Below are 276,374 nucleotides of genomic sequence, written 5' to 3'. Positions count from 1 at the left end.
CTTCATCAACCTCTGATACAGGGTGCATCCTACAGCATTTCTTCGCGCAATAATTGAATACAGGCCATCGTTTTGCATGAATGATGAATCATTTAAATTAGCCTAAGGTTAGATAGGTTGGATTTTACATTCTTAAATGCATTGCTTTCAATATAAACACCAGAGCCAAGGCAATTCAGGTTCCAACTGCAATCTTTAAGTACGCGATGAAATGAAACTATATGGTGCGAGAGACCTTTTCAAATCTCAAAAATCTACAATGTGTAAATGCAGACTGAAGAGACGAATGAAAATTTGTACCAAGGCGGGGACGTGAACCCGGGTCTCCTGTGCACTCGGCAAATGTACTGATCGCTACGCCACCTGGCACAGTAGCTCTACGAAACTGCACGGACTACCCTAACACGCAACCCTACTCAATCCAAATCCTCATTCACGCCTCAGCCCACTTGCTGTTCCCCCTAAACTAGAAATGTATTGTAGAGGCTTTCCAACTGTATTGGAATAGCACCTCAGCATCGAGCGAAAAGGCAAACCAGCCTGATACCGAGGCATAGGCGCTTTAATCAAATGAAACTATATGGTTCCAGAGACGTTTCCAAGTCTCAAATATCTATGATGTCTGCAGGTTGAACATTAATAAAATCGACAAACTGCAGGGACGGATTTCAGACTGGAAATGGAGGAAGTCCTACGAACATTTGTCTGGAAATGCATCGTTGCCACTGAAGATGGCACTGACGAATGACAGTTCCTCTGAGCACGTTCCGTATGTTCCTTGTGTGTTGCAGGCTGTGTGATTAACGCTGCAAACTGTAAGCAGCAGAATGGTCCGGTATTCATGTCGGGAACAGGCCGAGATGGTGTTTGTGTAAGGCGAAGCAGATGGAAACGGTCGAGAGACAGTACGGCTACACCAGAACAAGTATCCTCGCAGACACCAACCACATCACAACATTTCAAGCCTTTTTGGGCGTTGGTTTGATCATGGATCCTTTCAGACAGACGAACGTGCAGAGAGGCGGCGGATTGTGCGTACATCAGATTTGGAGGGACAGGTTCTACAGGATTTTGAGACGAACCCTAGTACAAGGCACGTGGCCCACCAACATGGTGTAAGGCAAAGTACAATTATGTGTATCCTGTATGACACTGCATCCCATGGAGGCCACTTTGAACATCTGTGGATGCGGTGCAGCTCTGTACTGTGTTCTGGGACGATTTGTTGTCGTTGCACGCACACCATCCATTTCCATACACTTGTTCATAGGACCTTTTTTCCTCCATTTCTAGCCAGGCATTCGTCCCTGCAGTTTGCCGGTTTTATTATATACAGGGTTATTACAAATGATTGAAGCGATTTCACAGCTCTACAATAACTTTATTATTTGAGATATTTTCACAATGGTTTGCACACACATACAAAAACTCAAAAAGTTTTTTTAGGCATTCACAAATGTTCGATATGTGCCCCTTTAGTGATTCGGCAGACATCAAGCCGATAATCAAGTTCCTCCCACACTCGGCGCAGCATGTCCCCATCAATGAGTTCGAAAGCATCGTTGATGCGAGCTCGCAGTTCTCGCACGTTTCTTGGTAGAGGAGGTTTAAACACTGAATCTTTCACATAACCCCACAGAAAGAAATCGCATGGGGTTAAGTCGGGAGAGCATGGAGGCCATGACATGAATTGCTGATCATGATCTCCACCACGACCGATCCATCGGTTTTCCAATCTCCTGTTTAAGAAATGCCGAACATCATGATGGAAGTGCGGTGGAGCACCATCCTGTTGAAAGATGAAGTCGGCGCTGTCGGTCTCCAGTTGTGGCATGAGCCAATTTTCCGCGGGCTACGCGTGAAACTTGCCCGCACGCGTTCAACCGTTTCTTCGCTCACTGCAGGCCGACCCGTTGATTTCCCCTTACAGAGACATCCAGAAGCTTTAAACTGCGCATACCATCGCCGAATGGAGTTAGCAGTTGGTGGATCTTTGTTGAACTTCGTCATGAAGTGTCGTTGCACTGTTATGACTGACTGATGTGAGTGCATTTCAAGCACGACATACGCTTTCTCGGCCCCTGTCGCCATTTTGTCTCACTGCGCTCTCGAGCACTCTGACGGCAGAAACCTGAAGTGCGGCTTCAGCCGAACAAAACTTTGAGTTTTTCTACGTATCTGTAGTGTGTCGTGACCATATGTCAATGAATGGAGCTACAGTGAATTTATGAAATCGCTTCAATCATTTGTAATAGCCCTGTATATGCAGTCTGAAGCGACGATTGAAAATATGTACCAAGACCATATGCATCTGTGCAAATATACTTTGCCGGGATGACATAATTAGTTCATCTGCTTAGTGAGTTGGAGACCCGGGTTCGAATCCCAGCCTTGGTACGAATTTTCATTTTGTCGCTTCAGTCTGCATATATACATTTAAGTGAGTAGTATTCAAGCAGTGGGCGAACAAGTGTACTGTAACCTACTTCCTTTGTTTTCGGACTGCATTTCCTTAGGATTCTTCCAATGAATCTCAGTCTGGCATCTGCTTTACCGACGATTAATTTTATATGGTCATTCATTTTAAATCACTCCTAATACCTACTCCCAGGTAATTTATGGAATTATCTGCTTCCAGTTGCTGACCTGCTATATTGTAGCTAAATGATAAAGGATCTTTCTTTCTATGTATTCGCAGCACATTACACTTGTCTACATTGAGATTCAATTGCCGTTCCCTGCACCATGCGTCAATTCGTTTCAGATCCTCCTGCATTTCAGTGCAATTTTCCATTGTTACAACCTCTCGATATACTACAGCATCATCCGCAAAAGCCTCAGTGAACTTCCGGTGTTACCCACAAGGTCATTTACATATATTGTGAATAGCAACGGTCCTACGACACTCCCCTGCGGCACACCTGAAACCACTCTTACTTCGGAAGACTTCTCTCCATTGAGAATGACATGCTGCGTTCTGTTATCTAGGAACTCTTCAATCCAATCACACAACTGGTCTGATAGTCCATATGCTCTTACTTCGTTCATTAAACGACTGTGGGGGACTGTATCAAACGCCTTGCGGAAGTCAAGAAACACGGCATCTACCTGGGAACCCGTGTCTATGGCCCTCTGTCTCGGAAGATAAAACATAGTATTATCACCGGCAGCTGCGGCAGAGCGGTTCTAGGCGTTTCAGTCCGGAACCGCGCTGCTGCTACAGTCGCAGGTTCGAATCCTGCCTCGGGCATGGATGTGTGTAATGTCCTTAGGTTAGTTAGGTTTAAGGAGTTCTAAGTCTAGGGGACTGATGACCTCAGATGTTAAAGTCCCATAGTGCTCAGAGCCATTTGAACCATAGTATCATCATTCTGAGCAAGACAGTGAGTGTCAGGACCAACAATGGAAGCAGTGGAAAGTCATGACGACCTTTATCTTTGGCTGCAGTGATTCGCTGCTCATTAACTTTCTGGAACACAACATTACAATTAACTCACAGTGGTACATGAATACTTGGCAAAAACTGAAGTGTGGCATCAAGTCCAAACGTCCAGGAATGTTGTTGGGCAGCATCCGCTAGGAAGCCCTCATACATCCTCCATACAGTCTTGATCTCTCCCTATGTGATTTCCATATTTTTCGAGTCCTGAGGAAAGACATTCGTGCCCCTCGATTTGCTTCAGACGAAGAGGTCCACCCCAGGATACGGTCACGGTTCTGCAGACACCTTCAAACACTTTCCCATGAAGGCGCTGACCGCCTTGTCTCTCAGTGGTAGAAACGTATTAAAAGTTACGGTGATTCCTTTTGAAATAACGAACTCACTTTTTTTCCATCCGTATTTTCTTATCTGCCGGCCAGAGTGGCCAAGCGGTTCTAGGCGCTACAGTCTGGAACCGCGAGACCGCTACGGTCGCAGGTTCGAATCCTGCCTCGGGCATGGATATGTGTGATGTCCTTAGGTTAGTTAGGTTTAAGTAGTTCTAAGTTCTAGGGGACTGATGACAGAAGTTAAGTGCCATAGTGCTCAGAGCCATTTGAACCATTTTTTTTCTTATCTGACGGCCCTTAATATACTATAACTAAACAAAAAGTACGATACAAGCTAAGCCTATGTTAATATAATTAAATTGTGTATGTTCTGTTACACACTGCCTGAATAAAAAAGCACTCAAAATACACGGTTGATGTCAACGTGACGTACGTGCCATCGGCGGGTATGTGAATGGATAGAGGTGGATTTCTCTGTGAGAGATAGGATACCTACCAGAGTGCATTAGTGTCGTTACCATACCTGGTAGGGTATATAAGGGATGTGAACAGTGTCAGATTACAAGAAGATCTCATATGCTCGTGTGAGATAGTGTTATCAGCAGTTGACTGAATCTGAAAGGGGAGTCATTGTGTGTTCTATTTGGTTCACTGACAGAATCTGCAATACCTAGATATGTGAGGCATTTGACTGTTACAGTGGCCCGATTTCGACTGCATGGGAACGTGAGGACCGTCATACTCGTTGTCAATGCTCTGGTCGACCACGTCTGACCATCACAAGGGGGGATCGTCATACTGTGCATCACGCACATCGTAACCCGTTCACATCTATACATGTCAACCGAGACTCCCTGTAATATTCTGTGTCATCTCGCACCACTAGTCGGAGACTAGCGACAGCAGCCAAACTAGAGAATCACGCGTAGGCTGACATTAACACGAAACACAAATGGCTGCCTTTGGAGTGGTGCTGTGACCACGTATTGCGTCGGTATGCGTCCAGCGATGAATTGCGGTTCTGCTCTACCCCGGATGACCATCGGCAGCGAGTATTACGTCTACCTGGAGAGAGGTTCCATTATTCCATTGTTTGTGCTAATCCTGGCATCATGGTGTAGGGAGCCACTGGATTAGACTTCAGGCCACGTCTGGTAATGAGTGGGGTAACTCTGATGGCACAACGGTACGTCACGGACACCCTGCGTCCTCATGTGTTACCTCTAATGTCACAGTACTGTGGTGAGATTTTTCAACAGGACAATACATCTGCGGGATGTTGAGGTACTTCTGTGGCCAGCTAGATCTCCAGATCTGTCCTCGATAGAACGTGATTGTATGGGACCTTCTCATGTCAAGGACCAGTTACAACAGCTGGCCGGAGTGGCCGTGTGGTTCTAGGCGCTAGTCTGGAGCCGAGCGACCGCTAAGGTCGCAGGTTCGAATCCTGCCTCGGGCGTGGATGTGTGTGATGTCCTCAGGTTAGTTAGGTTTAATTAGTTCTAAGTTCTAGGCGACTGATGACCTCAGAAGTTAAGTCGCATAGTGCTCAGAGCCATTTGAGCCAGTTACAACAACTGAGGGTTAGCTTGCCGCAGGAGAGGATACAACAGCTTTATGATATCTTTACCAACCGAATCAGTGCGTGCATCCATGCCGAGGGGTGGGGGGGGGGGGTGGAGTGGGGGGTGGGTGGGTGGGGGGTTGGTAACGTCATACTGATAGGCTGGCTGATACTGCCAAGCTCTTTGAAAAATTGACCCTATTTGTAATCACTGAAATAACAACTCATACCGTCTCAACCCGTTATGTTTCAGTTTGTTTCCTCCTCTCCTCTCCTCTCCTCTCCTCTCCTCTCCACAATTTCTTTGTCAGGCGGCGGATGTACTCATGACATGTTAATAATTCTGTAACACTTACTATCTAGTATAACTGCATCAAATTATCATGTTTATGCGACCATGCCTCCGACACACATGAGGCGAGAAAAGTTCGCAGACGATTCTACATCCAGTACTCAGTTTCAACTGCTAGACAGGTGACCCAGACTCAGTATGTAACCGCTAGAGCCACTGCATACTGTTGTAAGGTTGCAGTGAACTGGGAGATGATCAGGTGAAGATGTGTACATCTGGCACAGAGCCAGGAATCTACATCAACCCCTCTCCTCGTAACTGTCCGTTTCATTGGCATTTTGTTTCAAACTAAAATGCAGGCCATTAAAATTGCAACGCCATGAAGATGACATGCAACAACCTTCAAATCAGTATGAAATGTACTAAACATTTGGATATGAAAATGATTAGCATTTCAACGGAAATGTATACAGTAGTCAAGAGCACCACCATCTACATTTTGTATATAAGGAAATATTAGGCGTGTGAGCTTCTCATTCACAAATTCGATTTTAATGTTGTTTGTTTGTGAGAAGACCAAGGTAGGCCCCGTGTAAAAAGGGGAAACTTCTATCAGCACAAGCCGAAATTCAACAGCAGCACTGTCATGGCATATCGATATTGTGGTTTATTGTTCCGCGATATTTCCGCTTGTGTTGATCAGCATCCCACCGCTGGTATGCGAATGTGGAACAGATGAGTGCGGGAGAACCATTCTTAACTTCATGAAGGACCTCAAAGACCCCATGTGACTAGCACCCATGAGGAAAGGTATAATGTTCGCTCGGCTGTGCAGGATCGTACAGCCACGTCGGGGAACGAGGTTTTTTGCAGCAAGAAAAATATCCATACGGACAGAACGGTGATGCCTGAAGCACCAGAGACTGTCAGCACGACGGCCGGCCGCTGTGACCGAGCGGTTCTAGGGGCTTCAGTCCGGAACCGCGCTGCTGTTCCGGTCGCAGGTTCGAATCCTGCCTTGGGCATGGATGTGTGTTATGTCCTTAGGTTAGTTAGGATTAATTAGTTCTAATTCTAGGAGACTGATGACCTCAGATGTTAAGTCCCATAGTGCTTAGAGCCATTTGTCAGCACGACGACCATTGTTTTGGCTTCCCCTGACGCAACAACAGAGTGGGACGCCGACACTGAGGCGCCAAACTACAACACTGGGCACATACGTGGAAAAACGATGGACTTATCTGTGTATAGAGGTTCCATGGAGAACAAAGGTTGCCAGATTTTATTCGACATCATTATGCAATCCCGGAACCCCGCGTGACGGTATGGGATGACATCAGGCGTTGGACAGTGACTCTTACATTTACGACATGTTCAAATCGATGGCTGTTCTGTCTTTCAGTTCTTCGTGAGGGTAATTTTCAACAAGATAACGAAAGACCGCATGTTTCTCACGCCGCACTGAACCCACCTCGATAGACAGTGTTTCCCTGGACAGCACTTTCTCCAGATCTCTCAACTACTGAAAACGTTTGTTCTTGCGTTGACAAGAGACTGGCCCATCACCACTGTCCAGCCACTATGAATGATGAACTCTGGCACTGAAATGAAGCAGCGTGGAATGACGTAACTGTATCTGTCGTCTAAGCGCAGTTCGATTAGATGCCCAGCTAGGTTAGAGCATTGTTGCAGCCTTAGGTGCCATTGACCTACAGGCTTAATTTCTTTTACACTGTAGACGTCGTAGACCTTAGTATGTGACATACGTTTTAACTTGGTAACTCTCCCATAGTGCTCAGAGCCATTTTGTTAAGAGTCAGAATTTGGTGGCAATATACATCAACATGTCTTGTCCATATCCTATTCTTCTACGAAGTCTCCAGCACGTTCTATGACCGTACGCTAACATTGTGGAAGAGCATGTATTCCCTGCTGGTAAAAGCTCTTGTCCTGTAGGTGTAGTCACTGCATGACTTGCCACGTGACTGCATGACGATCCGTGACAGAAATGCCTCTCCATCGATCTCAAAACGCTCCTACAACTCAGACGAAATGGCCTTTCTTTGAATGTTGTGGTTCGCTCTGAGCATTCGTGGAACCCGTCGTGAGCACCTCTTTGAATATCCGAGAGCCTCGATCATTGCAGACGCACTTCCAAAACTGACTGACAACAGTAGAGCCAATTGTTGAGCTGCAGTGCGCCGGTCGGCACGAATAATGTCATCTGCACGAAAGGACGCCCCGAGCGTGGCTGATCATGGAGCTCTGTTTCTGCCATTTCCTGAGGCTGTAACTTTTTTTACCCACCACCCAACTGTATTCCTATCAACTGGAGCATCCACATACACTGCAAACAAACGTTTCTGGATGTTCACGACGGTTTCTTCTTCTGTACACAAGATTCAATAACAGCACGCTGCTTGCAATGTGAGTCGTATGTAGACGCCATTTTGACGGAGTACTACGGCTCTGCCATCTGCCAGAACGGTTCGAAACTCCACCGGCTCACAGAACAAATATCAAATGTGAAGCACCAACAAGGATGTTTGTCTATGTATATTAATGGTTTTTTTTTTTAATGTGGGGTATTACTTACTGAACGACTCTCGTAGTTAAGGGAGACGAAATTTCCATTGTCACAGGCGAGTAGAATCCATTAGTAGTAAAAGGGATGCCAAAATATTGTAATATAGACTGGAGAAAAGGGATGAAAGTGGAAGCCGCTGCACAGCGCATAATTTAATAATGACAAACACTTGGTTTAAGATTCATGAAACACAGTTATATACGAGAAAGAGACGTGGAGACAGCGGAAGATTTGAGATAAATTATATAATGGTTGGACAGAGATTTCGGATCTCTAAGACATTTCCGGGTTCAAATGGCTCTGAGCACTATGGGACTCAACTGCTGAGGTCATTTGTCCCCTAGAACTTAGAACTAGTTAATCCTAACTAACCTAAGGACTTCACAAACGTCCATGCCCGAGGCAGGATTCGAACCTGCGACCGTAGCGGTCTTGCGGTTCCAGACTGCAGCGCCTTTAACCGCACTGCCACTTCGGCCGGCGACATTTCCGGGAGTAGGTGTGAACTCTGAACATAATTTATTGGTTATGAACTGCAGATTAAACTTGAAGAAATTGAAGCTGCAAAAAGGGAGTAAATTAAGGAGATGATTCCTGGATATAAAATGGTAGAACCAGAAGTTTCTGAAAATTTCAAAGGGAACGTTATTGACGGGAACAGGGGAAGGGAATCTACATCTACATCAACACAGGTACTCCGAAAGCTACCGTACGGTGCATGGCGAAGGGTACCCACTGCCACTACTAGTCATTTCCTTTCCTGCTCCACCGCAAATAGAGCGAGGGAAAAACGACTATCTATCTAATTTCTCGTATCTTATCTTCGTGGTCCTTAGTTGCAGTATATGTTGGTGGCATTAGAATTGTTTGGCAGTCAGCTTCAGATGCCGGTTCTCTAAATTTTCTCAAGAGAGTTTCTCGAAAAGAACGTCTCCTTCTTTCCAGGATTCCCATTTGAGTCCCTGGAGCATCTCCGTTACACTTAACGCGCTGTTCTAACCTACCGGTAACAAATCTAGCAGCCCGCCTCTGAATTGCTACAATGTCTTGCTGGCACAGACCCCAAACACTCGAACTGTATTCAAGAATAGGTCGCACCAACGTCCTATATCCGGGCACCGGTCTTCTTTACAGGTGAACCACTTTTTTTTAAAAATTGGGTGTCTTGTCGTGGAACCGCAGAGAAGTATGCCCTTTTTCTGCCAACTTCCATCAAGTGCAACTGCAATATCCGAATATCCATCATTTTCTTCCACTGCTTCCCTAGCAGCCAGTTTCATGCTTTCCTCGCTGACCTCACATACAGCTTTCTCTAATATTGCAGTCAGTTTTTCAAATTTATTTGGTGGTTGTTGTAAGTTCATCACTGAACAAAATGTTCTCCCTGCAGCCAAGCCCTTCCCAATGGATCTTAAGGCATAAACTAATCTAGTATTGATTTCATAAGGGCCACTTGCATCTGGTTTTGAAGAACTCATAAATAAAATCTCAGCTGAGCATTTAGTGCAAATTAAATCCAAAGCAATTGCTAAGCCTTTTCTCCCACTGGCACTCTCACAAATTTTCACACTCTGTGACTCACCACACTGTCTACATTGTAAAAATTTAGAAATTACATCTGATAATATTCCAAAATTTACAATAATATTACTGCATCCCTTGTCACTTACAGTAAATTCGTTGTAACTCTCTTGAAATGATGAGAGCTTCTTTGATGATGCACTTGTTGAAGAATTACAATTAGAAACATCGTTGCCAGGCGACATAACCTCTTGTACAGAATGCTTTCTAAACTTGTTTCCTCTAAATTGTCGTTCTTGAAAATGCCTTTACGTTTCGTCATCTTCAATAAACACAACAAAACACACATAAACAAGCACTGCAAACGTAAGTATAACAACTACTCGCAATCACGGTTGAACAAAACTAACCGTGTGTTTGAAAGTGTGTTGTTTACAAACAGCAGAAACAAAAGAAAACCGACCGTTGCATTCCAAGGATAGCCAATACACTCGGGAGTAAAAAAAAAACTTAACGTGCAATGGAGGGGATATAAAGATCTAAAATATATGCAGAAAAGTGGGTGATAGAAAGGTGGGGATGGCACATAAACAGACATGGTAGGAAAATGCTCTTTAAATGCTCGAAAATTTTTTCAGCAAAATGCTTTTCAGAGTACTTAAAACCGTAATCTATCGAAATATGATGAAAACCGAAAATCGATTTTTTTCGATCTGAACCACGATGTGGTCCCCTTAACAGACGCCTGAATCTCTATTAACCTTCGCTTATCGTCATTTATGCATTGCCTTTTGAACCGAGAGTGTAACAGAAACTGCTTCCTCAGCATTTCCGAATTTACTTATTAAACTATGTTGGTCTTTTCCATCATTTATCCACTTAGTAGGCATGTAATTCTCCAGACCATGGTTTACAATCTGCATAAACTTTGCCCATAACTCCTCTAGATCCATCTTATTGGAACTAAGTGATGACAATTCACTGTCTACGTGAGATGCTAATAACTGCTTATCTGCTCTATCCAGCAGAAACACTCTTCTAGCCTTCTTCACTGAAATGTTAACTGTCGTAATCATAGTTGCTATAATGATACAATGATCGCTTATTCCCGTTTCTATACTGCCATTGTCGATGAGATCCGGCCTGTTTGTAGCTACAAGGTCTAAGATATTTCCATTACCTGTGGGCTGCCGAGCTAGCTGCTTAAGACTGTTCCCAGAAAACGCATTCAAAAATATTTCGCATTACTGTCTGTCTATAGTCCCTCCTTCTCCGCATTGAATCCATAAACATCCCAGTATATACTCAGTAGGTTAAACTCGCCTTCGACTAGTACTGTACAAATATGATGTGGTTATTAACGCGCTGTTAACCCTAGACTTTCTCAGAATAACTTTAGAACTGTCACAGTAGAATCCGGTGGCCGGTAAAAACATCCAACTACACTATGTGATCAAAAGTATCCGCACACCTGGCTGAAAATGACTTAAAAGTTCGTGGTGCCCTCCATCGGTAACGCTGTAATTTAGTATGGTGTTGGCCCATCCTTAGCCTTGATGACAGCTTCCACTCTTGCAGGCATCAATCAGGTGCTGGAAGATTTCTTGGGGAATGGCAGCTCATTCTTGACGGATTGCCGCACTAAGGAGAGAGGTATCGATGTCGGTAGGCAAGGCCTGGCACGAAGTCGGCGTTCCAAAACATCCCAAAGGTGTTCTGTAGGATTCAGGTCAGGATTCTGTGCAGGCCAGTCCATTACAGGGATGTTATTGTCGTGTAACCACTCCGCCACAAGCCGTGCATTATAAACAGGTGCTCGATCGTGTTGAAAGATGCAATCGTCATCCCTGAATTGGTCTTCAACAGTGGGAAGCAAGAATGTGCTTAAAACATCAATGTTGGTCTGTGCTGTGAGAGTGCCACGCAAAACAACAAGGGGTGCAAGCCCCCTCCATGAAAAACACTACCAGACCATAACACCACCGCCTCCGAATTTTACTGCTGGCACTACACACTCTGGCAGATGACGTTCACCGGGCATTCGCCATACCCACACCCTGCCATCGGATCGCCACATTGTGTACCGTGATTCGTCTCTCCACACAACGTTTCTCCATTAGTCAATCGTATAATGTTTACGCTCCTTACACCTAGCGAGGCGTCGTTTGGCATTTACCAGCGTGATGTGTGGCTCATGAGCAGCCGCTCGACCATGAAATCGAAGTTTTCTCATCTCCCGCGTAACTGTCATAGTACTTGCAGTGGATCCTGATGCAATTTGGAATTCCTGTGTGATGGTCTGGATAGATGTCTGACTATTACACGCTATGACCCTCTTCACCTGTTGGCAGTCCCTGTCAGTCAACAGACGAGGTCGGCCTGTACGATTTTGTGCTGTACGTGTCCCTTCACGTTTCCACTTGACTATCACATCGAAAACAGTGGACCTAGGGATGTTTAGGAGTGAGAAAATCTCGCGTACAGACATATGACACAAGTGACACCCAATCACCTGGCCACGTTCGAAGTCCGTGAGTTCCACGGAGCGCCCCATTCTGCTCTCTCACGATATCAAATGATAGCTGAAGTCGCTGATATGGAGTATCTGGCAGTAGGTGGCAGCGAAGTGCACCTAATATGAGAAACGTATGTTTTTTGGGGTGTTCGGATACTTTTGATCACATAGTGTATTAACTTGGCTTCACCTACACCTGTTATATGCGAAAAGATAACTTCACTGTCACACTCAACTTCGATCTCACTAGAGATTGTATTTTTTTCAACTGCAATGAACATACCCCCTCCTATGATCTCCAATCTGTCTTTCCGATATAAGTTCCACAACTCGCTAAATATCTTAGAGCTTTCCACTTTTCGGGTTTCAGCCTGTACTCGGTCCCAAGAATAATTTGAGCACAAGATCTTTCCTGGAGGGTAGTAAATTCGGGAACCTTATTACGAATACGACGACAGTTTACTTATAAATGTATGACAGTCAAAGTGTCTATATTCTGAACGTTCTTTGACTTCCCTTGCTGCATGTCGACTGGCGAGTGTTCGTCAGAGCACATCAGACTACTACCTAACCTAAAAAACCCTCATGTGCACTCCACAAGTAATCTGCTACCCGAATAGATGCTTCCTTTGCGTAGTGCACCCCTGACCTATCAAGGGTAGTCTCACAAATCCCCATTCGATAACGATGGTCTAGTAATCTTCAGCCAAGACCGTCACAGAGTCGATAAAGCCTTAGACTGAGACCTCCACTCGACTCCCAACCAAACGACTCCCATCAACACTGTGAATAGTGCTGCAAATCACGAGCTGTGCTTGAACCCCGCGCACGAGGCCATCAGTCTTAACCACCGCCGCCAGTCGCCTGTACGAACTGAGAACCGCCTCAGAACCCATGCGACAGGCGTCGTTGGTGCCGGCGTGAGCCACAACTTGAAGACTACTGCACCCTGCACGCTCGATAGCCGCTGGCAAGGCCGCCCCCACATCTCGGATGAAGCCCCCTGACAGACATACCGAGTGCACATTGGCTTTCCTTCTAGCCCCGAACGCTGTCTGCCTAAGCGGCTCCATAACGCGCCTCATATTGGAGCTCCTAAGAACCAGAAAACCCCTCTCCCTGTGCGCCTGCTCGGACCCTGCTGAAGGAGCGGCCACCTGTCCACTCACAGGGTGAATAGGTTCAAAAAATGATTTAAATGGCTCTGAGCACTATGGGACTTAACTTCTGAGGTCATCTGTCCCCTAGAACTTAGAACTACTTAAGCCTAACTAACCTAAGGACATCACACACATCCATGCCCGGGGCAGGATTCGAACCTGCGACCGTAGCGGTCGCGCGGTTCCAGACTGTAGCGCCTAGAACCGCACGGCCACACCGGCCGGCGGGTGAATAGGAATGCGACTGAAGATAAATGCGTAGCTATGAGAGATGAAATGGTGAAGGCAGCAAAATAGGCGAAAAGACAAGAACAGGAAGGAATCCTTCAGCAACACGAGGAATGAATACAAATGTCGAAAAGAGAAAATATAAATATGTAGCAATGGAAGCATGCAAAAAAGAATACAGTCGTGCAAAAAATGAGACTGACGAAATGTAAAATGAACAAGCAGGAAAGGCTATAGGACAAACGCAATGGTGTGGAAGCCTGAAAGACTATGAGAAAGCTGGATGACGCTTATAGGTAACTTACAGAGACCATTAGAGAAAAGAGAAGCAGCTCTGTGAATACCAACAGTTCAGATGGTAAGCAAGCATTAAGCAAAGAAGGGAAAGATGAAAGCTGGAAGGAATATATATAAGGGCTGTACAAGGAAAATGAACTTGAAGCCAATATTGTAGAAAGCGAAGAGGAGTAACTGAAGATGAGATGGGAGGCATGATACTGCGAGAAGAATTTGACAGAGCATTGCAAGACTTGCGTCAAAATAAAGCAACTGGAGTCGAAGACATTACCTCGGAACTATTGAGGTCCTTAGGAGAATACACTGCCACAAAACTAAATATATGCAAAATACATAAGGCATGTAAAATATCTTCAGGTGTCAAGATGAATGTAACAAACCCAACTCTTAAAAAGGCAAGCACCGACAGTTGTAAATATTTCTCAACCAACAGTATCAAAATTCATAGTTGCGAAATACCGATGGAAATTATTTACAAGAGAATGAAAACAACTGTAGAAATCGACATCGCGGAAGATCAGTTTTCACGCGAGTCAATACTGACACTGCGACCTATTTTAGAAGATATACACTGAAGCGCCAAAGAAACCGGTATAGGCTAGCGTATTCAAATACAGAGATACGCAAACAGGCAGAATAAGGCGCTGCGGTCGGCAACGCCTATATAAGACAAGTGTCTGGCGTAGTTGTTAGATTGGATTGGTTACTGCTGCTACAATGGCAGGTTATAAAGATTTAAGTGAGTTTGAACGTGGTGTTATAGTTGGCGCACAAGCGATGGGACACAGCGTCTCCTAGGTAGCGATGAAGTGGGGATTTTCAAGTACGACCATTTCACGAGTGTACCGTGAACGTCAGGAATCGGGTAAAACATAAAATCTCCGACATCGCTGCGGCCAGAAAAAGATCCTGCAACAACGGGACCGACGACGTCTGAAGAGAATCGTTCATCATGCCAGAAGTGCAACCCTTCCGCAAATTGCTGCAGATTTCAATGCAGGGCTAGCAAAAAGTGGCAGCGTGCGAATCATTCAAGGAAACATCATCGATATGGGCTTTTGGAGCCGAAGGCTCACTCGTGTATCCTTGATGACTGCACGACACAAAGCTTTAAGCCTCGCCTGGGCCCGTCAACACCGACATTGGGCTGTTGATGACTGGAAACATGTTGCCTGGTCGGACGACTCTCGTTTCAAATTGTATAGAGCGAATGGACGCTTGTGGGAATGGAGACAACCTCATGAATCCATGGATCCTGCATGTCAGTAGGGAACTCTTCAAGCTGGTAGGGGCTCTGTAATGGCGTGGAGCGTGTGCAGTTGGAGTGATATGGGACCCCTGATATGCCTAGATACGATTCTGACAGGTAACACTTACGTAAGCATCCTGTCTGACCACCTGCATCCATTCATGTCCATTGTGCATTCCGACGAACTAGAGTAATTCCAGCGGGGCAATGCGACCCGCACATCCAGAATTGGTACAGAGTGACTCCAGGAACACTCTTCAGAATTTAAACACTTCCGCTGGCCACCGACCTCCCCAGACATGGACGTTATTGATCATATCTGGGATGCCTTGCAATGTGCTGTTCAGAAGAGATCTCCATCTCCTCGTAATCTTACGGATTTCTGGACAGCCCTGCAGGATTCATGGTGTCAGTTCCCTCCAGAGCGACTTCAGACATTAGTAGAGTCCATGCCGCGTCGTGTTGCGGCACTTCTGCGTTCTCGCGGGGGCCTACATGATATTAGGCAGGTGTACCAGTTTGTTTGGCGCTTCAGGGTGTTATAGAAAGACAAAGCTACACTCTTTGAAATTCTGAAGGTACTGGGGATAAAAAAGCAGGGAGTGACAGGTATTCTACAACTTGTATAGAAGCCAAAATTCAGTTATGAGAATCGAAGTAGTTGAGAAGGAAGTGAGACAGGGTTGCAGCCTGTCCCTGATGTTATTTAGTCAGCGCACTGAGCAGGCAGTAAAGGAAACCAAGGAAAAATTTGGAAATGTGATTAATATTCAAAGAGAAGAAATAAAAGCTTTTGGTTTTGCTGATGTCATTGTAACTGTGGCAGAGACGGCAAAAGACTTGGAGGCCAGATGACCCAAATGGACCACGTCTTGAAAAGAGGCTACAACATAAACATCGACAAACGTAAAACAAGCACAATGGAATGCAGCTGAATTAAATCAGGCGGTGCTGACGGAATTCGATTAGAAAATGAGGCACGAAAAGCAGTAGATGAATTCTGCTATTTCGGCAGCAAACTATCTGTAGTTGAGGGGACATAAAATGGAGGCTGGTAATAACAAGAAAAGGAATTCGGAAAAAGACGAATTTATTAACGTCGGATATAAATTTAAGTGTCAGAAAGTATTTTCTAAAGGTAATGATGCTACAGAAAAGTGCTGAACACTGGATGTGTAGATCGAATAACCGATGAGGTACTGAATCAAATTGGAGAAAAAGAAATTAGTGGCTCAGTGTTACTAAAAGAAGGGATCAGCTGATAGGACTTATTCTGAGGCGTTAAGGTAACACCAGTTTGGTAGTAATTGTGATATATATATATATATATATATATATATATATATATATATATATATATATATATATATATAGGGTGTTACAAAAAGGTACGGCCAAACTTTCAGGAAACATTCCCCACACACAAAGAAAGAAAATATGTTACGTGGACATGTGTCCGGAAACGCTTACTTTCCATGTTAGAGCTCATTTTATTACTTCTCTTCAAATCACATTAATCATGGAATGGAAACACACAGCAACAGAACGTACCAGCGTGACTTCAAACACTTTGTTGCAGGAAATGTTCAAAATGTCCTCCGTTAGCGAGGATACATGCATCCACTCTCCGTCGCATGGAATCCCTGATGCGCTGATGCAGCCCTGGAGAATGGCGTATTGTATCACAGCCGTCCACAATACGAGCACGAAGAGTCTCTACATTTGGTACCGGGGTTGCGTAAACAAATGCCCCCATAAATGAAAGACAAGAGGGTTGAGGTCAGGAGACCGTGGAGGCCATGGGATTGGTCCGCCTCTACCAATCCATCGGTCACCGAATCTGTTGTTGAGAAGCGTACGAACACTTCGACTGAAATGTGCAGGAGCTCCATCGTGCATGAACCACATGTTGTGTCGTACTTGTAAAGGCACATGTTCTAGCAGCACAGGTAGAGTATCCCGTATGAAATCATGATAACGTGCTCCATTGAGCGTAGGTGGAAGAACATGGGGCCCAATCAAGACATCACCAACAATGCCTGCCCAAACGTTCACAGAAAATCTGTGTTGATGACGTGATGGCACAACTGCGTGCGGATTCTCGTCAGCCCACACATGTTGATTGTGAAAATTTACAATTTGATCACGTCGGAATGAAGCCTCATCCGTAAAGAGAACATTTGCACTGAAATGAGGATTGACACATTGTTGGATGAACCATTCGCAGAAGTGTAGCCGTGGAGGGCAATCAGCTGCTGATAGTACCTGCACACGCTGTACATGGTACGGAAACAACTGGTTCTCCCGTAACACTCTCCATACAGTGACGTGGTCAACGTACCTTGTACAGCAACAACTTCTCTGACGCTGACATTAGGGTTATCGTCAACTGCGCGAAGAATTGCCTCGTCCATTGCACGTGTCCTCGTCTTTCTAGGTCTTCCCCAGTCGCGAGTCATAGGCTGGAATGTTCCGTGCTCCCTAAGACGCCGATCAATTGCTTCGAACGTCTTCCTGTCGGGACACATTCGTTCTGGAAATCTGTCTCGATACAAACGTACCGCGCCACGGCTGTTGCCCCGTGCTAATCCATACATCAAATGGGCATCTGCCAACTCCGCATTTGTAAACATTCGTTCGTGATGAACACTAACCTGTTGATGCTGCGTACTGATGTGCTTGATGCTAGTACTGTAGAGCAATGAGTCGCATGTCAACACAAGCACCGAAGTCAACATTACCTACCTTCAATTGGGCCAACTGGCGGTGAATCGAGGAAGTACAGTACATACTGACGAAACTAAAATGAGCTCTAACGTGGAAATTAAGCGTTTCCGGACACATGTAAACATAACATCTTTTCTTTATTAGTGTGTGAGGAATGTTTCCTGAAAGTTTGGCCGTACCTTTTTGTAACATCATATACATATATATATATATATATATATATATATATATATATATATATATATATATATACTCCTGGAAATTGAAATAAGAACACCGCGAATTCATTGTCCCAGGAATGGGAAACTTTATCGACACATTCCTGGGGTCAGATACATCACATGATCACACTGACAGAACCACAGGCACATAGACACAGGCAACAGAGCATGCACAATGTCGGCACTAGTACAGTTTATATCCACCTTTCGCAGCAATGCAGGCTGCTATTCTCCCATGGAGACGATCGTAGAGATGCTGGATGTAGTCCTGTGGAACGGCTTGCCATGCTATTTCCACCTGGTGCCTCAGTTGGACCAGCGTTCGTGCTGGACGTGCAGACCGCGTGAGACGACGCTTCATCCAGTCCCAAACATGCTCAATGGGGGACAGATCCGGAGATCTTGCTGGCCAGGGTAGTTGACTTACACCTTCTAGAGCACGTTGGGTGGCACGGGATACATGCGGACGTGCATTGTCCTGTTGGAACAGCAAGTTCCCTTGCCGGTCTAGGAATGGTAGAACGATGGGTTCGATGACGGTTTGGATGTACCGTGCACTATTCAGTGTCCCCTCGACGATCACCAGTGGTGTACGACCAGTGTAGGAGATCGCTCCCAACACCATGATGCCGGGTGTTGGCCCTGTGTGCCTCGGTCGTATGCAGTCCTGATTGTGGCGCTCACCTGCACGGCGCCAAACACGCATACGACCATCATTGGCACCAAGGCAGAAGCGACTCTCATCGCTGAAGACGACACGTCTCCATTCGTCCCTCCATTCACGCCTGTCGCGACACCACTGGAGGCGGGCTGCACAATGTTGGGGCGTGAGCGGAAGACGGCCTAACGGTGTGCGGGACCGTAGCCCAGCTTCATGGAGACGGTTGCGAATGGTCCTCGCCGATACCCCAGGAGCAACAGTGTCCCTAATTTGCTGGGAAGTGGCGGTGCGGTCCCCTACGGCACTGCGTAGGATCCTACTGTCTTGGCGTGCATCCGTGCGTCGCTGCGGTCCGGTCCCAGGTCGACGGGCACGTGCACCTTCCGCCGACCACTGGCGACAACATCGATGTACTGTGGAGACCTCACGCCCCACGTGTTGAGCAATTCGGCGGTACGTCCACCCGGCCTCCCGCATGCCCACTATACGCCCTCGCTCAAAGACCGTCAACTGCACATACGGTTCACGTCCACGCTGTCGCGGCATGCTACCAGTGTTAAAGACTGCGATGGAGCTCCGTATGCCACGGCAAACTGGCTGACACTGACGGCGGCGGTGCACAAATGCTGCGCAGCTAGCGCCATTCGACGGCCAACACCGCGGTTCCTGGTGTGTCCGCTGTGCCGTGCGTGTGATCATTGCTTGTACAGCCCTCTCGCAGTGTCCGGAGCAAGTATGGTGGGTCTGACACACCGGTGTCAATGTGTTCTTTTTTCCATTTCCAGGAGTATATATATATATATATATATATATGTGTGTGTGTGTGTGTGTGTGTGTGTGTGTGTGTGTATACCTCCGCAATGAATCCATAAACATCCCAATGTATACTCGGTAGGTTAAACTCACCTTCGGCTAGTACTGTACAAATATGATGTGGTTATTAACACGCTATATATGTATGTACTACTGGCCATTAAAATTGCTACACCAAGAAGAAATGCAGATGATAAACGGGTATTCATCGGACAAATATATTATACTAGAACTGACATGTGATTACATTGTCACGCAATTTGGGTGCATAGATCCTGAGAAATCAGAACCCAGAACAACCACCTCTGGCCGTAATAACGGCATTGATACGCCTGGGCATTGAGTCAAACAGAGCTTGGATGGTGTGTACAGGTACAGCTGCCTATGCAGCTTCAACACGATACCACAGTTCATCAAGAGTAGTGACTGGCGTATTGTGACGAGCCAGTTACTCGGCCACCATTGACCAGACGTTTTCAATTGGTGAGAGATCTGGAGAATGTGCTGGCCAGGCCAACAGTCGAACATTTTCTGTATCCAGAAAGGCCCGTACAGTAACATGCGGTTGTGCATTATCCTTCTGAAATGTAGGGTTTCGCAGATATCGAATGAAGGGTAGAGTCACGGGTCGTATCACATCTGCAATGTAACGTCCACTGTTCAAAGATGTGACCGAGACGTGTAACCAATGGCACCCCATACCATCACGCCGGGTGATACGGCAGTATGGCGATGACGAATACACGCTTACAATGTGCGTTCACAGCCATGTCACCAAACACGGATGCGACCATCATGATACTGTAAACAGAACCTGGATTCATCCGAAAAATGGCGTTTTGTCATTCGTGCACCCAGGTTCGTCGTTGAGTACACCATCGCAGGCGCTCCTGCCTGTGATGCAGCGTCAGCGGTAACCGCAGCCATGGTATCCGAGCTGATAGTCCATGCTGCTGCAAACGTCGTCGAACTGTTCGTGCAGATGGTTGTTGTCTTGCAAACGTCCCCATCTATTGCCTTACTGATCGAGACGTCGCTGCACGATCCGTTACAGCCATGCGGATAAGATGCCTGTCATCTCGACTGCTAGTGACACGAGGCCGTTGGGATCCAGCACGGCGTTCCGTATTACCCTCCTAAACCCACCGATTCCATATTGTGCTAACAGTCATTGGATCTCGACCAACGCGAGCAGCAATGTCGCGATACGATAAACCGCAATCGCTGTAGGCTACAATCCAACCTTTATCAAAGTCGGAAACGTGATGGTACGCATTTCTCCTCCTTACACGAGGCATGAGATCAACGTTTCACCAGGCTATATATATATATATATATATATATATATATATATATATATATATATATATATACACTCCTGGAAATGGAAAAAAGAACACATTGACACCGGTGTGTCAGACCCACCATACTTGCTCCGGACACTGCGAGAGGGCTGTACAAGCAATGATCACACGCACGGCACAGCGGACATACCAGGAACCGCGGTGTTGGCCGTCGAATGGCGCTAGCTGCGCAGCATTTGTGCACCGCCGCCGTCAGTGTCAGACAGTTTGCCGTGGCATACGGAGCTCCATCGCAGTCTTTAACACTGGTAGCATGCCGCGACAGCGTGGACGTGAACCGTATGTGCAGTTGACGGACTTTGAGCGAGGGCGTATAGTGGGCATGCGGGAGGCCGGGTGGACGTACTGTCGAATTGCTCAACACGTGGGGCGTGAGGTCTCCACAGTACATCGATGTTGTCGCCAGTGGTCGGCGGAAGGTGCACGTGCCCGTCGACCTGGGACCGGACCGCAGCGACGCACGGATGCACGCCAAGACCGTAGGATCCTACGCAGTGCCGTAGGGGACCGCACCGCCACTTCCCAGCAAATTAGGGACACTGTTGCTCCTGGGGTATCGGCGAGGACCATTCGCAACCGTCTCCATGAAGCTGGGCTACGGTCCCGCACACCGTTAGGCCGTCTTCCGCTCACGCCCCAACATCGTGCAGCCCGCCTCCAGTGGTGTCGCGACAGGCGTGAATGGAGGGACGAATGGAGACGTGTCGTCTTCAGCGATGAGAGTCGCTTCTGCCTTGGTGCCAATGATGGTCGTATGCGTGTTTGGCGCCGTGCAGGTGAGCGCCACAATCAGGACTGCATACGACCGAGGCACACAGGGCCAACACCCGGCATCATGGTGTTGGGAGCGATCTCCTACACTGGCCGTACACCACTGGTGATCGTCGAGGGGACACTGAATAGTGCACGGTACATCCAAACCGTCATCGAACCCATCGTTCTACCATTCCTAGACCGGCAAGGGAACTTGCTGTTCCAACAGGACAATGCACGTCCGCATGTATCCCGTGCCACCCAACGTGCTCTAGAAGGTGTAAGTCAACTACCCTGGCCAGCAAGATCTCCGGATCTGTCCCCCATTGAGCATGTTTGGGACTGGACGAAGCGTCGTCTCATGCGGTCTGCACGTCCAGCACGAACGCTGGTCCATCTGAGGCGCCAGGTGGAAATGGCATGGCAAGCCGTTCCACAGGACTACATCCAGCATCTCTACGATCGTCTCCATGGGAGAATAGCAGCCTGCATTGCTGCGAAAGGTGGATATACACTGTACTAGTGCCGACATTGTGCATGCTCTGTTGCCTGTGTCTATGTGCCTGTGGTTCTGTCAGTGTGATCATGTGATGTATCTGACCCCAGGAATGTGTCAATAAAGCTTCCCCTTCCTGGGACAATGAATTCACGGTGTTCTTATTTCAATTTCCAGGAGTGTATATATGTGTGTGTGTGTGTGTGTGTGTGTGTGTTTGTATCTGCGTTGGGGGTCCGGGGGGGGGGGGGGGGGCTGGCAGGAGGAGGAGGCGGAGGAGGAGGAAGAAGAAGAGGAATCGAAGGTGGAGGAGGAGGGGGGTCAAAATTCTACAAGGATACCATGATCTTTTTACAGTAAGCAGTTTCAAACGGATGTAGGTTGCAGTAGTTATGCTGAGGAGAAGAGTCGTGCACAGGATAGACTATTATGCATCAAACCGATCCACAGGATAGACTATCAAGCATCAAACCGATCTTCGGACAAGATCACAACAGCAACACGTCTGTTGGCGTGCCATGTCGCTGAATAGAAACGTATATTATAATTTCAGTCCAGTATGGTTTTAAGACTCAGACTGAAATGTGAAGCCATTTCGTATACAGTTACATATCAGATACGAGCTCAATTTTATTTCTTTATTTGTCTACATCTACATCTACATTTATACTCCGCAAGCCACCCAACGGTGTGTGGCGGACGGCACTTTACGTGCCACTGTCATTATCTCCCTTTCCTGTTCCAGTCGCGTATGGTTCGCGGGAAGAACGACTGTCTGAAAGCCTCTGTGCGCGCTCTAATCTCTCTAATTTTACATTCGTGATCTCCTCGGGAGGTATATGTAGGGGGAAGCAATATATTCGATACCTCATCCAGAAACGCACCCTCTCGAAACCTGGCGAGCAAGCTACACCGCGATGCAGAGCGCCTCTCTTGCAGAGTCTGCCACTTGAGTTTGTTAAACATCTCCGTAACGCTATCACGGTTACCAAATAACCCTGTGACGAAACGCGCCGCTCTTCTTTGGATCTTCTCTATCTCCTCCGTCAACCCGATCTGGTACGGATCCCACACTGATGAGCAATACTCAAGTATAGGTCGAACTAGTGTTTTGTAAGCCACCTCCTTTGTTGATGGACTACATTTTCTAAGGACTCTCCCAATGAATCTCAACCTGGTACCCGCCTTACCAACAATCAATTTTATATGATCATTCCACTTCAAATCGTTCCGCACGCATACTCCCAGATATTTTACAGAAGTAACTGCTACCAGTATGTGTTCCGCTATCATATAATCATACAATAAAGGATCCTTCTTTCTATGTATTCGCAATACATTACATTTGTCTATATTAAGGGTCAGTTGCCACTCCCTGCACCAAGTGCCTATCCGCTGCAGATCTTCCTGCATTTCGCTACAATTTTCTAATGCTGCAACTTCTCTGTATACTACAGCATCATCCGCGAAAAGCCGCATGGAACTTCCGACACTATCTACTAGGTCATTTATATATATTGTGAAAAGCAATGGTCCCATAACACTCCCCTGTGGCACGCCAGAGGTTACTTTAACGTCTGTAGACTTCTCTCCGTTGATAACAACATGCTGTGTTCTGTTTGCTAAAAACTCTTCAATCCAGCCACACAGCTGGTCTGATATTCCGTAGGCTCTTATTTTGTTTATCAGGCGACAGTGCGGAACTGTATCGAACGCCTTCCGGAAGTCAAGAAAAATAGCATCTACCTGGGAGCCCGTATCTAATATTTTCTGGGTCTCATGAACAAATAAAGCGAGTTGGGTTTCACACGATCGCTGTTTCCGGAATCCATGTTGATTCCTACATAGTAGATTCTGAGTTTCCAAAAACGACATGATACTCGAGCAAAAGACATGTTCTAAAATTCTACAACAGATCGACGTCAGAGATATAGGTCTATAGTTTTGCGCATCTGCTCGACGACCCTTCTTGAAGACTGGGACTACCTGTGCTCTTTTCCAATCATTTGGAACTTTCTGTACCTCTAGAGACTTGCGGTACACGGCTGTTAGAAGGGGGGCAAGTTCTTTCGCGTACTCTGTGTAGAATCGAATTGGTATCCCGTCAGGTCCAGTGGACTTTCCTCTGTTGAGTGATTCCAGTTGCTTTTCTATTCCTTGGACACTTATTTCGATGTCAGCCATTTTTTCGTTGGTGCGAGGATTTAGAGAAGGAACTGCAGTGCGGTCTTCCTCTGTGAAACAGCTTTGGAAAAAGGTGTTTAGTATTTCAGCTTTACGCTTTTCATCCTCTGTTTCAATGCCATCATCATCCCGGAGTGTCTGGACATGATGTTTCGAGCCACTTACTGATTTAACGTAAGACCAGAACTTCCTAGGATTTTCTGTCAAGTCGGTACCTAGTATTTTACTTTCGAATTCACTGAACGCTTCACGCATAGCCCTCCTTACGCTAACTTTGACATCGTTTAGCTTCTGTTTGTCTGAGAGGTTTTGGCTGCGTTTAAACTTGGAGTGAAGCTCTCTTTGCTTTCGCAGTAGTTTCCTAACTTTGTTGTTGTACCACGGTGGGTTTTTCCCGTCCCTCACAGTTTTACTCGGCACGTACCTGTCTAAAACGCATTTTACGATTGCCTTGAACTTTTTCCATAAACACTCAACATTGTCAGTGTCGGAACAGAAATTTTTGTTTTGATCTGTTAGGTAGTCTGAAATCTGCCTTCTATTACTCTTGCTAAACAGATAAACCTTCCTCCCTTTTTTTATATTCCTATTAACTTCCATATTCAGGGATGCTGCAACGGCCTTATGATCACTGATTCCCTGTTCTGCGCTTACAGAGTCGAAAAGTTCGGGTCTGTTTGTTATTAGTAGGTCCAAGATGTTATCTCCACGAGTCGGTTCTCTGTTTAATTGCTCGAGGTAATTTTCGGATAGTGCACTCAGTATAATGTCACTCGATGCTCTGTCCCTACCACCCGTCCTAAACATCTGAGTGTCCCAGTCTATATCTGGTAAATTGAAATCTCCACCTAAGACCATAACATGCTGAGAAAATTTATGTGAAATGTATTCCAAATTTTCTCTCAGTTGTTCTGCCACTAATGCTGCTGAGTCGGGGGGTCGGTAAAAGGAGCCAATTATTAACCTAGCTCGGTTGTTGAGTGTAACCTCCACCCATAATAATTCACAGGAACTATCCACTTCTACTTCACTACAGGATAAACTACTACTAACAGCGATGAACACTCCACCACCGGTTGCATGCAATCTATCCTTTCTAAACACCGTCTGTGCCTTTGTAAAAATTTCGGCAGAATTTATCTCTGGCTTCAGCCAGCTTTCTGTACCTATAACGATTTCAGCTTCGGTGCTTTCTATCAGCGCTTGAAGTTCCGGTACTTTACCAACGCAGCTTCGACAGTTTACAATTACAATACCGATTGCTGCTTGGTCCCCGCATGTCCTGACTTTGCCCCGCACCCGTTGAGGCTGTTGCCCTTTCTGCACTTTCCCGAGGCCATCTAACCTAAAAAACCGCCCAGCCCACGCCACACAACCCCTGCTACCCGTGTAGCCGCTTGTTGCGTGTAGTGGACTCCTGACCTATCCAGCGGAACCCGAAACCCCACCACCCTATGGCGCAAGTCGAGGAATCTGCAGCCCACATGGTCGCAGAAGCGTCTCAGCCTCTGATTCAGACCCTCCACTCGGCTCTGTACCAAAGGTCCACAGTCAGTCCTGTCGACGATGCTGCAGATGGTGAGCTCTGCTTTCATCCCGCTAGCGAGACTGGCAGTCTTCTCCAAATCAGATAGCCGCCGGAAGCCAGAGAGGATTTCCTCCGATCCATAGCGACACACATCATTGGTGCCGACATGAGCGACCACCTGCAGATGGGTGCACCCTGTACCCTTCATGGCATCCGGAAGGACCCTTTCCACATCTGGAATGACTCCCCCCGGTATGCACACGGAGTGCACTTTGGTTTTCTTCCCCTCCCTTGCTGCCATATCCCTAAGGGGCCCCATTACGCGCCTGACGTTGGAGCTCCCAACTACCAGTAAGCCCACCCTCTGCGACTGCCCGGATCTTGCAGACTGAGGGGCAACCTCTGGAACAGGACAAGCAGCCATGTCAGGCCGAAGATCAGTATCAGCCTGAGACAGAGCCTGAAACCGGTTCGTCAGACAAACTGGAGAGGCCTTCCGTTCAGCCCTCCGGAATGTCTTTCGCCCCCTGCCACACCTTGAGACGACCTCCCACTCTACCACAGGTGAGGGATCAGCCTCAATGCGGGCAGTATCCCGGGCAACCACAGTCGTAGTCCGATCGGGGGATGCGTGGGACGAGCTGGCCGTCCCCGACAAACCCCCATCCGGTCCCCCACAGTGATGCCCATTGGCAACAGCCTCAAGCTGTGTGACCGAAGCCAACACTGCCTGAAGCTGGGAGCGAAGGGATGCCAACTCAGCCTGCATCCGAACACAGCAGTTGCAGTCCCTATCCATGCTAAAAACTGTTGTGCAAAGAACGTCTGAACTAATCTACAGAGAGCGCAAACAAAACGACACAAAATTGAAACGGTTATTAAAATACAAGATTGCCTAGTAAATGCAGTAATGCTGCCACTTGTGCACTGCTGACACACTGCTCGGCGGCGGAAGGAGACTACGCGATTTAACACTATTCGAGTACTAAAACGCGATGCTACAACTCTCAAATACTATAACACGCCCGAAATTTATGAATTAAACAATACAAGTACCAAAAACACGCAAAGAAATTAAGAATTAAACTATGTAACAAATAAGTGAGCTCAGAGTATACGACTTGCTGCTGCAGCTGCTTATCCAACGGCGGCAGGGAGCACACTGACTGCGACCAACCGACACTGGCCGTCCAAAACTAAAACAGATGACAGACGACTACGCGAATTTACACTATTCAGGTACTAAAACGCGATGCTACAACTCTCAAATACTATAACACGCCCGAAATTTATGAATTAAACAATGCAAGTACCAAAAACACGCAAAGAAATTAAGAATTAAACTATGTAACAAATGAGTGAGCTCAGAGTATACGACTTGCTGCTGCAGCTGCTTATCCAACGGCGGCAGGGAGCACACTGACTGTAAGAGTACCTTTATTGCAGCCAGGTTTGGCGCCGCAAAATTCTCGGTTTTTGATAGGAATGCCATTTTAGACCGGCCCAACAATCTTTTTCTTATAACATTCTAGTCACGTGTGCCCATGTGCATGCTTTTCAGGTATGTCTATCAGGACGTTTTAGTTGTGTTTTTGCACTGGTGTGCGTTGCTGCTCATGAGCTATCGTGCTCTGTGCTAGCGCTCGGTGCCTGAACGGCCACGCCCCATGTGGCCTCAGCTCGCCAACGCAGACATTTGGTATACACGTAGTCACCGCAGGCAAACCGGGACGCCCTTGCCTGAAGCCAGAGCGGTGTTTTCGGCTACATCCGGTACGTGCATACATCAACACCACAGTATCAAGCAAACATCAGGTATAAACAAAATTGTGATTACGTTGATTTTCCCGGTGTAATATAAAATGTCTAAATACCACAATAAATTAGTTGCAAATTTTTCGCTTTACTTGAAAGATTGATCCCCGTATTAACAATATCCAAATTATGGTTCCTACTTTTAACATCGTGTACGGTATTACAAGTATCCTTTTGATTTCGGGAAAAACTAGAGCACTTCTTGGGTCTCTTGAAGATGATTTGGGATCGAGGAAGACTGAAGTATACAAAATTCCCCGTCTTTGCTGAAAGGGTTCAATTGGACAAACTACTCATACGGTTCGTGACTGATGTGTGGAACATCAGTGTTACCACGTTTGCTTCAGCCTGAAATATCTGCCATCCTGAACATTGTCTCAATGACGGGCATAATAAGTCGTTTAAAGAGACGCAAATTACTGCTCCACCTTCGCATTACTGAGATTGTGTACTTAGGGAATCCATCTAAATACGATTATCCGATGACAGTATTAATACAGATTTTCCTTTCAGCCAGATGTGGAATCCTATTTTATTAGATATAAAACAACGGTCTGGTTTTCGACCGGCTGCATCTTAATTTGCGTTTCATCACTTTTGTTAGTTTATACCGCCAGCTGTACTGCAATTCTTCGCTTTGCAGAAGGCATCCCTTCCGCTTCTCGTGCACGCAAAGCGGTCTGTTCCTGGGGTATAAAGGAGCCGCCATATCTGATGTTACCTCAGTTCCGGCGTGATTGTGCACATGCAATCTAATCTGAATATGGAGGCCAGTTGGAATGTTGAAATGTCCGTCGTCAGGTCGATGAAATCCAGCAGCATACTCGTAAAGAGCATCAACATAAACAAAAATGTTTCTAATAGTGAATAACAAGATTGTTTAATTAGATAAGTTCCGTCGTCAAATTCCTGTGATGCCCTCTAAACTACCTACAGATGAAAAATTCTATTCTACTAACTGTGCGTTTCTCGTACGTGAAACGAGCTTATGCTCCAGGAACGTAGAAAATTCCTCGCGTTGGTTTGTAACATTGGTGGTAATCGCCCAATAGCCAAAAACTGGCACACTCTCCAGTCAGACTCTGACCACCACATACAGGTGTGTAGTAACTAAATTTGAACCGCGTCAGGAGGTTGGGACAGGATAAATGTCACAAAAACAATTTTAATACTAATAATTTGCTGCATGACTCTTTCAAGTAAAGCGAAAAATTTTCAGCTGGTTTCTTTTGGTCTTTACCAAGTTATATCCAGTCGCGATAAGTGCTTAATACGTATCAAAAGATTGTCACTTTAATAAGAAGGTCATTAAATTTGATTACAGGCTATCGCGCCTGAGAAAGACCATCGTTTAAACCCTTTGTTGTTGGTTAATTGATGTTACAAATAATTTATTCTCGTGACATTTTGAGAAAAATGGAGAAGAAATTGATATCAAGATGCAACATGTACCTACTGATTAAAATAACTAAAAAACCAGTTATTACTTTATTGGGCGAATTCTAGCAAATGATACTACTATTAAAAGTATGCGGTTTCCAAAAGAATCAAACAGAGAAAAAACAGTGCTGAAATATTTTCAGCGTTCGTATACAGTTCCAAAGAATTAAATTTTCACTTTATCTTATTTGTGTTTTTGTTTCTGATTGCCCGATGCCATTCCTGCCACGCCCGTTCGAGTCTGCAGTCACGAACGTTTGTAATTTTTGGTAAATTGCTTGCAAGAGTTTGTTACCTGTAAACAAACCTTAAAATTGAGTAATTAAAAATATTTCGAGTAGAAAAACTCATCAGACGTTGCAGTGTAATTAAATGAATCCTATCTTTTTGTATCGACATCATCATTTGTCTACACACTGATTCATTGCGGCTTTCGGAATTGTCGTACAGTGAAAGGATATTCGAATGAACATCTACGTAATTATACTCATAAGAACGATGTTTCACAAATGCTAAATCAAGGGAAATGGAGAACAATAAAATAGAAAAGAAATAATGAAAACAAATATTCTTGTAGTACTGTTTAAAAAATACATTCAGATAAAAGACTAGTCAGATACTGACAAAAGAGGGTGTATTATTTCCCATTTTATGATTAAAAGTTTTACTCACAGCGAAATGCCATGGCAACTACCTTCACTTAGAACTGTTACAGAGTATTAGCTGCATGCCATAGTAGTAGGGCAAACTTCGTATGGCCCCACTCTCAATTGTTGCCAAATTTATTCAATATGGCAGATCCAAGATTGTGGCGGTCGATATGGCAATGTCGGAATGACGTCATGGCGGCAAGTTCAAACTTTGGTGGGGAAAATGGTCAATTGGGTTACCTCCACTAACCTAAGAAAATGACAAGAGAAAGGTCATCTGGCCTACCTCCACTAACCTAAGTCATCCAACCGCCACCACTTCCTTGCAATTGGCGGGAAAAGGACCCAGCCTGTGCTGTGATTTAAACAATTTGAGGCAGTAGCTCCATCCAGTGTGTTCACCATGAGGTCTGGAGTCAAACTGACCTATAGTTCAATTCTTTTATCTTGGCGGTTCGCGCATGACCACCCAGATGTGGGAGATTGCTACATTGCCAGTTGTACGCGCCAAGAGAAGCAGCGCCATGGTATAGTTCGCAAACTTACGTTTAGGGAGGAGCGCGCAGTTTATGAAGTAAAGCCACTACGACCGCATTAACCCTTTCGCTGCTACAGAGACGTGCTCCCCGCATTCCGCGATGTGCGCGATTTTGTCATCATTGTACTGCTCGCCTGTGCAGACACATAGTGTTTCTACTGCTTTGACACACTTTATCATTGGATTTCACAAAAACTATTTGGCCCAAAAATTTGATTTTTACACATCTTCTTGACTGATACAGTCCCCTCACAAATGACTTAATTTTGTTTCGATGTTCAACGCAGTTATTGTGCAGCATTGGATGTAGTAAACCATCGCACGAAATTTTGAAGAGTTTACAGGGGTAAAAGTCCACAGCGTATACTTTCTGTATGGTCGATTTTAGTTGCCACTAGAAATTTCAAAAAATTACATTCAAACGAATAATATTCATGAAATATGACACTTCGATATTGTTTTTAAATAAAGAAAATATTAAGCATCAATTAAGGTTCGAACTCAGAACCTTTCACTTAGCAGCCAGACACTTTAACCATTATACTAACACAGCTCTTCATTCAATCTATCTCCTGGAGAACTTTACAATATCACACAAAATACCGACAAACACTGTTGGCATGATTATGAATTACTCACGTTTTGTCAAAGTACAATAGGAAATAAACAATTACCGCTGTTCTTTATTGCGAAAAAGCGGTTAGTGAGAATGATACAAACACCTTTCCTTGCTATCACCTGAATTAGGAGGCTTATTGCTTGTTTGGTTTAATTAATTAAAAGAATATGAAGCAATTGGTATAAAGAATGCTTTTTCCAAACTTTCTATAAAAGAAAGTCTGCTATCAAGACATTGCTTTTGTTCGGTTACTTTATTTATGATTGAACATTTCTAAAACTGAAGACACTCGTCCGTGCTCTGCACTGCAGTCGAGCTCTGGCAACGTTGTTCTCTGTTCATTGGCTGACTGTGTTGTGTGACATCAGATGCGCGGAACAAACCTAAACTCGGACGCCGTCATAAATGACGCGCACTTTAGTACACAGTACTGCCACCAGAGGGCGCCGTCATCCCTCCCGTGACGTAATTCAAGATGGCAGTCTGGGGAAAAATGGTGGGAGCCAATAGGAACCCTTAATCCAGTCATGTGTTAGACTTCAGCCAGTAAGATGGTGGTATCTGGTAACGCCATTGGAGGGGGGTATACGGCAGGCTCAGCAGCTCTGGGACCTCAGAAAGTAAGTACCCCATACCACATCTTTGTCTGTGGTTGGCAGTATTATTATTATTATTATTATTATTATTATTGATTGTTTTCGCATCTTGGTCCATATGTAATTCTTCCTCGTCTTTTTTCATCAGCAGCCCTCGAAGTGTCCAGGCCCGCAGGGTCGAGTGCCAACATGCTGACCTCTGCCGTGTCCGGACCTGTAGCAACCTCAACTGCCATCTTCTTGAGACCTGCACTGACTCCTGGACCTGTGACAGCAACAATCTCCAGCATGTCTGAACCTGTAGCGACCACGTGGGATCCTGTAGCGCTCATGGCACACTTGCTGGAACAGGACAAGGAGCTGTTGTTGTCTGTCCCACTCATCAATTTATGTGATGAGGACACACGATCTGCTCCTAACACATCAAGACATCATATACTGTTATTACCAAATGTTTTACAGCCACTAGCAGTTATACTCTAGGCTTGTGACTTGGCTGGTTACATAGGTTTAGTTTATATATGTTGCTGTTAAAGCCCTTTTTCTGTATGTATATGCTGGAGGTCTGGCGACTGATTATTAGCAAGATAACATAGTTCTAGTTTTTTATATATATATATATATATATATATATATATATATATATATTGCTGTTTAAACTCCTTTTTTTTAATGTATGTATATGCTGGGTCGCAGCAGGTCTGGCGACTAACAAGGGAACATCCCCATCGCACCCCCCTCAGATTTAGTTATAAGTTGGCACAATGGATAGGCCTTGAAAAACTGAACACAGATCAATCGAGAAAACAGGAAGAAGTTGTGTGGAACTATGAAAAAATAAGCAAAATATACAAACTGGGTCGTCCATGCGTAACATAGGCAATATTAAGGACAATGTGGGGCGAGAAGTTCCGTGGTCCCGTGGTTAGCGTGAACAGCTGGGGAACGAGAGATCCTTGGTTCAAATCTGCCCTCCACTGAAAATTTTGCTTTCTTTATTTTCGCAAAGTTATGATCTGTCCGTTCGTTCATTAACGTCTCTGTTCACTGCAATAAGTTTAGTGTCTGTGTTTTGCGACCGCACCGCAAAACCGTGTGATTAGTTGACGAAAGGACGTGCCTCTCCAATGGGAACCGAAAACATTTGATCGCAAGGTCATAGGTCAACCGATTCCTCCACAGGAAAATACGTCTGATATTTTGTATACGACACTGGTGACAGCATGTGCGTCACATGACAGGAATATGTTGTCGACCCACCTAACTAGTACACCTGGCGAATGGGTGAAAAGTTTCTTCTACCTTGCCCGATTTAGGTTTTCTTGTGGATGTAATAATCACTCCAAAAAAACTGATGAAAACATAAGAGTTTTTCACATAAACTTTAAATAAAAAGTTAAAATTTTCGGTCGAGGGAAGATTTGAACCAAGGACCTCTCGTTCCGCAGCTGTTCACGCCAACCACGGGACCACAGAGCTTCTCACCTCACATTGCCCTTTATATTGCCTATCAACGCATGGACGACCCAGTTTGTATATTTTGCTTATTTTTTCATAGTTCCACACAACTTCTTCCTGTTTTCTCGATCGATCTGTGTTCAGTTTTTCAAGGCCTATCCACTGTGCCAACTTATAACTAAATCTGAGGGGGGGTGCGATGGGGATGTTCCCTTGTAAGTACTACTGTTATCAGTAACACCTGCTACTTGTTGCTTCAACCACTATCTTATTGTAGTCCTTTATCTATGTCTGTTAATAATAAAATAATTCTAGGCATTAATAGTCTTAACCGCAGTAACTTTACCTCTTAGCTTATGGCTTGTTGCTTGGTTGATTACATTTATGCTCGCAACATCTCTGAGATTTAACCTATCATTATTGAGAATTGTGCCCCGGTTGTTGGTTTGATTGGATAGTGACCATAATTTTGGTATATCCTTTTATATACATTCTTCCGCCTTAAGGTTTGGGAAGGCAAGTAACGTCTGTATTTATGATCGTTTGCAGGGCTGACATTGCTTTCTGATGTTCCACACCCAACCACGATCCTGTATGTTGCCTATTCTGAGGCACGCCACTCGCTATCTCTAGCGGAGCCTGTATTGCTCGATTCCCCGGAACTTGGCCTAGCCCTCCCACTCCCACTCCTACTTAACGATAAACAGTACTGTGAGAACGACCTACCCTCGCCTACCTCCAACGGACTATTATTACATCTAATATTTCACCTCGTACCTGCAACGAATTGGAGCGCTGGTATTATTGGCCCGCTCAGGGACCATCTGAACCGTTAGTACAATATATCGACTGCATTTGTACTGCTGAACGCGCCTTAAGTATGGAGGTTGCCGAACAGCGAAGTGTGGAGGTTATTGTGCAGGGGATGAGACCTGAGGATCGATGAAGGGCGCAGTTCGCTGGGAAGCCTACTACCTACTCACAGTTATCTGAGTTGGCTATCTCTGTAGAGGCCCTTAGGGTTGCTGATGAGCAGAGAGGCCTTAGTAGAGCGGCGACCAGGGCACCTGAATTTTCGTCTGAGCTAGCACAATTGCCTCATCGGTCGTCAACTGACCGGAGTTGTTTCAGGTATGGATCTGACACCCATCTCGTCAGGAGTTGCCCTGAGCAGCGTGGGGCTAAAAGATATCGACGACGCCAGAGGAAACAGGGGGTCTATCGTTCTAGGTTACCGAAAGGCTGTGCTCTTGTCGAAGCAACTAATTCCACGAAACTTCCCTTTGTCTGTGCTCTACTTAATCAGGAACCTGTTTGTGGCCTCCTCGACTCCAGGAGCGCTGTGTCCCTGCTCGATCTGGACTGGTATCTTGAATTTCGTAGGATCTGTAAGTTGCCATCCCCATCTCCCAGTTTTCAGAGGTGTCGAACAGTTAACGGACAGAAGCTGCCTCTGGCGGGAGAGGTAGGGGCAAGTTGTCTGTGGCTTTTCCTGGCCGGTACAGCTACTCTTGGTGAGAAAACTTCCCATTACCGCCGGTCGGAGTGGCCGAGCGGTTCTAGGCGCTTCAGTCTGGAACCGCGCGACCGCTACGGTCGCAGGTTCGAATCCTGCCTCGGGCATGGATGTGTGTGCTGCCCTTAGGTTAGTTAGGTTTAAGTAGTTCTAAGTTCTGGGGGACTGATGACCTCAGCTGTTAAGTCCCATAGTGCTCAGAGCCATTTGAACTTCCCATTACCCTGCTGCTTGGCTGTGATTTTATTCAGCACACCAGACTTATCCTTGACGTCAACCGCAGGACCTTTTCCTTCAAATTTTGCCGTGACTAGAAAATAAGGTTTTGTTCCTGTGATATTAGTCACCGGCATCCCCTACTGGTCAACGAGGTTACATCTGAGTTTCAGCTCAGTCACCTCCAGAGACCCCAAGCTCAACACCTGTTTGAGGTGCTCCAACAGTATCCTGACGTTCTTACCGACACTTTGGGAGTAACCGATAGGATAGAGTATAGAATTCGCTTGGTTGATGATGTCCCGGTGCGCCAAGTCCCCTATCGGTAATCCCATCCTAAAATGCGGTTCCTACGCTAGAAGGTCGACGCTATGTTGCGTGATGGAATTCGCAGACCATCTACCTCCCCTTACGCTTCCCCAATGTTCTTAGTCCCGAAGGCTCAGGGACGAGATTACCGGCCTGTTGTCGACTACCGGCAACTTAACCAGAAGGTAGTTCTGGAGTACGTTCTTCTTCCTGACCTTCATAACTGCTTCACCTGGTTGGCCAGCGCTAGGTATTTTACCATCAGATTCCATTGGCGGAAGACTCCAAAAAGGCTAACGCATTTTGTACTGACTGGAATCTTTTTGAATTTAACCGAGTCCCGTTTGGATTGTCGACTGGAGCTGCTGTTCACTCTCGCGTGTTGGACAGTGTATTTGGTGATATCAAGTTTGAATTCCTTTATAATTATTTGGATGGTGTAGTCATCTACAGTAAGACCTTTGATGAACCTTTAAATAATTTTGAATCTGTTCTGGAGAGATTGCAGGGTGCTGGTCTGGCGGTTAAACCGTCCAAGGTCGCCTTGGCCAGAGAACAAATTTCCTTCCTCAGGCATTTGGTTTCTCATGACAGAATCCGCATCGATCAGGAGCAGACCACCAGTCTTGAAATTTCCACCCACCCACCAGTAAGAAGGGCGTCGCAAATTTCATTGGGATGGCCAGTTATTTCAGGAAGTTTGTGCCGAATTTCGGTCAGCTGGCTGCCCCACTTAACAACTTACATAAGAAAGGGGTTAGCTTTGTTTGGGGAGAGAGCCAACAAGCCGCTTTTGACGCCCTGAAAATCCCCCCCCCCCCCCCCCCCCAGTCTTAGCCATCCCTGACTTCAATCACCGATTCATTGTCCAGACTGACGCGTCAAGCACCGGCATTGCTGCTGTCCTCCTGCAGCAAATGGAAAGGGATCGACGCCATTTTGCCTTCGCCTCTAGGTGTCTCCGTGTACGAAAGTGAAGCACTCGATGCTTTTTTCGCCCTTGAAAAGTTTAAATTCTATTTCGAGCATAGGGAGTTCGACCTCGAGACGGATAACACGGCATTAAGTTGGGTATTAGTGAGGCCCAGAAAAATCTGGCGTGTTGCTAGGTGGGCGGTACACATATTGGCATTTCTTTTAAGGTTCACCACATTAAAGGGACCGAGAACCCGGTCGCCGATGCGCTGAGTCACATGTTTGAGGAGAAAGGGGAAGATCTTAAAAAGGACGCCTGTCAGAATGCTATTCTCATTGCAACTGTCTGAACTATTTGTTAACCTCGGGGAGGAGATCCATGGTTATACCTTACACAGGGGAGTCCTATGTCGGCGAATCAGCAGGTCCAATCAGGATAGGATTTGCTTGTCCCACAGCCTTGTTCAACCCACCTTTAAGTATTTTCATACTGTACTCCTAGGCGGACATTTAGGGGTGGCCTTTAGCCACTTCACGTGGTTCCTCACTGGCAGGGAGGTTACGACACGCAGCACCATTAATCATCTTACTTAAGTTTTCACCGTTTTTGCCCCACTCCCCACCCCCAAGACCCTGGTTAGCGACAATGCACACAGCTTTATTTCAAAAGGGTTTCGCAGGTTCTGCTTTAATAATGCCATCAAACATGTTACCACCACACCTTACTATCCCCAGCCTTCGTTTTCTGAGCGTGTTAACCGGAACCTAAAGGCAGCCTTAATTACTTATCATGGCAATGTGCATAACAAGTGGGATTCGTCATTGCTGTGGCTCAGTCTTGCTTTTAACACTGCTCAGCATGAGGCTTCCTTCACGACCCCCCCCCCTCCCTCATGTTTGCTTATCCAATTAATACTCCCCTAACCAGTCTGTGGAATATTGAAGTCCTCTTTCCAGCAAATTTGGATCTGCATCAAGTTAAGCACAATTGTGAGAATGCCAGGCGCAATACTAAGCGAGCATACCTCTGGCAAGCTCAGCGCTATAGTCATGGTAGGGTCCCAGTCCATATAAAGGTAGGGGACCAGGTTTTTGTATGTAACTTTAACGCCTATGTGACCAGGGGAGCACCTAATGTTGGTAAGTTAGCCCCCCGTTTGTTGGCCCATGCCAGGCCCACAAGCGACTGGGTACAGTCAACTTCCTGGTTAAAGACCTTGCTAACAATAGGTTCATTTGGGTGCATTTTAGTCAAATTAAAGCCTAAGCTGTCATGCTGCTGTCCTTTGATATCCCCCCCCCCCCACTTCATCTTTGGAGGAGGAGGAGGAGGAGGAGGAGGTTAAGCCGTGCTCTCCTTCCTCTGGCGTGTCACAAGAGGGGGTCACAGTGCTTAGCATGCGATTGCTGATGGCTTTCGGAGAGAGAGGGCGTACTAGCGTACGGGCAGTTGGTGGTAGGTGGCCTGCATGGATGGCCACATTTCACAAGCGGGATTGTATCATACGGTGAGCTGTTTTGAGGTGGCAAGCCATGCCTCGTAGCGGTTTGTCTTGCAACTCATCCAGAAGGGTAGTGGGGCGATGTGCCTGGAGACATGATGTTCTGCCGTTTGTATTATCGAGTTCCCAGCTTCTTGTGGCGAGATTGTTCTTTCCTTATTCATTGTACTCCCCCTTAAAGAGGACGTGGTGGGTGAAACTGTGGCCATTGGTCTGTGAAGCTATGGCCCTTGGCATTCGAAGCTGCCTCACACAGACTACATTCTTGGTTGCTAGCATGTGCGGGTTGTTTGCTATTTATTTTGCTACCCACAAGGTTGCGCTGGTGAGATTGCCTCCTAGTAGAGTGATGCTCACTGTTTGACAGGTTGAATCTGCCTGTGGTAGCGTGTGTGTGTTCACCGTTAAAGCCGGCCGTTATGGCCGTGCGGTTCTAGGCGCTTCAGTCTGGAACCACGTGACCGCTACTGTCACAGGTTCGAATCCTACCTGGGGCATGGATGTGTGTTATGTCCTTAGGTTAGTTAGGTTTTGGTAGTTCTAAGTTCTAGGGGACTGATGACCTCAGATGTTAAGTCCCACAGTACTCAGAGCCATTTGAACCATTTTCACCGTTAAATTGTTAATGTGCACCATTGAATACAGTTGAGCATACAGTTGAAGTTACTGTTATAACCAAATATGTCTTCGCTCCGTGATTATTAAATACTGTTGGCAAGATTATTACATTTTGACAGAGCACCACTGATATTTCCTGTTGTTATTAACGTGCACCGTCGAATCACAATTTGTTTAATGGCAAGCCACAAGAAGAGCCTTTCATCAGAGCGCCATTGAGTTCTCAATCAGTGTACAGTTCCTATACTGTTATTACCAAATGTCTTACAGCCACTAGCAGGACAGGTATACACTCACACACACACACACACACACACACACACACACACACACACACATCCATCCACACATATACAGGCACAAGCAATGTCTGCTGGTGCCTGTATATGTGTGGATGGATATGTGTGTGTGTGCGCGAGTGTATACCTGTCCTTTTTTCCCCCTAAGGTAAGTCTTTCCGCTCCCGGGATTGGAATGACTCCTTACCCTCTCCCTTAAAACCCAAATCCTTTCGTCTTCCCCCTCCTTCCCTCTTTCCTGAAGAGGCAACCATTGGTTGCGAAAGCTAGAATTTTGTGTGTATGATTGTGTTTGTTTGTGTGTCTATCGACCTGCCAGCGCTTTTGTTTGGTAAGTCTCATCATCTTTCTTTTTAGATATATTTTTCCCACGTCGAATGTTTCCCTCTATTATATATATATATATATATATATATATATATATATATATATATATATACACTCCTGGAAATTGAAATAAGAACACCGTGAATTCATTGTCCCAGGAAGGGGAAACTTTATTGACACATTCCTGGGGTCAGATACATCACATGATCACACTGACAGAACCACAGGCACATAGACACAGGCAACAGAGCATGCACAATGTCGGCACTAGTACAGTGTATATCCACCTTTCGCAGCAATGCAGGCTGCTATTCTCCCATGGAGACGATCGTAGAGATGCTGGATGTAGTCCTGTGGAACGGCTTGCCATGCCATTTCCACCTGGCGCCTCAGTTGGACCAGCGTTCGTGCTGGACGTGCAGACCGCGTGAGACGACGCTTCATCCAGTCCCAAACATGCTCAATGGGGGACAGATCCGGTGATCTTGCTGGCCAGGGTAGTTGACTTACACCTTCTAGAGCACGTTGGGTGGCACGGGATACATGCGGACGTGCATTGTCCTGTTGGAACAGCAAGTTCCCTTGCTGGTCTAGGAATGGTAGAACGATGGGTTCGATGACGGTTTGGATGTACCGTGCACTATTCAGTGTCCCCTCGACGATCACCAGTGGTGTACGGCCAGTGTAGGAGATCGCTCCCCACACCATGATGCCGGGTGTTGGCCCTGTGTGCCTCGGTCGTATGCAGTCCTGATTGTGGCGCTCACCTGCACGGCGCCAAACACGCATACGACCATCATTGGCACCAAGGCAGAAGCGACTCTCATCGCTGAAGACGACACGTCTCCATTCGTCCCTCCATTCACGCCTTTCGCGACACCACTGGAGACGGGCTGCACGATGTTGGGGCGTGAGCGGAAGACGGCCTAACGGTGTGCGGGACCGTAGCCCAGCTTCATGGAGACGGTTGCGAATGGTCCTCGCCGATACCCCAGGAGCAACAGTGTCCCTAATTTGCTGGGAAGTGGCGGTGCGGTCCCCTACGGCACTGCGTAGGATCCTACGGTCTTGGCGTGCATCCGTGCGTCGCTGCGGTCCGGTCCCAGGTCGACAGGCACGTGCACCTTCCGCCGAACACTGGCGACAACATCGATGTACTGTGGAGACCTCACGCCCCACGTGTTGAGCAATTCGGCGGTACGTCCACCCGGCCTCCCGCATGCCCACTATATGCCCTCGCTCAAAGTCCGTCAACTGCACATACAGTTCACGTCCATGCTGTCGCGGCATGCTACCAGTGTTAAAGACTGCGATGGAGCTCCGTATGCCACGGCAAACTGGCTGACACTGACGGCGGCGGTGCACAAATGCTGCGCAGCTAGCGCCATTCGACGGCCAACACCGCGGTTCCTGGTGTGTCCGCTGTGCCGTGTGTGTGATCATTGCAAGCAATGATGCCGTGGCATACGGAGCTCCATCGCAGTCTTCAACACTGGTAGCATGCCCCGACAGCGTGGACATGAACCGTATGTGCAGTTGACGGACTTTGAGCGAGGGCGTATAGTGGGCATGCGGGAGGACGGGTGGACGTACCGTCGAATTGCTCAACACGTGGGGTGTGAGGTCTCCACAGTACATCGATGTTGTCGCCAGTGGTCGGTGGAAGGTGCACGTGCCCGTCGACCTGGGACCGGACCGCAGCGACGCACGGATGCACGCCAAGACCGTAGGATCCTACGCAGTGCCGTAGGGGACCGCACCGCCACTTCCCAGCAAATTAGGGACACTGTTGCTCCTGGGGTATCGGCGAGGACCATTCGCAACCGTCTCCATGAAGCTGGGCTACGGTCCCGCACACCATTATGCCGTCTTCCGCTCATGCCCCAACATCGTGCAGCCCGCCTCCAGTGGTGTCGCGACAGGCGTGAATGGAGGGACGAATGGAGACGTGTCGTCTTCAGCGATGAGAGTTGCTTCTGCCTTGGTGCCAATGATGGTCGTATGCGTGTTTGGCGCCGTGCAGGTGAGCACCACAATCAGGACTGCATACGACCGAGGCACACAGGGCCAACACCCGGCATCATGGTGTGGGGAGCGATCTCCTACACTGGCCGTACACCACTGGTGATCGTCGAGGGGACACTGAATAGTGCATGGTACATCCAAACCGTCATCAAACCCATCGTTCTTCCATTCCTAGACTGGCAAGGGAACTTGCTGTTCCAACAGGACAATGCACGTCCGCATGTATCCCGTGCCACCCAACGTGCTCTAGAAGGTGTAAGTCAACTACCCTGGCCAGCAAGATCTCCGGATCTGTCCCCCATTGAGCATGTTTGGGACTGGATGAAGCGTCGTCTCACGCGGTCTGCACGTCCAGCACGAACGCTGGTCCAACTGAGGCGCCAGGTGGAAATGGCATGGCAAGCCGTTCCACAGGACTACATCCAGCATCTCTACGATCGTCTCCATGGGAGAATAGCAGCCTGCATTGCTGCGAAAGGTGGATATACACTGTACTAGTGCCGACATTGTGCATGCTCTGTTGCCTGTGTCTATGTGCCTGTGGTTCTGTCAGTGTGATAATGTGATGTATATGACCCCAGGAATGTGTCAATAAAGTTTCCCCTTCCTGGGACAATGAATGCACGGTGTTCTTATTTCAATTTCCAGGAGTGTATATATATGTGTGTGTGTGTGTGTGTGTGTGTGTGTGTGTGTGTGTGTATGTATGTATGTATTAGGTCGCAACAGGTCTGAGAATTAACCTATCATTATTGAGAATTGTGTCCTGTCATATTCAATTTGATTTAATAGCTCCCTTTGCAACTCATGCTCAAAGACATGGGATGGATGTCATATTTCCCACATATGCGCACAAAGTGGCTGTGGCTTTAGCATGATCTGTGACAGAGCAACTATGTGGTTCCTTTCACTACCAGAACAAAAAAAGTACTGCAATTATTTAATATCATCTAAATTGTTTAAAAGACCAGCATTAATTTTACCATTTATTGCGATTTCAGAAATAAATAAACAATATTCTTAAACCAATTGTTTAAACAATGCCTTGTGCACGCTATATTAGCCTAATGTCTTGAGATCCTCCCAGTGCAGAGCTAGACAGAGACTGAGCGACTTCTCGCCCTTTTTCCCGGGCCGCCATCTTGGATTACATCACAGGAGGTGGAGGGGTGAGAGCCAACAGTTATCTCTGGTGGTAGTGTTTTGAACTAGGTCAGTAAGCTTCTGGGCCTCAAGATGAACACAGTGCTCTATCAATGACAACTCAGATTGTTAAAATAAAAAATATAGTGTACTGCACACAAAACAAAGACTTACGTCCATTCTATCCAGCAGCCCAGCACATAATCTTTTTCCTGCCAAATTCCAGATGGGGTGAGGAGGGGAGGCAGGAGGGTGAGCGGGAAGGTTAGTGTGGATGGGGGGTGAGGGGGTGGAGATAGGTTAGTGGAAATAGCCCCACTTACCTATTTTTCAGCCAAAATTTTAAATTTCCCACCATGATATCAGTGCAGCGTTGCCACATCTATGACCGACATCTTGGATCCGCCATCTTGGAAAAATTTTGCAACAATGCAGAGAGGGGCTGCATCCCCTTTGCCCTACTACTCATCCACTTTTATAATTTGTATGTGTTTACTGACCTGTCTACAGACAAGTCACTAGTAGTTGGAACTATCAAGTTTTTAGTTATCTTATGTATGTCACTAATTAATAAAACCTCTTTAAAATCGAACAACCTTTCGTGATATGTAAAAATGGGAACACATTTACAGAAACCAGCTCTTGAAGGATCACATCATAACTGCAATATAGTTTCAACTGTATCATACACACACTTGGTAATCATGTTGTGCATTGACTTCATAGGATTCTGGGATAATACAAACAGCTCCGTTGAGCTGTACACAGATATTCCAAATAACTAGAAGCACTATCGAACCCTGCACACAAATGGAAAATGAAATATTTAAAATATAATTACATTGTATTTTTAATCATCGAGTAATTTTCTTTCTGTTGTTGACTGGATATTTCAAATCCCCTGCACATAATTATTTTTCCTTGACAGAGCACAGGCTGCCGTAAATACAGTTTTAATTTGTTACAAATTACTAAAACATCTTATGCTCCATCAAGGGTATAATAATTTTGTTTCAGTTTCAAACCCTAGCTTGTGATGCAGTTAAAACCTGAGCTTCATCCATTATTTTACAGATGCTAGTACCACATCATTATGTCGGAAATTTTGTGGAATTTCGAAGAAATAGAGGAGAATGAGTGGTAGGTATAAGTTTCGAGTAGGCCTGCAAAGCGTACTCTTATGGATCAGTTGGTAAAGTACCACCCGAGAGTGAAGGTTTGCTTCTGGTTCTAAGCATGCTTTCCGGCTGACAAAATATTATCATCCCCATACTTAGTTAGCAGTACTTTTGATATAATCTCACAAAGCTAGAGCCAAGCAAAACAAGTAAAGTTTTTAACTTAAGTGTCGATCTACAGGGAATGGAGTGCAGATTACAGAAATTAAAAATAACTACAAGAAAAAATAATAGTGGCTGGCCAGTGCACTTTATTTAAATTCGAGAGAGGTTAAAACTGAAAAAGCGTGGACGGACCAAAGAAATAATGTGAAACACTGAGAGCACTGTTTCAGATGAAATATGTGGCGCAATATTGGTCCTGTGACACATATTTGAATACATACATGGTAGATGCTACATGTAACAATGCTTCAGCGCATTTTTAATTTTCTAGACCGCCATGCTTCTGACACTCTCGTAGATTTGAGTAAGAAGTCTTTATTTTGGTGGTGTGGTAATTCGTCATGTAATTCATGATGCTATGTTTACTGAGGACCGTGCCTCATTTTGCTTCCAGCATAGTTAACGTCTGTCAGTCCAGTCTTGAGAACGACGGTAGAATATGCAGAATGTGAATGATGTTTCTTGCACAAAGGAGTGACGTGACCTCGGCAGGGAGCTGGTCAGAGAATGGTGGACCTGTCGAAGGTCTGGAAACCTTCGGCCCTGAGGCGAGCCAGCATGGGCCGGTAGATGTCCGCGCTGAATGGCAGCACCATTCCACGGCGCTGGATCTCACCTGGAAATGAACAAGTACTGAATCAGTCATACAGCTTTTTCAGTAAGGCCAACAATTGTCAGTCCAAATACCATACGCTCTCCGCCTAAAATTAGTACATTCTTTTAAATGAAGTGCTACCTAAAACATCAAGAATTGAAGAAAATAGGTTATACCTGCATCAAAAGGGAATGCTGCTCATGAAATAATAGACTGATTGATTTGAAAAAAGTACAATTGACTTAGTGCAAGAATGGCAAAATAATATTAAAACATCTTATGAGAACATATGAGTTATTATTTATTATTAATATTATTATTGTCAACTTCATTTAGATAAATTACCATAACAAGGAATAACTGGAAAGAGCTTGAGGTAGCACGGTTTGACACAGAATCTGTAACAAAACTGAGCACAGTTTACATTTTCGTCGGAAAGTGGTGGAATATACACAGTCCAGTCACATGTGACTACTGGCTATTTCGACGTCAACGTGGAATAACCAGGTGGCAGCACTAGCAGTGGAGAGTAAACAAAGCATGTCGGGGGAGTGAACAACAGTGCAATCGATGTCATAATGCGGAAATGGAGTGATTTATCTGATGTTCAAAAGGGTATGATTATTGGCTTTCGGACCAATGGTGGACCATTTCCGAAATGGCCAAGTTTGTAAACTGATCACATGCCACATTTGTTAAAATATACTAAGCATGGAAAAATGGCGTTATCTAAAGCCAGCGGCGAGGCAACTGTGGTGCACCATGGGCCATAGATGACAGAGATGAACGACGCTGCAGAGATGTGTATGGGCGAATAGATGTGCAACTGTTGATTAATAGCCCGCCCAAATGAAACAAGAAGCTACAAACAGTGCCTCCGCAAGGACCTTTTAGTGAACGTTGTTGCATATGGACTTCCACAACAGGTGCTTGGTTCATGCTCCCGTTCGTCGGCGATGAAGGCTGGAATTTGCACATGACAGACCAATATCGTCAGTGGACGTCCAATGAGTGGCGAAAGATGGTCTTTTCGCATGATTTACGTTTTCTGCTCCTTTGGTCAGACGGCCGTTGGTGTTATGGCCTTGCAACAATCCTCAGAACGGTCCATGGTCTGGGGGACGTTTTCGTGGCATTTCCTGGGTCAGTCTGGAAGGCATAATGGACCCAACACAGGTATGCATCTGTACTGGGGGACTATATCCACCCCTACATGCAGTCTGTCTTTTCCCCGGCACTGTGGCATCTATTAGCAGTGCAATGCAACACGTCACTCATTTAGCAGGGTATGTCGGTGGTTCATTGAGCACCAGGATGAGTTTACCGTACCCCCCAGATTTAAACCCAATCGAGAATTTGTGGAACCACCTCGACCATTTTGTTCACACTATGGATCCTCAACTGAGAAACGTAGTGCAACTGGCAACAGCACTGGATTTGGCAAGGCTCCATATCCCTGTACGTACCTTCCAGAACCTCACTGACTCTCTTCCTGCATACCTACATTACGAAAGGTAGTTATTCAGTCTTTTGACAGGTGGTCACATTAATGTGACTCGACTGTGCATGAGCATCAAGTGAAGGGATAGCTAAACTCTGTTCCAAATGACAAGATGAGTTAATTGTTTTCTTGATACATTTATTACTGTATTAATTCTGAATCATGTGCTACCTTGACAATAGTTAATAAATACTAGTTTCTGGACCCCCTTTTATAAACTTTCAAGCATCTGCTTTCAGTATGCAAACGCGTTGTTAAGGACACCAATTAAAGGCATTCGGGTGGCTGGAGGGATCTGTGCAGTGACTGACAGTGACTGAACAGCCATGGCATCGTAACGAGGAAAGGGATGCACAGCTTCTGTCTTGGTCTGTGCAAGAGTGGCATTTGTAAGGAGTTAGATGGCTACACCGATTAAAGTGAAGAGAGACTGATAATAAAAAAGGAAAACATCGAATCAGCAGCACAGATGTGGAGGACAACAAAAGGCAAAGTCTAAACGAGAACTCGCTTTTAAGACTACTCTATGCCAGCAGTACAGCTAATCACTAATTACAATAAATATCAATCAAACAAGGTATTCCTGATGAGCATGTGCCACACATCCGAATGAGTTGGCTGTTCCACCAGACGCACTCATAATCTGTCTCTTTCACAGACTCATCAAAGAAAGCTACTCACTTGTTGCTATGATCATACCGACTAGACAGCTGACAACTATGATGATCTGTTGTTCTGGAGGGTCACAGATTTATTCACTTTTTTGGATGATGACCTTGTATGTTTTCAGAACCAACGTAAAGAGGCTACGGTGGATGCTGATGTTTCAGCCGGCCGGTGTGGCCGTGCGGTTAAAGGCGCTTCAGTCTGGAACCGCGTGACCGCTACGGTCGCAGGTTCGAATCCTGCCTCGGGCATGGATGTGTGTGATGTCCTTAGGTTAGTTAGGTTTAATTAGTTCTAAGTTCTAGGCGACTGATGACCTCAGAAGTTAAGTCGCATAGTGCTCAGAGCCATTACGGTGGATGCATCACAATTGGTGTAACAGTGCAAGCTGTTAACAGTGGGTGGATGATTTGGGGAGTGTTCTTCATTGGAAGGACTCCTTGTGCACTGTGTGTTTCCGACGATGTTATACTTTGTCCTAGACGACTATGACACATTTCAAGGTTACAAACCTCGAAGGTAGTGCGCCCATACCATAAACGCGTAATCTGAAAAACACCACATACATTTTCATTATTTCGAGCATCCCAGAAGCTTACCAGATCTCGATCCTATTTACAGCTTGTTGGGAGTCTCTGAATGGTATATTCGGTCACGTCATACGTTTCCTTTCTCCCAGTCAACGCTGACAGTAACTCTGTACATCCCATCGTTATTCATATTGCAACATTACTAACAACACCTCATTATGACACTATCTGTTGGACTGCCTCCATATGAAGGTAAACAGAGACAATAAAGACTCTAGGTAACTTGTCATAATGTGGACATTATACAGACTATATCGCTATATCAGCGTCCAGCCTCTTCTGTGAAGGCCAAATATCGCGTAGTTAATATTAACATGACTCTGTTGTGAGTCTCCTAATCTCTGAGCCAAAACATTGTGACCACGTGCTTAACAGCATGTTGGTCCACTTATGGAATGCAGTGATTCTGCGTAACACAGATTCGTCTACTTATTGGTATATTTCTGGGATATGTACTACCAGATATCTACGCAGAGGTCACGGAATTACCGTAAACTGCAGCCCAGTGGCTTCTGGTGCGGAGCTGCCGCCCGATTGCATCTAACAGGTTCAAAAATGTGTGTGACATCTTATGGGACTTAACTGCTAAGGTCATCAGTCCCTAAGCTTACACACTACTTAACCTAAATTATCCTAAGGACAAACACACACACCCATGCCCGCCGGGACCATGCTCCATGACTGCAGCGCCCCAGACCGCTGGGCTAATCCCGCGCGGCACATCTAACAGGTGTTCCATAAGATTCAGATGAGGTGAATCTGATGGCCAAGTCATAAGCGTCAGCTCACTATCATGCTCCTCAAACCACTCTAGTACATTTCTGGCGCTGTGCCACAGACTCTTATCCTTCTCGAAGATGCCATTACCATTGAGGAATACATCAAGCACGAAAGATGTATGTGATGCACAATAACGTCCACATATTGCACAGCCGTTATTGTGCCTTCGATTACGTTCCTTACCACAAGTCCCATAAAAACCAAGGTGAATGTCCCCAGTACCAGAATCCCCCCACTCCCCCTGCCCCCACCCCTTGCTGTTGAATGTTTCGAACAGCTGTACTCCTGAATGATGGCTTAACTGCACACAAGAAACGTGGTTCATCAGACCAGGTGACACGTTTGTATTGATGGCTCAAATGGCTCTGAGCACTATGGGACTTAACATCTGAGGTCATCGGTCCCCTAGAACTTAGAACTACACTCCTGGAAATTGAAATAAGAACACCGTGAATTCATTGTCCCAGGAAGGGGAAACTTTATTGACACATTCCTGGGGTCAGATACATCACATGATCACACTGACAGAACCACAGGCACATAGACACAGGCAACAGAGCATGCACAATGTCGGCACTAGTACAGTGTATATCCACCTTTCGCAGCAATGCAGGCTGCTATTCTCCCATGGAGACGATCGTAGAGATGCTGGATGTAGTCCTGTGGAACGGCTTGCCATGCCATTTCAACCTGGCGCCTCAGTTGGACCAGCGTTCGTGCTGGACGTGCAGACCGCGTGAGACGACGCTTCATCCAGTCCCAAACATGCTCAATGGGGGACAGATCCGGAGATCTTGCTGGCCAGGATAGTTGACTTAACACCTTCTAGAGCACGTTGGGTAGCACGGGATACATGCGGACGTGCATTGTCCTGTTGGAACAGCAAGTTCCCTTGCCGGTCTAGGAATGGTAGAACGATGGGTTCGATGACGGTTTGGATGTACCGTGCACTATTCAGTGTCCCCTCGACGATCACCAGTGGTGTACGGCCAGTGTAGGAGATCGCTCCCCACACCATGATGCCGGGTGTTGGCCCTGTGTGCCTCGGTCGTATGCAGTCCTGATTGTGGCGCTCACCTGCACGGCGCCAAACACGCATACGACCATCATTGGCACCAAGGCAGAAGCGACTCTCATCGCTGAAGACGACACGTCTCCATTCGTCCCTCCATTCACGCCTGTCGCGACACCACTGGAGGCGGGCTGCACGATGTTGGGGCGTGAGCAGAAGATGGCCTAACGGTGTGCGGGACCGTGGCCCAGCTTCATGGAGACGGTTGCGAATGGTCCTCGCCGATACCCCAGGAGCAACAGTGTCCCTAATTTGCTGGGAAGTGGCGGTGCGGTCCCCTACGGCACTGCGTAGGATCCTACGGTCTTGGCGTGCATCCGTGCGTCGCTGCGGTCCGGTCCCAGGTCGACGGGCACGTGCACCTTCCGCCGACCACTGGCGACAACATCGATGCACTGTGGAGACCTCACGCCCCACGTGTTGAGCAATTCGGCGGTACGTCCACCCGGCCTCCCGCATGCCCACTATACGCCCTCGCTCAAAGTCCGTCAACTGCACATACGGTTCACGTCCACGCTGTCGCGGCATGCTACCAGTGTTAAAGACTGCGATGGAGCTCCGTATGCCACGGCAAACTGGCTGACACTGACGGCGGCGGTGCACAAATGCTGCGCAGCTAGCGCCATTCGACGGCCAACACCGCGGTTCCTGGTGTGTCCGCTGTGCCGTGCGTGTGATCATTGCTTGTACAGCCCTCTCGCAGTGTCCGGAGCAAGTATGGTGGGTCTGACACACCGGTGTCAATGTGTTCTTTTTTCCATTTCCAGGAGTGTATTTAAACCTAACTAACCTAAGGACAGCACACACATCCATGGCCAAGGCAGGATTCGAACCTGCGAGCGTAGCGGTCGCGCAGTTCCAGACTGAAGAGCCTAGAACCGCTCGGCCACACCGGCCGGCTGTTTGTATTGATCCACGGACCCATCTCGATGATCATGTGTCCACTGCAAACGTAACTGATGGTATTTGCTCAACATAGGAACACGTGCTGGTCATTTGCTGCAGAGCCCAGTGTTAAGCAACAGAAGCCGATCAGTGTGCTATGAAACACTTGAGTCTGCACCAGCATTGTACTCTGCTGAGAGATCAGCCACAGGCTGCTGCGTATCCTGAGTTGCAGATTGGGGGAGCCTCCGACCTTCACATTCTCTGATAAGGCATGGAGGTCCAAGATCTTGTCAGCTGCTTGTATTTTCAACAACTTTAACCATTATAGACGGTAGCACATGAACAGATCTGAGCGTTCGCCGGTTCTGTGATGGGTGTACCTAGACCCTCAGCCATAACTATCTGCACCCTGTCAAACTGGCATATGTCAGTGGAGTTCCCAATCTGTGGCCCACGTCATCGCTAGAATCATTCCCCATTCGTTTCAGCTCCGTTTACGTTCCTTCTTTAGCATGTAACGGGCTTCATTCCATCTTGTGGTGAGTAGTGATTGCAGGATTTTGGCTCATCTGTGTATGTCCTCAAGGATTTGGTGCCACAATGATGTTTTACTCGTTCGAAACAGAGTAGCGATATTCTGTGGCCGTTAAAAAGCAAACATATTGGTGTGGCAATAATCGAGATTCCCCGTTTTATCTTGATTCCTTGTTTCCTACAATAAAAATAATGCAACCTTGGTTCCAGGACGTAAGATACGTACAGTATTTCTTGATTACCGTGAAGCATTTGACTCAGTACCACATCTACACTTATTATCAAAAGTATAATCGTATGTTGAGACTCTATATGTTCATGTTGCGTAATACGGGCCCAAGGGACAAGGGCGCCCATATTCAGTGGCAAGGGTGGTCCACCACCACCCCTTTCTCAGGCAAAGTAAAAATTATAGTACAACCAGATGTTTTTCTTTCGAGAAAGTGATTTAAAAGTCGTTATTACACAGGTTTTCACAAGATAGAAATTGGAACTCCTTTATGGCTACTTAAAAGTCGCTATTCATCTTCCAAAATATTAAAAGTACTCCATACCCAGAGGTCTCATCCCTCACCCCCCCCTCTCCACCCCCCCCCCATAGTAACCTTAGTCTTCTTGCATGTGATACAGTTATCTATAACAACTTTGTTTTTGTTTCTGTGTGGATCCAGAGCTTCTAAATACTTAATAAAAGAAAACATGATCCATTATAGGCTGTAGTGTAAACAGTCTTGATTTAAATCATGCAGTTAACTAATAGTTACCATAATTCATTTTCAACCATGTGTGTGATATTACATTTTACATATTGTAATTATCAGAGTATTTTACTTTGCATGCACAAAATAGATGTCATATTCCATAATTACATTAGGAATGGATCCACAACACAAACGTTACAGCCTCGCATGTCACATATTGTTAACTGTTCAATATATGATGTGTGAGGTTGTAATTCTCGTGATGTGGATCCGTTTCTAATGTAATTATCGAATGTGACATTTATTTTGTATGTGTAAAGTAAAATACACAGAAAATTACAATAAGTAATATGCAATATCACACACATACTACAAAATGATTTATGGTTGGAATTAGCTAATTGTACGATTTACGTAAAGGCTGTTTACATTTCAGTCTACTGTGGAACATGTCTTCTTTTATTACGGTATGAAGTACTATCTGAAATAAGCTGCATAAATACTTAGTCAGAGCTAATATTTCAGAGTGGTGCAAAGAATGACAATTTGCTTTAAATGTTCAAAATTATCAAATTGCCCACTTCATAAAACATCTGAACGTGGTTTTACCTTGGTTTCACTACGTGTTGAATACACTCACCACAGCACTCCTTGAACAACTGATAAGTCATGCAGTTTCCGAAATGCTCATGCCAAGCCTCTGGGCCATCACATTCTGCAGTCAATCTCAGATAAGTTGCATGCCTTCCCCATTTCTCACATGGACAGCACACTCGCTGATACTACATGTACCATGTGTGTGTCTAACTAGCAGCCATTCCTTGCCAGATGACACTGTTATTGCCTGGATGGGTTTATATTGCTAGTAAATAGGTGGTCATAATCTTCTGGCTGATCAGTGTAATATAAAGAATTAAAGGTGAAACTATGACTTATTTTCCTTAAATACAATATCTTTAACTTCCCATTTTTTATCTTTTTTCATGTAACCTATGATCAAAATTAGGTTGTTATATACAGAACACTCACTAGTTCTATAAGTGAAGCACCTGGGAAATAGTAGGTTCAACTCTTATCTAAAGATGCAACCTGCCATTCGCCTTAAGACTTAAGTGACTTAAGAAAGTCGCATAAAATGTAAACCTTGATGGGAGGGCAGGGGTTTCATCCCTGGTTAACTACTGCACCAATCTGCTCACTCTGAAGAGTGTATAAGAAAGGATATGAGTTAGTACATATCTCAGTAGTTAAATCATCTGTTATAAGCTAACACTAACACAGACCTAAGTAGTACAGGAAGAAAAAAGGTTGCAGTTATAATACTCTGAATTTTTCGGTGAGATTTGTTGTTGATAGCTAGGTTATTATGGATGGACCAACAGGCTGCATCATTTAAGGAAATGTATATGACTTTTCCAGAAAAAAAATCATTACATATATAGTACTTATGATAACATGAATTACAACATTATATAGTCATCATGAAATAATAAGACTTGCTGAATATGAAAAGTAGTATAGAGCACACAAATGGTTAATTACTCAGTTTCATGTTCCATGGATCATCTGTACAACAAATCTTAATCATGTGAAATGAGTCATTTTACATTTAAATACAAAATCTATTCGTGAAACGTCCTGGCAAATTAAAACTGTGTGCCAGACCTAGACTCGAACTCGAGACCTTTGCCTTTCGCGGGGAAGTGCGAATTCGAGTCTCGGTCCAGCAAACAGTTTTAATCTGCCAGGAAGTTTCATATCAGCACACACTCTGCTGCAGAGTGAAAATCTCATTCTGGAAATATCCCCCAGGCTGTGGCTAAGCCATGTGTCTGCAATATCCTTTCTTCCAGGAGAGTTAGTACTGCCTGGTTCGCAGGAGAGCTTCTGAGAAGTCTGGAAGGTAGGAGACGAGATACTGGCGGAAGTAAAGCTGTGAGGACAGGGCATGAGTCGTGCTTGGGTAGCTCAGACAGTAGAGCACTTGCCCACGAAAGGCAAAGGTCCCGAGTTCGAGTCTCTGTCCGGCACACAGTTTCAATTTACCAGGAAGTTTCATATCAGTGCACACTCTGCTCCAGAGTGAAAATCTCATTCTGGAAATTAATTTGTAAATATGGCTACATGCTCATCATTTTTTTAATATACTGATGTGAGTTTGTAATTCCTACCCATTGCCCTCACACATTCCAGTACCATAAATTTTTCTACAGAAACTTTTTCAGTTGGTTTTCAAATTCTACTGTGCTGTCTGCTAGACATTGTAAATCACTGGGTAAGATATAAAAATTTTGGTTTTAGCATTGTGCACCGGTTTTTGTGCTAAAGACAACCTTAATGTGGAGTTATGAATGTAGTTTTCTGTTCTGGTATTGTAATTATGTACATTATTGCTCCTTTTGAACTGCAGTGGATTATTCACAACAAACTTCATCAGGAAGTAAATATACTGTGAATCAGTAGTCAGAAAGGCTAACTCCTTGAACTAATGTCTACAAGATGATAATGGATGAGCACCACATATTACTCTTATAGAACATGTCTGAGCAATGAAGACTTCCTTTCTTAAAGATGGATTACCCAAGAACATTATTTTATATGACATTATTTAATAATAATATGCAAAATACATTATCTTAATGGTCTAACTCTCCCCAAGATTTGCATTGATTCTAAATGCAAACATAGCTGAACGAAGTTGTTTTAGGAATCCCAGAATGTGCTTTACCAGTCGAAATTCCCACCATTATGGACACCTAAAAGTTTTGAAGTTTCCACCCTAGTTATCATTTCCTCACCATTTATTACATGTAACATCAGCGTAGTCCCTCTAGATGTAAAGAAATCGATAGGCCATGTATTTTTGAAACTGAGGGTGGGACCATTCACAGTAAACCAATCAATGAGAATCCTTAGAACAACGTTTATCATTTCTTCTGTTGCTGATTGTATGCTTGGATTGATTACAATATTAGTGCTATCTGCAAAAAAGAACTAATTCTCCTTTTTGTGTATTAGATGGAAGATCATTTACACATATGAGGAACAATAACAGACCTAAAATTGAGCTTGGGAAACTCCATAAATGATTTTTCCCCAATAAGGAAATCTCCCTGATTACTTTGTTTGAATTACTAGGTATAATTTTCCATAGTCTTTTTTTTATGTATGACATTATCCAGTGGTTGGTTATACCATCAACTGCATAAAATGTCATTTTATCTATGAGAATATTGTGATTCATACAGTCAAATGCCTTATATAGATCACAAACAATACCAACTGATGCTGTTTTGTTATTTAGTTCATGTAAAATATAATGAGAGCAGCTATAATTGGCATTCTCAGTTGAGCAACTCCACTGAAATCCAAACTGTGATTTACTGAAGGTATTATTGTTGTTCAGTATATTTTCTAGAATATGTCACCTTCTCGAGAATTTTGGAAAATTTTGCCGGTAGTGAAATGGATTTGTAGTTAATGACATCTCTCCTATCATCTTTCTTATAGAGGGTTTGAACAATGACATATTTCAATACCTGTGAAAAAATGCCTGGTATTAGTGATGCATTGCAATCTCAGATAATACTGGGCTTATTATCACAGAATAAACTTTTGTACTCTGTTAGAAAGACCATCAAATCGAAATGAGCTTACATTTTTCAGACAATATACAATTCTCTTAATTTTAGAAGTTGGTAATCTATTGTCACAATTGAATTTTACGATAGTTGCTTTTTCTACATACTACTGTGATTTTTCTCTTGAACTGTTTGTCCCTATAGTTTCCACTACATTTAGGACTTATTATTAAATATATCTGCTACCTATGACTGATCACTTATAACCCTTCAATTAAATTAAATAGTGATTTTGTCCTGTGACATTGAGCTTCAAAGCTCATTTGTGATTATCATCTAAAGCGAACATATGATGAGCCAAACATGGTATGCAATAACTCACTACCATTCATATAGAATCATTATGTGCCATAGCCCCTGTGATATTGTAGCCTCAACAGTGATTCACATATGACAATCCTCAATTAAATAAATGGTAATTGTTCCAAAACTTTATTCTATGCATATCATTTAGGGAACTTATATTCCATTGTTCTGCTTCTTTGTTTTGGGAATTATGAAGTTGATATCAGAGGGCTGAGTGGACTGTGTTCTATATTCCAGACTACCTCTCTCTCTCCCCTCCCGTCCCCTCCTTTCTTAAAGTTACCTGACACGAGCTGGACAGAAGAACTGTAGATTTCAGTGACATAGCGAAGGGGATGGCAGGGACAAGGTGGTCTGTCATGCTCCGGGCACCACTTGCAGAAGGGCGCCAAATGGTCTTGAAGACAAACAATATTTTCCAGAAAATATACTATTATGAGATTAAATTGTATATATTATATTACTATGTGTGTTTCTGGAGGCACAACAACAATAAACTGAGCACTGAGGAGGAGTGTGGGGTGGCAATAATGTGTTGTGCCCCAGGTATTGATGGGCACAATACTCAAGAAATGACAAGGCCCAGTAAAATTTAGTCAGTAAGCAAACAGCTTTATACAACAACAATTGTATGGCAGATATTTCATGCCCATGACACTGAAGTAATGTGCAGATGCATCTTGAGTGATATTACAAAACTTAATATGACGTTGGTTGGGAGGTCTCAAAGCTTAAGTAGGTAGCGAGTTGGAAAGATTTTCTATATTTTATGTTATTGGCAGCTTTCCTTTGAAGAATGTGCTCCATATTGATAGCTGTGATGAGTATATGTTGAGTGCAATGTTCTTCATCTGCCTGCTGAATTACACAGAACACTGTGTTCAAGCACTGCTATGAGAAGGAGCCTCCCTCAGTGATTAATCATGATGAGTGACAGAAGAAAGACTTTGGTGTATCAAATATTATCAGATCACTTTCTTGAATGAGTACTTATTCAATGTGGATTACAATATCTGTTACAAATCCATCAGACAACATTGTGATAGGTGTCCTGTACCAACATGTGGCTTGATGCATCAAACTCAACTAGCGGCATACTTGATGGCCCAGTGTGCCATTATGTACAACATGGGCTCTAAATTATAATCAAATATGGATACTTTCAACCACTGGCACTGTACCAAGATCATACTGACTGAAGTTCTTGTCATCCTCCACCATATTGCTGATTCATGCACAACTATACAAAAAACAGCTAAATCAAGAAGCTATCTGCCATTTTGATGTACATTTTCTATTACCTTGCCATTTATGATATGATTTAGTTGACTGTACACTAACATGGGTATAAGTAGTGCAATCATAAACACAAAAGCTGGATTTAACTACACTGTGCATTACTACATCTCATTCTACTGTTGGTAATCTGTTTTTACCTTCAAATAATATGTAAATCAATTCATCCAATTAGATTACCTGCAGCGTATCATGGAATATGAGCCATGGTGCAACTTTGCATTTTTCACATACGTATTCACATAAATGCACAGACATAAATAAATACTAAAATAAATATTAGGACTGACTAGATATTGTACCTCAAACCTTTGGATTTTCAAACAAACACTCAATGAAACACTTTATGAAAGAACTGAAAGGAGCAAGGAAGTGATATTGAGAGCTTTAATTACTGGAAAATATTTAGTTTTGTAAGGTTTCATTTATGTGTGATTTTCAACACATGTTGAGAACTGGATACTTGTTTATATTAACTTGTTACTCAAAACTGCCCATATCTGTTACTATCCCACTGAATAATTGCTCTTCCTTCTGAAACACACGTAATATTTTATTTTATTTTGTTTATCAGGAGGTACCATAATTTTGACGATTGAAATACAATGGTGTGCCAATTTGTGAGGAGTCATTCAACACAGCTTACATCAATAAAGCACAATGTTATCTACCAAAAGTGAGTCTAGGAAACAATGGAAAACTTGAGGGGATAGGGATACCACAGAACTACTTCATATGCCCAAGAAATAACACCCTGGATGAAATAAAGTGAATGATTTAGTTTTAAGTGTGAATACAGTACTTTTAAATGTGTAGTGACAAGAATATAATAACAATAATAGTAATTTTATTGTCATTCAGCCATTAGAGGAATAGACAATGCCAGGCATATAATACAATATAACTGTTAATTCAAAGAAAACAAGAGGCATGTCATTAATACTACAAAATCATATTACTTTTGAAATAATAATTTATGTCATAGAATGGATGAGCAACTAGCTATTCGTACAGTTTTTGTTTGAATGCTTGTTTAGGTAGTTCTTATACATATTGTGGAAGTTTATTAAGTAATCTGTGCCCCATCAGTTCATAGCTATGAAGTGACTTTGACAGCCTGTGCTAAGGAGTATATATGCATCTGCTCCTTCTTGTTTTGTATAAATGTTTGTTTTCTCTACATTATGCTTCTGGTAACATTTTTTTTGTGTGGAGTAAAACATAGTAAATATATAGGTTTATTACAGTCATGATTTTTTGTTCAAAGAACAATGGTTTGCAGTGTGCTTTATATGGAGAATCAGTAATTATCCTAATGGTTTTCTTTTGTAGTATTAGGATGTCATGAACTGAACTCAAGTTCCGCCATAAAATAATACCATATGTTAGGGTGCTTTGGAAAAATGCAAAATACGATGTTCTAACATAATTTTGAGGTACATAGTCCATAAGTCGCCTTAGCAAATACATCACTCTTGACAATTTACCACTAATATATTGTACATGTTGACCCCAGGATAATTTTTCATCTATATATACCCCCAAAAAAATTGACACAACTAGGATCATCTGATGGAGGCTTGTCTTTTAGACTAAAAACCATCTGCTGAGTTTTATCATCATTCAGTAGGAAGCCATTTGCTTTAAACCAATAGGATGCTTGTCCCTGCAACACAAGCTTTGGGGCTACTGAAATCATTACTACAATGAAGAAAAGTTGTATCATCTGCATATAGTACTGTCATGGACTCGATGCATGATGGCAGATCACTAATCATTATTAGGAACATAAAAGACCCCCATACCGATCCCTGTGGTACACCTATTTCAACTAATTCAATACTGGACTTTTCTTTACCTACACAAACAGCTTGCTTGTGATCCTGTAGGTATGATTTTAATAGTTTAAGGCTGTTAAAATCATACCTACAGGATCACTATGGCATTCAAGCTAATAGTTTAAGGCTGTTAGCTTGAATGCCATAGTACTCCATTTTTTTCTAGGAGTATTTTTGCTCTACACAGTCAAAAGTCTTACTTAGATCACAAAAGGTGACTTGAGCAAATCCTTTACCCTCAAACTCCTGATGTATATGTTTGACTACCGAGTCTATAGCATCAATAGTTGACAAGTTTTTCCTAAAACCATACTGTGATTCGCTAATATTCCTGCATTTTCAAAGTACACAGATAGCTATTGGTATATTATACATTCAAACACTTTAGAGAGAGCTGGTACTATGGAAATTGGTCTGTAACTTGAAGGTGAGTCAGTATCTCCTTTTTTATCTATTGGGACTACCCTAGACACTTTTAGCTCATCAGGAAAATATCCCTCATATATACACTTATTTATGCAGGATGTTAAAGGTTACACAGTACAATCTATTACTTTTTTTAGAATGTTACAAGAAATGTCATATATGTGTACACTCTCAAATGATTTCAGATGTTTAACTATTTTTAGGACAAGACTAGGTGGGACCTCAGAGAAGGTAAACATACTTGTATTTACTAGTGGTTTACAGACATCTTTTGAAAGAATCTCAGCTGAGGTAATGACAGGTTTGTTGATAGTATTTAATACTTTTTGTACTCATTTAATAAAGAAACCATTGAATTTCTGAGGGCATATACTGATTTTTTTATTTCTTTCATCTTTAGTAACACTGTTTATTAGTTTCCATGCAGCTGTGCATTTATTCATGGAATTCTCAATACTGCTGAATTTGTGTGCGCTTTTGGCTTCCAGTGATTACCATTTTGGGGACAGACTTAGCAATGTTACTCTAATCAGCAAGAACCTACTTATGTAATTTAGTGATACAGAATCATGATCTGAGAATGGGAATACTGTCACATCACATGATTCTTCTCTACTATTGAAACTGTCAAAGATATTGTCAAGACATGCTTCATCACATGTGGGTCTATTATTGATAAAGTGCAGATTGTACTGTCTTAGAAGATTTTTGAGCTCAGTGACACTATGTTTGGCTGTTGTTACAAAAAAATATGCATTCAAATCTCCACCTATTACAATGTCATAATGTAACAATTTTGTCTTTCTAAATACATCTAACAGTATGTCCAGTTTTTCTAAAAATACACAAACATTACCCTTAGGTGATCTGTAGAAGGCTATTATCACTAACTTAAAATTGTCACTAACTATACCAGTGGCTTCAAAATTCTGTTCATCAAACAAATAGTCTAGATCGAACGTATTGATGGAGTGGATAAGTGACTGGTTAATATACAATGCCACATCACCCCTTTTATGCACTTTTCTACAGTAGCCATTTGCTATTTTATAGTTATTAAATTTTATAGCTTAAGTTCACTCACTGTTGTCCAGAGTTCACTTAGACAAAAAATATCAAATTTGTTCTCTAGTCCAAAATTATTTACAATAAATTCTTTGTCTTTCCCTCTTTGAATATTCAGGTAGGAGATCTGAATTGTTATTGTCTTTACAATGAACAGTTTGGCTAGGAGCTATAATATATTTTACACTACCTATTTTATGGACTTCTTTGCCTTGCTGTGTTCCACTAAAAAAAATCGTGTAGACAGAGAGGAGGCACTGTTTTCTGCTTACCCACAACACTTGATACTGCTTCTTCTGCTGTAGTTCTGTTCCCTCCTTTTGGCAGGGATGTAGTTATTGTTGCTGGTGTAACTTCTGCAGCAGTTTGTGGAGGTGCTTCTACAGCTGATACATTTTCTACTACTGCTTCTGATTATGCCAATGGCAACAATAATGGTTCCCATTCTGATGCTGATGTAGACCTAATTCCTTCTAGAGAAGTCACCAGAGGTGTTTCTTCCTCATGTGCTGGTGAAGCATTCTCCATTTGTTTTGTCATTGGCAATGAACCTACTGCAGGTAGCGCAATAAATCTGTCTATATTGAATTTGATCTTGGGAGGCAAAAAACTCATGAAAACCAAATCTTAATGGGTGATGAATACATTAAAAAACAATACTCGACCCAATTTCTTGGCCAGACACTTGATGCAAAGTTAAACTGGTCTGATCATGTGAATGATATTTGCAAAAAGCTATGTACTACCATATATGTCCTAAGAAAACCGACACCACTCTGAGGCAAATATATTTTGCACTATTTGAATCCCATCTAAGTTATGGGATAGAGGTATGGGGATCCAGCAGTAAAGGTAATATGAAAAGTGTACTTATCTTACAAAAGAAGGCACTTAGAATTATGAGAAAGAAATGTGCCAGGGAGTCCTGCAGAAATTTGTTTAAAGAATTTAAAATACTAACTGTTCATAACCTGTATGAACTGAAGCTAATCATTATGGCAGTAAACAGTAACAAAACACTAAATAAAGAAATACATGATCACAACACTAGAGGTAGAGAGAGACCCCACATCATCTCTCATAGAACAACACTTTATGAGAAAAGCCCTCACTGTGCAGGCATAAAACTACTGAATTGCTTCCATCCTAATATCTCCAAATTGCCCATTACAAAACTAAAAATGAAATTAAAATTATAGCTCATAAACAATCATGTATATTCAATAGATGAGTTTCTAGATTTAGTACACTCATATGATGGAAGACTATCTATCTAAAAATATATGTGATCTCAGATCATAGACTGTGTCACAAACTGCAAATATTTGAATGTCAGATATGAATACTGTGTTACAAACTGTAGATTCCTTAATCTAAGTATGGCAATAACAAATTTGTTTTGTGTATAGTCCGTATATGTAACTCTGTTCTCTCAACTAAATTTAGAAAAAGTTGTGTAGATAAAAGTGCCAGCCAATAATATGTAACCCTAGTAAGTAAGGCTCTGACCTATCCAGAAGACTGGAACAAAAAAAAACCTTTTTTTGTAATCGGTTGATGTTGGATCAAAATAAATAAATAAATAAATAAATAAAAGTTTTTTGTGCATGTCTACCCCTATCGATTTTATTGCTTGAAGAATTTCTTTGGCCAGCACTTTCTTGCCTAACTGATTTCTGTGCAGTCCATGTCTTGTAAAATGCCCTCTGACAGAGCTGGTTGCCTCAAGGAAGGTTGTGTGCACAAAACTGCAGCAGACATTTCTTAGTTTTCAGTTTGTTGCAATGATTTCACTGTTTACACATGAGTTTTCAATTAAGTCGTGCTGGTGAGGAATGCTTACAACAAATACTTTCGCTTGTGAAATTTTTCCTAGTGATACTTTTAGTGCTTTTACAGCAAGTCTACTCGTTTTTTACACATCGTTATCTCCTCTGATTAAAACACAGTTCACAACACCTTTTACTGCAGTTTCACAGTTTTTCAGCACTTCTTGTAAAGGACCTCCAGGTTTTGTAATTCCAGTGACTTTATAGTCTGACTGGATATCAGACATGATTGTAGCTAGTCCCTTACCATGACTCGTTGATATAATGTAAATTTCTTCTTTTCCCTTCACTGCTTGTTTTTCTGTCTTCCATTCCTTGTTGTCACGTATTGTGTTAACACCATGTTTATGTTAAACAGGACATAACAGTAACGAGTTGCCACAGGCACTTTTTTGGTCGATAGATGTGTATGAGCAGGTTCCTACAGAACTGATATATTCTTGGCTTTTGACTGTCTGAATTTAACGCCTTGCATCTGTTCATTAGTGTAACATGATAAACATTCATATTTAACACAGGGTGGGAGCATTTACTAGGCCTAATAAACACAGCTTAGCATCTCTGTTGGTATGTCCACATACTGAATCAAACTTTTCCGCATTTCAGCATATTGTCTGGCTTTAGTTAAGTCATTTCGTAGTTCTTCCCTCACCATTATTCTGCAATCACATGAATTTTTACTCAGATTTGCTTCCATGAAGCAACATGAATGATATCATTTGTGTGTCGCTACACATGTCCTGACCGAGCGAGGTGGCGCAGTGGCTAGCACACTGGACTCGCATTCGGGAGGACGACGGTTCAATCCCGCGTCCGGTCATCCTGATTTAGGTTTTCCGTGATTTCCCTAAATCACTCCAGGCAAATGCCGGGATGGTTCCTTTGAAAGGGCACGGCCGACTTCCTTCTCCGTCCTTCCCTAATCCGATGAGACCGATGACCTCGCTGTTTGGTCTCTCCCCCCCAAACCAACCAACCAACCAACATGTCCTGACACCTTTTATCACTTTCCTTTTCACACAGTAGACAATTTACTGATGGTAATTTACTGAGTGATTTACCAGTACGTCCATATGCGCTGCCATAAGCAGGCAGCAAGCTTGTTGATGTACAGACTATCTAATAATAAATCAATACTTAAATATACAGATCTAAAACTGGTAGCATATTTACAATATATGAAGTATATAAGAACACAATCACTTTAATCTGAGCTGTGGTTATTTTGTTTTGTATGAATCAAGATGAATCAGCTCTTTGAAAGCAAACTGTCAGAACACAGGTATCCTGGCAGCTAGTGTCAGTGCACAATGTTTTGAAGTAACTCAAGAAAATCTTCACTGAATTAACTGAAACTCAATTCATGAACCTTACAGCTAACATATTTCACTCTTCCCCCAAAGATTTTCAGCTACATTCAGTTAAACTTGATATACAAAATAAGATAGTAGTTGTGTTATATGCTTGTTCCTGTATCTCATGCTTGCACTGATAAACATCATTTAACTATTTACAATGCTGAAATTTATATAATATACATGCCCTTGCTGTATTAAAATTGGGTGCCACTGTCTACGTACAGAAGCATTGGTCAGGATTAAACAATCACCTGTAATACATTCCCATTTTCTCTGTTTGTAATAACTCTTTAGAGCTGCTACTATACTGGCAGGAAGATGAATGGCTGAAGAATATAGTTTCTTTGATCTAGGTTATGATTATGTTTTTCAAATTGAAAAAAAAATGAATTTTTACTAAACTAGAAAATGTGGAGTTTAATTTCAACTAGTTAAAAGCAAAAATAGATCTGGGATATATGTACATATTGTGTGGTTTGATGTTGTTGTTGGATGGCTGCTTTGCTGTATTGAAAGTGTAACCCTTGGGGCAAAGGGATAAAGATGTTATGGTTCACACGGACCATATCTCAGTGAGCAACATATTAATTTTTTATTCACGCTTCCAGTCTTGCTACATAATTTTTGAAATACTGTGAGTTCCAGTATTAGTATAAATAATAAAGGAAAACTAGATATTAGCTCTTTCACTGACTGTGCCATGAGAGAAGCTGTTGATATAGCTGAGAATGGTTTCTCTGATAGAAAGGAAGTGCAACTAATGGTTCTAGCTGTTCAGAAATTCAACACATTTGTCAGATGTAATCAAATTTACAAATGTATAAGTATTTTGGCTTACACTATCTCCTGGTTTCTCTACTAAAGGGTGTAGGAAACTGGCTTAAGAAATGGGAATAAAATGCAAATTGGAGCTCCTTGCTTATAAAAGCAAGGTGATAAATCAGGAATTGAATGGATGAGGACTTAAAAAAAATCCCAATGTCAGCATTTGTTAACCAGAAGTGTGTAGTTAACTGAATCAGTGGTCTGAAGGGGGGATTGAATCCAAAACCTCCTTTTGCGGGGAAACACAAACAATCTCCTCCTGTTCTTATTTTTAACTTTGTCTTAAGGAAACATTTATATGAGATTCTTTACATTAATCTCCTATCTCAGACCTTGGAAAGATGAACTGGATTGTCCTTAATGATGCACCACAACATCTAAAACCAAGGATTTGTTCCCTTCTTCAATCTGATTATTAATTAGGCATTAAAACTTATTATTACAACATCAGAAATAGTTATATTTTCATAAAACGTCCATAACAGAACGTAAACAGGAAATTTCTATATTACTCACAGGTTTCAAAAGGATTATGTAGGAAATTTACATTGAAAATAATTACTGTCCCCGCATCTCGTGGTCGTGCGGTAGCGTTCTCGCTTCCCACGCCCGGGTTCCCGGGTTCGATTCCCGGCGGGGTCAGGGATTTTCTCTGCCTCGTGATGGCTGGGTGTTGTGTGCTGTCCTTAGGTTAGTTAGGTTTAAGTAGTTCTAAGTTCTAGGGGACTTATGACCACAGCAGTTGAGTCCCATAGTGCTCAGAGCCATTTGAACCATAATTACTGTCCTTCATTTTTATCATCCTCTGCGGTAGTGATTCTTGGTCTCATGAACACCTCCTCCTAAAATTATCTGTCTCATATGGAATGTATGTAACTATCTCACATAAATCCTTGATATTCTTGTCTTGTACTGGAATTTTTCAATTGTATGCAATTTCTATTGGAATGCGGACACTCTTGTTCTTTTGCAGGAAGAAAGTGTTCTTCATCATACCATCAATGAACTCAGATGAAGTTAAATAACTTTTAGGTAAGAATTATTCACTTTTTATAACTTGAAATGTGCACCTACATGCTAACACACATTTGGCAAAAAAACAAAAATTGATTTTTTGGTGTCTCTTCACTTCTTCAAACTACTAATTCAATTAAGACCAGCATTGTTAATAAACACAGTGTAATCATGCTCATTGTTGAACTTGAAACATTTACAAAGAGAGCAGATACTTTCATTGCTCATGCAAGAATATTTAATCTTTGTGGAAACTAATGTAACTACTCTACATTCATTTACAAAATTGCTACCTTAAAAAGTTGTAAGTCATATCTGTAAGGCAAAAAATGCTTAGTACAGAGTTCTAGTTATAGTGCTCAAGGAAATTCCTTCTCTTCTGCCGTGGTTATTTTAGAGTTAATTTAAAATATTAAATGGCAAAGTATACCCTAACAAGTACTCTTAGTTTGACTATTCCACTTGGATGGGTTATTACTAAACTGTTCACCTATATAATGAATTTCTTGTTAAATATTAAATCTCATTCAAGAAAAATCCTTCATTATTTATCCATGACTATAATAAGATCCATCAGTTACTAGCAAACATAAAAATATAGACAGAGAAAAAAGGAAAGGACAATCACAACAATGTAGTAATAAAATACAGTGAATAGAAGCATCTGTATACTCTTCTTTTAAGGCATACTGAAGTTGTGTAGTGGATGTATGGAGGTTACGATCCCCATGAATTCAAGTAACTATACTTACTGTCAGAGACTTATCGGAATTGCTCATGAGAGGTTGGGTACAAGTTCCTTAATGACTGTTGGGTCTAACAAAACAAGTAAATTATGAATATTGTAAGAATGAATCTGCTAGCAAAGACTTCATATGCAACATTGTTACAAACAGATCCAAGCAAAGTGGTAAATTAACAAAACAGAAACTACATCTACATCCATACTCTGCAAACCACCATAAAGTGCATGACAGGAAGTGTGTTTCAATGTACCAGTTATTACGCCTTTTTCCCATACTGAAGAAAGTAGTCAGGGAAATAATGTGAATTGGGAAATCTCAGACACTTCCTAGCAAAAACTTCTCACATTTTTGAAGATACTGCCTCTCAAAACTGGAATGTTCTGTCACTGCTGTACCAATGATTTCTTTTCCTTGTCTTAATACCGCACTAATATCCGACCTATAAAAATGTAATTCTCAGTCCTCAGGTGTTTAGAGGCTATCCCAAAGAAAAAGAGGCAGAAATGAGAAATAAAAAGCATGGAGGTAAACAGCACAGTGTCAATTATATGTAGGGTTAAGAGGAGCTTGCAATATAAATAATAAATCCAAAAAATAAATAAGATGAAAGAGGCAAAAAAAGCAAAAAAAAAAAAAAATCACTAAGCCTTTACAGAGTTCACTACTTAGAAGAAAAGGAAATTATGACCCAGTCTCAGATGAAAAAAACTGTATGGAAATCCTGAATGATTTTAATTTTAAGATTCTGAAAATGCTGAAGGTCAAGCATAGAAGATGATTCCATCGTCGTGAAGTTTCAAGGACAGAATAAAGATTGCGTGGATCAGATTTTAACTGAAAAATTATAAAATTGAGGTACTTTCATTTTCTGTGGTAGAGTGAAAAGAAATGTATTTTTCTGAAAGAAGCACATGTTGTTTCAGAAAATGACACTGATTTTATGATGTTTTTTGCCTTCAAGGACTGCTTGTGGCAATAACAAATATAATAATGCTTACATATAATTTTATATTGATTTTAAGTAATTTTTGAGAAAAGTTCTGACAGAATGCAAATACTTTTGAATTAAAGGAGACCAGCGGTCTTTAGTAGGCCATTAAAACAAGTAGTAAGGTGCACTATTCTGGCAATTCCAAAAAAATTGCAAGAGCAGTTTTATGTGTCTATTATGTAAGTGATGTATCTGTGTGAAGGTATCAGCATTAAGAAGTCATTGTGGTCAAGAGGTTGCTGGCACAGTAGTTCAGCTTTTCTCTGTAATAACAACATATAAAAAAGTAAAAAAAAAAGTCTGAACAGATGAAGGCATACTGGAAGAAAAAGAACAAAGAATGAAGAACTGAAATTGGAAAGTGGTCCCCAGATGGCCTATTCACATTTCAAAAAAATCCTGAGTGAATGGATAAATGATGAACTTGAAAGGCTGTCATGGTGTCATATGACTTGAACAAATGCAATGAACAATAATGAACAAAATGAGATCAACATAAAAAAGTGGTTAGTGTTTGTGTGTTGTGAGAGGTTCATGAACGAGATGATGGTATTTATTAAATACTGTACAAAATTGTACTGCAAATGCTCCAAAACTGATTTCTTTAATTTATAGCCCTATAAAAGTAGAGATAAAAAAATCAGATAAAGAATTTTCATCCAGCATACTTTTCTATGTAACTTATTTTTATATTTTTTACTTCACATATATTATTAACTTCACATCTATTACATATTTTATATAATACATACTTAGTGGGTGGTAAGTTAATTTTCAATGAGGATGGAAGAATGGTACTTAACAAAGGAAAGATAGACAACAGCTGCTAGTGGTGACTGAAATAAATCAGTGGAGAAAGTTTGTGCTGAAATTGGACTTGAACCTGTGTTTACTGCTCCTCATGCTCAGTTCCCTTAACTACTTCAAACCTCCAGACATGTTCCCTGATGGATGAAAATTTCCTAATTATTTGCACACTACTGACATAGTGTCCTCACCCATTATGCCTCTACATCCACAGTGTTCTCTGATTCCCATATGAGTTTGAGCATATGTGTGCATCTGCATGGAAGGGATTACTGGGAACCATGTCCAGATGGCTGAAATGATTAAAGCAACTGCTCATGAGATCTGAGTTCCAGTCTGGCACAAATTTTCAACTTTCCTCTGTGATTTGTTTCAGTGCCCACTACCAGCTGTTGTCGCCTTTCCTTCAGTTCATATCCATATAAGGCTGTAGGATTTTAAAAAATGGTGTCTGTTCTTTTGGGAATATCCAGAAGAAGAGAGCAATGGCCTCAATAATCCCTTCTGTCCAGAAGCATGCATACACGGAAACTCATACGGGAAGTAGAGAGTATGCGAGTATGGATTAATGGGTAGGGACACTACATTAGTAGTGTGAGGGTAAGCTGAAATTTGCATCAGTCCGGCACCGTGTCCGGATGGTCAAGCATTTAAGACATCTGCTCATGAGAAGTGGTAAATCAGGGCTCAGATCTGTCTGGCCAAAATTTTCAACTTTCCCCATTGATTTATTTCAGTGCCCATAGCAGCTGTTGTCTGTCTTTCCTTCAGTTCATATAAAACTGAAGAAGTAAACAAATGGTGTCTGTTCTTTCAGATATGTCTGAAATAACATATACCATTGTTGAAATGAAGTTAATGTTTGAAATTACAAAGCTACTGTTCTCTCTGATCTTTTTGATAGTGTTCAATAATCTGGCACTGAATAATTGTTATTCCAAGAGGAAGGAAATTTACATTGTTTCTTCTTTTAGATACAAACTAGTAAATTCCCAGTTCCATGAAGAACTGAACTCCCATCCATAAAACATCTTCAAATGTTTGTTTACTTTACAAATGAGTGGATGTGTTAAATATTTACCTTGAAGCATGAAAGTGAGAAAAAGTTTAGGAAAGATTTGAAAGTATTCTCAAGGTTTTCTGGAAGTTGCTATGTGATCTCATTATGAAACATTGGATGAATATAAACACAGTAATTTGTGCTCCATTTTAAGCAAAAGCTAGTTTTTCATGCATTTAAATGTTTATGACATATCTCCTGAAGGATGTGATATACAATAATATAATTTTTCAGGTGCATTCAGTGGTTTATGTGGATAATGTCTGCAAACTATTGTGAAAAGAGTTGATAATAAAGTAATGAATTAAAATGTAATGTATTTAGCTGATGTTTTACTGCATGAACAGTGAAAATGTAATAAGTGATTAACAGCTTTCCATCTTTCATTTTGTGGAGAGTGTCAGTGAGAAAAAGTCCTGAAAATGTTTGAAATTATGTGCAAAATTTGTTGGAAGTCATTAAGTACTGTCATTCTCAGATACAGGATGAATATAGCCCAGGTATTTGCACAGCATCAGCTATGCTGCTTCAAGATAAACTCACAGTTTCTAACTGTAACACTTGCTTGTAACGCTTCAGGAACTCAAACGGGAGTAACTGGAAAAAAGGCAATGTCCTTTATGAGGCACTTGAGGCTGACCGCAGAATGGTTTACTGCCACCAACATACATTTTGCACAAGGACCACGAAAATAAGATTAAAGAGATTAGGGCTCATATGGAGGCATATAGATAGTCACTTTTCCCTTGCTCTATTTGCGAATGGGGCAACGGCCTTGCCGCAGTGGATACACTGGTTCCCATCAGATCACTGAGCTTAAGTGCTGTCGGGCGTGGCCGGCACTTGGATGGGTGACCATCCAGGTTGTCAGGCGCTATTGTCATTTTTCAGGGTGCCCTCAGCCTAATGATGCCAATTGAGGAGCTACTCAACCAAATAGTAGTGGCTCCAGTCAAAGAAAACCATCATAACGACTGGCAGAGCTGTGTGCTGACCTGACCACACGCCCCTCCTATCCGCATCTGAGGATAACACGGTGGTCAGATGGTCCCGATGGGCCATTTGTGGCCTGAAGACAAAGTGTTTTATTTGTGAATGGAACAGAAAAGGAAATGACTAGTAGTGGTACAGGGTACCCTTCACAATGCACCATATAGTGGATTATGAAGTATGTAGATGTAGCTGCAGATGCAGATTGTGTTCAACTTTTAACATGAGGTTATACCTCTTAATGAGTAGATTAAAACAGAATTACAAATTTTATATTCAGCAAATAATTACATAAAATCTTGAAAATCAATTTTTCTTTTGCCCCTGCACTGTAACTGGTACTGGGTTCCGGGTTCTGGGATACCCTTTGAGTAATATAGACTGGCATCCACAACATTAACTTTAATCAAAGTTGTTTGACCATGATATTAATTTTGTTCATCTCATAAACTGTTTTGCTACTGTGTACACCACATGATGGAAAAGATAAATTTTACATAAAAAACTGTATTTATTTGGAGTCCTATGGTTCCACACTTTCTGTCTGCAGGAAGTGAAAATATGAAACCAAACCTAAACCTATTTTCAGTAGACTGTGCTATTAATGATAAAGCATTGTTTTTACTACAACAAAATTTGCTTGTCATTTAAGAAGTTATGGAAAGAGCATGATGAAAATGATTACTCTGAAGAATTGGGTAATGATATTTACTTTTACAGGAAGGAACACAGAAAATGTTGTGGGGAAGGCTAACCAAAGACAGTGTGTTATTGGCAGGACACTTAGAAAATGTAACAGATCTACTAAGGAGACTGCCTACACTACACTCATCTGTCCCCTTTAAGAATACTTTTGTGCAATGTGGGATCCTTACCAGATAGGACTGATGGAGTACATCAAAAAAGTTCAAAGAAGGGCAGCACGTTTTATATTAATGAGAAATATGGGAGAGAGTTTCACTGAAATGATACAGGATTTGGGCTGGACATCATTAAAAGATAGGCGTTTTTCGTTGCAGTGGAATCTTCTCATGAAATTCCAATCACCAACTTTCTCCTCCAAATGTGAAAATATTTTGTTGAGACTGACCTACATAGGGAGAAATGATCACAATGCTAAAATAAGGGAAATCAGAGCTGCTACAGAAATATATAGGTGTTCATTCTTTCCGCGCACTGTATGAGATTGGGATAATAGAAAATTGTGAAGGTGGTTCGATGAACCCTCTGCCAGGCACTTAAATGTGATTTGCAGAGTATCCGTACAGATGCAGATGAAACCACTAGGAACAGATGTTCAGTCTCAAGCATATATGAGATGACTGTTGAGTACAAGATTAATTTTATGTCTAGTAAGTACATGCTCAAATTTTGTGTAAAAATTTAATTTCGATTCAACTAACAACCCAAAACTTAAAAACATTTTTCATTTACTTATAATTTTTGTTTAAGTTTAGTAAACACAATTATTCACAGCATATTTTTTACATATTTTCATAATCAAATTTTAATGGGACCTAACACTGAATAAAAATCTACAAGCTGATGAAACTGGAACTAAAATCTTAAAAATTAACAGAAATCTTGAAGGAAAATTATTTATCCTCTGAACTGATAGTGAAAGTGTAATAATCATATCTGTTCAATTAAAGAAATTTTGATCTGTGTGCCCTCAGATGTTTGTCACTGTGAATATAGACAAGTGAATATCTTGTCATATCTCATATGTGGGCATTATATTATCCTGTGGAATAATATTCTGAGAAAATACAGTAAGATTTTATATACTCTCATGTAGCAGAAATAAATTGAGAGGCTGAAATGTTGATGGGTCAGTTGGGTATTGTTTATAAAGTGGACATCCAGGACAGACATCTTATAACATTTGGCCTATCTACCAAGACATGTCAGCACATATGCATGCCAATATGTTTGATATAAAGTGTTACAAAATGTCTGCATACAACTTGTGATGTCAGTAATTATAATTTCTTAAACGCATCTGATCTCCTTTCTTCACAGTCTGACACTGGTAAGGCACACTGAAAGCTTAGAAGCAGAATAACACTTAACTGGTTGGCTTCTGTGCATTGTGCATCATAACTGAAAAATCCTTAAAGCATGTAGAAGAGTGCATTCTCAAATAAAAATCATTGTTACCCATAACATAAAACAGGTATTATTTTATGGGAACAAAGAGAGAAGCTGAAAGAATTTTCTTCTGATGGAACCTTTTATAAAGTAACTCAGTTTATAAAGTCATAAACTAGTTTTTGATACCGGTTACTATGAATATGGAAAAAAGTGATGAATTAAACAGTTAACCCACTTTATTTACAGGTCATGATTACCTTAAATCACTTAAGGCAAATATCAAGATGCTCCTTTTGAGAAACACATGGCTAATTTCCTACCCTAATCTGTGCAATAGTTCTCCATCTTTAAAGACCTCCATCAATGGGGCATTAAATCTTGATCTCCCTTCTCCACAACCTGAAGTGTAAACAATGGCACAATGAAGGCTTAGTAGGAGAACAAAAGGTAACTGGTTGGCTTCTGTGCATCACATAGGGCTACAATGACCAGTGCACCTCACTAATCTGGAAAACTCGTTTGTTCATTCATTGAGACACTGTAGTCTGTAAATCCCATCATAAAGGAGAGTGTTAGAGGATGTGGAAAACATCATGTTATAATTTAACAGACAGAAACAGTGACTGGATCTTACTTTTGTAAAATACCCTAACAAATTATAACTAATGCTGATCTACTCATGGTGATAATTATGATAATTAAATTAACTCTGAATTAACAGTGGTAGAGCACTTGCCCGCGAAAGGCAAAGGTCCCGAGTTCGAGTCTCGGTCGGGCACACAGTTTTAATCTGCCAGGAAGTTTCATATCAGCGCACACTCCGCTGCAGAGTGAAAATCTCATTCTGGAACTCTGAATTACTTTATATGTGTTTATGCACAGTAGTAGAAAACCAGGGAATTTGTATAAGGAATTGATCCTTCTCTTCTACTATCCAGCTGCTGTTTTTATCTAATAATTCAAAGTATTTATGTGACAGATCACAATTTGCTATCTACATACTGACAAAGTCAATAGATGTTTAATATAAGCATTAGATAATGTGAAATTTACACTGCTGAGCCCAGATATCGAGATAACTTGTAGGAGGTGTGACTAGTGAGGTATTTTTATAGTTTGTTTTTGAATATCTGGGACTTCCAGTATCTTGCCTGATATCTGCTGATAACCTGTTACAGACTATTGTGCCAGCATATAAAACTACATTCTCTAGACTATGTATTAAGAGAAATAGTTTCCTTAACAATAAACTAAATCTCTCTCTCTCTCTCTCTCTCTATCTCTCTCTCTCTCTCTCTCTCTCTCTCTCTCTCTCTCTCTCTCTCTCTCTCTCTCTCGTGGATTTTGTCACAGAGGAAAGCCTATCAGTCACAGCATGCCTCTGTTTATTTGTTTTCATATTCTCCTTAATAATACAAATATAACATTCCAATGTTTAAGTATTCATATACAATGTGCAACACAGCAAACCTTTCTCATTTCAAACATGCAGGCCAGAAATGAGACTTTCAGGTGGAAAGGCTTGCTTTATCTTGTGAGCCACATTATTTATTATTATTATTATTATTATTATTAGACCAGGTTTTACACTATTACAGTTGTAGTCCTAACTTCTTGGTAAATACACCCTCAAAAGAGAAGATTATGGCACAGATGATCTTTAGAGATATAAGAACAAAGGCCAGAAGCAATATAAAGGGTTATTACAAATGATTGAAGTGATTTCACAGCTCTACAATAACTTTATTATTTGAGATATTTTCACAATGCTTTGCACACACATACAAAAACTCAAAAAGTTTTTTTAGGCATTCACAAATGTTCGATATGTGCCCCTTTAGTGATTCGGCAGACATCAAGCCGATAATCAAGTTCGTCCCACACACGGCGCAGCATGTCCCCATCAATGAGTTCGAAAGCATCGTTGATGCGAGCTCACAGTTCTGGCACGTTTCTTGGTAGAGGAGGTTTAAACACTGAATCTTTCACATAACCCCACAGAAAGAAATCGCATGGGGTTAAGTCGGGAGAGCGTGGAGGCCATGACATGAATTACTGATCATGATCTCCACCACGACCGATCCATCAGTTTTCCAATCTCCTGTTTAAGAAATGCCGAACATCATGATGGAAGTGCGGTGGAGCACCATCCTGTTGAAAGATGAAGTCGGCTGTTGGTCTCCAGTTGTGGCATGAGCCAATTTTCCAGCATGTCCAGATACACATGAAACTTGCCTGCACGCGTTCAACCGTTTCTTCACTCACTGCAGGCCGACCCGTTGATTTCCCCTTACAGAGGCATCCAGAAGCTTTAAACTGCACATACCATCGCCAAATGGAGTTAGCAGTTGGTGGATCTTTGTTGAACTTCGTCCTGAAGTGTCGTTGCACTGTTATGACTGACTGATGTGAGTGCATTTGAAGCACGACATACGCTTTCTCGGCTCCTGTAGCCATTTTGTCTCACTGTGCTCTTGAGCGCTCTGGCGGCAGAAACCTGAAGTGCGGCTTCAGCCAAACAAAACTTTGTGAGTTTTTCTACGTATCTGTAGTGTGTCGTGACCATATGTCAATGAATGGAGCTACAGTAAATTTATGAAATCGCTTCAATCATTTGTAATAGCCCTGTAATTTTAGAATTAGGAGGCAGTAGCATTGAAACTGAATATTACAGAAAGTTTCTAGAATTCTACATCTACATCCATACTCTATAAACCACTGAGAAGTGCATGGCAGAGGGTACTTCTCACTGTAACAGCTAGTGGTTAGCTCTTGTCCCTGCACATTCATGAATGGAGTGTGGAAAGGATGACTGTTTAAATGCCTCTGTATGCACTGTAATCTTGTTCTTGTGAGCCATACAGGAACAACACAGAGGGAGTTGTAATTTGTTACTAGCATCATTATCTAGAGCTGCTTCTTGAAACTTTTTATGTAGGCTTTCTTCAGATAGTTTGTGTCTATCTTCAAGTATTTGCCAGATCTGTTTCTTCAGCATGTCTGTGTACTTCCCCATGGGTCAAACAGACCTGTGACCATTGATGCTGTCCTTCTCTGTATACATTCAATATCACCTGTTAGTCCTATTTGGTCAGATCCAACACTCTTGTGCAATATTCTAGGATGGGCCACACAAATTTCTTGTAAGCAATCTCCTTTGTAGACTGATTGCATTTCTCAAGTGTTCTACTAATGAACAGAAGTCTACCACCTGGTTTATCTACAGCTGAGACTACATATTCATTCTATTTTGAAGCCCTACATATTGTTACACCTAGATATTTGTATGACCTGGCCAATGCCAGTTGTGAGTCACTGATGTAGTAGTTGTACAATACTATATTTTTTTGTTTTGTTAATTGTAAAATTTGAAAATTCAGAACATCTAAATCAAGTGGCCAGTCTTTGCACCACTTAATAAGATAAATCTTAATAAGATCTGACTGAATATCTGTGTAGCTTTTTTCAGACAGTACTTCATTACAGATAACAGCATCACCTGTGAAAAGTCTGATGCTACTATTAACATAGTCTGCAAGATCATTCACAAACAACATGAATAGCAAGGCTTCCAACACACTTCCTGGGGCACACTTGCAGTTAGTTCCACATTTGTCAATGAGTCATCATCCAAGATAACGTGCTGTATCTTCCCTACCAAGAAACCATCAATCCAATCAAAATTTTGCTTGATATCATCTATGATCATACTTTCGATAGTAAGCAAAGTTGTGGTACTGAGTCAAATGCTTACCAGAAATCAAGAAATACTGCAACTACCTTACTGCCTTAATCAATGTCTTTCAGGATGTTATTGGAGGAAAATGTGAATTGGGTTTCATATGTTCAGTGTCTTCAGAATCCATGCTGTTCAGCATGGAAGAGGTCATTCTGTTCAAGATACCTCATTAAAATTGAGTTGAGAACCTTTTCTAATGCTTTACAAAAACTGGATGTAAAGGATACAGAGTGGCAGTTTTCTCGATCACTTCTGCTACCCTTCATGTAGATGGCTGTGACCTGTGCATTCTTCCAGCTGCTGTGCATGCTTTTTCTGCCAGGGATCTGTTATTTAAAAAGGGCCTAACTTAGCCACAGATTTGATATAGAATGTGATAGAGGTTCCGCTGAGTTCTGCTCTGTTCAGTTTTATTGGTTTCAGCTGTTTTTCAGCACAACTAACATAAATATTTATACCACTCATTGTTGCAGTGTTGTGAGAATTAAATTGGGGCAATACCTCTGGATTTTCATTTGTAAAGGAACATTTGAAAACTGAGTTCAGTGTCTCTACTTTTGATTTGCTAGCTTCAATTTCATGTGGCTCCTTAGCCAACATGACAGACCCTCATGCGTGGAACCCAGGTTTGAGTCTCGGTACTGCCAGGGATTTTTCCTTGGTGGGAGGGCTGGATTGGGAGACATTCAGCCTTATGATGCCAATTGAGGAGCTATCTGATTGAGAGGTAGTGGTTCCAAGGTTGAAACCTCGACAATGGCTGGGAGTGCAGTGTGCTGAGCCCATGCCCCTCCATACCCGCATTCAGTAATGAATGACTCTCAGGATGACATACGGTAACAGTCGGTCAACTATTGCATGGTCTTCATGTCCTGATTGTGGGGTTTTTTCTTTCTTTTCTTTTTTTTTTCCTTTTTACCCCAATTGCAGTCCACATCTTATCCATGAGTATCTGGACACTAACTCTGGTGTCACCAACAACCTCTAAATATGTCTAGAATTTCTTTGGGTTTCATGAGAGATCCTTCAATAATACTCTCCTACAATCCTTGTTGAAGGCTTCATGTGTTGTCCACTTCATATCCAAACACATTTTATCCAGCAAAACCCCTACCTATGGATCCCTGCTCTGTTTTACATTTATTATGTTTATTATGCATTAGTCTCTGTTTTTATAAAAGTCTCTTTGCAGTGACTGGGAGGGTCCCTCCCATAATGAACGGTTTGACTAGTTACTTATCTATGAATTGTATGGTCAACTATTCCTCCAAACCTAAACCACAGTTGCTGGTTAGATGATCATTTCAGATGGAAAAAACATGTTTTATGACTGAACAAAAAGATTAGTAAATACTGCCATGTCTTAAGAATGCTTTGAGACTACTGTAACTCTAAAAGAGTATTTGCACTGATTATGGAAATGTGTGCAGCCTGTACAGTATGGCAAGCCATTCATTGGAAATACAAGTTGTTGAGATTTAAGACCACAGAGTTGTTGTCTTCTTTAGGAAACTTTTTATTTGCCAAGATCCCAAGGAAGGACACGTCAATTACTAGTTCTGACCAGTTAAATGACCATCATCTTCAGATCACATAACAGAAAGCAGCACCTATGTTGACTACTGAAGCAAGATGCTATGTCACAATCATGTGTGCAATTCCAAACTCAAAAATTGTAGTTACAGTAAACATGTATTAGATACACTATGCACTATTTCATTGTGCAGTACAACAGAGACATCATAGTGGTATAATGAGACAGTATAAGGAGTCATCCTTGTCTGTTAACAGTATTGGATGGAGCTGTCCAGCTGACAACAGTATCCAGACACTGCAGAGGCATGTAATTATAAAAACATCATAATAAATTAAATTAATATGTACCTGTTAATGTAAAGCCACAGCTGATATTAATAAATTATTTCTCTAATAAGTTGACAATATGAGTTGTTCATTGATTGAAATACAAAAGGAAGCCAGTTGTTCTTTGTAGTTATGTGCTTCATTGCATTCATAGAAAAGAAATCTTTTGTTGTATCTCAAACAATAAAAGACTATCTCCAGATTTTAGAATCAGGTATCTTGACAAGGTTTTGCAAAACAATAATTTAAAAAGTATGCAATAATGACAATGAAAGGGGTTTCCAATTGGGAACTGGGAATACACAGAGCATTTTTGGAGGTTTTTTTTGTGTGAAAGTGTGTTAGATTTGATGCTAAAAAATAGACCTAGTCAGTTTGAGGACATTCATATACAGACTGCAGCCAGTAAATACAATGCAGTGATTGCAAAACGGGACAAAGACCTTCATACACAATTAGGAAAGTCTATGATGATGGTAAATTTGATATGGAGGTCACCTCTTATCTTTTCATTTAATTCAGTTAATGAACATGCTGAGGAACTGTACCTCAAGCTGAATCAAACTTGAGGTTAAGCATTGGTACTAGAAAAGTGACTGATGATGGCAGAGCCTCTTTGGAATACAAACAATACCAATAGAAACTGACATTTTAAAAGGTGAAGTCCTTGAATGGCATTGTTTAACAATTTTATTGCCAGAAACAATTACTTTCATCTCTTCACAGATGCCCAGTTTTTGTTACTGTTAGTCACCCTCATACAACAAACAGGATTTATAACTTTTTCTGCAAGTGCAAGCCATGTGTCGTCACAGTCTCACAATTGTTTTTTATCTTTGACCACTTAAAATGTTATAGTATGCTACTTGGTGTACAGGGCTGTGAAGATGAACAGTGGTAAATAGAATTGGTCTTCTGTGAACAAATGAAAGGGACTGTGTTTGGCAGTTGAATGCTGAAATATCAAAAACTTCTTGACGAACAGCACCTACTACACAAAAGGTAAAAATACAAACCAAGAAATCACATATACACAGATATTTGAGGAACCTAAAATATGTACTACAGAGAAATGCTTCTGAAGTATCTTTCACAAAACCTTAAGAAACTTTTCCTTGTATACAACACCTGTTTTCATCACAAAACTTGGCAGCCACTCATTTGCTAACATATGGACCAAAATAGATAAGGTACTTTTAAAATAAAGTAAATAGGATTGTAATCACTCACTTGACATACCACTGTGAAGATGAGTGCTACAGCAATCAATCTGCGAAGTGTTGCAAATTATATGAAATCACAAAATTTCAACAACGCCACAGGGCCTGCCAGGATACTTGTCAGATTCCATACAATGTATGCAACTGAATTAGCTCCACTTAACCTTAATTTACCACAGATTCCTTAATCAGTTCACAGTGGTTACATTCACTCACACAAAAGGCAACTAAACTAATCCCCAAAATTCCAAAATCACTGCCTTACATCACAGAACCCATCCATAGCAGAGTGCAAACATGATGTCCTACTTGGAAGACACCCACTTTATCTATAGCAACAAAAATGGATTTCAAAACCACTAAATACGTAAAATACAATTTATGCTTCCCATATTACACAAAGAGCTAAGGTAGGTTTGCAAATAGATTGAAAACTTCTTGACAGACAGAATTGAGGATGGATGAAAACTTATTCACACCAACAGATGTGTTTTTAAGTGTATACTAGGTTAATGAGATGAGATTATTACTGTTCACTGGTCATATCACATACACTGACAAAAAAAAAGGGGGATCGCAACATGAAGAGAACATAAAAAAAATTGATAGGCGTGTTTCTTCATCTGAAAGATAATATCTGTCAAAATTTCATGCCAAATGCATAAGAGTGGCGCTAGTAGTGCCACTATAAGCACGCAGTTTAGGTTTGCTGTAACTACACACTGTAGTGCTCATAAGCGTTAGTTACCTTTGAGATTGGATGTGGTGAGTTGATATTGGTCAAGAATGCCTTTAAGCCAACAAAAACACCACTATCGACACCTCACATGGTTTGAACAAGGTCATGAAGTAGGGCTACTAGAACCTGGACATTCCTTCTGCAATACTGCAGAAAGACTTGCCAAGATCCTGCACATGATTGCTGACAACAGTAGTCACAAATATATATGGTTGCAAGAAGGCCAGGTACATGGCATTACTGAAAGGGAAGACAATCATGTTGAGCACATGGCTCTGGCACATCGTACTGTATCTGATAGCAACATAGTGACACTACGAAATATGTTACAAATCAGTTACTTCTAGTACAGCTTCAAGCCAGATGCCCTGTAGGGTGCATTCCACTGACCCCAAACAACTGCCATTTGTGACTTCAGTGATGTCAAGTGAGAGCTACGTAATTGGAGGGCAGACAGGAGGTCTGTTGTGTTTCCTGATTAAAGCTGGTTCTGCCTCAGTGCCAGTGATGGACATGTGTTGCTTAGAAAGAGGCCAGTTGAGGACCTGCACACAACCTGTCTGCATGGAAGACACATTGAACTTACACATGGAGTTATGGTCTTGGATTCAATTTTGTATGGTGGCCGGAGTACTCTCATTGTCATCCCACACACACTGACTGCAAATTTGTATGTCAACTGGTGACTTGATCTATTGTGCTGCTATTTATGAACAGCATTCCAGGAGGTTTCTTCCAACAGGATAACACTCACCCACATACCGCTGTCATAATCCAACGTGCTCTACAGTGTGTTGACATGTTGTCTTAACCTGTTCTAACAGCAGATCTGTCTCCCATAAAGCACATATGGGACATCATCAGACGACATCTCCATTGTCACCCACAACCAACATTAACCACCCCTTCATTGCAGGGGCAACAGCCTGGATGATTGACTGATCTGTCCTTGTAACACTAACCAAAACAGCCTTGCTGTGCTGGTACTGTGAACAGCTGAAAGCAAGGGGAAACTACAGCCGTAATTTTTCCCGAGGGCATGCAGCTTTACTGTATGGTTAAATGTTGATGGCGTCCTCTTGGTAAAATATTCTGGAGGTAAAATAGTCCCCCATTCGGGCCTCCGGGTGGGGACTACTCAGGAGGACGTCGTTATCAGGAGAAAGAAAACTGGCATTCTACGGATCGGAGCATGGAATGTCAGATCCCTTAATCGGGCAGGTAGGTTAGAAAATTTAAAAAGGGTAATAGATAGTTTGAAGTTAGATATAGTGGGAATTAGTGAAGTTCGGTGGCAGGAGGAACAAGGATTTTGGTCAGGTGAATACAGGGTTATAAATACAAAATCAAATTGGGGTAATGCAGGAGTAGGTTTAATAATGAATAAAAAAATAGGAGTGCGGGTAAGCTGCTTCCACCAGCATAGTGAACGCATCATTGTGGCCAAGATAGATACGAAGCCCACGCCTACTACAGTAGTACAAGTTTATATGGCAACTAGCTCTGCAGATGATGAAGAAATTGATGAAATGTATGATGAGATAAAAGAAATTATTCAGGTAGTGAAGGGAGACGAAAATTTAATAGTCATGGGTGACTGGAATTCGAGAGTAGGCAAAGGGAGAGAAGGAAACATAATGGGTGAATATGGATTGGGGGAGAGAAATGAAAGAGGAAGCCGTCTGGTAGAATTTTGCACAGAGCATAACTTACTCATAGCTGACACTTGGTTCAAGAATCATGAAAGAAGGTTGTATACATGGAAGAATCCTGGAGATACTAGAAGGTATCAGATAGATTATATAATGGTAAGACAGAGATTTAGGAACCAGGTTTGAAATTGTAAGACATTTCCAGGGGCAAATGTGGACTCTGACCACAATCTATTGGTTATGAACTGTAGATTAAAACTGAAGAAACTGCAAAAAGGTGGGAATTTAAGGAGATAGGACCTGGAAAAACTGGCTAAACCAGAGGTTGCACAGAGTTTCAGAGAGAGCTTAAGCGCACAATTGACAGGAATGGGGGAAAGAAATACAGTAGAAGAAGGATGGGTAGCTCTGAGGGATGAAGTAGTGAAGGCAGCAGAGGATCAAGTAGGTAAAAAGACGAGGGCTAGTAGAAATCCTTGGGTAACAGAAGAAATATTGAATTTAATTGATGAAAGGAGAAAATATAAAAACGCAGTAAATGAAGCAGGCAAAAATGAATACAAATGTCTCAAAAATGAGATCGACAGGAAGTGCAAAATGGCTAAGCAGGGATGGCTAGGGGACAAATGTAAGGATGTAGAGGTGCATATCACTAGGGGTAAGATAGATACTGCCTACAGGAAAATTAAAGAGACCTTTGGAGAAAAGAGAGCCACTTGTATGAATATCAAGAGCTCAGATGGAAACCCAGTTCTAAGCAAAGAAGGGAAAGCAGAAAGGTGGAAGGAGTATATAGAAGGTCTATACAAGGGCGATGTACTTGAGGACAATATTATGGAAATGGAAGAGGATGTAGATGAAATGGGAGATACGATACTGCGTGAAGAGAGTGACAGAGCACTGAAAGGCCTGAGTCGAAACAAGGCCTCGGGAGTAGACAACATTCCATTAGAACTACTGACAGCCTTGGGAGAGCCTGTCCTGACAAAACTCTACCATCTGGTAAGCAAGATGTATGAGACAGGTGAAATACCCTCAGACTTCAAGAAGAATATAATAATTCCAATCCCAAAGAAAGCAGGTGTTGACAGATGTGAAAATTACTGAACTATCAGTTTAATAAGTCACAGCTGCAAAATACTAACACAAATTCTTTACAGACGAATGGAAAAACTAGAAGAAGCCAACCTTGGGGAAGATCAGTTTGGATTCTGTAGAAATGCTGGAAGACGTGAGGCAATACTGACCTTACGGCTTATCTTAGAAGCTAGATTAAGGAAAGGCAAACCTACGTTTCTAGCATTTGTAGACTTAGAGAATGCTTTTGACAATGTTGACTGGAATACTCTCTTTCAAGTTGTAAAGGTGTCAGGGGTAAAACACAGGGAGCGAAAGGCTATTTACAATTTGTACAGAAACCAGGTGGCAGTTATAAGAGTCGAGGAACATGAAAGGGAAGCAGTGGTTGGGAAGGGAGTGAGACAGAGTTGTAGCCTCTCCCTGATGTTATTCAATCTGTATACTGAGCAAGCAGTGAAGGAAACAAAAGAAAAATTTGGAGTAGGTATTAAAATCCATGGAGAAGAAATAAAAACTTTGAGGTTCACCGATGACATTATAATTCTGTCAGAGACAGCAAAGGACTTGGAAGAGCAGTTGAACGGAATGGATAGTGTCTTGAAAGGAGGATATAAGATTAACATCAACAAAAGCAAAATGAGGATTATGGAATGTAGTCGAATTAAGTTGGGTGATGCTAAGGGAATTAGATTAGGAAATGAGACACTTAAAGTAGTAAGGGAGTTATGATATTTGGGGAGCAAAATAACTGATGATGGTTGAAGTAGAGAGGATGTAAAATGTAGACTGACAATGGCAAGGAAAGCCTTTCTGAAGAAGAGAAATTTGTTAACATTGAGTATAGATTTAAGTGTTAGGAAGTCATTTCTGTAAGTATTTGTATGGAGCGTAGCCATGTATGGAAGTGAAACATGGACGATAAATAGTTTGGACAAGAAGAGAATAGAAGCTTTTGAAATGTGGTGCTACAGAAGAATGCTGAAGATTAGATGGGTAGATCACATAACTAATGAGGAGGTATTGAATAGAATTGGGGAGAAGAGGAATTTGTGGTACAACTTGACTAGAAATAGGGATCAGTTGGTAGGACATGTTCTGAGGCATCAAGGGATCACAAATTTAGCATTGGAGGGCACCGTGGAGGGTAAAAATCATAGAGGGAGACCAAGAGATGAATACACTAAGCAGATTCAGAGGGATGTAGGTTGCAGTGGGTACTGGGAGATGAAGAAGCTTGCACAGGATAGAGTAGCTTGGAGAGCTGCATCAAACCAGTCTCAGGACTGAACACCACAACAACAACAACCTAGACAAATGTATTCCCAAAATCTGACAACTCTACATTAATCAGTTTTTGGTGCTGGATTGTTTCTGTCGGTGTATTATTGATGTCAGAGATCACTTGGGTTTCAGTGTTAGCCTTTCACTGGTGATTTGGTCATCTATGAGGAAACATTATCTGTTAAAGTTCATTGTCTGACCTGGACAAAATATCAGTTTGGTACAAAAATGGAAACTAGCTCATATTATAAATAAATACAATGCTGTGTGCTTCGCAGAATATAAATATGTAATAGCCTTTGGCTGCTGGTTTAATAAGACACAATTGGAGTCAATTATGTCAATCAAATACCTGTGATAACATGAAATACAACTATCACACAGGCCCAGCTGTATGTAAGGCAAATGATATGCACCAGTTTCTTGGTAAGCTAGTGGGAAACTACTGTTGTTCTATAAAGTTAGTCTTCTACAAGACAATTGTATGGACCATAGAGGAACATTACTCACGTATGTGCAAGCTATTTCAGTTTGGACTAACATCACACATCAAGCATGCACACAGATGGGCAGTGTTAATAATCACAGGTCTCTTTGCCTCATGGGAAAGTAATAGAACTGTTGAGAAGGTGCTCTAAAATCCATTTCATTCTATCTCAGAGATACTCCATTAGGTTGACACCACAGATACAGGAGAGAAAATCAATTTAATTCATTCTGTTATAATCACCTGTCTAATGTGTGGAAGGAAACATTGTAAAACTAAAACAGGAAATTACTAATCATGGCCATTATAGTCAATTATCTAGTATATCCAGATACATTTCAGTATTTATCACTGAAGGAACTAAACAAATTTACTAAAATAAAACTATACTGAACATAGAGCTAAATGTTAATAAAGTTGTTTCTTCAGATATTTATCTGGAGTGTTGCCTTACATGGAAGCGAAATGCAGATGAGAATCAGTTTGAACATGAAGAGAATAGAAGCTTTTGAAATGTCATGTTACAGATAAAGGTTGAAGATTAGAGGGGTAGTTCATGTAGCAACAAAGAGGTACTGAATAGAATTGGGGAGAAAATAAATTGTGGCACAGCTTAACCAAAAGGAGGATCAATTGATAGGACACATTCTGAGACATCAAGGGACCATCAGTTTAGTATTGGAGGGAAGAGGGGTGGGAGGGGGGTGTACGAAAATTGTAGAGGGAGACCAAGGGATGAATATAGTTAGCAAGTTCAAATGGATGTAGGTTATTCAGAGATGAAGAAGCTTGTAAAGAATTGAGTAGCATGGAGAGCTGCATCAAACCATTCTTTGGACTGAAGAGCATAACAACAACAGCACTGAGCAAACAGTAATTGAAGCTGTGCTGTCTGTTACTGAATTGTGACCAATAAGCTTGTAATTCAGTGCTCTGGTCATATTAGGCAGTCTACTATTTATTATCACTGTGTATGACCTTCTTCTGTCTGGCAGTTACACACATGAACTACTATTGTAGCAGGACTCCATGTATAATTTATTTTCACCGAATGATGCTGGTGTAACATTGAGTTACCAAGAGGGAACTGCTGCTGCGATGTGTTCCTCTATCTCTCTGTAGTAATAATAAGATATTTCTGGTATGGTGGTCTACACATTCTGCAAATGCAGGTTCATTTTAGCCATTCTGTCTGAGAGTACACTGGTAAATTCCCAAAAGTTTTTTGTAATAAATGAGGCACACTCGCCTTGATAAAAGTGGGAAATCTAATGTTACATAACAGATTGTGCTGCAAAGTATTAATCTGGCAAGCATAAATAAGTCAATAATAAATGAAAAGTTGAGTTCTGATTTAATACTACTTCTGAGCCCATGTACAAGAGGATTCATTTCATGCTCCCTGCAGCATATGACTGTTCCTCTAAAATATGGTAATATAGCCATCTTCTCATCTATAACCAAGAAAATGAAAATTATCTTGTTTAGATAACACAGTCAGTTGGAGTTCAACAAAAGTAGTTTGAGTAATGAAATTGAATTATACATTGGCAACAAATTGGTAAAGAAAGAGTCTAGTGTAAAATTCCTTGGCGTAACAATCCAAAGTAACCTGAAATGGGACACACATATTGACTCCCTAGTAACTAAGTTGTCAAAAAATATATTTGCAATCAGTACTATTAGCAAAGTTCTGTAAAGACACTGTAGTCCTAAAGACGTATGAAACAAGTAAAGAACTACACAAACAACTAAATAACACGTTGGTCCACATCTGGCCCTTATGGAAGCATTTATACGGATTGGCATTGATCGATAGGGTTGTTGCATGTTCTCCTGAGGGATATCATGCCAAATTCTCTCTAGTTGGCGCGTTAGATCGTCAAAATCCCGAGCTGGTTGGAGGGCTCTACATGTAATGCTCCAAATACTGGGGAGAAATCCGGCGACCTTGCTGGTAAGCATGAAGAAAAACAGTAGGAATTCTGGCCATGTGCGGGTGGGCACTATTCTACTGAAATGTAACCCAGGATGGGTTGCCATGAATGACAACAATACGGGGCGTAGAATATCGTCGATGTACAGTTGTGCTGTAAGTGTGCTGCGAATGACAACCACAGGAATCCTGCTATGAAATGAATTGGCACCCCAGACAATCATCCCTGAATGTCGGATCGTATGGCAGGCAACAGTCACGTTGGTATGCCACAGTTGTCTGGGGCGTCTCCAGAAACGTTTTTTCCTGGTCATCGGGACTCAGTTCGAAGCGGGACTCATTACTGAAGACATTTCTACTCCAGTCAACGAGATTCCAGGCCGAATGTGCCCGACACCACCGTAATGGGCTTGTTGATGTACAGACGTCAATGGTAGTTGGCTCAAGGAGCGCCGTAAGTTCAGACTCATTTCTGTGAGCCGCCTATTAATGGCCCTCGTCGTCACTGAAGCCCTAGTTGTACGTTGGCTCGGTGATAATGATGAACCCCGGGGCTGTCTGACGATTGCTCGGTCCTCTCGTTCAGTCGTCTCTCTGGGTCGACCGCTTCCTTCTTGACGCTGTGTTCAGCCAAGGTTCACACATTCCTGCCAATATCGTTGAATACTGGCATCGCTCCTGTTCAGATGTCGAGCGATTCGCCGATTACTCCAATCGGCTAGTTTGTCCTCTCTCAAATGCCCTCGATTTCCTGAATATTATCGTTTGTGGTCAGTGTCGATGGCCTTCCTTCCCGACTAGCATCACCACACGTCTTGGTCAAACTGTTCGCATCGTTTCACTACGGCTGGATGCGGAGACTGCATTTGGTTCATATACCGCCAGAATTTCACGGTGAATTTGTGTGACATTCAGACGTTTTGCTTATAAGAATCGTACTGCCCGCGTACTTCAACTTTGGGGTACGTTTCCTGCTGTCGTGTCATTCCACTCGCTCACTGTGATGTTCCTATTATCCTATCGCAGCAGACCTATGTCTGCAGGACACTTGTAACACGTACTCTCTTCTGACAATGCGCCACTCTTGTTGCACAATGATCTTAATGTAGGAAAACAAAAAATGGTTCAAATGGCTCTGAGCACTATGAGACTCAACATCTTAGGTCATAAGTCCCCTAGAACTTAGAACTACTTAAACCTAACTAACCTAAGGACATCACACACACCCATGCCCGAGGCAGGATTCGAACCTGCGACCGTAGCAGTCCCGCGGTTCCGAACTGCAGCGCCAGAACCGCTAGACCACCGCGGCTGGCGTAGGAAAACATGTGTAACTTACTTTTCGAAGTGCCTACATACACTACTCGCCATTAAAATTGCTACACCACGAAGATGACGAGCTACAGACGCGAAATTTAACCAACAGGAAGAAGATGCCGTGATATGCAAATGATTAGCTTTTCAGAGCATTCACACAAGGTTGGCGCCGTTGGTGACACCTACAACGTGGTGACATGAGGAAATTTTCCAACCGATTTCTCATACACAAACAGCAGTTGACCGGCGTTGCCTGGTGAAACGTTGCGATGGCTCGTGTAAGGAGGAGAAATGCTTACCATCACGTTTCCGACTTTGATAAAGTCGGATTGTAGCCTATCGCGATTGCGGTTTATCGTATCGCGACATTGCTGCTCGCGTTGGCCGAGATCCAATGACTGTTAGCAGAATATGGAATCGGTGGGTTCAGAAGGGTAATACAAAACGCCGTGCTGGATCCCAACGGCCTCGTATCACTAGCAGTCGAGATGACAGGCATCTTATCCACATGGCTGTAACGGATCGTGCAGCCACGTCTCGATCCCTGAGTCAACAGATGGGGACGTTTGCAAGACAACAACCATCTGCACGAACAGTTCGATGACGTTTGCAGCAGCATGGACTATCAGCTCGGAGACCATGGCTGCGGTTACCCTTGACGCTTCATCACAGACAGGAGCGCCTGCGATGGTGAATTCAACGACGAACCTGGGTGCACGAATGGCAAAACGTCATTTTCTCGGATGAATCCAGGTTCTGTTTACAGCATCATGATGGTCGCATCCGTGTTCGGCGACAAAGCGGTGAACGCACATTGGATGTGTGTATTCGTCATCGCCATACTGGCGTATCACCCGGCGTGATGGAATGAGGTGCCATTGGTTACACGTCTCGGTCACCTCTTGTTCGCATTGACGGCACTTTGAATAGTGGACGTTACATTTCAGATGTGTTACGACCCGTGGCTCTACCCTTCATTCGATCCCTGCTTAACCCCACAATTCAGCAGGATAATGCACGACCGCATGTTGCAGGTCCTGTACGGGCCTTTCTGGATACAGAAAATGTTCGACTGCTGCCCTGGCCGGCACATTCTCCAGATTTCTCACCAAATGAAAACGTCTGGTCAATGGTGGCTGAGCAGCTGGCTCGTCACAGTACGCCAGTCACTACTCTTGATGAACTGTGGTATCGTGTGGAAGCTGCATGGGCAGCTATACCTGTACACGCTAGCCAAGCTCTGTTTGACCCAATTCGCAGGCGTATCAAGGCCGTTATTACGGCCAGAGGTGGTTGTTCTGGGTACTGATTTTTCAGGGTCTATGCACCAAAATTGCGTGAAAACGTAATCACATGTCAGTTCTAGTATAATATTATTTGTCCAATGAATACCCGTTTATCATCTGCATTTCTTCTTGGTGTAGCAATTTTAATGGCCAATAGTGTATATGCCCTCTCTCAAGTGCTGATATCGGCGTATAATGTTCGCGTGCCTGTCTGTGAGGTATAGTTACTGACCACATGAGTAAATGGAATGAAATTCGCGAAGACCGCTACGTTATCGACATGTTCACAATTTACTATCCTTGCCAGCTGCTCGGTGACACTGCGTTGCAGCGTCACTCACTCATCCATCGGCTGCCAAAGTTTACTATTTTGCATTTTCCGTCGATACCTGTATGAATATCAATTTGTGACCAATTTACATAATTCCTTCGTGGTGCGTCTTTTTTGTGTTAGAGTGTATATATTGAACGATAAACTGTATCGAGGCATTGGCCACATTGAAACACGTATATTGTGTGGCGGCGATGGTGAGGCATTGCACAATCTCTGACCAGAGAGCATAGAGTTCAGTACAGTTGCGAGAGAGTAATAGCGCGCGAGTGTTCAGTTTGTTGCGAGATGCAGTAGTAGTTAGTTGCGAGCCGCGAGAGTATGCAGTCGGTTGAGAGTTTGCAGTGCAGTTGCATGTAGGCAGTCTGTGCTAGTAGCGCGCGAGAGACAGTCGGGTTGTGTGTGAGGAGTCGGCGGGCACCGACATGGCTCTGGTCAAGATTCAGGACGAGGTATATTGTTAAATAAGGTAATGAAGCAGCTTTGCGCACAGCTAATAATGTAATGGATCTTAAGTGTATTTAATTTGTTCAAGAATCGCCCCAATAATAATTTTGTTTTTTAAACCAAGCATTTTAACAAACAATCCTTTTTTGAAATAATATCTCCCTTGCATTTCCTTAAAGAAAAGTTTTTACTTAAGTTCAAAGAATTTTTACGAAGCATTTCCTCCAAGCTATGGCGAAAAATAAGAGCAGATGCAGTTTTATTGAGGTAAGAATTTGAGTTTAATCAGGGCCTAAAGATCGACATTTCGGTCTATTTGCGTTTTCATTGTCACTGGGATTTCATTATCATTGAATTGTCTTACATTTTTGTGGGCAGCTTACACCTGGGTCAGATTGCTACTTCTCATTTAATTGTCATTGTCAATAAATTATTTTATTTGCTGGGAGGTTACACTAGGTTCTATTCTCGTTAACATTTCAAATTATTGTCATTTTAAGAAAATTTCTGGGGAGGTTACAACATTATGAGCGATTTTTGGGATATTTTCCTCGGGATTACAAACGAATTCTGCACTCAGCTTCTCCGACTTACGAGAATTTAATTCGAGTAAATTTATGAAGGACTTCGAAAAGTAAATTCCACTTTATTATGAAGGACCAACTAAGTTTTAGTGGATACTTCACTACACTTGAAAGTGACGCGGATATATGACACTATTTTCATTGTAGTCACCAAGTCAACTTAAACAACGGTCGGAAAGTTCTATTATTTTTTCAGTTCTTGGACGATAGAAATCCGTTCCTTGATCGCGGAGCCATTCGAGAACCGCTGTGTGAACGTCCTCATTGGTGGAAAATATCTTTCTTTTCAGTTTTTTTTTCCCTCGATTCCCTAAATATTATCGTCTGTGGTCAATGTCGATGGCGTTCCTTCCCGACTAGCATCACCCACGTCTTGGTCAAACTGTTCGCATCATTTCACTACGGCTGGATGCGGAGACTGCATTTGGTTCATATACCACCAGAATTATACGGTGAATTTGTGTGACATTCAGACGTTTTGCCCATAAGAATCGTACTGCCCGCATACTTCAACTCTGGGGTACGTTTCCCGCTATCGTGTCATTCCACTCGCTCACTGTAATGTTCCTATTATCCTATCGCAACAGACCTATGTCTGCAGGACACCTGTAAGACGTACTCTCTTCTGACAATGCGCCACTCTTGTTGCACAATGATCTTGGCGTAGGACAACATGTGTAACTTACTTTTCGAAGTCCCTACATATAAGTTTTAGAAAGAAGCCAGTTTTCCACCTAGCTCGTTGTACAGTACCGCTACTAAATAAGTAACCTCTGAAGAACTGTGCAACTGCTGCTTCATTAATCAATAGCACCAACACAATGAAATAGTGTAAATCATTTTGCTCTGAACACTACTCTACAAGAAAAGAAAAATATTTGACCTGATGACGAGAACGAAAACGTGTTTGGTAGGGCAAGATATTATTAAAAGGTAGAATACTAGAGCCAATGAACGTTATGTATGTGTGTTCTGTTCTGCAATATATAACGAGAGTCAAATGGAAACCAAACACTGCCACAACGACACCATGGAATGGTTACATTCAAAAGTAATCATCACACGCGTCAGGACATTTATCCCACTGGGAGAGACGACACATTCAGTTTAAGTTCCGTAGAACGCGGTCGGCCGCTGACGGTCCACAACCGCACTCACTCGTGCACTTCCTCGTCCGACTGAAACCGACATACACGCCTGTCTTTCATCAGGTCGCCAATGATGTGAAAACCGCACGGTGAAAAATCCGAGTTGTACGGACGATGTTGCAGCGCTGAAGCGTAGCCTTCGTACGATTGGCAGTGTGGAGGCACACGTTATCGTGCAACAGGATGCTTGTGACAGTTTCTTCAAAGTGTCTTCACTGCGCTACGCATTGATTGTGGTTCCACGCTCGAGGAACTCTTCGAGGAGAGGGCCTCTGCAGTCGAAGAACAAGGTCATCATGACCTTCCTGGAACTTGTGTGAATAGTTTTGGATTTCTTTGGCAGGGGAGATGTGGGGTGTTTCCGCTGTTGGCTTTGCCGTTTCTCCTTGGGCTTTCGGAATGCTGTCAGATGGAATCATCCTGCTTCACGCTAACGTCCGTCACCACACTTCCAGTCGGGCGAAGGCTACGCTTCACCGATTTGGTTGGGAAACATTGCGATATCCTTTGCACAGTCCGAATCATTCACCGTGTGATTTTCACATCTTTGATGAACTGAAGGAAGACATGTCTGGAAGTCGGTTTCTGAATCGGTAGAGGATGTGCCAAGAGTTGTGGAACGATCAGCGGCCGCCTGTGGTATAGGAAACAGGGACTGATCGTCTCGTCTCTCAGTGAGATAAATGTCTTAACGCCGATGGCGATTACTTTTGAATGGAACCATTCCATTGTACCGTTGTGGCGAGTGCTTGGTTTTCATTTGACTGCCCCTTATAGATGTTTGTATGATTGCACAGTGATAGTTTTCTGTGATAGAGTATTTAAATAATGTGGTTTTGACGATACATATTATATATAATTCAAAATAATGCTAATGTTACCGCAAATCTGCGAAATCATTAAAAAAAAAAGGTCGTGCTGCTGCCAGTTATGCTCAAGTCACGTCTGGTGACATTTTAAAGAACAATTAACTTGCTCTGGAAGGGCCTGCAAAGTGCAAAATTTGCAGGGGTTATACTATCTAAAGAAACATTATCAAGGGATTCATATGTAATAGTTATGCAGAAATAAAAATATTAGCACATGATAAGAGGGAAATGGGAGAATTGAATCAACCCCAAAACAAATGCTTGTACATATACTTCTTTTATAGTTTTTACTCTCGACACTTAAGGGTAGAGCGGGCTATTGAAGTTCTGACCAATTGTGGAGTCAAATACCATGCAGGCATGTAGTGGGGCAAAGAGAGTCCCTGTTGGGAACACTTGGGAGGAGATTTACAATTTTTGCATTTGCCTCACAATCAAGAAAAACCCATAGGCAGAAACAGAGAATAGGGAGCAGTATGTCCTAGACAGAATTATTAAAAGCTTAGAGTGTATGTTGCTGTGTTTATGTGATTAAAGTCAACGACTTGCTAGATACTGCATGGTATCTATGACAGTGCCAATCGCAAGCTATACGATTGTCCTATTTTCATACATATAACAACGCTGATACAAGATCATATGAATATTTGTGCCACACATGAAATGTTATGTGTCAGTTACGATTTACTCCACCCAGATCAAGGTGGTTAATATACACTATGTGATCAAAAGTATCCAGACACCTCAAAAAAAATACGTTTTTCATATTAGGTGCACTGTGCTGCCACCTACTGCCACATATTCCACATCAGCAGCCTCAGTAGTCATTAGACATCGTGAGAGAGCAGAATGGGGCGCTCCGCAAATCCCACGGACTTCGAACGTGGTCAGGTGATTGAGTGTCACTTGTGTCATACGTCTGTACTCGAGATTTCCACACTCCTAACCATTCCTAGGTCAACTGTTTCCGATGTGATAGTGAAGTGGGGGGTTGGGTTGTTTGGGGGAAGAGACCAAACAGCGAGGTCATCGGTCTCATCGGATTACGGAAGAATGGGGAAGGAAGTCGGCTGTGCCCTCTCAAAGGAACCATCCCGACATTTGCCTGCAGCGATTTAGGGAAATCACGGAAAACTTAAATCAGGATGGCCGGACGCGGGATTTATGCGTCGTCCTCCCGAATGCGAGTCCAGTGGATAGTGAAGTGGAAACGTGAAGAGACACGTACAGCACAAAAGCATATAGGCCGACCTCATCTGTCGACTGACAGAGACCGCCGACAGTTGAAGAGGGGCGTATTGTGTAATAGGCATCTATCCAGACCATCACACATCACACAGGAATTCCAAACTGCATCAGGATCCACTACAAGTATTATGACAGTTAGGCGGGAGGTGAGAAAACTTGGATTTCATGGTCGAGCGGCTGCTCAAAGGCCACCCATCATGCCGGTAAATGCCAAACGATGCCTCGCTTGGTGTAAGAAGCGTAAACATTGGACGATTGAACAGTGGAAAAACGTGTGTAGTGACGAATCACGGTACACAATGTGGCGATCCGATGTCAGGGTGTGGGTATGGCGAATGGCCAGTGAACGTCATCTGCCAGCGTGTTTAGTGCCAACAGTAAAATTCGGAGGCGGTGGTGTTACGGTGTGGTTTTCATGGAGGGGGCTTGCACCCCTTGTTGTTTTGCGTGTCTCCATCACAGCACAGGCCATCGTTGATGTTTTAAGCATCTTCTTGCTTCCCACTGTTGAAGAGCAATTCGGGGTTACACGACAATAACATCCCTGTAATGGACTCGCCTTCACAGAGTCCTGACCTGAATCCTAGAGAAGACCTTTGGGATGTTTTGGAACGCCGACTTCGCGGCAGGCCTCACCGACCGACATCGATGCCTCTCCTCAGTGCAGCACTGCGTGACGAATGGGCTGCCATTCCTCAAGAAACCTTCCAGCACCTGACTGAATGTATGTCTGCGAGAGTGGAAGCTGTTATCAAGGCTAACGGTGGGCCAACACCATACTGAATTCCAGCATTACCGATGGAGGGCGCCACGAACTTGTAAGTAATTTGCAGCCAGGTGTCTGAATACTTATGATCACATAGAGATCGTACTATCTCTGCAATTTACAAGGTGAGGTGCCCAGCGGTGGGATAGTGTTTTTGAAATCGTCTATATTGTGACGTTGGTTAATATCCCAACTATCACACCCTGCAGCCATTCACCCTTGTAGGCCCTTGCTTGCGAGTTGTTTACGAAAAATATTTCGGAATCTTGCGTGATGTTCAATAGCATTAACATATTAGTGTCATATTGACTGGTGTAATGGATATGATTAGGCCTTAACGTGCAGAACGTTATGGATTTGAAGCGTATCAGGTACTTTAAATTATTTTTTATTTTTAAGTTTTCATCGAAATGACACATAATTATTTTTCCTTCTATTAACTGGTTTAAATGTAATTTTTTATTTCTATTCCTTTGTCACAGCATTTTAATCATCGTATCTACTGCTTCATTTGCTCTCGTTTTTCGTCCTATCATTTCTTTCCAGCTTGAAATCTTTGTTCACGTGATTTTAATTAATTTTATACATTAATTTCGATTTGATTCCTTTCGTTTTATTATCCTATTTTTCGTCCATGTTACTGCATTCATTATTTATATTCCTAATTTTTCTTGATTTTCGTTTTACATATAATCCCTTCTTTTGTTTAAAACTTCTTCTACACATTTTGTCTATAGTGCAATAGGAATTTACGTTATGTTTTAAATGTTTGTACGACGATTGCCATCCAAAAAATGCACATTTCGTAACGAAAAATACATTTTTGATACTGTTGCACAATCAATATAAATAGATTATTTCGTCTTTTGTATTTTAACCGATAGAGTGGCATTTTCAAATATTTAAACATTGGAATAGATAAATATGATTAAATTCACATTCACAAAAATTCCGAACGGAAAAAGAAAGATATAAAGAAAAAATGAGAGGAAATGAAAAAATCATACAATGATTGAAATATCACAAAGGAACAGAAATAAAAATTACATTTAAGCCAGGTACTTGAATAACGATAATGATCGAAGTCATTTTCACAAAGATTTAAAAATAAGAAGAATGTAAAGCATCTAACAAGATTTGAACCCACAATCTTCAACATGTGAAGGTCTTTCCCTAGCCATTACAATACGCAAACAGTTTACAAGAGTCTTCTGTTTTATTGCTATTGAGCAGCACGTAAAATTCCGATTTTTTTTCATCGATTACTCGCAAACGATGGCCCACCATGGTGACTGGTTGCAGGTGTGATACGTGGGATCTTAACCTACATCACCATATAGATGGTTTCAAAAAGTCGATCCCACCGCTGGGGCCTCTCTCCTTGTTAGTGTTCAAAACAATTAACCAATGTAAATATGGACAAACGTCTTGAAGTAGTCAGAGTCTTTCTTAAGCATTGTTTCCTCTCTATCTCCGAACCATAGTTGTCAGTTAGGCCACGATTCCAGGCTCTACCTACATGAAAGGAGAACTTCGTACAGCTAAACCGGCTGCTCGATTCTACTTAATCGCAACGAACAGAGTTGCTCGGTTATTCATTGTCCTCACGCAAAGTCCTCTTAAGGTTTCCAGTACTTAGAAGACTGCTTAGACGTCTCGGAATGTAGGGAAAAGTGAAAGTAAAAAGGAAGCACATACCGTCGAGCAGCATCTTCGTGGCGATGGCGGTGGGGATGCCGACAGCGCGAGACATGGCGGAGTGCCCCGCCGGCGTGCCGTACAGCACCATGTTGATACCACGCTTCTCGCGCCGCCCGTCCGGCCACAGGATGCCCACGTCGTGCCGCAGGATCACCAGGTCACGCTCCGTGCGTTCTGACACACAAAAACAACCTCTGCCTAATCCACCTCTTAAGCGTAAGCTGCATCTTGTCCTGAAATTTTTTATACTAGGTAGGTGCAAAAGTTCGTAGCGTTTTTCTTTTGCATGCTGGTATTATGCAGTCGGCCGCGATTGTAAACAAACGAGAATTTAGACTGCCCGAACGAAGGGAAGCGGTGCGAGGACAAGAGCCCCGCCTCCATCTCGAAGGGCTGCCACCCTGCGTCCGCGTTCTGTGTTTCTACGAAAGCAAAACTGACATAACATTCATGGAAATGAAATTAGCGTTTGGCGTCATTGGCCGGGAGGCCCCTGACGGGGCAGGTCCTGCCGCCTTGGTGCAAGTCTTATTACATTCGACGCCACATTGGGCGATCTGCGCGCCGGATGGGGAGGAAATGATGATGAAGACAACACAACACCCAGTCCCTGAGCGGAGAAAATCCCCGACCCCGCCGGGAATCGAACCCGGGCCCGTAGGACGGCAATCCGTCACGCTGACCACTTTTTGATCGTTGCATTTGGTCTGGGCGGACGTCACATGACATCCGTTCAAGTTGATCTTTGATTCCTTTACTCAGTTTATTTTATTTTATTTTATTTTTTTTATTACAGAGGGCCACCGCCTCTCTGACCGAACACGCTGAGCTACCGTGCCGGCGTCCACTCAGGCCGGCCGGTGTGGCCGAGCGGTTCTAGGCGCTTCGGTCTGGAACCGCGCTACAGCTACGGTCGCAGGTTCGAATCCTGCCTCGGGCATGGATGTGTGTGATGTCCTTAGGTTAGTTAGGTTTAAGTAGTTCTAAGTTCTAGGGGACTGATGACCTCCGACGTTAAGTCCCATAGTGCTCAGAGCCATTTGAACCATTTTTTGAACCGTCCACTCAACTATCGGGGCGGACACATAACATTCATAAGGATCGCTGATTCCTTTTGTGGTGTTGAGAGTTGCATTCGAATCCCTTCATTCGCTCATTCGAAAATAAGAAAAAAGGAAACAAGGAATCCACAACTCAAAGCAAACTGGAGCGCACAAAGCATTTGGTAGTGGTTACAGCGCAACTGTTTGCTGCGGTTGGCAGTGATAGTTCAGACCAGAGCTCTACCAGTATCTCACGCAACCACAATTAAAAACACTCCCAGCCTAAAACTGCCACTGTACAATGTCCGCATAATATTTCGGTCGCTGTTGGTTTATTTATCAATTGCCATTTATTTATTTCTAGCTCACTTGCTATTTGAGTTTACAAATTGTCGTTTTGTCATTTGGAGATAGTGCTTGGAGCTGTGAATGCTATAAAATGGAGTACCAAGTGGAGAAATCAGAACTTTTCCGACATATTCTTCCGTTTGAGTTCAACAGAGGCATGACAGCAGCGGTGGCAGCCATAAATATTTGCGCCGTTCAAATGGTTCAAATGGCTCTGAGCACTATGGGACTCAACTGCTGAGGTCATTAGTCCCCTAGAACTTAGAACTAGTTAAACCTAACTAACCTAAGAACATCACAAACATCCATGCCCGAGGCAGGATTCGAACCTGCGACCGCAGCGGTCTTGCGGTTCCAGACTACAGCGCCTTTAACCGCACGGCCACTTCGGCCGGCTATTTGCGCCGTGTATGGGAATAATGCCGCTGGACAGAGCACGGCAAGAAAATGGTTTTCTCTTTCTAAGGAGGATCGTTTCGATATTAGCAACTCACCACGTTCGCGAAGATCTTCGGGGTTTGATGAAGACGGTTTAATGTATTAATCTCCAATGACCCAGGTCAGTGTACTATAGAACTGGCGAATGTGATGAACTGTGATTAGTCCAGTATCGTGCAACATATGCATGCAATGATGACGGTTCAGAAATCAAGTGTACAGGTACTGCATGCTCTAAGCCAAAATCACAAAAATCGGCGGATGGCCATGCGTGCATCTCTGCTTGCTCGTTATCAGTTGGCTCGTGAACTATCCTGAATCGTTACTGATGACGAGAAATGTTGACTTTGTTGTCTTTATGCTAACGTACGGAAACGAAAGGAATAGTTGAGCCCAAACAAAGCAACAACTCCCCCTATAAAGACCTTCACGCGTCCACAAAAGAAAATGTTATGCACCTGGTGGAACTGCGACGGTGTGGTATACAACGAATTGCTTCTCCAAGCATCACTGCTGGCATTTATTGTCAACAACTGAGACGTCTTGCAGACGCAATCCAAGAACAACGACCAGGAAGACTGCGTGAAGTGATGCTACTCCATGACAACGCCCATCCGCATTCTGCTAGACTTTCTTGTGCCCTGAGATTTTCACCTTTGTCGCTCTCTATCGAAGAACCTTCAAGGAACTTCCTTTCCTGATGAAGATGCGGTTTGAACATGGCTCCACGAGTTCTTCGCCTAAAATCCACGTAATTTTTATATTTGCGGGATCCAAAAGTTACCCCAGCTTTGGCAGACTGTTGTAAACAATGAAGGAGAATATATTATTGATGACTAAAGTCCCTGTTACGAGCATCTGTTGTAATTATTAACCTATAGGAAAACGCTACGAACTTACGTACCAGCCCAACAATTATAATCAAGAAAATTAAGACTCTAAAAATGTTTTCCGGTAACAGATATATACAAATAAAAAAATTAAATAGTCAGACGTGTGTTATCAATCACTGAGCGGGTTGCTCTGAATGGCAAGAGACACTGCCAAATACTTTGGTTTTAAAAACCTTAGTTAATAGTGCCCTGGGGAATGTAATTAACAGTTAAATTAATAAGGTATCTAATCCTAGTTTATTAAGTTTGACAGGTTCACAAAAAGAACCATAAAATTTAAATTACACCTAATAAATTCATAATTTAACTCCAAAATTATAAATAACTGTTTATGCTTATAATATCCACTATTATCAGTGGTATAACTGCAGCTGCTGGCTGCTGATCGAACAACCGACTGGTTTTAATAACCGAGTGTCCAACCGATTGCTTTTTTTTAAAAGTTCAGTTGGCTTTTTTTTTTCAGTCGAATGAAACAACCGAATGAAACTAACCTCTGCAGCAATGTCAGCTGTATGGAAATTTTGATTCACTCTCTCGGTTTCTAGTGACTTCATTTACAAACTTTTTCAGCCTTTTTTTAGAGACAAATAACGTATCTGACTTCCAGAATGCGTGAATAAAAATTATAAATTTAAAATGAAATATTTTCAAAATTCATATATTTATTTAGTTAAATACGAATTTTTCGTACTTTGGCACTAAATGTGGGTTTCTGTTACTTTTTAATGGTTAATAGCTGGTGGTATATTATAAATTTGTGTTGTCAGTAGTTGATATTCATGCAGAAACATTTTTATTTCATTAGCGAAGAAACATTCGTCTTTGATTTGAAACTAATATCATTGAACAGCATTTCATGACACAAAGAGAAATTAGAAGCTACTTTTATAATGTGTTTTTCAAGTACTCATTTTTGTCTAAAATCTGGCTAATTGTTGATCACAGGTAGTAAAAGCTCACTCAAATGTTCATCCACTGCCGTTTCAACCATTAGGTAAGACTAGGCGCCCGCCCGGCGCGGCAAAATTTTAGGGGCGGAAAAAATGAATTTCAAAACAAAAAACGAAAAAACTAAGCAAATGCGGAGAAAAAATGGAAAAAAAGAAAAATTAAAACACTGAACTGTTTTTAAAAGCATACAGTTACTTAGTAAGTCTTTACATACTTCGACGAAAGTGGACACTGAAAAAGATGAAATTTATTCCTCATTCTAAAAATATTTCCATGAAAACAGAAAAGGAATAACATCGGAATTATCCAAATGACCTAATCTGATGTGTTGGCATCGCTACCATCAGTATAGCATAATTTCTAAATTCAAGGAAAAATTCATTCGCACCATGAAATAGTTCCACGCCTTTATTGGCCCATTTTCTTTCAATAAAATAAAATAAATAATTGATGCCAAATTTGTTTGTACTGGTATATTCAACTGAGTTCTAGTTTAAAATGTTGGCACATTCTTCGTATTTCAATTATTTTGAGAATTTTAAAAAATTGAGCACATTTGTTGGCATCAATTAATTTTATTGGAACTAAGGACAAAGCATGAAAACTGAGTACTGTCCCCGGAAAATGAGAACGTTTGCTCACCTTAGGCTAATGATTAAAAGTATAATAGGAGATTTGTATTGTGATGTTGTTGGTGTGAAGGTTGGGGGGGGGGGGCGGATATGGGAGACCTCAATGGTAGTAAAAAAAGAGGGGGCGTCATTTTCAATTCTAGCCTAGCGCGTCAAAACACCTAGCAATGGCCCTGAGCTCATCAGGTAGTTTAGATCAGTATTTAAGCTTATTGTATTTGAACATTGGGTACTGTTACTCACACACAGTCGTCCTCGAAATTGAAGTCAGTATCTTGACACACTCTATTGTTGCTGAGTAGTTTTCTTATGAATATTTCATTCAAAATTCAATAGTCCTTTCAGTCTCTCTTCTCTTGCAGTTCCAACTGCTTTAATTCTGCATCTGCCAAATCCTTTGTAACCAGCAGTGAAACGTCACGTCTGTTTCCGCAGTATTGAGAGCAAACGGATTTTCCAGGAATGAAAATCAAAGTTCAAATGCCTTCAGATGAGTAAACCTGTCACGTATTTCTTCAGCATGGACAGAAATTTCACGTAAATAATTCCCCTTTTTCATCTGAACTTCGGAACGAGTTTCAGTAATTTTAGCCACATATATGAATTAACGAATATTTCAGCCTCAAAGTACTTCTGAGACAGTCTTCATTTGTTACGAAACTTAAAACACACACTGTGCATGTACAGCATAGTAAGTTGACAAGAGCCTCTCTATAGTGAGACAAGCTCCTCTTGCAATTCGCTAGCCACATTTTTGCGACTCCCGCGCTATATTTTTCTTATTATTGGATCTTCGTCAACATGTATGTAAAAATGATAACACAAAATACTTAGTCATTTCATTTTGATTTCAGAAGGGTCTCTCCATTTTTCAGATCATGAATCAGATCACACAAAACTGAAATAAAACAAACTGCCAACTGTTTTTTCTGTGACTATTCAAAGCCATTTCATTGTGCTACAGAAGCCAAACATTATGGCACGAGTGATCTAGCTGGTTTTCACCCTATGTGACTACAAAAGCACATATTTGAGACTTAGAGAGTGTACATAGGAAACAGCATCTTCAGAATCAGTTTTACTGACTTCGCGTTCTATAGCTCGTAAGCATCACAGCTAACACTTATTTCCAGAATCATAAAAGAAGGTTGTATACATGGAAGAATCCTGGAGATACTAAAAGGTATCAGATAAATTATACACTCCTGGAAATGGAAAAAAGAACACATTGACACCGGTATGTCAGACCCACCATACTTGCTCCGGACACTGCGAGAGGGCTGTACAAGCAATGATCACACGCACGGCACAGCGGACACACCAGGAACCGCGGTGTTGGCCGTCGAATGGCGCTAGCTGCGCAGCATTTGTGCACCGCCGCCGTCAGTGTCAGCCAGTTTGCCGTGGCGTACGGAGCTCCATCGCAGTCTTTAACACTGGTAGCATGCCGCGACAGCGTGGACGTGAACCGTATGTGCAGTTGACGGACTTTGAGCGAGGGCGTATAGTGGGCATGCGGGAGGCCGGGTGGACGTACCGCCGAATTGCTCAACACGTGGGGCGTGAGGTCTCCACAGTACATCGATGTTGTCGCCAGTGGTCGGCGGAAGGTGCACGTGCCCGTCGACCTGGGACCGGACCGCAGCGACGCACGGATGTACGCCAAGACCGTAGGATCCTACGCAGTGCCGTAGGGGACCGCACCGCCACTTCCCAGCAAATTAGGGACACTGTTGCTCCTGGGGTATCGGCGAGGACCATTCGCAACCGTCTCCATGAAGCTGGGCTACGGTCCTGCACACCGTTAGGCCGTCTTCCGCTCACGCCCCAACATCGTGCAGCCCGCCTCCAGTGGTGTCGCGACAGGCGTGAATGGAGGGACGAATGGAGACGTGTCGTCTTCAGCGATGAGAGTCGCTTCTGCCTTGGTGCCAATGATGGTCGTATGCGTGTTTGGCGCCGTGCAGGTGAGCGCCACAATCAGGACTGCATACGACCGAGGCACACAGGGCCAACACCCGGCATCATGGTGTGGGGAGCAATCTCCTACACTGGCCGTACACCACTGGTGATCGTCGAGGGGACACTGAATAGTGAACGGTACATCCAAACCGTCATCGAACCCATCGTTCTACCATTCCTAGACCGGCAAGGGAACTTGCTGTTCCAACAGGACAATGCACGTCCGCATGTATCCCGTGCCACCCAACGTGCTCTAGAAGGTGTAAGTCAACTACCCTGGCCAGCAAGATCTCCGGATCTGTCCCCCATTGAGCATGTATGGGACTGGATGAAGCGTCGTCTCACGCGGTCTGCACGTCCAGCACGAACGCTGGTCCAACTGAGGCGCCAGGTGGAAATGGCATGGCAAGCCGTTCCACAGGACTACATCCAGCATCTCTACGATCGTCTCCATGGGAGAATAGCAGCCTGCATTGCTGCGAAAGGTGGATATACACTGTACTAGTGCCGACATTGTGCATGCTCTGTTGCCTGTGTCTATGTGCCTGTGGTTCTGTCAGTGTGATCATGTGATGTATCTGACCCCAGGAATGTGTCAATAAAGTTTCCCCTTCCTGGGACAATGAATTCACGGTGTTCTTATTTCAATTTCCAGGAGTGTATAATGGTAAGACTGATATTTAGGAACCAGGTTTCAAATTGTAAGACATTTCCAGGGGCAGATGTGGACTCTGACCACAATCTATTGGTTATGAATTGTAGATTAAAACTGAAGAAACTGCAAAAAGGTGGGAATTTAAGGAGATGGGACCTGGATAAACTGACTAAACTAAAGGTTGTGCAAAGCTTCAGGGAGAGCATAAGGGAACAATTGACAGGAATGGGGGAAAGAAATACAGTAGAAGAAGAATGGGTAGCTTTGAGGGATGAAGTAGTGAAGGCAGCAGAGGATCAAGTAGGTAAAAAGACGAGGGCTAGTAGAAATCCTTGGGTAACAGAAGAAATATTGAATTTAAATGATGAAAGGAGAAAATATAAAAAATTCAGTAGATGAAGCAGGCAAAAAGGAATACAAACGTCTCAAAAATGAGATCGACAGGAAGTGCAAAATGGCTAAGCAGGGATGGCTAGAGGGCAAATGTAAGAATGTAGAGGCTTATCTCACTAGGGGTATGACAGATACTGCCTACAGGAAAATTAAAGAGACCTTTGGAGAAAAGAGAGCCATTTGTATTAGTATCAAGAGCTCAGATGGAAAAGCAGTTCTAAGCAAAGAAGGGAAAGCAGAAAGGTGGAAGGAGTATATAGAGGGTCTATACAAGGGCGATGTACTTGAGGACAATGTTATGGAAATGGAAGAGGATGTAGATGAAGATGAAATGGGAGATACGATACTGCGTGAAGAGTTTGACAGAGCACTGAAAGAACTGAGTCGAAACAAGGCCCCGGGAGTAGACAACATTCCATTAGAACTACTGACGGCCTTGGGAGAGCCAGTCCTGACAAAGCTCTACCATCTGGGGAGCAAGATGTATGAGAGAGAGCGAAATACCCTAAGACTTCAAGAAGAATATAATAATTCCAATCCCAAAGAAAGCAGGTGTTGACAGATGTGAAAATTACCGAACAATCAGTTTAATAAGTCACAGCTGCAAAATACTAACACGAATTCTTTACAGACGAATGGAAAAACTGGTAGAAGCCGACCTCGGGAAAGATCAGTTTGGATTCTGTAGCAATGTTGGAGCACGTGAGGCAATACTGACATTACGACTTATCTTAGAAAATAGATTAAGGAAAGGCAAACCTACGTTTCTAGCATTTGTAGACTTAGAGAAAGCTTTTGACAATTTTGACTGGAATACTCTCTTTCAAATTGTAAAGGTGTCAGGGGTAAAACACAGGGAGCGAAAGGCTATTTACAATTTGTACAGAAACCAGATGGCATTTATAAGAGTCGAGGGATATGAAAGGGAAGCAGTGGTTGGGAAGGGAGTAAGACAGGGTTGTAGCCTCTCCCCGATATTATTCAATCTGTAAAGGAAACAAAAGAGAAATTTGGAGTAGGTATTAAAATCCATTGAGAAGAAATAAAAACTTTGAGGTTCACCGATGACATTGTAATTCTGTCAGAGACAGCAAAGGACTTGGAAGAGCAGTTGAACGGAATGGACAGTGTCTTGAAGGGAGGATATAAGATGAACATCAACAAAAGCAAAACGAGGATAATGGAATGTAGTCGAATTAATTCGGGTGATGTTGAGGGTATTAGATTAGGAAATGAGACACTTAAAGTAGTAAAGGAGTTTTGCTATTTGGGGAGCAAAATAACTGATGATGGTCGAAGTAGAGAGGATATAAAATGTAGACTGGCAATGGCAAGGAAAGCGTTTCTGAAGAAGAGAAATTTGTTAACATCGAGTATAGATTTAAGTGTCAGGAAGTCGTTTCTGAAAGTATTTGTATGGAGTGTAGCCGTGTGTGGAAGTGAAACATGGACGATAAATAGTTTGGACAAGAAGAGAATAGAAGCTTTTGAAATGTGGTGCTACAGGAGAATGCTGAAGATTACATGGGTAGTTCACATAACTAATGAGGAGGTTTTGAATAGAATTGGGGAGGAGTTTGTGGCACAACTTGACAAGAAGAAGGGACCGGTTGGTAGGACATGTTCTGAGGCATCAGGAGATCACAAATTTAGCATACGAGGACAGCGTGGAGGGTAAAAATCGTAGAGGGAGACCAAGAGATGAATACACTAAGCAGATCAGAAGGATGTAGGCTGCAGTAAGTACTGGGAGATGAAGAAGCTTGCACAGGATAGATTAGCATGGAGAGCTGCATCAAACCAGTCTCAGGACTGAAGACCACAACAACAACATCATTGTACTTAGTGCGTAATTATTTATAGGTTTTTTATTTGTTTTTGGGAATTTTTGCTGTTACGTCTCTGCAGTATTTGAAAAAATACCCATTAAAATACTTTACAAGATGGTGTAGATCATTTGTTACTGTACACCTACATCTGCATCTACATGAATACTCTGGAAATTACATGTAAGTGTCTTGCAGAGGGTTCACCGAACCACCTTCACAATTCTCTATAATTCCAATCTCGTATAGCGCTCGGAAAGAACGAACACATATCTTTCCGCACGAGCTCTGATTTCTCTATTTTATCGTGGTTATCGCTGCTCCCTATGTAGGTTGGTGTCAAAAAAATATTTTCACATTCGGAGGAGAAAGTTGGTGATTGGGATTTCGTGAGAAGTTTCCGTCGCGACGAAAAACGCCTTTCTTTTAGTGATGTCCAGCCAAAATCCTGTATAATTTCAGTGACACTCTCTCCCATATTTCGCAATAATACGAACCGATGCCGCCCGTCTTTGAACTTTTTCGTTGTACTCCATCAGTCCTATCTGGTAAGGATCCTACACCGCTTAGCAGTATTCTAAAAGAGGACGCACAAGTGTAATGTAGGCAGTCTCCTTAGTAGATATGTTACATTTTATAAGTGTCCTTCCAATAAAACGCAGTCTTTGGTGAGCCTTCCCCACAACATTTTCTATGTGTTCCTTCCCATTTAAGTTGTTCGTAATTGTAATTCCTAGCTATTTAATTGAATTTTCGGCCTTTAGATTTGACTGATTTATCGTGTCACCGAAGTTTAACGAATTCGTTTTAGCACTCATGTTGATGACCTCACACTTTTCGTTATTTAGTGTCAACTGCCAATTTTCGCACCATTCAGATATCATTCCTAAATCGTTTTGCAATTTGTTTCGATCTTCTGTGCGTGTTTGAAATCTAACTTACGTGTTCTTTGACCCTTTCAGCAAATGTATCGTCTGAATTGGGAGTCGGTAAAAGGATCCAATTATTATTTTATTCTGGTTTCCAACAGTGATGCACATCATTGTTACCGACGTGAGAGTCCACCTGCAGTTGGCTGCACCCTGTGCTGTTCATGGCATCTGGGAGGACCCGTTCCACATGTAGAATGACTCCACCTGGTATGCACACGGGGTGCACATGCTTTCTTTCCCTCTTGGCACCCATGTCCCTAAGGTGCTCCGTAACGGGCCTAACGTTGGAGCTCCCAGCTATTAATAATCCCACCCTCTGTGACTGCCCGGATCTTGCAGGCTGAGAGGATTCCTCTGAAACAGGACAGGTGACATCATCTGGCTCAGCGACAGTGTCAGCCACACACAGCACCTTTAACGTGTTTTGTCAGACAATCCGGGGAGGCCTGGGAAGTCTTTCGTCGCCTGCTACGCCCTGGGCCGACCTCCCACTCGACCACAGACGAGAGGTCAACCTCAGTGCGAGCTGTAACTGGGCTGGCCAACGGTGAGGACCGATCGGAGGACTCGGACGTGCTGGGCGTCCGTTGGATCCCCACGGCAGGCCCACAACAGTGGTGCCCATCCACTGCAGCCTCAAGCTGTGTAACCGAAGCCATCACAGCCTGAAGCTGAGAGCAAAGTGTCACCAACTCGGCTCGCATCAGCACACAATAATCGCAGTCCCTGTCCATACTAAAGACCGTGGAAAACCAAACTATGCCGATAAACGGACTATCAGCACGTGCTGCGCAACTCTACTGTAGACCCTGACGAAAATGCCGGAACTGTGTCTAATAAATTAGATTAATACGCAGAGATTCAAAAACCTAACTACCGAAGCACTTAGGTGAATCTAAAGAATTCGCCCATGATTAGGAACATTTAATATGTCACAAAATCGGCTTACTTTCCGACGCAAACGAACATGCGCGAACTGTGGCTATTAGATATCAAATAAACACGCAGAAACTCAATGAACTAAACTATTAAAGCACACAGATAATATAATATTCGCTCCTGGTTAGGAACTCGTAAAAGTCACAATATCGGTTACTTACCTGTTGCTGCTTTTGTCTCGGTCGGCTACTGCAGCCTGACTGTACGCCCTCTCTCACCACTAGGTTATTATGCTTTTGTTTGTCTCCCGCAATTTCCTGTTTGATGACATACCAGACTGCTTCGCTTCGCTTTTATTCCCTGCTCTGTATATTATTTCTTGGGAGTAGTCAGCAGCTTCCTATAAATCTTTTGTACCTATGATAGAAATATGTGAACTCTGGTTCATAACAACTCTTTTTCAAAGAACTGAATTACCTGAGCGTTGGTTGGACTTCTAATACCTGCTGTTCTTTATTTGATAAGACTGATGTGGGTAGTTTGGGAGTGTCTTTTCAGGCTTCAATTTTAACAACTTCGAAAATTTGGAGAATTTTCTATTTACAATGGTTTGTACACTCCTGGAAATTGAAATAAGTACACCGTGAATTCATTGTCCCAGGAAGGGGAAACTTTATTGACACATTCCTGGGGTCAGATACATCACATGATCACACTGACAGAACCACAGGCACATAGACACAGGCAACAGAGCATGCACAATGTCGGCTCTAGTACAGTGTATATCCACCTTTCGCAGCAATGCAGGCTGCTATTCTCCCATGGAGACGATCGTAGAGATGCTGGATGTAGTCCTGTGGAACGGCTTGCCATGCCATTTCCACCTGGCGCCTCAGTTGGACCAGCGTTCGTGCTGGACGTGCAGACCGCGTGAGACGACGCTTCATCCAGTCCCAAACATGCTCAATGGGGGACACATCCGGAGATCTTGCTGGCCAGGGTAGTTGACTTACACCTTCTAGAGCACGTTGGGTGGCACGGGATACATGCGGACGTGCATTGTCCTGTTGGAACAGCAAGTTCCCTTGCCGGTCTAGGAATGGTAGAACGATGGGTTCGATGACGGTTTGGATGTACCTTGCACTATTCAGTGTCCCCTCGACGATCACCAGTGGTGTACGGCCAGTGTAGGAGATCGCTCCCCACACCATGATGCCGGGTGTTGGCCCTGTGTGCCTCGGTCGTATGCAGTCCTGATTGTGGCGCTCACCTGCACGGCGCCAAACACGCATACGACCATCATTGGCACCAAGGCAGAAGCGACTCTCATCGCTGAAGACGACACGTCTCCATTCGTCCCTCCATTCACGCCTGTCGCGACACCACTGGAGGCGGGCTGCACGATGTTGGGGCGTGAGCGGAAGACGGCCTAACGGTGTGCGGGACCGTAGCCCAGCTTCATGGAGACGGTTGCGAATGGTCCTCGCCGATACCCCAGGAGCAACAGTGTCCCTAATTTGCTGGGAAGTGGCGGTGCGGTCCCCTACGGCACTGCGTAGGATCCTACGGTCTTGGCGTACATCCGTGCGTCGCTGCGGTCCGGTCCCAGGTCGACGGGCACGTGCACCTTCCGCCGACCACTGGCGACAACATCGATGTACTGTGGAGACCTCACGCCCCACGTGTTGAGCAATTCGGCGGTACGTCCACCCGGCCTCCCGCATGCCCACTATACGCCCTCGCTCAAAGTCCGTCAACTGCACATACGGTTCACGTCCACGCTGTCGCGGCATGCTACCAGTGTTAAAGACTGCGATGGAGCTCCGTATGCCACGGCAAACTGGCTGACAATGACGGCGGCGGTGCACAAATGCTGCGCAGCTAGCGCCATTCGACGGCCAACACCGCGGTTCCTGGTGTGTCCGCTGTGCCGTGCGTGTGATCATTGCTTGTACAGCCCTCTCGCAGTGTCCGGAGCAAGTATGGTGGGTCTGACACACCGGTGTCAATGTGTTCTTTTTTCCATTTCCAGGAGTGTATTTCCCCCTCATCCTATATTTCGTTAGTAAGTTCTCTTGAAGAAACTTGTATTTTGATTTCTAGTAAGTATCTTTTGTAGGTCTGAAGTTTAGGGACTTTTTCCATACCTCATTTTACTATTGTTATTTGGCAGAAATGGCCTGAGAGTGTAAGATTTTTACAGCTACATCACTCATTTCCCTGTCCATATTTGTGGCCACTTGTCGATTACCGATGTCGTTATTGTAGTAATCCTTGTTGTACTATTGGCCAACAGAGACACGCCAAAAGGCCGGCCGCGGTGGTCTAGCGGTTCTGGCGCTGCAGTCCGGAACCGCGGGACTGCTACGGTCGCAGTTTCGAATCCTGCCTCGGGCATGGGTGTGTGTGATGTCCTTAGGTTAGTTAGGATTAAGTAGTTCTAAGTTCTAGGGGACTTATGACCTAAGCTGTTGAGTCCCATAGTGCTCAGAGCCATTTGAACCATTTGACACGCCAAAACTCTGAATGACATTTACACTGAAGAGACAGCAGTAATGGGATAGCGCTCTGCACATATACAGATGGTGGTAGTATCGCACAGACGAGATATGAAAGGACAATGAATTGCCGGCCCGTGTGGCCGTACGGTTCTAGGCGCTTCAGTCTGGAACCGCGTGACCGCTACGGTCGCAGGTTCGAATCCTGCCTCGGGCATGGATGTGTGTGATGTCCTTAGGTTAGTTAGGTTTAAGTAGTTATAAGTTCTAGGGGACTGATGACCACAGATGTTAAGTCCCATAGTGCTCAGAGCCATTTGAACCATTTTTTTGGACAATGAATTGGCGGAGCTGTGTCTGTACTCATGTGAAAAAGCTTCCGACGTGATTATGGCCGCACGACAAGAATTAACAGAATTTTAAGAGAGAATGGTAGTTGAAGCTAGATACATGGGACAGAGATCCGCAGTGTCAGGAGTGTGTCGAGAATACCAGATTTCACTCATTACCCCTCACCACAGACAAAACAGTGGCCGACGGCCGTCACTTAACGACCGAGTGCAGAGGCGTTTGCGTAGAGTTGTCAGTGCTAATAGACAAGCAACACTGCATGAAATAACCGCAGAAATCATGTGGAGCCTACGACTAACGTATCCGTGAGGACAGTGCGGCGAAATTTGGGGTTAGTGGGCTATGGCAGCAAACGTCTGCCGCGAGTGCTTTTGCTGACAGTACGACATAGCCTGCAGTGCCTCTCCTGGGCTCGTGACCATATCTGTTGCATCCTAGACGACTGGAAAACCGTGACCTGGTCAGATGAGTCCCGATTTCAGTTGGTAAGGGCTGACGGTAGGGTTCAAGTGTGGCCCAGACTCCGCGAAGCCGTGGACCCAAGTTGGCACCAGCTTACTGTGCAAGCTGGTGGTGGCTCCATAATGGTATGGGCCGTGTTTCCATGGAATGGTCTAACTGAATCGATAATTGACTGGAAATAGTTATGTTCGGCTACTTGGAGACCATTTGCAGCCGTTCATGGACTTCATTTTCCCAAACAACGATGGAATTTTTATGGATGACAATGCAACGTGCCACCGGGTCGCAATTCTTCGCGACTGGTTTGAAGAACATTCTGGATAATTTGAGCGAATGATCTGGCCACCCAGATCGCCCGGTATGAGTCCTATCGAACATCTATGAGATATAATCGAGAGGTTAGTTCGTGCACAAAATCCTGCGCCAGCAACGCTTTCTCAATTATGGACGACTCTAGAGGCAGTATGGCTTAGTATTTCTGCAGGTGACCTCCAACGACATGTTGAATGCATGCTACTTCGAATTGCTGTGCTACGCCGGGCAAAAGGAGGTCCGACACGATATTAGCACGTATCCCATGTCTTTTGTGACCTCACTGTAGTAGGGTGCTTCTAGTTTTATTTATGATGTTTGTGTTTATGTTTACGTCTCCACACTACATTATGTTAACTTCTGTTGTTGTTACTTTATCTAGAACCTTCGTTAATTTATTGTAAAATGTGTCCACACTACCAATGAATAATCGATACATACGCAACATTCCTTGTTGATGTCAAACCCTCTTTATTTAATACTTTGTGGGTGCTTATTGTAGACTTTTTAATCTACTGGAGATACTCTTTAGGAAGGCGTACTTGTTGTTTGGTTTTATCTTAAAAAAGGCCTACTTCTCCTACCCATGAGAACGGTGCTTGACTATGTGTGGCCCCATATCCACCCCATCTACTTTCGTGTATCTGCGGTACTAGTCTTCGCTTACCAATGCTGTTTCGGTGTAGGCCATGCCTAGTGAAACCCTATCTAGTGACAATTTCAACAAGTTCCAGAACAACTGGCAGTGGTATAAAACGGCTCAAGTCATATTCCGTAAACAGAACAACAAAATGGATCAATACGAGAGACCAGTGAATTAAACTATCATTCGTCATCAGATTGGAAAGTAATCACGTGTGGCGTCTCACACAGGTCCATCGTAGGCCCATCGCCTTCTCTTGTGTACATTAATGACGTGTCATCAGTCATTTCCAGATACATTGTTTGTTTCGTTTCTAGATGATAAAAGTATTGCAATAAATAGCAAATCGAGCATAGTCTTAGAAAGTGTTAATTATGATATTTTCATGGACATTAATAAAAAGTTTATATCCAACTCACTACCATTAAACTTCGAGAAGACTCACTACACGCAATTCAGAACACGTAAGATATTTCTACATGTGTATAACGTATGAAGAAGCGCGGATAGGAGAGGTTGACAATGTTAAACTCCTGGAATTACAACTTGATAATAAATGGAGACAGGATGACGATACCACAGAACTGCTGAAACGCTTAAACAAATCCTTATTTACAAATGAAATGTTATCAGATATAGATGACACAAAAATAAAAAAAGCTGGAATACTTTGCTTATTTTCAATCCTTAACGTCGTATGGTATCACATTATGGGGTAAATCATCAAGCCAAACAAAAGTTTTCAGAATCCAAAAGCGTGTAATATGTAGTATTTGTGGTGTGCGTCCACGAACATCGTGCGGAAGTCTGTTCAAGGAACTGGATATATTAACTAATCCTTCTCAGTATATGTATTCCTTAACGAAATTTGATGTAAATGATATGTCCTTTTTTCAAGAAACAGCTCAGTTCACAAAATCACAAGGTTGGTTGGTTGGTTGCTTTGGGGAAGGAGACCAGACAGCGTGGTCATCGGTCTCATCGGATTAGGGAAGGATTGGGAAGGAAGTCGGCCGTGCCTTTTCAGAGGAACCATCCCGGCATTTGCCTGGAGTGATTTAGGGAAATCACGGAAAACCTAAATCAAGATGGCCGGACGCGGGATTGAACCGTCGTCCTCCCGAATGCGAGTCCAGTGTCTAACCACTGCGCCACCCCGCTCGCAAAATCACAACTAGGAACAAGAACAAATTACATAATGTCTTAAAGGCATTCACTTTAGTCCAAAAAAGGGGTCCACTGTTCAAGAACATGCATTATCAATAACTTGCCAGCAATCATACAAAGTTTACCTACAAATAAAGTTCAGTTTAAGAGGAGCCTGAAAGATTTGCTTGCGGCCAGCTCATCCTACTACAGCGATGAATCTCTAAACAGAACCGGATGAGGTACTGTATTATTATTATTATTACTATATTTTTTAATAACATCACATAATATAAAATAAATCTGACAAGTTTTACATCTATGAGGATCTTCTCAATACGGGCTGATAGAACAAAGAGTTCATCTAATTTAATCCAATGGGACGCACTGCATACAGGGTGGAGAGAAACAACCTGCAGTAAGATCAGAGCAGGGTAGTAGACGTCGAATGGAGCAAAATTTTCGAAATAAGCAAATAAGGCAGTTAGCGCTGAGAATATGGCGACGTACCGAAGGAGAGCTTCTTGGAGAGGTAGTAAGAGAGAGTGTCGAGCGGGGTGCCGAGCCGCTTGACGGGCGCCTCCTCCAGCAGCCCCAGCGCTTCGAGCGCGTCCGCCCTCGCGGTGCCCTCGCCGCCCAATCGCTCCACCAGCTTCGTCTTCAGGTTGTCGTAGAAGATGGACGAGTCCGTGAGGCCCAGCAGGTGGCAGATCAGCTGGCGCTGTGCGGGAAACACGCGTTATCTGCGCTGCCGCTCACTGGAAACAGCACTTCCATGCTTGTGCCGTATATTAACAACAGAAGAAAAATATCAAATACAAAAATTAATATTTCAGGAAGGAATGTACTAAATTAACACTTATCACTCTGTTAACACGTCAACCCTTACCGGAATTCAGCCTTTTCTACTCACAAACAGCCCGCCCTCCAAATATGGTACGATTGCCATCTGGATATATCTCTCTCTCTCTCTCTCTCTCTCTCTCTCTCTCTCACACACACACACACACACACACACACACACACACACACACACACACACACACACATGCTGGAGGTTCGAGTCCTCCCTCGGGCATGGGTGTGTGGGTGTGTGTGTTGTTCTTAGCATAAGTTAGTTTAAGTAGTGTGTAAGTCGAGGGACCGATGACCTCAGCAGGTTGGTCTCTTAGGAATTCACACGCATTTGAACATTTTTGAACACACACACACAGTGCAATATCGATATTTATCCGCCGATACCAGGCAGCGACTTTCAATTACCTAACACAGGAATTACATAATGTGTGTACGAGTACAGGTTGTGATGCAGGAACTACGACCTATGGGAGTCTGGATCTGATCGAGTGTCGTGCACGGATAGCCAAAGCTATTAAGGTGACTGCTCGCGTAAAGCGGAAAATTCGGGTTCGAGTCCGAGTCCGGCACAGGTTTTCGTTGTCATCATTCCCTTATGCAGCTGATGGTTGCGAATACACTTCATGTTTATAAAAATAACAGCATTGACATGCAGGCATAATAGTAAAAACAGAGATAGGGAACAAAATATGTTCTCCAGTGCCCATAGCATAATCGAAATGACAACACCACCAGAAACAACAAATAACAAGCAAAAATATACGAAATAATATAGCAATTTTTCAGTCTGATACCGTAAGAAAAATAGATGACAAGCTGTTAAACGTGTGTCTTATGCGGCATTACCAGCAATAAATAGCTGCTGGTTCTATGTAAGGTAATTATAACAGTAATATTGTCTTATTTTCCAAAATAGTTTTGTAAGCATAATTTTCTATACACAAATTACGGACGCATAATATTTCATTGCTCAGCTAGGGACTGAGTCTCATAGCCTCATTAACTAACGTGAATTCACATTAAATCATCACTCCCGTTATACAGAAACAGTTTTAATCCGAATTTATGTGAACGACTACAAGTTCTTTTCACATCACATAAACTTTTCGGGCAGGACAAAAAAAGGAATACTGGATATAGGACATGAAGTTCTGAGTATGTATGGGGAAAAAATGTAGAACTGTGTCTACCACAAGGCGGAAATTTTCTTCAGCTTAAGAAATTCTTCGAGCAAGAATCACTAGCCATAAGGATAAACACTGGACTCACATTCGGGAGGACGACGGTTCAAACCCGCGTCCAGCCATACTGATTTAGGTTTTTCGTGATTTCCCTAAATCGCTCCAAGCAAAGGCTGGGATGGTTCCTTTTAAAGGGCAAAGCCGACTTTCTTCCCCATCCTTCCCATCCGTCCCTAATCCGATGGGACTGATAACCTCAAAAATGGTTCAAATGGCTCTGAGCACTATGGGACTTAACTTCTGAGGTCATCAGTCCCCGAGAACTTAGAACTACTTAAACCTAACTAACCTAAGAACATCGCACACATCCATGCCCGAGACAGGATTCCAACCTGCGACAGTAGAGGTCCTGCGGTTCCAGACTGTACCGCCTAGAACCGCTCGGCCACACCGGCCGGCCTGATAACCTCGCTGTTTGGTCCTACGGAGCTACATTTTTATGTCGAATACGAGTCGCAGTTCTACTTCCTATTCTTCACATAATAATTTGCCGCAGATAAAGTTTACGTTAGAAGCGACGACAGTTTCAGTATTCGCCAGCTGTGAAAGTAGAGATGATCTGATGACCAAGCTAACGCCCTAACTCCAGTTCTTGAGTAAACAAAAACGTATTAACCCAGAACGACTTGCCACACATTTTAAGCGCAAATATTTTAGCTTAGGCTTGACTGTGACTGTGGTGAATATCATCTTAATCAACACGTGACTTTAACTTGTCACTTTTATTACATTCTCCAAGAAGTGCTTCGGAGGATTACACCACCAGTGAGGAGGATGTACTCGTATTTATTTTGTATCTATTGCTTTTGGGTAATCTGTGGCACTAGGAGGGAAGGCAGAGGCAAGTTGACGAGCAGGGTAGATGGTTAATCACTTTGCTCAAGTTCGTAATTCTAGGTGGCACAACAATTGGAATACCAGTAATTCTTCAGCTGGCAAGACCCTGAAAGCTTGCACAGTGACGCCGCGGCCGCTAGTTCAGTGTGCGTTACGTAACTGTTCTGTACATTGCTTGAAGTGTTACAATTTTCGATATCCTCAGTACAAGCCCTTGAGGAATAACTGACAAGGTATTTGGCTATCCTTTCTTATGTGTGAATAAAGAGACAATATGCGTATTACGGTCACCATTTACTCATTTGTCATTCTTGTTTATTCTACACCAAAAATCAATGACTTTAATATAACCGACTGGGGCAAGTTGGCGACTTCTTCATCTGTTGATCACGTTCTATTTGAAAGCAGATACCCATCAGTAATGCAGTTAAGGTGTTCAAAGAATGTGAAATCGTCCCTTATGATCTCGTGTTTAATGAGCATGATCTTGCTGCAGCGAAAACCACATACTGTTTTTTAGTTACTGACCATATGAAAATTGGAAATGAATCTGCTCAGGCTGCAGCACCTAAATACCAACCCAGTACAACTTCTAATGAATGTTCTAATGAACATCAGGTAGAGCGTTATGACGGAACATGACCTTCAACAAATGCTGTTCCCATTAATCAGATGTCTCTATTGGCCCCCTGGCTCAGTAGCTGTTGTGGCAGAACATCTGAAGTAAAATTTGGAAAATATTTCGAGTAGATTTCCCGACCATCTTATAGTTTTGGGTGGAGATTTTAATTTACCAGATATAGACTGGGAGACTCAAACGTTTATAACGGGTGGCATTGACAAAGAATCCAGTGAAATTTTTTTAAGTGCATTATCTGAAAACTACCTTGAGCAATTAAACAGAAAACCGACTCCTGGCGATAACATATTAAACCTTCTGGTGACAAACATACCCGAACTATTTGAAACAGTTAATGCAGAACAGGGAATCAGCGATCATAAAGCGGTTACAGCATCGGTGATTTCAGCCGTAAATAGAAATATTGAAAAAGGTAGGAAGATTTTTCTGTTTAGCAAAAGCGACAAAAAAGCAGATTACAGAGTACTTGCCGGCTCAACACAAAAGTTTTATCTCAAGTATAGATAGTGTTGAGGATCAGTGGACAAAGTTCAGAACCATCGGACTATATTTGCATTAGATGAGTATGTGCCAAGCAAGATCGTAAGAGATGGAAAAGAGCCACCGTGGTACAACAACCGAGTTAGAAAACTGCTACAGAAGCAAAGGGAACTTCACAGCAAACATAAACATAGCCAAAGCCTTGCAGGCAAACAAAAAATTACACGAAGCGAAATGTAGTGTGAGGAGGGTTATGCGAGAGGCGATCAACGAATTCGAAAGTAAAGTTCTATGTACTGACTTGGCAGAAAATCCTAAGAAATTTTGGTCTTATGTCGAAACGGTAGGTGAATCAAAATAAAATGTCCAGACCCTCTGAGACCAAAATGGTACTGAAACAGAGGATGACAGACTAAAGGCCGAAATACTAAGTTTCTTCTTCCAAAACTGTTTCACAGAGGAAAACTGCACTGTAGTTCCTTCTCTAGATTGTCGCACGGATGTCAAAATGGTAGATATCGAAATAGATGACAGAGGGATAGAAAAACAATTAAAATCGCTCAGATGAGGAAAGGCCGCTGGACCTGATGGGATGCCAGTTCGATTTTACACAGAGTACGAGAAAGAACTTGCCCCTCTTTTTGCAGCGGTGTACCGTAGGACTCTAGAAGAGCGTAGCGTTCCAATAGATTGGAAAAGGGCACAGGTCATCCCCGTTTTCAAGAAGGGACGTCGAACAGATGTGCAGAACTATAGACCTATATCTCTAACGTCGATCAGTTGTAGAATTTTGGAACACGTATTATGTTCGAGTATAATGACTTTTCCGGAGACCAGAAATCTACTCAGTAGGAATCAGCATGGGTTTCGAAAAAGACGGTCGTGTGAAACCCAGCTCGCGCCATTCGTCCACGAGACTCAGAGGGCCATAGACACGGGTCCCAGGTAGATGCCGTGTTTCTTGACTTCCGTAACGCGTTTGATACAGTTCCCCACAGTCGTTTAATGAACTGAGTAAGAGCATATGGACTATCAGACCAGTTGTGTGATTGGATTGAAGAGTTCCTAGATAGCAGAACGCAGCACGTCATTCTGAATGGAGAGAAGTCTTCCGAAGTAAGAGTGATTTCAGGTGTGCCGCAGGGGAGTGTCGTAGGACCATTGCTATTCACAGTATACATAAACGACCTTGTGGATAACATCGGAAGTTCACTGACGCTTTTTGCGGATGATGCTGTAGTATATCGAGAGGTTGTAACAATGGAAAATTGTACTGAAATGCAGGAGGATGTGCAACGAATTGACGCATGGTGCAGGGAATGGCAATTGAATCTCAATGTAGACAAGTGTAATGTGCTGCGAATACATAGAAATAAATATCCTTTATCATTTAGCTACAATATAGCAGGTCAGCAACTGGAAGCAGTTAATTCGATAAATTATCTGGGAGTAGGCTTTAGGAGTGATTTAAAATGGAATGATCATATAAAGTTGATCGTCGGTAAAGCAGATGCCAGACAGATTCATTGGAAGAATCCTAAGGAAATGCAATTCGAAAAGAAAGGAAGTAGGTTACAGTACACTTGTTCGTCCACTGCTTGAATACTGCTCACCAGTATGGGATCGGTACCAGATAGGGTTGATAGAAGAGATATAGAAGATTCAACGGAGAGCAGCGCGCTTCGTTACAGGATCATTTAGTAATCGCGAAAACGTTACGGAGATGATGGATAAACTCCAGTGGAAGGCTCTGGAAGAGAAACGCTCAGTAGCTCGGTACAGGCTTTTGTTGAAGTTTCGAGAACATACCTTCACCGAGGAGCCAAGCAGTATATTCTCCCTCCCACGTATATCTCGCGAAGAGACCATGAGGATAAAATTAGTGAGATTAGAGCCCACACAGAGGCATACCGACAATCTTTCTTTCCACGAACAATACGGGACTGGAATAGAAGGCAGAATCGATAGAGGTACTCCAGGTACCCTCCACCACACACCGTAAGGTGGCTTGTGGAGTATGGATGTACATGTAGATGTAGATGTAGAATGGTACCGAAGTACCGAAGTATTTTCGATTTTAAACCAGTACTTAAAAAAAGTCGCTTACGAAAAACTGGTAAGTCACAGTACGCAAAGTAAGTGTTTTAATAAACTCATTAAAGATACCAAAATTGGTTGATAAGGAAGCACACAAGGTGGAACAGAAAAATTCCAAACAACAAAGAGAAACTAGCAAAGAAGTTATAGTGCAGTGTCCTGCATATGTTGAATCCTTTCAATAAGTAGTATTTGTAAGGAAGTACACAGTAATCATTATTTAATTAATACACTTACCTACATTTCCTAAGAATAAAAACATTTCACACTTTTATCGGTATTATCATCTTGCAACGTGTTCAAAGTTGTGACTGACACTTTTGCAGTAGCTTTTAAAATTAGCAAAAGAATTATGATTGAGGTAAAGTGGAAAAACTTCTACCAGTAGGTACAATACAATAAAAGGTACTTTTATGAAACTGCAAAAAGAAAACCAAACGATCTCCAAAAATAAATTTATTAAAAGTGTTTAATCGCAAACGTCAAAACGTCCCGGTCTCCGCTATCTATATCTACATCTATAGCCGGCCGCGGTGGTCTAGCGGTTCTAGGCGCTCAGTCCGGAACCGCGCGACTGCTACGGTCGCAGGTTCGAATCCTGCCTCGGGCATGGATGTGTGTGCTGTCCTTAGGTTAGTTAGGTTTAAGTAGTTTTAAGTTCTAGGTGACTGATGACCACAGATGTTAAGTCCCATAGTACTCAGAGCCATTTGAACCATTTTCTACATCTATACTAATAATAAAACTGTAAAATCGTAGTGTCTATCTGTTTGCGACAAACCTACTTGACGAATTTTGTTGAGGTTATCGAAGGTAACTTGAGCTTTGTTTGGGGTAGGGTATAGGCTTTATTTCATCAACATTGGACCATGAGAAAATATATTGTGATTTAAAATTTGCCGCGCGTGCGGCTTGAGGCGCCATGTCACAGAGCGCGGTCCCTCCCGCCGGAGGTTCGAGTCCTCATTCGAGCATAAGTGTGTGTGTTGTTACTAGTATAAGTTAGTTTAAGTAGTGTGTAAGTCCTCAAAATTTTATCTGAAACACTCGTGTATGTCAGTTTGTCTGTTTGAACACGCTGATCTCCAAAAATACTAACCGAATTTTCATGGGGTTTTCACAAGTATCTTTAGTGTAGCTTGGGGCAATTTATAGGTTTTATTTCCTCATAATCAGCATACGAAGAATAAATATATCATAATTTGGAATTTTATCAAAAAGTGTATGTTCACTTTGTAGTTCAGATGTATGATCAACGCGGTATAGTACACCAAAGATGGCGCTGTCAGTTTCGTAGTACACCAAAGAACCAACAGATAACACTGTTAGGTTTAACTCGGTGACACATGGGTTTTCGGAAGTTTATATCAGTGACAGAATTAAACATAGCAATGTTATCTTTTCATATACAAACCAACACTGAATTTAGTTTGCTAGCATATAAGGATTTAATAATTTTGCTTTGTGTATTAAAACTTAACGAAACTGCTTTGCTTCTTTCGATAAGTGTTATTTATGGATGGAATGTGCAAAACCGGCGTTCCGATGGGTGCTAATACACTATGAAAAGGACATCGCGGCATTGCACCGCCATGGACTTGTATTACACGAAGTTTCGCGAACTTGTATCCCAACCGTCGTCACCAGACCGACAGATGGTAGGCCACCGAATTAAAGCCAAAATATTGTCTCTTATGCAGCGAAAATTTGAAGGGATAGTCGTGCAGTCGATGCGTCACGACCAAACGAGTGACGAAATCCCATCTATTCACCACTTCGTGCTCGATAGCTGTCGACGCCGACGACGTCGTCATGGACCTCACTATGCCGGATGGTCGATCCTTAACCGCCAAGGCGGCCATTGTGAAAGCCTTTGCAGCATTATCGACGTATTTACGAGGAGAAGATTATAAAGGAGGTGGTGGGGATAACGACATTTTGCAGCACATGACGCACACTCTCAACAGAACAGCAGCATCATCGCTTTTTAGCGGAGATTACGCACGACGACGTTGAGGACGCGCAGTACAAGGGTTCGCTTAATAAATCTTCGGGATCAGACGGTCTGCTGCTTGAATTCTATCGGACTTTCTGCATCCTGATGATGCCCCATTGGATCACGACGTACCGCGAGCTGATGTCCCCCAGCTTTTGCGTGCCACCTGCCTTCATCGATGGACTATTCATCCCGACACACAAGCCTTTACGAGGTCAGACAATCGAGGACTACCATCCGATTACAATGTTAAATTCAGACTATAAGATCTTTGCCCAGCTTACGGCAGTGTGCCTAAAGAAGGTCCTGTCACTAACGCTTTCAGTGGAACAAACTACACAAGGAAGAGAGACCAACATACAAACTGCTGCTGGCATGTGAAGGGATTTGATGGCTCTCGCCACATTCTGCCACCTTTGAGCTGTTGTGATCTCAACTGACTTTGGCCACAATTTCGACAGAGTGCACCCCAAATTTCGTACATGGGTTCTGGCCCACATGTGATTCCCGCCTGACTTCCTCGATGTAGTTTTGCGCCTCTCACGCGGAGTATCACCCCATGCACTAGTAAGTGGACGTACAGTCGGTCCCTTGTCACGCTGGCGTTCGGTTCGACAAGGATACCCACACTCCATGATCCCTTATGTAATGGCGCTGGAACTCTCATAGGAGGGCTGAAACACAGACTTACGGGGATTACATTGAGGGGGCACACCTTCTACAGCAGAGCATATGTTGATGACCTTCAACTACTGGTCCGATCACGTGATGAGGTGCACTCGATGCTCGAATGGATCAAGTGATATGGGTTGGTGGTGGAAAGCCACATGAATGAGGCCAAGTCAGCAGTGATGAATATTGGCGGTGCCCTCCAGGAGGGCTGTTTGGCGCCCCTCCCACATGTGAGCATGATCGGCTATTTGGGCATTACATTTACACAGGACGTGCACTGCACAGCTACCGCTGAAAGACGGCGGTGCCTTCCGGGCAGGCCACTGTCGTGGTAATACCCGTCAGGCACTTCCCCTTTCATTTTGTTTCGCCTTTTGCGTATCTAAATTTCCCCTGATTGATATTAATCTGATGGACTATTAGGGTCAGGGTAAACCACTGATTGATCTCAGAGTACTTGTACGACTTGAGTAGCAATAGGAGAATTAAAATCGGCTATAGAGACACATTTCTGGACGCCGTAGCTGACAATTGCATTAGAGGCAGCTTTAGAACTTTCGCCAAGCAGCAGGCAAGTTCTCAGCAACTTCACATTACTAGGCTTCCCTTTATACTCACTGAAACTGGCTGTGGGCCCTGCAGGGCAGTGGTTTATGAACCGCCATTTTGCCGGTCCGCCTTGATCCGCTGGCGGCCAAGCAAGAGGGTGGGAACGCTGTGGCTGAATGCGAAATGATACTTCTTGAGAAACTGGCGGCGCCGGGCATACTGGCGCCGGCCTAATCGCTTTATTAGCGAGTGGACGTGGTGTGGAAGTCTGGTCTCCTTATCCAATGCGCAGGTCCAGGTGAAGCAGCAACCGGCTGGCGCCAGGTTACATGAACAGCGTACCTTGTGAGACGGGACGACGACTTTCTCCAGATGTCTAGTTTCGCGCCAAAACGACGCACACTAAATCGTTGCATGGACGAGACGGAGCTTGTTTTCACTATGGAGCTTCCCTAATCTTGTGAAATGCGCCGGGGGTTTGGCTGCGGGATCTCCAGCATTGTGTGCTGTTTTCTAGGAGAACAGAATGAGTACTGAACTGCAGTGATCGGTTGAGGAAGATCAGGCCTCCTTGCTAGAAAACATGATTGGCACGGTAACCACTGTTGGACCATGATAGATTTATTCAAGAACATCGGGGGGAACGGATGTTTTTTTGGAAGATTTTTGAGCAACGGGAGAGGCATGGACTTGCTTCTCGAACATCGCGGAGTACAGTCGCTAGAGCTCTTCCTTTTCTATGAAGAGAGCAGTTAGTTGAAAAGACGGCCGGACACCCGGGCGAAACTGTATATTTTTGTGGACGCGAGACAATCACCGGCGGATGTGGGGGTCATCTCCCGCAGTACGATGTGCCAACAAACCTAGCAGTTTTGGCACCGCCCGCATCCAGGCGACAGCATCTCGTCTTCCACCAGCTATATCGGTAACGTTGCGCACCTTCGGCAAATTCAGAAGCTTATCAATCATTTTCACGGCCATCTTTTTTTTTTATAGCAGCCTTGTACTCACAGTAGTCACTCCCAGTGTCCATTGCACGCTTAATTATATTTTGAGGTGAGAGACCAATCAGTGAAACAATACAGCAGAGTGTTGCCTAGACTGGCATTCTTTCACTCACAGTAGTTAGTCTCATCTCCACGTAAATTCCAGTTAGATTTCCCAAGTGTAGTTCCAAATGGTTGAAATGGCTCTGAGCACTATGGGACTTAACTTCTGAGGTCATCAGTCCCCTAGAACTTAGAACTACTTAAACCTAACCTAACGACATCACACACATCCATGCCCGAGGCAGGATTCGAACCTGCGACCGTAGCGGTCGCGCGGTTCCGGACTGTAGCGCCTAGAACCGCTCGGCCACTCCGGCCGGCGTGTAATTCCAACCAACCTGAGTTCATGTTACTGAAATGTTGTACCGTTGAAGTTTCTGTTTATATGTTTGTTATCTCGGGACCTCGATATTAGTTAATAAATCTCTTTGTGATACCGTAAGTGGCTAATGGTTCAAATGGCTCTGAGCACTATGGGACTTAACATCTATGGTCATCAGTCCCCTAGAACTTAGAACTACTTAAACCTAACTAACCTAAGGACATCACACAACACCCAGTCATCACGAGGCAGAGAAAATCCCTGACCCCGCCGGGAATCGATACCGTAAGTACTTGTTATTAATTTTTCAATGACACCCATTCTGATTCCTTACAATGTCATTTATTTTGTTGTGGGTTTGATGGCATTAAATTAATTTTGTGTCAAGTTAGTCAGCAAATTAGGTGATCCACACAGGGGCCACTATTTACGAATGTCTGTTTTTTTTCACTATTGATAAACGTGGTACCTCTTGGGTATGGTCGTTACGACTTATTAGTCGCTTGGCAGATGGAGAACTGCTGCCACCATGGGCTAGCTTGCACTACGCACTATAGGCGTCTACTGCAGGCGATACACATAAAAGTCAGTCAGAATTTACTTTAACGCATAAATCTCCTACCATCAATATCTTAACCTTCACATGGCGAACAGTTGGATACACATGGCTTATGTTCTCTCACTACCAACAGCAATGGCATTCATACTGCCGGCAGCGTTTGGATATTACCTTACTGCTGGATTCCTATTTAAAGTCCACTGTGACATTCTCACCCTCCTGCTGCATGAAGGCGGGCTGAAACTTATAAAAGTCCGAGCAAGGGCTGCAGCCGTATGTTTGTGCACAATGGCGGAACTGTAGACCCATCAATATACACTCCTGGAAATTAAAATAAGAACACCGTGAATTCATTGTCCCAGGAAGGGGAAACTTTATTGACACATTCCTGGGGTCAGATACATCACATGATCACACTGACAGAACCACAGGCACATAGACACAGGCAACAGAGCATGCACAATGTCGGCTCTAGTACAGTGTATATCCACCTTTCGCAGCAATGCAGGCTGCTATTCTCCCATGGAGACGATCGTAGAGATGCTGGATGTAGTCCTGTGGAACGGCTTGCCATGCCATTTCCACCTGGCGCCTCAGTTGGACCTGCGTTCGTGCTGGACGTGCAGACCGCGTGAGACGACGCTTCATCCAGTCCCAAACATGCTCAATGGGGGACAGATCCGGAGATCTTGCTGGCCAGGGTAGTTGACTTACACCTTCTAGAGCACGTTGGGTGGCACGGGATACATGCGGACGTGCATTGTCCTGTTGGAACAGCAAGTTCCCTTGCCGGTCTAGGAATGGTAGAACGATGGTTTCGATGACGGTTTGGATGTACCGTGCACTATTCAGTGTCTCCTCGACGATCACCAGTGGTGTACGGCCAGTGTAGGAGATCGCTCCCCACACCATGATGCCGGGTGTTGGCCCTGTGTGCCTCGGTCGTATGCAGTCCTGATTGTGGCGCTCACCTGCACGGCGCCAAACACGCATACGACCATCATTGGCACCAAGGCAGAAGCGACTCTCATCGCTGAAGACGACACGTCTCCATTCGTCCCTCCATTCACGCCTGTCGCGACACCACTGGAGGCGGGCTGCACGACGTTGGGGCGTGAGCGGAAGACGGCCTAACGGTGTGCGGGACCGTAGCCCAGCTTCATGGAGACGGTTGCGAATGGTCCTCGCCGATACCCCAGGAGCAACAGTGTCCCTAATTTGCTGGGAAGTGGCGGTGCGGTCCCCTACGGCACTGCGTAGGATCCTACGGTCTTGGCGTGCATCCGTGCGTCGCTGCGGTCCGGTCCCAGGTCGACGGGCACGTGCACCTTCCGCCGACCACTGGCGACAACATCGATGTACTGTGGAGACCTCACGCCCCACGTGTTGAGCAATTCGGCGGTACGTCCACCCGGCCTCCCGCATGCCCACTATACGCCGTCGCTCAAAGTCCGTCAACTGCACATACGGTTCACGTCCACGCTGTCGCGGCATGCTACCAGTGTTAAAGACTGCGATGGAGCTCCGTATGCCACGGCAAACTGGCTGACACTGACGGCGGTGGTGCACAAATGCTGCGCAGCTAGCGCCATTCGACGGCCAACACCGCGGTTCCTGGTGTGTCCGCTGTGCCGTGCGTGTGATCATTGCTTGTACAGCCCTCTCGCAGTGTCCGGAGCAAGTATGGTGGGTCTGACACACCGGTGTCAATGTGTTCTTTTTTCCATTTCCAGGAGTGTACTTCACTTATAGGCAGTGTGTTGGAGGAATTGCTACGGGCATCCACCCTGCCGCCTGCTGCAAATATGCACATCGCTCTCTCTGTTTTCCACATCTCGGCATTCATACTCATATATAGTCACATGCACCGTGATCTCACCTCTCGAGTTCCAAAGGCGAGAGACATCTGCTGCTGAGATCCATCCCTCGCAATGTACTGAGATTGAAAGCCTGGCTACATTATGGCCTGCGGTATGGAGAGCAGTTGTACAGCTCTTGCTCCCTACATGCGTGCGAGCAACGTGATACCAGATGTTCAACCCTAATAAGCGATGAGACGCAGGTTGCACGCCATCGGGCTGACGGATTCTCTACTCTGCACACAGTGCCACCTCCCGAACACTGATGAACACTATTTAATTTGTGGAACAGCGTTTGGCGCATAGATGCTGGTACAGAAGATTCTTGCCTGTTACCTTTGTGCCTCACCTCATACAATTGACCGCAGCTCCTGCTATGCCCTGAGGATACTTACTTCCCGACTGCGGAGACACACACATCTCACGTGGTTTAATGCATGTCCATTTACTGCTTATCCCGCAATGATGAGAAGATGGTTCTTGACTACTGGCAATATCTCCAAGATAATCATGGCACTTTAGAGCACACCCCTCGCTATCAAAAACTCTTTGCAAATTATGTGTGCAGTGCCTTCGTAAACACCCCTCACAGTTGGGGAGTACTTGGCAGAGGACGACTCCCTAAGTGGACCATGACACGAGGCAAAATGTTTATCGACGAGGTAGCAATGAGCACTGTCCGCAGATGCGAAGCATGCATGGAATGGCGTGCAGGATTTGTTTTTCATCATTATATTGATTTCCGTCGACTGGATGGTCGTTGTTTAAGCAGTTTAACTGTAGCAACTTCCATGCTCTTATTTCTTCTTAGATTTTTTTAGTTTACCCATGTGCTCGAGGATGGATGTGCGAAGTAAGTATTATTAAATTTTATTTCATGTTGAGGTAATTCGTTATTAAATTGTTTGCAATGACTTCTCTACAACAGAAACACGTTTTATTTAAATTACATACCAAATTTAGGAGGTGAAGAAAAAAACAAAAAGATAAAGTCGGAGGGGGCGTTCAGGGGCGGGAAGGGTGATGTATCGTGGCCAGGCCTCTGGTTTCGACTCTATCCACCCTGTCGCCACTAGCCTGAAGCAGATCGATCCTAAAAAATGAATAAAGCACCGGACTTCGGATCCGAAATTGCAGGTTGGAATTCTGTCATAAAACAAAAAGAAGTATGCAGAGCATCCGTCTAGTAGAGAGAGAGAGAGAGAGAGAGAGAGAGAGAGAGAGAGAGAGAGAGAGAGAGACCGGTAACGCATGCTTGTGCAGTGCCGCTTGATTCTGACGTAAGCCGGTTCGAATCCTGGTGGTGGACGAAATTTCACTGCCAGTAGTTGGCCGACTACGGGAATAGAGGAGACTGATCATCATCTCGGCGCCGATGATCTGGATTAAATTTCAAACGTGCTTCTCCCATCTACCGACATACGACGCAAACATAACATTTTACTCTACAGCCTATATGCATCCATTACACTCACCTATACTCTAGAAATGCACATACGACACAACTCACATTTCTGCAAGGAAAGAGGGCATTGTGCGCGGCAGAAGAAAAACCTTTCCGTCTCGGCACCTCAACCAACCCTTGGGGCCTCCCAGCAAATTATAACAAACGGCTTTACTCTACTGTAGAAGCTTACCAAATTTAAATAAATACATACTCTACAAAGATTTCATTGCTTTTCGGGATTTGAATGCCTGTAAACGCATACAAGTCATAATTGCATTTATTAATGTGTCAAGTATGTATAAATAAGTAGCTTGAAATCCTTCCAATGTTCAGAAACTGTTGCTGATTGGAAAAAGTGAAATTTAGCCTTTACCCATCACGTTTCATGCTTTTGTTCCATTTCAGCTATGTGATACCTTGTCATTAAATTTACTATGCTTAAGTGTTCTTCCCACATATATTCATGAACCCACTGTCTGCAGTATCTATATTGTACTGATGATATGTTTATATGGTTGTAAACATTTTGTAGTAAGTCTAATTCTGTAATGAAATTCTTTGAACTTAACGAAAAACCAAATGGATGTTGTCCTCTACGTCCTGTCGAGTTTCTGAAACGCGTTACACGTTATGCCGGTCGCAAGCCACAAGTTAAACAAAAATAAATCCTTGCTGTTGGATCAACTTCTGTCGTTGGCAACAAGGTTCATTTTATTGGCAGGCCCAGAGATAAAATGGTTGGTCATTTCTAGGTTGTGACTCGTCATGCACTGTCCTGCTTTATGATCGCAGCTGTTAAATGGGACAAACAGTAGCACTTGACGTAAAGACACACATTTTGAGCCGAGCGAGGTGGCGCAGTGGTTAGCACACTGGACTCGCATTCGTGAGGACGACGGTTCAATCCCGTGTCCGACCATCCTGATTTAGGTTTTCCGTGATTTCCCTAAATCGCTCCAGGCAAATGCCGGGATGGTTCCTTTGAAAGGGCACGGCCGACTTCCTTCCCCCTCCTTCCCTAATCCGATGAGACCGATGACCTCGCTGTTTGGTCTCTTCCTCCAAACAACCCATCAAACACATTTTGAAACTTCAAGCCTAAATACCAGAAAACTCGGATTTGTGTCTTCTTCAGAAATCAAAAAAACATAAAATACAGTAGAAAGATAAATGTGATATATGTTGCAGAGTATTAAAATTTACAGAACATGAGAAGTAAAACGTTTAAAAAACTTATCAAATAGAGCAATCAGATAAACTACACTCATCGGCAACAAAACAAAAACACTACAGTAGTTTCAAATGAGATACTTTATTTTTTCTTCTTAATCCTGACCTGTATGCTGTATCTTTACGCGATGAGCATTTTAATTATTCAATTTGGCAATGTTAGTGGCGGAGGGATGCTGGAAGCTTTTCCTGTCAGTATCCCTTTCCCGTCATATATCAAAGGAGCTTGATGGTAACTTTGGGCTGTATCCTGAGTTTTAAGCACCACTGTATCCACACAAAATTTAAAGCATCGGCAAGAAATAGAATGGTCAGGAAAGTACCGAAGTCTCAGTGACGTACTCAGCCACACACACTCGGGACAGATCTATTTTTCCCGTGTTAGTCCGCTAGGCAGTGGGTACATCTAGAGCAAGTTTATGCGAGGAAGCTAGATGGATATCGATCTTAACGAAAGAGGGTGGTTAAAATCAACTCCACTGAAAAGGTACTCTTACATTCCGGGTTCCCTCTTCCGATATACTGACCAGGGAGTGTAACTGAAACACGATTGACCAAGATTGAAACCATTAGAACTGTCACCAGCTACATAGGAGTGCAACGAGACTGAAACTTAGCAACAGGTTCCGGACGACCTCTGTTTCTCCTAACTGCAACCTCATGAAGTTAGCATTAGTTGAGTAGAGGACAATTTCGTATTTATCTTTATTTTGTTTGCCTTCCTATAACGTAATTCAATTATGCTTATTAATTCTTTATATGCCGTTCTATTATTTTCTCCTATGGCTTGAAAGAAATACACTGCCTGACAAAAAGCTGAAGCACCCAGAAGAAATAGTCGGATGTGAATGCAAATTTGTACATGTACACACCAATGGCGAGTACGTAAATGGTTCAAATGGCTCTGAGCACTATGGGACTTAACTTCTGAGGTCATCAGTCTCCTAGAACTTAGAACTACTTAACCCTACCTAACCTAAGGACATCACTGACATCCATGCCCGAGGCAGGATTCGAACCTGCGGCCGCAGCGGTCGCGCTGTTCCAGACTGTAGCGCCTAGAACCGCTCGGCAGTACGTATATGACCAGCGTTGTAATTATCTGTGACAGATACAATGGCCACCGGAGTGTCCTAGTATTTTCCGTGTTTTGTGTTATCACCCGGCCTGGTACGGTTCATAGAGTGTGTGAACAGTGAGGTGTTGAGTGAGCACTGAAGAACACGGAGATGACGCGTTCTCGTCGGAAAAAGCGTGCTCATGAGCTGACAGAGCTTGAAACGGATCTCATTCTGGGTTCACATTTGGCCGACTGGTCGAATCCTGCAGTATCTGTATTTGCGAAGCATTCGAATGTGACAGTGCTGGAATGCATGGAAACGTGAGAGAGGGAATACTTATCGTCAAGATTCCGGTCGACGACGTTTGGTCACCACAAAGGAGGATTGTCGTATTGTGCACCGGGCACATTTCAGCCTGCCATCCGAGAACAAGTAATGGATTTAATGGACTACCTGCAAAATTCTGTATCACCCCACACCACTGGTCGAAAAACATCAGTCCGCAGCTCGTGGTCGTGCGGTAGCGTTCTCGCTTCCCGCGCCCGGGTTCCCGGGTTCGATTCCCGGCGGGGTCAGGGATTTTCTCTGCCTCGTGATGATGTTGTGTGATGTCCTTAGGTTAGTTAGATTTAAGTAGTTCTTCATTCTAGGGGACTGATGACCATAGCCGTTAAGTCCCATAGTGCTCAGAGCCATTTGAACCATTTGAAGAACAGCAGGAGCCAGATCAAGAATTACGGCGGCATGCATAGGTTGCCGTTAACACCACAACACAAGTGGCTGCGCTTGGAGTCGTGCCATGAACGTAAAGCTGAACTGTAGGCGAATCGCGTCGCAATGTGTTAAATGACGAATGGCGGTTTTCGCGGTATCTCTGATGACCATCGTCGGCGAATATGGCGGTGACCTGAACAGAGATTCTGTTCCTCCAATGTTTTGAGAGGCACGGCGGTGTTACTCCTGACATCATGACGAGATAGTCATGGGGTGTTACTTCAGATAAGAGCCCGTAGAGATTGAGAGAACTCTGACAGCACAACCGTACGTCACGGACATCCTGCGTCTTCATGCTACCTCTCACATTACATTATCGTGGTGGCATTTTTCAGCAGCACAATAGTATTCCAGACATGGAACGTGTCTCCATGAACTGTCTGGGTAATACCAAGGTACTCCCATGGCCAGCAAGATCCATAGATCTGTCCCCGATCTAGGAACCAGTTCGAACATCAGCTCCGTCCCAGTGCCAGTGCCTGGGATATCAAGATGCAGTTACAACAGTCGTGGGCCAGCTTGCCTCTGGAGAGTATACAACGACTTTATGACAGCCTCCCCAACCGAATCAGTATATGTATTCAGATCAGAGGGGTACAACGTCATAATAATAAGCGAGCTCGTACTGGCAATTTCCTTATACACTGAAGAGCCAAAGAAACTGGTACATCAACCTAATATCGTGTGGGGCCCTTGCGAGCACGCAAAAGTGCCGCAACACGACGTGGCACGGACTCGACTAATGTCTGAAGTACTGCTGGAGGGAACTGACATCATGAATCCTGCACGGCTGTTCATAAATCTGTAAGAGCACGAGGGAGTGGAGATTTCATCTCAACAGCATGTTGCAAGGCATCCAAAATATGCTCAATAGCCGGCCGGTGTGGCCGAGCGGTTCTAGGCGCTTCAGTCTGGAACCGCGCGACTGCTACGGTCGCAGGTTCGAATCCTGCCTCGGGCATGGATGTGTGTGATGTCTTTACGGTAATTAGGTTTAAGTAGTTCTAGGGGACTGATGACCTCAGATGTTAAGTCGCATAGTCCTCAGAGCCATTTGAACCACTTTTTATGCTCATTATAGGTCATGTCTGGGAACGTTGGTGGGTGGTGGAAGTTTTAAACTCCAAAGAATGTTCCTGGAGCCACTCTGTAGCAATTCTGGACTTGTGGGGTGTCGCATTGTCCAGCTGGAATTGCCCACGTCCGTCGGAATGCACAAAGGACACGAAAGGATGCAGATGATCAGACAGGGTGCTTACGTACGTGTCACTTGCCAGAGTCGTATCTAGACGTATCAGGTGTCCCATATCACTCCAACTGCACACGTCCCACAGCATTACGGAGCCTCTACCAGCTTGAACAGTCCCCTGCTGACGTCAGGGTCCATGGATTCATGAGAGTCTCTCAATACCCGTACACGTCCATCTGCTCGATATAATTTGAAACGAGACTCGTCCGACCAGGCTACATGTTTCCAGTCATGAACATTCCAATGTCTGTGTTGGCGGGCACAGGCGAGACGTAAAGCTTTGTGTCGTGCAGCCATCAAAGGTATACGAGTGGACCTTCGGCTCCGAAAGCCCATATCGATGATGTTTCGTTGAATGGTTCGCACGCTGACACTTGTTGATGGCCCAGTCATTTGCCGAAAGGTTGTACTTCCACCACGTTGAACGATTCTCTTCAGTCGTCGTTGGTCCCGATCTTGCAGGAACCTTTTCCGGCCGCAGCGACGTCGGAGATTTGATGTTTTACGGGATTCGTGATATTCACGGTACACTCGTGAAATGGTCGTACGGGGAATTCCCCGCTTCGTCGCTACCTCGGAGATGCTGTGTCCCATCGCGCGTGCGCCGACTTTAACATCACGTTCAAACTCACTTAATTCTGATAACCTGCCATTTTAGCAGCAGTAACCGATCTAACAACCGCGGCAGACACTTGTTGTCTTGTATAGGCGTTGTAGACCGCAGCTCTGTATTCTGCCTGTTTACATACCTCTGTATTTGAACACGCATGCCTATACCAGTTTCTTTGGTGCTTCAGGGTAAAACTGACTCGATTACGAAATCACCAAAATAGCGTCATATACCATATGACCCCGTGGGATTTTTTGTGTTTCCTCTTTCCCTTCTGGATGCTTCACTATTTTGACAGGCAGTGTATATTCATAGTTATTTATCGTTCATCCTTGTGCCATCATTAATTATTCCAGTATAATTATTGTTAAAAGTTACGTAGAAAATTTCAGCTGTGGTTCTGACATGAACAACAATAATATTCAGAATCCGGCTGCCCAGAAGTAGAGAAGAGATTTGTGAATAGCTCTTTGTCAGCACATTGCCACCCAATGCCTCAAGTATTTTGCAAACTTCTCCACACTAATTTACGGAGGGAGGGCTTAAAACACTGTTGATAGTAAAACATCGTTGAAATAGGAACGCTAAGCACGGCGTCTTCCCTAGCACTGGCTCTCTTTCCATGTTCACCATTAACAAAACATACACAACATTATACACAATATCCACTCCTTACAATCTACATCTACATCCATACTCCGCAAGCTACCTGACGGTGTGTGGCGGAGGGTACCTTGAGCACCTCTATCGATTCTTCCTTCTATTCCAGTCTCGTATTATTCGTGGAAAGAAAGATTGTCGGTATGCCTCTGTGTAGGCTCTAATCTCTCTGATTTTATCCTAATGGTCTCTTCGCGAGATATACATAGGAGGGAGCCATATACTGCTTGACTCCTCGGTGAAGGTATGTTCTCGAAACTTCAATAAAAGCCCGTACCGAGCTACTGAGCGTCTCTCTTCCAGAGTCTTCCACTGGCGTTTATCTATCATCTCCGTGATGCCTTCGCGATTACTAAGTGATCCTGTAACGAAGCGAGCTGCTCTCCGTTGAATCTTCTCTATCTCTTCCATCAACCCTATCTGGTACGGATCGCACACCGGTGAGCAGTATTCAAGCAGTGGGCGAACAAGTGTACTGTAACCTACTTCCTTTGTTTTCGGATTGCATTTCCTTAGGATTCTTCCAATTAATATCAGTCTGGCATCTGCTTTACCGACGATCAACTTTATATGATCATTCCATTTTAAATCGCCCCTAAAGCCTACTCCCAGATAATTTACGGAATTAACTGCTTCCAGTTGCTGACCTGCTATATTGTAGCTAAATGATAAAGGATATTTATTTCTATGTATTCGCAGCACATTACACTTGTCTACATTGAGATTCAATTGCCATTCCCTGCACCATGCGTCAATTCGTTGCAGATCATCCTGCATTTCAGTACAATTTTCCATTGTTACAACCTCTCGATATACTACAGCATCATCCGCAAAAAGCCTCAGTGAACTTCCGATGTTATCCACAAGGTCGTTTATGTATATTGTGAATAGCAACGGTCCTACGACACGCCCCTGCGGCACACCTGAAATCACTCTTACTTCGCAAGACTTCTCTCCATTGAGAATGACGTGCTGCGTTCTGTTATCTAGGAACTATTCAATCCAATCACACAATTGGTATGATAGTCCATATGCTCTTACTTTGTTCATTAAACGACTGTGGGGAACTGTATCAAACGCCTTGCGGAAGTCAAGAAACACGGCATCTGCCTGGGAACCCGTGTCTATGGCCCTCTGAGTCTCGTGAACGAATAGCGCGAGCTGGGTTTCACACGATCGTCTTTTTCGAAACCCATGCTGATTCCTACAGAGTAGATTTCTAGTTTCCAGAAAAGTCGTTACACTCGAACATAACACGTGTTCTAAAATTCTACAACTCTACAATACTCCCCATGATGCAGCTTCACGTCAAATAGTGCAGCCAGGAGCGGGACGTTGAGGATGGAAAAGCACTTCTATTAACACCGTATCAGGAGCGTAGTTACCTATGTCAGCATGGTCAGTCATCGAATAGTTTCATTTGAAATGTGGCATTATATTTTTAATGTACGGCAAAAATCAGCCGTTTGTAACGAAGCCTCATCACTTCTTCTAGTGCTTTCTTTGCTGTGTAATGATAAATGCTACATACCCAAGTGATCTCAGGACCTTTAGGGTGCAGCACGGGATGCGGGTTGGGGTCGAGCAGCCCGAGCAGCAGGATGCCTTGCATGGTGTCGGAGAAGCCTGAAAGCGAAACAAGGGTTAGAGCTTGCCGGTGGTGGACAGCAGGTGCTAAAGAGGAAAGGTAGACTGGAGACGCACCCCTGTAGCGCAGCGTGCCGCGGAGCATGGTGTGCGCTTCTCGCACGTCGTACAGCTCGGCGTATTTGGTGGAGTCGCGGTTCGGGAAACCTTCCAGCGCAAAGCCGGGCAGGAAGTCCAGGTCGCGCACCTCGGACAGCAGCGCGCCGCCCTCCGGGATGTCCACCACCTGCAACACACCTCACTACCGCTAATTTCACGCAATTTCTCGTACTTCCTAACAGCGTTTGTTAAGCCTGCTGTGAGTTTGTTGTTTCTCTGACATTTTGCCAACGTCAGTGGTTGGTATTTTCAGGTATCTATCTTTCACTAGCAACAGATGTTATCTTCGAGAATGACATCCATTCATGATGACGAAGTATCAGAAAAACAACAAAATATGTGTAGTCGTAATAGTGTTTGTAACTGAAGCAACTACACTACTGGCCATTAAAATTGCTACACCACGAAGATGACGTGCTACAGACGTGAATTTTAAGCGACAGGAAGAAGATGCTGTGATATGCAAATCATTAGTTTTTCAGAGCATTCAAACAAGGTTGGCACCGGTGGCGACACCTACAACGTGTTGACATGAGGAAAGTTTCCAACCGATTTCGCATACACAAACAGCAGTTGAACGGCGTCGCCTGGTGAGACGTTGTTGTGATGCCTCGTGTAAGGATGAGAAATGCGTACCATCACGTTTCCTGCTTTGATAAAGGTCGGATTGTAGCCTATCGCGAATGCGGTTTATCGTATCGCGACATTGCTCCTCGCGTTAGTCGAGATCCAATGACTGTGAGCAGAATATGGAATCGGTGGGTTCAGGAGGGTAGTACGGAACGCCGTGCTGGATCCCAACGGCCTCGTATCACTAACAGTAGAGATGACGGGCATCTCATCCGCGTGGCTGTAACGGATCGTGCAGCCACGTCTCGATCCCTGAGTGAACAGATGGGGACGTTTGCAAGACAACAACCATCTGCAGGAACAGTTAAATGACGTTTGCAGCAGCATGGACTATCAGCTCGGAGACCATGGCTGCGATTACCATTGACGCTGCATCACAGACAGGAGCGCCTGCGATGGTGTGCTCAACGACGAGCCTGGGTGCACGAATGGCAAAACGTCATTTTTTCAGATGAATCCAGGTTCTGTTTACAGTATCACGATGGACGCATCCGTGTTTGGCGACATCGCGATGAACGCACGTAGGAAGCGTGTATTCGTCATCGCCGTACTGGCGTATCACCCGGCGTGATGGTATGGGTTGCCATTGGTTACACGCCTCGGTCACCTCTTGTTCGCATTGACGGCACTTTGAACAGTGGACGTTACATTTCAGATGAGTTACGACCCGTGGCTCTACCCTTCATTCGATCCCTGCGAAACCCTACATTTCAGCAGGATAATGCACGACCGCGTGTTGCAGGTCCTGTACGGGCCTTTCTGGATACAGAAAATGTTGGAGTGCTGCCCTGGCCAGCACATTCTCCAGATCTCTCACCAATTGAAAACGTCTGGTCAATGGTGGCCGAGCAACTGGCTCGTCACGATACGCCAGTCACTACTCTTGATGAGCTGTGGTATCGTGTTGAAGCTGCATGGGCAGCTGTACCTGTACACGCCATCCAAGCTCTATTTAACTCAATGCCCAGGCGTATCAAGGCCGTTATTACGGCCAGAGGTGGTTGTTCTGGGTACTGATTTCTCAGGTTCCATGCATCCAAATTGCGTGAAAATGTAATCACATGTCAGTTCTAGTACAATATATTTGTCCAATGAATACCCGTTTATCATCCGCATTTCTTCATGGTGTAGCAATTTTAATGGCCAGTAGTGTAGCAAATTTGCCACTCATATAAAGTTTTCTCTTCTAGCAATGTTAAAACAAGATCGCACTCGTGGCTTACCTTGCCATTCATAGTATACCGCGCTGTGCCCATAACGTTCCTTAGGACTGAGAGAGGGCTCCAGCTAAACTTGTACCTCAGTGGGTTGTCGGAGCACTCGGGAGCCGGCAAGCCTGTGGAAAGGAGTGTTCGTTGTATCTGAAAACTTGATATGTGCACGCACACAAAATTCGAAGTTTAACTGTTAAATAGGAAAGACTATGTCCTATTGATCGGGCGTTTCTACACGAGATTAGTTGGCACTTGTGTGAACATTGGAGAAACCATAGTACTGGAAACCAGCTATTGTGAGAATAAGTGGCCGCGGTCAGAAACAGTGCTGATAGAAAGAAGAAACTCTGGTGAACGAATTTTACGGTAAGACGGGGACTTTTTGTCCGAATGACTTTATTTTGTGACTGTTGGTTTGCAGCTTCAAGCACATCTGATTGATAATTTAGAAAAGAACAGGCATATCGCAAGGACGTCACTCTTGAAACACTTAGATGTGTTTTAACGTTGCTTTATTATGAATTTTACACTAAATAAATATCGTATTAACATCGAGAAAATGTTGCTGAAGAGTTTGAGAAGATCTGTACTATAAGGTTTATACGCATACCGAGGAACTGGAAACATCCACCTATACATAATTCCTTTTGTTTCTGCTCCATTGCCATGGACGTCCTGTCTTGTACAGAACTGAGTGAACTGTATTTTTCCAAGATAGGTGATGGACCATCTACCGAGTAGTTGACTATTTCATTTACTTTTTCTTCTTCTGTCGCACCATGATTGGGCTTGATTATAATGCTTACTTCATCAGCAATGTGTACTCTTTCAGCTCTATCAGTGTAAGAGAAGTGGTTCCAATATTAAATACAGATAGTTATTTTGCCACATTCAGAAGAAGGTTCATCATGGAAACTGCATGAGCCATCTAGCATGACACTTTCTTTCCTATCAGTTATATATGAAGTGAGCTACTTGCTCATTGTTGCCAGAAAGCAGTAATTCTAAATTTCTCCAAAAGAATTTTGTAATTTGCAAAATCAAATTCCTTAGACAGATCACAAAAAATCCAGCTAGCTGAAATTTTGTCATTCAAATAGTTTAATATTTGGTTGCTGAAGTATTAGATGATAGCTATATTTAGATCAGCCTATCTGTAATCCAAATCTCGGTCAACTGAGTATCTTATATTTACGGATATAATCTACCATCCTCAAGCACATTATCTCTTCTAAAATTTTTGAGAAGAAAGTTAGCACTTATAAGGTAGATAGTTATTAATATCTATTCTAACAACTTAGTTAAAGAGAAATATAAAATGACATACTTTAGTCTGTGTAAAAAAAATGCCATATGAAAGTTTTGCACTATGTGTATGAGTGACTACAATATCTATATCAAAAGAAAAGTATCTTAATATTTCGCTTGAAATGTGAAAATCTCTTGAGAATTTTTAGTTGAAAGATTGCTCTTTACTATTCCGGCTTGCCTGGAATAAGTTAGAGCGACATCAGATTGGTTGAAGCTTGTGGTATTGATTGTCATATACAGGGTGAGTTACCTAACATTACCGCTGGATATATTTAGTAAACCACATCAAATACTGACCAATCGATTCCACAGACCGAACGTGAGGAGAGGGGCTAGTGTAATTGGTTGATACAAACCATAAAAAAATGCACGAAAGTATGTTTTTAACACAAACCTACGTTTTTTTAAAAATGGAACCCCGTTAGTTTTGTTAGCACATCTGAACATATAAACAAATACGTAATCAGTGCCGTTTTTTGCATTGTAAAATGTTAATTACATCCGGAGATATTGTAACCTAAAGTTCACGCTTGAGTACCACTCCTCCGCTGTTCGATCGTGTGTATCGGAGAGCACCGAATTACGTAGGGATCCAAAGGGAACGGTGATTGACCTTAGGTACAGAAGAGACTGGAACAGCACATTACGTCCACATGCTAACACCTTTTTATTGGCCTTTTTCACTGACGCACATGTACATTACCATGAGGGGTGAGGTACACGTACACACGTGGTTTCCGTTTTCAATTACGGAGTGGAATAGTGTGTCCCGACATGTCAGGCCAATAGATGTTCAATGTGGTGGCCATCATTTGCTGCACACAATTGCAATCTCTGGCGTAATGAATGTCGTACACGCCGCAGTACATCTGGTGTAATGTCGCCGCAGGCTGCCACAATACGTTATTTCATATCCTCTGGGGTTGTAGGCGCATCACGGTACACATTCTCCTTTAACGTACCCCACAGAAAGAAGTCCAGAGGTGTAAGATCAGGAGAACGGCCTGGCCAATTTATGCGTCCTCCACGTCCTATGAAACGCCCGTCGAACGTCCTGTCAAGGGTCAGCCTAGTGTTAATTGCGGAATGTGCAGGTGCACCATCATGCTGATACCACATATGTCGACGCGTTTCCAGTGGGGCATTTTCAAGCAATGTTGGCAGATCATTCTGTAGAAACGCGATGTATGTTGCAGCTGTTTGGGCCCCTGCAATGAAGTGAGGACCAATGAGGTGGTCGCCAATGATTCCGCACCATACATTTACAGTCCACGGTCGCTGTTGCTCTACCTGTCTGAGCCAGCGAGGATTGTCCACGGACCAGTAATGCATGTTCCGTAGATTCACTGCCCCGTGGTTTGTGAAACTCGCTTCATCGGTAAACAGGTAGAACTGCAACGCATTCTCTGTTAATGCCCATTGACAGAATTGCACTCGATGATTAAAGTCATCACCATGTAATTGCTGATGTAGCGACACATGAAACGGGTGAAAGCGGTGACGATGCAGTATGCGCATGACACTACTTTGACTCAGTCCACCGGCTCTCGCAAATGTCCCGTGTACTCATGTGTGGGTTCATGGCAACAGCAGCGAACACACCAACTGTACCCCCTTCTCCTGTGACGGGCCTGTTACGGATCCGTTTGCGTGCTACGACCATACCTGTTGCATACAGTTTGCGGTAGATGTTTTGCAATGTGCGGCACGTTGGATGCTCTCTGTCCGGGTACCGTTCTGCATACACCCTGCAGGCTTCAGCTGCATGTCGTCGACACTCGCCATAGATGAGTATCATCTCCGCCTTTTCAGAGTTCGAATACACCATGGTCACAGTTCCTACAACACTATACTATCACAGACGTTTGGTAACACGGTGTACTACAGTTGGTCTGCGTGCGGAGACGAATGAAGAATAACAATAGCAGCAAGCGCTACATGCGGACACTGCGACAGCTAGACCAAACCACAACAGTGCACTACAGCCACACTCGTAAACACGGTCGTCATCGTAAACATGTCCCTGCAGATGCTGCTCGCCGACCGTGGCCCGTGTTTGTTACAACACGCAACTGAACGTCAGAGGTTTCAAGCGTCAACTTTAGGTTACAATATCTCCGGATGTAATTAACATTTTACAATGCAACAAACGGCACTGATTACGTATTTGTTTATATGTTCAGATGTGCTAACAAAACTAACGGGGTTCCATTTAAAAAAAAAACGTAGGTTTTTGTTAAAAAACATACTTCCGTGCATTTTTGTATGGTTTGTATTAAACAATTACACTAGCCCCTCTCCTCACGTTCGGTCTGTGGTATCGGTTCGTCAGTATTTGATGTGGTTTACGAAATATACCCAGCGGTAACGTTAGGTGACTCACCCTGTATACTGTAATGCTTATTCTTTCAAGTTGCCCATATCAAAAATCTCATTTAATCTAGGAATATATAGTTTTTCAAAGAGGCTTGCTACATATTTTTTGGTCATGAACAAGCTGATCATTATATTTAATTACTAGATCATCGTAATTCTTTACAGACTTGCTACTCCTTTTTCTAACTGTGCTCCATATTTTATGATTATATCTTCTGAATTATTAACTTCTGAGATAACATGAAACCATTCTGATTTTTTGTAGATCATCTTACTAAAAAATAATACCTTGATACCACAAGTGCAACTGCACATTTGTGCTTATCCCGATGATTTCGTACTGCTCACTCTTCCTACAACAAGACACTTTAATGCCGTTTGTTATCCAGGGTTTTTATGATGCACTATGGGTGCCACATTTCGCGGGTTTCATATGGAAATAACTCTTTAAAGCAGAGAAATTTATGTGGAAATTTAAAGTTTATATCCATTATCTTATACACCTCGCTCCAACTAATACAGCCCTATGTCAATTAAGCTCGACCCCTATTGCAGCAACTGAACGTCTGACGAATTTAATCTGCGGAAGCCTTCATTGACGTGATACTGACTAAAATAGAGTTGGTCGACCGGGTCATGACAGGCGCAGATTTCAGAGCAAATGGAAAAACGTGGAAATGAGCTGGAAACAAAAAAAAAAAATAAAAACTGAAAACAATACTGATCAATAATCCAATGAGATGTTCAAGTGACTCTACAACGGCAGCGTACCTCCGCAGTATGAAATGAACGATTCCACTTTGCCTCCAGCTTGGTGAATTTCTTCGAAGCACTCCATGGCAAGAAGATGGTCTATTCCAGGATCTAGACCAACTTCGTTAACAATTGTTATTCCAGCATCGACGGCTCTGTAAAAGCATTGACAGAATTTTAAACAGGGAAACAATATGAAATGATATCTAAATCAATTTTAAGACTTCCCTTCTTCGTATCAACTTTTAACGAATTATTGTACATGGTTAGTTTACAATGATTTACCACCTGTTTGCCGCCCGTGGTATTGCTGAAGAACTATCATTGTGGCTCACTGTCACTTATTTGCTACACTTGGTGCTTCAAAGTCTTAAGATTCTGTTATTTTTACAAGTTCCACAAGATTCATTATGTAGCGAAAAATGTATATCATAAAATTAGATTATACAGAATAATGAATTTTAGTAGCATGATATGCGAGTTTAGGTTTATTATGATATTTAATGGGAAAATGAAATTACTATTAATTGTTAGTGAAATAAAACACATTTGGTTAATATTGACGATTTCTTCCACACTAATACAACAGCATTATTTACAATATAGAAATATCATCCGTTTTCTGAAAACAAATATTTTTACACGAGGTGAAAGCTGGATATTTATTTCTTACTTCACAGTTACAGTCTCGACTGCTAAAATAGTCACTGTTCTCTCATACGTTTGAGGATAAGTTTGTTGAAAAATATTGACAGATCAAGTTGTATAATAGAATTCAATTCCGCATATTCAAAATACGATGCTTGCACTCATCAGACGTACTAATTCGGCTACCAGTTACATTAGCTGCATTGAAAACTTCAGTGGCGAGCTATAAGTCGAAATACGCATTAATTTTTTGTTACAAATTTTACTTGGATTTCCCAAGGTGATATGATATGTAAAGTGCAGTCTACTGTCGAGGATTTTTAACAGACTTAATTGCCCCACTGATACGGATCAGAGAGACATCAACGACTGTAAGAGGTTCTAAGAGATAGCTTGGACACTCTCTTGTTCTACTGAGCTGTAAAGACTTTTCGGCTGACAAAGGTGACTATTGAAAACTGGGGGAAGAGCCCCTAACTATATCTTAGTAAGGGCTAAAGTAGCCAAGAAGGGTAGGTTCGAATGGTTCAAAAAATGGCTCTGAGCACTATGAGACTTCACATCTGAGGTCATCAGTCCCCTAGAACTTAGAACTACTTAAACCTAACTAACCTAAGGACATCACACACATCCATGCCCGAGGCAGGATTCGAACCTGCGACCGTAGCGGTCGTGCGGTTCCAGACTGAAGCGCCTAGAACCGCTCTGCCACACAGGCCGGCTAGGTTCGAATGTCAAATCCAGACTTTCATACCGAACAGTGTAAGGGTGGGGGTTAGTTTGTTTTTGCTTGCTTATTCTTGACTTGAGAACAACTGTGTGAGGTGAAATGACAAGTTTACTGTCGCAATATTTCTTATCAAATTACCGCTTTTCGCACAGTTTTCAACTCGCCAACATAAAAACGGCGCAATGGATAACGCATCTTGCCAACATCAGAAAGTGAAATAAGTTTATACACAACAATGTTAAATATTAACTCTCTGAAAGAACATTAATCTTAAGCACAATATTATGAAAGTTTAAATGGAAGTTTTTTTTTACATTAATCCTAAGCACAATAATATAAAAGTTTAATTGGTCGTTTCTTTACAAAATTGCTCCTACACATACGTTATGTTGGTCACTATTACGAAAATCGTCCTGTTCCGGTTCAAAGTTCGGTACTATTTAGGATGACAATCCAGTCTACGGTGGATGGTTAGTCAAGTGACAAACTTGAGCGCAAGATTACCCAAGGCCGCTCGAGTTTACAGTGGACTCAAGCTGGTGAACCAACAAAGTTTACTCCTCTGCACGCGGTATTTACCTTAAGCTGCGACGTGCTGCTTTCTCCCACTGAAATTCCCACAAAACTAATCTGGCCTTTGCTGAACTTTCCAGCAGAAACTTTCCCTATGTTTCTCGTTATGCGAGAAAACATGTACTCAGCCCTAGTCTTATTATGTGGCGATATACACATGCATGGTTGGAGCGGCGTGCATATTATAGTGCCCTCTCAGTTCTCGCAAGAACAATTTACCAATTTGGCTGATTCGTTTCTCCACAGTTTGAGCTAAACGTTGCTACAGCTAATTTTAGCTGGAGTGCAGCCGCTGTGGACGCAATGTCCACACCAATTTCTTCTCTGCGTCGTACGGAGCGTTAAGCGCTCCGTTCTGCACTTGACGCCAGTTCAGAGAAGAGTACCCCAAAATTTCTCTCTTGTCCTCTCGTGGCAGAACTGCCTCCCTCCACTAGGGTTCCTTTTTCACGTCACGGCTTTTTTCGACCAATAGGAACATTCCTCTTACTTTGCAGAAACACCCTCTACCAATCGCAACGTCCCTTCTATCAAACTGCGTCGAAACTTCGGTAGTTTTCTCTTTCCTAGTGAGTGTCCACCAATCGGACGTTTTGTGCCCGTTCTAGATGCCTAAAGTATACTGACTTTTCCGTGTATCGCACTCGCTGGACGAAAATGCGTCACTTGCTTTTGGAATTTCGAAACGCAGTTTGTTAAAGCTTCTTCTCTGCTCTTGTACTGATGCCCTCGCTACAGGCAGCCCTCCAGCTTGAATCACCAGGCCCGGGGTCGCTGTCCTTCCTGCCACCTCTTTAAGTGGTTGCCGGCGTAACTCCCTCAGAGCGGCTTCGCTACGGCGTTGTGGAGCTGGCTTTTCAAAACTAAAATTAACTCGACTCGCGTTCCCTGTTCCACCTTCCTCTCAAAGACATGCATTGTATAGCAATGGTGTGTTAATTACCGTCGATTGACTGTCATCCCTTTTTGCATTATATATTGATAGGCAAATGTCCTCATAATTGTCGATTTACTTCAGATGTCATCTTCACCTTCTCATTGCGATTTGCAAATATCTCATGTAAGGTGCGAATCTGACCATTTATTCTGCCACCTTACAACAGATGCCGGCCGCGGTGGTCTAGCGGTTCTAGGCGCTCAGTCCGGAACCGCGCGACTGCTTCGGTCGCAGGTTCGAATCCTGCCTCGGGCATGGATGTGTGTGAAGTCCTTAGGTTAGTAAGGTTTAAGTAGTTCTAAGTTCTAGAGGACTGATGACCACAGATATTAAGTCCCATAGCGCTCAGAGCCATTTGAACCATCAGCCATTTACAACAGGTGTTAGAAACAAAAATGTAACAAGCTTAATTAATCGCACGGAGGTGTTAATGCCTGTAAGAGGTTCTAACAGACACCGTTGACGCATTTGTGTTTAATTCAACTATAAAGGCACCTCGGTAGAAAAAGTACTTTCGTATCCGAAGATGCACAGCAAAAATAGGTACAATGACAGAAATAAATTAACTAATCAGGCAAAAGTCAGAAACGTAGACTACGAGAATTTGATAACGAGGTCTCATGCGATTGTTGGTACCTCAAGAGAGCATCACAAATAACGACAGCAGCTACAAGACGCAGCAACAAATCTGAGACTTCGGTATAGATACGTCCACAAGTGTTTCTTTATGCCGCCGCAGCCTAAAAGTTATTTATGACCTAGTGCAGTGCCGCTCAGCCCTCTCTCTAAGTAATCAGCGATCAATTGTAATTAGCGCTTACGAGACAGTATGGTTGTAGCATAGATCCGTCTGCGCGCCACTAGACCAGTTATAATGAATATTATATCATGCAAAAGAAAATTAGACTTTGACGTGAACCTATTATTCTATAATGAAGTGTCAAATGTTAGTTATACATCAAGTTTCAGCGGCAGCACCAATTTCATGCCATCTGTGTGAAGACTACTAGTTTCCAAAGCTAAGTATTTACGTTGTTTAAGTTTTTGTAAATAACTAATAGTTTGTGTGCGTATTGTATTATACTCTCGGCCTCCTCCTGAACCACTTTCCTATAATATGAAACAGGATTTATATCAGCATATGGACTTAAACCGGATTAAATTTAAAGAAAATGTTCAGCATCTTGTAAAATGAAACTAGTACACATTCAAACATAAGAATTAATGACCTCAATCAGATACAGAAGGAGGCATTTACTAACGAGAAGGCGAGAGTTTACAGCAATCGAAAAAACCAACATGATAGAATATGATGAATTAAAGTAAACTATTTGAAAATGTTTTCAAGAGGATGTGAGAAGAGACAATAAAATTTTGGTAACTGAAATAATTTAAAAGAACAGAAGTATGAAACATAATCTAATGATTTGTAGATACTACTTTACACTAGTTAAGGTGGTAGATGACACACTGACAATAGTAAGAAAACTGTACAGTCATTTCATGATTTCTTTGACCGTCTGAACAGTTGAAGAAAAAAGTCAGAAAATAGATGCTTTTTAATTAACATAATTGTATTCTGAAAGTAATGGCAAATGAGCCCGGCCGTCTAGCCGCGCAGTCTAACGCGCTGCTTCCCGAGCAGGAAAGGGTGCCGGTCCCCGGCACGAATCCGCCCCATGGATTAGTGCCGAGGTCCGGTGTGCCGGCCAGCCTGTGGATGGTTTTTAAGGCGGTTTTCCATCTGCCGCGGCGAATGTGGGCTTGTTCCCCTTATTCCGCCTCATTTACACTATGTCGGCGATTGCTGTGCAGGTTTTGAACCACTGAGGGCTAAGGCTGGACGAAGCCTCTTTGTCGTTTCCAGGTCCTCGGTTCAATGCACAATGCACAGTACACAATGCCAAATGAAGTGGAAAGCGCCACTCGCGGCATGAAGAAAGGGAAGACGTGTGGAATAATGGTGTTTTAATAGAAACGGTTAAAGCTGATGGGAAAGTAGTATAAAAAGAACTTATATAATAATATACAGAATTTATATAGCAGAATGAGTATGGATAACTACTTTGTCTGTGAGTTAGGGTCTTCGAGGAAGCTTTTCACTAGACTCAATAAAATCTCGACTAACAGCCCTTGAAAAATATGGAACTGTTTGAACCTATGTTTGGTAATGAAAATTACACACCGTCAATGCTCCTGTTTCCATTAGACTCTATTAAGATACTGAGAAATTCAGAACTGAAAGAGGAGCCAGGCAAGAATAATGCATACCTATACTATTATCAGTAGTACTGTTAGAAGATGCCTACATATTGACCAAAAGTGTACTCTGGAAGGTTGTAGGCCCTTTCACCGCCTCCTCCCCCCCCCCCCCCCCCCCCCAATTCCCTCTTCCTCTGAGAAACTGAGACTACGCGGATGAAATACATTTCAAAAAAATCCCCCTAAATAATGAAACAAACTTAATCCTCATTCAGAATCAAACATTAGATACACACCTGAGTTTATCCTTCTGAGGCGATAGTAAGGACCTGAAATGTTTTTATTCTCGACGCGACTTTTCAGCATTGTTACCCACGTTCAGGCCACGAAAAATAGTGGCGATAAAGAAGTGCATCTTCATGTGCTGTATAGCTAAATTTTTTCTTTCTGACACTACAAGCAACGCATTTGTTTGCGATATGTTGTTTCATTTTAAGACGAGTGAACCTTCTGTTCGTGGAGAAATGAAGCTTTTTATGCATGCAGCTGTCCTCTCTAGTTCGCTGTACACTTTTTCGTAATACTTCTAAAGCCTTCCACACGATCCCCTTCCCATTCCTGCATTAGTTCTTGTATATCCATACGTGTAACGTCCCTGTGTGAGTCAACAGCCTACTAAAAATGAATGTATGGCCACCAAAGCTCTTTCACTCATTTATTGTGGCATCTCTGAGTGTGTCTTAAATTTTCAGCCATCGGTTGCTTCCCATTGGGAGAGACGCACTGCGCACAAAACGGACGCAGCAAGAAGCAGTAGCAGATGTGATGCGCCTGAGAGTTATGAGGCTGGGCAGCCTAGCACGCGTCACGAGAAAAAACGTCCCATGGGTACAACTTAAGCACGGCGTCACTCGACACAATATGGAGTGCCACGCTACAAATATGTACAATCCTGCGTCTTTTCAGATTTCGTTAAATTTAGACCGTTGTAACACTTCTGCTATGATGCGATATTGATTAATACATACATGTTACAAAAATCTTCTCCTAAACCACTGGATCGATTACAACCAATCTTCATACACACATGACTTAGTATCTGGAAAGGACCACTGTGGGTGAAAAAAACCACCTATCTCTCAAAGGGATGGCGGTGAAAAGCCGGCCGGAGTGGCCGTGCGGTTCTAGGCGCTGCAGTCTGGAGCCGAGCGACAGCTACGGTCGCAGGTTCGAATCTTGCCTCTGGCATGGATGTGTGTGATTTTCTTAGGTTAGTTAGGTTTAATTAGTTCTAAGTTCTAGGCGACTGTTGACCTCAGAAGTTAAGTCGCATAGTGCTCAGAGCCATTTGAACCATTTGATGGTGGTGAAAAAGAAGCTAACTCACGACGCGCAGTTAGTCAGACTATATTTATCCAGTATTCGAAACTGATGACACTTAGTGACTTGCAGCAAACATTACACGTAGTTTCAGATCTTTATGAGATTTTTTCTCGCTAATAGCCCCCACAAAATGATGAAAGGAAATAAGTTTATCGCTTACTACATTTTCGCTGTTCATGCAGCAAAACTGTTACATCAAGTATGACCTTTTAATTTATTACTTCCTTACCACTAACTCTATTTGCAACAAATTTTGCAGACAGTATTTACATATACCAGTGAATGTATCTCCAAAAACACATCACTGCATGACCCATGGTTCATATACACTGAGATGGATGAAAAACTGCTGTATCGCGCTTGACATTTTAATTTATTTCTTCTTTAATACTAAATCGATTCGTAAAACATTTCGCAGAGAGTATCTACATCTACCACTGAATGTATTCGCAGAATTCTATCATTGTAGGACACAAAGTTCAGGAGATATGACGTCATAAATAACGAGACGCGTGAAAACGAAACTGCAGAGCGAAATTCGCTAGATATACAGGTGAAATATGTGTACAAATATGTGTGAATCATATTAAATATAATCGAGATATATGTGACATGTGCGAACCCGGGAAAAGCCACGGGTAAAAAGCTCCTCCAAAGCTGCTGAATCGACTTCAACCTAATTTAATACACATCTTACTGTCTGGAGAATCACCAACTTCCTGCTGGGGTGAGGATGGTAACGTGATGATAGAGAAAGGGAGAGGAAAAGATGGACAGGCAGAGAGCACGAAGGAGGAGATGGATACAGGTAGAGGGGAGGAGCGATGGGCAGAGAAAGGGGGAAGAAGGAGATCAACTAATGTAAGATTGGAATAAATCCATATTCGGCCAGCACAGGATACTATGCTAGTTTTTTTTATCTTCCTGGGATAATACTGCGCAACAGGAGAACGTAGATAGAGCGACTAATAAACTTAAGAATAATCAAGTGCCACGGGAAGATAGGATAACGGCAGAGATGTTGAAGGTAGGAGGTGAAACAATTTATAATGTGATATACAGTCTCATAAGTGAAGTACGGAGAAAAGAGGACATCCTAAAAGAGTGGAAGTCGGCGACCATTACCCCACTGCACAAAAAGAACAGTTAAAGGAAGTGCAACAGCGACAGAGGTACATCTCTGGTAAGTGTACCATACAACGTGCAATCGTTAATAATTCTTGAAAAACTGAAGCCTTTTGCTGACGATCTTGTTGGAGACTACCAGGCAGGTTTTCGGGCAGGAAGATCAACCGTGGATTAAATTTTCACTATGAGGCATATCTGGGAACAGTGCAGGGAATTCAACCGTCGGTTCCTGGTAACTTTTGTAGATTTCTTAAAGGCGTATGATAGTATACACAGATTAAGTACGAACAGCATCCTGAGGGGGTTTGTCCTACTAAGGAAGTTAATAACATTGGTGAAGATGTGTACAGCGGTGACAACAGTCAAGGTGAAATATCAGGGGGAGCCGTTCAAGGAATTCAGCGGCAGAACAAATGTGAGCTAAGGAGAAAGTAATTCAGCAAATGAAAAGAGAAGGCGAAGGGGTGAAGCTCAAGGGAAGAACACTGTCGTTGGAATATGCAGACGACATTGCAGCCAGAGCGGAGACCGAGGAAGAGATGGCAGAAACTAGGGGACTTAGCAAATAATGCTAGTGAGATTAGGCGGTGAATTGACGTGGAGAAGTATCCAGAGCAGCCCCTAACAATGCCCCATTACAGGTAGGAATATGGAGAATAGCTAAGGTGGAAGATCTTAAGTACATCGGGACATGGTTCAACATGTATGATATCTTAAAACAAGAAATTAATCAACGTACTGTCAATGGAACTAAAACTTATTTCAGTCTGAAGCAGATAATGTCTTCCAAAAAACTTAATTAACACCAAACGTAAAGCCTATAATGCAGTGAAAGAACCAATGTTGTAATATGGGACAGAAACCTTAAACACTACAAAAAAAGGTGAAGAAAACCTGTTTATCTATGAACGGAAATCATAAGAAACATCATTGTACGAATTCGCGAAGAGAACACCTGTAGACGTAGAAGGAACGATGGTCTGTACGCCATGATGAGACGAAAGAATATAAAGCAGAAAATGAAAGCGAGGAGTAAAAGCTTGGCAAGGCACATTGCCGGGAGACCGGACACTTGCCGGCTCAAAGCTATGCTTACGAGAAAATCTGATGGTACGCTTCTAATTGGAACACCAAGAGAAGCGACGGGATGATGAACTGCAGGACGGTCATCATCAGCTGGGTGTGAATAAGAAGTAAATCCAAAGTGCACAAGATCGCCATCTACGGAGGAACATCTTAAGTTGGACGCATGAGCTTCAAGGTTCGTGATTGCCAATGTGTATGTATGTAATACTGCTAAGGGGTGAACCCTTCGACTCAGATGATATAGCTGCTGAACATTTCAAAGGAAACTTGAGTCTCATTTCAGATAGTTACCCCACTCATACACTTATGTAGTTGGTGGTGACTTCAATCTACCCTCGATATGTTGACGAAAATACGTGTTTACATCTACATCTGCTCTCTGCACACCTCCGCGATGTGCTCTGCAGAGGGTACGTCACATTGTGCCAGTTATTAGGGTTTCTTCCCATTCCATTCACATATGGAATACGGGAAGAATGACTGACTGAGTGCCTCTGTGAGTGTTGTAGTTATTCTAATCTTGTCCTCATGATTCCTATGTCAGTGATACATATGGGGTTGTCGTATATTCCTAGAGACATCACTTAAAGACGGTTCCTGAAACTCTGTTAGTCGACATTCTCTATCTTCATGTTCATGTACGTATATGTATAATCTTGACACGGTTTATGTGCTATAAGGAAAATACTGTATTCTATGTCTGGATGATTTGAAAATGGGTTGAGATAACCCGAAACTAGTCGTGAATTAAATTAAAAGCGTCTTGCAAACTTTGGCTGTTTCTATATCGTACTAATTTTGTAAATATGTCTTACTACTTCAGGATATGCTTGACAGCTTGTGGTAGCACACTGTACCAGGTGTGTACAGACTGCTATAATAACTCATTTCTGTTTGACGTGAGATCACTACTGTTGCCACTGCTGAAGATGGAAGAAATTGCCTTGTTTCTTTAGTGGGAAACACAGTTACCACCATAATAAAGGCGCACAAAAGGGCTGTGGGAAATATTCGTACAATATAGTTTATTGTCCTAAACCATAAAAATAAAATTATCAAAAAATAAATACCAATTGATCACAACTCTATTGCAATACCAAAATTAATTTCGCTGAGAAACTACAAAAAATGCACCCAAAAAGGGTTAAATTTAATGATGTTTCTTTCTAATGTAGTTTTACAAAAAGTAATTTTAATATTTTGTGATGTCTTTCCTACGTACATCGTTGTATAGGTGCAGCAAACAAATCCAAAGTTCGCCGGCGCCCGATAGTAAACACACAAACTCTCTACTACTTGTTCACTTTCCGAAGAGCTAAAGCACTGATGAGAGTCGTTGTTTCGATGTAAGTCTATTGGCCCTACCCAGTACCGGAAGCGATTTTGGGGCAGCCAACCTTCAGATCGGAGGCAGACATAAAACGTCGTCCGAAATCGTTCTGAATGCGTTCTCAGAAAATTATTTTGAACATTTTGTTCAGAAGTCCACTCGAAGTGTAAATGTCTGCGAAAACACGCATGACCTCTTAGCAACAAATAATTATGACCAAATAGGGAGCCTCATGAAGGGATAAAGGGATTAGTGACCATAAGGTCGTTGCAGCGAGACTGAATACCGTCACATCCAAACCCACCATAAATAAACGCAAGATACATCTGTTTAAAAAAGCAGATGAAAATTCGCTTGAGGCCTTCCTAAGAGACAATGTCCACTCCTTCCAATCTGAATATGTAAGTGTACACCACATGTGGTATGAATTCAAGGAAATAGTATCGACGGCTATTGAGAGACATATACCAAATAACTTAATAAAAGATGGTATTGATTCCACATGGTGCACAAAACAGGTTAGGACACAGTTACGGAAGCAACGAAAAAAAACATACCAAATTTAAAAGATCGCAAAACCCTCAAGATTGGCGAAGTTTTACAGAAGCTCGAAATGTGCGCGAACTTCAAGGCGATATGCTTCTAATACTTACCACAACGAAACTCTGTCTCGAAATCTGGTAGAAAATCCAAAGAGATTCTTGTCGAATGTAAGGTACACCAGCGAAATTACGCAATCAGTACCCTGACTGCGCGATAACAACGGTGGTATTACTGATGGCAATGCCACTACAGCAAAGTTACTAAATACGGTTTTCCGAAATTCCTTCACCAAAGAAGACGAAGTAAATATTCCAGAATTCGTACGAAGAACAAATGCCAACATGAGTAACACAGAAGTAGATATCCTCGGTGTAGCTTAAATCCCTTAATAAAGGCAAGGCCTAAGGTCCTGATTGTATACTGGTCTGGTTCCTCCAGAGTATGCTGATTCTATAGGTCCGTCCTTAGCAATCATACACAACCGATCGCTCGTTGACAGATCCATACCTAATAACTGGAAAGCTGCACAAGTCACACGAATACCCAAGAAAAGAAATAGGAGTAATCCGCTGAATTACAGATCCGTATTGTTAACGATGATTTACTGTAGGATTTTGGAACATATACTGTGTTCGAGCATTGTGAGTTATCTCGAAGAAAATGGTTTATTAACAAACATGCTAAATTTTTTGTAAGATCATGAACAACACAAGGGTTTAATTTATTAGAGGAAAGAATAGTGTGAAAAGCCACCAACTGGAATATTCCTTCCTGGGGACAGAGTGGTGGTACTGACGCTGCAGAAGCCATCTTTGTGACCAGGTAGGAGGTGGGTGGAACGAGACACGGAAGAGCGACTGCCGGAAAGCCTCCGTGCGCGCTCGAATCTCTCTAATTTTACATTCGTGATCTCCTCAGGAGGTATAATTAGGGGGAAGCAATATATTCTATACCTTATCCAGAAACGCACCCTCTCGAAACCTGGACAGCAAGCTACACCGCGATGCAGAGCGCCTCTCTTACAGAGTCTGCCACTTGAGTTTGCTAAACAACTCCGTAACGCTATCACGCTTACCAAATAACCCTGTGACGAAACGCGCCGCTTTTCTTTGGATCTTCTCTATCTCCTCTGTCAACCCTCCCTGGTACGGATCCCACACTGATGACCAATACTCAAGTATAGGTCGAACGAGTATTTTGTAAGCCACCTCCTTTGTTGATGGACTACATTTTCTAAGGACTCTCCCAATGAATCTCAACCTGGCACCCGCCTTACCAACAATTAATTTTATATAATCATTCCACTTCAAATCGTTCCGCACGCATACCCCCAGATATTTTACAGAAGTAACTGCTACCAGTGTTTGTTCCGCTATCATATAATCATACAGTAAAAGATTCTTCTTTCTATGTATCCGCAATACATTACATTTGTCTATGTTAAGGGTCAGTTGCCACTCCCTGCACCAAGTGCCTATCCGCTGCAGATCTTCCTGCATTTCGCTGCAATTTTCTAATGCTCTGTATACTACAGCATCATCCGCGAAAAGCCGCATGGAACTTCCGACACTATCTACTAGGTCATTTATATATATTGTGAAAAGCAATGGTCCCATAACACTCCCCTGTGGCACGCCAGAGGTTACTTTTACGTCTGTAGACGTCTCCCCATTGAGAACAACATGCTGTGTTCTGTATGCTATAAACTCTGCAATCCAGCCACACAGTTGGTCTCTTACTTTGTTTATCAGGCGACAGTGCTGAACTGTATCGAACGCCTTCCGGACGTAAAGGAAAATAGCATCTACCTGGGAGCCTGTATCTAATATTTTCTGGGTCTCATGAACAAATAAAGCGAGTTGGGTCTCACACGATCGCTGTTTCCGGAATCCATGTTTATTCCTACAGAGTAGATTCTAGGTTCCACAGGACCTTACCACAAATTTCCAAAAAACATTCCAAAAACACACACACACACACACACACACACACACACACACACTTTCCTTATTCACTTTTTGATTTTTTGGGCTTTCTCTTTCGGCCTCGCCTAACTCACCTTCCTGTGGTTTACCGGTTCTACCTGTGGATCCATTTTAGAGCCATAATTTCCATATTGATAGATTCTCTGAAAGTAAGTTATCTGTGAACTTTGAAAATTGATGTATAAGGCGTGTTCAAAAAACAACGGGAATTTTGTCGATCTGCATGTTATATTAGTTCGATTTGCGTGATTTTTCCTGCGTTGTGTTGGCAAATGCGTCTGAAAAGCCACTGTTAGAAATATCCAATATTTAGTCTGTTGACAACTGTCAAACAAGTTACAGGGGTTATAAATGTGCTAATAAATGTTAAACATTGCTTACGGTTAGTCTCCTATGAGTAAACAACGGTTTTACGTGTATATAAGCGCTTTGAAGAAGGCCCTGCAGACGTTAAAGACCGTGGAAGCCCCAACACATCATCAACCGATGAAATCGTGAAAAAAGTGAAAGGAATGATTATGAAAGATCGCCGAATCATAACCAGACAAGTCGTTCACAGTGTTCGCATATCATTTCTCTCGTGTCATAACATTTTTTTCGAGCGTTCTGTGTATGAAACGTAGGACAGCAAAATTTGTCCCAAAAGTGTTGGATTTCGAACAAAAATAGCAGCGACGCAAGTTGCTCAGGAGTCGTTTGATGAAGTCAACAACGATCCAGAACTACCGAAACGTATCGTAACATATGATGGAACATAGGTTTACGTAGATGAGCCAAATCTAACGCTCAGCCGTCCCAGTGGAAGCATTCTGGATCGCTAATACTGAAAATAGCTTGAGAATTGCGTTCAAATGTGTATGTTATGCTCACTGTGTTGTTCGATTTTAACGTCGTAGTGCACCATGATTTCCTGCCGCAGGGATGAACGATAAATAAGAAGTACAGGGTGTTTATAAATGAATATCGGGGTTTTACGCTTTATAATATTTATTACGTTAAACTTACAGTTATAAATAATACACTCCTGGAAATTGAAATAAGAACACCGTGAATTCATTGTCCCAGGAAGGGGAAACTTTATTGACACATTCCTGGGGTCAGATACATCACATGATCACACTGACAGAACCACAGGCACATAGACACAGGCAACAGAGCATGCACAATGTCGGCACTAGTACAGTGTATATCCACCTTTCGCAGCAATGCAGGCTGCTATTCTCCCATGGAGACGATCGTAGAGATGCTGGATGTAGTCCTGTGGAACGGCTTGCCATGCCATTTCCACCTGGCGCCTCAGTTGGACCAGCGTTCGTGCTGGACGTGCAGACCGCGTGAGACGACGCTTCATCCAGTCCCAAACATGCTCAATGGGGGACAGATCCGGAGATCTTGCTGGCCAGGGTAGTTGACTTACACCTTCTAGAGCACGTTGGGTGGCACGGGATACATGCGGACGTGCATTGTCCTGTTGGAACAGCAAGTTCCCTTGCCGGTCTAGGAATAGTAGAACGATGGGTTCGATGACGGTTTGGATGTACCGTGCACTATTCAGTGTCCCCTCGACGATCACCAGTGGTGTACGGCCAGTGTAGGAGATCGCTCCCCACACCATGATGCCGGGTGTTGGCCCTGTGTGCCTTGGTCGTATGCAGTCCTGATTGTGGCGCTCACCTGCACGGCGCCCAATACGCATACGATCATCATTGGCACCAAGGCAGAAGCGACTCTCATCGCTGAAGACGACACGTCTCCATTCGTCCCTCCATTCACGCCTGTCGCGACACCACTGGAGGCGGGCTGCACGATGTTGGGGCGTGAGCGGAAGACGGCCTAACGGTGTGCGGGACCGTAGCCCAGCTTCATGGAGACGGTTGCGAATGGTCATCGCCGATACCCCAGGAGCAACAGTGTCCCTAAGTTGCTGGGAAGTGGCGGCGCGGTCCCCTACGGCACTGCGTAGGATCCTACGGTCTTGGCGTGCATCCGTGCGTCGCTGCGGTCCGGTCCCAGGTCGACGGGCACGTGCACCTTCCGCCGACCACTGGCGACAACATCGATGTACTGTGGAGACCTCACGCCCCACGTGTTGAGCAATTCGGCGGTACGTCCACCCGGCCTCCCGCATGCCCACTATACGCCCTCGCTCAAAGTCCGTCAACTGCACATACGGTTCACGTCCACGCTGTCGCGGCATGCAACCAGTGTTAAAGACTGCGATGGAGCTCCGTATGCCACGGCAAACTGGCTGACACTGACGGCGGCGGTGCACAAATGCTGCGCAGCTAGCGCCATTCGACGGCCAACACCGCGGTTCCTGGTGTGTCCGCTGTGCCGTGCGTGTGATCATTGCTTGTACAGCCCTCTCGCAGTGTCCAGAGCAAGTATGGTGGGTCTGACACACCGGTGTCAATGTGTTCTTTTTTCCATTTCCAGGAGTGTATGTCAAATGAAAGAGCAACTCAAACAGTTTTACTGAGAACCTTATAAATGTTCAATGTGAGCACCATTTGTCATACTGCACATCTCACGTCTTGAACTTCACTATACCCAAGCGCTGGATAGGCCGCAAGGGGCCCAATGACAGGGCTTGCTTTGCATGGCCTCCACGTTCACCCGACCTAACGCCATGCGATTTTTTCCTTTGGGGCTTCATCAAGGATCGTGTGTACGTGCCTCCGCTACCAGCAGACCTCCCTGAATTAAGAAACCGGATTGAAGCAGCTGTTCCTACAACCACTGAAGACACACTTATCAACGTTTGGGAAGAACTCGGCTGTAGACTTGATGTGTGCCGTGTGACAAATGGTGGTAACATTGAACATTTATAAGGTTCTTGGTGAAACTGTCTGAATTGCTCTTTCATTAGACATATCATTTATAACTGTAAGTTTAATATAATAAATATTATAAAGCGTTCGAACCCCGATATTCATTTATAAACACCCTGTATTATTTACAAGTTCAACGCCGTTTGCGTGAAGCATTTTTGGCCGAAAACAGTACTGCAAGAAAAACACAGCCTCCTTATTCACCAGACATGACCTCATGTGACTTTTTCCATTAAGAATTACAAACTTAAGTAACAGATATAAAGATTTTTTTAGATGTAGTCAGCAGAGATATTGGTGTAGGTGTTCCCCAGACTATGATATACTTTTGCACAGAGGGTTTTTATCCAAATAATCTGGATTATAATTTGCTAATATATATTTAGAATGGTACTTATTTTTATGTGTTACTATTTTTAAGTATACTGTTTAAGCATCTGAAGAAATTCATTCATGCTCAAGTTTTTCGTATAATATTTTATCCTCATATTTTTTGTAATGTGAATATACCTCCAGCTCTTCTAGCACATCCATTTTATGACCTTTATATAGTGGGTGCAGCAGTTTTGACATTTTGCTCTACTTTTCCAAGTTTGTTATTTTAGATGTATACTGTGCACAAGAAATTGAGTGTAATGTTCAATATGTGTGAGATTCTGCACAAATGGTCACAAGAAAACTGTAAGTAGAAGTTCTTCCAAATTTCGCCACTAATTATATAAAAGATTAATTATCAAGCAAACTTGTTCGTCATTATATATTGTAGTAAAGACAACGGAACAATGAAAAACCTCATACATCAAAAAAATCACAAATAAATCGCATAGTACACAGTGAAAAACGTGTTAGAAAATGGGAATCATTTCTTGAAAAGTGTCCCGAAAAAAAAGGCCAGGAAATCGTGACTGGTAGCAGAAAACAAATCAAATTATTGGTGAATACATCACATAGCCAGCGGAAATTTAAACCACGATGGCTTCTCAGCGTTCGTCTATCAAGGACTGAAACGATCCTCCTAGATTTCTACTGCACCACTCTGTCAGGGTCAAGATTGGCTGAGAATCGTTGAGGAGATAAGAAAAGGTACTCGAAAGCTAGAAATGTCGACACTTACTGCTGGTGCAGGCTGGCCATCTCGGGCGTGCAGTAGGAGGCGGTGATCATGTTGACGCGGCAGTGGATGCACGCCTCGGCGACGACGTGGTGCAGGCGGTAGGGCAGCAGCGAGACGACGCAGTCGGCGGACGCCACCAGCTCGCGCAGCGTCTCGGGCCGGTCCAGCACGTCGACCAGCACCGGCCGCACCGACGCGTAGCGCGACGCCACAGCGTCCGCCTCGTCCTTCAGCGCCGACGCTGCCACACAGCACAGCCTGCTTATGCAACAGCTACTACTCCACGACTATTCACACTACCGCCTAATGCTGCTCGACACCGTTATGCACTCGTTTCAACTCCACTCTCCAACAGCGTTGGATATGAGCTCATAAGTCCTGGAACTTTGTTTGTTCTTCTTTCCTGTACTGTGTTAGGCACGAGGAGAAGTTCATTTTGCAAATGGCAACTGCAATGTAATTACAGAAAAAGGCACAACAACTCCTGGTACAGAATGCTAATGAAACCCTCACGGATGTTTACAGCTACTCATTAGGCAATAAACTAATACCTAACACAAAGAAAACAGACAGCAGGAATATGATGATACAACTGTGTGCCAGACCGGGATTCGAACTTGGAACCTTGCCTTCAGCAGGCAAATGTTTTACCACAAACTTCGCAGAAGTTGAAACTTCCTGGCAGATTAAAACTGTGTGCCGGACCGAGACTCGAAGTCGGGACCTTTGCCTTTCGCGGCCAAGTGTTCTACCAGCTGAGCTACCCAAACACGACTCACGACCCGTCCTCACAGCTATAATTCCGCCAGCACCACGTCTCCTACCTTCCAAACTTGAAAGAAGCTCTCCTGCGAACCTCGCAGAACTATCACTCCTGGAAGAAAGGATATTGCGGAGACATGGCTTTGTCACAGCCTGGGGGATGTTTCCAGAATTAAATTTTCACTCTGCAACGGAGTGTGCGCTGATATGAAACTTCCTGGCAGATTAAAACCGTGTACTGGACTGGGACTCGAATGCAGACCTGAGACCTGGTGTTGCGCACAGCTGTTAACTGTCAGGAAGTTTCAGATCATTGTACAATCCGCCGCGGAGTGAAAATTCATTCCCGAAGCGTCAGTATAAGTTTGAAGAGGGGAAAATAATAGTGTAATATTTAATGGTGATGATACTTCCATAAATTATGTAACAAACCTACATTTTTTTAGGAATAAATATTGACTATTTTTGAAGTGGAATGAGTATGCAAAGCTGACAAGAAAGAGAATGTCATCAGCAGCTTATGTCCTTAGACTTCCGTCGTCGGTGTGTAATGGCAAAGTGCCTTGTAGTTATATATTATTCCTATGTACACTCAGTTCTTATGTATGATACGATTATTTTGTGATCATGTGCTCAAAATATTCAAACTAATGAAAAAGTAATAAGAACGGTAACTAAAGACAGTAATAGGGCTTATCTGTTTAAATAGTTGAGAATTGTAACTGCACCATCTGAGTACATCTAGGAAACCACTATGCACATTAAGAAAAAACATTATTAATTTTTCCGCTAACAGTTCTACTCATGGTCATAGAGACATATTGAGATTTAACTTGCATGTACTAAGAACAATTAACCAAAAAACATTATTTTCTACTGAGGAATGAAACTGTGCCACATATTGCCAAAGGAAATGATTGAAATAGCTAAAACCAACATATTTATAGAGGAAATTGAAGCATGCTTCTTAAACAATACATAATGTACAGTGAAGGACCCCTTCGATAACACAAAGTAGGTGTTAATTAAAAAATTTAAGGATTGGTAAACATAAAAAAATAAAGCGTCTTGTGACATTGTCACATATCTCAGTGTGGTATTTAACTGGACTCTGCATTCTTATATGTGGTAATGTCTCATTATCTGCCAACATTTTTTGGGTACTGTATTATGAGTAGTGGACCTATGTGCCTGAGAGAAAAGTTCCGAGTTATTCGCGCTAGGACGGTGCACTGATGGTTTAGTGTCAGGGACCTGTTGTCGGCAGAGGGAGACGGGCAGTTTTCGTGGAAGTGAGGCTGCTGGCTGTTTCGTGCTATGGTGGACAGAGCCAGCACCCTGGCCTAGTTGTGGGTAGGAGGCGTTGTGCCACCACAGCTGTTCCTAGAGAATAATTGAGTGTGTAATTTTTGCCTTTTCTGCATAGACATTAAAAGCAGAAAACTTTGATAATGCAGTTGAATTGAGTCAAGTAACCACCATGCTTGGCACGAAGGGACAACCAATTGAGGCATTATGGGCGCTGTCGAGTGTAATTAGAACTTCACCATTACATCCTGCCCTGCTCTTTCATGACGACTGTAATAGTCTGGGACCAGACCCACACTGCATAGCTAAAGGAGGTATATTTGTATTTCTCTACCTACTTGGCTTTTAAATCAGTAGAGTTGACTAGTGTGACACATAATGACCCTCTGCTTCTAAGAAGGACGTAGTGTGTGTTGTTTATATCTCAGTTTCTGTTTCTGATGTGTGGAAACGACGGCGCTGTTACTTTTACGGTACCATAGGTTGCGTTTGTGGTTAACACATTCAATCATCAGTTTTATCTACAGTAAACAAGACTCTTACTCCTCGAGAGGAGCTGCCAAATCACACAGATAAACCGAGCGAGGTGGCGGAGTGGTTAGCACACTGGGCTCGCATTCGCGAGGACGACGGTTCAAACGCGCGTCTGGCCATCCTGATTTAGGTTTTCCGTGATTTCTCTACATCGCTTCAAGAAAATGCCGGGACGGTTCCTTAAGCTGATGGGACCGATGACCTCATTGTTTGATCCCCTTCCCCGCATCAACCAACCATCACACAGATAAAGATAAGATCTCCAGTGAGTTTGATCCGATCAAGTGACATGTGCACCTGGAAGGGCAACGATGGAATTTAGAAAATATTTGAGATGCAGTGAGCCAAGGGCGTCTCTGTTCCGTATCCTTTTTAGTTCTTCACAATCATGAAGATCATAAACGATTATAGTAGATACTTTTTGTTTTTTTTTCTTTTTTTCATTTGATTAGACTCTAGGAATCTTCTTTTTCCCGAAGTGCAACATAATACAGTGGTGCTCTCGTCGCCTGGAACAAATTTCACTTGCTCAGACTATATAGCTGAACCTGAATGATATCTTCCCTCAAACAATGTTTGTGTACAGGTTAATGTTGCCAATACTCGCAAGTCAGTTCAGAAGTCCCTTAGAGAGTGTGCAAAACAATGTGTGAACCATAATGAAGGAATTATTAAAAACCTTTGACTACATGTATATTGTGCATGTGTTAATTTAAATGTCATACACCAAACTACAAAAGATGTTTTTTGTTTGAAATTTAGATCTCGTCGATGCCGAAGTCATTGCAGGCTGTTTAGCTATAGTAGGTCAATTTGACATCTATCTTAAAAACAGAAATCACCCAATCAGAGAAATTACAGGTTGTTATAAGAGAAAATTCTGTTTCCAGATATAATAAATGAAGCATAACTTGACAACTATACTATAATTTTCTTGAAGTATTGCGGAAAACGGCGAGCCAGCTCTACCAGTCTCTCTGGAGCTTTGCTATCTATTGATTATTGACTCATAAGATGTTTTTCAACTAACCCAAAAAGAATGTGCTCACAGCATCCGCATTGTACAAATTTTAAAAGGACAGGCCTTGCATGTGCTACAAGTAGTACAGGAACAGCATTCAAAAATATCACGTGATACGTTAATTTCGTATTAAATAACCCTTAAAAGAAGTATTATGGAAATTTTGTAGTGTTTGGATCCAGGTAGACAAGTCAGACTGTGCCAGTGTTCATGTTTAGACGTACACAAAACTGCAGTTTAGGTAAACATTCGAGATTGTCCAGTCAGTTTTGCTGTATCTTTCGGTCAGTTTTTCAGTTTTTTTCCGAGAGGTAACAAGGGATCAGTCACGCTACAAAATTTTCGCTTTACTTGCATAATAGTGTTCACTTTGTTATCTGTAGGTATCACATCCCTTAACAGAACACCAGATAACAGACCGTGTTAGGTGATGCAAAGAAATGCCGAAAACATTCGCAAGCTGTGCTTCTGGCACTGCATTTTATAGACAGTGAATCTTGGATTTACTGATACCGTGTTTCAACTAAAACCATCCGCCAACCTACTGCTGATTCATTCGTTAAACGATACTCCAACACATCGCACAAACCTTTGTACTGAGTAATCAGCTATAATTGGGTTGAAATGTTTCGAGGAACCTCTCTATGTCAAAATGCCGGGCTTCTACATTGCCTAGGTGTCAAGAGCTCCTCCAGGCATGGCAGTACAGTAACTGTGACCAGATGAGGACAAGAGGTTTTAAATGGCGAAGAGCGCTCCTAAGCGTTCTGAAATAGTTACGAGAAAATGAAATAACTGGATCTTTTCTGTTCAATCTCCCTAGTATGATTTTTACTAACATTCCGACATGTAGATGACGCTATAAGTGATAGACAGCTGCGTGCGATTACTGTACGCGTTTCGGTGATTGCAGGTGATGCGGTCTCTCATATTTGGATACCAACCAAAAGCTAAATACTAAAAGTCGATGAACGGTTATCGATTGAGAAGAGCGCCTGTTCCTGAGGGCTGATAACGCTTAACTTAAGATCTAACAAATAACTACTTACATCAGCTTCTGATCGACAGAGGAAAGATAATAGGAGAATATGTCTGTGGAAATATCGTCTGTAGACGTGAGAAAATGTTTGGGTGTATAAAGTATTTGGGCTCATTTTGTTCGTACACTTTTTGAGTAACTGCTAGGGAAGCCTTGAACGTGTAAAAGTGAAAGACAGTTATATGGGAGGAATAAATATTACTCACCAAGGACGATTTCAACGTTCTCCTCCCTGTCTAGATACTCGACGACTGGCGCGCTGACGAAGCCAGCTCCCAGCACGACGATCTTCTTGGGAGGGGTCGACGAATCCGCACTAGCCTTCTGCCTGCTACGGCTAGGATACAAATTTGCACTGATCAAAACAAATTGCATCACATTGTTGCTGTTCTCTTATGACTTAACGAGCTGAGATATAAGCCACTACAAAAAGATAAACTTCTGGTTTGATAATATTAGGCTCAGCTGATCTCGCCTATTCTAGATACGCCTCGTCCATGTCCGTTAGGAAATGATCAGTGTAGGATGCAGCAATCGTGGTGTCAACATACTACGCTCCGTACCTTTTTTAAATTGTGAATCGAACGGTGGACTGTGAACGATCTGTTTCATGAATGCCTGCACTAAACTATTCTCTTTTATGTCGTCGTTACATTCACCAGTGAAAGATCAAGAGCAGTATAAAATGGTTTACGTATATTTCTGCAATATTTCTGTTTAATTTTAGCCCACAGGGGAGTAAGGCTAGCTGCAACCCTAATATTCTTTTAGCTATACGTGCTCCTCATGTAGTGCCAAATGGTGAGCATCTCAGATGAATTCGCTCAGTATTGGCCAGCTACGGTTCGGGTTTTCCTATTGTCGCCTTATGAGCGCTCCTCGTAAGCTCTGGGAGTGCTTACACAACGACCGTCTGGCATGGCAGGTCAACTATGTTCTTCGCGGGATACTGGGATCTTGGCGTAACAGGCAACCGAGAGAGGTGGTGCAGTAATTAAGGCAGTGAACTAGGATTCTGAAGGAGCGCGGTTGTAGCACTTCCTACCATCCAGATTATATTTTCCACAAGTTGCCTAAGGTAAAGACCGGGATAGCTCCCTTGAGCTCGGTACGGGCTTTTGTTGAAGTTTCGAGAACATACCTTCACCGAGGAGTCAAGCAGTATATTGCTCCCTCCTACGTATCTCTCGCGAAGAGGCCATGAGGATAAAATCAGAGAGATTAGAACCCATACAGAGGCATACCGACAATCTTTCTTTCCACGAACAATACGAGACTGGAATAGAAGGGAGAACCGATAGAGGTATTCAAGGTGCCCTCCGCCACACACCGTCAGGTGGCTTGCGGAGTATGAATGTAGATGTAGATGTAGAACGTCACGGCCAACATTCCCTATAGCTGTCCAATCCGAGCTGATGCTACGTCTACATTGTCCTCGCCTACGACGGAGCTTTAAACCATAATCCTCCTTTTCACTTATATTAAGCACCCGAAACATGATAATAGTAAAAACCTTTACAACTGAAACTTCAACCACAAAGCATGCTATATGCTAATGAGATGTAGTTCATATTGTATAACTCATTATATCATTCCCCCACACGCTATGATATCGCTGTTAAGGAGATCAATGTTACGTCAGACGGAGTCTGAAGGTTACTGACACCAAGCTGTAGTTCGTGAAACCAACGTCACGTTCGTGGCGTACTTCACTGCAACCAAAAAAGATGTTATGATGTAGCTCTTCTTGCTTCAGTTATCGCAGAACATAGTCATCTGTTATTTAGTAATGTATTTGTAATTTATATCCCTTATCACGAGGATAATGGAATGTAGTCGAATTAAGTCGGGTGATGCTGAGGGAATTAGATTAGGAAATGAGACACTTAAAGTAGTAAAGGAGTAAAGGAGTTTTGCTATTTGTCGAGCAAAATAACTGATGATGGTCGAAGTAGAGACGATATAAAATGTAGACTGGCAATGGCAAGGAAAGCGTTTCTGAAGAAGAGAAATTTGTTAACATCGAGTATAGATTTAACTGCCAGGAAGTCGTTTCTGAAAGTATTTGTATGGAGTGTAGCCATGCATGGAAGTGAAACATGGACGATAAATAGTTTGGACAATAAGAGAATAGAAGCTTTCGAAATGTGGTGCTACAGAAGAATGCTGAAGATTAGATGGGTAGATCACATAACTAACGAGGAGGTACTGAATAGGATTGGGGAGAAGAGGAGTTTGTGGCACAACTTGACTAGAAGAAGGGATCGGTTGGTAGGACATGTTCTGAGGCATCAAGGGATCACCAATTTAGTATTGGACGACAGCGAGGAGGGTAAAAATCGTAGAGGGAGACCAAGAGATGAATACACTAAGCAGATTCAGAAGGATGTAGGCTGCAGTAGGTACTGGGAGATGAAGAAGCTTGCACAGGACAGAGTAGCCTGGAGAGCTGCATCAAACCAGTCTCAGGACTGAAGACCACAACAACAACAACATCCCTTATCACATCCTATACTTCCTAAAATAATTGGTTTATTTATTAAGCAGCAGTTTAGTCTTACTTACATGTATTAATGAGCACATTGTTATTACATGTTGCTGTTAATTATTACTAATATTACGTTAATTATTACTAATACTACAAACATTAATATTACTATGTATCAATATTTTCTTTGACCTTAAATTTAATACTGTTTGGTTAATATTACCTTAATTGTATTTAGTGGGATTTATTTCTTGCAGTCACGTTTTTTATAGCACCAAAACCAGGGGAAATGAATGTCAAGAGTTCTTTCTTGGGCAAGTTAGTAGGAGAGTTATACAGTTGTGCTGCATTTTATTAAGAACAATATGGTATCATCATGGAGTTGTTTTCCTTTTTGTTACCTGTATTTTATTCTCATTTCTTGTTGGTGGGGATATACTCACAAGCAGCTGTTTACTATGTGGGGAAACCACCATTAAACCACATCCGGTATGGCAGTTCGTGGTTTCTATGGTTTGCTACTGTTGTAAAGTCGTAAGTTGTGTGAATGATTCTTATGTCCTACTTCTTCAGGCTAGTATTTTTCTAGAACATCCATCATACTGGAGTGAGTTTCCTAAACTGCTATTCCAAAAAAGTTATGTAAAAATACGTATTTGTGTGTTATTATGTTGATACGTTGAATGGTTGTTTCTAGAGGGTATCTGATTAAGATTTCTTTCGTGGTACATTGTAAACTGCATTTTAAGTAGACTCGTCGGTTTCGTGTTATTTGTTGCAGACACTGTTTCTTTTCGTTTCAGACGGTGAAGTCCGCCGGATTTATTGATGGAACAAGGAAGTCCATTGCTGGATGCCAAAAATGAAGTAAAGTTCGAGATGACAACCAAATGGTAGATGGGCAAGTGACTTTAAAAAAACTCATAAGTGCAACACAGGTCCGTATTGCTGAGGTCCTTAAGGCATCGAAGGCGTAGATGAGACCTTTATTTAACAGTGGATATTAAATGGCTGCTGCTGACGACGACGATTGTATAGTTGTATTTGCATTGAAAGCCCTAAGACGTTTGCTGACAATGTCTGCTCATGAAATAATTTGCCTGTCATGTTCGCTGTAATGTCTAAGGAATAAACCACAACTGACAATTTACAGAGACCTTAAACGCACCAGATAATCGTAAATTCATGCCAATGTGCAGAACATAGCTAGGGATGTGCCTCCCTTCCCTGGTCATAACTGAGAAACTTCGTGATTTTTCTGATAGACATCTTTGACTTTATGACAAATACTCTCTCCTAAAGACAGAAAAAATGTGACTAACTCCCCTTCATGCACTATGAAGAACAGGAGATTATGGTTCAATGTCTCATCGACGAGCAGATCATAAGGTACGGAGCACAATCTTATAAGGGACAGTCAAGTAAAAACGAGATAGGTTATGTAACAAACATGCCGCCGACGTTGGTAATGCATGTAGGTATATATACAGGGTGGTCCATTGATAGTGACCGGGACAAGTATCTCACGAAATAAGCATCAAACGGAAAAACTACAAACAACGAAACTCGTCTAGGTTGAAGGTGGAAACCAGATGGTGCTATGGTTGGCCCGCTAGATAGCGCTGCCATAGGTCAAACGGATATCAACTGCGCTTTTTTAAATAGGAACCCCCATTTTTTTATTACATATTCGTGTAGTGCGTAAAGAAATATTAATGTTTTAGTAGGACCACTTTTTTCGCTTCGTGATAGATGGCGCTGCAATAGTCACAAACGTATAAGTACGTGGTATCACGTAACATTCCGCCAGTGCGGACGGTATTTGCTTCGTGATACATTACCCATGTTAAAATGGACCGTTTACCAATTGCGGAAAAGGTCGATATAGTGTTGATGTATGATTATTGTGATCTAAATGCCCAACGGGCGTGTGCTATGTATGCTGCTCGGTATCCTGGACGACATCATCCAAGTGTCCGGACCGTAATGTCCGCAGCTCGTGGTCGTGCGGTAGCGTTCTCGCTTCCCGCGCCCGGGTTCCCGGGTTCCCGGGTTCGATTCCCGGCGGGGTCAGGGATTTTCTCTGCCTCGTGATGACTGGGTGTTGTGTGATGTCCTTAGGTTAGTTAGGTAGGTTTAAGTAGTTCTAAGTTCTAGGGGACTGATGACCATAGATGTTAAGTCCCATAGTGCTCAGAGCCATTGTCCGGACCGTTCGTTGGATAGTTATGTTATGTAAGGAAACAGGAAGTGTTCAGCCACGTGTGAAACGTCAACCACGACGTGCAACAAATGATGATGTCCAAGTAGGTGTTTTAGCTGCTGTCGCGGCTAATCCGCACATCAGTAGCAGACAAATTGCGCGAGAATCGGGAATCTCAGAAACGTGTTGAGAATGCTACATCAACATCGATTGCACCCGTACCATATTTCTATGCACCAAGAATTGCATGACGACGACTTTGAACGTCGTGTACAGTTCTGCCACTGGGCACAAGAGAAATTACGGGACGATGACAGATTTTTTGCACGCGTTACATTTTGCGACGAAGCGTCATTCACCAACAGCGGTAACGTAAACAGGCATCATATGCACTACTGGGCAACGGAAAATCCACGATGGCTGCTACAAGTGGAACATCAGCGACCTTGGCGGGTTAATGTATGATGCGGCATTATGGGAGGAAGGATAATTGGCCCCCATTTCATCGATGGCAATCTAAATGGTGCAACGTATGCTGATTTCCTACGTAATTTTCTACCGATGTTACTACAAGATGTTTCATTGCATGACAGAATGGCGATTTACTTCGAACATGATGGATGTCCAGCACATAGCTCGCGTGCGTTTGAAGCGGTATTGAATAGCATATTTCATGACAGGTGGATTGGTCGTCGAAGCACCATACCATGGCCCGCACGTTCACCGGATTTGACGTCCCCGGATTTCTTTCTGTGGGGAAAGTTGAAGGATATTCGCTATCGTGATCCACCGACAACGCCTGACAACATGCGTCAGCGCATTGTCAATGCATGTGCGAACGTTACGGAAGGCGAACTAATCGCTGTTGAGAGGAATGTCGTTACACGCTTTGACAAATGCATTGAGGTTGACGGATATCATTTTGAGCATTTATTGCATTAATGTGGTATTTACAGGTAATCACGCTGTAACAGCATGCGTTCTCAGAAATAAGTTCGCAAAGGTACATGTATCACATTGGAACAACCGAAATAAAATGTTCAAACGTACCTAAGTTCTGTATTTTAATTTAAAAACCTACCTGTTACCAACTGTTCGTCTAATATAGTGAGCCATATGTTTGTGACTATTACAGCACCATCTATTACAAAGCGAAAAAAGAGGTCCAACTAAAACATTCGTATTTCTTTACGCACTACACGAATATGTAATATAAAATGGGGGTTCCTATTTTATAAAAACGCAGTTAATATCCGTTTGACCCATGGAAGGGCCATATAGCGGGCCAACCAAAGCGCCATCTGGTTTCCCCCTTCAAACTAGACAAGTTTCGTTCTTTGTAGTTTTTTCGTTTGATGCTTATTTCGTGAGATATTTGGCCCGGTCACTATCAATGGACCACCGTGTATAGAAGTGGCTTCTATTCGGAGTCGGAAGGAACAGTGCGAACGTTCATCTCTGTGTCATCTGTCCGTTAGAATTGCGCGACGTGAGGCCAGCGAGTCGTGTGTGAGTCCGGCGTCACTATGGAGGCCGGAAAAGGGGACCAGCGAGGTGATGACTACGGAAGGAGTGTCAGGAAGTGAAATTCATGCTCGAATGTCTGCTATGTATGGCAGACATAATACGCCGCATGAGGGGGTGTCTGCGTGGAATAAACGATTTCGAGAGGGTCGGGTGTCACTGAAAGACAGTATTCGGCTAGGACAGGCTCCTCGTGACATTATCCCTTCTGCCACTGCTGCGGTGGATGCTGCAGTCAAAAATGATTGACAGCGGACGGTGGAAGACATATGGCACTTGCTGGGCATAAGACACGGTACAGTTCACGATATCGCGACAGAGAATTTGAAGTAATGCAAAATCTGTGCGCAGTGATATCCATAGTGCCTGACGGAGGAGGAGAAGTTAAAGAGAATGTTGGTATCACTGCAGCATCTGGAATGGTATCACGATGAAGAGCATCGTTTCTCGTCCCATACTGTCGGTGGAGATGAACATATTTCGAGCCGGAGAACAAGCTTCAGAGCCAACATTGTAAACACCTGGGCTCACCCTCACCGAAAAACACCAAAGCCGTACACGCCAGCTCCCGGAAAGTCACGATGACCTTTCTCTTTGACTGCACGGCCCCATTTCTATTGAGTTTCTGGAACGCGGCACCACAATTAACGCACAGCGGTACGTGGACACATTGCAAAAACTGAAGCGTGCCATCATGTTCAAATGCCCAGGAATGTTGACAGACGGGATCGTTCTGTTGCAGAATAATACCCACCCACGTGTTGGTAGAGTTGTGTCGACTGCGCTATAGAAGTTTCCTGGGAAGCCCTTACACATCCTCCATACAGTCACGATTTCTCCCCATGCGATTTCCATATTTTTGGAGCCCTAGAGAAAGACATTCGTGGCCGTCGATCTGCTTCGAACGAAGAGGTGACGCCTGGGTACAACTGTGGTTTCGTAAGCAGTCGCATTCATTTTTCTGCGAAAGCATTGACCATCTTGTCTCTCAGTAGGATAAATGTATTAACAGTTATGGGGATTACTTTTGAAATAAGAAACAGTTTACTTACTTTTACTGTCTCTCCCGTTTTCATTTGACTTCCCCTTATATATTGGGCAAAGATGGGGATGGAAATCAGCCATGACTAAAAAAAAATTAAAAAATCCGAGCATTCACCTTAATCAATTTAGGGCGACCGTGTAAAACGAACTCAGGACGGCCGAACGGGGATTTGAACTCTGCTCCTCTTCAGTGGGAGATGAAGTGCATAGGTAGTTCTACCGTAGTGGCAATCGGTATAAAGACATGGATATTTGCAGGAAAATTAATATTGTCGCTTGGAATTGTTGTGCACAATGCATATGCAATTGTTTGAGGCCAAGTATACCAATAAATATAATCAAATGGTAACGCATTTGATGACAGTAGTGCAGTATACAACAAGGTATCAACGATTCAGGTGATGAGGGTGGAACTCGGTATAAAGGCAGTCGGTTCTGAGCGGTGTTAACGTGTGCGTACGTGCCCGTACTGCAGATAGGAAACAGACCATTAGTGACAGTGGATGTTTTGTACATAAACCACGCTTGTGACAGTGTGACGCACAAAACAGTTATCATGTGACAGAAAAGCACTCTCTAATTGTCAGATTGCCGAGAAAAAGTCATCGAGTAAAACAGAAGTGGTTTCTGGCGTTCCCAAAGGGGTGTTATAGGCCGTTTCCTGTTCCTTATCTATATAAACGATTTGGGAGACAATCTGAGCAGCTGTCTTAGGTTGTTTGGAGATGACGCTGTCGTTTATCGACTAATAAAGTCATCAGACGATTAAAACAAATTGCAAAACAATTTAGAAAAGATATTTGTATGGTACGAAAATTGGCAATTGACCCTAAATAACGAAAAGTGTGAGGTCATCCACATGAGTGGTAAAAGGAATCCGTTAAACTCCGATTACACGATAACTCAGTCAACTCTAAAGGCCGTAAATTCAGCTAAATACCTAGGAATTACAATTACGAACAACCTAAATTGGAATGAACACATAGAAAATGTTGTGGGGAAGGCTAACCAAAAATTGCGTTTTATTGGTAGGACACTAAGAAAAGATCTACTAAGGAGACTGCCTACACTACGCTTGTCCGACCTCTTCTAGAATACTGCTGTGCATTGTGGGATCCTTACCAGATAGGATTGACGGAGTACATCGAAAAAGTTCAAAGAAGGGCAGCACGTTTTGTATTATCGCGAAATAGGGGAGAGAGAGTCACTGAAATGAATTTGGGGTGGACATCATTAAAACAAAGGAGTTTCTCGTTGCGGTGGAATCTTCTCACGAAATTCCAATCATCAACTTTCTCCTCTGAATGGGAAAATATTTTGTTGACACCGACCTACATAAGGAGAAACGATCACCATGATAAAATAAGGGAAATCATAGCTGGTAGGCAATGATATAGGTGTTCGTTCTTTTCGCGCGCTATACAAGATTGGAATAACAGAGAATTGTGAAGGATGTTCGATGAAGCCTCTGTCAGGTACTTAAATGTGATTTGCAGTGTATCCATGCAGATGTAAAAACTGAACTGTTCAAGTACAGTTAATTTCGTTAGACTGGGCGCACGATATAGAGAGCACTGAAAATATTGGCAAAATAAAAGATTATCTGAGACATAGAAAGGATTACTTTCGCGCAAAGCAAGGTCCACAAACTGTTATTCTTCTCAGATTGTTGCTGATCTACAGTTGGCGGTAACTGCCAGACGTGTTCGACAAGTTTTGTCACTAGACAAGCATTTTTCATTCAAGAAACGACTGCAGAAACTCGCTCTAACACCCAAACATAAACTGGCTAGACTTGAGTTACCACTTCATGGATTTTAGAATAGGATAAAGTGTTCTTCAGTGATGAGAAGAAGTTCAATTTAGATGGGCAGGATGGATTTCAGTATTACTGGCATGATCTGAGAACGGAGCACCAGGTAAAAATGAGCAGAAGTTTTGACAGTGGAAGAGTTATGAGTTGGGCAGCCTTCTGCGCTAAAGATAAGTCACGCATTGCTTGGCTAGACACTAGAATGAACTCTAACATGTACACTGAGATGCTAGAGACAGAATTGGTTAGAATATACAGTATGAGGACCTAGGGTATGGAAGTCTAATGTTTTAACAAGATAATGCATCTGTGCATGTTTCTGCTACGACCAATAAGTGGTCTGAAGATAAAGATATTGACTTCTTGCCCTGATCTGCAAATATCCCGGATTTGACTCCTTTGAGAAACATTTGGAGGATACTTGCAAGGCGTGTTAATTGCAATGGAAGGCAATTTGAGGCCGTATGTAAACTGAAAAGCGCGATACGAAAAGAGTGGAGGATAATTTCACTGAAAGAGCTACAAACCCTGACAGAATCAATGCCGAAGAGAATCTCTGAGATAATTAGAAGGAACGAAGGTTGGACAAAGTACCAACAATCCAATAACACAACAGGACAGTGAGTGCCTTTATACCAATTTCCATGCAGGAAATGCAAAGGTTACTCGTGTTATGAAAGAAAATATGTAATTTCGTCATGATTGTTTGTTTATGTTTTATATGTATCTACTGCTTTCATAGTAAATTCGATACGTTTATGCTTGACATTGTACTATTACTTTCGCGGAACTCTACGTTTATAGTGATTTTTACTACTGTGTGTAGGTATTTTGATGAAAATATGACAATACGCTCATCATCATCATCATCATCATCATCATCATCATCATCATTGTGGCACGTTGCCTGCTCCTTGGTTTATTCATCAGCGAAAAGAGCACATGGACATCAGAGACGCACCCCATAACAAAGACAAAGGATGTCCTACTTTGTAAAATCATATTGTGTCTAAACAGATGTTGAACCGAGTAAGTCGATCATTAGGAACTCAGACATACCCATATATTAGCAAACACAGACCAGATGTCCCATGGAAAAATCTAAATGGTCTAGGGATGGACAACGTAAAAGCTGTAGCCGAACCACTTGTCCCTCTCAAGGTAGTAAATGGCTATTTCACTTTTCCGACGGCTACCACTGAACTGCAAACAAAAATAAGATATGTTTCACAAAATTTCTGGAAAACTGTTGGGTGTCCAAAACTTGCAGAGACGGTATTTGGATTCAGAATCTTCTTACGATCTTCAGACGTCAGTTTGTCACAAAAATATGACTCAATGATTATTTCAAAGAGGTAAGAATTAAAACTACAAAAAAATTCTTTCTGAAGCTTTTTACTCAAAATACAGCCAAGTACTTCATCGCACGTATCAGCTCAAGATCTACTGTGGATGATAACGTTACAGTGCAGATGACTGAGATTATAATTGAACCGTTGCAGCCCACAATAACAGATATCAGCAACCACTCACTGACTGTATGCGTTTTGCCATTGGCCCGGAAAAAGAGATTTTTCAAACAACAACCTTAAAAAGATATTGCTACAGCACCCTCTCACTAACATCCAATTTATATTTTTCATACGCTGTCAAAGGTATCAGAATATATAGTCCATCATCAGCTTTCCGACCACTTAAGAACGAATAACCGATTGGACGAATTCCAGTCAGGCTCTACAAACATCGTAATACGACATCTGCTGTAATAAAAGTAGCAGACACACTGAAGATAGGAATTGGCTGACAAGATGCGACTATCACATGTTTTCAAGAGTGCAGGGACATCACGCCCTTGATTTCATAGTTTCATGTGTAATCCTCCAAATGCAGTACAATGGTTTCTTTCGTACACGGTATTGCGACAGCAATGCGTAATGTACGGCACTGCAAGCTAATGATGGAAACAGGTAGTATCAGAAGTTTCGCTTGGTGCAGTATTAGTTCTTTTATTTTTCTCTTCGTATATCAGTGATGTGTCACCAGTTCTGTATCACTATTAATACTACATGTATGCTAAGAACCTTCAATTATATGTAAGTCCAAAACCAATAACTTGAGAGTAACAATATGGGACGTCAATGTTGTTGATATGTGTCCACTAGCACAATTGACTCCGAGTATAGCGTTAAAGTTCAAGAAAAAACTCAAGCAATTCTGGCTGGTCATCCTAAGGTCACTAGTTCTAAATTTCAGAATGCCTCCGATCTGTCGCCCCAAATGGGTCAGACATAAATTTCTCATCCTTAGCGAAGAGTCTAGGAGTGATTTTAGGTGAATACCTAACCTGTTTTGAAAACACAACTATAACATACATTCTCATCTTTCCACACACCTCAAAAATATAATAAGTTGTTCCTTTGAACCTATAAATTAAACCTGTATGAACAGTTCTACTTCCAATAGATGAAGACAGTGATGGCACTCTTCAAGGACTTTCTCAAGAAATTCTTGACGCTTACAGTGGTCATGACATACCTGTAAGGTTCGTTATTCTGATCACGGATATCCATCTTATGTGCAGTTATCCTGACTACGTACTGGCTAGCACAGAGGTTTCCACACACTTTGCTTAATGTCTGAATAACATCTACAGTCGCTCATATCTCTCCTCGATCTCAACACTCTTATCGGAACAGCACAGTAGCAGCACTCGTCCTTATCAGAGCAAAATACTTTCTATTCCAGTCCATGACGAAGCTGAAGCCGCCTCCGTAGCAGGAACACGACCCTGCCATACTCTTCCTCACATTATCTAATAACTGACTTACATCTCCATACTTAAAAGACAGCTACTAACCTTCCTCTGAAAACAACAGTAACGTCTCTCCTACATCGTGAACGCATCTCTACACTACAGCTGAACACCTTCCTTCACCATACAAAAAACCCTAGCTGAAATAGTCTATCTTGGGACGTTCCGACGTTACTGATACGGGTAAGTTTTCATACTTTAGTGTTAACGTCTATGATATCAGTATCGATGTCAAATATTCGATAAATTAATAACGTCGTAATAAGTGTCAGAGTATCGGTATCTGAAGTCTAGAATCGGATGTGGGAAAATCGTAACATTTTACTACTAGTTTAACGAGAATTAATATGAATGCGGTATCCATGTAGTACACAGGAAACGTAAGTTCAGTAATAAAAATTACATGCAATGTGCTGTATGTAATAAACGTATCAGGCTGCCGTAAATATACCAACAACAGTTGTACATATCGACTACCTTGCAATAGTGTTCAGGTAGTGATTGCTTCCTTGTCCTTTACTCCTTGCGTTTGAATTATATTTTATATTCGAGTTAGCTTATTAAAATGTAGCATAATTTTCATACTTCGTCTTGTATTTTAAATAAGTAATTTTATGTTAAATAAGATCCTTGAAATACACTCATGTTCAGAAAAACAGAACACCTTGAACGACTAGAGATAGGACGTTCATATTCACAGGCCATATACATTAGTACACTACTGACCATTAAAATTGCTACACCACGAAGATGACGTGCTACAGACGCGAAATTTGACCGACAGGAAGAAGACGCTGTTATATGCAAATGATTAGCTTTTCAGAGCATTCACACAAGGTTGGCGCCGGTGGCGACACCTACAACGTGCTGACATGAGGAAAGTCTCCAATCGATTTCTCATACACAAACAGCAGTTGACCGGCGTTGCCTGGTGAAACGTTGTTGTGATGCCTCGTGTAAGGAGGAGAAATGCGTATCATCATGTTTCCGACTTTGATAAAGGTCGGATTGTAGCCTATCGCGATTGCGGTTTATCGTATCGTGACATTGCTGCTCGCGTTGGCCGAGATCCAATGACTGTTAGCAGAATATGGAATCGGTGGGTTCAGGAGGGTAATGCAGAACGCTGTGCTGGATCCCAACGGCCTCGTATCACTAGCAGTCGAGATGACAGGCATCTTATCCGCATGGCTGTAACGGATCGTGCAGCGACGTCTCGATCCCTGAGTCAACAAATGGGGATGTTTGCAAGACAACAACAGCATGGACTATCAGCTCGGAGACCATGGCTGCGGTTACCCTTGACGCTGCAGCACAGACAGGGGCGCCTGCGATGGTGTACTCAACGACGGACCTGGGTTCACGAATGGCAAAACCTCATTTTTTCGGATGAATCCAGGTTCTGTTTACAGCATTATGATGGTTGCATCCGTTTTTATCGACATCGCTGTGAACGCACATTGGAAGCGTGTATTCGTCATCGCCATACTGGCGTATCACCCGGCGTGATGGTATGGGGTGCCATTGGTTACACGTCTCGGTCACCTCTTGTTCACACTGACGGCACTTTGAACAGTGCACGTTACATTTCAGATGTGTTACGACCCGTGGCTCTACCCTTCATTCGATCCCTGCGAAACCCTACATTTCAGCAGGTCCCGTACAGGCCTTTCTGGATACAGAAAATGTTCAACTGCTGCCCTGGCCAGCACATCCTCCAGATCTCTCACCAATTGAAAGCGTCTGGTCAATGGTGGCCGAGCAACTATCTCGTCACGATACGCCAGTCACTACTCTTGATGAACTGTGCTTATCTTGTTGAAGCTGCATGGACAGCTGTACCTGTACCCGCCATCCAAGCTCTTTTTGACTCAATGCCCAGGCGTAATAAGGCCGCTATTTCGGCCAGAGGTGGTTGTTCTGGGTACTGATTTCTCAGGATCTATGCACCCAAACTGCGTGAAAATGTAATCACATGTCAGTTCTAGTATAATATATTTGTCCAATGAATACCCGTTTATCATCTGCATTTCTTCTTGGTGTAGCAATTTTAATGGCCAGTAGTGTATATTCTGCAGAAATGGTTAGTATGTCAGTCACTTCGGTTCAGTATGTATCCTGTTGCCTAGTAGCCACAGGATCTGCCATACGCCCTGATAACTAGTTCCATGCGCAATGGCATCGACGAGTATAAGGCGCGAAGGGCGTCCGGTGGTGCAGCCATCCATGCTACACTCACCTGGTTCCAAAGTTCATCTGTGGTGGTTGGCATCGGGTCAAAGCGCTGCACCCGTCATATCACCATATTTCACACATTTCAGATTGGCGACAAGTCTGGTGATCTGATAGACTAGGACAAAAGGCTGACATTCTGTGACACCAAGAAGGCACGTGTTCGCGTAGCAACATGTGGTCGTGCATTATCTTGCTGAAAACTGGCGTCTGGTACGTTGTGCAGAAAGGGTATGGCTACAGGTCGCAGGACGTCGTTCACATAGGTCACACTGGCCACAGTGCTCTGGACATGAACCAACTGTGATTTGTGGTTGTACCCAATAGCATCCCACACCTTAAGGTCTTGAACTGGCTCTGTATGTCTTGTGCAAATGAAGTAAATGTGATGCCGCTCCCCCTATCTACGGCGAGCCAAAACACGGCCATCATTTTCAAAAAACAGAACCTGGATTCGTCCGAAAACATTATCTGATGCCATTCTTGTTCCCAGTGACGTCCTTCCATACACCATTGCCGTCTAGCATATCTATGCATGTTCCTCAAAGGTACGGGGAGAAGTGGACGACGCGCACATAACCCAAGCCGTAATAAACGGCGACGTACTGTCACCTCTGATAGTGTACGATGTGTTACATTGTTCCACTGTCGCGCAAGGAGCTGAGGGCGACGCAGATCTGTCCTGCAATGCCAGTCAGATGAGGTGTCGATCTACTCGGAGGGACGTGTGACTTGACCTATGTCGTCGTGTTCTGCGGACTTCCGCGAACCTGTCTGCACGCACCCGTTGCAGTGCCGGAACACTTCATTCCAAAAGAGCTGCAATTTGTGCCCTCTTTCAAACTCACTGATCTGATAGTACGTTTCGTGCATACGTCTGCAAGGTATCTTGCACATTTGCTCAAGGCACACTGGTCCATTAACTTCGGCTTCTAGCGACAATGAGAGAGACAGACACATTTTAACGGTAGGTGGCGTTGCGCTACGATAGCGATGTTGACCTTGTATCCACAAGCCGACACGATTCAAATGCTAATCTTTTCTGCAGGACATACTAATGTACATGTCCTGTGAATACTAACGTCCTATCTCTAGTTATTCAATGTGTTCTGTTTTCTTGAACCTAAATGTAAGCTGCTCGGGATTAGCCGAGCGGTCTCAGGCGCTGCAGTCATGGACTGTGCGGCTGGCCCCGGCGGAGGTTTGTGTCCTCCCTCGGGCATGGGAGTGTGTGTTTGTCCTTAGGATAATTTAGGTTAAGTAATGTGTAAGCTTAGGGACTGATGACCTTAGGAATTAAGCCCCATAATATTTCACACACATTTGAATATTTTTGAACCTAAATGTAAGAAAACAATAAATATCTAGAGATACTCTCAGTATCGACAAATTTCCGAACTTACCGAGGTATTTTGTAGTTTCGTATTGCTGTCAAATATCGTATCGAATTTGGTATTGGAACGTCCATAAGTCTACACTGATAAGCCAAAACATTATGAGAACTGCCCACCGCGACACTGGATGCCGCCTGGTAGCGTCGCGAGCATGTCATGCGGTAACAAAAGTATGTAAGTGGAGCAGACATTGACGGGAGAATGCCCTAACGAAGATATAGGCTGTAAATGGGGAAATCCATTGACATAAGCGACTTTGACAAAGGGCAGATTATTATTACGCAGAGCCTGTGAATAAGTATCTCGAAAACGGCAGAGTTGGTCGAATGTTCATGTGCTACTGTCGTGAACATCTACGGAAAGAGGTAGAAGGACAGTGAAACCTACCACTAGGCGTTAAATTGTTGGACTTCCACGACTCTTTACAGAATGTGGGGTTCGGAGGCTTGTATGCTCTGTAAAGTTGGATAGACGGTGACTTGTGGCATCTCTGCCGAAAGAGTACAATGTTGGTGCACGCACAAGTGTTTCGGAGCACACAGTTCATCGTACGTTGTTGAACTTGGCGCTCCGCAACAGACCACACATACGTGTTCATACGTTGACCCAACGACATCGTCAATTAAGATTGCATCGGGTACCGTACCGTCGGGATTCCACAGTCAATCAATGGAAACGCGTCGCCTCTTCGGGTAAATCAAGTTTTTGCTGCTCTAGGTCGATGGTCGTTTCCACAAACGCCGTCATCAAGGTGAACGGCGGCTCGAAACGTGCAATGCGCCAAGGATGTAGGCTTGTGGGAGCAGTATTATACTATGGGAGAAATTCTCCTGCGCTTGCATGGGACCTGTAGTAGTAGTCGTCAAAGACACGCTGACAGCTGCGAACCACCTGCATCCCTTCATGCTTGATGTCTTCCCCGGCGGCGATATTATCTTTCAGCAGTATACTTGTCAGTGTCTCGGAGCCGGAACAGAGCTACAGTGGTTTGAGGAGCATTATAGTGAAACCACATTGATGTCTGGGTGACCACAGTCGCCTGATATAGATCCTATGGAACCCATTTGAGTCGCTATCTGTCACCATCATCGCGTACGCAAATCAGCGGCCCGTCATTTACGCGATTTACCTGACCTCTGCGTAGACATCAACACCACATACCTCCATAAAATTGCCAAAAAACTGTCGGACCCCTGATGCACAGAATCAGTTATTTATTTCGTTCCAAAGACGGACAAACAAGCTACTAAGCAGGTGGTCATAATGTTTTGGCTCATCAGTGTAAATAGTTATATAAAAGTTTCGAGTGTGTAAAAACCTATTGCGATATGATAGAGGGATTCAAAACACAAATCTGATCAGGTTGGACAAGCAAATAAATTAAAAGCAGAAATTATTCCGGACCTGCTCGCGTAGCTTAATGGGGCAGGGAGGAGAATGAATACACGCGCGATACGTTCACTGAACTAGTTTTCGCTGGTTTATATGTTGTTTTTAAGTGGTTTTTGATAGTAAGCGAATACTGAGTTCGCTCACCGTATACATTTCAGTATAGAAACACAGTGAAGGACATCTGGCCATAGTAACAAGATGCAAGTTCCACGATGTGTCAAGCATCAGCATTAACTGGCTCAGGAAACAGAACAGAGACAAGAAAAACATTCGCCATCGTTACTAATGAGCATTTCCACGAATAAAGCTACATGACATGGAGTTAATACGATATTTTATTTTGACTGAATCTGCTTAAAGACGAATTCAGGAAAATTGTGAAGGTTATTCTGCGTGTCTACACACGTAAAAACTGGAAGTGAACTACCTTACACTCGAAAGAAGCTGTTGAGTGTCTCCAAATAGGTCTTGTGACGTCTCACTGGCACGATCATTTCTACATAAAGTATTACGTAGTTGTCTTACATAAAAGAATAATTAGTAGCAATAAACCTATGTGCTTATAAACAAGGCAGGTTACTTTTTTTTCACTTACGCAGCTTCAGATACTTTAGGGAGGATTTTTTGTTCCCACTTTTATAAGTACACGTAGAAGAGGTTTCCTCTTCATCTAGAAGTTTTGGGGGCCGGCACTTATAAAATAAGCTCTGAATGTTGCAGTGACTATGTCGGGTGAGTGCACAACACTGTCAGATACGCTAGTGAAGAATAACGTAGATCCCCCCTCCCCCCTGCTCCGCCCTTTTGTACCAAGAGGCCTACAATTAAAGAATACTGTTAGTTAAGGAATTATCAAATAGATTAGAGCAATATACGGATACTCCTCACATTTCCCAGACATCAGATTCAATCATTCAAGAATTTGTAGAAATCCACTTACAGTTAACAGAGACAATTGTTTTCTATTATAAAGCATAGGAAAGGACAGTCTCGCCTACACGCTGTGGAAGACTATTTGCAATACATGATGCCTACGCTATAGGCAAACCTCCAAGCACCCTGGTATTCCGTTTCTCGGCGCAGGCGAGGGCTTCTAACAACTCACTTAACTACATTGATCGATCATACACTGAAGCGCAAAAGAAACTGGTATAGCCATGCGTATTCAAATACAGAGATATGTAAACAGGCAGAATACGGCGCTGCGGTCGGCAACGCCTACATAAGACATCGAGTGTCTGGCGGAGTTGTTGGATCGGTTACTGCTGCTACAATAGCAGGTTACCAAGATTTAAGTGAGTTTGAACGTGATGTTAAAGTCGGCGCACGAGCGATGCGACACAGAATCTCCGAGGTAGCGATGAAGTGGGGATTTTGCCGTACGACCATTTCACGAGTGTACCGTGAATATCACGAATACCGTAAAACATCAAATCTCCGACGTCGCTGCGGCCGGAAAAGGTTCCTGCAAGATCGGGACCAACGACGACTGAAGAGAATCGTTCAACGTGGTGGAAGTACAACCTTTTCGCAAATGACTGCAGATTTCAATGCTGGACCATCAACAAGTGTCAGCGTACGAACCATTCAACGAAACATCATCGATATGGGCTTTCGGAGCCGAAGGCCCACTCGTATACCCTTGACGGCTGCACGACACAAAGCTTTACGCCTCACCTGGGCCCATCGACACCTACATTGAACTGTTGATGACTGGAAACATGTTGCCTGGTCGACCGAGTCTCGTTTTAAATTGTATCGAGTGGATGGACGTGTACGGGTATGGAGACACCCTCATGAATCCATGGACCCTGCATGTCAGCAGGGGACTGTTCAAGCTGGTAGAGGCTCCGTAATGATGTGGGGCGCGTGCAGTTGGAGTGATATGGGACACCTGATACGTCTAGATACGACTCTGGCATGTGACACGTACGTAAGCATCCTGTCTGATCATCTGCATCCATTCGTGTCCATTGTGCTTTCCGACCAACTTGGGCAATTCCAGCTGGACAATGCGACACCCCACAAGTCCAGAATTGCTACAGAGTGGCTCCATAACATTCTTCGGAGTATAAAAACTTCCAATGGCCACCAAACTCCCCAGACATGACCTTTATTGAGCATATTTTGGATGCCTTGCAACATGCTGATCAGAAGAAATCTCCACTCCCTCGTACTCTTATGGATTTATGGACAGCCCTGCAGGATTCATGGTGTCAGTTCCCTCCAGCAGTACTTCAGACATTAGTCGAGTCCATGCCACGTCGTGTTACGGCACTTCTGCGTGCTCGCGGGGGTACTACACGATATTAGGCAGGTGTACCAGTTTCTTTGGATCTTCAATGTAATACACTAAGGCGACAAAAGTCATTTTATACCTCCTAATACCGTATCGGATCCCCTTTTGCCCAGCGTAGTGCAGTATCTTAACGTAGCTTGGACTCAAAAAGTCGTTGGAAGTCCTCTACAGAAATACTGAGCCATGTTGTCTCCAGAGTCTGCCACAATTACGAAAGTGTTGCCGGAGCAGGGTTTTGCGCACAAATATTGGATGATATTCATGTCGGACGATCTGGCTGGCCAAATCCTTTGCTGGAATTGTCCAGAACGTCCTTCCAACAATCGCGAACAATTGTGACCCGGTGACAGGGCGCATTGACATCGATAAAATTTCCATCGTTGTCTGGGAAAATGAAGTCCATGAATGGTCTCCAAGTAGCCGGACATAATCAGTTACAGTCAATGATTAGTTCAGTTGTACCAGAGGACCCAGTCCATTACACAGAAAACAGCCAACACCATTATGGAGCTACCACTAGCTTGCACACCCCTTGTGGACAACTTGGGTCTGTGGCTTGATGGGGACTGCGCCACTCGAACCCTACCATTAGCTCTTGTGAACTGGAATCGGGACTCATCTGACAAAGTCACGGTTTACCATCGTCTAGGGCCCTACCGATATGGCCACGAGTCCTGGAGAGATGCCGCAGGCAATGTCGTGCTGTTAGCAAAGGCACTCGCATGGGTCGTGTACTGTCACAGCGTTGACACCATATATCGCCGCACTGTCCTAACGGATACGTTTGACGACGTACGATACTACCGCCATCCGTATATGTACATATCACTATCCCATGACTTTTGTCTCCTCAGTGCACATATAGGGGGCGGTGAAAATGTTTCCGTTCGAAGTCCGTACAGTCCAGAATCTGTACGTCAGTCAGGTAAAATCACTGTGAACATTGAAGCAATCATACCACCGGCGCACCGGGTTTGGTAGAGCACCGTGTCCCTCTGTGTGAAGAAGTCCTTAACTGCCTGCTGCATATTGTCGTCCACAGGAATCTTCGGCCTTTCAAGGCTTTTTTTAAGGGACCGAAGGAGTGATAATCGCATAGGGAAAGATCATGACATAGGGCGCATGCTCGAGTGTCTCCCACTTGAGTTCACATAACTTCTGCCTTACAACATCTGTGATACGGGGAAGTGCGTTATCATGAAGCACCAGCACCTTTTGTTCCAGTTTTCCCGGACTTTTCGCCTCAATTGCACGCCGTAATTTCCGCAGTGTTACGCAGAACCGTTCCGCAGTGGTGGAGAGATCAGTTTCCTTAAAATGAATATGCGGTGAATTCGCTGTTTTAATAGTAACTCAGTAGCTGCACGGTCAGCGCGGCGGATTGTAAACGGAAGGAGCCCGGTTTCGATTCGCGGCGGGATTGGAGATTTTCTCCGTTCGGGGAGAGGGTGTTGTGTCCGTACTTACGTTCGTATCGTCAAAACTGGCATTCCTCTATTGAAGTAGCTGGGTGGGCACGCCCCGAAAGCCAACAAAAAGAAAAAGAAAAAGCTGCCAGGGCAACAGCTCATGAGAAGCGGTAAATGTGGGTTCGAGTCCCAGTGCGGCACAAATTTTCAGCTTTCGCAAATGCGTTACCACAATGCCTTGTGCAACTGGAAGTCACGAATTCCCGTCCATCCGTTCTCTTTCTTTCTCCATTCTTTATTTCTTATAAATGTTCTTATTTTGCTACTGTAATTTCAGGTTATATACCACTGTCAAGCATCTACAAATTTATAATAGGACGTAAAGATTCGACGCCATATTACGGCATAGCAATAGGTTAAAAATAACAACGTCCTTGTAGGGCTGTCTCATTCTGGGTGGTAACAGTGTAAACGGCTATTGTCAGTGAAGCATGCAATTGTGTTATTTACATGTTTGTTGACGTCTGTTAGTGTGGGGCAGGGATAACAACGTAATTTCATTTCAAGAGGCTGTGGAAAGCCAGTCCCATACAGTATTCTATCTCCCAGGAGTACTAGTCCTGTATGGAAGATATTCGGCAGCATAGTAAAAAAAGAATTATGAACAGATGTTGAATAAGTCCGCAGCAAGTGCATAAGAAAACTACAGATATTCAAGGGAGGACAAGACGCACTTGTTAGAAAAAGTGGAGCTTGCGCGTTTCAAGGATGCTCGATACTATTTAGAGGATCTGCGTGATAGCGACTTACTATGCTATGCACATTACACTGATCGCAACATAAATTACAGTAATTTGAAGGGAAGCAGTGGATGGTTTCATAACGTCGAACAGTGCTACAGAATTGGAAGACGTAAGATAACGAAATTTCGAACAGTAAACTGCGGAATCGGCCCGAAAATCTGTAGATGAAATAAACAAACTTATCCCATCGTTCAGTAAGGCATTTGTTTTCAACTCCAACCAATCGGGATTTGAAGAGGAAATGCATATGAAGGGAACGCTGGAAATTAGAGGTACCAAGATAATTGTATCAAGATCAACTAACATCAATGCTTTAACACATTCGTATACAGTAATGCCGACAGTTAATCTGGATGGTAAATTGGCTGGAAAGTTATTTATTGTGTTGCGAGATGTTACAGGTGTTATGACCCCTACGATTGTTTCTCGTGTGCGTGATCTTGCGATGGCAGTAAGGAATATTTACGTCACAGCAAGCAAGAGGCGGAACGTTGTCGAAAGAGAACTACAGCTGTGGTATGAGCATTGCTTTTGGCTTATTGCTGGTCAAAATAACTTGCTTATGCTTGGTGCAAGTTAATGTTTTTTTTTAACATTTCTTAAATTTCGACGATGTCCATATTGTGAAGTGTATCCTTTTATGTCGCCCTCGTGATGTATATGGTGAGTCTTCAGCAGCTAATATTATTCCTGTCATAATTGTTAACACAACACTTTGAAACGAGCCTTACTGAATACTGAACTTGTGACCTCGCAGTCCCCTTTAAGTATCTACGTCCGCACAGCTTGTTTAGTGCAGCGGTAATAAACTACACACGCAAACCATCCTCGCGAGTAAATATATTTGTTAGTGAATACCGTATTAAAATCCTTACAATACTCCGTCCGAACAGGCCTCGGTAAGCCCAACGGTACTGACCGACCGCCGCGTCATCCTCAGACGACAGGCATTACTGGCTGCGCATGTGGTCAGCAAACCATTCTCCCGCCCATTGTCAGTTTTCGTGACCGGAGCCGCTACTTCGCAGTCAAGGAGCTCCTCAGTTCGTCTTACAGGGGTTGAGTTCACTCCGCTTGCCTTGCCAACAGCGCTCAATGAATCGGATAGTCACCCATCCAAGTGCTAGCCAGGCCCGACAGCGCTTAACTTCGGTGATCCGTTGGAAACCGGTAACAAGCCGTTGTCAAGATCCCTACAGCAGTTCCTGAGATTAGAACATACAGATAGAAAAAGGCAGGGGCGGGGGCTTTAATTTGTAATATGTGTGCATTATTAGAAATACTTTATTATACTATATTTGTTGTCTATATATGGTATAGGAACTTTTTGAATGTTCATTTTTTAAAGATTCTGACGATTCTAAATACTATTAAAAGAGATTAGTCTTTAAGATGTTTTTGCTGATCCAGAAAATTATTAATGAAAGCTCAGCTTTTGTTATATCTACAAAAAACTGCTTATTAAAAAAAGTTTTTATCCCTGTTGACATTTTTCCAGAATTAACTCACTCATATATTTAGGCATAAAGGGAAATATGGTTTTGTGTTTGAGGCGAGTACTGAATTCAAAATAGAAGAAATCTACAACACAGAACTGTTTACCTGTTCTTCTCGCGTAAGTCGATGATGTATTCGAAATTTTTCGTAAGCTTCCCGTTGCTTGCGATGATGGCCTGTAAGAAAAATTAATCGATATTATTTTACTGTAGGCAGTAAAACCAGTTAGAAACTAGTATCGTACAATTGAGAGCGCATGTTGACGTAGACAATGTGTCCGTTTATGTTAACCTACTTGGCGTCACTAAAAGACACGCCATAAAAAATCATCGCTTCCTGATATTTACTCACCCCATAGACAGCGGGCGAGAAGTTGTGCTCTTCGAGAGGCGCTCGGGCGTTCGACTGCAAAATGTCGTACGTAAAAGGATACAGCAGGTCCCCAAAGAAATCTGTGGACTCGCGAGGTAGCTGCGTTGGCATATTGTCGATGGAGCAGACCAGCACTCCTGGCCCTTTGAAGCTGTAAAAATAACTGAGAATCAGAAGAGCGACTGCAGTAACTAGTAAACTTTTGTCGATATTGCAAGTTGTAAGGAGCAACACGAGAAACTGCCAAGGGGGAAAACAGTATGCATTCAGTAGACGAGGGCCATTTGTAAATACTACTACTATTGTTCGACCTGTTAGGTAATGCGTTACAGTCTTTGAAAATAGCATATGGCATTTAAGGACGTTGATAAAATAGGCAGTATCGAAAGGAGGCGAGTGGCATATTTATGAGCTGCCGAGGTAGCATTTACAAGTGAAAGTGAGAAAAGACTGAATATTAGTAAGAGAAAAGTTTTTAAGGTACGGACTTAACAAAAATAAGTTTACACTCCGTAAGTAAGAAAAAAAGGGTGTGAGGAAATAAACTAGGGGCTGCTTTAGGTATAGCCGAACACCAGGATCACTTATCTACAAATATCACCCCAAAAACAGGATCAGGAAAAATAAAGACAAGAAAGTAAAAAGCATGAAGAATAAAACGACAAAAGCATCATCTATAGGTAAAAGCAGTTCAGATTCACTGCAAATGGATGAAATATGAATGTAGGCCGCTTCTCTGTGTTTCTTTAATATATTATTTTTAAGCAGTTGCGAGTTAATGGCCTACAATAGCCGTTTGCCACGGTGGGGCTTGCCCCTCTGAGCCTTGTCACTTGCTCCCAGCTAATGTGTTATGGGTGGGGAATGAATGTCATTCCCTATAACTCTCTTTGCGTGGTTTTATTGTATCGCCAGTATTCGGTCATCATAGCCTCGTCTGTGGTAACGCGGTGCTCCACTGGAAGGTGAGGTTGCCATTTGGACAGGAGAGTCTATCTGAGTCGCATCCATGTAAAACAAATGATTCAAATGGCTCTAAGCACTATGGAACTCAACATCTGAGGTCATCAGTCCCCTAGCCTTGGAACTACTTAAACCTAACTAACCTAAGGACATCACACACATCCATGCCCGAGGCAGGATTCGAACCTGCGGCCGCAGCAGCAGCGCGGTTCCGGACGGAAGCGCCAAGAACCGCTCGGCCACTGCGGCCGGCCGCATATCTGTACCTTACACCCCAAACTTGATTATATGGTGAGGAGAAAGACTATGGATTTTTACCTGCTGTTAGAATGAGAAAAAACCCTGGTTGGGCAGCTAAGTCAAAATTAAGAAGAATGAAAGGTTAGAGTTAAACGGCCTGTTGACGACAAAATCGTTAGAGACGGAGTACAAGCTTGAAACTGGGAAAGACCGGGAATGAAATCGGCTGTATGCTACTCAAATGGATCATCTTGGCATTTACCTTAAAATTATAGAAACTACGGAAAACCTAAACTTTGATGACAGGACAAGAATTTGAACCGCCATTCTCTCTAATGAGACTTCTGTGTATTATACAGCGCCACTTCGCTGGGTGTGTCGAATGGAGTCGAGGCGTCATTTACCAGCGAAACTGCGATGGAATGTCGCCAGCAAATGGCAGCAATTCAAACTCAGAACGAGAGGGCGCTAGCTAGTTAAATATCCCTCTTGCTGTTGTCTTTATCTCCCCCACCTTCTCCTTTTCCTTGAACACATCCGCACACTATATATTGTCCGCCGCCTTGATCCCCCTCACCCCCTGGTGTCTCCCTTCCTCTCCACTCCCAACCAGTTGCCGCGCATTTACCGTAGTGTCCCACCCTCTCTCCATCTCCACACCCTCCATCTCCTTTCCCAACACAACTTCCACCGTCTACCCCTCCCGGATGATGAGCTTCGCCCTAACATCAACCCTTCCTACCAACTCTAACCCCATCTTTCTGCCTCCTCCTCAGGGCTCCCTCTCCTCCCCCTCCCTCCTCCTGAGCGGCTTCCCCCTCCTACTCCCCCTCAATCTCTTGTGCCTCCTTTCAGTGACTCTGCGCTCCCTCCTGCCCTGTCTTCCCTCTTCCTCTCCCACCCCACGTGTCTCCTGCCTCTTCGTGAACCCACTGATGCCCCTCCTCTCTTCATCCCGCCGCTTCCCCAGCTGCCCCATGCTCTCCCCTCCTTTTCCGTCCTCTCTGACCTTTCGCTCGGCAGGTCCCACCTGACAGTTTTATTCTTCATCATGTGTGCTCCAAGTGGGTTTTAAATGTCTTGTTCCGGAGTATTTTTAATACTGTGGCAGACTTTTTACCTGTGCATGCGCATTCAGTGTCTTCTCTGTGTTTTACGAATCGCCAACTGGTGACTTTTTAACTGTCCCCCATGAACGTCTCCAAGTCAGTGTATTTCTACCTCCATTTTCTCCCCTTACTCTGCTTTATGTTCCCCTTTTTTATCTCCTTATGTATGTATGATTTTATTCTTGTTTTAGTTGTCATGTCACTCGGCTGAAGAGCGGCGGATTGTGCCACTGACAGCCCTCCCCTGCCCATATGGGGCAGGGGAATGAAATCACAATAAAGGGAAAAAAATTTGTCTTTATCCTGTAGCATCAGCTTCTAAACTCATTTCTGCAGCCGGAAAGTTAAAGCAACTCCACTCAGTCGCTGCGATGTGCGCTTGTGATCGGTACTCCCTGTTATCCACTGGATCGCGACCTCATTCGAAATGCAGTCTGCCCTCGTTGCACGCCCGGAAGGATAATATCACAGAATTTTGCGCAACAATGCTTCGCCGGCCGAAGTGGCCGAGCAGTTCTAGGCGCTGCAGTGTGGAACCGCGCAACTGCTACGGTCGCAGGTTCGAATCCTGCCTCAGATATGGATGTGTGTGATGTCCTTAGGTTAGTTAGGTTTAAGTAGCTCTAAGTTCTAGGGGACTGATGACTTCAGCAGTTAAGTCCCATAGCGCTCATAACAAAAAAAAAAAAATGCTTATTGCAAATACAGTTTATTCAAGGGGAGCATCCACATATGAACCTCTTAACGATAGTCGAATGGGATGGTCTAGTGTCATCACACTAATTTTACAATGATTTGCAGATCAATAGAGAATCGATCTCTTGAAGAGTTTAGAGTCTTGCTCGCAGTGTGCCAGTAGAAATGTTTTTTTTATTTACGAACTGGACCACCTTATCATCTACCAGACATCATTAAAAAGGATGCATTTGCACTCATTTCTGCTTAAGTACGTGGCATACTCATTGCCACATATCCCAGCATTTGGATCGGAGGAGGATGTTCAGCTGAATGATCACCTCGCTTCTCTGATCTGACCCCTCGATTTTCTTATCTGGGGCATACCAAAAGCCTCGTCTATGTGATACCAGTTCCTGACGAAGAAACGGGAACTTCTTTGCCGGGATACTTGCAGCATCTAATGAGATTCATTCGATGCCTGATGTAGTTGATAGAATGCGCCAGAATTCCCAACGAAGATACTGCCTACGTTAAATGTAGTGTTTGCAATTTTTAACACCTTCTCTAATGTACAACATTGTTGGAAACAGTACATTATTTTTGTTGAACTTAAGGCGCGTGGGGATTGATTGTCCTCGTTGTTGCTGACATTCCAAAGCTTTCACGGACTCAGGATTGCTACAGAGACCATAAGTTCCCGTTTCAAAGTTGTCGTATTTCGATTCCTCTATCATCTCCTTCAAGTTGGCCGGAACCTTTCCACCTATTTATGACAGAAGAAGAAATTCGAATGTGATGAGCCTCGACGCACTCGAATAAGAACTAAACTAATACCAAAACGCTACATTTTAATTTGTACGTTTTCACGTGAGCTTTATTCGATGTATAAGAGAATCAGCCCCCCTCTACACATGAACCATGGACCTTCCTGTTGGTGGGCAGGCTTGCGTGCCTCAGCGATACAGATAGCCCTACCGTAGGTGCAACTTCAACGGAGGGGTATCTGCTGAGAGGTCAGACAAACGTGTAGTTCCTGAAGACGGGCAGCATTTTTTCAGGGGCAACAGTCTGTATGATTGACTGATCTGACCTTGTAACATCAACGAAAACGGCCTTGCTGTGCTGGTACTGCGAACGGCTGAAAGCAAGGGGAAACTACAGCCGTAATTTTTCCCGAGGGTATGCGGCTGATGGCGTCCTCTTGGGTAAAATATTCCGGACGTAAAAGAGTCCCCCATTCGGATCTCCGGGCGGGGACTACTCAGGAGGACGTCGTTACCAGGAGAAACAAAACTGCCGTTCTACGGCTCGGAGCGTGGACTGTCGGATCCATTAATCGGGCAGGCAGATTGGAAAATTTAAAAAGGGAAATAGATAGGTTAAAGTTAGATATAATGGGAATTAGTGAAGTTCGGTAGCAGGAGAAACAAGACTTCTGATCAGGCAAATACAGGGGTATAAATACAAAGTCAAATAACGGTGATGCAGAAGTAGGTTTAATAATGAATAAAAAAATAGGAACACGGATACGTTGCTACGAACAGCATAGTGAACGCATTATTGTAGCCAAGATTGACACGAAGCTCACGCCTACCACAGTAGTATAAGTTAAATGCCAACTAGCTCCGCAGATGAAGAGCTTGAAGAAATGTATGATGCGATAAAAGGAATTATTCAGATAGTTAATCATCATCATCATCATCATCATCATCATCATCATCATCATTTAAGACTGATTATGCCTTTCAGCGCTCAGTCTGGAGCATAGTCCCCTTTATAAAATTCCTCCACGATCCCCTATTCAGTGCTAACATTGGTGCCTCTTACGATGTTCAACGTATTACTTCAAAATCGTTCTTAACCGAATCCAGGTACCTTCTCCTTGGTCTGCCCCGACTCCTCCTAGCCTCTACTGCTGAACCCATGAGTCTCTTGGGTAACCTTGCTTCTCCCATGCGTGTAACATTACCCCACCATCTAAGCCTGTTCGCCCTGACTGCTACATCTATAGAGTTCATTCCAAGTTTTTCTTTGATTCCCTCATTGTGGACACCCTCCTGCCATTGTTCCCATCTACTAGTATCTACGATCATCCTAGCTACTTTCATATCCGTAACCTCAACCTTGTTGATAAGGTAACCTGAATCCACCCAGCTTTCGCTCCCATACAACAAAGTTGGTCGAAAGATTGAACGGTGCACAGATAACTTAGTCTTGGTACTGACTTCCTTTTTGCAGAAGAGAGTAGATCGTAGCTGAGCGCTTACTGCATTAGCTTTGCTACACCTCGCTTCCAGTTCTTTCACTATGTTGCCATCCTGTGAGAATATGCATCCTAAGTACTTGAAACCGTCCACCTGTTTAACTTTATTCCTTCTATATGGCACTCAATCCGTTTATATTTCTTTCCCACTGACATTACTTTCGTTTTGGAGATGCTAATCTTCATACCATAGTCCTAACCAGATAGCTAAGGGAGACGAAAATTTAATAGTCATGAGGGACAGGAATTCGATAGTAGGAACGGGAAGAGAGGAAAAAGTAGTAGGTGAATATGGACTGTGATAAAGGAATGAAGGAGGAAGCCGACTGGTAGAATTTTGCACAGAGCATACCTTTATCATAGCTAACGCTTGGTTTAAGAATCATGAAAGAAGGCAGTATGCGTGGAAGAGGCCTGGAGACACAGGAAGATTTCAGACAGATTATATAATGATAAGACAGGGATTCAGGGACCAAGTTTTAAACTGTAAGACATTTCCAGGGGCAGATGTGGACTCTGGCCACAATTTATCGATTATGCACTGTAGATTAAAACTGAAGAAACTGCAAAAAGGTAGTAATTTAAGAAGAAGGGGACCTGGATAAACTGAAGGATCGAGAGGTTTTAGAGTTTCAGAGAGAGCATTAGGGAAAGGTTGACAAGAACAGTGGAAAGAAATACCGTAGAAAAAGAATGGGTAGCTTTGAGTGATGAAATAGTGAAAGCAGCAGAGGATCAAGTAGATAAAAAGACGAGGGCTAGTAGAAATCCTTGGGTAACAGAAGAGATATTGAATTTAATTAATGAAAGGAGAAAATATAAAAATGCAGTAAATGAAATAGGCAAAAAGGAATACAAATTCTCAAAAATGTGATCGACAGGAAGTGCAAAAGGCTAAGCAGGGATGGCTAGAGAACAGATTTTAGGCGCTGCAGTCATGGACTGTGCGGCTGGTCCCGGCGGAGGTTCGAGTCCTCCCTCGGGCATGGGTGCGTGTGTTTGTCTTTAGGATAATTTAGGTTAAGTAGTGTGTAAGCTTGGGGACTCATGACCTTAGTAGTTAAGTCCCATAAGATTTCACACACGTTTTTTTGACTGGAATACTTTCTTTCAAATTCTGAAGGTGGCAGGTGTCAAATACAGGGAGCGAAAGGCTATTTGCAATTTGTACAGAAACCAGATGACAGTAATAGTCGAGGGCCATGAAAGGGAAGCAGTGGTTGAGAAGGGAGTGAGACAGGGTTGTAGCCTATCCCCGATGCTATTTAATCTGTATACTGAGCAAGCAGTAAAGGAAATAAAAGAAAAATTTTGAGTAGGAATTAAAATTCAAGGAGAAGAAATGAAAACTTTGAAGTTTCCTGACGACATTGTAATTCTCTCAGAGACAGCAAAGGATCTGGAAGAGCAGCTGAACGGAATGGACAGTGTCTTGAAAGGAGGATATAAGATGAACATCAACAAAATAAAAACGTGGGTAATGGAATGTAGTCGAATTAAATCAGGTGATGCTGCGGGAATTAAATTAGTAAATAATACACTTACAGTAGTAAATGAGTTTTGCTATTTGGGGAACAAAACAACTGATGATGATCGAAGTAGAGAGGATATAAAATGTAGACTGGTTATGGCAAGGAAAGCGTTTCTGAAGTAAAGAAATTTTTTAACGTCAAGTATAGATTGAAGTGTTAGGAAGTCTTTTCTGAAAGTATTTGTATAGAGTGTGGCCATGTATGGAAGTGAAACATGGACGATAAACAGTTCAGACAAGAACAGAATAGAAGCCTTCGAAATATGGTTCTACAGAAGAATGCTGAAGATAAGATGGGTAGATCTTGTAACTAATGAGGAGGTACTGAATATAATTGGGGAGAAATCTGTGGCACAACTTGACTAGAAGAAGGGATCGGTTGGTAGGACATGTTCTGATTTATCAAGGGATCACCAATTTAGTACTGGAGGGCAGCTTGGAGGGTAAAAATCGTAGAGGGAGACCAAGAGATGAATACACTAAGCAGATTGAGAAGGATGTAAGTTAAAGTAGTTATTCGGAGATGAAGAGGCTTGCAGAGAGTAGAGTAGCATGCAGAGCTGCGTCAAACCAATCTCTGGACTGAAGACCACAACAACAACAAGAGAATCAAACACCTCATTCTGTATAACCAGGAGCTTACTGCTCGTTCAGTATATGGTGCAGAGAGGACTGCTTACCTTTTGGTGTCCTTGTTACGATCTGCATCATAGAGGCAGAAGGGTGTGTCGATAGTAGTGCACTCGTTCATGAACTCTATGGAACCGCCAGGGTCTGCGCTGATGTCGCAGATGGCGAGCATTCGGTGTGGCAACGCGGGGGAGCCCACAGAGCTCTGGATCCACGGTGTGTCGGCTGGCCGCAGCAGGAACTTGGCGTCCGGGATCGTCAGTAGCTTCGGAGACCCCACCGCCCAGTAAATCCCGTTGATGATCACCGACGCGTACGGCGCTATCTGTAAAATCACATTACCAATTTGAGTGCTTGGCTGCTCGAAACATGGTGCTTTGTGAAAGATTATACTTTGTTTCCAGCTGTTTCCTAAGAACGCCTAGGAAGCTTGATTGTCTACAAGTTGCTTTAGTTTCCAATACTGCACGATGATGAACACATGCTTACAGTGGCAACGCAGATGCCGTACTGCATGTTTATCTCTCCTCTCCAGAATATGCTCTACACTGCTGATAAGCCTGTATCACCTCATTTCGTTCACCTTCCACAATACCGCTTTCCTAGCTCCTTACCCAACTAGCCAAAAATCAGAAAGGCCCATCCAACAGCCTCTTAACCAGTTTACTTCCTGTTGAAATTAGTGTTCCATTAAGACCATTCCAAAATCCAGGCTATAATCGTATAAGAACCACGGTCAGCTTCCATTCCTGTGACGTATGCCTAACCATTTATGACTGTTCTATCCATTTAATTAACACGCTAAAATGCACTGGAATAATAATTGACTGTTAACTAACATGAGAGCCCCATCTACTAATCATACAACAAAAAGTCTACAGTAAACTAAAATTACTCAAACTACTAACTGGCTGTACAAGGGGTTGCACCTACAAACCCTTGATCTGACCAGTCTTCTCCTACGCCAGCGTCGCCTGTATATTTTGCTCATCCAATTTCCATCACTTCCTCCAAATCTTTGAACGCCGTGCACTCCGTTGTGCTTACCGCAACCCATTATCCTCCCCTAATTGAATCCTTTACCATCTCATCAAATTCTCTCCTCGTTCACATTAAACATCTCCGTATGCCTTATACGTCTTACAAACTCGGTTCCAACAGCCCCCTCGTTTCTTCCTTAGTTACATGCCCTGTGATGCTACCAAGACAGTAACAACACCAACCCTACACATACGCATCCTCCAATACCCCTCAACACAAATTCGCTTCCTCTTACCGGGCTTCACATTAATCCCAACCCACAATTCCTTACCATACCAGAGCTCCCTCTTCTTCCCGCGCTACCCTCTCTTTCCCCTCCATAATGACGGCCTGACCTCTGTCTAAGTTACCCCTACACCAAGTCTCGTATCAGCTATTACCGTCCCTTCCTCCTTCCTTCCCAGACTGAACATCCCTACATACAACCAAGCAACCCCACCTCTCACAGCAGCGTTACGAACTTATTCTCTCCCCATCTAGGTCACACCACTAGTAAAAAGTTTAGTGAGGTGTTTAATTTTCATTGTGATCGACCTTCCCTTCTTTTTCTGATCACAGTCTTCCTAATCACCGTCACCGTCAAACTTAGACTATTGTGTGGAAAACCTGTTAAGTAGGACTGCCTGCAGAAGCTCTGTTTCCTTCTTTGGAGGAAGAGGAGAATATTCTGTTGCATTTAAAGTAAGTCTTTCAGTTACTAGCGTGGGGTGCATTGCTCTTCAGAGACGTGGCTATTAAACAATAATTATGAAAAGCGTGAAAGAGTTCTTCGAAATTTTAATAGTTGGTTTAGTTTTGAGAATACTATCCATTCTCAAGCACTGTACATTACGTGGACATGAGCCGTTGAGGAAAACCGACTACATAATAACGAGAAACGCTGTACAAACACGCGTGCCATTTCCATTTCGAGCAGTTCCAAATAGCTGAATCTCGAAAACCATTGACAGCAGAAAGTTTATCAGCCATTTCTCGCCATGAAAAGCGAAAAATCAAGATATCTGGCTAATTAAAGTAATCAGATTTTCCAAACAATTTGGGAAGACACATATTTTCACGTAGAAAAGGAACAATAGCACGTACAAAGTGCAAGTTGCATACAAGGAAAACAGGCTTGGCATAAATGAAAGTGATGACAAATTCTGATTACAACAGATGAATTCCATATGCTACGTATTACTTTATAGAGTTTGACTGTTTCATTAATTTCTTGCCTGAATTCGAGATAAAATAAAATTCAAACCATGTTTGTCTCTCACCTGAGTACGTTGGAAGCGGATAAGCTGTACGAGATGTGCGACTACTTGGTTGAAGTTTAAGTGAATGGCAATAATGATTAAAGGTCGAATAGTACGTCCATGTATTGTTCAAAAAATTTAAAAGTTGTTGACCTTTAAGTTAACAAAACGTAAACAAAAAACATACTCTCCGAATTACTTTCACAGTTCCTACAAAATAGCAATTGCACATGTGGCATGAAAGTGTTCCGGTTAATTCAATTCTCCAGTGAACGTTATGAATTCGTCATTCTGATATAGATGCTAAAGCAATATAAACCCGAAAAATACACTCCCGCAGCCAGTATGGCCAAAATATGGTGCCTCAAGTGTACTCGAATCGACGTTGTTCTGGTCGTGCACTCAGTCTGAAGATTGTTCATTCTCAGTACTTGGTTGCCAGGGTGGAAGAGATGAAGATAAACAGTTCTATGTAACTAAGTTATTGCCCCATTGGTTGGGATTAAATCTCTTCTCATTGTCTTGTGGACTGTGCCTTTGAACTAAGTGTTTATTTCAAATGATAACCAAATGAATCGTACAGTGTTAATTAGTATACAGGCAATTGACTGCAAAATGGTACGGGTATAAGGTAACAATCCTGATCCTCCTACTTTTTTTCTAAACTGAGCCAGTGCTCGATTTCAGATGGTATTTCTGATTATTTGCGACGTCACATGGCTGAACTTTTACCCTTCATACAACGTGCCGTAGCATACTTCGTACACTTAGTGGAATCATACATTCAGCTACAAACCACGTTGAAGGGTATACGTTCATCGTTCGTTTTCTGTTAATTTACATTTTAACAAAATTAACATTCTGTATTTATAGTTAGGAAAATTTCTGGAGACGCATGATTTTTCTATTAAAATTAACTGACATTTAGCTGACGTTTATGAATGCAACAAATAAATGTATCATTCAAGGTAAGCTATCAATCTGGTTAAGAGTGGAAGTTATGGGACCTTTTATTTGCACTTGCGTTCCTTGGTCGTAAAGCCCTCACGCGCAAGGGGGGCTTAGAGCCGATATATTAAAAAAAAATTGTCGCAGTTATAAGTATTTCTGTCTGTTTTTCAGATCTCCTTTCATCCTCAAAATCCCTCAGTAATCAAGCACGTCTATTCTATCTATTAATAAGTAAGGAGCAATAAGATACATGAAAAAGTATTAGATGAAAATGAGTTGTTTGTCTCGCAATGTTGTAACTAGTAGCTATGTTTAATGTAGTTAATTACACATACATATTTTTAGGCAGTAGGCGGAGGTGGTAGGACTCACTTTTTTGCTGAAGGTGGAGATGAACTTCTGTGGGTGCTTGTTGTACTCTTCCGAATCGTAGCCACCGCCGTCCTTCCTCTCCAGGTGGTGCCGCCTCCTGATCTCGCAGCCGTACACCTTGGTCGTAGCTGGGCAGCAGGACAAAAAGCACTTCAGTCGTTAAGTCTCCCAGTTAGCTATGTAGGGTGTTCACGTAACTTTTCACCTCACATTAATTTTTACCAGTAAAAGACATTGGCGACCGGTTTTCGCCAAGACGAACAGTGACCAGGGGCTTATGAAAGAAACAGCAATGCCTTCTCGCAACTTCATTAAAAACCTAGATACACGCACCAACTTTGTTTTTTAAATGGAGCCGTGCTATTTTTTGCCGCCAGAATAACAGATCTCTATGAGACAAATTCAGCGATGTAATCCTTTTAGATCTAAGAAGAAATAACAGAGTAATAACATATTGAATGTAGCATCTCTCTGCTGTTTTTATGGCCGCTGAGTGGCCCGCGACCCGGAAGTTAACGCCACTCTCCGAGGAACCTTGCGCAGCCGTATCAGACTCGAGGTGATGATCATGCGTTAGACGTGTGGCAGTCAAACTTTTTCGCTCAAGAGCTAATAATGACGTTGTGGGGCTTCACCTATGGTCGCTCGTGTACCCGTCCTGTTATTAATTGGCAACCTTAATAAATTAGTATGTTAGAAGCCTCCAATAGGCTACCTATAGTAAGTGCGCGCGCTAATCCCCCGCTCACGCCCTGCCAAGTACTGATCGTTAAATGTCGGCACCAATCGGAATACTTCGTGTCGATTGCTCTATTTCAGACTGGGGTCGCTGAGGGTGGCAGCAAAGTTGTGGTACTGTGACTACTTGAGCAATTGTTATTGTGTTGTCTGTGTGAGCGGGAGGTTGATTAATATCAGTAATTATACTTGTATTGCTTTATGAAATACGAGACTCGATCACAGATGTTCACTAAATGCTCTGAAAGCAATTTTTCTTTGGCCGGTTGCGTTGCATTGCAACAACCTTAATTTAATTTCGTATTCTTGTTACAGATATGTACCGCATATGAAGATTACCGTCTCTGTAACGCGCATTGAGGAATCCATATTTCTTCTGTTTGAAATTTAGACCGTAGCAGCTGATTTGTACGAGGCACACTCGCCCCTGACTTGTCATCACCGGAAGATGTTCAAAAATGTTCAAATGTGTATGAAATCTTATGGGACTTAACTGCTAAGGTCATCAGTCCCTAAGCTTACACACTTCTTAACCTAAATTATCCTAAGGACAAACACACACACCCATGCCCGAGGGAGGACTCGAACCTCCGTCGGGACCAGCCGCACAGTCCATGACTGCAGCGGCATATCACCGGAAGACAAACAACAAAACATCACATCCTCTAATCCCTCAGTGGCCGCACTACTTACCCCCTGTCGCTGAGGAAAGCTGTCAACTTTACTTAGCTCAAGGCTGAATTCGCCAATACCAACAAACTAAGCGCATCGTAAAATATCGCTGTTTCTGTAAGTATTTTTCTCTGTTAATGAGAGGAAAATGACACTTTTAACCATAGATAACTAAACCCTCGCAAAATTTACGATCCCTGCACTACATAAAACAGGACTTTTGTACTTAATTTGATAACCTATAAATTATGACTTCCTTTGAATAAATAAGGATTAACACAATTTACGATGAACATTATTATAAAATACAGCTGAGAACCGCTGGCCGCACGAATACTTGATTCGAACCGCATGTGTACCGTGGGCCGCAGTTTGACTACCAATGTTTTATATTTTACAAAGGTTTAAACATGTTTCGCACCCAATGAAATGTTATATTGCTGGACAGGCACTCAGCTGGCAATAAGATGAGACAATTAACTTTCTTACCTTCCACACTGTTGAATAAATGGTGATAAATCAATTACATCATCTGATTCTCGCAAAGGAATGTCTTAGTGACAATATTATTGCAATTTGCAGGATAAAATCTATTATCATACATTAAAATCAAATTATTTCTTCTTGTTTTAAATATGTGCACCAGTAAAAAAACTGTACATTAAAATTATACATGAAATAAATGAACCCAAAGATTGAAACAAAGGCATTAATATCAGGTGTCACATTTATGTCGGTGAATTTTTTTTAAGAATATGTTTAACGCGGGACCATTTGCATCACGAAACTTTATACACGCTGCATCACTGATAAACTCGCTGCAGTTACAACATCTGGAGTGATAGCTTTATAAGCAGCAGTAATTCGCTCTGCCATGTCCTCCCCAGATTTTGGAATCTCAAAAATGGCTCTGAGCACTATGGGACTTAACTGCTACGGTCATCAGTCCCCTAGAACTTAGAACTACTTAAACCTAACTAACCTAAGGACAGCACACAACACCCAGCCATCACGAGGCAGAGAAAATCCCTGACCCCGCCGGGAATCGAACCCGGGAACCCGGGCGTGGGAAGCGAGAACGCTACCGCACGACCACGAGATGCGGGGTTTTGGAATCTCGTTGGAAATCACATGCTTTACATGACCCTAGAGGAAGATGACTAACACGTCAGATTAAACGATCGTGCTCTGAATAGGAATGCCTCTTTCCACCCACGGACATGGAAATAAGTGGTTTAATGTATCTCTTGATACTGATGATTTATGGGAAGACATCCATCATGTAGGAACTACGTCATTTGACGAGTTCTCAGTGCATATTTTCTAATAACAAGGGTAAAGTATTTATCGAAAAATATGTAAACATTTCCCTTTTCAACGCAATAAGGCCGATCATGTACTATCCGATTATGCCACAGAACACATTCAGACTCCACTGTCTTTTATTGAACACATGACGAAGCCAGTGTGGTTCTTCACTTAGCCAATAGTGCTTGTTTCTGAAATTTACGTTCCCGTAATTCATGTACATAACCTCATCAGTAAACGATATTTTTTCCACCAAATTATTGTCTTGGTGGATGACCCACATAAGTATTAAAAACGATGCTGAAAATGATGAAATAGTGAACGGCCGGATGTGTGTCCAACGACAACAATGTTTCGGCAAACGAGCACGTTGCCATCATCATCAGGTGTGCTGATGATGATGGCAACTTGGGCGTTTGCCGAAATACTGTGCGCGTTAAGCAACAACCTTCGGAAAAAAACATAACTAACCTAAGGACATCATACACATCAATGCCCGAGGCAGGATTCTAACCTGTGACCATACCGGTCGCGCGGTTCCCGACTGAAGCGCCTAGAACTGCTCGGCCACAACAGCCGGCCCTTCGAGAAAAGTTGAAGGATCACTGCCATGTAGCTCTTGATGTAGAGAAATATTTACAGGGTGATATTTATGTCTATAAAGGTTTACAGAACGCTTCTTTGGCTAATAACAGCCTCTCTGTGTATTTGTCGAGAACTAGTATACGGATTTATTGCAGCAGCTGCAACAATCGTCACTTCTCCAGCTTCGTTGGTGGCAGTCTTCCTTCGTATACGTTTTTCTCGGGATAAATTTTCCAGTCTCGCGCAGTCTTTTGAGGGTATTGAAGAAAGAGGGACGAGATGGACAGCGTCTGCCCGGGAACCATTCTATTTGGCGCTCTGTTGGTCTTGATGCATTTTGTTGACACTCGCCAAAAATTAAGAGCGTATCGACCAATTATTCATTGCACTGTACTTCTGAAAATAGTTCATACGTTACTAACTATTCGACTCTGTAGATGTCTTACAAGCAATACATTTTACATGAAGTGCAGAAATCCTCATAAAAAACCTGGTCTATGCAGACATTGACTTCAGATAGCCCCCTGAAGAACAACACAGAACTGACGACGTGGCTCTTGTCTGGATGACACAGATTTTCGTTGAGACTAGCGTAAACAACACGTATCAATTACCTCTACATCAACATCTACATCCATACCCCACAAGCCACCTGACGGTGTGTGGCGGAGGGTACCTTGAGTACCTCTATCGGTTCTCCCTTCTGTTCCAGTCTTCTATTGTTTGTGGAAAAAAAGATTGTTGGTATGCCTCTGTGTGGGCTCTAATCTCTCTCATTTTATCCTCATGGTCTCTTCGCAAGATATACATAGGAGGATACTCCAGATGCATCATTTATCTTGTTTAGTGATGAAGTCACATATACCATACATGGCCAAGTAACCCGCTGAAACATGCACTATTGGTCTGCTGACATTCCCCGTTGGCTTCGTCAGGTGGCACATCAGAGTCCATCGAGTGTAAACGTGTGGTGGGGTAGTGGACCATCAGCTCATAGGCACATTTTTCATAGACGTAAGACTGAAAGCGCAGAAGCATTGCAGCCCCCTGAGAGACTATCTTCCACGGATGCTAGAAGACGTTCCTCCGCAGACTAGGAGCAACCTATGGTACCAAATGATGGCTGTCCAGCCCGTAGAGTGCGAAGTACTACAGTATGTATTCACGAATTATTTCCAAATTGGTGGTTTGGACGCAAAGGACTTGTACCTTGGCTGGCGCATTCCTCGGATTATACACCTATGGACTTTTTTCTGTGGGGAAAGCTGAAAGGCGCTGTCTACAAGGATATACCAACAGCACCAGATGATATGCAACTGCGTATTACTGCAGCCTACTCGGACATCTCCGCTGAAATGTTAGCACGCGTGCAGCAATCGTTCCATACCACGCTAGGAGCATGTATTGCCACTGATGGTGGTCATTTTGAAGACGAACTGTGATGGTCAGTTGTCTAATTACTGGTCAGAATACACATAACTAGTGTATGCACTTGCGTTGTTCTTTAGTGTGTGCTGCCAAATGTATTGTACACGTGTCGCTGTGGAATGACCGTATCTTGGAAACGAGTCGCACTAGTCTCCTGCAACAAACACCACTGAAATTGTACTTCACCCTACTTTTAGTCTGTTAATATCAACAGGCATTGTTCTATTTAGAAGTGTACGTTTGCACAAAAAAATACACTTTATATGTATTATTTCAATCTGCTTATTGGCTAACAATACGAACCCCTGACTACCAATCCATTCTGTGAAAACCGCTCATCAATTGCACCTTCCATTTCTGCAATACTTGTGGTGCAAGTTTTAGGTGACCCACCCTGTATATGGTTCACACTGTGGCAGAAAACTTCGATAGTATTGAGGAAGCAATTATCTGGTGTTCATACTGTTCAAACTGAGACATAGTAACAAAAATATATGAACTGTGAAAACGGCAACTTCTGTGAAAATTCGATCACATAGGAAGAATAGCTAGAATGACCGTATACTGTGAGGGTGTGTGAAACAATGTACCAGCAATAAGATTCCGAACATACAGAAGACACGTAGGCCCAGCAGAACCCTCGAGAATGCCGTCGTTGGCTTGTTGTATCACAAAATGTAGTATTTTCGGTATTTATCATCCCGCATGTCGAGTTGCATAGTGGGCAAACGCCACGTATGACGTTCTTGAGAATCATTCGTCACAACATACGATCAGAAGGAGCAGTCTGATCAGTAACGACTGCATCAGTACCACGAGTTACTGTTCTTCCCAAAGACGACCACAAAGGCCCTATTTCAGTAGGACATGACCCAGAAATGTGTGAACGCGATAGTTTCCGATTACAAGATTAATGAAGAGCATCTTGAACACGTCACATCATATCAGTATTTATGGGTAATATTAAGAAGTGGTAGGAAATGAAACGATCACCAAAATCAACATTACGGAGGGTGGATGGAAGACTTAGATTTCTTAGAAGGGCTTATGAGAAAGTGCAGTGTGTCTTAAAGCAAATTACATACAAAACGTTAGTGGGACCAGTCCTAGGATATTGTTCCAGCTCTTGGAGGCCTAACAGGACAATAGACATCGAACGAAGTCAATGACGCGCTGCTAGGTATAGCGCGGTATAGCCCACACAAAAGTGCAACATAGATGCTCGGGAAACTTAAATGGAGATACTTCGAATAAAAATGAATTACCTCTCGCGAACATCTCTTGGATAAATTTAGAAAACTTATATTAGACTATCTGTATTCAAAGAAGACTGTGCACCCAGTATATAGATTGCCACTTTTCCTGCCGGCCGAGCGGTTCTAGGCGCTTCAGTCTGGAACCGCATGACCGCTACGGTCGCAGGTTCGAATCCTGCCTCGGGCATGGGTGTGTGTGATGTCCTTAGGTTAGTTAGGTTTAAGTAGTTCTAAGTCTAGGGGACTTATGACCTCAGATGTTAAGTCCCATAGTGCTCAGAGCCATTTGAACCATTTGAACCACTTTTCCTTCGTTCAGTACGCCATGCTCGTACAGTGGCTTGTGAAGAATTTGTGTGTAAGGGCGACGATTTGCCGTGCTTCCCTGGTCTACAAGTTCACCTAAAATGTCTTCCATCTGACGCGCCTGGGTTAGCGTTGATCGTCAGAGTCTATAGCAATCACTGTGACACAAACTACATGATGCGAGATTCTGGAGGAACGTAACCAAGACGTTTTGGATTTCATGCTACGATATTTAATTACTCTGATTGCATGGTGCTGTGGCGCGATATGCTGAATTGTCGAATTCAGAAACTGTATAGAGTCTGATAATGCTAATCATTTGTGGGAAATCTATGGTATAAAGTTCCTTTCAGGCGCCTGACATTTTCACCTCAAATTACTTTTGACCCGTTGAAGATATTTGTAATCTGTTTTCACCTTGACGAACAGTGACCAATGGCTCAAGAAACAAACAGCAATGCTCTTTCGCAACTTCATCAATACTTCTTTTTTTAAAATTGTAATATGCTATTTTTGCTGCCCGAGCGGCCGATTTCGATGAGACAAATTCAGGGGTATAATTCTTTTGGAAAAAAAACAAACGAAGTGTAAATACAGGGAATACAGGGATTTTTGTGCTGTTCCTCTTGCAGAAGGCCGCACAGATGACAAAATGGTAGATATCGAAATATATGACAGAGGGGCAGAAAAACAATTAAAATCGCTCAAAAGAGGAAAGGCCGCTGGAACTGATGGGATACCAGTTCGATTTGAGACAGAGTACGCGAAGGAATTTTGCCCCCTTCTTGCAGCGGTGTACCGTAGAGTTCTAGAATAGTGTAGCGTTCCAAAAGATTGAGAAAGGGCACAGGTCATCCCCGTTTTCAAGAAGGGACGTCGAACAGATGTGCAGAACTATAGACCTATACCTCTAACGTCGATCAGTTGTAGAATTTTGGAACACGTATTATGTTAGAGTATAATGACTTTTCTGGAGACTAGAAATCTACTCTGTAGGAATCAGCATGGGTTTCGAAAAAGACGGTCGTGTGAACCCCAGCTCGCGCTATTCGCCAGTTCTGTGTTGCTCTTCAGGGGAGTTATCTGAAGTCAACTGTTTGATGCAGTTCCCCACAGTCGTTTAATGAACAATGTAAGAGCATATAAACAATCAGACCAATTGTGTGATTGGATTGAAGAGTTCCTAGATAACAGAACGCGGCATGTCATTCTCAATGGAGACAAGTCTTCCGAAGTAAGAGTGATTTTAGGTGTGCCGCAGGGGAGTGTCGTAGGACAGTTGCTATTCACAATATACATAAATGACCTTGTGGATAACATCGGAAGTTCACTGAGGCTTTCTGCGGATGATGCTGTAGTATATCGAGAGGTTGTAACAACGGAAATTTGTACTGAAATGCAGGAGGATCTGCAACGAATTGACGCATGGTGCAGGGAATGGCAATTGAATCTCAATGTAGGCAAGTGTAATGTGCTGCGAATATATAGAAAGAAATATCCTTCATCATTTAGCTAGAATATAGCAGGTCAGCAACAGGAAGCAGTTAATTTCATAAATTATCTGGGAGTAGGCATTAGGGGTGATTTAAAATGGAATGACCATATAAAATTAATCGTCGGTAAATCAGATGCCAGACTGAGATTCATTGGTAGAATCCTAAGGAAATGCAGTCTGAAAACAAAGGAAGTAGGTTACAGTACACTTGTTCGCCCACTGCTTGAATACTGCTCACCGGTGTGGGATCCGTATAGAAGTTGAAACGATTATCTTAATCGTTTACATGCAGCTCTTGATGGAAGAGATGCGATGAGAATGGAACCTATGTCGATGGAGAATGCGTAAGACACTTGCCTGACTCATACCACTTCCTTGCGCGATTGCGCGGGAGCTAACGTGAGGACCAACTGCAACAGCAGCAAAAACATAATTTCCCCCTTTCCTTCCGTTATGTTGTCTAGGTGCCACACTACCACTTTCGCGTAACTGGTTCAAGAGGTTGATAGGTTGATAAATAACTGCCGAGATGGCTGACGCCTATTGGGCTATCTTGCCGCATAGACCGTACAAGAACGAACTGCATTCTTTCTACACTCCATATACGCCATAAGCGTGTCGGCTTTTTCTGCACGGGTAGGTCCCGTTGTCCACTCACGACCTACTGCTTGGACTGTCAAACTAACTGACCAGCAAGTCGCAATCACTCAAAGACCACACAAACACGCTGCAAGCAAACATAACATCGTACCTGGTAACTGCGCGGGTTGAATGGCGCAAACAATTGTCGGTGTGGAAACATTTAAAAGTACGGTATCTCGTAAGCCACTCGTACTGGAATCCTGCAACAAACTCCACTGACATTCTGATCTACCCTACTTTTAGTCTGTTAATGTCAGTAGGTATTATCCACTTAAAAAGTGTATGTTTGCACAAAAATACACTTTCTATATATTATTACAGTCTGCTTATTGGCTAACAGTACGAGCCCCTGACTACCAATCCATTCAGTGCAAACCGCACATCAATAGCACTTCCTATTTCCGCAATATTTGCGGTGCATGTTTTAAATGATCCACCCCGTATATAATTTAAGACTTTATTAATGGAATACGTTAGTGTATATTTAATTTGAAACACTAGAGAATAATATGTAATAATATGAAATTTATAGTTCAGTTACAGAATGAATGCGACTGGATGTTTTAAAGCGGCAGCGAGTGAGTGGACAGAGCAACGTCCTCTGTCACGCCCTGTTAGGTTTGTATCCAAAGGGCTTTTATGGCACTCAACGTTACGTAGCGAGCTGCCAGAGGGAAAGATCTGCGATCGTGATTCTATGTCGACACCAAAGTTTTTAAAGGTGGCGAGTGTTCATTCATGATGAATGTGTTAGGTCCCAGTGTGCAATTGTAGGCTATTTAGGAGTTTTAGTGCTGTCAATAGCACTGACTTGATTTTTCACGGTGTCATTACTGTTTTCGTTTGTATGCATAAAGGATGTTCGGTGATAACTTTAGGTTATAAGTTAATGTGATGTGTATCCGTAAAATACAATACATGATCACAAATTATGAAATTATGATTGAGCCTTCTAAAGCGCTTTCAAAAGCAGCTAGATACCGCCAGAAGTCATCTAAATAAAATACAAAGAAATTTCGCGGGATTTAATACTGGTACGCTACACCGGCGTGTGAGAACTGTACAGAAACCAGAAAACAAATTGACTATCAATCCGAATAATGTCTCACAAAAGTGACTGCTATGACAGAAATGCTGCAGAGCCCGAAGAGGTATCCATCCTCCCTAGACTCTATTGTGAAGAATTGCATAACTTATCACACGCATGAGAAGAAGCAAAGATCAGTGGAATGGCTTCGACATTCAGAAGCAATTATGAAAATCGAAACAATACTAGTCACCGAAGAGTCATTCCCAACAGTTTTTGGAACAGATAATCACACATTTTTGTCATTATGGTTCACTATAAATGTTGAAGCTTACTGTAAGACTTATAAAAGCTGCGTCGGATTACTCAAAACGTATGAAGAAGAATGCTGTCTCAAGAAATCTGTTTCCTGCACAACGGTCGTCTGTATACCACAGCTGGCCACACAGGAACTGCCGCAGAAAATAAGGTGAGAAATTTTGGTATATGTGCCTTATAATTTAGTTGTCGCCCAAGGTGACACTCACTCTTTTTCTTTAAGTCGGAGGAATTCCTGGGTGGCAAAATTATTAAAGATAATTCTGACGCCATAGAGGCTGTAATGTAAGCTGACTGAGAAAATATAAGCAGCCCGACCATTGCACTAGCGTGGAAGAACTCACAAACACTTTAACGTGATCTATATAAGCGATTATTGTGTTGGAAAAAACTAAAGGTTTCCCATTACCCTCGTCTAAATTAAATTCTTCGTTATGAACAGAATGATTCAAAAATAGTTTTGCAAACAGATTGCCGGCCTGTGTGGCCGAGCGGTTCTATGCGCTTCAGTCTGGAACCGCGCGACCGCTACGGTCGCAGGTTCGAATCCTGCCTAGGGCATGACTGTGTGTGATGTCCTTAGGTTGGTTAGGTTTAAGTAGTTCTAGGTTCTATGGGACTGATGACCTCGGATGTTATGTCCCATAGTGCTCAGAGCCATTTGAACCATTTGCAAACAGATTCCTTACACCAAACAAGAAAAGCTTTCACCTAAACATATGTCTGAAAAACTTTCGGTTTCTAATTATTAATGAAGTTTCCAGTTACAACCCAACACCTTAATTTCATTCATTCATAGACGGCTTTGTCTCAGTGTATCCATTGTACTCCATACTGTGATGTTGTGCCATGGAGACTTGTTTGCATTTGTCATTAGTCAGACTTCAACGTTTCAATTGTGTGCATGTTCTGAGTCAACTGAAAGTGTTCCGTTCAACCATGGCAGGATAGTCATTTCGGGAGCAAGCAGACATGATTTTTATGTAGTCCGAGCGAATGGTAAAGGATGCGAGGTTGCACATCTGTATGAGATGGTGTTTCCAACCAGTTCATCCAGCCTTTGCTGCTATTTATCTTCGCGGTACTGAGAATGGATTGTAACACTGCAGACTATTGATCGAGGAATGACAAAACTTGCTCTTACGCCTGACCAGGAAGAAAACGTCGATCCTGGCATCAAAAAGGGACAAGTTGCTCTGGAATGTGATACACGTCAAAATTCAGAAAGACGATACTTCACAAGAAGGTCATGCATCCACGTCGTCTTCTAAGCGTGCAGGGACTTTCGACTTCCGATCACCTACCATGAGAGAACTTTTGACGATGGTTTGTTGTAAGTACTACCAATCTGTTGTTTGTCAGTCAGACAATTCAACGTTTGGCAGAGATGAAATAACAAATCTCTACAAACAACATGTATGGGCTAATTTGAATCCTAGTGCTACTGTTCAAGCTATACATCTGCATCAGTTTAAGATTAAAGCGTGGGCTGGAATTGTAGGTGACTGTCTGGCTAGTTCTATGGATTTTCCCAAATGGATAGGTAGAGGAGGAACATTTCCATGGCCTGCACGTTCTCCCGACTTCAGACCTTCGGATTCTTATCTTTGGGGGCACCTTTAACAGTTGATTTATGCATCAGACAACCCAGATGCAGGAACTCTTCATCGACGTGTCGTGGAAGACCGCGAAAGCACTCGACGCCATCAGGGGGTATTTGAAAGTGCGCAGTAATGCATGATTCGACAGATGCATGTACTGCCAATCTATTGCTTCTCTCTACGGTTAGCCGACCGGGGTGGCCGAGCGATTCTAGGCGCTACAGTCTGGAACCGCATGACCGCTACGGTCGCAGGTTCGAATCCTGCCTTGGGCATGGATGTGTGTGATGTCCTTAGGTTAGTTAGGTTTAAGTAGTTCTAGGGGACTGATGACCTCAGAAGTTAAGTCCCATAGTGCTCAGAGACATTTGAACCATTTTTTTTTCTCTACGGTTTGTTCGCAGTCGAGGCAACGTTTGGAAAAGATGAACATAAATTTGTGTTGAACATAAATTTTCATTAAAGTGCCACTAATAAACCAAAGCTTTTTGGGCATATGTCTATGTAAACTTATTTGTTGTCCTCAAAGTGTGTATGTACGAGAGGCAAAAAAATGGTTCAAATGGCTCTGAGCACTATGAGACTTAACTTCTGTGGTCATCAGTCCCCTAGAACTTAGAACTACTTAAACCTAACTAACCTAAGGACATCACACACATCCATGCCCGAAGCAGGATTCGAACTTGCGACCGTAGCAGTCGCACGGTTCCGGGCTGAGCGCCTAGAACCGCTCTGCCACCGCGGCCGGCCTATAAGAGGCAGTAACCGAACACCCGCCACAACGGGACCGTGGAATGGTTCCATTCCTAAGTAATCACCACACACGTTAAGACGTTTATCCCACAGGGAGCCGAGAAGATCAATTCTGCTGATGGATCCAGAAGCACACAGACTCTTGAACTTCCTCGTCCGATTGAAAGCGACGTCGACAAATTTCTTTCTTCAGGTCGCCAAAGATGTGAAAATCACGCTGTGAAGGATTCGGGCTGTACGGAGGACGTTGCAATGTTTGCCAACCAAATCACCGAAGTGTGGCCTTCTTCCGAATGGCAGTATGGGGGCGGGCGTAATCGTGCAACAGAATGATTCTGTCCAACAACATTTCTGTGCGTTTTGACTTTGTGGCGTGTCGCAGTTTCCACAAAGTGTCTTTATAGTGCTTTGCACTGATTGTGGTTCCATTCTCGAGGGACTAGACTAGCAGAGGGCTCCTTCAGTCGAAGGAGGAGCTAATCATGACCTTACTTACATGAACAGCTTTGGATTTCTTTGGAGGCAGATATGTGAGATGTTTCTATCTACTGTTAGCTTTGGCGTTGGCCCTCGGGCTGTAGGAATACTGTCGGACAGAATCATCCCGTTGCACGATAACGCCCGCCCCCACACTGCCTATCTGAGAAACACTGCAACATCCTCTGTGCAGCCCGGATCTTTCACCGTGTGATTTTCACATCTTTGGCAACCCAAGGAAAGACATGCGTGGACTTCTGTTTCTGTTGGACGAGGAAGTGCAAGAATGGGTACGGTTGTGGAACTATCAGCGGTCGACCACGTTCTACGAAACAGCATTTGCTCATCTCGTCTCCCAGTGAGATCAATGTCTTAATGCATGCGGCGATTACTTTTGAATGGAACCATTCTATGGTCCCGTTGTGGTGCGTATTCGGTTTTCATTTTATTTATTTATTTATTTATTTATTTATTTACACGTCTAACTCCGTAGGACCAAATTGAGGAGCAAATCTCCAAGGTGTCAGTACGTGAAATTACAACATAAAAGTAATAATAGATGAAATAAAATGCTTATGGACCCAAAGAAAAGTCAAGCCATAAGTTTAAGTAAACGCAGACAACAATATAACATAGGAATCAACTTCAGTTTTCAAGGAACTCCTCGGAAGAATAGAAAGAGTTACCCATGAGGAAACTTCAGTTTAGGTTTTAAAGCGCGAGGATTACTGTTAAGAGTTTCGAATTCTTGGGTAGCTTATTGAAAATGGATGCAGCAGTATACTGTGCACCTTTCTGCACAAGAGTTAAGGAAGTGCGATCCAAATGCAGATTGGATTCCTGCCTAGAATTAACTGAGTGAAAGCTGCTGATTCTTGGGAATAAGCTGATGTTAACAAGAAACGACAGTAAAGAATATATATACTGAGAGGCCAATGTCTGAATACCCAGACTAGTGAACATAGGTCGACAAGAGGTTAGCGAACTTACACCATTTATTTCCCGAACTGCCCGTTGCTGAGCCAAAAATATCCTTTGAGAACGGAAGCAGTTACCCAAAAATACAATACCATATGACAAAAGCGAATCGGACGATCACTTACTTTAGATACCGTCCGAATAGTAAAAATTGTAGCAAGATCCTGAACTTGGGCTTTCCACGACAGTTTACTATCTATCTGAACAGCTAGAAATCTGAACTGTTTAGTTTCACTAATCATATGCCCAATCTGTGAAATTAAAACGTCAGGTTTTGTTGAATTTTGTGCTAGAAACTGTAAAAAATAAGTCTTACTGTGATTTAGCGTTAGTTTATTTTTTACAGTCCATGAGCTTATGTCATGAACTGCACTATTTGAAACCGAGCCAGTGTTGCACACAACATCGTTTACTACCAAGCTAGTGTCATCAGCAAACGGAAAATATTTTAGAATTACCTGTAATACTAGAGGGCATATCATTTACATAAATAAGGAACAGGAGTGGCCCCTACACCGATCCTTGGAGCACCCCTCATTTGACCGTGCCTCACTCAGACCCCACAACACAGCCATTCTCAACACTGTGAATAATGACCTTTTGCTGTCTGTTGTTAAAGTAAGAGATGTACCAATTGTGAGCTACTCCCCGTATTCCATAACAGCCCAACTTCTGGAGCAATATTTTGTGATCAACACAATCAAACGCGTTATTTACATAAAAAAAATATGCCTAGCGTTCGAAACCTCTTGTTTAATCCATCCAGTACCTCACAGAGACAAGAGAATATAGCATTTTCAGTTGTTAATCCGTTTCTAAGCCGAACTGTACATTTGATAGCAAATTATGTGATATAAAATCATCAATTATCCGTACATACACAACCTTTTAAATAACTTTAGCAAACACTGATGGCATAGAAACAGGTCTAAAATTGTCTGCATTATTCTTTCTCCATTTTTATGAAGCGGATTTTTTTACTGAGTACTTTAATCTTTCAGGAAACTGACCATTCTTATAGGAAAAGTTACACATATGGCTAAGTACAGGGCTAATATGTGCAGCAGAGTACTTTAATATTCTGCTTGGCACTCCATCGCATCCATGAGAGTCCTTAGTCTTCAGTAATTTAATTATTGACCCAATCTACCCCTTGTCAGTATCACAGAGGAGTATTTCAAGCATCAATCTCGGAAAGGCGTTTTCCAAGAGAGTTATATGATTCACTGTAGAAACTAAGTTTTTGTTTAATTCACCAGCAATGATCAGAAAATGAATGTTAAATACTGTACATATGTCTGAATTATCAGTAACAGAAATATTTCATTTGACTGCCCTTAACATTCAGTCGTCCTGTATTTCTATCACGAAAGCTCGTTGTCAGAGACTGCTTCAGTTCCACGTTTCTTGGAATATGTAATATAAATTGCTGAAAATGTATCAAAGTCTGATTGGACGTGTGAGTAGTTTTTTGACATCAGGTGTTCCGCGGGCGGTGCTTACCTCCGTGTCGCGCGACCTTGGGCAGCATCTCCGGGGGCACGTACTCGTGCGGCAACTCTTGGAACACCTCCTGCCCGCCCTGCGACACGTTGCCGCTGCCCGTGAACACGAACGTCAGCGGCCCGATCGACTGCGGCATCAGCCCCAGCGCGATCTCGTAGCCCGCGTCGCGGATCGCCTGCCGCGCCATCGAAGAATTGCGGTAGTTGTGCGCTGGGCCCACATGCTGTCGACACAGCGTTAACCACTCACGTCTATTGCACTGTTGTCTTTAACTGAATGTGCATTTAGGGCGTTCGCAACTCTTTAGCGCATACGAATGAGTTACCTGAATTTTATTATGGTGCGAACAGTTTGGAATCTGATGTGTTTGCAGGTTTCTTGCAACAAATCAGGTAATAATCCAAAACTCATTCCTTTTAATTTTTAACAACTCTTTAATAATCGAAGCATTTTGCAGGATATTTGAGGATCTCATGGACAGTGTTGCGGGAACGACAGGTCACACACAGGTATGCATTCATTTTAATACCTTTGTGTTAGGGTTCACAGTCAAAATAAATTTTTTGAATGACATCTTTCGCCGTTGACTGTAATGTTTTGTTATTCACAACACGATTCAAATTTCAGCACTTGTGTCATTGCCAAGTGCTTCTGCAACATAGCAATAGTTGTTAAATATTTCGTAAAATGTATTGGTGGAAACATTACATATAATACTCGAACATGTAAGCATTTACAAAGCAGTGCATTAGCGTAAATCAGAAATAAAGACGTCGGTCCAGTCTAGAAGGTGTCCCACGACAAGTGGTCACTATTCAGGTATATGACAGGAAAGATCATCTGAAGCAAAAATCTTCAGATGGACCTATGCCCTATTACAAATGGTTTCCGAGATATAACATATCTGATACATATTGTTATTTATTCTCTGTATTATTCAATACATTGTCAGATTTACTCATGAACAACAGTTAATGAACATTACAACACGCATGTTACAAAGTAAAGAAAGGCGTTTTGCTTTGCGATGGAATCTTCTCACGAAATTCTAATCACCAACTTTCTCCTTCGAATGCGAAAATATTTTGTTGACACCGACCTACATAAGGAGGAACGATCACCACGATAAAATAAGGGAAATCAGAGCTCGTACGGAAAGATATAGGTGTTCAATCTTCCCGCGCTGTATACGAGATTGGAATAACAGAGAATTGTGAAGGTGGTCCGATGAACTCTCTGCCAGGCACTTGAATGTGATTTGCAGAGTATCTATGTAGATGTAGATGGAGATGTAGATGAACACAGTTTAACCGCTGCTTCTCTCTGATACACTCTCAATCCCTCGCACTGCTTCCATCACTACACACCATGGACAGCTATACACTTTCAACAGGTTAGTTTAATGGCAGAAGTACATCCCGAGCGAAGAGGCTGAAGGCAACGAGATAGGTTGGGCTAGAATAAAACGTCAACGAGGATGGGTGAATAAGAAACATAGTGTGTGCAACTAGCTCAAGACAAATGTATATTAAATGTGTTCTATTTTGAAAACCATCGGCGGCCGAGGTGGCCGAGCGGTTCTAGACGCTACAGTATGGAACCGCGCGACCGCTACGGTCGCAGGTTCGAATCCTGCCTTGGACATGGATGTATGTTATGTCCTTAGGTTAGTTAGGTTTACGTAGTTCTAAGTTCTAGGGGACTGATGACCTTAGCAGTTTTAAGTCCCATAGTGCTCGGAGCCATTTTTGAAAACCATCCGGAATAGGGCATACGCCAATACAAAGTTTTTTGCTTCAAATGAGCTTTCCTATCACATCTCTGAGTACTGACTATTTCTCCTAGGACATCCTTTATAAACATGGAGATATTCGAGACGTTGTCAAGAAAGTGTAAGAGGACTGGTCAAATAAGACTAGCAGAATTCCACAGGGCATAAGTCCCGTTCACTTCAGACTGTGTTCTGAGTAGAAAATGAAGAGCCTGTGTAGAGTATTACTATTTGCGTCGTCCGTAAATGTGTATTAGTATGTGTTGTGCGATGGTCATCTTTAAACGTGAATGAAGCGAATTTTGTGGTTCTTGGTTCAAATGGCTCTGAGCAATATGGGACTTAACTTCTGAGGTCATCAATCCCCTAGAACTTAGAACTACTTAAACCTAACTAACCTAAGGACATCACACACATCCATGCCCGAGGCAGGATTCGAACCTGCGACCGTAGCGGTCGCGCGGTTCCAGACTGAAGCGCCTAGAACCGCTCGGCCACCCGGGCCGGCTGTCGTTCTTGGCCCACTGACTCCTACATTACGTGTTATTAAGACTGAACATTTAACAGCTGTGCTTATGTTGCGTAAGAACTTGGCAATGGCCTAAGCGCCGCAATTTCAATCGTGTTGTGAATAATAAAACATTACAGTCAATTGCCAGAACTTGAGTATTGCGTATAACTTACCTAACGAAGGTAAATGAAGAAAAGAAGAAGATTCTTCGAAACCTAAAGATGTTTATGAGTGCAACAGCCTAGATTACAAGGAGCAAATGAACAGAATGCAGCAGACTGACCATGAAGGGCGTGTGGTGTCCGAGCGCCAGCAGCCTTAGGCCCAGCCCGTGCAGGATGTTGACCATGCCCGCCACTCCCGCGTATTTGCCGAACGCCACCACTCGTTGCCCCGACTCGTCCATCAGTCGCTCGTAGTCAATTAGACGGATGTTCTGTAGACGAAACATAAGAAAAAATACTCCGTTGTTTCCTCCATGAGGTTCCATAAATCTACATAAAATCCTTGTACATACGTAGAAGAGGAAATACTCAAGCACCATTAAAGCGGTATGAGAGAAAGAAATTCAGTCTTATAACCTCGAACCTTGTGGTATTGAATATAAGACGACAAAATATCAAAATTGAGCAGGATCAGCAATTATTTTTAAAAGGTAGTTGATAGCTAAAATATTCTGCGTAAACAAGCAGAGAATGAAATCGGATACACAACATTACAACAACAAAAATCCGATTGTTTATCCAAAATTAGAAAAATGAAGAAAATAAAATAGTGTCAGATACTCAAAACGTACAACGTAAAGCAAAAAGCAGGAAACGTAAAGCAAAAGCAGGAAAAAGATCAGGCAGTTAAAAAATAGCTGAATAACGTCGTAATTTTACAGTTTCCTGCCCACAGGCCCAGCAATATTTTCTCCCGTCTGGCTTTAACCGCTTGAACATGAAACGCTAGTTTAGTTAATGTAAACACATTTCGTAATTTTAGAGTCCAACCTCTGACACCGGTTTTGAATATGGTGTTGACACATACAGCAACACATAAGTAAATAAGTGTTGTGATGCATGTAAAGAAACATAAGGGACAGTCAAATGAAAACTTGACAGATGGGAAAAAGTAAGACGGTTCAAATGGCTCTGAGCGCTATGGGACTTAACATCTATGGTCATCAGTCCCCTAGAACTTAGAACTACTTAAACCTAACTAACCTAAGGACAACACACAACACCCAGCCATCACGAGGGAGAGAAAATCCCTGACCCCGCCGGGAATCGAACCCGGGAATCCGGGCGTGTAAAAAGTAAGAAAACTGTTTATAATTTCAAAAGTAATTTCCATAATTGTTAATACATTTATCCCTCTGTGAGAAAAGACGCTCAGTGGCTTCACGGAAAAATGTTTGCGTTTGCCTACGGAACCATGATTGTACGTGGACTTGCACCTCCTCGTCCAAAGCAAATCGACAGCCACGAATGTCTGTCTTCAGGGCTCCAAAAATATATAAACCGCGTGGGGGAGAGATCGGGACTATGCAAGATGTGTAACAACTTCCCAGCTAAACTTCTCAAGGGTGGTCGAAACAACCTTGGCAACAATGGGCCGTCGATTTGCTTCGTACAAAGAGATGCACGCTTGGGTACAATCATGGTTCCCTAAGCAACCGCAAATACTTTTTCCTCAAGGCACTGACCGCCTTGTCTGGCAGTGGGATAAATGTGTTAGCAGTTATGGCTATTGCCGGCTGTTTTGACCGAGCGGTTCTAGGCGCTTCAGTCTGGAACCGCGCGACCGCTACGGTCGCAGGTTCGAATCCTGCCTCGGGCATGGATGTGTGTGATGTCCTTAGGTTAGTTAGGTTTAAGTAGTTCCAAGGCTAGGGGACTGATGACCTCAGATGTTGAGTTCCATAGTGTTCAGAGCCATTTGAACCATTTTTGAAGTTATGGTGATTACTTTTGAAACAATAAACAGTTTATTTACTTTCTTTCCGTTTCTCTAGTTTTCATTTGACTGTCTATTATGACGTTATACCTCGTTGCCTTACTAAGCCGAAAATTCTCTAATTCGATACTGCATACATGTCCAAAGAAACAATGCATCGTAATTCGGGATACCCCCCTGCGGGTTCGGGGGTTAGAATAGGCCCGCGGTATTCCTGCCTGTCGTAAGAGGCGACTAAAAGGAGTCTCACTTGTTTCGGCCTTATGTGATGGTCCCCTCTCGGGTTTGACCTCCATCTTTCTAAATTATTCCGAAGAGCGAGCCAATTGGGGAAGGGCGCCTTACATGGTGCACTGTATCCGTCGTGCAATTAGACCTTTAGCCGGCTTTCACGTCGTTGCAATGGTGTCCCGCTCGTTTTCGATCTTTAGGGCGGGGATACGTCCCTGGGTGCGATTACCACGCTGCCCTCTGCAGTGTTTCTTTTAACTGCGACGACGACCTTGGACAGTTTTGCACCTAAGATCCAGCACGGTAGCCAGTCCGTTGTGGTGGGGCCGCCATGTACCCTCTTGGTTGTAGCCCCCTGACAACACAGGGATCGCTCTACTGATGCCTGCGCCGTGGCCTTTGCTGTGGCTGGGTGGCGCCCGTGGGGAGGGCCCTTGGTCGGAGTAGGTGGCATCAGGGCGGATGACCCGCAATGAAGCGTGGTACATCATCTCTCGCTGGCGGCCAGCCGCCAGCAGTCTCTAAGCGTTCTCGGGCTCAATTTAATGCTCAGAAGTACGATCCGAAAACGTTCCCCTCCCTGGCCACGCCGTGGGAAGAGCGTAAGTCCCAGGATGGAGGTAACAGTTATTCGCCCCGATTCTTAGTTTGCACGAGAGCTGATGGGGAGTCTTTTCTCTCCACAAAGCCTCAGTTCTTCGTCGAGCATTTAGAGGACAAGTTTGGGGAGGTGGAGGGCTTGTCTAAAATGCGCTCTGGCTCCGTACTGATACAAACAGCATCCTCCGCCCAGTCACGCAGGTTACTTGCTTGTGACAAGTTGGGGGATGTTAACGTTACTATTACTCCACATAAGAGTTTAAATATGGTCCAGGGTGTTATTTTCCATAGGGACCTCCTTTTGCAGTCTGATGACGAGCTGCGCGCCAACTTAGAACGTAGAGGTGTTCATTTCGTCCGGCGCGTTCATCGGGGTCCGAGGGACAATCAGGTTGCTACCGGTGCCTTCATCTTGGCCTTCGAGGGTGATACGTTACCGGAAAAGGTCAAGGTGATGGTCTACCGATGTGACGTCAAGCCCTATATCCCTCCCCCGATGCGGTGCTTCAAGTGCTGGAAGTTCGGCCATATGTCTTCTCGCTGCACTTCCAGCCTCACATGTCGAGATTGCGGACGCCCGTCTCATCCCGATACTCCATGTGCCCCGCCTCCCATCTGCGTCAACTGCGGGGAGCACCATTCACCTTGCTCGCCAGACTGCAGAATATTCCAGAAAGAGCGCAAAATCATGGAATATAAGACCCTGGACAGACTGACTTATACTGAGGCCAAACGGAAGTACGACCGATTACATCCAGTGCGAATGACAACTTCCTACGCCGCTGCTACAACACCTGTGCTAGCCCCATCAGTTTCGCGCCTTCCGGCCGGATCGACGAGTGGTACAACTCCTCCTGCCCCCTTGCCAGTGGGGGGCTCTACCCACCGGGTTGCTCCTGTGCCACCTACCTCAGGAGCAACACCATCCCCCCCATCGGGGACGTCGGTCCCCGCTTCTAAGCCGGAGAAGTGTCCAACTTCTTCGGCTTCTCACGCTCGCAAGAGGTCCCTTGGGTCCCTCCCTTCCCAGGTTTCCACCGGCGGGAAGGCTGACGATAGCCAGTGGCGTAAGTGCCCACAATCCGCAGGTCGAAGGGCTTCCCGATCCTCCTCAGTCCCGGAGACTGAATCGGTGAAGCCCTCCCAGCCAGTTAAACCCAAGGAGCAGCGTGAGAAATCAAAGAAGAGCAGCTCTAAGCCCAAGGAACGCGCGGTGGTAGCCACCCCATCGCAACCTTCTAGCTCTGCGTCTGGGGACGAGGTGGAGATTCTGGCGTCCGCTGAGGACCTCGATCTCGCCGGTCCCTCAGACGCCGTGAATAGCAATAGCACTAGCACGGGTGCTCAATCGGAGGCAGCAGGTGACTCAGCGGCGTAATCTGCCGTCCCAGTCCCGGCACGCCTTTCTCAGCCATGGACAAAACCATCCTCCAGTGGAACTGCAGCGGTTTCTTCCACCATCTAGCTGAGCTCCGCCAACTTATCAGCCTTCACCCTTTCCTCTGCATTGCTCTGCAGGAAACTTGGTTTCCAGCAATGCGCACCCCCGCCCTCCGTGGCTATCGGGGTTATTATAAGAACCGAGCAGCTTATGAAAGGGTGTCTGGTGGCGTCTGCATCTATGTCCTTAACTCTCTTCACAGCGAGTCTGTCCCTCTACAAACAGCTTTAGAGGCTGTCGCTGTTAGGGTGTGGACGCCGCAGGCTCTTACCGTCTGCAGTCTTTACCTTCCACCGGAGGGTGATGTCGCGCAGCATGTCCTGGCTGCGCTGATAGCCCAATTGCCGCCACCTTTCTTATTACTGGGCGACTTTAACGCCCATAACCCTCTGTGGGGTGGGTCAGTGGCAACAGGTCGAGGCGCCACCGTTGAGCATTTATTGTCGCAGCTCGATCTCTCGATTTTGAATGATGGTGCCTCCACACACTTCAGTGTGGCGCATGGCACCTACTCCGCCATTGACCTTTCAATCTGTAGCCCTAGCCTCTTACCATCTGTCCACTGGAGTGTGCATGACGACCTGTGTGGTAGTGATCACTTTCCGATTTTTCTGTCACTACCACAGCGTCACTCTTCTGGGCGCCCTAGCAGATGGGCTATGAATAAGGCTGACTGGGACTTGTTCTCCTCCACTGCCGCTATTGAGCCTCTCTCAACTGATGCCATTGATGCGGTGGTTACATCGGTCACCGCCGGCATCGTCACTGCCGCCGAGTCTGCCATTCCCCGTTCTTCTGGGTCCCCTCGGCGGAGGGCTGTGCCTTGGTGGTCGCCTGAGATAGCTGAAGCGATTAAAGATCGCCGGCGGGCGCTCCAGCGTCACAAGCGACATCCCTCCATGGACCACCTAATCGCCTTCAAACGGCTGTGTGCGCGGGCCCGCCTCCTTATCCGCCAAGGCAAGAAGGAGTGCTGGGAGCGGTATGTGTCCACCATTGGACTCAATGTCACTCCATCGCAGGTCTGGGCCAAGATTCGACGGGTCTTCGGCTATCGGACCCCTGCCAGCGTCCCTGCGCTCTCACTGAATGGAGCAGTTTGTACTGACTCCGACGTCATTGCAAACCGCTTAGCAGAGCATTTTGCTATGAGTTCCGCTTCTGCGAATTACCCCCAGGCCTTCCGCTCCATTAAAGAGCGGATGGAACGTCGGAGCCTTTCTTTTCGCACCAACGCTTCTGAACCCTACAACGCTCCATTCAGTGAGTGGGAATTTCAGAGTGCCCTTGCCGCTTGCCCTGATACCGCTCCCGGGCCAGATCGCATCCACTGTCAGATGCTGAAACACCTTTCAGTGGACTGCAAGCGACGCCTCCTCGACCTTTACAACCGTCTCTGGGTCGAGGGTGAGTTTCCGTCGCAATGGCGGGAAAGTATTGTCATCCCCATTTTGAAACCTGGAAAGAACCCTCTGGAGGTGGACAGCTACCGTCCCATTAGTCTCACCAACGTTCTTTGCAAGTTGCTTGAACGGATGGTGAGCCGGCGCTTAAATTGGGTGCTGGAGTCTCGGGGCCTTCTGGCTCCGTCTCAGGGTGGGTTCCGTAAAGGCCGCTCCGCCACCGACAATCTGGTGAGCCTTGAGTCGGCCATCCGTACAGCCTTTGCCCGCCGTCAGCACCTGGTCGCTGTCTTTTTCGACATGCGGAAGGCGTACGATACGACATGGCGTCATCACATCCTTTCTACGCTTCATGGATGGGGTCTTCGGGGCCCTCTGCCGCTCTTTATCCGCAATTTCCTGTCGTATCGTACCTTCCGCGTGCAAGTCGCGGCCTCGTATAGTTCCTCCCTCGTCCAGGAGAACGGGGTACCCCAGGGCTCTGTCCTCAGTGTCTGCCTGTTTTTAATTGCAATAAACGGTCTCGCTGCGGCAGTAGGAAATTCTGTCTCCGCTTCCCTGTATGCTGACGACTTCTGTCTTTACTATAGTTCTATTAGCATTGCAGCAGCTGACCGTCAGCTACAGGGCGCAATCCGCAAGGCGCAGTCTTGGGCTGTAGCGCGTGGTTTTCAGTTTTCGGCTGCCAAGACCCGCGTTATGCATTTCTGCCGGCGCCGAACGGTCCATCCTGAGCCGCGGCTTTATCTTGCCGACGAACTTCTTGCTGTAGTGGAGACCCACAGGTTTTTGGGTGTCCTTTTTGATGCCCGGTTGACTTGGCTGCCTCATATCCGGCAGCTTAAACAAGCGTGTTGGCGGCATCTCAACGCCCTGCGTTGTTTGAGCCACACCCGCTGGGGCGCCGACCGATCTACCCTGTTGCGGCTCTACCAGGCGTTAATCCAGTCTCGCCTGGATTATGGGTGCCTAGCTTATGGCTCAGCATCCCCATCTGCGTTGCGGGTGCTGGACCCAATTCTCCACAGCGGGATACGCCTTGCCACTGGTGCTTTCCGCACCAGCCCTGTGGACAGCGTCCTAGTGGAGGCAGGTGTACCTCCACTGCGGTTCCGACGCCAACGTTTGCTGGCCGCTTATGCTGCCCATGTTTTTAGCTTGCCCGGGCATCCAAATTATCGTGTCCTGTTCCCGCAGTCAGTCGTCCATCTGCCAGACCGTCAGCCCCGGTCGGGTTGTCCGATCGCCGTACGCATCAAGGAGCTTCTCTGCGGGCTTGGGTTTTTCCCAGTTCCACCTCCTTTCCGGGCGCCTCTGCATACACCCCCGTGGTGTGTTCCTCGCCCTTGCCTTCGGCTCGACTTGGCACAGGGCTCGAAGGACTCGGTCCCTCCAGAGGCCTTCCGCCGCCGCTTTTATTCCATCCTGGCCACGTATCAGGGCTCTGGAATTGTTTACACCGACGGTTCGATGGTTGCTGGTCGTGTCGGGTATGCGCTAACTCTAGGGGACCATTCTGAACAACGGTCCTTGGCGCCTGGCTGCAGTGTTTACACTGCTGAGCTAGTCGCCATCTTTCGTGCCCTAGAGTATATCCGCTCCTGCTCAGGTGAGTCCTTCGTTATCTGTAGCGATTCCCTGAGCGGTTTACGAGCTCTCGACCAGTGTTTTCCTCGTTCTCGTCTGGTGATGGCTATCCATGAGTCCCTGCATACTCTTGCGCGTTGCGGCCGCTCTGTGGTCTTTGTGTGGACCCCCGGTCATGTCGGTATCCCGGGCAATGAACATGTTGACCACCTGGCGAAAGAGGCCACGAGTAAACAGTCTCTGGACGTTGGCCTCCCAGAGACTGATTTGCGGGCAGTCCTCCGTCGAAAAGTTTTTGCGCTTTGGGACGCTGAATGGCGCCATCGGATCATGCCCGATAAACTCCGTGCCATCAAGGAGACGACGACTGTGTGGCGGTCATCCCTGCGAGCCAACCGCAGGGACTCTGTCGTCCTTTGTCGGCTACGCATTGGCCACTCCCACCTGACACACAGTTATTTACTGCGCCGGGAGGACCCTCCTGTATGTCGCTGCGGGGCGGCTTTGACAGTGGCCCACATTTTGTTGGCCTGCCCGCTTTTAGCTGTGGTCAGGCAGACATTTGCGCTGCCTGATACACTCCCTGCCCTCTTATGTGATGACCCTGGTATGGCTGACTTAGTTTTCCGTTTTATTCGGGCAGGGGGTTTTTATTATTTACTCTGAGTGTTTGTTCTGTTCTTTTGTGTTGATTCTGGCCATTGGCCTACGATTTTACGCTGAGTTTTTAATGTGTTCTCGGTGGTTGGCTTTTCCTTTTTATCTCTATGGTCGGCCAACCACTGTCACACTCTGTGTGATTTTAATTTGTTTCGTCTGATCTCTGTAGGAGTATTTCTTGTCCTGTGTCGTCTGACGTCTTTCCTGTTGTTCATTTTTTATTCTCTTTGGGTGGTTTCCCTTTTTTGGAAAAAGGGACCGATGACCGTCGCAGTCTGGTCCCTTTAATCCCCCCCAAACCAAACCAAACCAAACCAATTCGGGATAACACAGGCACTGCAATATCGTGTTAATCCTCCGACACGGGTTCAAGCGACTTTCAAGTAAAATATCTCGCCTGTACGGGAAAACACGTAATGGATGTAAGAGTACAGGTTATAGACACATGGTTGATGACATATGGCAGTTTGGGTCTGGCCGTGAGTCGTGATCAGATAGCCTTATGGTAAGGCGAACGCTCACGGGAAATACGTATGTGAGTCCCTGTCCGGCACAAATTTTCATTATCGTAATTTCATTATACAGCCGATGCTTGTCCATATTCGCAATTGCGAATACATTTCATGTATTCTTGTCTAAGATCAAAACCAGACGAGAAACAAGATTATTTACTGTATCTACCTTTTCCAATATGGCGTCGAGCAGAGGCATGTTTGACTCCTGAGCCTTGATTGTGTGAGAAAACAGGCAATACGTCTTGTTGGGCAGCAGCTGATCAATCGGAACCTGCTTAACTCCGAATATCACGGATGCCTCCGAAATATCTTCTTGAATAACAGCGCCCGCTGATGCATATGCCTGTTTCCATGGAACGAAAGAATATATTTATTAGTACACAGATACTTTTAAGAGTAAAATATATTCTAAATATAGCAATAAAATCTCAGAATGAGATAACCCATAAAGAAAGTGATTCTTTGTACCGTTTAAGAGCCTATAATTGTCAGTCTCTTCCATCAAGACAAAAATATTCCATATCACAAGTATTAAAATCTATAGTCTATGTTTGTTATTTAATTTGGATAGCGACGGTAATTTCATTTAAGCTCTTCCTCATTTTACTATATATTGTTTATCGTCAAATCGATTACTTCACCAAGTACCCTTTATGTTAAAATTAAGTTATCTTACAGTTTCCTTCTTTTACAAAAACGTCAGGCTTGTCTGTGAACGTTAATAGTTTTATATTTTTTCCTTGAACTTGTAGTAAAGCTTCGATTTTTTTCTCAATTTTCAATTACTTAGCACGATGCAAGTGAAACAGTGTGACTGAAATGAGCAGATGTGTATTTAGTTTTTAATACGTGTTTGGTGCTCTCAGCATTACATCTACGTTTGGGTACATGCACATTTTTCTAAATATGCTTCTGCCTCTTGGTTCTACAATCATCAAGTTTTTATACAACTTATATAATTTCATAATTACGTAATTTTTCTCTGCGTGTCTAAGTACCATGAATAATACTTAGTTTTCTTATTCCCCCTTTCGTTCACCAATATGAGATCATAGTAAATTTTTGAAACGTTTCATCTCTATGCATAAATTAATTGTCATTCAGTATTCATTCTCTTTTATAGATATTATTCCAGTGAATCAGAGTAACCCCCAAAGCAACAATATAAATCACGGTAAGACGCAATGTTAAAATGTAACGCTACATCGACGTATGTCTTTTTCCACGTGTACAAATACCATGAATACATTATAGTTTTCATGCCACTCATTCCGTTCATTACTATAGAGCTATATACTTTAAATACTGCCCTTCACTTAATGTGAAAAATGATAAACATAAATTACAGATTGAAGTTGAAGTGTGGTCAGCTAATTCGTTGATATTCTTAAAGAGAGTTCTACAATGCCCAGTAAAATGATGACGTTGGATTAATTATGTTTAGTTCACTTGAGGATGACAAGTAATACGCAGAACGCAACGAAAAATCAACTACAAACTAAACTAAAGAATTTATAACTGACAATGATTTTATACTGCAATAATTAGCGGATAATATCATGTAAGTTCAAAGAAAAGAAGTGGGATTTGTGGCAGAATACTCGGTTAAGGTGAAAATACAGGATTTAGGATGGACACCATCAAAATAAAGGCGGTTTTCGTTGCGGCGTAATCTTCTCACGAAATTTCAATCACCAGCTTTCTCCTCCAAATGCGAAAATATTTTGTTGACGCTGACGTACATAGGAAGAAATGATCATCATAATAAAATAAGGGAAATCATAGCTCGCACGGAAAGATATAGGTGTTAGTATTTTTCGCACGCTGTTCGAGAGTAGAATAATAGAGAATTACTGTAAATGTGGTTCGATAAACCCACTGCCAGGCACTTAAATGTGATTCGCAGAGTATCCATGTTGATGTAGATGTAGGCCTCCACAGCAACATCTTTATAAGCTTTTTTTTCTTGCAATGCGTTCATCTTTTATATACCAACTTAAACCTGTTTTTAATGATCTTACATCTGGCATTTCGTGGGGAGCGAATATTTTTCTTAATTCAAAGCCAATTTTGAGATTTATGTTTTGCAATATATGTTAACGATATAAACTCAATCATAAAAGACCGAAATCTGGGTAGTAATTAAATAAGCAACAGTACAGTCAAATGGCGGTGTGCTCATTTAAAAATTACTGTATGACTGCTGCTCAGCAACATTAATGACTGTTTACCCTCATAAACTTTTCGCGCTGTTTCTGACCAACCTGTGTATCCTGTGTATCCTGTGTGTCATGTCTGTTTATGGAGGAATTATGAAAGATCTCCTCGTATAAACAAAACAGGAAGCGTCCTCAATAGTGATTCTGACATTTAATCACAGACGTAAATAGAGAGATCTATACGATACATTTTTCTGGGTACTGTGCACGTACAAGTGGGTCGTGCAGCATAAAATCTCATTGTATTGTCTTGCAGTTAGGTAATGTAAATTTTTGCTCAAAGATTCTTAAAATATAGCTATCAGTTTCTCCATGTCACTTGAAAAATATCCACGAAATGTAAATCGCTTGTCTCAAGCGTGTTTATGCACAATGTATGAAACACAGTGGCGGTCATGTTAGCATATATCCGTACCTCTGTAGAAGTAAGCAAAATTCCTTTTTGTATTTAATCGTACAAATGGCTTTGGAAAATGTATTCAGTCATATGTTACTCGGTTCTCAAAGAGTAGAACCCAATTGTAGATCAGATTCTTATAGTGAAGCTGTCAGTTCTTGAACATGCATACACTCATCCGAAATAAAAGTTAACGAAATACAGATAAGCATAGAATGATATCACCTACTTTTTCCGTGTTCTGGCCAGCTTTGGCCTGTTTAGGATTTACACTACAATGAAGATACAGATTTCGAACCTGCTTAGATAACTGGGCGCTTTCGGTTTCGGTCTCTTATATCGGGGATGCGTCAACACATTGTCTCTCGTGCGGAACCTGAACGTGGTTTCCAGACAGTTGGTATACTCCTGCAAAGGAATGCTTCACCAATAGGCACATACACCTAACTTCCACTAGTCAGTAACTCATGTAGCATAAAATCAAATATATCTGAACAATGTTTTCCAGGTAGCTGGAGTACACTGCTATTCTCTCTTAGAAAGAGAGTACAGTAAGTCAGAATTAAAGTACTTCAGTAACGATCTCGTGAGCGAAATGAATATTTTTGACGCAACAAGATTTACAAGTTTCGTTACAGACCGGCCGTTGTGGCAGAGTGGTTCTAGGTGCTTCAATCTGGAACCTCGCGACCGCTACGGTCGCAGGTTCGAATCCTGCCTCGGGCATGGATGTGTGTGATGTCCTTAGGTTAGTTAGGTTTAAGTAGTTCTAAGTTCTAGGGGACTGATGAACTCAGATGTTAAGTCCCATCGTGCTCAGAGCCATTTGAACCAGTTTCGTTACATTTCCGCCAATGCATAACAGAATCGAAAGTAACTGGTGCTGTGAACAGACTGTGCGATGAAAAAAGCCAAATTTCTGGCCGTGAAACGAAACACTAGTGGTATCGGCTGTCTGGAGTGCGAATATATTCGTGCACATAAGCTGTGATATCTTTCACAGCCATGGTAAGCGAATCATGTGGATCATGTTTACGCTAAATGAATCGCGACAACGTTGTAAAACATGGCACAGATTATACGGGTACGATGGAACACGGATACAGACCAATATTCTTATCGTCGGTTTGCTTGAACATACTGTATTCTCAGTTGGAATATAATAACTTTGCTTGTGAAAGAAAACTTTCTGTTCACAAATCAGCACGGATTTAAAAAGCATTGCTCTTGTGAAACTCAGCTTGCCCTTTTCACGCACGCTATCTATGAACCTTGGATAAGGGCTTCTGACAGATTTAATATTTCCATATTTCCTTAAAGCGTCTGGCACAGTGCCACTTCGCAGGGTGTTAACAAAGGTCCGAGCGTTAGGAATAGGTTCTCAGATATGTGCATGGCTCGGAGACTTTTTGATTAATAGAACCCAATATATTATTTCGGAGGGACAGAATATGATAAATGCGCTCTTGTTCTCGACATTCATAAACGATCTGACGGACAGGGTGAGCAGCAGTCTGCAACCGTTTGATGATGATGACGCTGTAGTATACGGGAAATATCGTCGTCGTGTGACTGTAGGAGTATTGGGGATGTCTTGGACAGAATTTATATTTGTGTAATGAATGGCGGTTTGCTCTCAAAGTAGGTAAAATGTAAGATAATGCAGATGAGTAGGAAAATAAGTCCTGTTATGATGGAATACAGTAGTCGTGGTGTGCTGCATGACATAGTTACGTCGATTAAATAATTAGGAGTAATGTTGGAAAGCGAAATGAAATCGAAAGAGCACGTCATTTCAGTAGTAAGGAAGATGAAGGATTGATTTCGGTTTACTGGGAGACTTCTGGGAAACTGTAGCTCATTTGTAAAGTAGACAGCGCACTGAACATCTGAGTGACCCGTTCTTGAGTGCTGCTCTAGTGTTTGGGATTCTTACCAGGTCTAATTAACGGAAGAACTCGAAGAAACTCAGAGGTGTGTTCCTGGATTTGTTAGCAGTAGGTTCAGTCAACGCACGACTATTATGGAAATGCGCCGGAACCGCGCGACTGCTACGGTCGCAGGTTCGAATCCTGCCTCGGGCATGGATGTGTGTGATGTCCTTAGGTTAGTTAGGTTTAAGTAGTTCTAAGTTCTAGGGGACTGATGACCTCAGATGTTGAGTCCCATAGTGCTCAGAGCCATTTGAACCAACCATATTATGGAAATGCTCCGTGAATTCAAATGAGAATCCTTGTAAGGAAGAAGGCGTTCTCTTCGCGAACCACTATTGAGGAAGTTTAGAGAATCGTCATCTGTGACAGACTGCAGAACGATTTCACAGCAACCAACGTACACCTCGCGTAAGAACCACGAAGACAAAGTAAGAAAAATGAGCGAATCACTATTAGTGGTACAAAGTACGTAGGTTGGAACTTAAATAGTGGCAACACTGCTCAGGAGACACAATTCCATCCAATCTACTATTGTCGCTGATAGCACACGTTGTTGACATACCTACCTTACCTCCGAGCAAATGGACTCGCCCGTCCCACGTCACCGGCACGCGCACAATCGAGGGAAAAACAGTCACCTGTGAGCGAGCGGTCTAACGTAACGGCGTCACTATGTTTTCGAAACAGGAACAACTGAGTTGGACCAAGATTGAATGTGTCAGAGGTCGTACAGCACGACAGTGTCATCAAGGTCTTCAAGAGGCGTGCGGGGAATCGGTATTGCCGTAAAGAACAGTGGCACGTTGGGTAAAAGCCGTCAACGAAGGTCGGCAAACTGTGGCAGACATGCATCGGGCAGGTCGTCCTAGCGTCTCTGAAGAAGAAGTGCATGCTGTTGCCGCGTTAGTGGACAGTGATCGACGCCATACGATTCGTGAGCTCACCCACGCGCAACCCACTCCTCATTTTGCACGACAATGCGCGGGCGCATACAGCGCAAGCTGTGGCTTCTCTGTTTGGTCGCGATGGGACTGGGAAGTACTGTACCATCCACCATACTGCCCGGACTTAAGTCCTTGTGACTTAGATTTGATTCAGAAGTTCAAGGAACCACTTCCTGGCATTCGCTTCAGAACTGTTCCAGAGATTCGACAGGCAGTAGACTGCTCCATTCGCACCGTCAACAGAACAGGCTCTGCTAAAGGCATACTTCGCCTTCCAAATCGCTGGCAACGGGTTCTAAATAACGCTGGTGACTACTTTGAAGGACAGTAACAGGTGCAAACATGTAGCTCTTTTGTATCGGTTGTGAATAAATAGTTGCCACTACTTAAGTTACAACCCTCGTACCATCCGCTGTGCACCTTCGGAATGTGTAGATATAGATGTCGAGGTTTAGACCGGCGTTGCCTGTAGGTGGCATTAGCTTATGTGATATCCAGCCTCTTACATTCAGAACGTTAGTACCCTGTGGGATGCTCACATATAATAATGCAGGATGCACAACGGTTCACTTTAATCTAGACCAGCAACAGTCTGTAGTATTGCCTCCCCTTGATTGAAAAACACAATCTGGAGGTCAACGATGGCCTGTGCCTATGTCAAACGGGTACGTCACATCACCTGTGGAACGTATGTTGTCAGGATATGTTGTTTTAGTGCACAGTGTAAGGGCTGTAATCCTTCGTCCACTAGCCCAACCATGGGGGATCGAGTATTATTTTCCTCAATCACAACTCAGTCGTGAACTGGACGCCACTAATTACGGTGGGTAAGCCACCACGGTTGCTGAATATCGCAATGCATTTGTGTCAAGTCTGGTTTACACCGATGCGAACACGTGTGAACCAGGATCAGTGTACGATCATTCTCTCTAAAGCAAACGGTAGGAGAGCACGAGTGAACAGCGTAATGGCTTTGGGTATAGACTAGAAATGAAAATACATGGAAAATATGGATAAATTGTCCAGTGAGAAACATGATACCTGCATAGGGTAGGCGCGCCGATTTGACGGCTGCACGATGACTTTGACGCCGGCACGAACTAGGCGTCGCACGTTGGTGGGCGCCAGCGGAGCGCGTCGTTCCCATACTGACTGGTCCTCCCGCCGGATTGCTATCACCTTGCCGCGGACCGTCTTCTGTAACAACGTTCATACTACTGTAAGTGACACATCAAACACTACATAGCAAGGTTCACAATGGTGTTTAACAACAGAAACTATACACAGGTTCCAGAGGCAACTCTCTCTCTCTCTCTCTCTCTCTCTCTCTCTCTCTCTCTCTCTCTCTCTCTCCACACACACACACACACACACACACACACACACACACACACACACACACACACAAATGAAATGGCCGTATGGTATTGACGGCCGCGAGTCCCCACCTGCTAAAGTTCGGCCGCCAGCTGCAAGACTTTTCAGTTGACGCCGCATTGGGTGTCTTGTGTGTCGATGATGAAGAGATGATTATGAGGACAACATAACACCCAGTCCCCGAGCGGAAAAAATCCCTAACCCGACATAAAATCGATCCCGGCCCCCCCTGCATGACAGTCAGGTGGCTTGAGCGCTCAGCTAAGCACACACGCACGCTGCACATTAAAACATTTATGTACAATGATAAATTGTCTTGTGAATCGGTATGTAAATACTCTATACGTCCAGGTAAGAACATCTTGTTTTGTAACTCAACAGCCGGCCGAGTGGCCGAGCGGTTCTAGGCGCTACAGTTTCACATCCCCCCCTATTCTCAAGAATTGTCTCCCTCAGACTATTATTTGTTCCCCAATTTGAAGAAATGACTAGCAGGACAAAGATTTTATTCAAACGAGGAGGTGATTGCAGCAATTAATAGCTATTTTGCAGACTTGGACAATTCCTATTATTTGGAATGGATTAACAAACTGAACAGCGTTGGACGAAGTGTATAAGTCTAAAAGGAGACTATGTCGAAAAATAAAAAAGGTTTATCCCAAACACATAAGTAGTTTTCATTTTTGCACAGACTTTTCAAACATCCACTGCCTGAAAAAGAAATATGAAGCACCTAGAAGATATGCCCGGTGGATTAGTGTCGAGGTCCGGTGTGCCGGCCAGCCTGTGGATGGTTTTTAAGGCGGTTTTCCATCTATCTCGGCGAATGCGGGCTGGTTCCCCTTATTCCGCCTCAGTTATACTATGTCGGCGATTGCTGAACAAACACCATCTCCACGTACGCGTTCTCCATAAGTACTCAACCACGCCAACATTTGGGGTTACACTCGTCTGGTATGAGACGTTCCCGAAGGGGGGAGGGGGTCTGGGGGCCGAACCGCACAATAATCTTGGATTCGGTGTGGGGCGGCGGTGGGGTGTGTGGACTGCTGTGGCCTGTTGTGGGGTTGTGAACCGCTGAGGGCTACGGCGGCACAATGCCTCTCCATCGTTTCTGTCTCCGGTTTACTCAATACAATACACCTAGGAGGCATGTTCAGATTACATACACACACACACACACACACACACACACACACACACACACACACACACACCATTGGCGGTTAGCTAAATGATTAAAATTCCATTTCGCTGTTTTTTTTTTTTTGTGGTTTTAGGGCGCAAAACTTCTATGGTCATTAGCGCCCAGCCCGTGACTTAGACAGTAAAAAACCGAAATTGAAAACCAGCAGCAATGGGAACAAGGTCATAAAATTGGAGAAACTAAAAATAGAAGAATGCTTAAAAATCCACTACAGTAAGGGGGTGGTTGTCCCCAAAAAAGCTTCAAATGACTGACGTCATTTCACTGTCACTAATAAACTAGAGAACGCGGTCGGCTGAGCGCGTGTCATCTGCTAAAATCGACGATAGATCAGGCGATAGCTGTAGACAGGAGCGTAACGGATTAAAATAGGGGCATTCAATTAAAAGGTGTCTTACCGTCCACAGCTGAGAGCAGTGGGGACAGAGTGGGGGAGGATCGCCGCTTAAAAGATGTCGATGGCTAAATCGACAGTGCCCTATCCGGAGTCTAGCTAAAATTACCTTCTCCCGACGACGCGTTCGGGAGGAAGAGGTCCAAGCGCAAGGAAGGGCTTTCACTTCCCGCAATTTATTACGGGGAAGTGCCGACCAATGCGCATGCCATAAATGAGCAACTTGGCGACATAAACCGCTCCGTAGATCGGTGAAGGGAAGCGACTGAATAGCTGGCCGAGGAAGAGAGACTGCAGCCTTGGCCGCTATATCGGCCGCCTCATTCCCACAGATACCAGCGTGTCCCGGGAGCCAGAGGAACGCCACCGAGACGCCCCCCAGGTGGAGCAAGCGCAGACAGTCCTGAATCCGGTGGACCAGAGGGTGCACAGGGTAAAGAGCTTGGAGACTGAGGAGAGAGCTGAGAGAATCTGAGCAGATAACGTACTGTATCCGCTGATGGCGGCGGATGTAGTGGACAGCCTGGAGAACAGCGTAAAGCTCCGCAGTATAAACCGAACACTGGTCGGGAAGCCGAAAGCGATTTGGGGTGTCGCCAACAATATAGGCACTCCCTACACCTAACGATGTTTTCGAGCCGTCGGGTCCGCCGCTCGTGGTCTCGCGGTAGCGTTCTCGCTTCCCGAGCACGGGGCCCGGGTTCGATTCCCGGCGGGGTCAGGGATTTTCACCTGCCTCGAGATGACTGGGTGTTTGTGTTGTCCTCATCATTTCATCATCATCCAGGAAAGTGCCGACATTGGACTGAGCAAAGATTGGGTAATTGTACGGGCGCTGATAACCACGCAGTTAAGCGCCCCACAAACCAAACATCATCATCATCGAGCCGTCGGTGTAAATAAATGTGGCGTCCGTCATTTCTGCACATAGAGCAGCAAATGCCCGACGATAAACAAGTGTAGGGGTACCATCCTTGGGAAATTGACAAAGGTCACGGAGCAGGCAGATCCGGGGACGGAGCCAAGGCGGTGCTGTACCCCAAGTTGTCAAGAAGGTGTTAGGAAAGCGGAAGGAAAGAGAATGGAGCAGTTGACGGAAGCGGACTCCCGGGGGTAGTAGGGAGGAGGAGCGGCCTGCATACCCTACATCAAAGGAGGCGTCGAAAAAAAGGTCATGGGCTGGATTACCAGGCATGGAAGACAGATGGCTAGCATAACGACTCAGGAGGACTGCTCGCCGATTGGACAGCGGAGGTTCAGCAGTCTCAGCATAAAGGCTTTCCACAGGGCTAGTGTAAAAAGCTCCAGACACTAAACGTAATCCACGGTGGTGGATAGAGTCCATTTCGCTGTGACAAGCAGAACGGCACCGAAGTGTATTAGTTTTGCTCATGTCAACTGTTGTTGCCAGGCGTAGTGGGACAGACAAATGCTGTGATAAGCGACAGATGTTGAGTGATCACTGCGAAGAAAACGGAGGAGTTGCTTACTCGTATGAGACAGCGTTATCAGTAGCTGACACAGTTTGAAAGGGACCTCATTGTGGGTCTCAATTTGACAAGATGATCGAATCGTGCAGTATCCAGATCTGTGGTGTATCCGGATGTGACAGTGGCTCGATGTTGGACTGTATAGGAACATGAGAGCAGGCATACTCATCGTCAAGGTTCCGACCGACAATGTCTGACCACCGCAAGGGACGGTCACCGTACTGAGCGCCAAGCACATCTTAACGTCCTCACACCTTAGTCTGCCATCCAAGAACAAGTACTGGACTCCCTGAAACATTCTGTACCATTGGTCGGAGACTAGCAGCAACTGGCCTGCGGAACTACCGTCCCACGCGTACACTACTGTTAACACCACTACACAAAGGATTTGTTAGGTTGGTGCAGTAATTTGGAAGGATGGACTCCTGATGAGTGGCGTTGCATCGTGTTTAGCGGCGAGTAGCAGCTCCGCACTATCCTAGATAACCATTGTCGGTGAGTATGGCAGCGACCTCAGGTGAGGCACCTTTCTTTCCAATGTTTTGTAGACGCACAGCGGATCAGGTATGACTTGATGTCACGGCTGATACTGACTGAATGAATTCTGACGACACAACGATACGCCTCTGACATCCTACAGCCTAAGTTCTCATACGACAGTATCGGCTGCCATTTTCCGACAGGAAAATGCCTGTCCAGACATGGCAAGTGTCTCTATGTGTGTGATGTTGGGGCATTCCCACTACCAGCAAGAACCCTAGATATGTCCCCGATAGAACATGTGTGGGGCCAGCTCTGACGTCAAATCCGACCCGGTGCCATTGTCTAGGATATCTAGGGCCTGTTACAACAATTGTAGGCCAGCTTGCCTCAGGAGAGGTACAATGGTTTTATCAAGCTTTTCCCAATCGAATCAGTGCGTCCGACCAGGTTCACATTGCCACGTCCTTTTACAAATCGGCTCAACATTGTAATCACTGAAAGAACATCACTTTTTATCTCAACCAGCGAAGTTTCATTTCGTTTCCTCCTCCCATTGTACGTGCTTAGTTTTTTTTTTACTAAGTGTAGTTTTCGCCAAATAACAAATCTTCACGTGGCATACAATTTTACTCTCACTGTTATCTGACTTCTACAAAAACATTTTCCTGGCAAGAGATGTCTGTGTGCTTGCTCTACTTCTACTTTCGCTAACTGTGTGGTATTGTAGACTGAGAGGTACCTTACCATCTTTTTCTGCCACAGTAGTTATTCGCCTTCATGGTTGTTGGAGACACGCCTACTGTTCCATCCAGACAATGCTCGTCAGTCACAGGGTTTAATGTATTCAGTTTTTTATCAACAACTTTTACAGGATATATAAACTTATAGATTAAAAGACCAGTGCATAGTACACGAGTGTAGGATCACATCTGACTGCAACTATGATTTGGCGCAATGTTTGTCAGTCTCTGCTGATGTAATGATAACAGCATTGGACGCTAATGTTAGAGTGCGCAACAGTTTGTGTGTGGTAAATTTATATTGGTAGTGGCTGTTGGAATAGGTAACGTAGAGAAACAGGTTTTAGTGCTAGTAATTTCTAGTAGACGCTCTCCGTAATACGCATAGTGACCACAGACGTAGATATATAGATATGACAGTAATAACTATTGAAGAAATAAATGAAATACAACATTATTTAAAGTTTAACGTTGTAGAATTGTAATGTTTTCATTTATCGCATTAAGTACCAGGTGACCATTTTCAATAATAAATATAATATATGAAATGATGAGTGTGTGAGTGTAGAATTTATCCAACTGTGTCGTTTTGCTCGTTGAAAAACTGCCCGCCGTGAAAAGATATGAAAAGTGACAAAATTTGTTAATAGTTTGAGATCTGTAACTAAGTGAGCAAGTTGGCGTAACTGGACTCTCATATGGGAGGATCCAGTCCAAACCCAATATACTTTTATCGAGGTTTATGTTTTTCTGCTGCTTTGCAAAATCAATTCGGGCTTTTGCTGAGCTGTCTGTTTCAATAGGCCACAGATGGAATACTTGTGAAAGCAGATTAACATAGCCCAAATGCGCCACAATATAAATATGAGCATCGATCAGCGTTGTAATCAAACTTCTGGTGAGGTACTGGATCAGACCATCCAAGCGGAATATGCTACGACCACCACTTCTGTTCCAGTTATCCACTAGTAACATCACGGAAATGTATGTTAGTAATTACACTGCCGCGATGCCACATAATTAACGGAAACATCGAAGTTAAAAGCCAATACCTTATTTACTAATTGCAGCAAACGAGTATCGTTAAATTAACGAAACCCTTGGATCTCATCTGGGAACAGTTTGAGCGGTACAAAAAATCATGCGAGTAAGTGAAAAGGTAAGTTAGCGGCCAAGAAATTTAGCAGTTTTGTGTAGTACAGCTAGTTATGAAATTAAGTTCTCAATGTCATTAACAAACCTTTTCGGAAGAGAAACATAGCCAGCTGTGTATGTGCAGTGGCGTAAAAATATTTTCATGACTACATATAGGGAAATTATCAGCATGTTCTTATCAGCACCGTCATTTTGAGAATTTAATCGTTAATTTAGGCGACAAAGAAAGTTTGTTTCTAACTATCGTAAGTTTTTTACCGAAAAATGTGCAATACAATTTTCATTTTGATATAACGAGAAATATTTTCGCTGTATATAGGATTTTCGATCTATTAAAGAGTGTGATCCTTAACTGAAAAAAGTTGTTAGGTCTGAAACAAGAAACTATTATTATTTGAATTTGCTCTATTAGTGATTTTTCATTGTTGTTTGACACAAAAGTATGTCAAGAAATTTGCTTATTTACCATTTTAACATTTTCATTGCTTTTATATTACAAAATTATAAACTAAACCTGTAATAACTCAAATACTAGAAAGAAAATAGTTATTCTATATTGAAAACTGTGAAAATTAGCAATAATATTAGTTTCGAGGTCCTACTTAGTATTAAGTTCAATTCTGACTCGGGGAAATGGTATTCCAAAGTAGTTTCAGTTTCAAAAGGAATAAAATAATATAAAGTTAATAGTAGGCTCACTGCTTAGAAAGCTTTGAGGATGCACCAAAACTTGTATAACACTTACTTTTAAAGGAGATAAAAATGTTTTTTTTCTGTTGAAGGCTCAATTTCCTTTGCTGCAAAAGTCAGCATACACTTTTTGTATACATTGTAACTTATGTAACAAGTGAAATATTATTACTCCAATATTTTTGAGACAGTTTAATGGAAAAGGAACGTTTCCACACAGTTTATTTATTTTGTTAGTAGTAAACTGTAAGAAATCTTTTAACACGCCAGATTTACAATATAGCCTCTCAGCTGGGACAGACGTCACGACTACACTAAAGTACTGTCTTGCCAAAACACAGTGTCAGGTACACATGCTTGAGACTTTCACACATCTCTAAGGGGTACACTCTGTGACTGAAAGCTACAAATGTTGACAGAAGTAAAGGGGTAATTTCACTGAGTCACGGTTAACAGCGCAGGGCAAACAGGCTCCCAATTACTTGATTGTATTCAGTGCGAACGGCCCCTGATGTGACCATATATCTGAACGATCTCTTCCGGACGCTTTAAAATGTTGCCGCAAGTTTTACACTTTGCATCACATCTACCAGTTTCGTGAAATGAAATGTCTCCGCACATCTCTTTTCCAATCCACGCATCATTAGACTAGCTTAAGGTTGTACCTCATAACAAATAAAGAATCAACGAAAGATGAAATACGTCATTTCATCAACCACTCCACACATGCCGACAGTACTACACTGAAGGAAAAAAATCGCAACACCAAAAAATAATTAATTTGGGGTAAAGAAATTTCGGGAATACATTTGTCTCGGTAACATATTTAAGTGATCAACATTGGAAGATCATAGGTTAATAAGCCATTGCAAAACGAAATGCTGATACATTAATCATCTGTGCAACCGCCAGAAAGCTGGAACCAAGCATACAAACGTGCATGCATTGTATTGTGTTGTACAGATGGTGGATGTCAGTTTTTGGGATGAAGTTATGTGACTGCTGCACTTGGTCGGTCAGTACAGGGACGGTTAATGCTGTTAGTGGATGACGCTGCAGTTGTCTGATCATGTCCCTTACGCGCTCGACTGGAAATAGATCTGGTCATCGAGCAGGCCAAGATAACATTTCGACACTGTGTATAGCTGTTGGGTTACAACAGCGGTATGTGAGCGAGAGTAATACTGATTTCGTAGACTTTCCCGGCGTAATAACTTCTGATATTCTTCACGGGTTTGCAGCCAGATCATGTCGTCGTCCAGACACAATATTTCGGCAGACCAGCTGGCCGCCATCTTCAGGTGAGTTAATGCTAGTGCACTGCCTCGCCGGAAACTGAATTCCAGCCGCAACGACGGAAACCTTTATACACCATGAAAAAATGATCCCACAGACTGTATAAAACGGAAGACTCTCTCACTTTTAAAAAAAGATCTCCTTACCAAGTGATGTCATCAAGAAACTTCATCCTGGTGCGGCGGTTCCTCCAAGATTGTATGGTTTACCCAAAATTCATAAGAGGGGTGTTCCTCTGCGTCCCATTGCAGCAACTTGGGCGCCCCTACCTATAATTTGGCCAAATATTTAGCTTCAGTCCTCAGGCCATATGTGGGGAAATGTGAACACCACATATCAAATTCGTCCGACTTTATTCGACGATTAAAATGTTTGTACTGTGGTCCTTCTGACTTGCTCGTTAGCTTTGATGTTATTTCTCTCTTCACTCAGGTTCCTCTAGAAGAGACCCTGAGAAATTAGATGAAGAAACTACCAAGTTATGTCGTCATGTATTGACTTCAACGTATTTTCTTTTTGATGATGTATATTTTGAGCAAACTGACGGGGTGGCTATGGGGAGTCCACTCTCCCCCATAGTCGCCAACCTTTTTATGGAAGACTTTGAGGACATGGCACTCAAAACTTCGTTTCTTAAACCAAAGTGTTTTTTGAGATACGTTGATGACATTTTTATGGCTTGACCACATGGAATTGGTGCTCTGAATCGTTTCTTAGATCATTTCAATTGTCTACACCCAAGTATTAAATTTACTATGGAAATTGAAAGTGATGGTAAACTTCCATTTCTTGATGTTTTAGTGCAAAGAAAGGATGATGGGACTTTTGGACATAGTGTGTATAGGAAACCCACTCATACTGACCGCTATCTTCATGCGACCAGCTGTCATCCACCACACCAACGTAGTGGAGTTTTGCGGACTCTGGTCAAAAGAGCTTATGCCATTTCTGATGACGAACATCTGAAAGAAGAACTTGATCAATTGAAGATTGTTTTTTAAACAGAATGGATAAACGGAACAACAAATATGCCGTGCTCTTCAGTTTGGTCCGTCACGCGAGCCAGTAGAGGATACTTTTGATGCTGTTGCTTATTTACCCTTTGCGGGAAGTATATCATCCAAAATTTCAAGAATTTTAAGAAAATATAATATTAAAAGTGTTTTTACGCCGGTGGCCAAGACTAGAGCCCTTCTTGGCTCAGTTACAGATAATTTGGGCTTGAGGAGGCCCGGGGTTTATGAAATTCCGTGTCGGTGTGGAAAGAAGTATATTGGTCAAACTATTCGAACTATTCAGGACTGCTGCGTGGAACATCATCGGCACACTCGGTTGCTCCAACCTAAGAAGTCGGCAGTGGCGGAACATTACCTTAACGAAGGACACAGGATGATGTATGACAAGACACAATTGACCTCTCGTGCTTCTCGCTATTGGAAATGTGTTCTTAAAGAATCCATTAAAATTAGATTATCCAGTAATATTATTAACAGGGATAAAGGTTTTCCTCTAAGTAAGATATGGAATCCGATTTTGTCCGACATTAAACAACGGTGGTCTTCTTTCCGATCATTGGATTCTTCCAACTAGTGCTGTTGCGATTTATCGTTTCTGCCGTCTTCTCCCACCGGCGCGCTGCGTGTCTACTTGCCCCCAGGAGGCGCTGCCCATCATCTCGCACACCCGCGGTGCTCTGGCCGTGGCGTATAAAGGTTTCCGTCGTTGCGGCTGGAATTCAGTTTCCGGCGAGGCAGTTGGGGGGGAGGGGGGGGTTTGGGGAAGGAGACCAGACAGCGAGGTCATCGGTCTCATCGGATTAGTGAAGGATGGGGAAGGAAGTCGGCCGTGCCCTTTCAAAGGAACCATCCCGGCATTTGCCTGGAGCGATTTAGGGAAATCACGGAAAACCTATATCAGGATGGCCGGACGCGGGATTGAACCATCGTCCTCCCGAATGCGAGTACAGTGTCTAACCACTGCGCCACCTCGCTCGGTGGCGAGGCAGTACACGGGCATTAACTCACATGAAGATGGCGGCCAGCTGGTCCGCCGAAATATTGTGTCTGGACAATGACATGATCCGGCTGCAAACCCGTGGAGAATATCAGAAGTAACACTATTGGAAAACACGCCCAGGAATGTTGTTCATGAATGGCAGCACAGCAGGTCGCATCACGAGATTGACGCACAACTTTACAGTTAATGTGCGTGGGATAACCATGAGAGTGCTCCTGCTGTCATACGAAATCGCGCCCCAGACCATAGCTTCAGATGTAGATCCCGCGTACCTAGTACGCAGGCAGGTTGGTTGCAAGACCTAAACTGGCCTCCTGCTAACCAACATCACTGGCACCGGGGCAGAAATTGTTTTCATCAGAAAATACAACAGACCTCCATCCTGCCCTCCACTGAGCTGTCGCTTGACGCAACTAAAGTCGCAAATGGCAATGGTATCGTGTCAGAGGGATGCACGCCACAGGGCGTCTGGCTCGAAGCAGTGCTTGAAGTAACAGATTTGTAAGAGTTCGTTGTGTCACTGTGGTGCCAACTGATACTCAAATTGCTGCTACAGATGCAGTATGATGGTGCCAGAGCCATACGCCGAACACAATAGTCTTCCCTCTCGGTAACGCCACTTGCCCGCAGTCGTCTTCTGACCGAACGTTCTCGTGACGTTACCAGCAATCATGCAAAGTGACTACATTTCTGTCAAGACTTTCGGCACTACCGCAGAAGGAACATGTAGCTTCTCGTAGCTCTATTACACAACCTCATTCAAACTCAGTGAGATGTTGATAATGGTGTCTTTGACGCCTCAAAGGCATTCTTGGTTAACATCAACTCACCATGTCCGATCTCAAAGGTAATTAATACTCACTACCGTCACAGCACGTATTTAAGACAAACGTGATTTGGATCCTCATGTGGTGCTACTAGCGCCACTCTTATACGACTGGCACGAAATTTGGATAGACATCATCTTTCAGATGTAGAAGCACGGCTACCAACTTCCGCTTATGTCGCACAACTCCTTCTTGGTGCTGGGATTTTTTCCGTCAGTGTATGTCAATTTAAAAATTTGACATTATTTACACAATCAATCAATATTTCCAATATGTCGATATCATTGCCATATCTATATGTAGATGAATATTCAAATTTGTTGACTTGCCACAAATATGTACCAGGAGATGAGCCCGCAAGCAGCCCTGTGAATACGACTGTTTTCACCTTGGAAGATAAAGATAGTACAACACTTCGTCGCCGAAGTGTTGAAATAAACATCCTGCTTCTTGTTCATGCTAACTTGAGTGAGTGGCCAAGTCGTGGTACGAGACCGATCCACAAGACACGTCTCTATTTTTTTATGAGGTTCCCTGGGACGGCGCGATCTAAAGCTGCTTGGTGATGGAACGAGGCGGTACATAGTTTACGGAAGGGCGATCAGAAAAATTGTAAATAAATGTAACTTAAGAATTAATAAATAAAAAAGAATAATGAGAGCGCGTATCAATAAACAGCACAGCACAGAGAGAAAAGGTTCTCAAGTACTGTTAGGCACTCCCGTTAAAAAAAAAAGTGTGCCACAAAGAAGTTCTTCAAGTTATGTTTGGAGACTGAAGGTTTACCAGCCAAATTTTTCAGATCTACTGCGTTCACTGAATGAATATTACAGCTTCTTCTAAGTGAATCAACACTGCACACAACTAATCCTTCGATGAGGTTTGTATACAAGGATGGCAGAGTTAGAATTCCGAGAACCGTGATAAACGGTCTAATCGAAGTTTGCAATCTGAAACCGCAGATCTTACCACCTTTTTCTGTGCTAAGAATATTCTTGGTTGCCCCAGAATATGATACCGTAGGAGATAACAGAGTGAAAGTACGCAAAATATACTGTGGTGACAAAAGTCATGGGATAGCGCTTTGCACAGATACAGATGGCGGTAGTATCGCGTACAGAAGGTATAAAAGGGCATTACACTGACGGAGCTGTCATTTGTACTCAGGTGGTTCAGCTGAAAAGGTTTCCGGCGTGATTGTGAGCGCACGATGAGAATTAACAGACTTTGTATGAGGAATGGGAGTGGGAGCTAGACGCATGGGCCATTCAGTTTCGGATATCGTTAGGGAATTCAATATTTCGAAATCCAAAGCGTCAAGAGTGTGCCGAGAATACCAAATTTCAGACATTACGTCTCACCACCGACGACGCAATGGACGATGGCAATCACTTAATGAACCAAGAACAGCGGCGTTTGCGTAGACTAGTCAGTGCTAAGAGACAAGCAACGTCGCGTGAAATAGGCGCAGAAATCGATGTGGGACGTACGACGAACTTATCTGTTACCACTGTGCGGTGAAATTTGGAGTTAATCGTCTATGGCAGCAGACGAGCTGCGCGACTGCCTTTAGCAACAACACAACATCGTCCCCAGCACCTCTCCTGGGGTTCTAACTATATCTAATGGGCTCTAGACGACTGGAAAGCTGTAGCCTGATCAGACGAGTCCGATTCCACTTGGTAAGAGCTGATGGGAGGGTTCGAGTGCGGCGCAGACCCCACGGTGCCATGGACCCAGGTTGTCAACAAGACACCCTGGTGGTGGTTCCATAATGGTGTGGGCTGCGTTGCCATGGAATGGACTGGGTCTTCTGGTCCAACTGAACCGATCATTGACTGGCAATGGTTATTTTCGCCTACTTGGAGACCATTTGCAGTCATTGATGGACTTGATACTCTCAAAAATGGATTTTTTTTTACAGGTAACAATGCGCCATCTCACTAGGCCTCAATTGTTCACGATTAGTTTGGAGAACATTCTGGACAATTTGACCGAATGATGTGCCCACCCATCGAATATTTATAGGACATAGTCGAGAGGTCAGTTCATGCACAAAATCCTGCATCGGCAACAATTTCGCAATTATAGACCGCCATAGAGGCAGCGTGGCTCAATATTTCTGCAGGGGACGTTCAGCGACTTGTTGAGTCTATGCCATGTCGAGTTGTTGCACTACACTGGGCAAAAGGAGATACGATACGATACGATATTAGGAGGTATCCCATGACTTTTGGCACCTCAGTATAAACTAGTTCTCACGTTTCAGTGTCAGAGACAGCGGAGACTAATCTTACTGGGCTGTAGTAGCATCAGCTCGTGCAGAAGATCTAGAAAGTGATACTTACAAGAAATCTTTCCATCTGCCCTCAGTTCTAATAACTAAAACTGTATGATGTATTACTGCGTTAATATTTACATGATAAAGGCCATTACAATATGAAATGGAACCAGAAATTTAATTTTGACCCATCCTATCTGTTGTAACGGCGACCAGAACGGTCGCGGGGTTGTAGTGACGGAAACGCGGTGGGACCCGCGGAGCGGCCCGCGAACAATAACACAACGGGAGACGACGGACACGACCAACGAAGGACCTTACAACACAACAAGAACAGACAACAGATCACGAACCAAACAAGACAACCACGTCCACTCGTAAAGAACACACGAAAGTCAATACGCTGTCTAATGCGAGGCGATATGTCCTGAGACGCACGCGAAGGTGAGACTGGCAGGCTGCTTGTGCTCTCTGTGCTCTCATCTTGTACTTTCCCATCTTTGGGGAAGTGTGAGGGGGAGTTTGTAGCCTTTCGGCTTTTACTCCCCTGTGTACGTGTGTGTGTGATTTTTCTGTAGTTTTTTTGTGTCTGTGGTATGTGATGATTGTTTTGTTTGTGTCTGGTACTTGCCTGAGGTAGGCGAGATGATTGGTGTTATATAGGAAGGAACAGGATTAAGGGATTGGATGTTGCGATTTTTTCTTCGACTTAATTGTCGAAGATCGTCTTGGGCTGGCAGGCTGAGCGACAGGCAGGCGCTTAAGTATTCGATCGGGGACGTCGCTATTGGCCGCAGGGATCACGTGTTCCACTGTGGTGCCCTCACTCTAAATGTGGGCCAGGAGGCGCGCGCCGCCACAGCTTACGGCGCGATGGTACAGAGACCTCTATGGGTCTTCGACATCCATGACGTCTGGCGGGGATTCAAATTCCGCGGCTCGCGATACCAGACTATCATCACTGTGTCGACATATAATACACACCTATATAGGAAAACTTAATCTCAACACCTGATGCCATCAGTTTGTTGAGGGGTAAGAATTCGGTATCCTGTCGCTGAGGCTTTCTCTCACGAACTTACACGAGCTAACAAGACTTTTACTTAAATTCGATAGTGATGAAGTTTAATATTGAAATGCGTAAATAGGATAGATGATGGCGCTTTTTGTCACAAATGCATTACACGTCTTATTGCCGGCTGCTTGTTAATTAATCTGCGATATGAACTCTTAATCATCTCTTTTCATAGTTACTGTTTTTCACACTGAAAACAATATGAACATTTAAAGCTTCTGGTTCATTAATTAGTTTCACAAATGGCAAAACTGCTTCACACGGAAGTAAAGTCAGCGTTGAAAAGTTCTGATAAGCCATGAGGTTTTGTACATAGGTCGCTGGTTTCGCGTAGTGGAATATTTGCGTTGCCCGAGCTAATGGTATTACTTCATGAAAACAGCTCCCTTGCAACACCAGATCAATTAGCTGTTCCACGCAGGATGTCCGATAGCCACCCAAGATAGTCTTTCTCTTACTCACCCTTTTTATATAAAAAAACTGCTTTTCTTTATGATGTGTAATTGTAGAGAAAGATGTGCAGCTGATAATGGTTTCGTAATGAGATTCAGAAAATGATTAAATATGGGTTACTTCCTTTTTTGTAGAACAGGTACTGAAGCTATGAACTGTAGTTTAAAACGTAAAATTTGTTTCTACATAACATTATCAGAAGATGGATCTCGCCAAAAACTTTCCTCTAACAAGGAGAGGTCCCCAACGGTGAGAGCCGATCGGTGTGGCGGTGCGGTTCTAGGCGCTTCAGTCTGGAACCGCGTGACCGCTACGGTCGCAGGTTCGAATCCTGCCTCGGGCATGAATGTGTGTGATGTCCTTAGGTTAGTTTGGTTTAAGTAGTTCTAAGTTCTAGGGGACTGATGACCACAGCTGTTAAGTCCCATAGTGCTCAGTGCCATTTTGAACCCAACAGTGAGATCGACTTTTTGAAACGATTTACACTGTGGTGTAGGCATCACAACCTGCAGCCATTCACCCTGAAGGGCTCTGGTTTGAGAGCAATCGACGAAAAATATCGGAATTTTACGTGATTCTCAGTAACGATAAAAAATTATTAGCTTCTCTTTTGGTTGCACGGTGTAACGGATAGGGGAAAGCTTTCGCATGCAGAAGGTTGTGGGTTCGAATCTACTTTCCATTATTTTATATTTAAATCTGTATGTAAATTACTTTGATCATTATTTTTATTCAGTTAATTGGTTTAAATGCAGTTTTTTAAATTCTGTTCCTTTATTACACCATTTTAATCATCGTATGCATTTTTTCATTCTTTATTGATTGGCGGCTCCATGGAGTGCTGTGTGCACTACGACCATATATGTTAAATTAAAAGGAGGGTCAGCGTTGGCCGTAATATTGATGGTTTATTGACAGCAAAATCGATTTTCAATCACATAGTGGTCATCTTCAGTGCTGTGGTGTACAAATTAAACTCATAGACACTGGTATCAAGTTATCAGTAACCAACACTGAGAAGCGATCACAATAACTCATTATCAGTAACCAAAACTGAGAAGCGATCACAATAACTCACAATGAGTTATTGTGATTGCTTCTAAGTTTTGATTACTGATAACTTGATACCAGTGTCTATGAGTTTAATTTGTACACCACAGCGCTGAAGATGATCCCTATGTGATTGAAAATCAATTTTGCTATCAATAAACCATCAATAGTATAGCCAACGCTGACCTTCCTTTTAATTTTTCATTCTTTGTTATTTTTGCTTTATATCTTTCTTTTTCCGCTCGGAATTTTTGTGAATGTGAATATAATTACATTTCTCTATTATCATAGTTAAATATTTGAAAATGGCTATCAGCTAAATAGCGAAAGACAAATCTATTTATCTTGACTATGTAAAGGTGTCAAAATGTATTTTTTGTTAGAAGATGTGTAATTTTTTATGGTAATCGTCATATAAAACATAGCCTAAATTCCTATTGCACTATGAAAAAAATAGCACAGGAGAAGATTTAAATGAAAGAAGTGATTATAAGTAAAACGAAATTCAAGCAAAATGAATACAAACAATGTCTACAGTAACATAGACGAAAAAACAGGATGATGAAACGAAAGAAATTGAATCAAAATTAATACATAAAATTAATTGAAATCACATAAATAAAGATTTCACGCGGAAAATGAATGACGGGAAGAAAAATGAGAGCAAATGAAGAAGTTGGTATGATCACTAAAATTATATGACAAAGGAATAGAAATAAAAAATTACATTTAAACCAATTAATTCCATAAAAACGATGATCAAAGTCAATTCGCTAAAAATTTAGAAATAGAAAAAAATTATAATACTAGCCTAGATGTGTAACCACAACCTTCTGCTCATAAAGGCCTTACCCTATCGATTACACCATAAAAACATTTATTATCGTACTACTTTTTTAATAATACTGAGAGTCATTCAAGATTCCGATTGTTTTCGTCAATTGCTCGCAAACAAGGGCACACTAGGGCTAATGATTGCAGTGCAAGGTACCGGGGATCTTGCACTGCAATCATATAAATAGTTTCAAAAAATCGATCCCAATGCTGGGTACCTCTCTTTGTAAGATATATAACCGTAGATGGAGAGAAGTAATCGGAAACCGCTGACTCGAAATTATTTGTTTATTTATTTTGAAGCCAGCTATCGTGTTCCTTACACTGATCAGATACAACTCTCAGATGGCAAGATACGTAATTTTATTTTATCGCACACTTTTCCGTTTATGATTTTAACCTAGCTATCTAACTATAACAAAGTTTTATTTTGTTGTTTGTCTTTTTATGCGCCACTATGAAACAAAAATACACTCCTATCATAGGAATAAAGTCTCCTACAACATATTTCAATTTTGGCCACTTCTACACTGTCCAGTCACATAAATCCCTCTGTTTCGGTGTTACGACAACGACTGCACTGTTTCCCGCAGCCCCCCCCCCCCCCCCCCCTCACCCGCCCCGAGACGCTTTATATACCCTCAACTGCTAGTGCTGCTACCTGCCGTCTGTGAGTAGTTACTGCGTGTCGAACATATTCGGTGGTCACAGTAAGGTGACTGGACCCTGTAATTTTGCTTCATTATTCTACTTAGTAATTAGTTAAGTTTCTCGAAACTATGGTACTAAATATTCATTACAGGCATCTAAAGACACCACTTCTATGATAACAAGATATGTTGCTGCAAAGTTCCACTGCCTTATTGTCCAGTCCTCTTACTGAAAGGTGATTCTGCATTTCTGTGTTTCACTTATAAAGTACTCGTACTGTGTGTTCCGCTGCATAAGATGCATGTGGGCAGCGGGGTCCCACGCACGTGCGACTCTGCCCACTTTCATCTACATTTATGAGACACCACCGCATATAGACGATAGATGGCTTCTTCCATTAGTTTCTCTTGTGTGACGACTCAAACAGTCAGGAAAGCCAGCCAGAAAATCGAAGACAAACGTCCTGCTGATGGAGCTAACTGCACGACCATGCGAAAAAAGACAGTTACATGTGCCAATCCAGTGACCAACACTGGGATTGCTCGCTGCCAGTCTCTTCCTGTCCTGCCCCAGCTGCCTACCTTCGTTTCTACCATATTACGCTACTTTTATGGTTATCATACTTGCACTAATTGTCGCATTCTACACTGTCTGTCAAAGATTTGAAGCTCGCAGAATCGAAGAAGGAAACGAAATAAAACTACACAGGCTGAGAAGGTGTGATATTTGAGTAATTGCAACATCTACCCAAACTTATAAAGAACGTGGCAGTATGAGTTCACTGAGCAGTATGAAGTTAGCAGTGACCAGTGACCAGTGACGGGGATCATAAAATTGTTGTATCCTCTATTGAGGCAAGTTGGCACATAACTGTTGTAATTGGTCCATTATACCCCAGATACTGGCACTTGGACGAAGTTGAGGTTCGAGCTGGTCCCACACATGTCCTAATGGTGGCAGATCAGGCGATATTGAAGGCCGCAGGAGCACCTCAACATCACGAAGGCAATTCCTACAGAAGTGTGGCCGAGAACTGCGCTGTTCTAAATAGCACCACGAGACTGTTGTATGAGAGGTAACTCATGAGAATATAGGATTAACCGTGAGTAACTGTTGTGTCGTCCTAGTTGTCTCAGTCACTACCAGCCGTGATCTTATGTTATAATCGATGGCTCCCGACACCATGATCCCAGGAGTAAACTGTTGTGCCTCTAAAAAACTTCGGCAGAATGGGGCGTCTTCCCAGGTCGCAGCCACTCTCATCAACGACGGTTATCTGGGGTAGTGCAGAACCGCGATTCATCGCTGAAAACAGTTCGATGCCGTTAATCAGCAGTCCATGCTTCTCAGTCAAGGCACCACTCCAAACGCAGCGCTTTAAGTCGTCTGTTAAAGGCAATCTACGCATGGGACGGTAATTCCCTTGTCCCATTGCTCCTAGTCTCCGACCAGTGATGCGGGATGACACAGAACGTTTTCACGTGACTATTACATGCTCTAGGATGGCAAGCATCAATGTGAAGGGGACAGGATGTGACTGGTGCAGAAGACGGCGATCCTCGCTTCTGGCGGTCTTCTGGTCGACCAGAACCTTGACGGCGAGCGTACCTGCACTCACGTTCCCAAACAGTCCAACATCGACTCGCTGTCATATCTGAATTCCGGACAAATCTAGATGTTGCACGATTCGACCAACAGTATTTTTCGACGGTCAGAGATCTTTACCAGATTGGGTTGATACTATGCATTAAGAAGATGAAGGAAGAACTGCACGATTCGTCACGGATTCCTGCTACAAGCAGGATGGTGTGCAGTGTGGAAAGCATTACTCGCAAAATTCCGAAACAGTAGTAATATATACCAGTCAATGTAACAGCAGAATTATATCATTTTACCACATACATTTCAGGAGATATGACATCATAAACACTGAGGTGCATGAAAAACTGCCACATCATGCATAACCTTTCAGTGTATTACTTCTTTGCTTCTAATTCTATTTGCAACATATTTCGCATACAGCAGACTCATATACCCACTGAATGTACCGCAAAATGCTATCATTGTACGACATATAGTTTAGAAGACATGACGTCATAAACGTTCAGCTGCGTGAAAATATAACTGAGGCGTGAAACTGACTACACTTACAAGTGAAATATGTGTACAAATACGTGTGAAATGATTTAAATGAATGTGAAATATATTTGACATGTGCATACGCAAGCAAAGGCACAGGTAACTAGTTCATGCTTAACTCTTGGAACGATTTCAGTCTAATTTCGTAAGCATACTAGTTACTTTCTGGAAAGAAATGCAGTGGAGGTAAGAACCACCGCTCTCCTATTGAGGTGGGAATGGTAGCGTGGAGAAAACAGGGTGGAGGAGAAAATGGGCACGTGGGGAAGGAGCAGATGGACAGAGAGAGAGAGGCAGGAGGAGATGGACAGAGAGAGGGGTAGGAGGAGATGGACAGAGTGTGAGGCAGGAGGAGATGGACAGAGTGTGAGGCAGGAGGATATGGACAGAGAGAGGGGGTCAGTAGATTGACAGAGAGAGAGGGTCAGTAAATGGACAGAGAGAGCAGCAGGAGTAGATGAACAGAGAGAGTGGCAGGAGGAGGTGGACAGACAGAGGGGTAGGAGGAGATGGACAGAGTGTGAGGCAGCAGGATATGGACAGAGAGAGGGGGTCAGTAGATTGACAGAGAGAGAGGGCCAGTAAATGGACAGAGAGAGAAGCAGGAGGAGATGAACAGAGAGAGTGGTAGGAGGAGGTGGACAGAGAATGCCGCAGGAGATTGACAGAGAGAGAGGTAAGAGGAGATGGACAAATAGGGAGCAGGAGGAGATGATTAGACAGAGGGGTAGGAGGAGATGGACACGGAGTGAGGCAGGAGGAGATGGACAGGGAGGGAGGCAGGAGGAGATGGAAACAGAAAGGGGTAGGGGGAGATAGGAGATGGGCAGTGAGATAGTCAGGGGGAGATGGACCGAGAGGGAGGCAGGAGGAGGTCGACATAGAGATGAGTAGGAGGAAATGGACAGAGAGAGAGAGGCAGGAGGAGATGTACAAAGAGTGCAGCAGGAGGGTATGGACAGAGAGAGTGGTAGGAGGAGATGGACAGAGAGTGAGTCAGGGGGAGATGGACAGAGAGAGGGGTAGGAGGGACAGAGTGTGAGACAGGAGGGGGTGGACAGGGAGAGGTGTATTAGGAGATGGGCTGAGAGAGAGGCAGGAGGAGAGGGACAGAGGGAGGTGTAGGAGGAGGTGGATAGAGAGAGAGGCAGCAGGAGATGGACAGAGAGAGGGGTAGGAGGAGATGGACTGAGGATGAGTCAGGGGGAGATGGACAGAGAGAGGGGTAGGAGGGACAGAGAGTGAGGCAGGAGTATATGGACAGAGATAGGGGTATTAGGAGATGGGCTGAGAGAGAGGCAGGAGGAGAGGGACAGAGAGAGAGGCAGCAGGAGATGGACAGAGAGAGGGGAGGAGGAGATGGACAGAGAGTGTGGCAGGGTGAGATGGACAGAGAGAGGGGTAGGAGGGACAGAGAGTGAGGCAGAAGGAGCTGGACAGAGAGAGGATCAGGAGGGTATGGACAGATAGAGGGGTAGGAGGAGATGGACAGAGAGGAGTTGGAGGAGATGGACAGAGAGGAGTTGGAGGAGATGGACAGAGAGGAGTTGGAGGAGATGGACAGAGAGGAGTTGGAGGAGATGGACAGAGAGGAGTTGGAGGAGATGGTCAGAGAATGCGGCAGGAGGAGATGGACAGAGAGTGTGGCAGGATGAGATGGACAGAGAGAGGGGTAGGTGTAGATGGACAGAGGAGGGGTAGGAGGGACAGAGTGTGAGACAAGAGGAGGTGGACAGAGAGGGGTGTATTAGGAGATGGGCTGAGAGAGAGGCTGGAGGAGAGAGACAGAGGGAGGTTTAGGAGGAGATTGGTAGAGTGTGAGGTAGCAGGAGATGGACAGCGAGTGGGGCAGGAGGGAGAGAGTGTGAGACAGGAGGATATGGACATAGAGAGGGGTATTAGGAGATGGTCTGAGAGAGAGGCAGGATAGGGATAGAGAGAGTTGTGGGGGAGATAGATAGAGAGAGAGGCATCAGGAGATGGACAGAGAGAGGGGTAGGAGGAGATGGACAGAAAGTGAGGCAGGAGGATATTAATAATGGGAAGGGTAGGAAGATATGGAAAGAGAGTGGGGCAGGAGAATATGGACAGAGAGAGGGGTAGGAGGAGATGGACAGAGAATGTGGCAGGATGAGATGGACACTGAAAGGGGTAGGGGGAAATGGACAGAGAGTGAGGCAGGAGTAGATGGGCAGAGAGAGGTGTAGGAGGTGATGGACGGAGAGAGAGGCAGGAGGAGATGAACAGAGAGAGGGGGTCAGGAGATGGACAGAGAGAGAGGCAGGAGGAGATGAACAGCGAGAGCTGTCAGGTGATAGACAGAGAGAGAAAGAGGGAAGGACGAGATGGACCAGTAGAAGACTCTATTAAATACATTCTTTGGTGATCTTATAATAAACAAATCCTTATATGGTAAAACATAAAAATTAAATGTCCTGAGAAATTTGAATATTTCCCAACGGTTCTGTGAATTTGTAGACAAATAATTGTTGCATCCTCAGTCCTCTCAGTTTAAAAGAAGTAGCGAACAACTGACGAAAGAAAGTAAGTGTGGTTTCCTTAAATCACTTTAAGCTAATGTTAAAATGATTGCATCGATGAAGATACGGCTTTTCCTGCCACTATCAATGCTCAGTTGAACTTGAGTTTCGTCTCTAAGAATCTCGTCCTTGACTGGTCTTCAGTTTGATAGGGTGTTACAACCTTAAGTTTCTTTTATTCGAAGAGTATTCTAATACTATTACTAAACAAACATATAATGTCAGCTGTCATCGGATTAGTTAGCATATGTGTCATGCTTGGGTAATTTTCATCTCTCCCCAAGCGCACTTCACTGTTGTTAATTATTTCTATCTCAGATACAGAGCACACTTCAAACTCTTTACGTGCAAAGTTACAAATGTGCAAACAGATTTTTTTGTCTAGCGTATAGCGTCATCAACGATTTTGTCATCAGAGTGCAATTAGCTGTATAGAAATTAAAATATGAATCTGAGCAAGCATCACAATAGTAGCTGTCGGACTCACAATGGAAGGAATCTTATCCCAGTCATTTATTACATTCCAGGGCAATTTGTGATGCTACTCCACGGTCACTTGCTTCCCTCATAGTCATTAAAAAGGAATCAGTATCTTTTCTATGTATAATGAATTCATAATGAACAGAACTCAGTCCAATTTAATGTTTAACTGCATGTTTTCAGATGCAGTCAACAGTAGCGGCGCCGCAACAGAGAGCAGCTCACTATTTAACAGAGCCAACACTCATCAACACAGCTTAGTGCAGGAAAACCGCAGTATTTGTTTGTTTCTATATCCTTCAACCTTTTCACTAAGGATTTACTCATCATTTTCCATGTGCAGGTTGTGCATTACGCGTTTGCTACCGTGTTTACCCACAACAGAAATATAAATTGTAACACGTAGCAAATCAACATAGCAAGATTAGTACATGAAACAGACTTTGGCGTGATGAAGTAAAATGTCTAGATATTACGCTCGAAAAAATACCTGATATATCAAGATCGTATTACAGTAAGAAGATAAAAACTTGTTTATTGCGAAATCATTAAAACCTTTCTCCGTCAACAAAGATTAAAATTTTGTAAGTGTGACATGGTTAAGTTTGTGAAGCATGCGATTTTAGTTTTCTACATAAAATTTATTTATCTTGATCTCAAATTTGTTGAAGGATGAGCGGTTTCGATCAATCAGGTAATCATCACCAGATCGACGACAGAAAGAAAAACATTGTTCGTAATGTACTCTAATGACATATAGTTTGTACCATATATGAAAATTAACAGACAGCATTACAGTAAAATCGTTGTTACAAATGCGGTATAAGCACATACTGTGCTATTAAAACTGCTGTGCATTATGCAATGCTACCCATTAAGATGCAAGCACCCATCCACTGGAGGGCGCAAAATTTAAAAACAGAAGTGCCCTCTTTCGCACAATTCAAACATATAATTTCCATACTTTCGAAGAGTGATCAAAGCCATCTTCAACTGTAAACGTAGTGACCACATGCTGAGAGAGCGATTGAGGCAACTGACAGTAACAGTAACCATTAAATATGAACTTACATTGTGTACCAATATTAAATAAAATTAATCAAACTTCTGCAGCGAAAGTTGCCTCCACACTTCCCACAAATTGTACAATTGTTAAGAAATACTGAAGTCCATCAATTGTTCAATTATAGTTGCTGTATTTACTAAGAGAAAAACACATTTACAAATGCAGTTCTTCTAATAGTAAAACAATTTCACTGATATTCTGTCTTGTTTCATACTGGAAATTCCTTCTCAATCATATTCACAACAAATATTTATACAATATATAAATATGGATAAAAGAACATTGTATATTTCTGTGACGTGAGAGAAACCACTGCAACTTACCTGAACGTATCTAACATGTTGCCTCTGTACAACTCTGTTCTTAGCACTCGCGAAGATGATCTGGTTCATAATGCCCTGAAACAGTTAAAGATTTCTCTTTACACATTATTTAAGCTCACATTCATCGGAAAGCTTAGAGTATTAAATTCTCATACATCATTTATCGATGAGCCAAAACATTATGACGACGCCCTTAATAACTTGTTAGTTCACCTTTAGAACTCAGTACAAGAGCGATTCTACGGGGCATGGATTTGACAAGCCCATGATATACTTCCGAAGGAATGTGGCATCAGATGACTTCGGACAAGTCACGGGATTGCAGTAAAATGCGGTCCGATGGTTCGCGGACACGGGGCTGACGACCGTCAGCGTCCCAGATGTGTTCCATCGGCTTCAGACCAGGCGAGTTTGATGAGCAAGAAATAAGTATGCGTTCGCTATTACGCTCTTCAAACCAATGTAGCACGATTCTTGTCTTGCGACACGGACAGTTATCCTGCTGGAAGATGCCGTTGCCCTAGGGAAGACATCAAGCATAAAAGGATGCAGGTGGTCCGCGATAATGTTCAAGTAATTCACAGCTGTGTGGTGCTTAGATTACTATCACAAGTCCCATGGAAGCCCAGGTATATGTCCTTCAGAGCATAATACTACTCCCCCCCCCCCCCCCCCCCGGCCTGCGGCCATGGTGCGGTGCAAGTTTCGAGCAGCCAATCGCCTGTATGACTATGTACCCGGAAACGACCACCAACCTGGTGTAACAAGAAATGTGATTCATCCGACAAGACATTTTCAGGATGTTCTCATTTCCTTATATAAATGCCTTGGTGTATTATTATTACCATTCTAAAGCTCCTATCTCGACTAATGTACGCTGCCAAAAAAATTAGTACACCCTTTTAGAGGTTTCCAGTTAACTCAAGCTGTATCATTGCAACAGTGCACATGGAGAACATGAAATGATTAGATTTGTAAGAAGGCTGTTTAGGTTTTTATGCTGATAACGCCACATAGCGCTCTGTATGAAAGTCACTGACTGTGCTGTGTGCAGTCTGTGGCTGGTTTGCGTTGTTGGAATATTTGCTATTGTAGTGGTGGACAGTTGAATGTGAACAGCGCGTGGCGTTGCGCAGTTGGAGGTGAGCCGCCAGCAGTGGTGGATGTGTGGACTGAGATGGCAGAATTTTGAGAGCGTACGATCTGGACGTGTGTCCATCAGAAAGAGCAAATTATGATGACTTTTGAACATTATTAAGTTAAATACATTGTTTGTTCTCTATCAAAAACTTTCATTTTCTAACTATGCCTATCAGTTGTTAGTGCCTTCAGTAGTTAGAATCTTTTATTTAGCTGGCAGTATTGGCGCTCGCTGTATTGCAGTAATTCGAGTAACGAAGATTTTTGTGAGGTAAGTGATTCATGAAAGGTATAGGTTATTGTTGGTCAGGGCCATTCTTTTGTAGGGATGATTGGAAGTCAGATTGCGTTGCGCTAAAAATATTGTGTGTCAGTTTAGTGTTGATCAGAATAAGTATAGAGAGAAATGTCTGAGTACGTTCAGTTTTGCTCAGCTGTTTGAAAATCAAATAACGTAGAGGTTTTCCAGCACTGTCTTTTATAAAGTTTTTTCTAAGGGGACATAACAGATTTACAGATTTATAGCACTAGTGGCTCCGGGGTACCAGGTATCGACCCATGCTGAAATACCCGTATTAGTAGGTGGCGTAGCCTCCACTGGCGGCAATGCTGTCATCCAGTCGATTGTACACATGGCGAATATTGTCCTGGGATACATTATGCCACGCCTACTCGACCTGTTCACGTAGTTCCGTGAAGGTTGTTGGTTGACGAATCGCACTAGTCACTTCTCGTCTCATCATAATCCACACGTGCTCGATTGCAGACAAGTCCAGATAACGTGCTGGTCAGGGAAGTTGCTGCACGTCTTGCAGACCACGTTGAGTTCCACGGGCAGCGTGTGGGCGTGCATTACCCAGTTGGAACAACACATCACCGTCCTATTGTAAGAAGGGCTAAAGGTCGGGCCTAACAATATTCTGCACGTACCGAGCGCAGGTTAGCGTCGCCTCCAGAACGAGAGTTGTACCTTAACGCACCCCAGACATTAAGTCCTGGGGCGGGGCCAGTGTGACTTGGATGAATGCAACGCTCACCAGGTCTACGTAATACACGCAAACGACCATCACTTGCCTGGAGGTAGAATCTGCTTTCATCGCTGGAAACCATGGAGCGCCATTCCATCTTCCAAGTCATCCTCTGACAGCACCAGTCGTGCCGTTCACGTCGATACTGTGGCTTGAGTGGAAGACGGACTAGAGGTGTGCGTTCCCATAGTCCCACTGCCAATAATCAGTTCGCAACAGTTCGTGTTGACACGTCTCGGCGCACAAATCCTCTTATCTGTGCTGTGGCAGCGGTACGATCTGTCACTGTTGACCTTACAATACGACGTTCCTGGTGGACGTCTGTGCTGCATGGATGTCCAGAAACTCGTCTACAGGTGTGTGAATTTTCACGTGATAACTGCTACCGGCATCGTTGCCAAACTGACGCAGCATGACCAACTTGTGTGGCAGTTCTCCGAAAGGACCATCCCGCCACTCGGGAAGGCCACAATTTCACCCCTTTCAGACTCGCTCAGTTGGCTGTAGGAAGTTCGAATACATCTCCGTGTTATGGTGGCCTGCTTGCCTAGAAGGTTTGCACCACACTCAGCATAATGACTGTGAGCGTTCCCTATTAAAGGGTAGACGCAGATGGCGCTCTGGTAGCTATGCCACTACATTGTCTGTAAACGGACGATGGTAAAACCATTATCAGTACATCTCACTATCCCTCAAAGGGCATATGCAGTCATCGGATCAACATCGACACGAGAAGCGATTTATTTTATGAGAATAACATATCAACAACACCAGTCGTTAGAGAACATAGAGATGCTACTATGAACGTCCTTTTACTTCCAGACAAGACAAACATTATTTGTCACTTATGTTGAACACATTTATATTGGAAATAGTTATTTTGGCTCACTTCTGTACTTGTAATCACTGAAAGATCTTGAAAATATCATTTAGGTTGCACTTCATCAGGTGCAGCAGTGGTCAGTACACTAGACTCGCATTCGGGAGGACGATGGTTCAAACCTGCGTCCAGCACCCTAGATTTAGGTCTCCCGTTATTTCCCTAAATCGCTCCAGTTACATGTCGGGATGGTTCTTTTGAAACGATACGGGCGGTTCCATCCTTGACACAATTCGAGCTAGTGCTCCGTCTGTGATGACCTCGACGTCGACGGGACGTTAAACCCAGTCTTCCTTCCTTCCTTTTGCACTTCACTTCACGAGGTCTGGAAATCGGAACGATAGTCTTCACCTCAGCAAGAGCACTTACGAATCGAAAACCCGAATGTTATACGTCTATCACATGGTGAATAAAACGTGGAAAAGGGAGAACTGCTATCTTTTTCCTTACTGATGATGGCGCGACAGTTCAAGCTGTGAGTGTATCGAGGTGTCACTGACCGTCCCAGTTGTGCTTTCGCCGAATCAGTTAGAACTGAATCGGGCTAGTTCCCAAGTAATCGAGTGTTGGAAAATCCGGACACTAAACTATAATTTTTACTTTACTACGTAAGTAATTATATATAAAACTGTTTCTAAATATTACTATTCATTGACCAACAGCATAAAATGTTAAATAAAAATGGGTTTTATACCACTGTCATCCTGCAGTGCAGTGGCTGAAACACTTCGTTGACGATCAACAGCCATATCCAATTACAGTACTGGCCATTAAAATTGCTACTCCACGAAGATGACGTGCTACAGACGCGAAATTTAACCCACAGGAAAAAGATGCTGTGATATGCAAATGATTAGCGTTTCAGAGCATTCACACAAGGTTGGCGCCGGTGGCGACACCTACATCGTGCTGACACGAGGAAAGTTCCCAACCGATTTCTCATACACAAACAGCAGTTGACCGGCGTAGCCTGGTGAAACGTTGTTCTGATGCCTCGTGTAAGGAGGAGAAATGCGTACCATCACGTTTCCGACTTTGGTAAAGGTCGCATTGTAGCCTATCGCGATTGCGGTTTATCGTATCGCGACATTGTTGCTCCCGTTGGTCGAGATCCAATGACTGTTAACAGAATATGGAATCGGCGGGTTCAGGAGGGTAATACGGAACGCTGTATTGGATCCCAACGGCCTCGTATCACTAGCAGTCGAGATGACAGGCATCTTATCCGCATGGCTGTAACGGATCGTGCAACCAAGTCTCGATCCCTAAGTCAACAGATGGGGACGTTTGCAAGACAACAACCATCAGCACAAGCAGTGCGACGACGTTTGCAGCAGCATGGAGTATCAGCTCGGAGGCCATGGCTGCGGTTACCCTTGACGCTGCATCACAGACAGGAGCGCCTGCGATGGTGTACTCAACTACGAACCTAGGTGCACGAATGGCAAAACATCATTTTTTCGGATGAATCCAGCTTCTCTTTACAGCATCATGAAGGTCGCATCCGTGTTTGGCGACATCGCGGTGAACGCACATTGGAAGCGTGTATTCGCCATGGCCATACTGGTGTATCACCTGGCGCGATGGTATGGGGTGCCATTGGTTACACGTCTCGGTCACCTCATGTTCGCTCTGACGGCACTTTGAACAGTGGACGTTACATTTCAGATGTGTTACGACCCGTGGCTCTACCCTTCATTCGATCCCTGCGAAACCCTACATTTCAGCAGGGCTATGCACGACCGCATGTTGCAGGTCCTGTACTTGCCTTTCTGGATACAGAAAATGTTCGACTGCTGCTCCGGCCAGCACATTCTCCAGATCTCTCACCAACTGAAAACGTCTCGTCAATGATGGCCGAGCAACTGGCTCGTCACAATGCGCCAGTCACTACTCTTGATGAACCCGTGTTGAAGCTGCATGGGCAGCTGTACCTGTACACGCCATCCAAGCTCTGTTTGACTCAATGCCCAGGCGTATCAAGGCCGTTATTACGGCCAGAGGTGGTTGTTATGGGTACTGATTTCTCAGGATCTATGCATCCAAACTGCGTGAAAATTTTATCACATGTCAGTTCTAGTATAATATATTTGTCCAATGAATACCCATTTCATCTGCATTTCTTCTTGGTGTAGCAATTTTAATAGCCAGTAGTGTAAGAAAGGACTCGCAATCCGCAATTATGGTTCCGCCTTAGCTGTAGAATACACTCTAGGACAAAAAAACCATCACACGATGAATTAATTACTCGAATTGAACGGAAATCGGTAAATGCGACGTACATATACAGAAAAATTAATAATTATTATTTCGGAAAAACAGGGTGAATTATTCGAGAGAAAGAGCTTCACAATTCGAGCAAGTCAATAGCGTGTTGGTCCACCTCCGACTCTTTTGCAACCAGCTGTTCGGCTTGGCATTGATTGATGGAGTTGGCGGATGTCCTCCTGAGGAATAGCGTGCCAAATTCTCTCCAACTGGCACGTTAGATCGTCAAAATCCCGAGTTGGTTGGAGGGCCCTGCCCATAATTCTTTAAAGGTTTACAGTTGGGGCGAGACCCGGCGATCTTGCACGCTAAGGAGGGTGGGGGGGGGGGGGGGGAGGTTGGCAAACACGAAAACAAGCAGTAAAAGCTCTCGCCGTGTGCGGAAGAGCATTATCTTGCTGAAATGTACGCCCGGGATGGCTTGCCATGAATGGCAACAAAACGAGGCGTAGAATATCGTCGACTTACCGCTGTGCTGTAAGGATGCCGCGGATGACAAGCAAAGGGACTCTGCTATGAAATAAAATGGCATCCCAGACCATCACTCCTGGCTGTCGGCCCATAGGGCGGGTGACATATTGGTATCCCACCGCTCTCCATGGCGTCTCCAGGCACATCTACGCTGGTCATCGGAGTTCGTTTCGAAGTGGGACTCATCACTGAAGACTATTCTTCTCCAGTCAACGAGATTCCCTACCCTGATGAGTAGCGCAGACGTGTCTGGAAACGCCGTGGACAGGAGTGGGGTAGCAACCTGACAGTCGCCCAGAATGAGATTTTCACTCTGCAGCGGAGTGTACGCTGATATGAAACTTCCTGGCAGATTAAAACTGTGTGCCGGACCGAGACTCGAACTCGGGACCTTTGCCTTTCGCTGGCAAGTTCTCTACTGGCGGAAGTAAAACTGTGAGGACGGGGCGTGAGTCGTGCCTGGGTAGCTCAGATGGTAGAGCACTTGCCCGCGAAAGGCAAAGGTCCCGAGTTCGAGTCTCGGTCCGGCACACAGTTTTAATCTGCCAGGAAGTTTCATGACAGCCGCCCGCCATACGACCCGATAACCAGGAATGATGGTCTGTGGTCCCATTTCATCTCTATTAGTAACTGCATAAAGTTGAAAAAATGTTAGCAAACTGATCAGATTTTTGTGTGCGAGGCCATGTTCCATATTACTCTTGGCAATTCTTCTTCAAGAAGCCAGGCCAGTTTGCTGTATTAAAGTATTTACTACGCTACTTTGGGGCCATTTATTCATTGTTCCGTAATATTCCTGTTTTGAGATGTCAAGTGTATGACTTCTGCAGATGGAAAACAGATAAGATTTGGGGGTGTGACATTGCCCACACGAGGCGCAGACAAACAAACCCAGATAAGTAAATGCCTTCCATTTGTAGGCCAGGGACGGCTGTGCTGTCAGGAAGCTGTTTGCACCCGGCAAACATTCTGACAGTTTCATGCGCCTCATAACACAAGTCATGCTGTCATCCTGAAATGAACAGTCGGTTTTTTATGCCAGTCTCATTTAGAAGCTCGATGCAAAATTAAATGTGTATTAGCGATCTATTTTGGGGGACAAATGTATTTAGTGAAAAACTGTGATCTTCTAAGCAACTATTATAATCGTAACTAAATTGACTAGCTAGGAAAGTCGGCTCTGAAGCTAGTCGATTTTTAAGTATATTCTCTTATTTATGGAGATTTAAATTCACTACATATCCTAAAACAGTTACATCTACTTAACCGATCGAAGCAGTGCAGTGGTTAGTACACTGGACTCTCATTAGAGACAACGACGGTTGAAATCCGCGTCCGTCAATCCAGATTTAGTATTTCCGTGATTGCCTCAAATAACTTATGTACTCCGTCTCTAATGACCTTATTGTCAACCGGGTGTTAAACACAAGTGCCTGCATCTCGTGGTCGTGCGGTAGCGTTCTCGCTTCCCACGCCCGGGTTCCCGGGTTCCCGGGTTCCCGGGTTCGATTCCCGGCGGGGTCAGGGATTTTCTCTGCCTCGTGATGGCTGGGTGTTGTGTGCTGTCCTTAGGTTAGTTAGGTTTAAGTAGTTCTAAGTTCTAGGGGACTGATGACCATAGATGTTAAGTCCCATAGTGCTCAGAGCCATTTGAACCATTTTTTTCTTCTATATCTACACGGTTCAGTCACGATAATGTGACTACCGCCCTCGTTCGACGTCAGCATGCAATAACCACTCACAGACGGCTGGTGGCAGCACTAACTGTGAAGGGCATTACGGCGTGTTGTAAAACAGTGCAGTCGTTGTCATAATGCGGAAACCAAGAGATTTACCTTACGACCAAAAGGGCATGATCATTGGCTTTCGGTCCTAGCGTGGAAGCATTTTCGAAACGCCTAAGTCTATAAAGTGTATTCGTACACTAATGCATGAGTGGGTGACATAATCCAACGAAATTTCAGTGAGTCGCAAGTCCAGCAGAGGAACACTCAATATGACGCCAGCATGGAATAACAGACACCTCATTTGGGTTGTTATTGCTAATTTCAGGCCTACAACTTGACGTCGCGTGTTAGCAGGAAGTTGGAGTACAACAAAAGGCGCACCACTGTGTGCCCTCACCGTCTGATGGCGTTTACTACACACTGGACTGTGAGAACGTATTTGTTGCCACCGCATATCACTGACGTTGGGTTACCATGGGCTTGTCTGTGCAGTGATGACCACTTACTAAAATTAAAAAAAAAAGAAATTTTGCCACAAATAATGAACTCATACGAGTATGAACTCATATAAGAAATGCCATCGATTTGAATGCTGCATCACACAGTGCTTTTCCAAGTATCGTACTCTTAGAGTGATATTCTCGCGCATTAAAGCTATATTCTAAGAGTAGTACTGTTATCCACATATTACAAACAATAATCAAGATTTCTTTTCTGTGTATCAAATACTGTTTCCTGCTTGGACTGTCGATTTACGAAACGTATTCGGAAAGTAAGCTCCGATTAGAAGCGAAATGGAAACCACTGTCAAAATCTGATTGAACTTTGCACAGATGTGTTGGGAAGTGTCTTTAATATACCTGTCGATGGCTTCAGGTCGTTCTTTTCAGTTCAAACCGCAAAGCGATCACGTAGAAATGCCTAAAACAAAAGTGTCACCCGCCAAGTATGTGGGGTCTGATGAGAGATTTCCCCTGAAGCTATGCAGCCCACACAACTTAAATGTCACGCGTTTCTTTCTTCAAGACAATTTTCAACAGCATTCTGCAGGGGCAATGAAGACGCTCCTGCAGCGTTTTCGATGAGAAGTGTTTGATCACCCACAATGCAGCCCTTAATTTGCTCCCTCCGTTGCTCATCTCTGCTCACATGAACCGCTGACTACGAAGACAACATTATGGCACAAACAACGAAAGGCAGACCAGTATAGAGCATTGGCGGAAAGCACAGGCGGCTGCTTTCTGTGTCGAGGTTACTGGAAAGTTTGTACAACGCCACGATAAATATTTAAATCGGAGTGTCCACTATTTAAAGAGGTAGCTGGATGGTGTGGCTAACTGAAAAAAAAAAATTTCACTGTTGTTTTCATTTTGCGACCGATCGGACCTCGCTTTTTGAATAGTCCTCGTAGCTAATAGGGGCTTTGTTTTGAAGCCTGAAAATCTTTGTTTTCTTCGTCATTTTAGTGCATTACAACCGTTGTGCTGTTAACTCGCATCCTAAGAACTTACAGACTGTCTTTTCATATGAATTAAGGAGTGTGGATGTATTGGATGTAGCGCTGAAGCGTGACAAACAGATGGGAGGAAACATTATGACCAATTGCTCAATAGAGTGTTGGTCCACATTTGTAACGCAGTATACTATAGATTTTTTAAGGCATAGATTCGACAAGTCTATGGTAGGTTTCCGGAGGTAAGCAGCACCAGGTGTCTACGCACAGGTCATGCAATTCCTGTAAATTACGGTTTGCTTTGTGGACACGGAGCTGGCGCTCAAAAGCATCCCTGATATTTTCTACTGGTTTCATATCAGGCGGATTTGGTGGCCCAGAGTTCAACGTAAGTTAATGACCATGCTCCTCAAACCAGTCTATCGCGAATCTGGCGTTGTGACGTGGGCAGTTACCCTGCTAGAAGATGCTATTTCCGTCAGGGGAACTTCAAGCATGAGGGGATGCAGGTAGTCCGCAATGATGTTCAGTTAGTCCACAGCTGTCATGGTGCCGTCGATTACTACCTCAGGTCCGATGGAAGCCCAAGTGAATGTCCCCCATAGCGTAACACCGCCCCCACCGACATGCGTCCGTAGCACGATAAATGTTCCGAGCAGCTGTTCGACGACGTATCCGGACACGACCGTCGACATAGTCAAACAAAGAATGTGATTCATCCGATTAGGCGGTATAGTTGCACTGATCCGCGGTCCAGTCTCGATGATCCTGTGCCCACTGCTATCGTAACTGGCAATGTCGTTGAATCAAAGCTGGAACACATAGACGTCGCCTGCTGCGGAGCCTTATGTTCAACAATGTGTGTTCAACTGCATGCTCCGAAACACTTGTTCTTGCGCCAGTATTATACTCTATGGTCCAATCTGCCACCAACCACTGCCCATCCCCGTTTACAGAGAGCGAAAGCTGCCGATCTCGACTTCCTGTGATGAGGCGGGGGCGTCCAACGTTTAGTCGCCTACTCGTGGTGTCGCCGATCTTCAATCACTTTTCGTAGATGCTCACGACATTAACATGGTAACAGCCGATCAGCTTTACTGTTTCCGAGATGCTTTTTCCCAGGCGTCAGGCTATAACAATTTGCTTTTTGTCAGAATTTCCTATGTCAATAGATTTCGCTATTTGTTGCCCTATCTTCGCTAGAATGATTTCCTATTCGCCTCTGTTTGCTTATACAGGGTGTTTATTATTATAGATACAGACTGAAGAAGCGAGTAGAGGACAATGAAGCAAGCACATAATCTCAGTGTACATACCTCCGGAAACCAATGGTTTCCCCGATACGACGTGTGTTCTAGTGCAGTCACGCTGATGTTACAACGCTGTTAATGTCTAAGGCTGTGTTTGTTTCCAAACACAGCAACTGAATCCTAAATGTCAAGGTTATAAACTGTACTCGTTTGATATTATCAACATTTTGGATACCTAAGTACTGGTGTGTCGCGTTTCGACAACAAGTGTATCTGTCGTGGCTTGCAGTATCAGTTCCATCGCCTTCAATCCGTTGAACTTCCCAGTGTTGGGATATTTGAAAGCTTTAGTGTATACCAGTCCTGTTGTTAGTGTTGATGAACTCCCGGAAAGGGTTGTGGATGGTTCTCAAAGCATTCGGAACGTGTGTGGCCATCGATGAGGACGTGCTGAAGCCGGTCTTCACATGAACGGTGGCCATGTGACTTACTTCTTATAATGTGTTTGGCCTGAAATGCATATCTGCAGCCTGGATCCTTGGGGACTCGGTTATCAAATGTCTATGTACTCAGTCGTAATACACAGGCGTACAAAACTTAAGGGCGAAAGTTACTTTCACATGATGTCACTGACAAGAAGCAAAGCTCGATGAAACTTGGACCGATACGTAAAAAGAACTGTTACAATATACACGCATCAAAAAAGTTTTGCATCATCCCGGTATTGTATCACAGAGACAGTCCCTTTGACTGTTCAGAGATGTCACTAAACCCGCCCAAAGATATAAACAACCATGCATGAGCAGCGCCTATTAGACGGAGGGGGTCCGACAGCCGATCAGTTCCAGTCATTCCGCCAGGAAGGAAGTACACGGCTCGTGTTGCCTGTAGTTCAACCATGCCTAGACGGTCAACACCGCGGTTCGACTGCGTCCGCATTGTTACTTAGTGCCAGGAAGGGCTCTCAACAAGGGAAGTGTCCAGGCGTCTCGGAGTGAACCAAAGCGATGTTGTTCGGACGTGGAGGAGATACGGAGAGACAGGGACTGTCGATGACATGCCTCGCTCAGGCCGCCCAAGGGCTACTACTGCAGTGGATGACAGCTGCCTACGGATTATGGCTCGGAGGAACCTGACAGCAACGCCACCATGTTGAATAATGCTTTTCGTGCAACCACAGGACGTCATGTTACGACTCAAATTCTGCGCAATAGGCTGCATGACGCGCAACTTCACTCCCGACGTCCGTGGCGGGGTCAATTTTTGCAACCACGACACCATGCAGCGCGGTACAGATGGGCCCAACAACATGCCAAATGGACCGCTCAGGATTGGCATCACGTTCTCTTCACCGATGAGTGTCGCATATGCCTTCAACCAGACAATCGTCGGAGACGTATTTGGAAGCAACACGGTCAGGTTAAACGCCTTAGACACATTGTCTAGCAAGTGCATCAAGGTGGAGGTTCCATGCTATTTTGGGATGGCATTATGTGGGGCCGACGTAGGTCGCTGGTGATCATGGAAGGCGCCGTAACGACTGTACGATATGTGAATGCCATCCTCCGACCGATAGTGCAACCATATCGGCAGCATACTGGCAAGGCATTCGTCTTCATGGACGACAATTCGCGCCCCCTATCGTGCACATCTTGTGAATGACTTCCTTCAGGATAACGACATCGCTCGACTAGAGTGTCCAGCATGTTCTCCAGACATGAACACTATCGAACATGCCTGGGAAAGATTGAAAAGGGCTGTTTGTTGACGACGTGACCCACCAACCAGTCTGAGGGATCTACGCCGAATCGCCGTTGAGGAAAAGGACAATCTGGACCAACAGTGCCTAGATGAACTTATGGACAGTATGCCACGACGGATACAGGCATGCATAAATGCAAGAGGACGTGCTACCGGGTATTAGAGGTACTTGTGCGTACAGCAATCTGGGCCACCTCCTCCGAAGGTCTCGCTGTACGTTGGTACAACATGCAATGTGTGGTTTCCATGAGCAATAAAAAGCGTGGAAGTGATGTTTATGTTGATCTCTATTCCAATTTTCTGTACAGGTTCCGGAACTCTCGGAACCGACTTGTTGCAAAACTTTTTTGATGTGTGTAGTATGGAAGGCAACTGAAAGAAAACGCAATGAGAAGAACAGAAATGACACTTTTATTCAAAGACAATAATTACGCTGAAGTCACTGAGGTTTGTGATGGTCGAAATTTTCATATGTGTGTGAATTCCTAAAGGACTAAACTGCTGAGGTCATCGGCCCCTAGACCTACACACTACTTAAACTAACTTATGCTAAGAAAAACACACACATCCATGCCCGAGGGAGGACTCGAACCTCCGGCGGTAGGTTGTGATGGTCCCGTGTGCATTAAAAAAAAATAAAAAATAATAAAAAAAAGAGCGGGACATGCTTCTTATTAAAAAAAGAGCGGGACATGCTTCTTATTAAGGTGTGTGACCATCACGGATGGCATCGCATGCTCTCCAACGTGCTGCCATGCTGACCGTAGGGTTGGTATGGAGTTCTTGTAGTAGGGAGTTCCTCTCTTCTACCAGCGCTGTTGACAACTTCTGGATGGTCGCTGGTAAATGTGGACGTCCTATAACACGTGTCCCCAACGCATTCCACAAGTGCTTGATGGGACTTATATAGGAGGAACGGGTAGATCCGAATATCCTCGGTTGTTCGACGCGTTCGCGCATTGTCGCCCGTAAAAGCGAACTCAGGGCCCGAGGGTAGAGATGAACTACTCGTTCTTTAAGGTCAAAAAGTGACTTTTGTTTCGAGTCCGACACCTACGGAGGTAGACCGTTGTGCTGGTGACATACCTCTCCAATACTATAATCCAGTTACACATTAGACAAAAGATGAAGCAGTGGTCGATCAGCAGGCGAATGTCTTACAGGATGATCGCAACGTTAGTTCTGGTTTAGTAAACTGTGGTCCTTCGGTTTTACGTTCCAATAACATTATAGAACTAGACTTGTAAGTTTTCTTAACTCCAGTTACTATTAAGTCCAACTGTACTGCTGATCTACTTCACCAGACTCATAAATGTGAGGAAGGATGCAAATCCTAGCCCTGACTTTTCCTTGTTTAACTGAAGCAGATTATTTGTTTACAAAATGATATTGTCCGAACAAAAGAGGGCAGAAAATTTTATTGTCGGATGATAACGGTCAAAACTTATTCTGTTCCTTTTGCATTACACGTAACTTACATGAGACACTCATCTTAAGGGCGAATTAGAGGAGAAAAGCAGTCACAGTTTTGTTAGTAGAGGAAATGAATTTACTTATCATATCGTTCACGTGAGTAAATCGAACAAGGAAGGCAATAGTGGACAAGAAGGTATGAAATCTCTTAAATAGTGCAGCCTGATATAAGGTAGGTCGTAAAATGTTTTCTAAACATATTTTTCCGCAGAAGAATAAGAATTTTTAAATTCTTTATCATGCGGACTAGCTCACTACTAAATTTACGTGATCTACTTCTACATCATGTTCCGCAAGCCACCTAATTATGTGTGGCAGAGGGTACTTTCGGTACCACTATCTAATCCCTCCAACCCTGTTCCACTCGCAAATAGTGAGTGGGGAGAATGATTGTCGGTAAGCCTCTGTATTGGTTCTAATTTCTCGAATTTTCTCTTCTTGGATCTTCTCTGTATCCTCTGTCAGTCCTATCAGATAGAGATCCTAGATAGATGAACAATACTCAAGAATCGGGCGAACAAGTGCCTTACAAACCACTTCTTTCGTGGATGAGTTACATTTCCTTAAAATTCTTGCGATGAATCTGAGTCTCGTATCTACTTTTCCTACTATCTCTTTTATGTAGTCATTCCACTTAAGGTCGCTCTGGATAGTTATGCCTAGGTATTTTACGGCGGACGCTGTCTCCAGCTGTTTGTCATCAATAGTGTAGTTGTACAGTAGTGCATTTCTATTCCTATGTATGCGCTATATGTTACATTTATTTACGTTCAGATCAAATGGCAGGGCCTGCACCATTCAGCAATTCTCTTGCTGGTCGTTCTGCAAATTCTTATTATCTTCTGGCGTTGCTGCTATGGTATAGACAACTGCATCATCTGCGAATAGTCTTAATGAGCATCCAACGCTTTCTACTAGATCATTTATACATATTGTAAACAGCAACGGTCCTATCACACTTTCCTGTTGGATTACGGATATTACCTTTTCATCTGTCGATTTTGTTCCGTTAAGAGCGACGTGTTGACTTCTATCTGCAAGAAAGTCTTGAATCCAGTCGCAAGTCTGCTCCGATACTCCGTAATCTCGTATTTTTTTTCCTTCAACGGTGATGCGGGACGGTGTCAAATGCCTTACTGAAATCAACGAACACGGCATCAACCTGAGCGTCGTTTTCCACTGCGCTGTGGATCTCATGGAGGAACAGAGCGAGCTGAGTTTCGCAAGATCTCTGTTTGCAAAATCCATGTTGATTCTTAAGAGAAGATGTTCATTTCCCAAAAACGTCATAATTATTGAGCATAAAACATGTTCCATAATTCAACAGCAGACTGACGTCAACGATATAGGTCTGTAATTGTGTGGATCTGTCTTACGGCCTTTCTTAAAAACGGGAGTGGTTCAAATGGCTCTGAGCACTATGGGACATAATATCTGAGGTCATCAGTCGCCTAAAACTTCGAACTACTTAAACCTAACTAACCTAAGGACATCACACACATCCATGCCCGAAGCAGGATTCGAACCTGCAACTGCAGAAGTCGCGCGGTTCCGGACTGAAGCGCCTAGAACCGCTCGACCACCGCGGCCGGCTAAAAACCGGAATGACCTGTGCTTTTTTCCAGTCGTAATATACCTTTCCTTGCTCAAGCGATCTACGATAAATTACTGCTAGAAGAGGAACAAGTTCTTTCGCATAATCTTTACAGAATCTTATAGGTATCTCACCTGGTCCTGACAACTTTTGATTACTCAGCGATTGTAGCTGCTTTTCAATTCTGCGATCAGTTATCTCAATATCTACCATTTCAGCGTTCGTACGACGATTGAAAGGAGGGACAGTGTTACGTTCTTCCGCGGTGAAACAACGGAAGACCGTATTCAGTATTTCGGCCTTCTCTCTGTTGTCTTCCGTTTCGGTGCCGGTGTGGTCGCTGAGAGAATGAATAGATGATTTTGACCCACTTACTGATTTTACATACGACCAAAATCTGTTAGGGTTTTTACTCAGGTCGGTTGATGACTTACTTTCAAAATCGTTGAACGCTTCTCTCATTGCTCTCCTTACGCTCATTTTCGCTTTTGTTCGTCAGCTAGGTTTTTACTTCTCTTGAATCTGTGATGACGTGCTCTTTGTTTAGTTAAAACACTTTTCTAACACAGCTATTAAACCATGGTAGATCCTTCCCATCCCTTAAAACCTTATTCGGAACGTAGTTGTCTAGGGCATATTGAACGATGCCTTAGATTTTTTTCCATTTGTTCTCCACATCTCCGTTCTCATCACCGAATTTTTGATACTGACTGCTGAGATATTCTGAAATTTGTATCCTGTCACCCTGCTGAGCAAATATATCTTCCTACCTTTCTTAACATTCCTTGCAGGACCCGTCGTCAAAGATGCTGTCACAACCTTATGATCACTGATATGTTCCTCTACGTTTACTGATTCGAGAAGTTCAGGTCTGTTTGTTGCCAGGAGGTCTAAGACGTTACCCTCACGAGTTGGTTCTCTAACTATCTGCTCAAGGTAATTTTCGGACAAGACATCCAGAACAATGCCACACGAGTCCCTGTCTCTGGCACCAGTTTTGATGGCATAACTCTCCCAATGTATACCTGGCAAGTTTAAGTCACCCCCTATTACAACGGCATGATCAGGAAAATAGCTAATGATATTCTGCCAGTTCTGTCTGAAGCGCTCTACAACTACAGATACTGACCCAGGTGATCTATAAAAGCATCCGATCATCATTTTTGACAGTTTTTTGATACTAAATTTCACCCAGATTAATTCACACTCGGAATCCGTGATAACCACGCTAGATTTTATCGAAATTTTTACTGCAATAAACACGCCGCCACCATTGGCGACTAACCTATCCTTACGGTAAACATTCCAATCTGAACTTAGGATTTCATTGTCATTGACGTCTGGTTTCAACCAGCTTTCTGTTCCCAATATTATCAGCACATAATAACCTTCAGTAAGCGATACTAATTCTGGGACCTTTCCTTGGATGCTCCTGTAGTTTACTAAATTCATATTAATCTTTTCTATCTCTGATCTACGAGGACCAAAATTCTCTGAGGTCACTGTGCCTGATTTATCAGGCAAATCGTCTTTGATCCCAAAGGAGGGGTTCTCTAACCTAAAAAAGCCCCATGTGTACGCCACACATACTCCTCTACCTTAGTAGCCGGTTCCTGCGTGTAGTGCACGCCTGACCTATTAAGGGGAAACCTGCAGTTCTGCATCCGATAGCGGAGGTCGAGAAATTCGCATCCGACACCATTACAGAGTTGTCTGAGCCTCTAGTTTATATCTTCCACTCTGCTCCAAACCAGAAGACCGCGATCAACCCTGGGTACGATTCTACAAATAGACTGCTTAGCCTGCACCCGGCGTGCGTAGCTGGTTGCCTACACCAAATCATCCAGCTGCCGAAAGGAGCGGTAGGCGTCATTCGTTCCGACATGTGCCACTACATACAGCCGATTGCACCCAGTGCGCTCGATAGCCACCGGCAGGGCCTCTTCACGGATGAGACCTCCCAGCAAACATACCGAAAGCACACTGGAATTCTTTCCCGCCTTGCCTGCTGTCTCCCTGAGGGGCTCCATCACTCACCTATCATTGGAGCTCCCAATGACAAGCATACCCACCCTCTGGACTAGGCAGGGAAATCGACCACTGGCCCAACAGGAGAGGCATCCCGTGCTGGCACAGAGTTATCATCAACACTGGGTAGCACCTCGTACCTGTTGCTAAGACGTAGGGAGCCAACCGCACGGCCTGCTCCCTCTCTCGCCTTCATCCCAGTGACACGCGAACCCACCCTGCCTACCACTCACTCTGGAGTGAGGACAGACCCGTCAGATGTTGCGTATCAGAAGCCGCAGTGACGTCCGGGCCACCAGGGGATTCCAGTGGCACCAAAGGTGTCGCAGGTCTCGTCTCTGGCGCCCCGAGGTCACCACAACTTTCAGCATTAGCTAGAAGCTTATAGACTGTAGCCAACGCATCTTCCAGCTGTTTACGGACAGCAGCCAACTTTCCTTGTGTCCGCTCACAACAAACATAGTCCCTAGCCATATCTTATTGTGCATAAAATAGATATGAGGTCACAGATGGCGCTACTGAGTTTGAACTGTATAGAAAATATACCACAGGAGAATAAAGTAACACTAAAAATTGCTCTGCAGATTTCTCGCTGTACTCTGAGACCGAAAGCTATTAAACAGAAATAAATTTCTCCACTGAAGTAACCCTCTTTACCGAAAATTTACTACACGAGATAAATATTCAAACTAGAATGCACTGATCTATACTGTATGCTGTCTACTAGCACAAAATTAAATCTTAGTGGTGTGACGGAGTTTCTGGCCACGGGAAAATTTACCCTAGGAAGACGCCCTATACAAAGATAGTTACAGGACTTACGCAAAAACCAAAACTACGATTGATTTTCCAACCACTAGTCTACACAGTAAAATAAACACGTATAGCCCACTTCTTTGCAGAAGCACGTGAAAAAAAGACTAAATTAATTTACTGTTTATCAGACAACTGCTTCTACTGGCGGCGCTGCTGCGTATCCTCTCGGCTGGGCGGCTGCTGCTACATTTCGCCCCTCCACGTACAGTTACTCTGAGATATTTTATTTTTCTTCAGTTTTCATTAAATCTATGTGTCGAAACAACGTCACGGAATGTATGCCGGCTGACACTAGTTACAACTCATTAATACGTTATTAGAATACTTATTTATTTAAAGGCGCTTCAGTCTCGAACCGCACGACCGCTACGGTCGCCGGTTCGAATCCTGCCTCGGGCATGAATGTGTGTGATGTCCTTAGGTTAGTTAGGTTTAAGTAGTTCTAAGTCTAGGGGACTGATGACCTAAGATGTTAAGTCCCATAGTGCTCAGAGCCATTTGAACTTATTTATTTATTACAGTCCACCTTCTTGATGATAACAATGAACCGTTACATGTGTAATTACATTTATGTGAATTTTTATGGTAGTCTATTTTTTTTTACTTATTTCTATCTATTCTGAAAGTTGAACTAAACTCACAGTGCCTATCATACCATTCTTCTTATCTTTATTTGTTTCTACTGCTTGCTTACTGTTAAAGAAAAAGAGCTATAGGTTCCCAATGTTTCAAACTATTTGACTAACTTTATAGTTATCTTTATCACCTACTGTCACAACAGAATATACTACCAATACAATAACAAACAATACAACTATTACCGCTATAAGACGTTCATATTATTATTATCACCACCTAGAGTCTTTTGCAGTAACTACTACTGAAACTTACGTTTCTCCTACTAATACTGATACTAAACTTCTACTATGATTACTTACGATAACGTTAGGATTATTTGCTCCAAGAGAACATTGAGGTAGTACACTGTTTTGTGTACCGTTACTGTTTCTCTTCGCTGCAGTTTGAGATGGAGGCACGTACACACACACACACACACACACACACACACACACACACAGACACACACACACACAATCTTTACTGTTATCGTAATGTACCTAGCTTCTCCCAAAGTACCGTACCAAGTCGGCTACGCTGCCGAGTCCAGCAATATCTTACAGCCTCCAGACAGCGTGGCGACAAATCAGAGCAAATCATTTACCTTTAACTGATTCTTGTCGTTCTCCTTAGGTACGCTCGTGGCCACCTGTCTTAACTCTATCGTTACCGAGCCATGCCTTTGTGGAGCTATTGGATTTCGTTCTCGTTCCCTAGGGTCGTCTACAGGCCTTACTCGCCTGTACCGTGGTTTCTAGTAACTATAGTTGGGTCTTACGTTTTCAGAGACACCAACAGATATACGATGTACGGTATCAAAGTCCTCTTTTACTCTAACTGTGTTGTAAACAATTTTACCTCTTAAAACATGCCTAGGAGTTCATACTATATCTCCAGTTAGACACTTCCGTAGGACATAATGTCAGTTTCGCTACGGTCACAGCTTATCGTTGTCCTCTTACCAATCCTGTACATATACAGGATGTTACGAGCATAAGTACAGATATTTCTCTTGATGACTCAGGACAGTGTACTGAACTTGTTACATCATTATTTACTTTATTTGCACATCATTAGCTATAGCTATAAAGTATGGTAAGGTTTTAGTTCGTTTAGTACCTCCAAGTACACGTGGCATGAGGAAAGCATTGCTTTTTATTTCCCAATGGGCAGAAGATCAGGTACTGAAGAGTGGACACATGGACGCAAAACGGATAATCTACACTACTGGCCATTGAAATTGCTACACCACGAATATGACGTGCTACAGAAGCGAAATTTAACCCACAGGAAAAAGATGCTGTTATATGCAAATGATCAACTTTTCAGAGCATTCACATAAGGTTGGTGCCGGTGGCGACACCTACAACGTTCTGACATGAGGAAAGTTTCCAACCGATTTCACATACACAAATAGCAGTTGACCGGCGTTGCCTGGTGAAACGTTGTTGTGATGCCTCGTTTAAGGAGGAGAAATGCGTACCATCACGTTTCCGACTTTGATAAAGGCCGGATTGTAGCCCATTGCGATTGCGGTTTATCGTATCGCGACATTGCTGCTCGCGTTGGTCAAAATCCAATGACTGTTAGTAGAATATGGAATCGGTGGGTTCAGGAGGGTAATACGGAACGCCGTGCTGGATCTCAACGGCCTCGTCTCACCAGCAGTCGAGACGACAGACATCTTATCCGCATGGCTGTAACGGATCGTGCAGCCACGTCTCGATCCCTGAGTCAACAGATGGGGACGTTTGCAAGACAACAACCATCTGCACGAACAGTTCGTCGACGTTTGCAGCAGCATGGACTATCAGCTCGGAGGCCATGGCTGCGGTTACCCTTGATGCTGCATCACAGACAGGAGAGCCAGCGATGGTGTACTCAACGACGAACCTGGGTGCACGAATGGCAAAACATCATCTTTTCGGATGAATCCAGGTTCTCTTTACAGCATCATGATGGTCGCATCCGTGTTTGGCGACATCGCGGTGAACACACATTGGAAGCGTGTATTCGTCATCGTCATACCGGCGTATCTCCCGGCGTGATGGTATGGGGTGCCATTGATTACACGTCTCGGTCACCTCTTGTTCACATTCACGGCACTGTGAACAGTGGGCGTGACATTTCAGATGTGTTACAACCCGTGGCTCTACCCTTCATTCGATCCCTGCGAAACCCTACATTTCAGCAGGATAATGCACCACCGCATGTTGTAGGTCCTGTACAGGCCTTTCTGGATACAGAAAACGTTCGACTGCTGCCCTCGCCAGCACATTCTCCAGATCTCTCACCAATTGAAAACGTCTGGTCAATGGTGGCCGAGCAACTGGCTCGTCAAAATACGCCAGTCACTACTCTTGATGAACTCTGGTATCGTGTTGAAGTTGCATGAGCAGTTGTACCTTTACACGCCATCCAAGCTCTGTTTGACTCAATGCCCAGGCGTATCAAGGCCGTTATTACGGCCAGAGGTGGTTGTTCTGGGTACTGATTTCTCAGGATCTATGCACCCAAATTGCGTGAAAATGTAATCACATGTCAGTTCTAGTATAATATATTTGTCCAGTGAATACCCGTTTATCATCTGCATTTCTTCTTGGTGTAGCAATTTTAATGGCCAGTAGTGTATACTGACAGATGTAGTCCACTTCTTGGCACAGTTACAACCGCGTAGAAAACATCAGGTAGTAAATTATGTGATGTGTTATAAACGAAAGGCTTCAAATAATTCATTTTCAGCCAAGTAGGGGACTCACCCACTGTCTTTTTGGGACAGTAATGAGTATATTATGTCTTTTTCGAGGAAACTATCCTCACATTAGCCTTAAGTGGTTTAATTAAATTACAGGAAACCGAAATTTGGAGAGGTGAGCAACGCTTTGAACCTCGGTCCTTCCGGATGCATGTCCAGTACGTTAACAACAACTTCAGCCCAGTATGTTTCAAGTTCCCACTACCATGGGTGGTAATATTTGTATGGAGGATGCATGAATAATTATTACACACAATTACTATCTGACCATATGTGAGCTTGCAGTCTATTTATTTAACAAGATAACATGCTGTAAATGTGAAAGAATAAATAAATAAAACTTCCATGAGAACTGAAATTGAATTGCAATATCGTACGCCTCGAGCTCGAACAATAAGAACAAAATATTTACACAAAACGTTGACTTCTCCTTAGTTGCGCCTATGATCAGCAACACCACATCCTGCAGATGATGAGGCCACGTGTTTCGGGTCACGGGATCTGTGAACTAGAAAGTCTCGTCCACTTGTTGTCATTCTTTAACTGTACAGTATAATAAAAAGAGTCGTTCTCATTGAGGATTATCTGCGACTAGAAGAGCGACTGCCCAGTGACTACTAACCAAAACAGTGAGGGTGAGAAATGAAATGATGGTATTGCATTATTGCCAGGGAGATCTCGTATGTGGTTGTTCATCCACATGATGCGAAGCTTCCTATTTAAAGCCGCTTTTACACAATCGGCTTTCTTGCCTCAATTGTCTACTCGAGACAAGTGAGTCTACACCAGCGCCCCTGGCGTTTTATTACTGTACATCTAAATCAACCTCTACATAAATCAAAATGATTGTTTGGCGTCATTGGCTGGGAGGCCCCTTACGGGGCAGGTCCGGCCGCCTTGGTGCAGGTCTTATTACATTCGACGCCACATTGGACGACCTGCGCGCCGGATGGGGACGAAATGATGATGAAGACGACACATCACCCACTCCCTGAGGGGAGAAAATCCCCGACCCAGCCGGAAATCGAACCCGGGCCCCTTTGAACGGAAGTCCGTCACGCTGACCATTTTTTTCTTTTTTTCGTTTTGTTCGTTGTTGGTCGTTGTGTTTGGTCGTTGCGGACGTCACGTAACATCCGTTCACGTTCGTTGTTGATCCTTTCACTCAGTTTCTTATTACAGAGGCCAACTAGCTCTCTGACCGAACACGCTGAGCTACGGTGCCGCCACTTGTTCGTTTTCGTTCGTTGCAACAGCTCGGGGCGGACGTCGCAAGACACCCGTTTCAGTTCGTCGTTGATCCATTAACTCAGTTTTTTTTTTATAGAGGGCACCTAACCCTCTGACCGAACACGCTGAGCTACCGTGCCGGCTCATTTTGTTCCTTATTGTTCGTTCTATTTGTTCGGAGCGGACGTCCCATGATGCTTGTTGAAGTTCCTCGTGGGTACATTAACTCAGTTTTTTTATTACAGAGGGCAGCTAACCCTCTGACCGAACAGGCTGATCATTCAGCTATCAGGGCGGACAACATCTACATAGATACTCCGCAAGCCACCGTCCGGTGCGTGGCGGAAGGTACACTGTACCACTATTAGTCACTTCCTTTCCTGTTCCACCCGCAAACAGAGCGAGGGAAGCCGCTCGTGTAAAACGGTCTTACGCCACTTGCGCGTCGGAGAGGGCCAGAAGAAAGAGACAGACAAAGAAGTTGGGCCGGCCGCTGTGGCCCAGCGGTTCTAGGCCCTCCAGTCCGGATCCGCGCTGCTGCTACGGTCGCAGGTTAGAATCCTGCCTCGGGCATGGATGTGTGTGATGTCCTTAGGTTAGTTAGGTTTAAGTAGTTCTAAGTCTAGGGGACTGATGACCTCAACTGTTAAGTCCCATAATGCTTAGAGCCATTTGAGCCATTTAAAGAAGTTGGTAGGTCATAAACAAGGAAAGAGACAGCTACATCATAATCCAAGAGAGAGAGAGAGAGAGAGAGAGAGAGAGAGAGAGAGAGAGAGCACTGGGGAAAGAAAAACTGATGAACAAGAAACGATGGATTCTGCAGAAAAATATGTTCATAAGAAAAATAGCTTATTACGTTAGCTACCATACCCATAAAGTACAGAACTATATTAGTTATATATATTTTACATTTAAAAATAGCTTATATAACGACGAATATCGGCCAGGATGTTTCATAAGCTCTAAGAGTTCAGCTGTATACAGCAACCAGTTACTGCTCGGAGTTATCTTCCAACATTCGGACTGTAGCGGCTGACTCTTGTAAAATATTTGTACGTACTTAGCAACAGGCGCTACGCTCCGCAGTGATAAGCAGCGAAAAACACACAAGCGTTTATGCGCTGCTCTACAGCTCGTCTCGTTTTCACCTTGTCGAGTTACATCGGGAGGTAAAAAAAGTAAATTAATTTTTCTGCGATCTGCTGATTAACCTGCTTGAAAACACTACGTACGTACTAAAATAAGTAAATGATTCGCTTGTCGCGTTGTTCGTTACAAACAGGGTGACATACTGTACAGCTGGAAATGAAATTGTAAATTTTATAAAATACATGCTTCTTTCATGATTCCTGCAGATTTTCATACAAGCACCTCTCTTAGCCCGATTTTTAATATAAACGGACCAAGACGATAGCGAACAGAGGTAGAAATACTATCTGTATAAAAAGCAGGAACAACTGGCGTTTGGCCGGCCGGAGTGGCCGTGCGGTTCTAGGCGCTACAGTCTGGAGCCGAGCGACCGCTACGGTCGCAGGTTCGAATCCTGCCTCGGGCATGGATGTGTGTGATGTCCTTAAGTTAGTTAGGTTTAAGTAGTTCTAAGTTATAGGCGACTGATGACCTCAGAAGTTAAGTCGCATAGTGCTCAGAGCCAGCCAACTGGCGTTAATAATTCAATAGAGATGGTGATTCATTCTGTTTATCTTTCAATTAGACTAATTGCATGTTACCACTAACCGAAAAGGGACAGTGCTGATAGCCGAAGGATAGTACCGATGTAAATAAAAACAAACAAAAAAGTATGGAAACTAAGCCAACTGAGCAAATTTCTTAATTTTAATTCTTAGGCTTTGGTATCATTAAAAGCAAGTTTTTGGGCTGAGCAGGTAAGTGGTGTATTACTGGTGCTGCAGAAGGCCTAGATTCGATCCTTCGTTGGTCCTGAGATATTCATTGACAGTGAGTATGACTGTAAACCCCAACAAAGCACTAAAGGCGAAAGAAATGAAGGTGAACCATGGTTGGTATACCACGAGATGCCTAGTTCTCCTATAACTGGTTACACAAGATAATACCAGGTGGTCATAATTAAATTGAAGCAAATCACGGAGGCCCAGTGTGAGCTGTAATTATCGCCTGACAACGAAATTGGTAGATATGCTAAAGCGTTAATGCGGAAGCCATTTACTTTGAAAAATAAATTACTTCAAATTTTTGCCATGAGGTGCAAATCTGGCGCTGTATAGCACCTTGTCTTTGTCTCCAGTGCTTGTGTTGCTCAAATTGTGTAAACGGCGGTTGATAATGATATCAACATTATGCCTTTGTCACTTGTTTGATATTTTCTGTTCACGTCCCATTCCTAATTCATTACGTCTGGTAACCTTTCCATACACTTTTCTTGCATTCATGGCGCCAGATTTCTACCTGGTGCGCAAAGTTGAAACTAACTTTTTTCCAGCGTAAATCAGTTCCGCATTAAAGCATTAGAATATTTAACAAGCTACGTTGACATTGGATAACTACAGCGAAACTAAACCTCTGTCAGAAGCTCCAGTTTAATTGTAACCACCCGGCAGTTCTCAGGTAACGGCGCATACCGTGAATAGGACCACTTCAAGTAAACCGCCGTGGTGTTGAAATAGCTTTATTTTTCAATCAGTCACAGATGCGAAAAGGTTACAGAGATCAGACTTAAGTATCCAAAATACGTACAGAACAATCAGACGTAATTTTAAAAGGGACACAAAAATAGAAACACTCCCTAGCTCTTGTAAAATTATGACTGTGGTAGATCTTAATGGATGCTAAAGATGGGAAATACCCGGAAAAGAAGAAAGCAGAATATAGGCAGCACAGATGAAATTTAACGGTTCAACTGACAGTATACGCTATACTACGTAATAAAGTTTTGTTTGAGTGATTTTTTGCAAGTCGTCAACCCTACTGATCTCATTACTTACGAAAAACTCCGACATGAAAAAATGAGGGGAAATCTTCTAGATTGTAGGATACATTTCTAATTAAGCAAGTAAAAATGGCAACACAATGTCGCATAAAATATGCATCGGTTAAGGCAACTAATGTATTAAATAAGGGCGTTCAGAAATTTCTCTACGCTTCAACTCTGACACTAATGGAGAAATCAGCCTTGAGTGTGAAAATGTTACAAAAACATTAATATTTAGTCTCTTAAATGTGCTTTTTTCTCTCCTCTTTTCTATTCGATCAGCAGTCGCTAGGAGGAATCATCAATCATTCTTTCGATGCATTAACCGTGTTATCTACTTTTGAACTCGCATATGTTTTGGTGGAAGATTTCAGCTTGTTTCTCTGAGTATGCACCCGAATTCGAAAGGGAAAAGAAGAAGATTGGGTTCAACGTCCCGTCGACATCGAGGTCATTAGAGACGGAGCACAAGGTCGGATTGTATCAAGGATGGAGAAGGCAATCGGTCATGC

General features: G+C 43.5%; 1 protein-coding gene across 1 annotated transcript; it reads right to left on the bottom strand.

The window, feature by feature from the left end:
* Positions 1-43,329: 43,329 nt before the first annotated feature.
* On the bottom strand, positions 43,330-250,488 carry LOC126184532 (alpha-aminoadipic semialdehyde synthase, mitochondrial). The gene is made up of 18 exons (XM_049926937.1): positions 250,418-250,488; positions 226,892-227,047; positions 220,523-220,699; positions 212,262-212,414; positions 209,694-209,919; positions 194,607-194,734; positions 191,055-191,329; positions 183,570-183,741; positions 183,324-183,394; positions 160,515-160,645; positions 155,645-155,885; positions 139,173-139,309; positions 134,724-134,836; positions 132,829-132,997; positions 132,656-132,750; positions 111,445-111,655; positions 94,565-94,741; positions 43,330-43,876 (listed from the first exon to the last, which is right to left on the bottom strand). Exons 1-18 carry the CDS (start codon positions 250,484-250,486, stop codon positions 43,761-43,763), a joined length of 2,817 nt encoding a protein of 938 aa, XP_049782894.1. The 5' UTR covers positions 250,487-250,488; the 3' UTR covers positions 43,330-43,760.
* Between the last annotated feature and the right edge of the window lie 25,886 nt (positions 250,489-276,374).

This window comes from Schistocerca cancellata, chromosome 4 (genome assembly GCF_023864275.1).
Source record: "Schistocerca cancellata isolate TAMUIC-IGC-003103 chromosome 4, iqSchCanc2.1, whole genome shotgun sequence".
Taxonomy (NCBI): Eukaryota; Metazoa; Arthropoda; class Insecta; order Orthoptera; family Acrididae; genus Schistocerca; species Schistocerca cancellata.
The sequence above is the reverse complement of the archived record's forward strand: the minus strand, read 5'-3'. Positions and strand labels throughout refer to the sequence as shown.

Bases quoted from the DNA above. Each gene is read 5' to 3' on its own strand.
- LOC126184532 (XM_049926937.1), bottom strand. From the start codon at position 250,486: ATGAACCAGATCATCTTCGCGAGTGCTAAGAACAGAGTTGTACAGAGG. The intron at 220,700-226,891 runs GTATCATGTTTC...CCATGGAAACAG, and splicing joins GGCGCGCCTACCCTATGCAG to GCATATGCATCAGCGGGCGC. The intron at 160,646-183,323 runs GTAAACAGTTCT...TTTGTATCCTAG, and splicing joins GACTTACGCGAGAAGAACAG to CCGTAGCAGGCAGAAGGCTA.